Here is a 233,178-nt window from a genome sequence, read left to right on the forward strand (position 1 = left end):
AAATTAAATACCGAACTCCTTTTCGTACACATTTTACTAGTATATTTTTTTTCATACGCAGACATTCCTTTTTATATAGTACATATTCGAAGACTTTTCTTTTTATAAAAAAGAATATTCTATTTTATTATTACACTCGTATAATTAAAAATACATTATTCATATCACAACTCTGCAATATACATATATACTAATTTCAATTAAAATTCCTTCATGAAGTAAGTTTACTTATGAAAATACTTTGATATTACCTATAACAGACTAAGATTCACATTTGTAGTTTTTCTAAATAAAAATAAAAATCATGGAAATACCCTATCTTATTTCGATATTTTAACAACGTTATGTATCTACCTATATGTCAGCGACTAACCTTTAATATTACGAATATCGATGTTACGTAATGCTTACAAATTGCGTCAATATTCAAATAGACTGGTTTGTTTTAACATTCATAACACCTGAACGATTCAACTCAGAGCACTCTCAGAATATTCCTCCCTCAACAACACCGTACATTTCGCACGAGTAATGCCACCTCGGATCGGCAGGTTTAACGGTTTCAGTGCCCGGCACGTAGACCGTAATTCAGTCCGCAGGTGCGACGACAATCTGAAGACAAGTCTACACATAGAAATTTAATAAAACTTCCCTTGTAAGGTTTACGGCGAGAACCCGCGCGTCCCGCACCCACGCAATCTGCGATTTGTCAAAGAAACGAACGCGTGGAATTGGTATGTCGAACTGTTGCATATATTTTACCTATACTACAGAGATTTTGTACATAGTCATCATCTACGTACCTCACCACTACCGCCGCCAATCAGCAGGTAATCAAGCTATATGAAGGGCGAAGAAAGATGAGATATTGCAATTATTAAATATTATAAACGCGAAAGTTTGTGAGTATAGATAGATGTTGTTACTCTTTCAGGCAAAAAATACTGAACGGATTTTGATGAAACTTTTCAATAATATAGCTTATACATCGTTGATTAAATAGAAAAATGGCACTATTCAAAATGTACATTTTTTACAAGCAAACATTTAAAGTTTTTAATTTATTATAGTTTATAATATTATTAATTTTTCCTTTAAATTTTTAACAAAAATTTACACAGAAGTATTATATATCATTTTAAAAGTATTTAGGTAATGGTTAAGATGGCATGATTAATTTAATTGACTTATATAAAAGGAAGCAATTCTAGCTTCTAATTTTTAAAAATGACATTTTTCTATTTAATCAAAGACATCAGAATAACATGATACTAATAGTTTTATTAGTGATTTTTATTTGACAAAAGATACAATGTATCTCTCTAAATTATCTAAAAATAAAATAGCCACTTTAGTGGCTTATAATATTGACTACATGAACAGTTTACATGGTAAACTTAAACATAAAAATACTGACATAACAAATAATTCTATTAATATTTGTGACATAAATACTATGACTGCAGATTTAAACTGCTCACAAAGACAAAGGGAAAGCAATCAGAATTAATAATTGTTCATCAGAACATACAAAGTTTTCCCGGCAGCGAGTTAATTATACAATTATTTTTAGAAAAGTATAATATTGATATTGTCTGTTTCACAGAACATTGGCTTAAAGAGAGCAATATGATGTTCAATTTAAATAATTATAACGTTGTCAGCTGCTTCAATAGAAAGTCAGTTAACAGAGGCGGGTCTATGATAATTGCAAGAAATAATATTAAAGTATAAGGAACGTGCTGACATTGTTAGACTTTCTATTGAGTGTTGTATAGAATTATCTTGTATAGAACTAGAAAATTATATCCTTATATGTGTGTACAGGCCTCCTAATAGTGATTACAATGTATTTGAAGGGGTGATGGAGGATATATTAAAAAAAATATTTAATAGTATTAAAAATAATATTGTATGTGGAGATTTTAACGTTGATATTCTTTGTAACACACCCACATATACAAAAATTATTAGTTTATTTCAATCATTTGATTTAAGTCATGTCTTTCATGAACCCACTCGTGTAACTGCCACGTCTGCTACTTGTCTTGACAATGTTTTTTGTAACTGTGAGTATACAGAAAAATTCATAATAAATAAACTTCCTTCAGATCACTGTGGTCAAGTTGTTAAGTTTAACAGTCAGATCAATAAAGTCAACAATAATAAAAAATCAAACAGACAAATAAGTGTTTACAATATTAACAAATACAAAAGCGCGATTAAAAATAAATTGGATTTGCTGTTACAATCTAGTAATAATCCTGATTATCTTTACACCAAGCTAATTACTATTCTATCAGGAGAATATGAACAATTTTTCAAGAAAAAAGAAGTTTATGTTAAATCTAAATTCACGGAATGGGCAACAGTAGGTATACTTAAAAGTAGAAATATTTTGTTTGATTTATACGATCAAAAAAAATATCGATTTGATGACAAATTCACCACTTATGTGAAAAATTATTCAAAAATTTTTAAAAAAGTTTGTATTACGGCTAAATCTAATTATATTAATAAACAAATTAACCAGTCTTCTGACAAAATTAAAACCATCTGGGGCATTATAAATAAAGAAACCGGAAGATCTAAATTAGCCTATGATCAATTTGCATTAAATTATGATAATAAATTAATAACAGCAACAAAAGATGTAGTTAATGTTTTTGAAGATTTTTTTGCTAACATTCCGATTAACATTACATCTTCTCTGGACTCATCTCCATCTCGAGCAAAAATATTACTAGAGTCTAATATCGGTTGTTGTGCTTTAAGATTTAAATTTTCACATGTTAGCCCCGTTCATATCATAAAAATATTCAAACATCTAAATTTAAAAAATACAGAAGACCTTTGGGGCATGTCTGTAAAAGTAGTTAGTTCTTTCATAGATATTGTTGCTCCATATCTAGCTACTATTTTTAATAAATGTATTGATAATGGCACTTTTCCACAATTAATGAAATTTAGCAAATTAATCCCACTATTTAAATCAGGTGATAAATTTGAGCCAGGGAACTATAGACCTATATCTATTTTGCCAGTTCTAAGTAAGGTGTTTGAAAAGATAATGTTAAATCAAATGTTACAACACTTTAGGGATAACCGACTGCTTCACAGTCAACAATATGGTTTCACCGCCGGCAAGTCTACCACTGACGCAGGTGTAGCGCTGATAACACATATTTTCCAATCATGGGAGAAGTCACAGGATGCACTCGGAGTTTTTTGTGACCTATCAAAGGCATTTGATTGCGTGGATCATAAAACACTTTTGTACAAGCTCGAACATTATGGTATAAAAGATAATGATCTAAAATTAATGAGAACTTATTTAGAGGATAGGGTCCAAACCGTAGATATTGACGGTATAAAATCTAGGGGAGCTAATATTGGGATTGGCGTTCCACAAGGGTCAATCTTAGGCCCCTTTCTCTTTTTAATTTACATAAATGACCTTCCCTTTATGTAGAGAAAATTGCAGAAATAGTGCTGTTTGCGGATGATACTTCGTTAGTGTTTAAAATTGGACGTCAAACTAATCAATTAGACGATGTAAATTGTGCTATGTCTGCTATATTAAATTGGTTTACATGTAATAACCTATTATTAAATTCCAGCAAAACAAAGTGTATAAAATTTACACTTCCTAATGTAAGACCAATAAATACACAATTATTGCTTAATGACGAAATAGTAAACTTTGTTAATGATACAATTTTTTTAGGTATAACAGTGGACTCGAAATTACAATGGGGGCCCCATATTTCAAAATTGGCCAATAGACTCAGTTCAGCTGCATATGCCATTAGAAGAATTAGGCAATTAACAGACGTGGCGACGGCTAAACTTGTATACTTTAGTTATTTCCATAGCATTATGTCATATGGTATACTACTATGGGGTAAAGCAGCCGATATAAATACTATATTTATTTTACAAAAGAGAGCCATACGTTCTATTTATGGTATGGGTTCAAGAGAGTCATTACGTCAGTGTTTTAAAGATTCAAATATCCTCACCGTTACTTCACAATACATTTATGAGAATATCATGTATACACGGAAGAATTTAGAGAGTTTTAGAAAACTTAAAGACTGTACAAATAGAAACTTACGCAATAAAAATAAGCTAATTTTACCTAAATGCCGCCTGCACAAAGTCAGTAATTCATTCTATGGTAATTGCGTAAGATTTTATAATAAACTGCCAGAATCTGCACTAAATCTGACAGAGAGGCAATTCAAATCTTATATTAAACAATTTTTGTGTAAGAAAGCCTATTACAGGATAGACGAATTCATGACTTACAAGAACTATATTCAAGTAAAGACGACAACATATCAAGTAAATAACTAGTTTCTTAGCATACAACGTTATAATTTAATTTTCTCATTGCTTTCTTGATTTAATTGATTGATTTTAGAAATATGAAAGCGTAGCGGTTTTTGTATTGATCGCCGCATGCATTCTTATGTAAAATGTGAATACTATAACTATCAGATAGCAATTGTAAGTAGCTTTGACGTAGTCTAGTGTTTTGAGTAGTCATGCTCACTAAAATGTCCAGACTTGTGGCGGCGTGGTGGGCCGGGTCATTTCCCTAAAATATGGTCGAGCGCAGTGATGGCTAGCTCATCCGTCATACTCGTGAACGAGTGCTGCTTTTAGGGACTGGTCTGCTCTAATCACTATGATTTCCTCTTATTAATTGTTTAACCAGTTGGTTATATATTCAATATTATTTCTATTTGAGTATTTAATAGAATTAGTGCTAATTTAGTTTGTATTCACACACTTAAACTTAAAAATGTAAAGTAATAATACAATTATTTAAAAGAGCAACACGCAAGTTTCTTGCTCGTTCTTCTTGTGATGAGACAGCTTTCCGAACGAGCGGTAGATTAAAAAATGTAATGACTATTCAAAAGTGCTTCAATGTAAGTTTATTTGAATAAATGATTTTCTATTCTATTCATGTAGGCTATAAATTTCATACAGGTGAAGCCGTGGGTACAGCTAGTAATTTATATAGTAATTCAAAATACAGTAGTGAATACCATGTTTCATTAAAATATTTAGGAAATCTTCTAGAATGTCTGATCACTGTAAATGGAACATAGGTACTCTATTATGATTCAGACTTCTGGTACATTTGTATCTTAACAAATGCTTTAAGCACATAATGAGCTCAGATGAAATCGAAACCAAATTCATTACTGCGTTGGTGCGTACAATCTTTTTTGTATGAAACCTCAGGGAACTGGTAATGGGGAAAGTTTTTCCTTCCGTAATTGTGTGGGCCGATGCAAGGTAATAAATAACCACGGGCTGTGGCCCTCTGATTGAACTTGTTAATGAATGAAGGATAAGAAATTCGGAAATCGAAACGTATAGAAGATTCTAGAGGGAGAGTCTTTTACGGCTGAAAAATGAGATAAGTTTTTCATTTCAACCCGATTTTCAGCGTTGCTCTACTTTGTGATTATAACTTTATCAAGTAATAGTAGTTTCCCCAATTTTATTAAAAAATAATCAGTTTGTTTACATAAAGGTATATATGGTATATATGACGACTTCGGCGGTCTAATGGTATATCACACAGCTTTACATCCAATGGTCGCGGGTTCGATTCCTCACACGGTTTAGACATTTATATTCATGATTATGATAGTTTGTATCGATCTGGGTGTTTTCTATGTAAATTTACAAAAAAACATATCTATGTATTCATATCCGTTATCTAGTACATAACACAAGCCCTACTTACCTTGATTCGATGGCGCTGTATGAATTTATATAAGACATATTATTATTATTATTATTATTCTGCAATAAAAAATGATAACATATTCTCTATTTCAAAAGTACTAAAATATGTAAGATATTATTCCCCCTTATGGGGACCTACATTGATCGCGAAATACATTTGTTATACGTAACAAAATTGTTATCATCTCTTTATGGGATAAATAAACCAAGAACTAATAGTACAAGGTTTGTAAGAGAAAAAAGGGTAAATCTATTGCTCGGTCCGGATGTAGCTATCAATAATTCCGTTCAAGATATGCATTAAAAAATGACTTTCCCCATGTCAAAGGGCGGCGGTGTTTTCTTAACAAAGTGAGATCGTGCCCAGGGCTCCAATGAGACGATCTGAGCCCTTGTTTTTCTTTGAAACAACTCACTCTCAAAACACTGACCGACCGTCTGAGACGTAAGGGAATCCCAACTTTGTGACTTAGGACGCTTTGCCTAGACGCCAACATGAGCAAACATAACCACGGCATGAATATTCAATTTTCATTGTTTATCTAATCTTAATATTGAAAACGCTTTGCCAGTATATATACAGCCAGTATAATCCAGACGAGATATATCAATATTCTTAATATTTATTTTATGCATTAGCAATAGTTAAGTGAACATTTTTAGGCGCATTGGATGATCATACTCTTATTATATTTCTTTGCGTATATCGCACGCTTAAATCAACACTGCAATAACTCAAAATTACAAATTATTGGAATTAAATTATAAAGTTAAAACTTTTGAGTATATTTTTACAAAAGTTATAGTTTATTAATAGATAATTAAATGCGATATATGAAGCGCTGACTTTTCACGAACACTCCAATAGCCAACAATTTCTTATAACAAAAGTCATTAGTTTCGATCAAAATGGTTAGTAAAATTGGTAGAATTAATATTTGGAAATACCCTAAAATTATACAGCAGCAATATTCTATTGAAATCATTTGACATGAACGCGTAACAGTACCAATAACATAGGAGATGAATGATCCTATAGCTAACAATATACCAAGACCAATCGACCTCCTCGCGGTCTCTTCTGGAAACCATCGTGCTTAATTCTAACTATTCTAAGTCTAACTATTCGACTGATCTTATGCTCATCTTATCATCCTTCACTTTACCTTCTTACCACAGCCAGCGTATACTGTTAGTGCAGATAGGAGCTCCTCTCTGTTATTACAAATAAAAAAAAATCCAATGAAATACAAATGAGGTCGTATACAATGACTAACTTGAAGAATTACGTAAAAAGAATTGAAAATATTTACGAACTTTTTAGTTGAATTTCAATTATAAAGCGAACAAACCCTTTGCGGGTTCAGATCATATTACAAAAGGACAACGCGAGTGGCCGTTTATTCCGTACCCGGCCAATTAAATATGCCCTGATACCTCCATAATGGTGTCATTTTCCGATGTATGTTATTGTACAGAGTACCTGCTGCAACAGCTAGCTGAATGTAACAAATAGCTAGAATTATTCTACATAGAATTAGTCTACATACCATTTTTTTAAAGAAAAGATACCCAGACATAAATGATTCAATCGCCGTTTAGTCGAAAAAACTTGCCAAACAGACATTTTCGTACTTATAAGAATAACCGTGTCAGCATTGTAAAATGTTAGGATATACCAATTTTACGATGCAATTTTCGATACTTTAAGTGTGTAAGTATGATTATTATTTGATTGTAAGTAAGATCAGTATTATATGTGAAAACTTTTTTTACATGTGGCTAATAAACGGACTAGAATTTACTCTACTAGTACTTTAAAGTACTAGTAGAGTAACAATGATAATATAGAAACAAAATGTTTAGAGTTGCTGCAAGAGGGAATGCTGCCATAAACTCTTCAACTTGCATATACTGTATGTTTCACTCGTACTGAGTACTGTTCTAGTGGATTACTATCTATCTCTCTATATAAATATATAATAATAATAATATATTTACTTTCATCACAAAAACGTTGACATAATACAGTGACGGCGACGAGGTGTGTTAGTTATGTGAACTAATTACAGACTAAGACATTGTTTGCAATGTCAGGTTAACCTCCACGTGGTTCCCCCTAAAAACTATCGTTATAAATTCCTGATGAATTTACCTCGATGGGCTAACTGACTGAACCTTATACTTATTTTATCATCCTTCACTGATGCCCCGCAAGTATAAACCATTAGCACAGACGGGGCACAATACCATTGTCATCCACAAGAAAAAAATATACAGTATTATGGAGCCATTTGGGTATGTACATTTTAATGCTTGTTTTATGCTTGAATTTATGATGCTTCTGTCATTAGATTTATCTAATGACCAAAGAGATATAGTAAAATATGACACCACTATGGCAGCGCCATCATTCAGCGACTAGATAAAATTGCATCGGATTAATTTACCTGTTCGAGCGATCCGATCCCCTGCTCCTGACAGCCTTTGTGCTGTGTCATACGTGGACTTCATTACTCAATCTCATACCTAACATACCTAGTATACTGAGGGAAAAATTAATCCCCTCTTTTCTTCGGAGCTTCATGTCTTTGTACCTAGTTTATTTTATTTTGAATAAGAAATATCTATGATTGAAGTTTAATTAATATTCTATACTCTTTCAATTCTTTTCTATATTTCTTTCAATATTATTATCCAGTATATATGTATTATTAATATAATTATATAAATTTTAATACTTACTAGCAGGTATATTATGCGCAGACCTTATTATCTTACTAATATTATATGTAAACGCGATAATTTGTGTTACACTTTAAATTATAGTGTATATATCAGAATAACATTTATATATTCGTTGTAGCTTTATTTTAAATTTGTATATAGATAAAACGAAAAAAGACTAGGTATACGGAGAAAATATATTCAGAAAGACTATTGACATAACAGAACGAAGTATCAAAACAAGAAAATAATATAAAAGAACTATAAATTCAAATACAAATTTAGAATAAAAAATACATTTCTGATTAGCTAGTTACAACAATATTAATTTTATTTTTAAGTGATTTTATTTATATTCCTTTATTTACCTACATGATAAGCAAAATCACAGTATAAATCTTCGACTATTAATATTATGGAATTAAGTTCTGGCTGTTATTTATTTCCTTGGTGGTTACAATGAAATATGTATTGAATACATATTATACCGTTATTTGGAAATAGTACCAAAATATTATTATCATTAAATGAAATAGTAACGGAACAAAACCGTTCCCATAATATAACTAATCTGTCGACAACACAATAGTTTGTTCCAACAAGAAACCAGCCATCTTTGTCCACAAGGAAAATATTACCCAACTAAGGCAATAACGAGGGCTGTTAGTCGTGAAGTTGGCTCAACTTTCGTCAACTATTTTTGTCCGTCATAATAGCCGAAGTTTACACAGGCAATGTTGGACAATCTGCTGGCCATTTTCTTTGGTGTAAAATGTCTTTATTCCATTTGTCGTCTAGGTAACTTCTGTTAAATGTTGATTATAATAGTGATAATAGGAATTAATAAAAAATAATAACAATAACTAAACACAATTCACACAGAGCCATCTTATCCCAATCTAAACAGAACTTGGGGTATTAATATGTATCTATATATATATATATTGAATCCCAAATTCGAATTTAAATGAATTTGTATTATTGTAAATATGTACAACATTTAAAAAAAATACGAGCTAAGTTTCTTGTCAGTTCTTCTCACCTCGAAATCATTCCGAACGATAGATTTGACATATGTATCATAAGAGTCCGTAATAGACCTACATAAATTAAGATATTTTGAATTGTAAATATGTAGATAATATACATAGAAAACACCCAGACTAATATAAATAATCATACTCATGATTACAAATGTTTGTACTGTATGGGGAATAGAACCCACGACCACCGGATGTAAGGCAGGCTGCTAAACCTCTAGATCACCGATGTTAATAATTTATCATATTCATTGTACAAATGAAAAAGGCAAAAGTTTATATATTTTCACGCAAAATCTACTGAACGATTTCAAATGTAATTTAACTCTCTTAGATAAACCAAGATTAATGATCATAATAAGCCTAAGGTAAATTAATTCATATGATAAGGTGTGATAAAGAATTTTATATAATTTTGGTTACAGACGATATGCTAAGTAAAAAAATTGTACTAGTTCTACTCATTGCCTACATAATTTTATTTGGTCAGTATACTTTTAATTTCGTTTGTCCAAACTATATTTAATCAAAATAGAAACAATTTTGATTAGAGTGATAAATTCGAGTTAGACAAAGCGATATGAAAGTTTGGTCCGGTATCATTCGAATCCTACCATTCGGATTTGTAACTTCGAAATAACCCTCCAGTAACTACATAGCTATTAACGATGCCGAAACAAAATCAATTTCAAGTTATCTAATTCTGTTTTATCCAACGTATAAGCTAAGAGTTTCCAACAAAGTGCTCCAACGTCTTCCTTCCACACAATTGAACTGCTAACCTATACGTCTACCACAAAAACTGGACATAAAGGAATCGGAACCGATGTCAATATTTTTTCTAACTCCAATGGGATCGTTCCATTACTTGTTATGGTTTAGAAGTTCTCTTAATGCAACATTTAAACGTAGCAAGATAGTAGACAATGTTCTCTGTGTAGAGCTGGTTCATAAAAATAATACTATTTTCTTTATGGTATTGTTTTTGATACTTTATATAGGTAAAATTAATTAAATTATTTAGTACCTACTTGAGAAACATTGAATTTTTATTGGTATCTATTATTATTACACATTTATATTAAATTGACCTAATATAATAATAAAAAATAATCCAGCTGAACACAGCTACAAGTTTACTACACCTACACCTAAACCAATGCAAAACATTATACTTATGAATAAAAATAAGGATCGACCCCTGGTATTTCAGGCATTCATAGGCTACGGTAACCATTTACCATCAGCTGGACCGTAAGCTTGTTAACCGGCGTCGTAGTATAAAAAAATAGATCCCGCCTGAACGAAGGCAATATGCTAAACCAAAGATTTTCAGAATAGAGTAACATTTTAGGAGTTATTTGTAGTCTTTGCATTTTTTAAAATATTTTTCTATATAATTATCATTACTTACGTAATATAAAATAAGGTCGCTGTCGCTATATGTCCCTCTACTATATATGCTTAAATCTTTAAAATGACGCAGCGGATTTTGACGCGTTTATTTTAATAGATCTAATTTATTAGCGTCTAGAGGAAGGTTTATATGTATAATACATGTACACCCGGGCGAAGCAAGGGTGAGTAACTAGTTATGTACATATAAAATAACAAAGATTATCTAATTACTTCACTTATTACACATTGTTCCCAGATTCCCAAAGTAGGTATAAACCTGTACTTTAGGGACAAGTTCCTTCCTTTTATTAACATAATTAATGGAATTTCACAATTAGTGAGCGTAAACATACATAACAAAAATAAATCGTATGAGGGTAGGTATACTTAGATATATTTAATTTGAACACTCAAGCGTCCCATGTGTAACACTTCATAACCAACGGCGGCAGTAAGCTCGAAAGCCTGATTTATAATCTTGTATCCTTTCGCGACCCACGTCACTCAATTTGTACAATAAATAATCGTTGCTCCGTGACAACTGCCGCGGAACGGATATTTGTAACTGTGCCTTGAATGCCGAGTGGTTGGGGACTTACTCCATGAAATATTTCCCATCATCGATGAAACTCCGATCAAAATATATACAGAAGAGAGTAAAGAGAAGACGTAATCTCTTACGTCTTCTCTTTACTTCTCTCGAAGTAGGTATATTTTAACTATCAGATAACATTGTGGCGTATATTTGTTTATTAATTTATTAATGCGAAAGTGAGATATGCTTGATTATTATGTTATTTCACGACTTAAAGGCTTGAAGAAAAACGAAGACATTTGGCATATTTATTACTACTATATTACATAGTACATTTAGGATATTATAATCAGGAGATGTTGGTGGTATAAAAAATTTGGTGTAAAAAGCTACTTTTTACACCACACTGCTAATAAGAACTTATCTGTGGTACAACTATCTCAGAGAGCATATTAAAAGATAAGGAGAGCTGAAGTGGCACATAAGCAACCCATCTGGTAATAAATGACAATCATCGCCTATACATGTGAAGAGAACTACAGACATCATATTATCATCTTGTAGTATTTCTCATCCGTTGCTATTCCGGAGGACTAAGACATCCTTACCCTGTACTTTTACCCTCTAACAGAAGCACTAATTAAGAAATCAGCGAGATGAGAAACTCGCGCAGATAACTTTGCACTAAGTCTACTTCTGGCAAAAACAGTACGAAACAATAAAGAATTTACTGCCTCAAAAGGCTCGATCTATAATAAGAAACCAGAATAATGGACAATAATAGTTGAAATATGGTAGACAGCTATGAAAATACCCGCATATTTCGTTTTTGATCCTCAAGAAAAAATAAATAAGTACGACGTCGTTCCGCAATATGAGATATTAATTAGAAGTTACGCGCGTTAATGTGCACGAGAATATCTCAGTGGAGAATATGTGAGAATATTTTTTCCATTTATACATAAGGCACGGAGCAAATGAGTTATCATTTCCCCATTGCCACGGCTAGTGGTAGCTGTAAATAAATTGCTATGAGGAACGGTATCATTATTTTCTTTTTAGTGCTTGCTGTTAGATATAGTCGGCATTATAAAACTGTTAGATAAATGGCAGATTGATTAAAAAAATCTTTTGCAGCGATGATTGTAATATAACTTGGCCTTTAGCGACGTCATATTATTGTAAACGTATAAGAAATAATAAATTTTTCATTTTGCACTAATTACAGAAGTAAATTAAAATCTGACATAAATTTTATGATTATATGCAAAACTTTAACTATATTATATTCCCTTATCTGTGTCTCAAATGTAATCTTCTCATAAAATCCTTGATAAAAACATTCAAGACCATGTAAATCCCTCCGATTAACAGTAATCGTTAATATCAGTTCTAATTCAAAACAAAAACATTATGGATATATAAAGAAAACATATATACATATTTTATTAATATAGAATTATAGAAATAAACAAAAAAACAATTAGAAAACTTTGTAGTACAATAAAATGTTACATACTATATCTGTTTTTGACAGGCAGTTAAAAAAACTGTAAAATTAATGAGAAATTACATTTTGAAGCGAATTAAAAAGAACAACAGTAACACGATGTTCATTCAACGTACAAGAATTCGCGTAAAGGTTTACGAGACCAGCGTAATGGAAAAGTTAATTTTAATGCGAACGGCCACTATCCTCCCGTTATCCGGCTTAGTTTGAAACTCTCCCTACATTTTCTAAAGGGATTGACTCTCTTCCTCTACCTGATTATTAGTATAGAAGAAACTTTTTTACATCATTCACAAATTATCTACACGTGTTTTGAAATTAAATATATAATATTATCTTATCTGTGGTACAACTATAAAGTACATTCATACTACTATATGAATGTACTTCAACTTCTGTTTGTCACGTAAATAATCCGAAACGCTGGGCTGATTCCGATGAGGATTTGTGTATATATTTCAATAGTGTATGCTTTAAAAATACAATTGAAACTGCTCTTCTAGGAGGACGTCATTCATAGTGCTCTTTTATATATGCGTGCCAATTATAATGTTGCATACCTTCAACAAACAACAATATACTAGGTTGGTATAGGTGGTTTAATTCTGTAGGTTTTAACTTAACATTATTTATTTTTGAACTTAGACTTAGAGCTTAGTTACTTATAGTTACAGTAAAAATTTCAGCTACTGCAAAATTAGACAGTAATATTATAATAAATAGGTCCAATACTTTTTAATGATATCTTTTTAAGCTTACGTAGTTTCTACCTACATAAACGTTATATATTTTTCATTAGTAGTTGAGAAAATAAATTGTTATAGTTTAACATTTTTGAAAAAAATAAAGAGCACTTCAATAAAGTTACTTAGTGGCAGGAAACAAACTAAATCAATGCCACAACTCACCTTTAACAAATATGCATTAGTATCTCTTTTCACCTTTCAATCCATTAAATATCATTCCATTAAATGGTTTTTTTATAATAAAATATGTGAATATATTATAGTAAACTAAGTACGTAGTACTCTGAAATAAATTGGTATTTGATAGTTGAATTAAAAGTATAAGGTTAAACTATATTTTAATCTTCCATATTTTGAATAACTAGGTCAATTATTTTAATTAACTAGGTCTACTTATCAACAAAATGCTATACAATTTATTAATATTTGAAATTCCTTAAAAAAAATATATACATTTGTTGTCTATTGTTTTGGGTTACACTCTCTCTATGTAAAGTCTTTGTGTTGAGACAAATACGTAATGGTCTATATAGCCATGTCTAATAGTAAAATATAATAAAAACTCAAATTAAATTAAAAAATCACTTAATTATATAATCTCGAAAACATGATAGTAATAAAGCATTCATTTATACTTGAGATTGAGTATGTTATGTATAATAAGTCAAACTATAATCATACTTCATAACAACCATTGAATAGGCATCATTTAATTGATATAGAAAGTAGTAATTAATTCAATATCACTTGCAGGGCACGCTACTAATCAATTGACTAATCGTAGTAATTAATTGGACTCGACACAGTACACGCCCTGCAACTTTGATGAACTTCGATTGATTGAGCATAAGTTAGGTATACCTAATACTATTGGAACATTATTTGATTAATTTATTATATATTTCAATCTACTTCACAGGACGTTTACAAATAATCTGGTTAAGTAGATAGAGTACGACTGTATTAACATCATAATTAAGTAATTGAAATATGATTTAACATAAATTAGAAATTAATATTATCATACAAATTATTCCCAATCAAAACATGTGTTGGCCTTCCAGAGCGTAAAATCGTCCGATAAACGACCCACCCCAGATGACACAGTAGGCACATACATTTATCCTGTAGCTTAACAAGGGATGCCTACCATATCCTTTTAGAAATACGAGATTTTTAGTTTATGGTATGAGGACATTTTCAATATCGTACAAATTTGTACGAGATTATGAGTACGAGATCGCCGAAAATAGGTCACTATTATGTACGAGGTTAAAGAGCCAAATTAGACTAATTTACGAGATTTTATCAAACTTTTGTTTTGTAGGCGTCTACATGTTTTAAGGTTGACAACCCTGAGCTCGACGTGACCATGAGTACGACGTATCCCTTCATTTTGCGCGGGCAGCGTCAACGTCTGTACGTGTTTATTTTTCATTTCCGCTGGGCCCGGTCAGCCTGGGGCTCGCCTGAGCCTTACGGAGTCATCAATTGATAAGAGGCTAGCGACTGTGAGCCATAGGCGTAGGTACTGTTTGGACAACGTGGGCCCGCGCGGCAGGCTTGTGAAGTGTACGAATAGCACGGAACCAGTGAAGTCTCATTAATATATTTTAGTTCTTGGTGCTATACAATTTTACTTTAAGGACATAGGACTTAGCTTAGGACCCTTCTATTTTGTTGTCGAAGTAAAACCAAATTACAGTGTAGTTTAACGAAACCTTGTTGTATTTAAAAAAAAAAAGAACATAAATAAATGTATAGTAAAAAGTCAACTTAAGTTGCTTGAATTCCGATTAGGTCTACAGTACAGTGACTTACAGATCGACAGATTTGATTAATCATCATCATCTATCATTTTTAATCAAATCTAGCATACTAATTACATACAATTTTATATATTTTATTTAGTTCAGCTTTGTTAACTGTTGTGCGTTAACCGCTTTCTCTCTTGCAATTGTAACACTAACACGAGTGCAACGTGGCCGTTAAAGAGCTACGTATTTTTAGGATTACATCTATCTATTTTAATGAAGGTTAAACCTGTACCCGGTCAGAATAAAATGTTATATAATAATATAATAAAAAACAAAAATATTCAGACCTCATATTATTCCTCAATTGAAATTGGTTCAGCCCTTACTATTTCATACAACGGGAGAAAGGTCTCGACTCGATTTTATTTATGTGGGACGGTAGATATGGATCTAGCTGTTACCAGCGACGCTGACTGCTTATTTGTAAAAATGTTATTAATATTATAAACGCGAATTTTTGAGTATGGATGGATATTTGTTACTCTTTCTTTCAAAAATTACTGGACGGATTTTGATGAAACTTAGCAGTAATATACATCAGAATAACCTATAGGCTATAAATTTCACGCGGCCAAAACCGCGGGCACATCTGGTATATATATATATATATATATATATATATGTATCCGTCATGATCAATCTGTCTTCAGGTCCAATAAGACTTTACATATCGTTTTATAATATTAGTATTTATTTGAAATTTGCCTATCAAGTACCTTTAAAATATACTATATATCTTGTTTTGGTAATTTTCAACTACATATATTTTTATTATATTATTTTCTATATAAAATGGATATTAATACAATTAAAAACTATTTCCAATGAATATGTCAGTGTTGCCAATTCGATATTTTATTTTTATATCCCAAATACCATAATTTGAAATGTACAATTTATATTTATTCTCGCTTAACATTTAGGTAGGTACCTACATCATCATTCTAAATTGTAGTATCTATAGCAGAAAAAGAAAATTTAATTTGTAGGTTAGATTAATATTATTAATGATTATAAATAGTTTGTATAAAATATGCTTTTATATTCAAAATTGCAGAACAAGTGAACGCTGCAGTATATTTTGTAATAAAAATTGTTTCAAATCAACCAAACAAACCAATTTTAAATTGGTCGGATTATCTGCAACTTCATAGTAGTGTTTTATCGATAGAAATGATTTATGTTGCGGTCATTCGACCTTACTTGATCGCATTTTTTAAATTGAAATGATTTTATATTGCATCACAACTTCAACAGAAACAATTTCATATCGTGTTATATAATTAGCCCACTGGTATATATCTATGTATTCGTCATGAAATCTGTCTTCAGTGGGCTAATTATGTAACACGATATGAAATTGTTTCTAGTTGTGATTTATTTATTCGCTCAGTACATTAGATAGCTTATACCTTTAGAGGATCAATTTTTATTGCGGGGACATTTAATAAAAAAAATAAAGAAAGTCTATTCTATTCTAATGAAAAAACAAAACAGTTGGTTTTAACACATTCATTTTCACGACTTTCTACGTAATATTTAATATAATAAAAATATATGTAATACTTTCAAAATAAATGTCTGCTAATGCTGATATTTTAAAGATTGTAACCAAAAGTATTGATTTCTCATATAAAACCGAAAATTACCAAAACTTCTATTAGCATATTTTATACAAACTATTTATAATCATTAATAATACATCGTGCATCCATAAACGTTGTATTCCGTTCACAGAGCACCGTATTCATTGAAATATTTTTTTACTTATTTATACCTTCTATATACAGACATTCTATACACTAGTTCCTTCGCATAGCTTCAGTCGCACCATCTAATTACCATTTCAAGAATTTAGCACTTACCTACAAGTAATTTAGATGTAAGGAATGTTTATACAAAGTAGCGTTTGTATGTAGATTATTTGAATGATTATCAATTTTTCAAAGACATACGTATTCTTATATGTAATCAGAACGGCCTAGATAATCTAGCGGTTTAGCATACTGCCTTACCTACCTTCGATGGTCGCAGGCTGGATTCCACGCACTCATTCAAATACACTTGATATAAACATTTTGTATTCATGAGAAATACCAAATCTTTATACCGTCTTATACTGGTCTGGGTATTTCTATGTATATACAAAGATAAAATATTTAAGTATTGGTATCTATCAGTTGTACCTTATCACCAGCTCTGCTTCTAGGCCCAAGGCCTAGATGGTGTTGTGTAAATTATCCTGGCTTATTATTATTATTATTATAAATAACAAAATCGTCGTAAGTTTTATAGGTATATATAATAGGTATTTTCTCTTTTTTGTTTCTAACAATACATAATTCTACAACTTCCCCAAACAATTCTAATAATTTACGAAATACACGAAAATTTTTACTTCATTAATGCTGTTTATTATTAAGCATGCCAATTGTCTAAGTAGTTCTAATATTTTTCTTTTACACTACCCTATAAGAACACAGCAGAGTTCTTTTTTCCGAATCACATAGATACATACATCTACACGAAATCACGTCATCATTCGAAAACATCCCTAGAAAACGAGAAGAATGTTAAAACATGGAAACTAGCGTCATAGGTACTGGAAGACAATGTGCTGGTTCGTTTATCTCAATATCGTAGACGGACAAGCTGGTACGTGCTCCGACGATGTACGAGACTGAAATAAAATACGCGATTTCGCGACGCCCCTACGACAAGAGCAATTTAACTTACAATTGTGCTTCTAGTGTGTACACGATCAGATAAAATCTTAGCCAAAAGTTTTCGCATTTTTTAATGGCTAAGGAATGCACCATTTCTTTAGCCATTAAATCCCCAATCACAACGTTATAGCCTGACGAGGTACCAGTGCGAGATGTTAGCGGAGATAATTATAGTGTGAAAATGAAGTCTAACAAGTGAATCAGCCTATAGTGGCAATTTAATAAAAAAATTACGACCTTTATTTCCAATGGAATTGTACAGCGATGATTTCTATTTGACCATTATTGCGATTTTATTTGAATTTACTTTAATATTTATTTTTATTATTTCTATTTTAATTTTAGGTATGTGTAATTTGTGTCTATATGTACTATATAAGAAAATTGTAATACTAATAAAATGGGCAAGAAAGCCTGATAATAAATAAATTATTTTAATTATACCTATAGAATTAGCTGAACCACGCAACTTCCTCTGGGTCATATAATCATTTTTGCAGAATTTTTGCTCTAGTCCTATCGTAGCGTCATGTTATAAAGCTTAGACTTATTCTATAAATGGGCTACCCAACACTAACAGTATTTTCAAAGACTAATATCCAAAATTACAAAAACATATTTTTTGTATAAAATAGCTAGTGTTTGTATAAACTCCACACAATCCCACCGAAGTGCTGCGAATACAAAAAAAATAACAAGAAAGTTTTATAAAATTTGTAATCTTTATTAGAAACAACCTCACTTCACAATGCTGTTACAACGTTGGCAGGCCAAGTACGCTTTGGTTATGAAAACTATTTTCAAAAACTTGCTTACCTACTTACTTATTCACTTATCTATCGAAACTACACATATCACTTCAACAACCTTCAATAACAGATTAGAAAGTAATTTTAGTTCTATCAACGACAGAGAGTGAATACATTACAATCACAATTTGCAAAAAATATGAAAGTTACAAAAAATATAATTTATACAATAATTTACTTACTCTCTCGTTTATTATCACAGTCCAAAGCTTAAGTTGTGATAATTACAACAATAGATACAAATAGTGCTAAGTGAATAGAAAATAGACCCTTTTAACTAGTTTTTAGGCCTTTACAAGACCTGTTAATATTAAACAAGCATCTTATGATTATTAACAAAAGTTTGTTTTTTGTAAGTCGAGTTGTTGATAAGCCTCCTGGGATATAACAATCAAACAATCTTTACTATTGTATTTAAGAAAACGTTATGCTCTCAACTTTCATTCACGGTTCATACTTATTCATTATCCATAAATATAGTGCAAATGCTGATATGTTTTTTGTAAGTATTTAAAGATCTACTGCAAATATGATTTAGACATTAAATAATAGTTCAATACAACTGTTTCTATAAATGCTATGGAAATACTTGTTTCGAACTATACTGAATTAAATTCAATATTCAAGTATTCAGCGGAAAACAGGTTAGCAGATTTCCCATCTTGAACAAAAATCTGCCTTCTAGTGTATGATGAAAACAACTAGAAAACGATTACCTGAAGTACAAATACCTGAGTAATGGAATGCTCAGATATGATATTAAATAAAGTGTAAGTACAATTTAATAGTTGTAATATACAAAGTGCCTACCTAGTTCTTAACTGAATTTATTACTTGAACTGGTCAGTAGGGAAAATATAAATTCAAAATTTTACTTGCATAAATGATACGTACGTCGTACATAAATATATGATTTTTTACATTTAAATATAGTACTTGAATAAAAAAAATATAAATTTGCCTTATACGGCCCGGAATATTCTCAAAACAATATTATTTAAGTTATCTTGATCACAACAGTACAACAAAATTATATTTCTATTTAAGGAGATTTATCTACAATATAAAACAGCTAATATGTTAGGTTTTGAACATAAAATGACCATTAACAACACGTTCAAATACAAATCAAGGCCAAAAATCTATTAAAATATTCTGACCAAAACCTATTCTGTGATATTCCTTTTGTTCATAAAAATATACAAGTTTCATGCTTTTAAATTTGCACTGTGGTCGTTCTACCTACATATATTTACTAGTGTTTTATATTAAGAAAATATACCTATTTATTATTAGATATGTCATAAATACTGAAAATTATTTATAAAAAAAATAATATTCGAAGTCTAGGCAATACTAAAATATTTCATTGGCCGATTACAATAAGGGTAAGTACAAAATTATGTAAATATGTACCTATTAGTAATTTTAAAAAGCTATTATGTTCCTATTAAAAATAGTATAACAAAGTACTCACAATTATTTGCCAGATAGAGCCCGCCATCTTGTCTGTATTAATTAGTTTATCCTAAATACCTATTCTATATTAATGAATATTATTAAAGGCGTGATCAAGTAATTAATAAGCAATATAGTATCTATATAGTATGTTCTCATTAAAATTATGTAACATTTTTATTTTTCATTCGATCAAATTTATTGTAAGGAACTGTAAGAACATATAAAGCTTTATTCCTCTTACTTTACTTTGATTAATGTCACTCTATTAGAATACAGTGATAAGTAACGATATTTTTTTACTTTTAATAAATTATATTTGTTAATGTATATATGTATGTGAATTTATATACAATCTTTATTTAAGAATATACTATAATAGAAGCTTGAATAGGTAATAAACATTGCAACAATCTGTACAATAATATTAAGTAAACAATGATTTAGTAAAATGTATTACAAGTGTTAAGTACATTGAAGGCATATTTTATATCGTACCTTAGAAATAATGAATATCAGAAGTGATATTGACATTTTTGTCTGAAGTTTGTTAAAAAATCAAATCTGAAGTAAATCAAAAATATCTTAAATGTTTTCCTTTCTTCTTTCTTCTTTTATTTCCTTTCTTTAAGCTACTATGTAACCACTTTAATAAATTAAGTAACAAAATATTTTTATATTGTACATTATACACTTTTAGTCAAAATAGGTGGATTAACTCCTATGATATAGTTTAATATAGTTTAATTTCTGTTGAGAATAATTCGATGAAATTACTTCACAATTATATAGCCATTAGTTTTAGTTTTATATTTTAGATTTATTAAGTATTCCATTTTCATCTAAATTCTTAGTTGTAAAATATGAGAAGATTTAAGAAAAAAACATGGCACTATATCTTAACTATTATTTGCATTATTATTCAAGAAATATATATTATATTAGTTATAATAATTATGAACTCAATAGAATCTTTATTAACTAGATATATTCGTAAGGACATAAGTCATTACTGAAACTAATTTCCAATTCAACACAGTTTCCAATAGAAATGAGACGATTAACAATAAAAAATAAAAAAAATATTACAATCTTGACTGAAAATCTAAGTATTCTACACTAAAAACTTTATGATATTGTAACTAGCCATTTCGAGACGATAATTTGAGATACTAATATATGTATATATATATAGTACTATATATATAGACGATAATTTGATAACCTCGTTCGTGCAGATTCATTACAACTTTACTATTATATTTATGCATTGAATATAGAAAGTTATAGAACTATTTTCATTACGGCAGAATTGATACGAAAAAACATTAGTTTGCCTAAAAATACAAACTAACTTTTCCAATCATTACATTCCCAAATAATATTCGATGTGTTTAAAGCTCAATAAATATGTATATATAACGGTAATAAGATGTCCTTGCTTAACAATATGCTGTAATAATTAGGTGCAGTGTACGTAACTTAATTACCAATATTAATCACTACCAAAAATGTACCATTTCGAGTTGTAAATATATGTTCCATATCAAAACAAAAATATTATGTTTGTTTCTATTGTATTATACGTTCCTAATTTATATAGATAATAAAATTAATGGTTTAGGTTATGGAATAATTACAATATGGTAATAATTTAAGTAACATTGTGAGTATGTTCATAACATATTCAAGATATTTGTAGTGGTATTTACATATTTATGGAACAATATATGTATTTCACAAAAAAAAAAACTAGATTCACAGAGACTATATACATTATAACTATAAATTTAAAGGTTTAATTATATATTATTTATGTTTCTGGATATCTGGAGAAATTGTAATTGTAGTATTTTGAATCAACTAGTAATAGTGTTAGGATAACGAACGAACGTTCTACTATTCAGCAAACTAAACTAAATGAAACTAACAGGAATAAGAAATAGATATATGCCTATTAATATTCGAAATGTAATAAATAACACGTGGTAACACGTATTTTGATATTTTGTGGTTATTATATTATATAACAAAAATAATTTCACACGAGTTCCTTAAATTTTATCAATTCATAGATTTTCAATGTGTACACATGATAATCTCTGAAAATTACCTTTAATTTTTTTTATCTAATATTAAACAGGTACGTGTACTCAATTATACCAAGAACTGAGTTCAATAAATATGATAAGTGTATCAATGATAGCGGTATATACCTAACAGTTATATTAAGAAAATCAAAAGCAAATAAAAATATATAAAACATAAATGCAAATATTTAAATCATTATTCAACAATCACAAACGGGTATAAATACATATTGTCATAACATTTATACAAAGGAGATTTATAATATTGACTTATTACCGTTATTAGACCAATTAATCAACGTGTCTGTAGAGGCATCCTCAATATCTAATAGAAGATTGTCTTTATCAGCTCCAGATTCAGTAGCACTATTCAATACAATATCTTCATCTTTGGTCTGTAGGTTCACATACGACAGTGATTTCTTCTTCTGGCCTAAATCAAATATTTCCATATCTTCGTCTTCGTCTTCGTCCGACTCCATTGTCAAAGGCACCCTGGATAATTCTAAATTATGCTTTCTATCAACCGATTGTAGAACACCATATCGAAACTGGTTCGAATCATTCAAATTATTGCCGGCGTCGCCTTTTCCGATTTTCGTCCTGGAATTTTAAATCATATATTGTTTTGGGTCAAATAGTATTTTCTATACTTACATATGTAATTATTATAAATCTATAACTGATTAAAAAAAATAGTCTAAACTGTTTAGCATGTACTGTATAACTGTATAGATACCCCACGGTAGGGTAAATGATAAAATAGTTTGAAGTATATATAAACATTTTATAAAAATAAACTATTTTAAGTTAACTGTGACTGTGACTCTGAAATTTATTTTCTTATCAAAAGGTACATATTTAATTAACAATAGATGAGTCTACAACTGGATATATCGTCAGCATGTAATTATAACACTGAAATGTCTCAAAACACATCATGAAGCAATCGACATTAATCTGTTTCAATTGAGTATTGTTACGAATAGCGTTACGTAATAAAGCGATTGCACATATGACTTCGATATATGAAATATAACACGAATGTTCCTAGTTTACTAATGTTATCAAATTATTAAAATAGATCATAATCTGATGTTAAAAAATAAATAAATATACAGAACAGCTGCATTGATCTGAGAAAATCTTCACCAATAAGTCAATAATAAAGTACCCGGCCGAAGCCTAGTGGTCAAATCTTTTTTAAAAATGACAATGGAATGATTCATTTGCCTGCGCTAACGGTTTATGCTGGCGGGTGTGAGTGATAGGATGAGCATGAAGTCAGGTCAGTTAGCCTATCATGACCAAGAATTTATCACGATGGTTTCCAGGGGGAACCGCGTGGAGGTCAACCTGACATGGTACATAGCTAGCAATCACCTTTATCCCCTAGTAGTCTAATTGCTAGCAATGTACCAAGCTAGGTTGACCTCCCCGCGGCCAATCTTTGTGATTCGCATATCTTGTGAATTCGCAGTGATGAGCTACCGAAACATACTACATGCTCATCTTATCATTCCCTACTGGCGCCAGAGAATACAGATAGTACAAATGAAGTACTCAATTTCAGAACCATTTATTGCAAAAAATATCATTCAACAGAAATATATTTTTACACTCAAATGAATGGCACTCCCTAACGAATTCAATGTGAAGGAAACGTGATTGCTACACAAGGATATTTACATTAGCAATATAATCATGCGATAAAAATGTAAAATATTTATTTAGTGTCATGTAGGTACGCACAGTTTATATATAGTCAAAATAACGCGTCCACTCTATTGAATATTATTATACAATGTTACTTCTTATTACTCATGATACTAAAATAATATGATATTAACACCTGTTTTCTATTAGAAATATTATTATACTATTTGTATTTTTGTACTAAATTTTGATTATTTCTATTTATTAAATTACTTATTTAATAGATTTAAGTCTTGATGTTTAAGACATAGACACATAATATAAAATTGTTAATAGAAATAAAATTAATTTCAATCCTAATAGTTAACTGTTCTGCACATGAATTGTTGTGTTAGTGTTCTGACACACAAATATATAAACACCTATAGAGCTTTTGATAGGTTATAAGTTCAAATGTAACATTTTGTCTGTTCGTCCACCAGAGGTATAATAATGTTGGATATAATGTAACTCATATTTTGTAACTAACTCAAATTATATAAATTAAATAAAACTCTGTTTACTAGTTTTTACAGCCATAAATTTTTACTGGCCATGTCATATCAGCAATTTCAAATTGCAATATCAACAATAATAGAGCAGTGACAATAAAACACTATTTGCCATCTGGCCACTGATTCAGCATTTAAAATATTAAATGCGGCTTATGACCTGGGTAATCTAACTGTTTCGCACACCACTTTACTTCTGTAGGTAGCACAAATATTTGTATTCATGAGTATGATTGCTATCAGTCCTGTGTTTTCTATGTATAAAAAAATCAATATTATTGTTCTATAGCAGCCATAACAGAAGCTTTTAGCTTGGGATTAAATGGTGCTGTATGAATAGTCCTGAGATTTAGTTATTATTTATTAGGTTATTTTTTTATGTCCAAACTAGAGCCATTTTTAAAATAAGATGCTTAACATCTTATTTTAATACTTTAAGCAATGTAGGTTAATAATTTAAGTTTTATAATCGAATATAACAACACTTCTTAAAAGTATAGTTTTTAAATGAACTTACCTGTAAAATATAAAATAAGCTACTGCCAATAGAGCAAAACCACCAAAGACAATTAGACCTCTCTTCACCACTCCAGGACTGTTGAGATCTAATGGGGTTGATTTTAATTTTGTTGTTACATTCTTCTCTTCATGTTTCTCATTTACTATTACTGATGCTGCACCTGTTCCATTTGTAATTGTGACATTTTCTGGAACTAAATATTAAGCAAGTGTGAATAAGATTTCAGATTGTATAATGATTTTCATTAAAATGTCATATACTATAGAAATTATTGGAAACATAGAAAACCATCTAACAGAATAACTTAAAATTATTTTAGAAGAAAGTAAAGAGTAGAAACATTCATTTTTTTTATAAAAGACTATTTTCTGAAAAATTGTTCATATTCATAATACTATGAATTTGATTGTTAGTCATTATTTAAAACCCTAACACCTTATTTATATGTATAAATAAATTAGATACACATAACATTTATGTTGAAGATAAACTAAAGGCTATGTTCAATCTATACATATAAATAAAATTGAAGTGCCTGTTTGTAGTAGATGCATATGAATATATATTTATATTTACGGTACATACACCAAAATAACATTTTTAACAATTTTTGTTTGTCTGTCTGTCGGTTTGTTTGTTCTGGCTAATTTTCTGAAATGGCTGGACCGATTTTGACGGGACTTTTTTGCCAGGTAGCTAATGTCATAAGGAGTAACTAAGGCTATTTTTATTTTAGAAAAATAAAGTTAAATTCCACACGGAAGAAGTTGCGTATACGACTAGTAATAATATATATAAAAAATATTGAAGTAGGTACTTATTTAATAAAAATTAATAATAATATAATTTAATTATTTAATAAAAATAAGATATTGAAATACTTATTTAATAAAAGTGATGGGACAATTGATGTGGACGAAAAATATGTATTATTCGTCTCCTTCCTAAATGCTATGTGTTTACCAAATTGTATAACAATTAGTTTAATAAGTAAATAGTTTAGCCTAGATACCTAACACATAACAAATAATCACATATTCATATTTATATGGCAAAAAAGAAATCTTGGCAAAATAGTTTTTATCATTCCTAATTAATAAGTGTAATTCATACCTAATGTACTATTTTTTATTTCAGATTTCTAATTATGTATTGAGCCAAATACATAATTAATTTCCATACTTTTATAAATAATATTCTATGACTAATGCTATAATATTTCAACATTTTCCTTGTGTGTTACCCATTCACATTACACTATTATAGGTGTATATTTATACCATTTTCCTGTTAGTGTGTTCAAATTTGTGAGGAACATTATACTCCAAGAACTAGCACTTCTTTAAATTATTAATAACATTCAAAATGGTAACCTATATTTATATTAGGTAATTGAGGCTAATGTGAAAATCTAATTTATTAAAAAATAAACTAGTACTTAACTTTTATTGGATGTTTTGTGAAAAATTTGAAAATATTATTATGGAGAAATGCAATGGAGTAAGAAATGTTAATATAATCATCTTCCAAGCCTGTCCCTATTCATTTAACATTAGCATAATATGCTTTTCATAGTATTATACTTTTACAATCAGCCTATAAACCCACTTCAGGAATGCATTTGTTGATTATTAAACCATTACCTCCCATAAGTATAGTAATATAAATTATAACTATGGGTGTTTAGTTAGAGCAAATTTTAATACAGATTTTTTTAATATGAAAGCGAACTGTCTGGTTATTACCTTTTCAGTATGAAATGGTTTGATATGCACAGTCATAGACAATCCTTAATAAAAAACAGAAATTCCAGGTAATCTATAGAAGCCCCTTATTTTATCAGTAACATAAAGGGTTATGAATATAGCTCCTTTTTTATAGCTTATTTAATCAATCACAGCTGCACAAACCTCTATAATAATTAATGAAACTTTACCTTTTGGCACCTCAATTTTTTTTTCATCTGTAATCTGATCCTTCTTTTCAACAGGTTCCGTTGACGGCAATGCAGATGGTTTTTTAACAACCTGACCTTCAGATATAACCTGATCCTGTACATCCCTCTTGTGCACCTTAATCATCTTTGCAGCATTATGAATTGATGGCCAATAAGAATAGGAGATGCTCCTTTCAAAATCACTATTAGATGCCACTACATTTCTATGGATATTGCGAGTCGGTCTTACACAATTCAGAAATAACAATATTAGGGCACATCGGATAATCATAATTATTATTATAGATCCTTATTTTCTTCAAGCACAATAATTATTGACTTTTTTTAATGCTATTTAAGTATACGAGTAACTAAACTAAATAAGAATACTATAAACCGAGGAATTATTATTATTTACTAAATTATTATTCACCCGATGACAATAACTACAGAAGTCTAATTGACTGTCATTAATGTAATTGACTGACTGAATGATTAAAGACTGACTGTATACAAATCACAGACTGGTACTATTATAGTTAAAAACCCAAATAACGTTTCATAACGTAACATAACGTTTACTGGTTATTTTCGGTACACCTTGTGAGTGCCTATATTTTCGGTCCCTTTTTTTTAGAACTGCCGAGTATAACTCCTCATCCATTTTGATTTGGCCTTTTTTGCAGAGCATACGTATAATTTTCTATCTGTTTTGATTTTCATTTTTTCGGGTCGATATTCTAACTGTAGTGTTTTTTTCGAAATAACTAATAATTTTAATGTATGTTGATGTACATACTTCGTTATACTTATAGGTGCCGTACTATAGTGACTTTCTACTCGATACCAATTCGAACATACCATACGGAACGTACGTACCGTTTATAAGCAGTACGTACCGTTTACAGTCGGAATCTAACACACTACACTAATCTAGCACACACGTCACCAAAGTAATGAATGACATCAACAAACGATAGAATGACGGTGGAAATATGAAGACATGGCTGTATGGGCGCAATTCCCTTTGCCTTTCCTATAAAGGATAAACAGAGCCAAAAAAAAACGGACATAGAATAGAAGCGAATGACGGTGATGTAGAGTTGCCAACTAAAATAGGGGTAATGAAAAGTCGGCCATACCTAATAGTTTCAAAGAATCATCGTATACTGCTATTGATGCTTTTTAATTATCTATATACTTTGTAGGTCTACCGTACGATAAGTTAAATGGTCTACACTACAGTAAAATAAGGTGAAATATTGGAACAGTGGTGTGTGAAACCTGTAATGTTGAGTTTTCATTAGGCATTTAAATGAAACCAACAATCACATATAATGTATTATCTGATTTATTCAAATAGACATTTACATATATTATTAATATATTTTAAAGTAGAATTTCCAAATTTTAATTTTTGGTATCCCTATATAACACTGATTGAGTATCCACAGTATGATAATAATGTTATACCTACGTTACAAACTTCGGTACATTTTGTTCCAAACATTTAAGGTACACAGTAAATATCACCTACAAAATTGAACAAGTTAGAAATAGTATAGTTTTATCAAAGGACTTACTAATAATAATTTATGTTGTTAAAAACTTCGGCAGTGATAAAACAAGCCAAACACGCAGATTGTAACTATTTCACAATAAACATTCATGTACATTAGCAATAGAGTTCCAAAAAATCAACGCGATTGGACTCCTGAATGTTACTTATACTCACTCGGCATTAGTCATAAATTACCATTTTAAAAATAATGACAACGCACACTTTAGTCATTTCTTTAGTTAGAGTTAGAATCAGAGCCCCCAATGGACAAAAGTACATCTGACAGTAGTTTACTTAAAACATTCTGAAATGTCACTATCATTACCTAAAAGAAGAGATAATATCTACTTCCAAATCAGTGTCGTTTAAAGTTTTAACTCTATTTCGAATATTAGAGTTTAGTTTTGCTCAGAGATAGTTCTATACAGTGACATTTCAGACAACATCCATAACATCATAGCTATAATGTGCGTAGTCATTTATTATTCAAATATAAACCAGTCAAAACTACCTACACTCACTCGAAATCTTACAATGTAGGTACCTAAGCACACATTTCTCTCAGACCCCTAGAGCAATAAGTTACAGAGTTATCTTAAACATTTAATTTATAAAATTAATAAATATATTATAAATAATTGAGTATGAGCTATTTTATACAAAATCCATAACATCGAAATGATATCACGTGTCGTAACGCGACGATACGTAACGACACTTTAAATATGTGTGTAAAATTAGTCAGCTTATAAAAATAGATTGCACATAAAGACGATTAAGAAAATACTTGCAGAGAAGATATTAATGCAATGGTTCCTTAATTTATACAAGATTCAAACGAAACTCGTAGCGCCATCGCAGTTTGTACATCACGTAATATTAATGAAAACAATTTAGTAGTAAAAGCTGTTGATTCATTGGAAATCCAATAAAAAATATACAAATGTATAAAAAACTAATTAACTATGTTATCTGAATTCGCTAATGTCAGCGATAAAAAGGAGAGCATTGAGATTGATTGATATATTTTTTTAATAATTCGTGGCCCCTTGCAATAAACTTAATACCCAAAATGATCCATCTGTATCAAGCATTTTACTGCAGCTCAAGCAGTACGTTATCTACTCTTGTATTTCTCTAAAGTTAAGTACATATAAGTATATGTAATTTTAATTTTCGACGCTTTAACTACAATCTTACTTTTATCGTATTTTAACTTGCAATAATAATATCTCTACTTGCTTATATCGAATTTACGTTGGCTAATAAATTATCTGAAACTTTAAATATATTAATTTAATTTATTTTACTTTCAAAAATATGCAGTGATTTCTAAACAGGATCGTAAACTAATACATATTTCCTGAAAATAGACATTCAAGACATTTGCACCTTTACTCTAGAAACAAAATCTGGTACATCAGATTCAATTGATACATTAAATTTATTCCCCTTTAGACCAAGAAATATAAAATATTGTCGAATTTCAATCAAGCCTTAACCCTAAAACCATGGCACACAAATTATTTCTAACAAAGGAGGGAACTTTTCACAACTGGGGATTTTTCTTCTATTATCATGTTTCGTTTATACGGTATTCCTCATGTACTTTTCTCGTTAGAATATTATAAAATTCAAAAAGTTCGAAAGCCAAATACTGAGCAATTCTATTTACGTATCTATTTAAAGGAAATAAACAATAAAAATGTGTTTGGTCACGTTAAAGTCTCCACAGTCAGTCTTCCAAGAAACATAGAGTTTATTTACGATACTGTAAAAATATGGAATGTGAACAAAAAATTATGTATTATAGATATCATAAAAAGTACGTAACGATGCAATTTTTAACGTTTATCCGGGTGCGTCTCAAGTCAACTACAAGTAGGTAAGTCATTCCGGGATAGCAATTATATATTTTATATATCCAAATTAGAAAGTTACTGCCCTAAATTCGTGACACCGTACACTATACTATAGTATAACACTTTATCATTAGTTGATGATTCCGAAACTAGCAACAAATTTTATTTTCTCTAACTACAAAATTGCTGTCCCGGATAAGGACGAAATCGGTAGCGTTCTCCGTAATCCTGACTAGGAGTTAGTCAAGGTGATGATTGGATTATGGACTCCAATATTCCCTGTTTTGCGAGAGTGCTCACTCCAGACGCGCTTTGTAGCTTGTCTTCCATATCTCAGCAAGAGTCACGGCCGAGTGGAAGCGATGGAATATGCAAAGTGGTAGAGTGAACCGTTGAACAAGTGACCAAGCGACGAATCCGTAGAAATCCAGTTGCACCTGTAAGATTAAATATATTACGTTAAAGTTCAAATTATTAAGAAAGTTTAATATTAATCGTATAAGATTAATATTAAACTTTACTTTTTATTTTTTGCACTACATTACCTCTATCCGAAAATACGCTCAGTTCATTAGATATTAGGAAAATGTAGTCATCTATACTAAGTATCTTACAGTATCGTTGATACTTCAAAAACCATCAACCAACAAATTAGAAACAAAATATCAACACAAATAAATACTAACTGGGCTAGCAAGAACTTTCTGAGCTTCAAAGGTATAAATGAGCCACATGGTAACATTGCAGATGAGAAGGAAGGTGACAGCCTGGCGGGCAGGCTTGCTGCGCTCTTGTTCAGGCAAGTGGACACGACGGCGGGATACATCAGCGATGAACAGTAGTTGAAGTACCACCTTAAATAAATGTAACTATTATTAGAACATACATATTTTAAAAATTGATATTTTATTAACATTACGTATAATTTGGGTAACAAGTGGAATAGAATTCATATTTAATCAGTGGGACTCATTGTAAAAGAATATATACTTGGATAAATGTTTCAAATGCTGTCGTCAAATAATTGCTGTTTTCGTTTGAAAAATGTAATTGTTAGTTGATAGTGTAAACATCTACGTCTAGAATATTATATATTGCTGAATAGGAAGAATTATGGGTTACAATGGATTTTAAAATAATTATACAAACCTGGAGCACACTTAAACATCCAGTGATCATGACCAGCAAATTCGATTCCTTGACGAAAGCACCCATTGCGCCGGCGATTACGCTAAACACAGCGTAGATGAACAATCCAAATGCAGACACGCGGAGCAGAATGTCGTTCAAGTCGGACTGTTCTTCAGAGCGGAACTTCAAAGATTGTACCCTGCGGAGAGGCTCGGTATAGGATGGGGGACTTGAGCTCCATTGCATTACTCGACCACTGATTGCATGATAAGAATGAACCAAAAATGGTAAAATAAAAAAAATAAAAATATTGGGTTGTGAATTAAGAATGATTATTATAAAGATATTGTTTGGAGTGTAAAAGAAAAAAATATCACAGATTGTGAACAGAATTAGGGACGAGGGATACAAATATGTAATGGGTCGGGGAAGGATAAGAAAAGAAAAAAAACAAGAAATAAAAATTAAAACCAAATTAAAACAAAACACAAAAATTAATATTCTACAACAAAATAATATTTATGCTAATTTATGGTTAAAATATAAACTTTCATATTATTTTTATACATTATAGTTATCAAAACTGGAAGCCTTACCGTATAAATCCAATCAGGATTGCCAAAATTGAGAGAACCATCAATGCACAATGAGATACGTCAGCCAAATATATAGACAGGCGCTTCAACTCTTGATGTCTTATGAGGACGAAGAAGAGGATCAGGCAAATGAGAGACGCGACGAGAAGAAGCAGTCCACAGAAGAGCCCTTTGGATGCTCCTGCGCAGTCGACACGGTTGCCGCGCTGAGCTGCCGCGAGTGCTGCTGCCCTGCGGGAGAGAACAGCCTCCAGACGTCTTTCCAGATCTTCATCGTTGGCCACGCTGCAACCAAACGCGCGTTGGCGTCAGTCACGTGAGTACGTGACAATTCTTCTAATTTTATAATGCTACCCATGCACTAAATTTGTAGCTACGTCTATTAAGTTACGCGTGTAAGTTACATATTTTATTAAGTCAATAATAAAGAAATAACTTAATATAGCGGAATTGTAAATATTAAATGTTAAAAAAAATATATTTAATAACACTCATAATTCGTTATTGTTAACTGTAATGGTAAAATGGCACAACGAGGGATATTTTAGAATTTTCTAATTATTCATGAATGATTTTGTCCATGAATTTTTTGTCCACATAAGCAAATTTAAAGTTAAAAGTACGAGTTTGTAAATTAAAATTAAATATTTACATTTACTATCTCCCTTATTTTATATAGCTAAAGCCAGCTTATATTCACCTAGGATAGCGGCCAATATGTTTCCACATGACATAGATGACAGCAGCGCCGATAAGAGAGTACTCGATAATGAAAGGGTACAGGTAAGGCGCCGAGTCAGAAACGATAGTGCCCATAATTGGATTTCTTCCACATACGGTTGTGTTATCGATACTTCCAATCAAAGCTGCCGGGTTCAGATTATCAAAGGACTCGAAGATTTCCGAAGAGTTTGTTACTGAAAAGAAATATTTAACATTGACTTTTTCTCATAGTAGACTGAAAAAGTATAACTACGTTAAAATAAACATGGTTCTATTTACCTAAACATAAACATGCAGGGAAAAATGTGTGAAATTAAACAGATTTAGATGATATTTGAGTACATTGTTCAACTATATTTTCTAAGACAACACAAAAGTATACTGAAGACAATCTGCAAAATAAAAGTGCAACGGCGAAAAAATGAAACGTGAAGATTCAAAACGACACTCCGACAAACCTGGCAAATGTGGTGGTTCGTCTACGCGATACGTTTCGACACTATTCCCCCATTCATCTTTATCGGTAATGTACGATCCGGAAGTCGAAGTTGGCACCAGAGTTGACATAGTGCTTACAATCGGTTTAAAAGTTGAAGATAACCACTGGAATACTTCCAACATGGCTGTCTGAGTTTGAGTCACTTTTTCGGCCTCCGTGGTTAATGGTGCTATAGTGGAGGTAGTAGTGAAAGGATTATCATTGGGCCACGCAGCTTTGGACTCGCGACCGAATCCCATCCCATTATCATACCCTACAGTGCTCTTTAAAGTATCGATCAGTTTTGATTTAGGAATGAACCCGCCACCCATATTAAAGTATGGTGAAGGAGTGGTCGCTGAAAAATTAGTCGAAAATATTTAAATATTAACACATACATGCATATTGGAAAGAGTGTATACTTTCCAAAGGGACACCGTGTTAGTAATAGCATATATCAATGAATTAATTGCAAGTTATGACTTACTAGTTGTTGAAGTGGTTGTAGGGGCAGCAGTAGAGGTTGTGACTACGTTTAATATTTGTTCGACAGTTGTCTTTGCAGTAGTACTAACAGTCGAAGCAACAGTAGTTGCAGCAGTAGTTGCAGCACCAAATACTTTTCCGGAATGCCTCAATGTATGTTTTCGTATAACTTCTGAAGAAATTAAATAATAGCTTACAAAAAAATCTATAAACATTTTTCTTCTAATTCAAATTATAATAAACCCCATTGACAACTAACATAACTTATTAGTATGAAATGAACTCTGTATTTTTTAATTAACCGATTATGATTATTGAGGAGGGACATGGACTATGATTTTAGTTTATCAACCTAAGATGATGTGGAGTGAAATTTTCTTTAGGAACAAATCGGGATAACATGCTTATAGAAACCTGATTATTAACATTCACGTTTTCATGACAGTGCACTAAGGTACTAATACTATAATAAAAATTACTAATTTAGAAAACTAGTAATAATATATCTTTTTTTAAATTAACTAGTATATCAATCTTTTTAAATAAACTATAAAGAAGATTATTATTGTAATCATATATGTTGTCGTGATACTACATGATTCCTTTGTAATTGGCAACAATAAAAAAAATGGAACTGGGCACTTCTTTAATTCCTTGAGAAAAAATAAATAAATAGCATAGCATTTATTCTTACTTCCAAGTACGCCTTCTCCAGAAACTCCAAGTGGATTTTTCACATGATAGTCCGTAATTTCCTTCAAAGATTCGAGTACTAATGTTCGAATCCACACGCAGATATTAGTAGCGACTACATGCATCAAACCAAAACGAGCGATCACTTTGAAACGATGGATATTTAGCTGTAAAACGTTAATATAAATATAAATATAGAGTTGCATAATTTTAATGAAACATAGAACAACTCCAATAGAAGTAACTTACTCGTGAATTCATGAAAATGAAGTACATCTGCATAAATGTAAAGACCATCTGAAGAACAGGATTGATACCCTTCAAGATTAGGTAACATGGTGACTCTAGTGGCAATTCAAAGAACGTTCCAAACTCTAAGCCATTATAGATCATCGTACCAAGTCCGAATGCTGCAAAAAGTATTATGTTATGTACATATTTTTAAACTATAAAGCATTTTATTAACAATATTTTATTATTAATATGATAAAATTTTAGTTGATCAGTTTACTTACCAATGGCACCAATTCTAAGGAAGAAACTTCCATGGCTATGATCGTTTTGAGATGTTTTACGCCGACGTACTGGCCTTGCAACAGGCCCAGCCTCCAGTTCGACAATATCTTGTTGCTATAAAAAGGTAAAAAAAAACAATTGACAATTTTGTTTTTTTTTGTTCTGGTACATAAACATCTATGAGATCGAATAAAATACACAATTTTATTTTGAAAACAATTAATTACTAAAATGGGTACGTTTAAGTTTCCTACTAAATATACTATGATTAAATGCAGTATAGATTACATTATACTAGTAATAAATAATCATTGTAATCAAATGATTTGACCAATATATTCATTCTTAAATTTATTCCTTTGCTAATTAGTTACCTATTAGTACGCCTCGTATAGTTTTAAAATTGTAACTTATAAATTTAATCAACCGCTTATCAACAATATTTGATTCACAATCTAGTAATATTTTCCCTTATTCACTGTCGTCGCATAGACATTGATTTATATATGTATAAAACTATCAAATTAATAGTACTGAAAATTCTATCATGAATGCGAAATTAGTACATAACGAATAAATGGATGATGTGTTTATTGTTAATTATTCAAAAATATCTTTGTGACGCCACTGCATACTAGATCAAGCTGTAAATGATATTTTTGATAGAAATTAAATAATATCTTGTGTAAAGTCTACGCATTTCTATGTTATTAGACAAAACTTTAAGACAAAACTGTTTTGAGGCACATTGGCATTCATTAAATATTAATATATATAAATAATGAGCATAAACATGGGAGTGGATATATACAGAAAGGTCATTATGTAAGATAAAATTGGTAAGAATTAGGTATGTATGTGCAAACCCTCACACGAGCCTATATTGGAAAAGCAAGTACAGATAGCAGACAACAACAAAAGCACTATTGCGAATAAATGTACTACATCAGCACATCCAAAGCTCCTCGAAATGATAATATGATACACAAGTGGTCAAGCGTGATGCCTCAATGTACCTCACCTGTTCGGACGCATACAATTGCGCCATTTGAATTTGCAATTGTTGTTGACGAACTTTATCGCGCATCTTACGCGGGTACACCTCCTGTCCAAATGATATGGAAAAAACAAAAAAGTAGGCAGCGTAAACAAAAAGGGTTCATGCGGCTTGTTACGTCTTGACGAAGCTTTGATGTAACGATAGTTTATTCCGTGAATGGCTAATTAACAAAACTTGCGAGAATGTGCGTAAAATCAAATAATTGAAAAAATCATATATGTAAAATATAATGAAATTAATAATAAAACATGTATGTGGTTATCTAACACAGGACGGCACGCTTAAGCGACAAGAATGTGTAATAATGTTAAATACATATTGATGATGTGCTGCGTAATATTTTATTACGTCGCTTACCTGAAACTGACTTTGTTTCTTAGACTCTTTGGTTGGTTTTTCTTTACCAGCATCCTTTTCCTTATCCTTGTCTTTAGATTTCCCATCCTTTTTCCCGTCTTTCTTGCCATCTTTAGTTTCTTTTCCATCTTTCCCTTCTTTTACTTCTTTATCTTTGGTTTTCTTCTCCTTTTCCTTCTTAGGCTTCTTCTCTTTCGGTGGAGGCTTCGGTTTCGGAGGGCTTCCACTGCAGCATGCACTCTCTAAAGAAATATTTATATATATTAACATGAAATTTAAAACTACATCAGTATATTTGTAATATATTAAAAAGTTTATAATTAAAATGTGTGAATTTTATACTGACCTTGAAGTAAGAAGCAAAAGACGTATAATAAAAACAATATGCTCATGCCATATAGGTAGGTGAAGAAGCCCTCGTAGTAGTATAGAGGTAAATTGTGGGTGATGACGTCACTTATGACGTAAGCAATGCATACCACTACTAAAAGCTTCGCGTAGATGAAGCTTGATATGATGAACAGCGAAGTTCTGAAAAATAAAACAATAAAATTATAGTACAATTTATTGAACGATGAGTTGTCATTCGCTATATGCAAATGAATACAAGAATAGACATAAAAGGCAATTTGCGGCATTGATGTTATAAGTGACCTATCGTCTAACTTTATTTAAAATGCTACCCCTTAAACATTTGTTTACTACACATGTTTTATAATGAACTTACGGACTATCTGGAAATGCGACCATTTCTCGTACGCATCTAAATTAGAGCTCGTTCTTAGACTCCAGTAAAGCAATCATATTCATCAATAAGTAAACTTGCAGTCACTCAGAATTGCTTAATTACTAGGAATGCGATTTATAGTTAGTCATTTTCAAGACGATATTTCATTTGAACATCCTATTCGAAAGACATAGAACTGGAGACCTAAATTATAATTGGTATGATTTTTTCTGTAGATATTATCTAAAATCAAACTAATAGCATAAATTCATAAGTCTGGAAGTATGTATAGTAGAACCTCTCTCGTTTCAGCGCGCGCATATAGACATGCAAATACAGCTACTGGCGCGCTTGTAAAATGAAATTACCACATTAGCTTCCGAATAGTCCCATTATAAAATTTATATAATATTTGTCCTTCTTATTAAGTGAACAGTTTGTGACTTGTGACAATACTTTTGAATATGACCGGTAACTATACAATGGTTACTCTGTAAAAATTAATTTGTTACTATAATGTAAGTACATATTATAATATAAATAGTTATTGATTTACATTCTTAAATAAATCTTAAATAAAATACATTCTTATTCTTAGAAACACTAAATATGTTACTGTTGAACCTTTTGTGGTCTCTTTCAAGTCATTTCTTTAATTGTAAAGAAATAGTAAGTAGATACATATTTATCTCCTTATTTCACATATATCCTGTACATGGTAGGATATACATATGGTACAACCTTTATCTTCACACACATTATCTGCTTAAACCAATTTCATTATTCATCGAATACTCGTAAAGTCATATAAGTTCCGGAGAGTCTTAATTTCACCACAATATGGGTCTATAATATCCGCAGTTTAACTTTCTGCTGTTAGTTTCCTATGGTTTTAATTCCGCAGTACATTGTAAGCATTTTTTTCCTACAGTGACCTATATTAATCGATAGGTAAGTATAGTTTAGTAGTATCATTATAGGGACACAAATAGGTAATATTAGGGTATGGTATTATTCGTATTGGGTTTTAGTAGCCTCATTATCAATTATGTACTATGTCAGTTCGACATCAAGCGGTCCGCGGTGGAAACCATCATAGTTAACTCTAGTGATGTCGCAACAATGGAATTAACTGACCCGACTTCATGCTCATTTTATCATCCTCCACTGCTGTCCCGCCAGCGTATACTGTAAGCGCAGCGGGTCCACATACCATTATTACCCATTAAAAAAATGTAACAATGACAAACGAGAAAATATAAGATTATTAATCTAAACATTATTCTAATATCAAATTGATACTATTTTAAATGAATTGGCTTAATATTCTAATCATACTTTTTGGATGGCTTGGGTTGTACACATTTCAGCTCCATTTCTTTGTTCGCGGTATTATGCTTTTCAGCGATTGCAATGTCGCTACCCTGTTGACGGTGTTGCCCCACTGGCAGGGTCGCCATGTTGTCCACTGCTTCCAGGTCTACCGTGGCCACCTTCACTTCAGCCTCAGTGGGCTGGTGCTTGTCCTTCCCCATCACTATCACTTCACGTTACACGCGAGGGACAACGAAATCTACACAACCATAGTGAGTGCTTCAGGGTTAAGGACAAAGGTGAGGGTAGGGCAACGGATTACAAGGAGCTCTTTCAAGGCAAAAGCTCCGGAAGTATGGAGGTGCGGCACTAGATCGTGCCTCCGGCTTGAGTGCGCCGAGAGTTGCGCAGTAATGGATGCTGCGCGACTTAGTACTCCCGAAATAGGGGCGGCACCGACCCTCCCGAGTGCACCCTATTTTGTTTTAATTGCACTCATAATAGCAAGAGGGTCGTAATTTTTGTACGGGCACCATTCATCGGGAGGACGAAGGGTGGAACAGGTTTTGACCGTCACTGTTGTCAATATGAAATGTTAAATAAAAACATTTTGGTAAATCTTTTCGGTAAACATTCTGTATAATAACTACATATTTGTCTTCTGATATCCGAAATGTATTTTCAATAACTTAATAACAATTACACCGATGTTATGCACAAATGCCAGTAATAAAGTTATTTGTAAAAGATTATAGTATTTTGACAACCCTATACCAATTGGCGACAAGCGGTCGATAGAGGCGCGTCTTTCCCGGAGAGCTTTTGGGAGGCTGCGCGAGCGACCCACTGACCCGGCCCCAACACCCCGGCCTCACCCAACTCAAATATATGGCAATCGCGGATATAAAGGTATATACGCACCCCGGTCCCAACCATAATAATGCACATGCATATGCCCGAAAGAAAGAAAGACAAAGAAAACCCTGTATGGCGTAATCTTCTAATAAATATATCCTATAGCATGTGACATGTGTTGCGCATGCCCGGCTTCCTTAAAGATGGCAGTCCGTCTTAGCACTAAGGGCGATGAACTCTTAGATAGTAATTATTTTACTTACTATTAATTTAAATATACAGTAGTTCTAGCCCACAGGGAATTAATTATGCATACAAAATTATTAATATTTAAACTGTTCAGGGAACTGTTCTGAGTATGAAGAAAATATTTTATTATATTTTCTGAATTAATAATGTAGAAGATATTCTAAAATTGAAGAAAGCAGAAAGTAAAACTATATTACACAGATATACACTCTATGTATACGAGTATGAATTATAATGACATTATTTGGTAATGAAAAACAGCTTATATAATTAATGAAGTTGTGTGTATCAATTAGTATGTAAATAGTGATTAATTGGTATGAGCATGAACAATACATTTTCTATATACATTTAATATTAATTTTAGTTTCTTTCACTTAATAACTTATACGAACACTTTTTAATATTATATATAGAGTTGCTAAAATTAAAATCTCATAAATCTGACTGAACTAACATTCCCTGATATATTGCGAGACTTTTATTACATGACCTCGTTTAATGTTTATTGTTTTTAATGTTTCATGATTTATTGATTATATTTAGCAGCCATCAGTTCGATGCCAGTAGTATATATATATATATATAGTTTCGATATGAATTCGTCATATATTAATAGATTTTTAAATCGTGTAGTGATAATTAAGTAAAAATTGTAAGAAGACATAGACTTGAAATGAAGACTTTCATAGAGTTTTGATAGAATACTGTGAACATTAATATTGTAATTGTTTTCGTAATACAATTTCAACAGTTCATTTTGCTACTTGATGGATTTCTATTATTTCGAACTAATTTCCAATCAATACAATTAGCATGTGTGGACCACAAATATTCTATGCCCATATTGCAATTAAAATTGCATATGATATTATAATATTACTGAGTCTAAACCCATATTGCAATTTTAATTGTATTAGAATAACGGACGGAATTTGATCGCCATTAGAGAAGGTCTTAACGGTAGTCAAATTTCCACACCGAATGTTTGTGGTCTCACACATGCTAATTGTAGCCAAATTTAACAAAATAATAGAAATCCATCAAGTAATGAAATGGACTTCCGCAAAATAACACCTAATTCGATTAAATATAGTTAGTTCATTATTAATTTACCAATATGAATAAGTAGGGCGGTGAGATCTGTGCTCACGAACGACCATGTCTCACCTGCTTAGGATCTTCAACTTTCATAATTCCATCAAAAAAATTTTTTCCTCATATAGATTATCTTATTGTTATTGATATTATTATTATCTTCTATATAACGTTGAATGTTAAATTTTATATAGTTGTAAGTTCACACAAGATAATTTTTGATGTTGGTGTACAACATCAAAAACTATCTTTTACATTCTAACATTACTGTTTTATATGATAAAGATGATCATCTTTGTAGATGTGAATAAAGTACAACTAATGATGGATGAATTGTAACCACATAGATACCAAGTAGGTATTACTTAGTCATCCTTAAATTCATTATTATCTCCCTGAGGTATAAGTGTGCCACTTAACTGTACGCAAATAATTGATGTGACAATATAATTAGTAGTCGCATGTTACACTAGCAACGTTAAAATCGTCACACATATTCTAAGCCGAGCTATTGCATAACATTATCCATATTTATCACAGTACTAAACACATTTGCAATATCGACCGACCGAGTTTTTGCACTTTGTTCTAATAACACTACTAATGTACATAATTTATGTTAGATACATGTAATGTATCTAACATAAAACTATTACAAATTATTATATTATTAATTCGTCGACTTCAAAACCATTACAATCAGTCTAAAAAACAAAGTCTTTTATCTATTTTAATGCTGTTGGCTATAGTTGTCCTTTAGAACTTTAATGAATGAAAATGGGAACTACATAGTGCCCTCCAAACTCACGGAATGACTTATGGGCTGAAGGCTAACTCCTGCGTGATGAAAATGACTTTTGCCTGAGGACATCACTGGGAATTCAAAGCTCGACTCAAGCTCATGGTTATTGCGATTCCCATTGGAATATATGCTAACTTTATATGAAAAGTGGTGATGAAAAAAGTTTTTTCACATCGAGCGGGATATTATTGAAAAGCGAGTTATAAATCCCTGAATTACATTTCAAACCCTTTTCGTTATATATAGGTAAATTAAATTTTAAATCTTAGATATATATTTTCTTCTTTAGTCGTACACTTTTGACAGAGTTATCGTGGTTTTCATGATGGTATATCTTCGTTGTCCTCCTTGATGACAGAACTCCTCGCAATTTGCCTCCATCTGGTACGGATTTTAACTATACATTACATTGTATAATAGTCTGTGGTGTACCTGTTTTTATAAGGTCAGTCCATGGCATTGGTGATCGTCTCCCAGAACGTTTGCCCTTAACTGAACCTTCGATAATTAGCATAGATATTAAAGTATAAATTACCTGGTGAATATATATTTTTATAAGCAACAACTATGTAGTAAAACATGAATAGCAAGTTATTATCCAAGTATTAATATAATATTGTCTAGCCTGATGTTTTGTAATGTTCTAAAGAGTCTTAGAGTGAGAATAATCAGTTTGTGTTTATTTAATTTGGAAATAAATAAATTATTATTATATATTTCTGTAAACGCTATACGTAAAATTTATGATTATATTAAGAAAGAATAATGAAGAATTCTATTTATCAGGCCATAGACACCTACGTGTAATAAAAAAATATTTCATAAAGGATATCACGTAGGTGTCAAAAACTTACGCTACCATAACTTTAATCCATTGACTTATTTAGGAAGGTCTAGCCTTAAACAGACAGCAACAGCAATAGTATGACGTCAATATTCAAGGAGGAACATAATTAAAAGGAAGGACAATGAAACTATTAGTTACTAGCCCACATAACCATTCTCAGAGTGGTAGTAGTACTAGCAAAATTAAATAGCAATATTCTGAATTAGACATAAAAATATGCTAAGAGGGCGAACAGAACGGAACAGTTACTAGGACATGTAGCCAGAAAGCCAGCATCGTTTTGTAAGAAAAAAGATGATATAGTTAAAGTGGCACTGTATCATTAACTTACGAAATTTTATTTCGAGCTAAGCTATTATTGTACTTTGATTATAGAAGGAAGGTACTAACAAGGAATAACCATGTTAGTTCGATATTCCCGGGTGCCCCATGGAAAACATATCATGGTCAAGTCCTAGCGAATTCGCCACGATGGCCTAACTGACGTAACTTCTCGCTCATTAAATGTTATAAACAAATGAAAGTTTATATCATTAGACTTAGATATCTATGTAAATGTTTGATAAACAAATCACACATATACTTAATGAATTTTGGTTCTTTTTAATTATGCATTTAATTAAGCATAAGTCCTTTCTTCTTTTTATGAGATACTCCACAAGCTCCTCAACTTCAAAAACGTTGCAGAGAGTCAATAGAGGGAATAAAAGATTATATTTGTGCGAAATATAAAATTCCTATATTCGACAATTGATGATACATTGCTTATAACGGTGATGTTTATGCATGCCATATTTTCTCGCAACCATCAACAAATTGTTTTAAATAGCCATGAGAGCCTAAGAAACTTATTGTACATAAGTTGGATACATAATTAGCTAATAATTACAATGCCTGAGACATAATTGCGTTAACAATGACATAGTCCATCGAGACTTAAATTTATCAATGACATAATGTTTGTTGAACGCCGTCGCCTTGCATACAATGAACAACTACATAAAGATATAGACATCACTTGACTCTATAGAGGTTAGTTTTAGCAAGCCATAAATGGATTTGCGAATTGAGTATCATTGCATACCGTAATTTATTGCGTACTTCATTGTAATGATTGTTTCATTTACATAGCTTTTATAACCATCAACTATTTAAAGGTTTATTATTAAAGTCAAAATACTTGCAAATGTATTTGATAAACAACTATAATAAAATTTTATACACCTAGTTTGCTTGGTTAGAAGCCCTGACCTCAATGTCAAGGTTGAAGTGCTATACAAGCAAGATGAATAAGATTGCAGTGGCACAGCACCTGACCAAAACAAGTCACTTACAATGTCATTTACAAATACCATACATAATTTTTACTTTTATTGAATCTTTTGTTATTAAATTAAAACTTTGTGGTAATGATTTGTTGTCATATATTTATTTATATCTAAATTCCGTGCTTTTAAGCCTACAAATTAAAACGCCGTTTTTTTTTTTTTTTCAGATAAGCCGATGAATCGTGGAGGAAGTGGGAGCTCTTTTTTTCGAGGTGGGGGTGTTCAGAGCGCTGTAACTCTTTAGGCGAATCGTGGAAGTGGGAGCTCTTTTTTTCGAGGTGGGGGTAGTTTAAAAAACAGGCCGTCACATAGGAAGACCCCTTAAAGGTTTATTATTAAAGTCAGTGTTATTTAAAAAAAAAATTTGTATTAGAAGTAAAAAGTTGTGCTCGAAACTTTTTATTGGTCAAGAACCTAGGGACTTTATAACCCCATTTTACAAAAAAATAAGATCCTGAGTAAGGATCTGTAGTAAGTAGGAGATTCACAGTACCCATCCATAGAACCCCTTAGACAGACGGCTCTCTACTAGAGATTTTTCCCATGTAAAAAAAAACTCCTAGCTATATCTACTTACCTATATTGTAAACGTATTCTACACAAAGGTATTTATGTCTTTTATGTAGATATATTAACAGTATACTTCCATCATCAAGGGACCCGCCACAGTCGATCCCACAACGGACGAACAGCTACTGACCGCACTAATGTACGTGGCATACTCCAATACGTTTGGCTTTGAACCTTATAATAAAGACTACAAAGTTTATTTCTGGATTCCAGTACGACATCACACGTGTCTTTATTTAGACATACCATATAGGTATGGCCATTTAATCGATTGTCCATCCATGCGACGTGGAAGTGCTTTGATTACAGCTTCCTCCCCTTTATTTATTTTTAAATTGTTTATTGGAGCTTTTTGTGTGGCTCAGACGTGACGGCGACATTCTACGCTTCGTTGATCTGGAGCCCGACAATGATTTATGTTTATACTGTCTAGCCGCCTAACCTAACCTAACCAGCTACTTCTCTTAAACGATTTGGGTTAAAAAAAAAACACTATACGTTGTACTCTAGGTTTCCTTTTACTATTTTTTATGCTTTCGAGATAAAAATTGCGTTGCACAAGTTAAACATCCCTTATGCAATTCTAAATTTTTCTTCTTACAGCAATAATACTTTGACAATACCAGATATTGATTCGATCAATCAATGCATGCCATGTGACGCGAACAATGTCACCGACAAAAGCTAGTACGTAATAAATCTTTAAACTCTACATATGTCTAACCTGTTGTTTTCATAGCGATAATTTATTACGGATCTGAGCTACATAAATTATTCATTGGCGTACTCTTGAGTCGTACATTTATTCATACCGGCTATGACCACCTTAGATCCGTTCTTGTTTTCTTTATCTCGCAGATTTGTAAATAAATATCATTCTGCATAGTTTTCTTATTACCCACCAATATTTAATTTAAGAGTACATGCAAAATGTAAACAGCGCCTAGGTATCGAACGGCCTTTTTCATTCGGATCGAATTATCTTTACATAGTGTAAAGCGTGGTCGCCACCGCTGTCTCTTCGATTATATATTTGGATTATATATTAAAAATTCAAGGGAAAGGTTTATATTAGGTTGAAATTCAAAGATTTGAAATGCACCTGTGCGGAATGTTTTATCACGGCTGAGTTTATTTAATGAAGTGATAAAACAATGTAATTATAAAATGAGACATAAATAAATTTATTATTTATGTGAATTTTACTTGTCAAGTTGGTGACCAAGTTGATGACCCAGTATTTTATTTTATCGTTAAATTAAATAGAAATATTTTAACCATTGTCAGCTAGAAAGTTATTAAAATGTAAATCGAAACTTACCCTTCTGATGCGATCACTTTCTGATTGCTAATGAATTATGTAAACTGCATTGATTGTAATAGATGCCTACCTACTAGAAAACGTTCTGAGGTCTCACATACATAGTAAATACAAAAAAAATCTACCTACCTATAGGTAGGTAGCTACATATAGGTAGGTAGATTTTTTACTCTTTTTATTCCTATAGCGTCTATACTACCTGTGTGATTGATTAAGAAGATTATACCAACTTATATATTACCATAATGCTGCGATTTGATACAGTACTGAGACTTAAGTAGATTTAGCTGCAGTTTTAATGCCTTTAATGTCTATTCATGTACAATTTAATCGAGCCAATGAAATTAATAACTTACTTGGCATTTTTAGGAGTGGTTTCAGGTTGGCAGCATGCGCGGTATCGCAACACTGCCTCTGTGGGTGTGAGGGCATCCGTCTCGTCGGCCGGCGCTTCGCACTCGTCCGTCACGAGTGGCGCCCGCGCCGGCGACGTGTGGGAACCGTACCCGTCGGAGTTCAGCTGGAAAACATCATCGGTTAACAGGCTTATTACATTCATCAAATATTAGAGAGCATCGTGGTGTTGTTATTTAATATCTGGACGACAATGACAAACTTTGTGTATCAATGGTATTTTTGGCTGACTCTCCGGTGAAGTAATTCATATCAATCACAAAATCAATCCGAGAAATGGTGGTAGGCTTCTCAGCTGCCAAGTTTGATTCAAATATACCCAGCAAATTGTGGTGCAAAGCATGTCGTTTGAGGTTCACAGAACAGCTTCGGCAGTTGATAATGGCTCCGATTACTCCTTCTAGGATGTTATCCTACAACAGTCAACTCTGTTGAGTTGACTGTTGTTGAAATAGCATTTACATTAAGTAAAAATTTTTAAAACTTCTTTCATAACATTCTCATGTTCTAATTTTTTTTTAATATTACTTTGTAGTTTAGTGCGTATCATACGTTCTAATTGTAATCCTATATTTTAGATTATATTAAGCCACATGCAAATACCATGTATATATGCAAGTTCATTGATATAAATAGTGTCTACGATCCTAATACTTTTAATAGAGGGGAGGGAATTGTTAGTAATGGGGTCTAGTCACCCCATTGCTAGCAATGTACCATAATAGGTTGACCTCCATACGGAAACCATCGTAGTTAATTCCTGGTTATTAAATCACGATGGGCAAACTGACCTGACCTCATGTTCCACTGGTACTCCGCCAGCGTAAACCGTTAGCGCAGGCGGGTGCACCAATCCATTACCATTCTTATAAAAATATTTTTAATAATTAACAATTTATATATATATCCTACTGGATGTTTTTTTTTTTTGCTTTGCCCGCGTGAATCACTTTAATAATGTATTGCTTTTGCTGTGAACTATACATATTTAAATTGTCGATGTACAACCATCTGAAAATAATATATTTGTGTATTGATATTCCTGAGAAAAAGCATAAAACCCTAGCAGTATGTAGGTGTATTATGCCCGTGGTGTTATTCCTATCAGAGACAGTTTGTTTCCCATCGCCTATGAATACAGTACCTACATCTTATAATAATAATATATGAATACCTACTAGCTCATAACAATACCAACACTGCTCGTGTGTATTTAAGTCAAAATTTTATTTTAGTAATGTAGTATCTTTGTAATGTCTTCCAATATTTATCAAATTCTTTCAAATTCAAATTCTTTATTTATGAAGTACAGGTAACAAAGGTTTTAGAAATTGATAGAAGTTTCATTGTCTTCTGCAATTACGCGTACAATGTTCGTCATTCAGAAATCTCATTAGAATCTGTCCTGCTGTTATGACATATTTGTCTGAGGAACAAACAAACAACTACAAACTTTCACATTTATTATAGTAACAAGATACTAAATTAATTCAGTAGTAACAATTTGTGTAGTAAAATGTCGTGTTTTGACTGCTATGTGGATATTATGATTTATCACAAGCATTCTGTGTACAAACAACTCGGAACAATGTTTAGTTATTTCAATATTTCCAGTTATGCGACGATGGATACAAACAATAGGTCCACTTACCATACAGAAGCAGTCAAACAAGACAGGAAGGACAAACAGAGAAATCAACAAGTTGATAAGTCGTGCAAGGAAACTTTGTGCTCAAGGAGTCGCTTTCTAACAGTTAATGTATAATGAAAACTGTAGTTAACTTCAATGCCGGTACACGCACCCACTTGACACAATTACCTTGTCATATTCACGAATGTTTACTTTGTTCTCAAATTTATTGAATTTAGCTTGTTTAATACCGTGACAAAGTTGTTGCTTTTCAATGTAGAATTGGCATATAAAAATATTATGTAATTGATTAAGTACTTAATAGGTATAACGTTTAAGTTGAAGTAACGTGTAGATTATGTCTAGAGTTTAGTCTGTTCATTACATTCTAATGAAATTATAATTCCATATATGTATATACAATAGACTAGGGTCTATGTTCAAACTAAGCAAAGTTTGTATTAAGCAATTTATACTTAAGTACCTAAATTTTTTCCTAATATATATGTAAAGTAAAAAATTCAATTTTATAGGAATAAAAATCTTTGCATAGTAAGGAGATTGATTACAGATGTAACTATTTTAGATGCATTTTTTGGTTTAGATTTTTTGTGACTTTTGTTGTTATTGTATTGGATGAAAGTAGAAAAGTGGAAAAGCGGGATGTCTCTAACTCCCATCATTGTATTATTGCAATCTAATTGAAAGAAATAAACTTATGAATTTCGTTATATTCATAGATAAGTTATAAATTATTTGCTGTCATCCAACATAGAATTAATGAACAGTTACTCAGTTGAGAACGGCATAAAATGTTTACTTTAAATTTCTCGTAATTCCAATTGTACATCAATTAATCACGGCTTCAGAAGTTAAGTTCAGGAGATGAGAAGATGATGGTGAGGCTCACTTTGACGATGGTGCCGACCTGGGTGTCCTGTGCGAGCGTGTCAAACACGCGCTCCCTGGGTTGCTCACGGGCGTCTATAGCAGCGCCGGCGCCCTCTACTGGCGCCCCTAGCAGCCGCTCCTTCATCTCGTGGATGTAGGGGCAACGCTGCATCGCGATGTAGAACTCGCGGACGCGCACCTGGTGGAAAATAGATAGATAGTTAGATAGAATATGCTTTATTTGCATTATACAATTATAGTAAAATTGTGTATTTCATTACAAAATAATAATAAAATAAATCTTTACTAATGATTACATAAAGCTCAGGGTATATTTCTTTGAAGTAGTTACGACTTATAATTTGTATTTTTTAAATACATAGTTTATAAGATGTTTACTAACATAAAATGGATACATATCCGAAATAAATAAATAAATTGGTCTTGAATAATGGATAGGTAAAGGGAGTCATGATTACAAGATAAAAATAATTAAATTAAATCTATACCTTTCAATATTAGAAAGCTGAAGAATTTGTATGTTTTGTTGTAAAAGCTAATCTCAGGATGTATGAATTAAAATTAGAAAATTATTTTACTATTGTTCAACTAATGTATCAAGTCAGCTATACGAGTACATACGCCCAATATGCGATGCAAACGATATTGCGCGTGTCAGCAACCTTAAACAACATCTATAGAATTTTTAATTTATATTTCATTTCATATTTTTGGTGCTACAGTTTCACCGTTATTTATGCATGCAACGGTACTACTTTAAATAAAAGAATATCATACAGACCGATATAGAATTATAAAATATCAATAATGTATTAACTTTCCTAAACACACAAAGGAGTACGTAAAATTCAGATGATTTGTAGTAATAATAATAATAATAATAATCATCTTTATTTGTCTCAAACAGAAACTTTTTACACAATACAACTATTGGACTGTTTATTCATAAATCTTGCATTTTGATAGTAGATTTGTCGAGAAATTAGTCTAAGATGCTGCACTTTGTTTAATTAGTTTACGAACTAATTTAATTAACCTCAATTCAGTCTTAATACAAATCGATCGTATATGGTGACCACAACGACATCAAGTTGACCTAATTTTCCATTAACTTGAGACAGTTTTTTGTTTTCAACTGACCTAATAATGTTAGAAATAGAAATAGAAATAGAAATAATCTTTATTCAAATAAACTCATTACAAGCACTTTTGAATAGTCATATTTTGATTCTACTCATTCGGAATGCAGATTCATCACAAGAAGAATGAGCAAGAAACTTGTGTGTTGCTCTTTTTAATAGATGTTTTTTTTTATATAAATAATTACAGTATAACAAGTAAGAGGCATGCGATAATAGTCGCTACGACTCTTTATTAATGTAATCAGATAATATTGTCAGTGCTATAGATTTAAAGTTTTTCTATAAAAACATTATTATCGTTAACGAATTCTTCAATTTTATAGTAAGCTTTTTTGCAAACGAACTGTTTTATTTGACATTTAAATCTTTTTTCTGGCAGATTTATAACAGACTCTGGTATTTTATTGTAAAACCTTACGCAATTGCCATAAAACGAATTACTAACTTTAGCCAAACGACATTTAGGTAAAATCAGTTGTTGTTGTTGCGTAAGCTTTTGTCTATATTCTTCCTGGCATAGATGATATTTTCATAAATGTATTGAGAAGCAACGGTGAGGATATTTGATTTCTTAAAGCACTCTCGCAATGACTCCCTGGAACCCATACCATAAATGGAGCGAATGGCCCTCTTTTGTAAAGTTACGTGATTTAGTATTATATTTTTTACGAATTGTGTTTATTTAAATTTTTAATTAATATGATTTTTTCAATCCATCGGATTCGCTTGACTGTATACGTCTTTTATATATATAATTTGAGATTTTTTATAGCATAGGCATATTAAGTTAGTTGTCTACCTGATTACCCCAGGTGTAATCAGTTGCCATCGGGTTGTTGCGGTTTCGGAGCAACCGTAAGGAAATACAGGTGAGTTGCAAACCTTTAAAGGAGGAATAATCTTTTCTGGATGATTCCAATATCACCTAAGTTTTTTATTATAATAATCATTTTTAACAAAAGAATTATTCATGCTCTAGGCATATATACCTGCCTACTTAAATATGTCAATTCTAAATCCAAATCCAGAAAATGTACCTAACAAAAGTTTCAAAAAGGTCTAATGAAGATATATGGAAAAGGGACCGAGAAAAAGTAAACTTTGGAGTTGTTACAATTCTTGAAAATTCAGTGATACCAGTACTTTTCATTATCAGTTAAGTAAAACTCTTATAATATGAATTGAATTTATTTAAATAAAAAAGATGGAATTATACCAATATTATGCATTAATACGGTATACAGTTTGTGGCTGCATAAAACTACCTAATTAATCAGCATTGGGGGACCATTTTGCGTGTGGAATAGTTCTCATTGACCCAAATAGGATGGCATTTTGTATAATTTAAATTATACGTAGCTAAAATAGTTATGTAGCGGGTATACTTTTGTGTTTAAACAATGTTACTGCAATAACCTCATTGTTTCACAACGTAATTTAATTTATTGTTTGATAATAGTAGTAGATTCTATTATGGTTCTGTCTCATTAAAAAAGAAATTGTGATTATTTAAGTGTAACGAGTTAAAATAAAAAAGGTGTATAAAGAGGCTTAGGTTGTACCGGAAATTACCTGTATAATGTATTTGCAGCACTACCACTACATTTTTACAAACATCGTCAAGAATTTTTTAAATCTTAGACTTTAAATTACCTAATGTTTGTTTATTCATATCCATACATCTATTGCAGGTACCTACTATAAACTAAATTATTGTGTAAAGTAGATTGCTATGTCACAAAAGTTTGATTGATAATTCGTATAAACTTACCTACCTTATCACAAGAGAAATAAGTTACCCTCAAGGGAGGAATTATAAAATGATATCGAACTCTTGCATAAACACCAGTGTCAGTAGCGTTTACTATCAAACAATTTTTTTATTACTAATGCATTGTATATCGATCATCACAACAAATCAAGAATAAAAACTATTAATAGCTATATATCTATCCTCTTTCACTTAATTCGAAACTGACTCTGTAAAGTGGTATTCAATGTAAAATATAACAAAAGTGCATCTAGCGAATACACGTTGCAAATGCAGCAAAATATACTGAAAAAGATTATTTGGTAGATTTGTGTAGTTCGTGAAGGTACTAATTTGGAAGAGCGTTACCAAACACGCACTATGAGAACCGGTTTGCAGACCTTTCGCTTTTTAGTTCGTTTGATAAAAAACATCAGCCTTGCTAAAAAAATAAGAACTTATTTTTGTGGCAAAATATTGACTAGCCTAAAATAACGAACGAACTAAAAGAACAAATTCAAGAGAGCTACGAACTAAATTGAGCGAAATCAGTCGCAAACTATTTCATAGTGTCAACATAATTAACGGTAAATGATAACAGCTTGATCAGTTCACGTACATATCACTTAAATTTATATCTATGATCTAAGGAAGAAATGTTGTCGTCTGTCCACCCATTCTTCATTACTTTCCGAGAGACCGTAATTCGCAGAAAGCAGGCTGTATATATACGCATCAAAGTTTTTTGCTGGTGAAAACGTTTCTAATACGAGTAGGGGGAAATACTGGAACACGTCCGTCTCGTCAGTTGTAACGTAGATATCTTGAGTATTCATTGACCATAATTGGATAAAACACTCACCAGTGACATTATGAGTAAGAAAGTTAAGGGTAAACGACAGAACTTTACAACGGACGGCAATGGTAACACGAAATACATTAGTTAGTGAAAGGCTTTTTATAGCTACTGTGTGGCGGTAAGCCATTCCACAACCCAATGAACCGGGTGAAACGCTCCTTTAAAACCTCGCTAAAATTAGAAAATATTTATTTACTTACATTATGGTCCTAAACAGAACTTCATATAATGGTTTAGTTCTTACGGTAGACAGATTATAGAAATTTATATTTTCATTAATATTGTAATTACAGCGTGAGATGTAACGAAAAGAATACAATAATCATAAAACTCAGTACCACTAATGACTAATAACTCAGGGTAGTAATGTGGACTGATGACCACAGTGCTTGCAATGTACCATGTCAAGTTGACCTCCACGCGGTACTTCTCGGAAACCATCGTGGTAAATTCAACAGGAATTTATCACAATGGTAGGATCAGGTCAACTGACCTGACCTCATGCTCATCCTATCATCCTCTACTGATGCCCCGCCAACGTACACCATTAGCGTAGACTAGTGAACCATAGCATTATCATTCTTTAAAAAAACATCTGCGATGATATAACAACTTTTGACAATAAATCAACAAATCATCCATCGTACAGTTAGTTTATATAAAATTAAGCTATGTGAAATTTTTTTAAAGTACCTTGGTTCGTATAAAAACAGTATCTACTTTATACCCGAACCATGCCTAACGTATTCGCATTACGCTTACCACTTCAAGGGACAATGAACACAATCGATTCAACAGAATGAGGGCATCAGGTCAACGAATCAACTAGTAACATGAAATCTAATACTTGACTGTTTGTACTGGACATTTTATGATTTAAATCTAACTGGCACTCATCGAATTTGTGAAACTTGATCTTGAGAAGCCATGACAAGCAGATAAAATCGATTCAGAATGAACTGTTATCGTCAATCAGTCGGTCAATCAGAGAAAACTGTATTTAAATCAGCGTATGACATAAATATTAAGATAATTTAATGATTTATAAAGTGTACAATTCTATAGGTACAAAGTAAATTAACATCTACGTCAACCTGCAAAGATGGTAAGTACCTTATACTCAATAAACGAAATTTGTTTATAATAATTTAAAATTAATAATTTCGTTTACATATAATGTTAACATTTCGCATTCTATATATATAGATATCGAATAACATTATATAATTGGGTCTAACCTATATATTTTTTGCTCTCATCGAGTATGCATATTATGCATAATTACCTACTAGAAGGAACTTCGAACGAAGTCGTCTACCACAGAGGTAGACGACTGCCAATCTTGTTCTTCACTAAGTTCCAATCTTGAATATTATTTATAAAAAAATATAGATATATGGTATTAAACTACTGGTATATGTAGTAACAACATTACACATAGGAAACGGAACACATGTTTAGCTATTATGTATTACCTATACATGTGTATAAGTAATATCTAATCATGTATGTACATATATACACCCATCATTGTCACTGTATATACTACTACTGCTTTTTTACTAGCCCAATCGCATAATAATTAAATATTTATGTCAGCATATTATTTTTATATTAATTGAATTGCCATTTGTAAAACTAAGTACGGTAAATAATGGCTTTTTATTTTATTAGTATTTATATAATTTTAAAAGTCTTTAATCTCTGATTATTTATTAAACTGATGGGATATATATTAAGTAAGTATGTAAGATACGTTAACACAAAAAATAATTGGAATACATATTCTGACACCGATTTCCAGTGCCTACAGTACTAAAACAGGCTAGACACAGCGTTCAAGATTCTTGAAGTACTCTTACCCGTAGAGTGTTGTCTTTTGCAATATAGTTGACTTGACACCACTAAGTGTGTACCTATTGAGGTCTCTCAATATAGCTCAATGAGGAGAAATTGTAAATTGCAAATTAAGATGTTGGATAAAGAACCAATCGGCATATATTTTTTATGCTTATATATAAAATTGAATTTTTATAACAAACAATAAAAACTTAATCTGTACTTATAAAATAATTTGTCTCGACTGAGTATCAACGCACAACTAAAACTATTAACCTTGAAAGCCGTTAGTTTATTTTATAGCTTATTGCATTAAGAATTATTTTATAACTTTAGCTTCCGTAAAGAAATTTTAAATTTCAACTAATAATACGGTACTTGTAAAGCCACAGACAAAAGCTCTACTTTGTATCATGTATCATTTAAATATTAGTTTAATCTTTTTTGAAATACTTTTTTGATTAATTCAGGTAGGACAGATTTGTTCATATGAAGGGAAATTCCTATTTATAAGTTTAACAAGAGTCTACAATGGCTTAAGAATGCAGATAGTCGAAGGGTGTTTGTAACTCAGTGAATCTATAAACTTAGGTGAATCGTTTTTTCTTATGGTTTAAAAATATAAAGCTTGATCCGACAGAATTCTAAACAACATTTCTAAGCTATCCGATCCAGTTACACTGCGGAAGGAATTAACCCAACGGTGAACTCATTTATCATCTACATGTCAGATTATTAGGTCTATCTAACAAGAATGTTGATGTCTTATTATGCATTAAGAAAGTAATGTATTTTCATTGAAATACAAAATTTCAAATAATACAATATTTGTACATATTTTAATATTTTGCACTTCCATAATGCACAGCAATAGAGACGATACTCAGCATACTAGCGATGGTCAGATTTCCGCACTGAATATTTTAGTCTCATACATGCTATATATACCTAAAATAATGTAAATTAAGTAATGAAAAGGTCCGAAAATTAGCACCTAAACTGATAAAAAAAACCTTCAGGACACTCCTAGTATTGCAAGTGGCTACGGTAACCATTTACAAGTAGTTTGAATTAGGTTCGAATCGAGTAGTATAAAATAAAAATTTTGACATTTTTGTTTGTGAAGTGATCTTAGACATAGTCTAAAAAAATATCAGATCCTTAAATTATGATGCGCGCAGACAGAAAGTCAATATATCTATTCATTTGTAATTGTAACTGCGGTATAAATACGACAAATAGCACATATTCATACTCACCAATTGGAAATAAAACTAGGTTTGCTTCTAATTATGATACATGTGACAATTAAAACATACTCATTTGAGCAACCCGCAAGAAAATATATTTACTTTTGAAAACGTGAAGTAGCCTTTGTAAAGAAATCTTATTACTTTACGATGTGTACTTTCTTAGGGAGGCCTTACACAAAACATTATTTCTGCTTCCCTACCAATAACAAATGGATTGGATTTTAGCATTCGATAATGTGATTCATGTTGTAACGATGGATCAAAGCCTGAAGCATTTGCATAATAATAAGTTCGAATGTGCTATAATTTGTGTGCACGATCACGGTACCGTAGACCGTAGCGTTTATGGATTGTGCCTCGAAACGCATAGGAATGTTGAATTGTTAAGTGGAACTATTCAAGAAACATTTCAAAGGGGTATTATGGGTTTATTTCATTTTGACATTTCTCTTACATTTGCTTGTTCTCCTTTCTCAATATTCTTTACAAACTGGTTTTTCTTACAGGTACTTATCTATATCCTATCTAATGAACATAAGAGTGATTTATTGGCCAAACATAAAAAACAAATACATGTTTGTACTCGTATATATGATTATTTCATAGTTAATCGTTAACTATTCATGCTATTTCCGTCTTGAGAGATCATCCATAACAGAGAATTGTTATTGACGCTAATTATGATATTGTAATTTTATATTATGACACTAGTAATTACCTTACTAGTGATCTACTTGTAGTATTTATAGTAATCCTGTATTTTGCACCAATTATGTCGTAATAAATCCGACAATTTCTCTTAGTTCCAGTATCCGTTACCAAAAGTACCTAATAGGTAAAATAATCGATCAATTTACTGGTATCCAACAGAATCCAAATCATTATCAATTGCCTGGTTTTACAAAATTATGTTACATTACATTAGTAGCAATATAAACCGTACTATTACCGTACTACTAATAAAATGCTACTTAGTAAATGATAACTATACAATTCGTTTTTGATACTTTAAAGTTAGTATAATTAGTAGAAAATTTAAATAATGAACTTGCGGAGATATTCCTTAACTGTTGAACATGGGCTATAAAACGATTTAAAAACTTTGGTAATGTGTGGAAAAAGTTATAGCAACAAACGCAATGTGCGCCCTATATCGCAGCACGCCGGCTATAAATTGGTGCCCTGTGCTCAGTGTGTTCCGCATCCATCAGATTGCGTTTGTTTATGATCCAACCAATTGCTAACTCTCTATTAATAATCACGCCCTGCGGCTTACACCCGTTATGGCACAATATTTTTATAATAATTCTGAAATCGTTACCTAATTTAATCCTCATATCTACATAATTTCCTCTTTTAACTAACTGACCCCATAAACGTCTTACAGTATTGATAACGCTATTAAAAATATGGGCTGGTGACAGAAGTGTGAAAATTTAGGGTTCTATATATTTTTAATTTTTAATGACACATTTAAAAAAATTGTCCATAAAATAAAAAAAATATGTTAGGGGTGGACTACCCTTAGGGGTATGAAATATAGATAGTAGCCGATTCTCAGACCTACTGAATATGCATATCAAATTTCATAAAAATTGATCAAGCCGTTTCGGAGGAGTATGATAACTAACATTGTGACGCGAGAATTTTATATATAAGATACATTATATTATGATTTTTTTATGCTTTTATACATTCGTTTTTAGGCAATGAACTCTTATAATATTAATAATAATGACCCAGGACTATTCTCAGTGCTATCTCAAAAATTTAATATGATTTACATTTGTATACATTCGTACTGTTTTGTTTGACATCGTTGAACATTTCGTTTATTTGTCTATTATAATGTATACCTACTTTTAGCTCAGTATACTTTATTTATTACTGGCTGAATAACGAATATTTGTTTTAAAATTTCATTATCCTGATCAATATTTCATTGGATATTACAAACAAGATTCACCAAATAAATTGTATAGAACATAAATCTACAAAATGAAGTCTGGAATTCGTAAGGATATTTAATATGTTTTTTATACTTATATGGTGGCATTAACCGCACATTACTATTTCACAATAGATAATTAACAATTAAAGAAAACAATTAGATACATCCGGTGAGTTAACTAATTGACTTTTAATTCAATTTCCATGTTGCTTTTCAAGTAACTTATTTTATTTTTGTCATGCTAATGAAGGAAATAAAATTTCAGTTAAACGTCGGCATTTTATCGTGTGTAGTAGAAATAAACTGTAAGCTGATACCGAGTAAGACATAACTATAAATTGAACCTTTGAATCCTGAGTTCAAAGGAATACGGTATAGTCGCTACAGTTATGTACTTAGTTTTACTCGTTCTTTTTCTATTAATATCAAAATCAAAATAAAAATCTAAATCTGAAACCATTTATTCATGTAGGATATTATAGCCGCTTATGAACGTAATCTTTTTTGTAATTCGTTACTAATTTAAAGTGACTGCTTTACGTTTTTAATTACTATAAATTTATAATTAATCATTTTAATTACTAGCTGACCCAGCAAATATACATTAATTACAGTACTAACATCGCATTAAAAAACAGGTATTAATCGTAAAAGGGTGAAAGTTTGAAGTTGTATGTATTCTATATAGTATTCAAAAAAACCTATATGTATACATTAAACTTAGCAAACCACAAATTTTTCAGTTTATTACTACATTTACGTAAATATGTAGTCATATTACGAGTCAATCAGCTTCCAAGCAACACAGTTACAGTCAGCTTGATCTGCAAACGTCGGTTCATTCGAGATAACACTCATTAGAGGGCCATAAGCGCCTCGTCCGGAGGCATATTTTCCGCCTACTAATCACCGGTTAATCTACTCCAAGCTGAACCATCAATCGGGTTGAACGTATCGAGCTATTATTTTCTTTCTCGTTTATTATAGAGCTGAACAGTCATAAAGTCGATTCTATAAAAGTGTCTATATCTCCTTAGATTGATGTTCTATTTTCAGAACCTACTACTAATATTACAAATGTTAATGTATGTCTGTCTGTTGTTACCTTTTCATGACTGAACGGCGGAGCTAAATTTAATAAAGATAGATTGTATTATGGGGACAGACATATATATAGTTCAAAAAAATATCTGGAAGGGGGTGAAATAGAAGATGAAAGATTGTGCAGACTAACTTAAATCTTATAATAATATCTCAGGATAATCACATAGCGCCATCTAGTCTCAAACCAAGCAGAGTCTGAATTATGAGTACAAGACAACTAATACAAATACATGGATACATTTTTTACATACATACATAATATACATAGAAAATACCCAGAGCAATACAAACATACATATTCATGAATACAAATGTTTGTACCGTGCGAGTAATCGAACCTGCGACCATTCAAAGTGTTGCAGTGTGCTAAAATACTAGACCACCGATGACGATATCTACAAACTTTAAAGATCGAACACATCGTATTATAGTAAAATCTGAAATATTTCTCTATTATTACTCATTTACTCACTAAACGATTACTTGAATGATAATCGTGCGTAACAATAGTTGTTCAAGCAGGGGATTTTCATTTAATATTAGACATAGACATCTAAATATACATTTAAAAATAAACTAAAATAAACTAGCTTTTAAAAAAAAAATACAATTGAGTTTCTTGCCAGTTCTTCTCAATTGGATCTATATACTGAACTGGACGGCAGTGAAAAATAAATAAATGATTTTTTAATTTGAATAACCGGTATTAAAAATTAACCTTCATTCTGTTTCTATTCATACGACTGAGAGCGTCCTATAAATTAATTAATGAATTCCATAAATGGTTTAAAGTACTTAAACGTACCGCATCCAACTCATTTCATAATCCTAATTGAAGTGTTTGTGGTACGTTTTTATTAATACTTAAGTGTATATACGAACAGTTTAAAATGCAGTATCTTTCTTAAAGGTCGTATGGAGAAGATTTGTTAAAATTACATCTGACTCAATCGAATTATCCTAAACTTAATTTTAATATAAGATTTAATTGTATTGGTTATTTTTAAACATTCGTGTTAGGTACGCGTCTTCTTTGCATAGTGAACAAAACCGTCACCGCCGCTGTCTATTCGCTTATATCTTTTAAATTACGCAACGGATTTTATTGTAGTTTTCAGCAATAGATATATGTATAAAACATGCGTGTTATAGTGTAAAACGAACCGAGAAATTTAAAGATTTGTAATACAGAACTGTATGAAGCTAGAACTGTTCGCTAGTTATTAATATAATAAATTTTTATACTGTTTGTTATTGTTATAATTTCTTTTATAATTTATCGAATGCTAGTACACCCTACTCGAAACGTTGGGAGAGATCCAGAGAGGAACCCTTGATTAACTTAAAATTATTCTTAATAAGAGTAGTTTCAGTTATAATAGATTTTTGTCAATTTTTATTTATTTCTTTACATTTGATTAGTTTTTAGTGTTCAAACAAAATATTTACGCGATTATTTGTATTAGGTAATATTATAAATGTGAAAGCGTGCCCGTTTAGTAATGAAAAGGTAACAGTCATACAGTGACTGTTACCTTTACATAATAATCGGGTCATAATACCACAGATAAAATAATAATACCAACAATCCAGGACAATTTACACAGGGCCATCTAGACCCAAACTTATCAGATCTTGTGTTACAGGCCCTATTTTTTAATTCATACGTAATGTACATAGAAAACACTAATTCAATATGAACAATCATACTCATGAATACTAATGTTTGTACCGTGCTAGAGACATCAAACCAACGACCATCGTAGGTAACGCGGTGTGCAAAACCGGTAGAGCACCGAGGCCGTCAAATATGTAATGTGAAAATAGATTGTACTATGGGAACGAACTTAGGCTATCTTATATCTCAAGAAAAGCAGACGAAGTCATGATAAATCTAAAATCGTAAACAAAATTAAGGAGATATGTACGTACATTTGTACATTAATACATACACTATTAATGTTATCATAAAGCACCCATCATTTTTTACATTAAACATCCAGCCTGGGAACATAGAGCAGGATGTGTGTTCATTAAAATGAATTGGCCAGCATCACAAATACGTTTTTACATCGATCATAATTAAATATGATTATCTTGCTGCGAGAATTCAAGTCACCTTAATCCTCATTTATATAAGTACAGGATACAAATCAGTACACCAATTGCATTTAATGATATGAAAAATACTTTATTTGCACTGTCGATTAATCTTAATCCCAATTTGTTTTTATTTCTTACTTTTCAAATTAAATTAAATAATGTAATAAATATTATACAGTTAAACGACAGTGCAAATAAAGTATTTTTAACGGTAACGAAAAAGTATAATATTGGAAAATATTTTCAACAAATTTGTTGGAAATAATTTGAGACTAATTATTTCTATAACCAAATAGGCCTATTAATCTTTTTCAGCATTACGATGACATTAGATTTGTTTTTTTTCGAAAAAAATGTTACCATATCATTCCGAAATTTTATCTATCTTATACTCTTAAATAAACAGATAGCATTGAACATAAAGAAGAATAATACTATTGTCGTAATCTGTCGTAATTCATATAGTCTACACACGAAAATCAATGACGTAGTTTCTGACATTTTTGGAATTTTTTTTACAAAAATCAAGATGTAATATGACATACACATAATTTTTAAATGCATAAGAATGCACAATAACAAATACTTTAAATGCAAATTTAATTTACAACTCGTACTCATGCGTCGTGGTATTCAGAATAACTGATTTAAAATAATTTATCTCTTTTGTTTGTAAACTGATTGGAATGAAACAAACATTCAATTTTAAGTGAAGCTCACATCAATACATTAGTAAAAACCACAACCAAATCGGTCAAGCCGTTTTTGAAATTTGCTCGCATTAACATTAATATTTTTTCACAGACGTATATCTTCAAGTATAAAAATATATAAATATGTACATATATATTACGTTGACTTATTTGTACCATTGATTTATATTATAATTTACATATTGCGACATCGATAATCTAGAATTCTGTCTTTGTGTCGGTGATCTCATCAGTTCGTATTCGTGGCGTTGGAAGTACTATTATTTCTGGGACATAACATATCCCTTACTGTGATTTGGGCTACAGCTACAACGTATAAATTGTGTTAGTGGACGTAATACTACAATCTAATTTCAGATTAAGACGCGTAATGTAGGTCACAATTTCTTATAATTACGGTGACGGCAAATTGCAGTCGGCTGTGAATGTTGCTCTTGCATTAGGCCAGTTCATCACGTAGGTACGTCCGACAATAAAAGTACCCACAATGATTTGTCACGCATGTAACTATGTCAAAATCTCATGAAAGGAAGATTGTTCAAAAGTAGGACGTGAAAAAAGTAGCACTTAGTCATGACTAGTAATTATAATTATTAAATTTAGACGAATGTAGAATGAAGTTTATAACACAAATAATATAACACACGTAGTGTTATATTAAGGTAGAGCTTTTGACGATTACAGATTCTCGTAATGCTTATACGAAAGATGTGTGTTAATTTGTAATACAACATTATATTACAAATGTATATTTTATCATAGATTAAGACATTATAATAATATACTCTAAATATAGCTAGTAGACAGATTTTAGATCCTTCGACGAGAGTATACCTAATACATCGGAAATGAATCTCAGCGGGTGGAAGGCATTGGATTCGTTTATTCCACAATCGTACGTTTGACATTTGCGGCGCACGAGGGTACCACTACTGCACATGTACGTCAGATGTCATCCGCTCGGGGGATGGAAAAGCGGGTTCTGGGTTCGTCAGTTTTGGGTAGCATTTTGGTTGCACTATAATGGGGTCACCAACCTTTTGACACTGAATTTCAGTCACGGTGGCAGTGTTGCCGTCCGCGGTCGATTCGGAAAACGTAACACCGCGGCGAGCGCGGCGCGTGGCGGCGTGCGCCAGGGCGCAAGCGTCGCGGGGCGTGCTTCGGCGCGCGGCCGGTCGCGCTCGCAGGCCGAGACTGGCAAACGTTCGCGCGTTTTCCCTCCCGCGCTTTCCCGGCGGCGTGCGCACATCAAGCCTGCATTGTTCTGCAAATAGCGAGCAGCGGAGGCGAGGGCTGGGCCGCTATTCAACTGAGATGAGCGCGCGCCACTCGGCCACCACTATACTGCTGCTCACACCAATCTCGAGCAAAGAGTGTGAGCTACTGTGCAACATTCATACTAAATCAGTTGGGCGTCAAACGTTACGCAATCGCAGGTTTTCATCGAGATGGACTTGTAGACATAGTCTGAGAAACGACTTCACTGAGCTGTGGTTTCCTTTGTTTATAGTAACCTACTTATGATGCCATATTTTTATTAATACAGTCGCAACTATCAGGCACATAACCACAGACATAAACAAGCGGAAAAATCATACGTGTTTTAATTTATATGAAACTAAGCCTACTTAACTATTTCACTTGATTTTACAAAACTATATTTATTCATTCAATATCTTAAATTATATTAAATACGGCTCTTAGGCTATGCTCCTGTCGGTGGAACTGTTCCTACTTTCCACAATCTTCCGTTATTCCTTTAAAATTTATCTATTAATAGTACCAAAATTCGACACTAAAACAATAAAATAATTAATTAATTAAAATGCTTAATAATAGGAATAAATTTGGTAGAAGTTAATATTTGTTCACTATTTACATACGCAGTTGCACCAACATTAACACACATATAAAAGTGTACCGGGAAATGGGTTTAAGCGGCACGTTCTTATCTTTTCTTAATTTGCGTAATTCAGCGTAATATTTTTTGTTCCAATTAAATAGTACATACATAATAATAACTGTACACTTCTTTGTTTATTCAGCAAAATATTTTGAAACAACGATTGTAGCAAGTTTATACGTTGTTCTTTTAGTCTAAACTGTACGTTTTTATCCTATGTGGAATCTCTTATTCGTATCTACTATTTCAAACATTGCTAATTATAATCTGTTCAATTTCAACGTTCAGTCCTATGACAAGTTGTATTTAGAAGCAGTATTAAGTACAAACATCAAACAGTCAACATGGCGTCTCTACAAATGTCGATCAACGGGTAAACAATCGAGTTTCCGAGTAGTCGTTCGCTTTGTGCCCCCATTGCACGTTAATGCGTTCACTTACAGAGGGAGCATCATAACATGGACTTAAATAAAAGGAAGGGTTATATTAAATTTAAAATGTTCATATTTTTTCCAAAAAACAAACATACTGTATTTCTAGACCAATCCTGACTTTCTTTACCTAACAATTATCTTGCAAAAAGATCATCGATATATATTAAATTCTTATACTATATACTCTATAATAATTGAAATAATCGTTATTCAAATAAACTTCATATAAGCACTTTTAAATAATCATATTTTTTACTCTGCCACTTACTCGAAACACACACTCGTTATAAGATGAGTGAGGAAGAAACTTGCGTGTTTCCCTTTCAAATAAATGGGATTCTAAGTGAATACACATTAACAAGAAGTAGGCATGCGAAAATTAACATAAAAACCGCCACGCACTCAATCTTTGTATTTCTCAATCAATCAATATACCAGTAGACCGGAATTATAATTAATGTAGACTTGTGATTTGGATAATATCTCTATTTTATTAATTCCACCAATAACTACAGTATACTAAAATAAATAAAAATGATTCTTTTCTCCTGAGCTTCTAATGTAATTCCTAATACATGATAATACATGGATTTTTTTAAACGGTCTAAAGTGAAAATGAGGATTATTAGCCTAATCAGAAACTCTACCATTCCGTCGTCAAGGACCCACCGAGTAGACTCAACAGGTCTCGAGGTATTATTCTACTTTGATATTTACATTTTACGATTTTCTTGTGTAGCGGTTGGACCTTTTGTGGATAGTGAAATACACAAATATAAGAAATATAAATACATACATGCAGTATGTATATATGTATATTTATTACTAGCTGTACTCGCGAGTTCGTCCGCGTGGAATTTAACTTATTTTTCAAAATTAAAAGATTTTTTCTAATGCAAAAGTAGCCTAGTACAGCAGGTACCTATCAAAAAAAGTCCCGTCAAAATCTTCCCAGCCATTTCAGAGGTTAGCCGGAACAAACAGACCGACAGACAGACAAAAATTGTAAAATATGTTATTTTGGTGTATGTACCGTATTTATATTCATATGCACGTAGTAAAAAACGGTTATTTCAATATTACAAACAAATTTTCCAATTTTATTGATATGTATAGATTTACTTTTTTCTTAATCAATTATTACTTAGTATTTTTTTCAAATTAAAATTTTCTATGAATTATTAGACAGTTCACACGTAACACTGCACAGACATCATTTGTATTCCTTATTTTTTTTTTTATAATTTTCTCATCTTACCTGCTGGAATAAGTAGTTTATTTTCTGTTGTCCAAAACCCACACTAACATTTTATTGCTGCAATTCACATACAATGACACAAATACATCAACTTATTAGGTAGAATTATGTAGAGATGTAGATACAGAGAGTATTTATAATAGTAAAATTGTGTATTATTTATAACGATTGAATATTCTATTTGTATATATGTATCTAAGTTTTAAGATTATACATGAAAGACCATAGTATTTTTACCATGTATTAATTGCTACTTTATATCCTTTACCTCGTTTTTAGAATAACAATGTATTTTATCTTCTAAAATAGAGGTAGGTATACACAGAAAGTGTAATACAGAAATGGTGTTGAACTGGAGTTTGTAATTACGCTATCTAGTGCAGGGCCAAACTGCACCGTAGTAAGAAATTGGCTTCGTACCAAATTGCACTAACTAACCAATAGTTCGTGGAAGTGTTAGATGCGTCTAGTTTTAGCGGCAAAATACGATTGTTGATAGTAACTCATTTTCTTTGCTAACCAACTTGAAAATCAAGGATGCTATTTCAGTTCCCTTAATATGTACTATTCAGTACCTACGTAGTGTAAAGGAATGAAATTGTATCACATTAATTATTATTATATTATTTAATGTAGTTTGACTTTCGTCATATTTTACATATAGCATCTTTATACCTGTATCAATGCATAGGTAACAACATCTAAGACACAAGTGTCCACAACGAATGGATCTATAAACATGAGGTTTTATCCAAATTTAATATTATAATATAGGGTAGTGTTTCCCAATTAGTGGTACACGTACGTGAAGTTCAATCAAGGGGTAAGTTCGGCTATCAGTAAAACAAACATACACACTCACAAACTTTCACATGTATAATATTATAATTATTGTAATAAGGGGTACGCAAGGTTTGAGTCTTTTTTAAAGTGGAACGCAGCAAATACTCTTTGGGAACCACTGATATAGGGGATATCTATCTTAGCTAAACTTTACGAAAGTCTCAAACAACAGGGATGAAAAGCAACAAGTAATCTCTCGATAATTTAGTAGTAGTATAGTATAACTACTACTAAATTATACTAATCACTACTTATATACTCTTCTTCTCTTTGTTCTTCATATGCAGTGAACAAATTAAATCGCTCTCTTCTTGACTAAAGTATTAGCGAGATGATTCAATACTAGTATGAAGTAGACTATAGATAGACTAGCCTATAAATTTTATTATAGGTTGTTATATCCAAATGATTCAAATGTCGAAACCATCTCACTGCCCAATTGAAATATTAATGAGCATTCATTTCTATTTCTATTCCCTAACAATACAATCATTGACATTTTGGTCACAACTTTTTATATAAAGCGGCATTCAATATAGGTTGATAACTTTCTTAAGTGCGACATTTTATTAAAGTTTACTACACCTTAAAGATACATTTTTTGTAAACAAAATTAAATAAACACTTGTAATTTTCTGGATTAAGTAATATATAATATATTTATCACATATTTTTCTGTTATTTATGTGGTACTACAGTATTAAAAATATATTACTTGATTTTGTCATAACTAGGGATGGGATATACCTAAACAATTAAACTTAATGTAAACAATTATTTAAATTAACAAAAAAAAATATTTTTATATTATATGTATTTATTTTATTCATATCTATATATCTTAGATTTTATTTATTACTTACGTAATACATATTTACATAACGTAATTAAATTATATCATAAACATTCAATCTTACTTACATTTTAGTTGTGTTCCAAACTTCAATACCAGGAAACGAATGGTTATTTTCTACACAAGAAACTCAAATGTTATTTGAAAAGAGGTAACGCAACAACACTATAGTTTAGATATATAAATAAACTGCAACAATGTATATCAAATATTAATAACACAAGTTATACTGGCACGGATTTACAGGATCACGTTCTCCCGAGCCACCATAGACGAACACTGTAAAGCTATGAGCTTACAAACATGATGTTTTTGTTCCAATGAGAGAGCAAGACAGAACCAAAAAACAACATAAACTTTCGGTCGACTTCGGTAAGTTCCGTTGAACGTCTCACTGCCTGTCGAGTTCAAACGATGGCACAAAGTGGAATGGACTTTATTTTATAATTCTTATTATTTTATTATTCTTCTTATTTTTTTTTATATTTTTTGTATCTTATAATGATTAACTTTTTAGCTAAGAACAATAGTAATATCAATATTTATTTACTATTAGTGACCGATCCTAACTTTGCATGGGAATTTCAAACAATTTATATAAAAGCTTAACGAATGTACACCTAAACCTTCCCAAAAGTTACTCTGTTAATGCATGAATATCTATTCAGTAGGTAGTGTTTGAGATTATTACGATCAGACGCGGCAGGTGCCTTTATTTAATGTATAAATATTTACTACTACAGTCAAAGGTATAAATAAATGTATTATTTAGTGCATATATTACGACACGTAATATCAAAAACTGTCCATAAGAATACATTAGAAATAACTAAAAAATAATTAAGAATTAAATTCTATGTCAAGCACGTTATATATCACACTGACATTATCTAAAACTGATAAACTCGCGAGAATGTATTTTTCCAAATTATGTTACAGTAAGAATAATTATGATACCAGGTAAGATAAGTAAAGCTCAAAATAATACTATATTCCTTGTGTGGAGAGATTCAGGCATTGTAGTGAAATAGTTCGGTTGATATAGTTTTGAAGTGTTTTCAATGTATATTGTGTATGTTTTGTTGCACACGAAAAATATTTAAGTATATTGGATAATATTTACTACCAGCTGACACCTGAATCCGTAGAAATTAACTTATAGTTTTGAAGAAACAGTACCCAGTAGGTTGATAATGAACAGATTGTTAAATTGAACTACGAATTATTATCCTATATAACAAGATGTGAGGTCGTTAATACGGCGTGTTTAGGAAAAGGCAGTATCAGTAGATGCCACTTTACCAAGAATCACATTAAACCACGTCACGTCCGTGTACCCGCCCCCGCAAATACCTCCATTGTCATCCCTGATTATCTTTGTGATATCGCGTAAATAGTAATACGTAGCTTAAAAATAGAACGCTATGTCTGGTACCCAAAGTCTATTGTCATTTGGTTTCATTGTATAACATTCTAGGTTTATCATATTATGTTATTTAAATTTTCATTTTATTTATTCTATCCAGTAAATACGAGAATCATTTTGTCTATGTTTTTATGTAATCCCATATACACGATAATCTATCAAATGATTGTATAATTTATATAAAGTGATCCTTTAATGGGACTATTGATGAATCCATATTATTCTCACGTTTAGAGACGAATGAATGGCCGCATAGGAAACAGATGGGGGCGGCATTGTGTGGTGTGGGGTTCGAATTGTGCCGTACTATAGTAGTATTTCACACTGCGCGTCTATAAAAAAATATGTATGTTGACTCATAATTTATTACCACTCTCAGTTTTTATTTCGAGTTATAAAATCTGTCACCAAAGTATCCGATATATTTTTTATTGTATAAGTGACTAATAAATAGTTTAGTTGTTTTAAACCTAGCCAGTAGTAATCACAATGATCTCGTACCTACCTAAGTAGTAATTACCTACAACAGAAACAGGCAAATTCATGCAGCAATAAATAGTTTTCCGAGGTAGGTATCTAAAAATGAAGATTCTATTAGATTATCTGCATTACTTCGTCTGCATTTTTCGAATATAAAATGAAATATTTCATTAAAATCCTTTCATCTATTTAATAGTATAAAATTAACAAAATGATAGACCCACTCTCGCATTAATAATAATATTAAATTTTATAAAATTAATAATATTAGTTTGAAAGTATTCATTAGATTTACACAAGTATAGAGTCAAGTAGTCATCTCTGTGGATTTTCTACTGCATATATCACGGGGAGTGTTCTGAGGAATTTTTCGAATTAATACCAGCTGCTGAGCTTCACCACCGTACCACCCGCCAGAAACTAAAATATCATCCTGATCATCTGGATGAATGGCGGTCCTCCATGGTGCGGTTTTCTAGAAACCTTTTGCCATGCACAACCACTTTGTGAAATCACCTTCCAGTAATGGTATTTCCGAAGCGATACGATATTGAAACCTTCAAGAATAGAGCTTATTCCTTTTTAAAATGCTGACAACGTACTTGCAATTCCCCTTGGTGTTGCGGGTGCTCATGGGCGGCGGTAATCACTTACCATCAGGTGAGCTGCATGCTCGTTTGTCCCCTGTGTTATATAAAAAAATGTAGGGAATTGATGTCGCAATACCCATCAGTCACAATAAGTAGATTTAAAAATATAGTCATAAGTGATGCCTATTTAGTACAGATATTTTACTACCTTAACTTCTGCCAGTGTTCACGATCTAAATAAGCGAGTTAAAATAAAAGTGAACTATACAAAGGTAAACTACCTTATGAAAGCGTGCACGGCGCATGCGCAGTATATAGTTCACACCTCGCTGTTTACGTGACCGACGGCTATCATAATATTCATAACAGTAGCCGTAAGATGTTATAAACCGTCTACTTTGACTTCAATTGCGTTCTACTTTCTTTGCGATGAAACGTAGTTAGAAAAATATGTTTTTCAACTTACTCCTTAAACTATATGATTAAATTTCAAGTGGTTTCGTTCATGATCATGTTTTCATACATAATAAAACAATGAAAAAAACACTTCTAGCAAATTAAATACTTTAAAGTTGTAGGTATATTGATATGACAAATACCTATTTATTTTTTTAACCAGAAAACGAGTTTTTTGTTTGATTAACATGCCTGTGTTGTAACTACAATACATACTTTCGGTAAATAAAGAGAGCTATGTATTGAAATAATATTCAAATTCAATGCAAGTTAAATTTTTCACACAACCGGCGACGTCAACGCTCCGGAAATAAGTTCAGGGAACGCTTAATGAAATCATAACTCAAGCCGGATGCCTAGTTCTTGATAATAGTGATAAAATATATGAATTTTTACTATTCTCTTTCATTATACAAGGTTTTATTTAGGTATGTTCCAATTGTGTTTAAATATATTTAATTTTTGTGGCATAAAATTATTGTTAAATGTAGAGCATTTTAAAGTTATAAATTTAAGTTAAATTTTAAATATAATTTATAAAGTTTTTCTACTGTCACAGTATTATTATTTATCTACAGTATATATCTATATAACTCAAATTATGTACTAAATGTTAATATCCGAATTCCTATTCATTTTACTTAGCCGAAACAGCGTTCTCACATGTATATACGTAATAGACTTACACAACTCAAAAAATATTATTGATATTTATTATGTTTCCTATGCTAATAAACATAGAATATAAAATAACAATACACAAACTTTTCAAACAAACATAGACATAATGTCTTAATAAAATGTATGTGGGTCAAAAGCCACCCACTCACTTTAAACTATGGTTACGTTAAGTATGTTTATAGCGTCCCTTCCCACTGATAAATATGGAACCCATTGTTACTATATATAGAAAACATTCATAAACTCAACACAAAGATAACGACGGCATTAACGATTCCTTATAAGTTATCCCGTAATTCTAGGCTTGGTCATGTGGTCACAGTGTAACCATTGTATCCGCCAATAATATTGATGACGCTTTTTTTTGGGGTAAGGGTAAAAACACTATTTTTATCCTTACTCCCAAAAATATAAAGGGATTATATACTTTTTAAAATGTATTTTCCTGGTAATACTGATTCTGAAGATATAATAAGAATAAAACTTGCATTAACGAGATTTTTTAATGTATCATAGCTTTTTAATCTACGGTAATGAATTTTTTATTACATTTATTATTGGTTAGGTTTTTAGTAAGTTATTTTATTTGTCTACTTAATGCATTAATAAAATACTATGCCGACTTCAAAAAATGGAATAAAGGCAAGGCAATAATGCTGGTTCATTAATTGGGTATTCAATGTATAATTCAATTTATTGGAAAATAAAGTCCAAAAATTCCCTATTGATGTCTAATATTAAATCTTATGTTTTTTTAATTGAACTATCAATATTAATAATTTGTTTTCTTGCAGTCTACATATGTTTTTTTGTAGCCAGATGTAATAATTATCAACATAGTACTAGTACAGTTATTACATAACACTAGAAAAGTCTCCTTGTGTTATTCTGTACATTCATTTTAAATTATTTTTTAGAGCTTCACCCTAATCACCTTTCATCTTTCCCGTTAAATTCTAATTTTAAATGTTTTCCAAAACAATCTTCATCAAAGGACATACTCGTTATGCGACACGTTTGAAAACGGTCCGCCCTTGCCGGATATTACGACGTCAAATGAACCGCCCGCGCGTCCCGCCAACACATACGGGTATATGGTGCTACCAAATTTGCATACCTTGCTATATGGCATAGAGTTAGTTATATACACTACTATAATAAAAGAATTTTATTTCGTAGTAGTATTAAATTATTTAAAAAAAGCCAGTTTTAATACCAAAATAAATCACGACTTCATTCTTATTCTGCGTTACATCCTATTTGCAGGTTTACCCATATTTAATGGTATTGGTCTAAATACTCTGTAAGTTATATGGATATTACTTTTAATTGAACCTCTATGTGTACTAAGATACGAGTACGAGTTCAGTTTCTTGTCAGTTCTTCTCATCTGGAAATCATTCCGAACTGACGGTAGATTTGACATATCATAAGAGTCTGTAATAGACCTACATGAATAAAGATATTTTGAATTTGAATTTGAATTTGAATACATATAAATCTTTTTCTCTATATATGCCACTGTTCTAACATCATAAGAAAAAACCACATTGTCTATATGCGACGGTTAATATTTTCCATCAGGTGGGCAGTCAACTTTGTTGTCATGTCCAACAGAATAAAAGAAACATCACACTACTATGTCCGCCCACGTACACCGGTGGCGCCGGAAACAACACGTCTCGAACGCCTGCGCGTTATCTCAAATGTAAATTCAAATGCTACTATAGAAACACATGTTTAGCTGTAAATCAAAATCAAATCGAAATAATCAAAATTGTCTTTATTCATGTAGGTCTATTACAGACACTTACAAAGCGAATCTACCGTTACTTCGGTACATAGTTTCAAGCTAAGAAGAACAGAAAAGAATCTCAGCTCATATCCTTTCCAAATAAGCTTCTACATGATCACATAAATTCATAATTTAGGTACTGGAGAATTGGTCTTGACCATAGTTGACCGGAAAAAGTAAAATCTTCTCCATCAAAAATGCTACATGGTTACTATGCAGCAAAATATTTTATTTCCTGTATAATTTTACTGTAGACATTCTAAAAATACTGTACTAATTTTCAAAATTTCTTCTCTAATTTTTCAAATTGCTATATTATCACACACGGACAGGCAATACTGCCGGATAAAGCTTGTTTATAGACGTACTATTTAGAATATAGATATACAAAATTTTTATTTCTAATATTTGTATAATAACAATGAATGAAAAAAACCTTTACTGGTAAAGGTTTTTTTCATTCATTGTTATTAAATTAATGATTATAATGCCATGTGATTTGGTTCTTTTCCCCATTAAAAATTAACAAACATACTAGTGATATGTATAATCTTAGCGCATGCCCGTACCAACTCGACGAGGGTGCGGCAGACAGCCTGCCGCCCTTCTGAGGGAGGCTCGGGTCAATGATCGCACCAAAACAATGTCCTATGCACCACCTGTAGCACCCACTATATGCTACTACGATCAATAAGTGGTATTTTTTTCATTTTAAAAGCAAGTAACAGTGTTAATTTAAATTCATAGAGAGTGTATGTAATATTATGGTATCTGTGGTGTTAGGTAGTACACACGCAATTTCTTTAATTAGCGGCTTGTATATTCAAATTCATTGTTATTTTGTTGCATATTCTTTATATATTCTTACTAATTTAACAAAGGTGTATCTGTTTGTTTGTTACCTTCTAATGACTGAACAGCTGAACGAGCGAAATTTGGAATAACCATAAATTGTATTACGAGAACGGATATGTCTATGTCTTTTTTGTCTAAAAATTGCAAGTTGCGGGTGATAGTTATACGAGTAATAGTCTTGTGTTAGAACTCTTCAACTAAGATGTACTCTTCTATTAAGTAACTATGATTCCATAACAGAATGTGAGTATAAAAATAAAATAAATAGAGTAGAGTAAGTTATAGTATAAAAGCCAAATATCTACCTGTATATAATATATAACATGATAAAAAAAATTGCAATAACACTTAAGTTACAGGTACATAAATTATTTTTTCTTTGTTATGTATGTACAAACTTTTTATTTACAATTCAACTGTATGTAAGTACATAATGGAAACATATTACAAATAGTGAACGACAAAATAAGAGAATACATTAAACCCCATCATTAAAATCACATCGCACCAAATTATCCCCGTATTCCGTTGCCGAAAAACAAAAGAAATTATGAACATGTGTTCAACATAGATTAAAATAAATTCATCAACGTACAGAAAGTTATTTAAAACAAAAGCAAAATGGTGTATGGTTCCCAGTGAATCTCCCCAGTGCAGTCCGATTAATTTGATGGCGCCTAACGATAGGCCCGGAGTGGGGTGGTTGCACTGCGATGGATTCGAGGGGAATTAAGCTCCATATTTATTACAACGAGCCTGATCTTATAGATATACATATATTTAAAAGCTAAGTAGCCTGTGTCAATATACACAACATTTGTATTCGTTTAAAGGTTTCTCTATGTATATTATATACATTGTGTATTTACAAGTAAAGATAATTAAATGTTATATTTATCAGTTGTCAACTAAACACAGTTTAGCCTGCCCTCCAATTGAAGATAGATAATATAATATTTGCCTAGTGTTACATAAAGAAGAGATTGAAATAATCTTTCAAAGAGAAAGAGAGAGAGAGAAATTCAAATAAACTTAATATAAGTAATTTTGAATAGTTATATTTATTTTTATTCTACCATTCATTCGAAAACCAGTCAATACGAGAAGAGCAATTAAGAAACTTGCATGTTGTTTGCTTGCTTGCAACTTGCTTATAAATAAATATTGTTCAACACTACGATTTTAATATTTATGTGAATACAAACTGCTAGAAATAGTTGAACAAAATAAATCAGTCATAGTTATCACAGCGGACCAGTCCCTACAAGCAGCACCCTTTCATGAGTATAACGGATACGAAAAACTAAAAATTAACCAATCTTTTTAATCTACATAAATATTATATAAATAAATTGACCAGACGTCCCTTTCTGAACAGCACAGTCCCTTTTTATAAATACGAGCCCCGGTGTCCCCGAAATGAACTCTGGGACACAAAAGTGTCCCATTTTCGGTAACCGTGCGGAAATAGACGAGACGGTTGTTGGTAATTAAGATGAGTAAAAAAAAAACGTGCCATTGTTAGTTAAAATATTCTTAAAAAAACAAATTTGTTCCTCCAATAAATATAACTAAACATATTATTTTTATCAGAGAAATAGAAATAGGACTAAACAAAATGTTTTACTACTTTTACCGGGTATATTTCTTAATTCGTAACTTTTAAGATAACTTTTTTTGAATAAATAGTATTAAAAAAGATTTTTTTATCATAGACTATCTGCTAATTGACCTAAATAAACCGATGTCCCGTTTGGAGTCGAAGAATAAATGGTCATGTTATGTATGAAAGACTACAAAATATTCTGCAAACAAACTCACACATATATGATTATACTTGGGTAATAACATATTTCAGGCAAAACTTATATTGAAGGATATAGATAACATTCGCAAATTACTTGTTTCATTTGATATTATAAACTTAGTACATTTTCTTAAAACAATACTTCATAACCATATCTAATAGCTAATGTACATATATTTATATCGTAGTAATATTACGTTATATTATAAACATTCACATTGTAATGAAAACATGTCGATAAACTACTGATATTTCTATAAAAATAGAGCAAGTCATTGATAATTTTAATTTCGTTGGGTTATCAAGAGTTGTAATTACCAAAATACTTATATAATAAGCATTGATCTTAAACTATATTTTCCAGTATGCAATCACAGCCGAGAAGAAATTACTGTAGTAAAATGAATATTTACTATTATTTGAAAATACGCGTTTTTTAAAATTCTGTTATATATTTCGAAACCTTCTCACTATCTCTCTTCCACTCCCTTAACCTCTACCTCCCAATCATAGCCATAAATTTTGTAAATTGTCTATGAAATTTATAGCGCTGATCTTACAAGAGTCTTGTAGTAGACACTTTTAATATTAAATAGTATAGTCAGTTTATACTAAAATTTATAGAGTATCACTGTTTGTACAATTTTATATATCATTAAGAATAAATAAATTAATGAAAAATGTGAATTTCTGTATAGTTAATTAAACTTTCTCAGCAATTTAACTTTCATATAAATAAAGTTTGCATGTCTTAACTATTGTTACGTACTAGTCGGTTTAGACAGGCAAAAATTAGAAGACCTGTCTACCTGTATTTTAAGTCAACAAGAACAATGCAAATGGAATCCCACGGATTAGATCATGGTATCCAAGTTACAAGCTGAGTAATCGTGAGAATATACCTACATGTTGACAATAATCCGCAAGGCCTCCTAGGACGCATATTACAAACTACAACAATTGTTTCATTGAAAGTTGAAAAAATATACGTATAATATAAAATCAGGATCTTACCACGTAAAAGTTGATCATGGTGGTTGAAACACTACCGAAATATAGGGAACTCAGCAAATAAATATAAAACGTGGTAAGATCCCGTGATTTTTACTAATTATACGTATAAATAATGACCGCGTCAAGTTTAAAAAATATGTTTATATAATTTGAGGATTAGAAAAAGTTATTTAGTTTTATGAATTGCAATAATATCGTTTCCTTGGTAAACCACATAAATATTAAAGCCTTTTTATTTTGATGGATTCTATTTGAACTACAGAATGGCAATACGATAACAGCTTGCGCACATACAAAATAAGTTTATACATAGTCATAGTATAATAGCAGCGACGTATCGATGTAAATACCTAATAGAAACTCTGATTGGTAGTGTACTCATGAGCAAAAACTAGATCAAAAATATCGATCGCAATACTCTACAGTTGTAAAGTATATAGAATAGTAATTTAGGGCTACTTCCATGCGATTATATCCAGAAACTATCTTTAATGTTAAAATGAGTTGAAAATCTCGATTCACAAAATTCACAAGAGTCCTACCAGCGTATACAAATATTAGTCATACAGTGTTTTTTTAATGATGCTTTCTTCTGCTCTAAAAAAAAACACTGTATGACTTATTCGGTTGAACTTTTGTACTATGTAAGAAATGTCGATGAATACTGTAAATGGAGACCGGCCATGAATTGTCTGCAAACCTTGAACGGTCTCGCTCGGTCGACTCCTGTCCGAATGATTGACGGCTGCATTCAAAATCACAATGCGCAATTTTTGGAGCTCACATTTAAAAACATACTAAAATGAAGTTCAATATAAAATGGTTTCTACCGACCGTCTTCAGAAACCCACTACAAATTGATCTATATGACAATTTCTTTGAGACATCTTATGGATATTGGCTTAAGGTTTCAATGTGACAGTTTCCAATCGTACGTCTATAGTTGTGGCCTATTTGAGTCAAAAACTACAGCATTTAACAAATGTACTCGTATATTCAGAAGGCCTAACTTATACCATAGCAAATGACTTAACCACAACATTGGAAAAAAGAGTTTTGCAACCTTTAATGTAAACTTTACGTTTTCCACAACGGCGTCCTGGACTCCATTGCAGTTAATTTTTTGTATGCATTTTTTTCTGACTAAGGTCACACACTAAGGTCTAACACTTTACTGTAAAAAGAGATTTTTTGAAAATTCTATTTTGATTTTATAGTTTCATTCATTTTATTCTTTTTCAGACAGTATATTAATAAAATATCCATTCATACTAATATTATAAATACGAAAATGTGGTTGTCTGGCTATCGTTTCAAGTCTAAACGTATATTAATGAAATTTGAAGTGGATATAAATGTATTGGAGATCAAAATTTACATCGCGAGTAACAGTAGCCAAGCAAATGCTATATTAAAACTATGCGAAGTATTATTTAACAAATACAAATGTGTAATACATTCTTGGAGCAACGAGTTTGCGGTAAGTGAAGCGGGTTCGCCTACAGTTAGAGGCCGCGTGCTGCAATCTGAGAGCTCCTAACCACTTGAGTATCGAGATCAAATAATTTGTTTGTTTCACAGACTTACTGATAGATCAACGGACAGTTTGCATCAATGGTCATCCATTAAGAATTTATTGTTATAGAAAATATATGTGTGTACTCCTGGTTTCTTAAGCGAATTTTGATGTTATTTGTGTTATTCCTAGTGCATCGGTGAAGGTTCCTGTTAATATGAATCTTTCTATGTTAACGGATTTCTCAACCATCATGAATTTAGACATATTGATAATTTTAGAAATGGATACGGACATATTATTTTTCAATAAGATCAATTAATGTATATCATGTAGTGCGCTCGAACTCGCGGACAACAGCTGGTATACTTATAAACTGCAAAGCAATTTAAATTATAGCATAGCTTTTGTGGTTTGTAATGAATATTTCAATTATAAAAAATACATTATTTAAAAAACCAACATTCACATCACATCACATGAAAAAAAATGTTATTTTGTGAGAAAACAAATAAATATAAATTATGTTTTCTGTCCTCTATAATCATTTATTTTTTCCGACATTATTTTATATGTTACTAAAAGACTGCTGTAGCGAACTCCTTGATACGTTTTTATACTATTTTTAAATTGTATAATAATATTCTTTGACATATTCTTTATTGTTCATTTTCTATTATATATCGCTGTCATATTAGTCGCATTTTATTTTATCTCCGTATTTTCGTCATTAAAACCCTCAGCACCTCACACTCATCAGACACGTTTGATACCTCCGCTTTATTGATGTCTTACGAAATATAATCCTTATTCTTTTTTTATGGATTTTAATGGAATGGCGCACCCATCTATGCTAACAAACTGTTACGTTGCCGGGGCACCAGTGGAGGATGACAAGATGACCATGAGATCAGGTCAGTTAGTCATCATGACAAATTCCAGGGGGAACCGCGTGGAGGTCAACCTGACATGCTACATTGCTAGCAATCGGTCATCAGACCACATTACTAACATTCTCCAACCCCCGAGAAAGCATATTTGTTTCTTAATATTCGGCGCTTTGATTACTTAACCAAAATAATATAAAATTTGCATATGTATAATATTTGGGATAGGAAATGGCATAGAACTTAAGAGGTAATAATTCTTATGCCGGTGAATAAATATAATCACGGTCATACGGACGAAGTTGCAGATTCGGTTAGTATAACTATTACCTGTATGACTACTTAAAAATTCTCTATAGGTATATGTTTTCCACGTCATTAAAAATACATTAACTTTTAAACACAGTATTGTTTACATAATAGAGGAAACGTAAACAAAGACGATTATTATGATCTTTATTATTCATCTACAGATTAAAGCATTTTCTTGCGAAGTTATGAAATGGTAAACAGTTATGTCGAGGTACCTGATGGTAAGTGGTAACGATCGCCTATATATAATATATGAATAACATGGTATTATGTCACGCCCGTCATATCGCTCATTCATTGCCATGATGGAGGACTAAGGAAACATGCTTCCGTACCCGGTAATTCCACCGCCTTATTACATATATTACAAAGAAGTTCTTTGGCACTTAAAATAAATTAGGTATATATAGATAGAAACGCAGACGACTTTGTACTAAGTATATCTCGGTAAATTTAAATCATGACACCCAACTTTAGCCTACTTAGTTTTAATATGCCAGACAGGACTCGAACCAGCATCTTTCAGCTATCCTATAATATTACCATAATGTATCTACAAAATATCTAGTTGGAGAGTTAGACGTATGAAAACCGGCTCTTTAATATACTTCAAATACTTTTTAGTATTTAAATGAACTATTTTTAGTACAAATGCAATTGGATAAGAAATTGATGTGTTCATAAATCAATCGCTATGTCAGGCTATTTATTCTTTTTTTTTTTATTATAGAAAATGGTATATAAATATCTGTCTTATACTTTAAGTATAACTAAAGATTACTTTAATAAAAAAAACAAAAATAATGCTTACGCTTTCATTTTCTCAGCACAAAAATTACAAGAGTAGCCCCATTGTATCCGGCAATGTCCTATTGTAAAGGCGCGCACTCACTACTTTCTCACACAAAAAAGTATCTTAAGCTTTCTTTGTCAATATATATCACTTCTAAATGAAACAAATTTAAAAAATATATTGATGATTTTAGAGTAAAAAATATTAGAAAGTACGTGTGGTTAAATGTTAAAATTTCTTCTATAAATTGAAGAAATGTGCAATGTTATGTTTCTATAATCAAATTGGCGAACGCGCGATCAAGTCCGAAGCTCGGCGCCAACTCGCGGATCGGGCGTCGGTCGCACGGCATACAGCCATAACTACAGCCACGGGGTCTATTATGCCATGGTTGCCAGACATGCTAACCCTCCTATTCATAAGCAAAGCCATAGGTTGTTTTCATGGGTCTCGTTTCCTTTCAAATGGTTATTAATATTCAATAACATCCTCGGAAAATACTTTTATTATTCGGATATTATATTATACAGATTTATTGGTCAATAATAGTCTAGACCCCAGATGAGTTAAATTATCTCCTATAATTCGTAATAAACAATATAATAATTAGAAACAAATATTTGTCATTAATATTAGACATAATCAGAATTTAAACCGACTTAATAAAAGTATTCCAAGTTATGTTTATAAATACAATTTAATTTCCATTTTATTAAAAATATAATTATAATAATAAAGCCTTTTATTCTGAAATTTACAACTATTTTTAACTATAATACACAAATTGTTTTTATTTTATTATATTATAAATAGTGGCTTTATTTTCTGGAAGTAACAAAATCTTAAGTTATATTGTAAATTCCATGTAGACAGATATCCCGTGTGGGTTGATATTTCTCTTTGAAACTAAAAATTATCTGATGTACTTTTAGTGTAGGAGTGAAGAAATCCCCTTAAGGAAGATTAATTGTGCTGGTTTAAAATATGATTATATTGACTACGTTTAAAACACGAGTACACCCGCACAGTCAGTTCATTATCGGCAGTTTGTATTGTCTGTCAGTACAATAAAGAGTTCCGTTACGTCCGCAATTAAAGTACGAATATATTAGAGCTGCTTTCAATATATTTCAAGCTAAAATGCTCTACTGATTAGAACGCGACCTAGATATCAGGCAGTGAAAGTGCTGTCATTGGATCGTTGTCAATAGGATAATCTATTCTTAATTATGGTTTCCAATTCAACTAGTTGTCGGATCAACTTATCCATAACTACATATATGAAAATATGCATATAGGTTAATAGTAGCTATTACTATTTGTATATATACATAGATTGGCCAACTTAATTTGACAGATTTATTTCTTTTGCGTGAAGATCATTGTAGACAGTTTATATTGTTTATATAGTTTTTAAGTTCAAATGTATGATTATAACTAAACAATAACTGGTATCAGTAATAAATTGCCATAAACAAATATTCCAACGCTACGAGACCATTTGCATTTGAGGTTGTCTCTGTCTAATTGGAATATTATATATCGTACGCTGTGTTTATCTATATGAATGAACTTTACTATAACTATATAATATTCTCTTATCTGTGCTATAACCGATATAAAGGAACATGGACCCACTAACATATTAGTTTTTGTCTCATTCTCGCAAATTAGGAAAGTAATTCAAAAGAAAAGAAACATAATAATCATTGTTATTATATATCTATAAGAAGGAACCCCTGACCGTTTTCATATATAAAGCAGTATAAACATACGAGTGCATATAACTACAGGTATCACTATATTATATTTTACTTTTTATCGCCAATGTTTCATCTCATCATTCACAATCCATCCAATCCATCAGAATAATTGCCACTGTCATCAATGATAAGATCACGACAGGACTCCAATTAAAATCATGTAATTATTGCTATATTTTGTTCAAAGAAGGTAATTTCACTATCAATAGATATAAAAATATATTTTTATCTATGATTTTAAACACAATATTAGATTGTATGTACGCCCTTTAATGCAAATAAAATTTTATTTTTCATTTTTAACGGTTTATTTATGACTAGCTGATCTGCGTAACTTAGACTGCGTCCTATTTTCACAATTTTTGCAATATTTTTCATTGCAGCTCTGCTCGTATTAGTCGTTGTATAGGTACTATATATAGCTTTCCTCGATGTAAGAGCTATCCATTAAGAGACTTCAAAATCAGACCAGGAGTATTAGAAATTAGCCCAAACATAACTTTCAAACAATAAACTTGAGTACTGTTTTCAATTAAAAGAACCAGAGACATCTCTAGCAATGTAAAGCAGACCATAATATGTATATGTATAGTGGATGATAAATTATTAGAAATAAAGCTCAGACAGATGTAGGCTGGTATAACAATGAATAATTAGTTCAGTAGTTAGAAAATTATGTTATAGTTATTATGAAGTTATTGAACAATTTTAAAAGTGATACAGGTTTCTATAAAGGGTGTGTAGGATCAATACCGCGTCAGGATTGCTATAAATGCTTATAAAATGGGACAGGATAAAATGAAAAATAGTTAAAGAAAGAAAAGCTATTCACTATTTGTGGGGTAACAAAATCCCGTTAATCGGCCAGTGGTTGTCAAAGAAATCTAAGAAAAGAACGTATTATTTGACTATAGCTTCGAATTTACAATATATATGACCAACACACAGTTCTGAGTCACTGAAGTAATAATAATTTGAATTCCAATTTCTAACAATTTACCTGCGACTTTAATATTAAAATTCGTTAATACTACATATTTTTTAAAACAAACTATCAGAGTTTGTTTTAAATCTGCCTTTAGATTTAAATGTCGTTTAAAACACTTTCTCTGTAAAAGTGTATACTAATAAAAATGGAGAGTTTGTAAACGATAAAAATGTTTTTGTAGAAAACATTCATAGGTCTAACAATATTATCTGATTGCACTGGGAATGAGTGCCTAGGTGTTTCTATGTTGATTATCGCATGCCTCTTACTTGTTTTTGTGTAATTATTTATTTAAAATCACATTTATTTTAAAAAAATGTGTGTTTTCTCGCTCATTCTTCTTGTGATGAGTCTGCGTTCCGAATAGTAATAGTAGAATAAAAAATATAACTACTGAAAAATTCTTGTATTGAGTAGAATAGAAATATTTTTTATTCAAATAGGTAAAAAATATTTCTATTTCTATTTCCATTTCTACTAAATTAATTGTTTACTATTTACTGTCTACAGAGACAGAAAAAAAATTTTGATTAGAAAATTTGCACAAATGTACATGTACATGTACATGTTTAAATAAAATGCATAAAAATACTGTAGTACCACTGCTACTCGGTAAATATACCCATTAGTTGCACTGAGAGCACGTGCCTTAAGGGGTGTCTCAGATCAAAATACGATGGGGTAATATGAAGATGTGGTCCTAACGCGGAACTATAAACGAAAATATATCAGAGAAGGCATTTCAATATTACTATATCAGGAAATAACACCACAGTAGATATAGATAAATATAACATACATTTATAGTAGTTAGTACGGAGTTATGTGTTTTTACGAGATTACATAATGATATAGAAATAAAAAATAAATATATTTTCAGGAAAATTTTAAATGCATTTTAATAAAGTACCGCAACATTGTATAGTAACCTTGTTGAAACTCATTATCCGGATTATATTTAGCATTACTAAAAGTATATATTTGTATTTAATATGATTTTTAATGTTTATACACGCGATCGGACTGCGATGTTCCAATCAAAACCGGTCGACCGCGTGTATAAACTATAAAAATCACATTAAAATGACTATAGTGGAACTAAATACATTTAATAATATTATAATTAAATCTGAATAACATAGTAATTAAATTACAGCAAGTTTGTGTACTGCAAAAAACCTAATATTGATAGAAAGTTGTAACAGAATTTAAATTAAATTATATGGGTAATTGGGTTTATGTAATTTCAATACGAAATAAACCGACGCGACCTATGATAAAAGTAACCATATCCTATATACCCACATGAACTGCACTACGGACAACATGTTATCATGCAACGTTCGTATCAGTGATGCATTAGCATTACGGCATACTAGACGCCATGCCTCTTATCCTGGAATTTTACAGCCTCGACCGAAACACAGCAGACAACAACACAGCAGCAACAAAGAAAACTGCTTCGAGGCTAAAATAGACGAGACAGACAAAGTCAGGCGTTTTTTACAAAATCTACCTCGCTAAAATTCAAAACTAATCACACACTCCACAAATAATACTAGAATAACCTAGTTCTTAACTCCAAGGTATTTGAAGTGAACACCCCCGCGCCCCTATACGCCGCCACACGCCGCTATGCACTTCCTTCACAAACTATACCCACACGCTATGGATCAATATTAGACAAGGACAGACCTTCGAAAACATAATTTTATTGCTTGCTTTGAACAGAACTTTAAAATCAATGTTTCCATATTTATACACTGCGAGCTATTTATACTAGATGCATTGTGCAGGATATATTTTTATTATGTTTATAAAATTTCTGCATTGTTTTAAATATCTTCTTTGAAAGTTGTTATAGAGATGTCTAAAAGTCATGACAAAAGATATGAAAGGTTGATCTAGTAAATTTATCTATTTATATGTTATTATAAATAAAAATGCTATTTGCATCTATATTTTTGTAATTATTAACACAGACGACTGACTGATTGACTTGCTTCTCTATAAAGTTAGAGATTTCCTATTGTCATTAAAATAGTTAAAACAAATGTTTTTGTTTAATAGATTTCCCTTATTTAAAAAGTAATTAAAATATATGATCACACTTATGTATACATGTATATTTTAATGATTTATTACGTAGCTATGTTGTATTAAATATTCATGCCCAATGAAATATAATTTGATGCGCAATTTCACACAGTTGAATGGTGTATTCAATCTCATGACCTAAATAAATGGTAAATGAAGTCTATGCATAGTTACATCAAAGCTCAGTTTCATATAGCAATCTATATTTTAGAACAAATATAATATCACTGTCAATTAGTTTATTCTCTACTATTTACTAAAAGGATCTCTACTAATTTTTACGTCAAGTTGGCGCAATGGTGAGAGTTATTCATAAGAAACCTAGTTGAATATCTTCTCCCTTATCTGGAAGAAGCAACAAATTAAGTGGTAAGTTTGTTTATGTTTTCACTTCGCTTGATTTGTGGAAGCACTCCCGCATAATGAACCAATGTCACGCACTGCATCAAAAATAAGTATAATTTATAATACTTATTTTTATTATATATCGAAAAAACGTCAAGAATACAGAATGACTGATTGTCATGAACCACAAATTCGGTAATGTTAAGTTCAAATATTACATTACAAAAAATAAATATAACTAAATTCCTACTACATCTGTATATGGAATGGCAGGTGAAATTGCCATTACAATTTATGCTTCGAAATGTGTATGTAAATCGTGTACAATATTTCCAACAAGTTGACTTATACATCTAGATTTATAACTACCCGTAATATTTTCTACAGATAATATTTTATTTAATATAAAAATGCGTCGTTGTCTAATGAATCAGTAACCCGACTGACATCCAAGAAGTAGTTGGTTCAAATAAAGCTGACAAAAAAAACATTATAATAGACTTTTATCCTAATATAAAAAAAACTTTGTCGACAATTTCTATTTTTGAATAACTGACTCTCCAGTGAAGAAAACATCAATCAAAATCAAATTATAATACAATCCAAATACAAATCCAAAATTAATCCGATGCATAGCGATTAACCTCATGTCCTGCCATGTTAGATTCGTTACCCAGCAAAATGTAGGCATAACAATTGTTGCATTCAGCACGTCGATGCTTCTGACTACTCCATCCATAGTAACAGACGTGAGGGTATGTTTAAATGAACACACTGTCCTTTTTGTGAAAGGATTATTTCAATTTTAAATAAAGTTACCACAATCATTATTATAAAAAATGGTATCACACCAGATGTTACTAAAGCGGTGACAAAACGTTATTATAGTCAAGCACACGTACAAACACAAGGCTTATGTGGCTTACCTACTGTGTATCCAGAGAAAATAAAAACATGTGTGATATATGAATCACTGCATCCTTCATTTTATTACTTCCTGTACTGTCTAATAGGATGTACTATAGTTACATTTATATTAGGAATGTAAATTGGATTTGCAAGTTCAAAGGTGCCGACATGTTTACTTTTAATATATACAAATATATTTTAATGTACCCAGTGACCTAGCGGCTCATGTCTGAACGTCTACAGGGTTCGACTTCTTATACGATACGAAACATTTGTAATCATAGGTATGAGTATGATTATATGCAGTAATCTGCATGTTTTACATTAATGTTATGTATGTATTTACTAAACCGCTAGACCACCAAAGCCGCCTCTATTGTAACAAGTAATATCTGTAAAAGTAATTTAAACCATTCGCTTCCAACTATATTTTGCAACAGACTTCCATTTTAATAAGTTTACAAAAAGAAGAGACCGATGAAATTATAAATTTAAATGTTACGAATTTATGGATACACTAAATAAAAAAATGAAATAACAAAACAACCTGTTATATGGCATAAAAACACCGACTCAACGGGCATTGAACTTGGCCGGCAAGTCTGCTGTTGCATCAACTATAATAGGTGGGCATCAACTAGCTCAATTTGGAGCAACGTACGCAAATATACAAGATGCTGTTTTAGAAGCTTCGAAAATAAACTCGAGAACCCTGAACTGAGTGACATTCAAATTAGATCAATTTAAATAGATAGCTAAATAAATTTAAAGGTGACACACGTTTAATAAATTCGGAATATATACCTATATGTATATAAGACTTAGGTACTTACGTTTTTTATAAATTTAGCTTTCGCTATAAGTAGCGAATTTGTTGTTTCATTTGTTGTTATGGAATAAGTTCCATAACAAATACACATTTCATAAAGTAGGGGTCTATTAGTTTACAGAGAGAAGATTAGATTTTTAGAAATACAAATTTACACCCAAAGACTTTTTGTTTGACCTTTTTCTTCTTCTTGTTAGTAATCTGGCAGTTCTGGCTGATACTACGATTGAGCCTATTTCGGTCTCAACCGTATATAATATTTCAACCACAGATAACAATAAAAACTAATCCGAGACACGACGACATACATAGGGTTGCGGGTCATAACTAGAAGAGAAAAAAGGTTCAAGATCGTGCCGTGACTTGGGAGAAGCTTAAGTCCAGCAGCGGATTTTAGTAGGCTGGTGATGATGATGGTGTTTTTGTTTGATACCATAACGGTCAAAAATCAGTAATAATTTTGACATATTGAAAATTTTTAAAAGGTATGAATCTCTGTGTTTAATTCATTATAAAATAAAAACAATTGATTATAATTTCAAGTAGGTTTATTTGCTTGTTAACTTTAAACATCCAAGAAGACGGTCTTAGAACTATCCACATTCTCACCCTAAACAAATAAATAGTTCACAAATATATATAGTTCAAAAAACATTACTCTAATATCACTATTATTTTACAAAACTAAAACTTATTAAAACATTTAAATTACTGTTAAAGTAGTTATTTAACAAATATTTGGTATTATTGAGTGTATAAATAGTAATTATTATGTAGTATGTTTAGGAGAAATAACTTAATATACTTAGGTATGCTAATGCTTTCCTAACCATTATTATTATATGGTTACGTTTTAATTCAGTAATTACAATATTTTTAGGGTTCCATGGCTAAATTGTAATAACAGTAATCTCATAGTCGTCATAACTCGATTTTGTAACATGTGAGAATTAGCGTTCCTAACTTAATCAATAATAATTCTCACTTGAAAAAATCTAAAAAAAAAATAATAAATTGGAATGCAAACAAGCTGATGTCCGCCTGATAGTAAGAGGTATCCGTCAATGAACAGCTCTACGGACATCAGTCATCACGTAACACCTGTAATACCATTCATGCAATGCCTTTCATATCATGTAATTTCACTCCCTTATCTCACCATTTAAACAAATAGTATACAGAGCAAACTGCTTGGTGGCTGAAGTAAGTAGACAGAGTCCATGCACGACTTTTTACGATGTAATTTAATATAGTTATTGAATTTGTTTACGTTTTGTCGCTCATTTTTATTCATCCACGTGGGTACCTCTGTGTCAACTCGGTAACTCTTTTTGTTTGGGTAGGTTTATGAAATATACAAAACAACAGTGTATCGAAGAATAGTTAACTCTAGAATGACAACGCATGTATGGGACCGAAGGCGTCAAATGGTGACGCAATATCCGTGGTGTCATACATATATGTACAGGCAATGATAATAACTAGGTACTTGTTTGCTATACTAATTACATTAAAATACATAATTAATATATCCAATATTAATAAAAAAAAGTTTTATCGACTCTACAATAACCGAGTATCGTAACGTCTAAGCCACGGATCCCTATAACATATCCATCATATATTTTGTCATTATATTTTCTTAATAGAAAAAGTGAAAAGTTTACTTTAAGAGATAATATTATTTGGATTACAAATTTGTAGAATATAAAGCAAAAATTATATAGGTGCTTACAAAATTCTGGCGAAATAACTATTGTTCACCATAACAAAAGTACTTATCATACTTATCCATAACGCATAATATAAAGTGTTTTAATATCAAAAGTGTATTACGAATTAAAAATATTACATAAATTTGGAGATATACATATTATTATACTATTAAAAGTAGGTAATAATTATGATTAACAATCCCATAGCGAATCACAGCGTGAAGTTAATAATCATAAAACACACTACCTACATATTGTGTTCGTGTCCGAAGTGCATTTATGAGAAACATGAATATTAATGAAAAAAAAATGTTTTATCAGGACCCAATCACAAACTCCTAGCTATAGCTCTCTGTTGTCTATCGATTATTTGATTATGTAGTTACATACTCAAATATAAAAAATAATCGTGTTACTACACTATATATTTATCTAACAAGGAGGTACTAGATAAATCGTCAATTAAAATTCTTTAAAATTTTAATTATAAACGGAGTCGTCTAAAAGTTGAGCATTTAAACCAGCATACCAATTTGCACGGATAATTATAATAAATAACGGTAATAAATAGCTGAGCACAAATAAAATACACAAGTATTTAATTCTAATCAACTCATAGACATTGTATGAGTGTAATCTTTATGAGTAACAGCGAAATAACTAAAATTTAACTACTTTTATTTAACTACAAACTTTCATACTAAAAATAAGTTAATACTTAAATAAAAGTTATTTTAAATAAGTGATGACAAGAGTGGAGTTTACAAAAGTCGTAAAGTAAATCCTGTAACAAGTTACTTGTGAAAACAGTAAAACAAATTCGACGTTTCTCATAACTGCATTGCTTAACATTGTGTAAATTGAGTATTTAATGTTAACTTATACTTATATATAATAGAGTAAATGTATATAACAATGAAATTTTACGATTTGAATAAAAATGTATAAAGGACTATTACTAATTATAATATAGGTATTTATACAATAATATAGAACATATCAAAACATTTCGTTTTCTGAAACCTAATTCAGAAGCTGAGGTAAACAAGCAAAATAGATATATATAGCAAAGTTATATTATATAATCTTTTATAACTAATAACTATGTACAGAACAATAAGCGTTTCTGCAAAATGAATCTTTACTTGAAAATATCAATTATAAATATTAACTCTTTTTATAATTCATATAAATCAGATGTACAGAACTCCAAGTGCATAATTTGAGCAATATGTAAAGTATTTTGAATATTTGAATCAAAGCCAATTGATAAGTCTACGGAATATAATATCTCTGGAAAATAGAAAATTAAAAGGATAATGACAGAGAATTTATTATGGTATCGTTAATAATAATTATATTGGCCCACTTGATAAAATGTGATATATGTGACTTAGAGTGTAGCAGTAGCAGTACCATGAATATTGCAATTACATCATAATGGTACTCCTAAAGCTAAAAGTTCTCACTTGGTATTATTATTTTCGAAATAATAGTAAAACAAACACATAATATCTAAGCGGAAATGGAAAGATTTAGGATCGTAATATATAAAGTGTGATGATCGATAATAAATAGTGTAAATCTAAAAAGCATTTCATCTCGCAGTAGTTGACTTTCAAAATACATGCAATTAATAAAGACTATGTACTGGACGAAATAGCTAAGTCTATCAATTATCATTTCAAAATATATGTAGATTTTGGTGTTTCAATTGAATAACTACCATTCTATAAAAGAATATTCACATTCATACGAATCTATTCCATAATAAGCTCCAAAAATCTACTCGTATAAAACTTTGGTGTTATTTTTGTCTAACTACTGGGTCCTCGGTAAGTATTACTACATTTCAAAATTTTTATCCAAAATATTGTAATACTACATTTTTATCGTAAAAATATTGCTACAAAATTTCTAAACTCTGTTCAAACTATGTTAAGTTCATACTTAGTAAAATTATTTTAATATTTTATTGTAATCATTATATCAAAGCTTGATGCTCAAAAATTTTTCAAAAATATTATTAGGTCGATTATTGTTCCCGTTATAAATAATGGCGTCATATCAAAATAAAAATGAATGGCGACAAATTTATTCAATGTTCTATGTGATATATTTGCTGTAACATAAATGTGTAACCTAATGGAAGACATTTATTTTCAAAACGAGTGCGTGAATGTATGATGTGGTTTAACATAAATTGGAATGTTTCTACCGAATCTGCTTCTATAAATATATTCTTAACTAACTGTACTTAAATAGAATGATAATATGAACACAATAACTTCATTTACATGTATTGTAACAATAACACTACAATTTCAGAAAAAATAACATATAAGTATTAAGCGCTAAATCAATAAAATCTAACCCGTTCAATTAAAAAATACTGTAGTTTAAATAGTATAACATAACACTAGTTATCGTTATGATTGTTAAAGCATTCAATAAAGCTACAAATAAATAACACATTAAAATATTTTAATACAATAACTTAACATTAAAGCAGTCAACTTCAAAACTAATATAGGGTGGCTAAAAGTGAATGCCGATCAAAGGAATAAGTTTAATAACCCAAGCGCTTGAGTATAAAGATAATAATGTAGACAAACTGGTTATTATAGATTATCATGGTCTACGTACCTACATTCCTTACCGGCAAACAACAACTATATTTCTAGAATTAAATTTGACACCACTGAGTATTTTTCAGTATATTTTAACTTAGTGTCCTCAAATTTAACAGTATCGATACCCCGTTAGTTGAATCTATGGCACTAACACGTAACTACACCAGTGTTCTACTTTTTTTAATTCAAATGTACCATAGTTGGTGTTTTGTCGCATTGCACTCTAATACCTTCGGGCCCATCGCTACATGTAAGCAGGCTTCATTTTATAAGCACGTTTCCAGATCTCACATAAGCACACCGTCGAATGGAATCTGTAGAATATTGCTAAAGGCATCGAAACATGTGTTATAATGGTCCAAGCCCACAAACCATAAAAATGCAGCTGAACTGGGTGAGATTCGGCTCGAGACTTTTCTAGTGTATTTATAGCCCACATCGCTAGATTAGTAACCAAAAGAAACGTCACTATTTCTCTTCCAGGTTTCTTTCGCAATTGCTCAGGAGTTTTTGCCGATCTTCGACTTGCATCCAATATAAACATCGTCTGACATGTTGTTTGAATTAAGGATGACAGTGCAGTAATTAGAATAAGAATCGTATTCTTTTCGATAGTAAAATGTCCTCCTATAATTGTAAATGTACCGTAAATAAACATGCCAGTTTGAGCGCCCACTAAAAGTATATTATCCAATTCTAGATTTCGATTACCATCATACTTGAGATTTCGGACGCAGACCATTCCCGCAAGACTAGCAAATGTTGTCATTGCATACAACCCCAACTCACAGAGATTAACTTCCACAACCGCCAATGTTGCATATTCTTTTTTAGATACTAAAACGAAGAACAATATTAACGATATTATTGTAAGAACTAAGACTAGAATACCAAAAAATAGCCCCTTGTGTGCACGAGCACAATCAACACTATATAAGTGTGGTGACTTCTTATATGCAAGTCCCTCTAATATTCTTGCTTTTGCTATAGCAGCTGCGACATCCTTTGATGGATATTTAGATATGTTTTTCCACATGACATATAATATGGCTGCGCATATTAGAGAATACTCAATTGTGCATGGGAAAAGAAATGGAGAGGCGTCCTGTACTAGAGACCCCATGATGTTGGTTCGGCGACATTCGAAGATATGATGTGGGCCCTTCAACCCCCTCGGTACTCGTAAGTGTGCCGCAGCCGGATGCGAAGATGGAACTTCAGTTGCTAGAGACGCGAAGGCCTTTTGAAATGCTGTAAGCACAACAAACAATATTTGTTATATATATGATATATATTTCTCATCTCCTGACGATATAATGTTGATCAAATTGCCGGTCAAATTGGCTATTGCGCCATAAAGTTATGTTGATTGGAATGCAATATGTAATAATGGATTCCCCGAAATTATGTCAAATTTCAGGGAATCCTATAGCTATAACAAGGATTGCTCCAATGTAGGATACAACAGGTTAGGAATTTATCATTAGAATATGTAACGCTTATTAGAATTACGCCATATGTATTAAAAAAAAAAAAAAGTTTAGGAGACGATGTTACGCATGTATTATGATATGACTGTTTGTATTGATTAAGGATGTTTTCAATGTCCATAAGTTATCACAAAACAATCATTTCTATCACTTACTAAATTCCTATCCTTCAAGCACTGCTTAGTTCGGATCCAGGTACCTATTGTATGACTAGACCATAAGTATTTATTTCTTTTTTGACTTACTTTGATAATATAAAAAACCATTTAACGATTACATTCGACCTATAATAAGAAATTTTTAAACTAATACTTCCTTTCTCCAATTAAATTAAATAATGCGTTGAAAAATACTTCTATAAATACTTTTAGCAAAAAATTAGCGTGCTAACACAAAACTTCGACGGAATAGGGTATTAACGAAGATTTGCTCGCTTAGTCTAACTGTCTAACTTCTACCAAAGTTGTGAGATTACGTGATCGATTTATTAGCAAAAGGTTAAGAAATTATATTAGAATTTCGATCATGCAGTTTCATAAATATACTTTAAGTTGTTTCTTGACAAACTACTATCTACTCGTATCTATGAAATCGTAGCAGGGTAAAGAAACAAATTATACGTTCTATATATCTAAGTCCTGCCTTTAAACCATAAAAAATGGGGACAAGGCTCCTTAGAGGATTAAATAAAAAATGGCTTTATTAACATAAAGCCCTGTCTAAAATGAAAACGAACCTCGTATACTAGGATATTCTTCCACATAATTTTAATCATATTCACTATATATGTATATAAATCTGATACACTCATAAATTATTGAGTGCTCAGATATTATATTTTTACAAGGAATTGAAACTGTGATTTTATACCCTGTTCGCTTGAAAGTAGCGACAAATTGAATGAACATATTGTTTCGTCAAGAGCTAATAGAATCCATAAATCTGCCATCGTCATAGAATATCTAATTAATATTTCAAAAGACGGCAATAACCTTATGCCTATAAATTAACTCTTTCTGTAGGTATATAATATTACTACTTCCTAAAAGTATCAATATTTGCCATTTATTGTTTATTATCATGATCTGGACTGAAAATGACAAACAACATCACGAGCGAGTTAAAAGTTATATACACGTATTATTTATTTATTGTACACATTAAACGCTTATATCCTGTTGTTATCGTTTATGAACTTTATCTACCACTCCACATTTCCTCTCAGTCCATCTTTGAATGATATATATATATAAAGATATTCTTATGGGATAAGTCCGCCATTCTACTGTTTTATTTCTTATAGCCGTTGTATCATTTTACTCTTGTACAGTAAAGTGTTAAAAACAAAATAAAGTTATTTAATAAGTTAATAAAAAAATGACTTACCAAGTCTATGGGACAAGCCTATGGTCTTATTCTCTGGATCGTAGAATGTAAGGATCTCGTGCTTGGTCTCCTGTACTAGGACGTTCAGCCATACACTCAGGTTGGTGCCCACCATGTGCATCAGACCGAACCGTGCTACTATCTTGTGCTTGTATACTTTCATCTGTAACAACATGTCGAGAATTATTTATAATGTTATTATTATTATTTATAATTCAATAAACATCACACTAATTTTAATAACTTTATCCTCTTCTTCCTCTCTTTCCCTCATTCCCCTATCCAATGGTTACATTTTTTATAATTAAATAATATAAATCATATTTTAATACTATTATTGAAACGTGACGTCACCAAAATCTATGACCATCTTCTTCGGAGATTATCAAAATCTATGACAGGGGTGGGCCCTGTCATAGATTTTGATAATCTCCGCTAATATCACCATCTTCTTACACGAAGTTTGTGACTCCTGCCAGCCCTTGTTATATGATGTCTCCCTTTCCCCTTAACGTGTGATGCAATTTATAGAAGGGCCTTTACCAATATTAAGACTTTTGTAGTCTACCTCATATTTCAATAGTAACGAGTTCGATTTCCGAACACTTATAAGTATATTTTTTAACCATAACATTTTACACTGCGCCATCTAATGTATCCCAAGCTAAGCAGAGATTGTGTTATGTATACTAAAAAATTGATAGATATACTTACATATTTTTTTGACAAATGCATATTAATTATACGTATATATAATACCCAGACCAATACCTGGATACCTGGGATAGATGGCAGGCTATTATAATTATTAGGCGCTACGATGCCACGGACAGACACACGTACATATAGAGTGAAACTTATAACATTCCTCTTCGTTCTAATATATTAATAAAATTATTACCAACCTCATTATTAAGAAAGATGAAATACATCTGTATAAAGATGAAGGCCATTCTGGTCGCGGGTGTCAATGCAAGCAATACATTATGGCAATTGGTGTCTCGTTCCAGTTCCCAGTATTGTCCAAACTCCAACCCAGAGTATATCATGGAGCCGATGCCGAATGCTACAAAAGTTAAAAACAAATATTATTACTCATCATCATTATTACATAGTATAAAACAAAGTCGTCTGTCCCTATATATGCTTAAATCTTAAAAACTACGCAATGGAAAAAACCGCTACAAAGCGGTTTTTTTTAATAGATAGAGTGATTAAATTTCATTCAAGATTCAAGATTCAAGAGGAAGATTAAATATACATAATACATGTACACCCATGAGTCGGAAGTCGGAGCGAGTAGCTAGTTACACATAGTATAAAACAAAGTCGCTATCTGTCCCTATGTAGGCTTAAATCTTTAAAACTACGCAATGGATTTTGAAGCGGTTTTGTATTTAATAGATAGGGTGATGGATTCAAAAGGAAGGTTTATATCTATAATACATGAACATACGTGCGAAGCCGGGCGAGTATCTAGTTAATAAACGCGAAAGTTTGTGATTATGGATGTTTGTTACTCTTTCGCGCAAAAATTAATTATCGGATTTTAATGAAGCTTATTCATCAGAATAACATGTACATTACAAATTTCTAGCAGATGAAACCGCGGGCACAGCTAGTATTTAATATCCCAAAAAGCCAAAATTCTAGCTTCATAAAACTTTCATCCCCTATTTTATTTTAGCCCGGTAAGTGTAATTTTTCACAAACTTTAATTGTAATATATGAATATGCACTAAATATAACTTATATACAATTACAAAGACTGGGGGGTAGGGGATTCTTAGTAATGTGGATTGATGGTTCCCTTGCTAGCAATGTCAGGTACACGCGGTTACCTGGAGATCATCATGATTATTTCTTTATTTTTTATTCTGGTGAATTTGTCACGATTGGCTAACTGATCTAACCTAATAATTATCTTATCATATTCCATTGGTGCCCCGCCAGCGTCAACCATTAGTACAGGCGGCTACACCATTCCATGATTATATTATATCTATTAAAATTAAAATAAAAAAATATGGCGACTAGCTGTTACTGACGATTTCGTTTGCTTTGTTTGTGGTAAGAGATAGCCTATGTCCATCCTCATAATGCACTCTATGTCACCGTAAAATTTCATTAAAATCCACTTGAGTTGTAAATTTACTTGTAATTTTAATATTTGAATATAGGTTATTTTTGTGGAAAAGATTTCTAAGAAAAGATTTCCCGATAGTAATTGTAATCATAAATATCAATAAAAAAATTAATAAGATCAAATCAAACGTAGTGATTAGAGCAGACTAGTCCCTACACGTAGCCCTCATTCACGAGCCAGGAATCACTGCCCTCAACATTATCATGCGGCAATATTTAGTTATCATCGTTATCAGTTAAAAGTTAGCAACAATAATTTCTAGTAGGTGTTAAATAAAACTACTAGTTCACAATGATAAACCATTTATTAAATTTCATTATACTTCAAATCTTTGATTATAACTTAAAATAACATTTAAAAAATAACAACTCATGTAATGTGACCTAAAATCCTTGATACCTGTGTTTTACATATTTAACAATTAATAATTTATTTTAAAATAATTAACTTGGCATTAAAAATCTAAATCCTAGCTATTCAAGTGTTGTTCAAGTTATGTGTTGAAGTTTGAACGAATAAATAAACAATTTTTTCTGTAATAAATACAATAAAAGCCAAAACCATCCCTACTACGATTATAATATGAGGAATAAAGAAATCTTCCATTTTTAAACTTGTGAAAACACGTTCATTCTCTTTCTGTTTCAGAAAAAAAGACTTTACCGGCTCAAGGCCTAACTCACGAAATAATGCAACAAATAAACCATTTTCACTCATTCTCAAAACTTTATAATTCATCCTGTCAACACCTGGAAAACCACGGACAAAATATATGACATGGCATGTACGTTGCAAGTTATATTTTGATTCATAAATAAGGTGACGATATTTAGCTTGTACCAAATACATATATTTTAGATAAAGATTAATAGTATAAAGATTTGGGATTTTTGCTAATGACATCAAACTGGTTTCTAGGTCAGCACACTCCGGTGCTATTTCATCTACATCATTTACAATAGGAAGTTGAAATTGACTAAATAACCATTTTGAAGCATTGGACAAACAAGGTCGATAGTTCAATTTCAAGAGTACATCATAACTTTCAATACCAGGGCGTTCGCCAGGCTTTGTAGCCAAACTTATTAGGGATGTTTGATAAAAATTTGTTATTAAAAATATAAATCCAATCCATAATATTAAATATCTGTTTTTTTGAATAAGTTCTTTAAAATACTGTGATATATCACCAAACATTGAGCCCCAAACGTACAAAATTACTTTTCCATTAAAATTTAACCCATCTATTGACGAAGTTATGGCTAGACACAAACATATACATAGAAATACAGTAATTAATAATAAGAGAAAGGTCTTTTTGTCAAAGCTGTGATAAATTATTCTCCATCTCCCAATGTATTCTCTTTGTGACGCAAAAACTTTGAAGAAATTATCACTAGAGGCAAAATATGTCCAAATATAATCACATAAATACATTGAATTTACAGTTAAGAGAAAACCACCCGCAACTACGTCGGTTCCATTATTTTGTATTTCTCCTAAAAGTTCGGTTGCTGTGAAGTCATCAAGATTTACGTGTCCAAATTTATCAGGAATAAGATCATAGATGGGCAATATACGGAATTTCTCACTCTCCGCTAACAAATCCATTACTCGCTGCTCGAAACCAATAATCATTCTGCCATCTCTTTTATGCGGAATAATTGAGAATGGACCATTGTCATTAGTAAGAACACGCAGTGTACAGTTTACCAAAGTTCTTGAATTGTCGTCAGGAAAAATATTTACATCATGTCTGAGTTCATTGCATTCACAACATTCTGTTATATTTTCGTGATTACGTCCACAATTGCCTTCTCCATAAGGAAAATATGTATGAACTGTATACTTTCTTCCAAGTCTGTTTAAGAGTAAAATATTTAAAATATGAGAATTAAACAATAATTTAAAAACAGCCCTCAGTTGTTCAATATCGACTTGGTGGCTCATTGTAATTATAAACTTAGCTTTAGGGTTCCAACTCCACTCTAGTTTTAGTGAATTTATTGTATTATTTAAATCTTTAGCGCCTTGAGCTGCTATTAAATATGCTTCTCTGAATGATTTTTTTTTTACATCTACATGGATTTGTGGGATCCGAAAATTTAATAAAACATGAGTAGTATCGTGGATATCACACAAGAAATCTTCAGCATTACTTATCACAGTTAATTCCGTGCCTTTTTCTAGTTGCGTTATAATCAGTTTAATTATACACGATTTTAATTCTTTATGATTGCTACTTTCATGAAAATACATTATTGAGCTGGATTGTATATTTGTTATGTACATTACAAAAAGTATTATGTGATAGATCATAACTGTGTTCAGTGGCAAATGTTCTTTACAATCCTCAGTAATCAGGAAACTTAGAGTTTTTATATTATATGTAATTGTTGGTAAACATGTCACTAAATACATCTCAATAAATAAATGAAAGGCAGACAAATGAGAATTTGATTACCTCTTTATTCGACTTCAAGTAACTACCTTTAAGTGTTACTAGACAAATATGACGAAACATTTTTACATAGTTTAATATATCTATAGACCATAATTGGATAAAACTGCTAAAAAATATAATATATAAATTACGGAAATAAACTCTGAGTGTGAAAAGCTTTTTAAAACATTGGATATATAATAATTATTTCAGTAGGTATACTACGTTGAATTTAAATGTATCTAATTAGCGGACCTCATTCAGATAGTATTTCTTCTCATGTCATAAACCGATTAATATCAATAAAAACCATAAAACCAAGTATTCCAAAGATCCTGGTCAAGTTTATGAAGCGCTATTCAATCCATTTTGCTTGCTTTGGTCTTATTATGATTCCATTATATCCTACTTAAATTGTAATATGACAAAGTTCTTGATTTCTTATTGCCAAATTCATATTTCTTTCTCTACAAGCTTCTCTGCTCTTGAAATCATTTGGTTGACTTTGTAATTCCGACGATCCGAATACATTGGCAATACTGGCGTACGAATATTTTTTTATATAACATGATCATCCATTAGATAAATAGACAGTGGGATACTATTGTAATTTGTTTATTTGACATATATCATCATCACCATCTGCCCACTACAGTCCATCGAAAGACATACATAGTGTCTCGATTTCGTTAATTATTTTTCTGTTATGTTTGTTATTAACAGGAGAAGGTTTACATGAAAGAAAAAATAAGAAAAATGTTTTTGAGTACTTTTTTTTATTAATCATAAAGATGCGAATTCAATATTCATAGTTAAGACAGAACAACATCTGTCGAGTCAGCTAGTATTAAATAAAAAAAGCAATTCTTCAAAGCATTTAATTAATAGGATTTACAATAAATTTATATATTTTCGAACAAATATTTAAAAACAAAACACTACTCTGTACTTAACTAAATAATACTCAGTAGTATGTTAAGAAACCATTTAGTATGAAAGTATGACAATTTGCTAAAGGGTTTATTTTAGATGATATAAATATAAATTGAATGCTAAACTGTGGAAAATTCACAAAAACTGGAGAATATGAACTTTAATCTATCATAAATATTTTATTTTTTTGAAGACGAATTATTTACAAATAGAAAATAGATAAAAAATAATAGAAAATGGTTAACAAAAATGTACACAGGATTTCATTAAAACCACTTTGTGATAAACATAGTTCAATCCTATTATCCAGTAAAGAAAATTATTTCACCCCGAAACACTGACAATATATATATATCTCTTTTATTAGCCCATAGAGAATATCAGCACTGTAAACTGTCACAATATATGCCGAGTATGGGCCTTGTTGCCAACTAATAAAATAGATGTATAAATTGTATAGCATCATATTGTGTAGTGTTATATGTATATGTACGTTATTTGTCGTCAATAAATTTCTTTCTTTCTTTTCATTTCTCTATAGTCAGTCTATTGCTCTATTTCAGTGGGTTCCCAGATGTGGCACTGCTTATCCGGGCAAGAGGACGTCTCCAAAATCCGCCAGTTAATTATGAAGTGAGTATGAAATAAAATAAATACAATTCTCTACAATAAATACAATAATTGCTAAAGCTGTGCCTGCCGCAATTATGATATGCGGAATCCAGAAATCTTTAATTTCCATACTTGAGAAGACACGTTCATTTGCTTTTTGTGTCAAGAAAAAGGACTTCACGGGTTCAAGACCTAACTCACGAAAAGCTGCCACAAAAAAACCATTCTCACTCATTCTCATAACTTTATAATTCATAGTATCAATACAAGGAAACCCCCGAGAAAAATATATGACATGTGTCGCTCGTTGAAAGTTATGGCCTGATTCATATATAAGATGGCGATATTTACTTTTTACCAGATACATATATTTCAGGTAAAGACTAATGGTATATAGATATGGTAATTTGGCTAGTGACATCAAACTGCTCTCTAAGTCTATGCATTCTGGTATTGGTTGAGATACATCATTAACAATAGGTAATTCAAATTGCTGAAACAACCACCTTGATGAGTTGGACAAACAAGGACGGTACCCTAACTTTAAAAATTCGTCACCAATCCTGATTCCAGGACGAATGCTGGGCTTTGTTGCCAAGCTTATTAAAGATGTTTGATAGAAATTATTTATTAAAAATACAAAACCAATCCATAGTAATAAATATTGTTTCTTTAAAATAAGCTTTTTTAAAAACGGTGATATATTTCCAAATAATGAGCTCCATGTATATAAAATAACTTTGCCACCATAATTTATTTCATCTCCTGTTAATAAGATTATGACTAAAGACAAAAGAACGAATAGAAATAGCGCAAATAGTAACAATATAAAGGTATTTTGATCAAAGCTGTCATAAATTATTCTCCATCTACCAATGTACTCTCTTTGAGAAGTGAAAACCTTGAAATAATTATCACTGGATCCAAAATACGTCCAAATGTAATCACATAAATACATTGGATTTCTTAATAAAATAAAACCACCCATAACTACATCTGTTTCTCTCATCTGTATTGATTCTAATAGTTCTGTTGCTGTAAAATTAGGTAATTGTATGAATCCAAATCTATCTGGTGTAGTATCGAAAATATATGATACATGGAAGTTTTCACTCTCTGCTAATAAGTCCAATACTCGCTGCTCATAGCCAATAATCATTCTTCCATCTTTAATGTGTGGAATAATTGAGAATGGTGGATTGGCATGAGTAAGAACACGTAGCGTACAGTTTTTAAAGGTTCTGGAACTATCGTCAGGAAAAATATTCATATCATGCTTGAGTTCATTGCATTCACAACATTTTGTTATATTTTCGTGATTACGTCCACAATTGCCTTCTCCGTATGGAAAATATGTGTAAACTATATATTTTCTTTCAACTCTAGCGACAAGTAATATGTTCAGTATGTAAGAAATAAGCAGCAGTTTAAAAACAGCCCTCAATTGTTCAATGTTAGATTGGTGCCTCATTGCTATTATGAACTTAGCTTTAGGGTTCCAACTCCACTCTTGCTTTAGTGTATTTATTGTGGTATTCAAATCATTGGCATCATTTGCTGTTATTAAATATGCTTCTATATACGAATAATTTTGTCCATGTATATACGAGTCGCGATACTTTAGTAGAACATGTGTGGTGCCGTGAATATCATTTAACAAATCATCACCGTTACTTATCACAGTTAATTCAGTGCCTTTTCTTAGTTGTGTTATAATCATTTTATCAATACACGTTTTTAATTCTTTATCATCGGTAATTTGTTCAAAGAACATTAATGATGTAGAATGTACATGTATATTTACGAAGTACATTACAATTAAAATTATTACATGACAGATCATGGCGCTGTTTTGTATCAAATAATCTCAATATAAGACTTGATGACAATAACTTAATGTTTTTATAGTACAGAATTATTAGTATATACGAGTAAGTCAATACCCTTAAATAAACTAAGATATGACAAATGAGAATTAAATTACCTTGCTAAAGTTATACTTAATATTAAGAATTATTACAGAAATAGGTAATTATGAAAAACTACTACAAATACCTACATAAAAGCACGTTAATATACATTTATTAAAAGGAGAGACAGGAATTGGTTAGTAATGGGAATTAAAGACCCCATTCCTAGCAATGTCAGGTTGACCTTCACGCGGTACCCCCTGGTGCCCATTCTGATTAATTCTTGGTAAATTGATCACGATAGGCTAAACTGTCTTCATCCTCATCCAATCATCCTACATTATTTGAAATAGTGACCTTGGATAGCAATTTTAATTACATATTACAGGTTTAGGTACTTAATAATACATCCTTAGGTACCTAATATCTAAATGTACAACAAATTATAATGACGTAATAACATCCAACTAAATTCGAAAGTAATCTACTACTAAAGTAATCTAACAAAAAACCTAAATAAAGGTTAACTTTATAGCTTCTAAAATAACGAACTTCCAGACAAACTTACATCCCCTATTTTATTTTTATCAAGCTTCTAGGTATAAATATGATAATACTATATACCTACAATATGATAACTATGATAATTACAACCTTTCATCTCCCCTTACAACCCTTTCTTTGCATGTTCTTTTCCTATAGAGTCTAAACTATCTGTGTACCAAATTCAATAAAAATCGGTTCAGTAAATATGGCATAATAGCGCGACAGACAAACAGAGTTACTTTCGCATTTATAATATTAGTAAGGAAGTAAAAATATGTAGATAATTATTAGTAAACATGTAGTTTATGCTGAAACAATGTTGATGGTATCACTGAGTAAATATCATTACAAAACAACATATTGGGACAAATGAGAAATAGATTACCTCATTAAAAGGTTGTACTTGTATTGTTTATTGTTTGTTTATCCTTCCGTATAAACAGAGAAAATTAAACTATGCTGTTATTACATCAAACGTTTATTTTCTTACAAGTTAAGTGAGTTTTAATTTTCATTTTATAAACATCACTTATAAACACACTTGTAAGTAATAATTTCTTACAAAAGATACCACAAAAGAGTAAATATTCACATATTATAAATTTTTCTTATATTTTTTATATGTAGATCGGTATCTACCCTCCAGTAAAATTGCTACAACATCAAAATATAGTTAATTTATAAGACTAGACTTGATAGAACACTTTATCTACACAAATAAATATAATTCAATGGTTTGTATGTAATTTCAAATTAATAGTTATTGATTAAATGCGATTGAAAGTGTACATGGTACGTACTTAATGTACTTATAAAAGATAATATTTCAAAATAAAAAGTGTTATACGTATTTTGCTACTTTTATTTAAGAAAATGCATTTATTTTAAAAAATCCACGCAGACGATTTCGCGGGTCTGACACATCGTTTTGCTTCCAATGTCGCGGGTTCGATTCCTCGTGTAAAAACATTTGTATTCGTATGATCGTATGTATAGGTCTGAGTATTTTCAATACAGGTATTTACTTGTTACCAGGCAACTGCTACTACTATATTAATACATTTTTTTTTTATTATAGAATAATAACATATACAGGAGACACCCAGATCAACAATTACATTCATGAATATAAATATATGTACTGTACGAGGAATCGACCACAGAGGCCGTTAATAGATTATTATAAAAAAATTCTAAGTTAAAATGTCTAAATTCTTTAATATTAAAGACCTTTATATATATATATATATATATATATATATATATATATATATATATGTTGTATTTTATTTACAATCTAAAGGTTGTCTGGAAGAGATGCTTCTTGCGACTTCTTGCGATAAATATAAGCCTTTTGTACATCCAATTTTGTATAATTATCTTATGTATTAATTCTATTGGTGCAATAAAGAGTTTATAAATAAATAACAATCGATCTAAATGTATAAAGCTGATATTTCATAAATTATACCACATATGCTGCCGGTAGGTAATAAATAAAACCACAAAAAACAAACTAAAACCACACCACCAATTCACAGATTCAATTGAGAAGAACTGGCAAGAATCTTAAATATTTTTTTTAATGTTTAATATTTTTTTCAACTTATATATGATTTAAAGATAATGTTAAAGGTGCTTTATAAGAAAAATAACAGTGACACGAGTTTTTAAAGATTTTATTATAACAATCGAACATGTAACAAAATTATTATAAACTCTAAAATTAGTTTGTTCATTTTAAAGTAGAAATATTTATTAAATAATATTAAAAAGCAGTTTCAGGTGAACTGAAAACGGGAACAATAGGCAAAAAACTAGAGCAATTTTATGATTTTGTATTAACTACCTATTAGTTAACTCTACAGTCAATCAATGAACTTACTTTGATCATTTGCTCTAGTTTCAAGCTACATATTATTTTCATATTGACTGTAAATACCATATTAAGCGCAGGCGGTTGTCATATTTCTTATTGACGATAATGAAATCATTTATCGTTGCACAATACTCAAAATATAACAACTATAAATACTATTGATAAACTAATAACATTTTTCTACAACAAACATAATTAAAGCCAAAATCGTACCCAACATTATTACAACATAAGGAATAAGAAAATCTTCCATTTTTAGACTGGAAAATTGGCGAGCATTAACTTTTTGTTTCATAAAAAAGGACTTTACTGGTTCTAGACCTAATTCACGAAATGCTGCAACAAATAACCCATTTTCAGTCATTCTCAAAACTTTGTAATTCATTGTATCCATACAAGGAAAGCCACGAGCAAAAAATATAGCATGGCCGATACGTTGAAAATTAAACTTTGATTCATAAATAAGGTAACGATATTTATTTTGAACCAAATACAAGTATTTGTAATACTGACTAAATGTATATAAATTTGGAATTTTTGCTAATGATAACAAACTATTCTCTAAATCTGTACATTCTCGTAGTGGTGGATGAACATCATTTAAAATAGACAGTTCAAAATGTCTAAATAACCATTCTGAATTATTGGGAAAACAAGGTCGATATCCTAACTTCAACAACGCTGCCCTATTTTCAATTCCAGGACGTTGCCTTGGTTTTGTTGCCAAACTAATTAATGATGTTTGATAGAAATTACTCATTAAAAAAGCAAACCCAATCCAAAATAATAAATATCGCTTCGTTCGAATAAGTTTCATAAAATATGGTGATATATTTCCAAATGATGAACCCCAAACATATAAAATAACTTTACCACGATAGTTTTGCTCACCTTCTACTAATGTGATTATGACTAAAGACAAAAAAAGAAATAGAATTAAAGATACTAGTAATGAAATCCAGGTATTTTCATCAAAGCTATTGTAAATTATCCTCCATCTTCCAAGGTATTCTCTCTGTGATGAAAACAATTTTAAATAATTTTCAGTCGATCCAAAATATGTCCAAATACAATCACAAAGATACAAAGTATTTGTAAGTAAAAAAAAACCACCCATAATTACATCCGCTTCGTTATTTTGTATTCCTTCTAAAAGTTCGGTTACTGTAAAATTAGGAGGATTGACGTGCCCAAATGAGACAGACACGAGATCATAAGTATAGGATACATGGAATCTCTCACTCTCAGCTAACAAATCCAAAACTCGCTCTTCAAGACCAATTTTACTATCCCTCGTATTTGGAAGAAATGTAAATGGAGGATTGTGGTGAGTAAGAACACGCACTGTACAATTTTTCAACGTTCTGGAACTATCGTCGGGAAAAATATTAAAATCACTTGTAAGTTCATCGCAAGAAAGATTTTTTATTATGTTTTCGTGATAGCGTCCGCAATTGCCTTCCTCATAAGGGAAATATGTATAGACGAAATTTTTGCTGTCAAATTTAGCGATAAGCAAAATATTTAATATGTGAGAAACGAGAAACAAATTAAAAACAGCCCGTAATTCTTCAATATGTGCTTGACATCTTAATGTTATTACGAACTTGGCATTAGGGTTCCAACTCCACTCCTGTTTTAAAATACTTAGTATATTATCTAAATCGTTGGCATCAGTAATTGAAATTAAATATGCTTCTATATAAGTATAATTTTCAGGATGCATATCCGCGTCGCGAAATATTAATTGAACATGAGTGGAATTATGGATATCGGACAATAAATCTTCAGCGTTACTTATCACAGTTAATTCAGCGCCTTTTCTTAGTTGCGTTACAATAATTTTAACCGTACACATTTTCAATTCTTCATTAGTATTTTCTTGAAAGTAAATTGCGGAGCTGGAATGTGTACTTGAAACGTACAAGGAGAAGAGTATAAAGTAAATCATAGCGGTGTTCTTTATCAAACGCGTTTCACAGATAATAGTTGTCAGACAATTTGGGGTTTTTACATTGTGCCTATTTTTTATTAGGAAATATGTCATTAAGTACCGAAGCATCGTCAAATAAATATGATAAATGAGAATTAGATTACCTTATTACGGGCCACTAATACATGAATTTAATATGAATTCTCTTAGCTTCAGTGTATTGGAAAAATTTGTCACGAAATATAGTGTGTGTAAAATATATGTCATGGCTATAATATCAATGATCAGAGACACTGATAATGAAACTAAAAAACGGAATGATCCTCAACAGTCAAAGTTTAGCATCACTCCAAGTTAAAGTTCAAGTTTAAAATTAATAGTAGTAAAGTGGGTAAACTAAGGTTTACCCACTATAGCACTGTCAATTTACATATGCGACACAACCATGATTGGAAATTTAAAAAATCTATAATTTTCTATTTCAGATTCGATAATTGAACGGGACGAAAAGAAAATCGTTTCTGGAACTTACCCACTGCACCCATCCTGAGATAGAAGCTTCCATAGTGATGCGTGCGTGTAGCAAGTGCAAAGCCAAGTGACAGCCGCTTGGCTGCAAGCTGCGGTGGTACGTGCGGAGTGGCCGTGCTCCTCTCTGTCCGGGATGAACATGAATCGGACTCCGAGGGTGATGAACTCGAATCTGTTTCTGTAAGGATATAAATATATGACGTAAAAGGTTTAAATGATACACTGAGTGTATGCCATGAAATTCTAGTTACAATTATTTGATTTTTGTTACATCCTAGAACCCGTTATGTGTTTAACACTATTTTCTAAGGTCTATTATTTAAAAACTATTAGTTAATTTCTAAACTAGAGTATGTATTACTGTTTTATCATTTATGTATTAATATATGTAAGCCATTTTTATATACTGTGTGTATATGGCAAACAGAGAAAAGAACAAAATATTTGCATTTCATTCTAGCAACTTAAAAACTAAATATATTTTATAGATAGTATCATATATCGGAAACTTTAGTTACATTAATTTAGTTCCTTTCAAAGTAAAAATGAAGAAAACTTAAAAGGATGCTTTGAACAAATTACGCAAGGCGTTTGAAACTTGTTCTTACAAAAGCTTTTGGATCCCTGTCTAAGCATAATGATGCAATTTAAAACCAGTTTTTTTTTCAAGAAATTTTATAAGAATGATATTTGAGTTTTACCGCCTTCTTCAAAAACAATTAATATGTGTTTTGATGGAGGAGAATGGTATAATTTCATAAAAAGATATTGATATTTTTATTTTCAATAAAATGAAAGGTGGTTAACGCTATCAAAAATAGAGCTGAGCAAAGCTTTAGTCTAGACGAAAACTAAGGGTGACTAGTCTAGACGAAACTTCTTAAAAGAGCACATTTAGAAAAATTTATAAAAGATTTTACAAGTTAATCATTAACTGACTTTTATAAATTTTTCTAAATGTGTCTACATTAGAAAAATTTATAAAAGATTTAGCATTGTGTTTAATTATTGGTAAATTCGTCACAATATGCTACGACCTGACTTCTTCTTTATCTTACCTTCTTCCACTGGTATCCTGCCAGCATATTACCGTTAGCGCAGGTCAGTGCACTATTCCATATTTTTACATAAATATGCCAGGGATCACTCTTTTATTCCTAATTGAATTTAAAAATGAATTTGATTTTTGTAAAAATGTATAAGCTCATTTGAAAAAAATAAGAGCTGAATTTCTTGTCAATTCTTCTTAGCTCAAAAGCACTACGAACTGACGATAGATTTTAGATATATAAGAGTATGTAATAAACCTATATGAATAAAGATATTTTGATTTGATTTGGTTTGATTAAAAAAAATACTAACTGGCCACAACAGTAGTATCAGCTGCTGACCGCGATCTGTCCTTCACTAACGCTGCGTACATGTATAGTAAGAACACCATGCTGCCGATGTATAAATATAGGTAGAAACCCTGCAAAATATAAAAGCAGTGAAATTACTAGGTACGGGGGCATGTCATCTTAGTCTTTTTTTATTGAATGGGGAACAAACGAGCTTACGGCTCACCTGACGATAAGTGATTATCGCCATATATACCACTCGCAACACCAGGGGAATTGCAAGTGTATTACCTGCCTTTTAAGAAGTAATAAGGTCTTTTCTTTAAGGTTTCAATATAGTATCAGTTCATGCAGATGATCAGAATGTTAAAATGACAATGGAAACGCGTATGCGTCGTCATATGATGCCCATGGTATCGCGAATTCGATATCATGGGCATCATATGACGACGTATTATATGTGGTGTTGTTCATGTATATAGACGACCGTAGCCATTTACCATCAGCGCCATGTGCCTGTTTGTCATTAAAATTAAAGGTTAGATTAGGTAATCAACCGAATATCTCTGTATCTATCGTCAAAACTAAAAAAAATATTATATATTTCAGTTATTACAAAACAACAAAATAAAAATAGGAATATTTGATACAACAATTAACGCTATTCAAAATAATTTAATCTTAGTAATCACATTACATGTAATGATGGAAACTCGACAATACCTCATAAAACGAGGGCGGGATATAGGTAGATATGACTTCCGCCATGGGAAAAGCGACACCCATCACAACCAACAGTTTTCCATATAAAGCTGATAATGTAGTCGCCAATGCATCACTCCTGTCAACAAAAACAAACAATAAGTTCTTCAAAAGTTGAAGTAAGGGTGCAAGGTCTGCCGTATTAGGCTACCTTTCGCCTACTTTTATTGTTACATTTATATAGGTACTAGCGGATAATAATCACCGGAACAGCAGTGCCACCTGCCGAGTGTATTTGTGTTTTCAAATTATCCAGGGAAATTATTGGCATATACCTACAGAAAACATTTCATCCAAATCTGTTGTTTAGGAGGAGTTATGTAACAAAGAGAGTTATTGAACTATTCGATTCATGATATGGATGTATTCGATGTAATCCAAGAACATAGGTAGGTATAGATCGAGATTGACATCTAAGGATCTTGCAAAAAACTACAAAAAAAAGAATTACATAAACGTACGTACGATACCAAACTATATAAATTATGTACTATATAATATAATACATAATTATGTACTATGCCTAACATCGCAGTAAGTAAATATTATTCATCGCAACCTATCGCCTAATTAGCTAAACTCCTCGAAACTGACAAAAGCACGACTTACGGTCATTACATCGCAATTAAATTATTATCCGAGGAGCTTTCTTGCCCATTTTGTGGAGTAATATTTTAATAATCTCATTGTATTAATTACAAGCTGGATCTTTTTCTGTACGAATTATGGATAAACCTATCTATAGTTACACATTGTAGTCTACAAATACCTCGATATAAATAAAAACCTGTAATATAACACCTGTTCTATTACAAACCAAAACTTTATCCTTAAGCTGGAATTTGCTGTATTTTTTAAGAGTACTGCCTTGAAAAGTTTAATAACGGGTGATAGTTATTAAACTTGTAACTGGTATTTTTATAAACGCTTACATTTATATTAACTGTTTATTTAAGCAGGGTTACTTTTAATTTATAATGCTAAATTCTCATGAGTAGTCTCGCACTGTCAATTAACATTGTATACATATGTAGAACACAACAATATATACATATAACACTGTTATCCCACATGGAGTAGGCACTGTCAACAGTCGAAGTTGTGGTGAACGCAACACATGACATGCCCACAATTCGCTGGGTATATTTCAATCTAAGCCGTTGCTTAGATTAAAATATACCCAGCGAATTGTGGGTTAAACTATGTTTAGTAGGACGAGCCTAACACCGTCTCTCGTATTAATTATTGTTTTGATGTCGGTAATTCCTTCAATCAGATATATAAATTAACACAAAAAGTTTTTTTTGGTGTCGGATGGCGCTCTCATATTTTATACAACAACACAATATGCTATAAGTATATAATAATATACATATCTGCATGCTTCTAAAATTAAGTTTCTTTAATCAAATATTAAAAAGAATACATCGAAAATTCTTCTTAATACTCTGAACTATTTTATTATAGACATTAAAATGTGGTAAATGTATTATCATATAATATTTATTTTAAATTATTACTTACACAGTATGTTATTTAATTTATCTGTATAATACTTTTAATCTATTAATACTTACCATGTTGTAAAGACTTAGATTTTTTTAAGCAAATGGGCAACTAATACCTTCTTACATATAAGTATTTAAAGGATAGTATAACAAAAGTGTCAATCAAAATAATAGATGAAAATTACTTGCGCAATTTTACACTAACATTAGAGATACGTCACATAATAGCGATGAATTTAGATAACCTTTTACCAATCAATGGGTAAATATTCCTCCCTTATTCACGGATGAATGCGCTTATTGTATAAACACAATGTCTATTGATGCTGATCAATAAGTCATTCCTTATGTATAGCCATCAACACGGAAACAAGTTTCATTAGACTTTCCCTCTAAGGTAAGGTCTGTCAAAGGGCTACAATAGAATTGATCAATCATTGTTAATTTTTAGGGTGTCTTATGTCGTAGTGTAATAGGATTTTATAAATATAAAATTTTATAAAAGTAATAGGGAGTAAACTAGTTTAATAATTGTTTAATTAACTTCCTGTCTATAAAACAATATTAGTATTTATTTTATCGAACACGTTATTTTTCCTATTAAGAATCCTTAAAGAAATTATAATTATAAAAAATATTGTAAATGTTTAGATAATAAATCTATTTCTAGAGATATTATGAACTCTTAATTAATTGATATATTTGTCTAGATATATCAAAAATATACAAGAAAAAAGTATAATATAGATATATTATACTTTTTTCTTGTATATTTTTGACATAATTTTGGTAATATTCAATATTTGTATTAAAACAAATAAAAATGAACTGTGTGTATTGCGTTTATTTAAAATTCACTGTCCAATAAAAGTACTAAACAGATTTCCTTATTTATTACAACTGTAATCATCATCATTCATTCACAGCGATATAAAACATATTCTAAACATTGACCCAAGATATTAGCTATTTTATGTTATCAATAAACAAAATTAGGACGGCCCCACATAATGATATACGCTCTTATCTTATTATAAGAACAATTCAGATGAGAAGCACATTTGTGGTGAAATTAATTTTCTACGTAACTGGATAGCAACAACTTGACGGTCTGAAGAAAGTCACATGCATCACGTCATCATGTGATGCCCGTAGTATCCCTCATGCGTATACCATTCCGGTGCACTGCTAAATTATACCTACAAAAGTTGTCATTATATTCATGTTTTAGTTTTAAAGAAATAATGCAATTAAAATTAAAGTTAACTATAATAAATCCACAAAACTCAATATAATAATAACATTCCAACAACATGTTTCTAATACTATAATAAACACAAAGGAAAATGTAACAGAACACTCATTTTTCACATATGAGAACATTTAATTGATCCCTGAGATACCCGACAATTAGGGTTAGTGTTAGGTTTAATTTGCCTGGAACGTAATCCACTGGTGACATATTGTAGTAGCGAATATCGGATGTTAACAAGAATATGTACGAAAAAGCACTAAATAATACACGGCTACCTTTGAAAGATCCCTAAGAGTAAGCCAAGCGGGTCAGGATAATAAGAGCGGTCATAAGACCAAAAGTGTCTTACTGTTTGGTTCCTGCAAGCCCTCAGTGTTGCCTCTGGGGGAAGTTACCCTCGGCGCACGCACCGTTGCCATGACAACCTCATGTTATTGGCTCCCCACAGCGATCGTAACGGTACCTACTTACTGTTACACAGGAACTGGTTCCCGGCAATGATATGCCTCCGTCCTGTTGTATGGCGGCTTTAAATTATGACGTCACCGAATGAATGGAGATCCTTGAACTTTGAAAGGATGTTGCCATTGTTGTAAGATTTCTTTTACACTTCATTTGCATCTACAAAGAGTTACACGTGCATCTTAATTTAAAATGATATATAGGTATAAATTAATTTATATTTCATAAATTAATGACATAAACTAACTTTTTATACTGCACTATGCCATTGTATTTTATATCTAATGAGTATAGTAATTGTGATCAATTAAAATTGAAAAAGTAACTAGTAACTTCAAAGATAACTTAAATATATAAATACAATAGTTCACATAATATTACATATAATGGTTATGGAATATTATTTCCATTTAGATTCACAAAAGCTCCTGGTGAAAATATTAAAAAGGAAGGCGATATACGGCATTGTCAATAATAATTCAATATAGATCGGAAAACAAAATTTTGAAGTCTATTCAAAATATGCTGTCGTCTTTATTACTACTGAGTTCCAATATACTGATTTCACACTTTACTTTTATTAAACAAAACTTATTAGATGAGTATGTGGATACTTGAACTTACCACCCTCATATAAAATGAGCTTTTTAGCTAACTTTCCCTCAGTATGAATAATTCAGCACAATAAACTAGAATTGCGTTCATAATATATGATCCGCAATTCAGTGTTCAGATCTTGGTGAAAATATTGAATGGGGACGGACAACCACCATTATGTTGATTACTTATTAAACAAAGATCTTTTGTTTTTAATTTCCAGGAACTGATATTAAAATGAAAGGTTAAACGCAGTGATACAACAATGTTTTTGAAACACAATTTTCTCTGTGTATGACCTGAGTAACAAGTAAGCGATATTCTTTACTATCCCAAACAAATATTACCTTTATGTCAATTTTCATGGTTGAACCATCATTTATGATACGAAGGGGTAAGCAAAGAATAAACTTCAGTTATAAAAAAGATACAATCAATCTAGACTGGTAAACACTACTTTCCAAAGACATTTTAATACATATACCTACATGTATTATACAATTGTGACAATATATCGATACATACAACAACAAAACACTGATAACAGAGTAAGCACAGAACATATTTTCATCAATATCTATATGTGCTATATATGTAAATAGATTCAATATGTGCAAAAAGTAAACTAGTACACAACCCATGCATTTTAGTAATTAAGGCTGGATATAGTTATAAATATGGTAAGATTAATTTAGTCGTACTTGGCATGTAGTTGATTCATTAAAGATGTAGTTAAAAATTCGTGAATTTATAGTAACATATTAATGTAAATAGAAAACATAGGATTATAATTAGATCTTATATTATAATCCTATGTTTAGTTTTTATCCTATGTGATTATAATTAGACTATCCATGATCACGGGTAATCCTTTGCCTAAATAATAAGTAAACTATATCATGATATATAGCCAAAAACTTAAAAAAAAACATTGGTGGTTATTTAGGTTTAAAATATTCAGGTCGTTTAATTAAAACTTGTTATGTACAGTACTTTAATATATAAATAACACATTAAGTCTAACCACAACCAAGGATAAGTTCAGTGATTTCGGCTAACTTGCTGGAAGTCAAAACGGGGACCATAATTATCGAAGTTTCCCAACCACGCCCTCTGCTGGCTTGCGGTCGGAACTTAGGAATATGAGATGTCACGGCATTCATTGTCTTTGAAAGCTGCTGTGATTTGGAAAATTGTTTGCAAAATCACGCCCAAATATACGTAATTTTTTTTAATGGTGTTTTTTTGTAATGGCAAACTTGCTGACAGCTCAACTGATGGTAAGCGGTAACTATCACCGATATGCTTGAACAACACTGTGTCATTACGTTATCGTGTGACACTTACAATACCACTCACGCATTTTAAGAGAAGTCACTAAGATGTCGTTCCTCTTATCCTGTAATTGCAGTGCCAGATTAGATTCCAATATTTCTAAAATAGTGTGTGTATTGTATTATACGCGAAACATATAATATTGTTTGTAATGTTTAAACATGTTGCTGCTGAAATTAGGACCAGTTAATAAATGGCCGGGCTTCGGGGCGTGCACCCAAATTTATTGCGCTACAAACCTCTACAACAATTGATATTTCAAACGCTTATAATATTTGAAATTCTGTACTATAGTAGCCCCAAGCTAATATGTTACTTATAACTACATAATTATGGGTATATTTTATAGACTTTGTTTTGTTCAATTTGAAAAGCATATATGGAACTAACGTAGGTACATACTATTTTGAAATTCTGTATTCCACTGAAATGAAACAATGGACGACGAAAAGGTGATTCTGAAACGAATGAAAAAAACGACCATAACATTTATATTAGATTAATATTAGGTAAATTATTGTACCTAATTTACCTAAGATTAAACATTACTTGTCCTGTTATGTAATCCGAAATATGCTATAAAATATACACTGGCCCTCATCTGACCAACTAACCCTTAATATACATACAAACACTGTATATTTTCTGATACTAAGAATACAGTATGCAATATTAAATATTTTAATAGTTCCTACATCGATAGAATGTACAATGAAACTCGACAATATTGATCGTCCCATATCTTTACGATGGCTATTACACGTAACATTTCTACTAACAATGAGTTATTGAGGGACAAATGTAATTATCGCAATAAAATCAAGTCCTCTCGGAAGGTTCGCAACAAATGGAGAGATTCTATTTTCTCATCGACTGATTTTATTTATGTCTACGTCAACATTTGCGATACTCGATTATTGTTAGTTACTTTTTTGTAACCTTTTCTACCGACTGCAATAAGGAGGTTTTTTATTTATTTGCAACCAATAAAGTTATAAAGTTAAGATATATTTGGAAGGAGTCGATTTTTTTATGTATATGTCATACGTATACATGTATAGGTAGATATTATATGTATGTCATCTTCTTTTGTATTTTACAACACAATTTAACATATCGTCATATAAATATTGCTCGATTTGTCTGTCACATTATTTATTAGACACTAAATCGTTCGGTAGGTATACGTAAATATATAATAAAATTCTTAATAGAAAATACAAAGTAATTATTACAATACAAACTAAGTACCTAATTACAATCAGATAAACACTATTATTATAAGGTTTAAGCAACGGTAACCGTAAGTAATAAAAAAGTTCTTCTATTTATCTCGATCAACGTAGCTTACAGTATAGGTACAAACTTCAGTTGACTATTATTTCAAAGAACTGCATACAGGAACGCGTCCACAAGTAGGAATAAGCTCTTAGGAAGTTGGAACCATATTCATGTGTTATTAATCATAGCACTGTTAATTTGCAAGCACTAGAGTTTCTGTAGAGAGGTTTTCATTTAGAGTGCATACTCGTAGTTTGTTGCGTAGAGAATGTACAATTCTCCAGCAGATTCGTGATCCTTAAATACTAACTGGATATAGTAATTAGAATTAACAAGTAATACAATTCCTGTTTTATATTTCCCATTTTCTATGTTTATGCTTTAGAATTAATACATTATAGACAATTTATGCAAATTAACACGTTAACAAGCACTGCATAATATTTGTTATTAAACTTGCACCTATTACTGCTAAGATTATTCATATCACATTACATTAATTAGATTGTTACTGTGACCACAAAATAATAAAATACCAGTAATATACTCATAAAACGGTTTATCGTATAACCAATTTTCCTGGAAATCTATATAGGTACGTGAACATACTTAATGTCTATATATCTTTATACATGTAATAGCAAAAGATTGCCATCTCGATGATCTCATTACCAGAATTTTCTCTGCACTTATCTTTCAAAGAGGGGAGACTGCAGAATACTGAGCTGTGCGAAGCTTTTACGTACTCCTGTAATTTATTACACAGTCGTGCTCAGAGCAGCTACATTTTTCACACTGGCAATTTTACCATCCGACCAATGATTGGCTCGAGTGTATTTTTTATTCGCTTTCCCGTTTCATTGGCCATTTATAACTGCAACGGACCGGATGACAGAGAAAAACCGTAACTTTACGATACGACCGGTGTTAAATAATCGAACACTGTTTTATTGCAGGATTATCTGACATATTTTATGTCTCATAAAATATTTAGTACATATTGGTAAATCATATTATTAAAAAAAACGCATATCGAAGAAATCATATTATGAAATAAAACTTACCTTCATAAAAAATTATCGAAATTCGATTAGATTAGACAATTTCACGTAATATTATAAAAACACAATATACAGCCATTACATTTTGCAGTTAGATGAAAATACAATAAAATATACATATTTAAGTATTTTGTAACATAAATAAATAGAAAGTTCAATAACAAGATCATATAACTTGCTCGCCGCCCGCCCTTGCTCACATTTTTGTATAACTGTCTTTGTTTATTAATGTAATAAGTGCAATAAAGTATATATTAATAAGTACTTAAGTATTGTGAAAGTTCGACACACCTTCCAAATGAAAAATATGAGTGAAAATAAAGAAAATCTATGCCTACACTAATTTTATAAAGAGGTAAAATTTGTGAGTTTATATTGTTCGGGGTATTCTCCGATACAGAGATCCGGTTTTAAAATTATTTTAGTGTTGGATAGTCCATTTATTGAGGAAGGCTATATAATATCAGATTACGAAAAATGGTACAAAAATTAAGTAAATCTAACGTAGACACAGTTGCACCGGTCAGTTAAATACGTACCTATTATGTAACTTCCAACAAATACGATCAATCACATAAATGTTTTCTAAATAAATAAGTATTTGATATCGATAATGGTACTTACGCGCTTATAACATGCATGGGTTGTATAGACGCTGAAGGTCTAGAAGCTCGACGTGCTGGAGGCAGTGGTGCGTGGACAGGTCCACCAGATGGACCATACAGCACTGGTTGAAGGGAAAGAGATCCTCCCAAAGACAACGATGGAGGACTCGATAACCTGTTGAGTAAATAACAGATTTTATTGACACTGTACAAAAAGGTGTTTCTATTTACAATCTTCAAATATACTTTGAATTCAAAAATTTTAATCAAGTGAAATCTGTTTTTCTTGTAGTCGCATCATTAGTTAACTTTACTTGTTAGTATAAATATATCTGCCTAGAACCTATCGTATAATCGTAATTAGAAATGCTGGGCTAAGCGTGAGTTCTCAATAAAACAGCGAAATTTGAGTAAATTCTTACAATATAGCTGAAAATAAGTGTTACATGTATTTATTTACAGTTTGGAACTTATCAATCACCAAATCGTAATTCCAGAATCAACTTTTCTGTGTACTTTCGTTATTGTTGAAATAGTTTAACTACTTATACAATCTCTTCTTGCAAGATGGAATAATACGAATAAATGTATATGTTTAAATAATTATATTAAATAGAATGTTATTTAGTATCACATGAAAGCACATTTTAATACCTACTCGTATCTCATTAATATGTATGAACACGTAACGTAATAACATTGTCTATCAGATCAGAGCCTTTCAGTGCTCACGCATGATTTAAATTTATTCATATTAGGCTTCTTATGAAATATAATATTACTTTGCTTTAATATTTATGTGTAGGTACGATTCTTATATTATTATATAAAACCATTGAGATCAAAACAGCTTATAATTTTTTTTTATATAATTTTCTTATTTCTGTACATATATTTAAGTAATATCTAATAATAATAAATATAAACATATGGTAGATAAAAAACAAATATGACTAAAAAGTGCTTAAATTAAGTTTATTTGAATAAATGATTTTCTATTCTATTCTATAAAAAATAATTAAGAGATAGCATTTTGCTGCCAAAAAAGAAATTCTTTCTTAGGATAGCTTAGCCTACTTTTTTTTTTGTCATCTTCAATCTAAATTTATCTATCTTCTTTATTAATTATATTACAATTATTAAAAAAATTATAATAGTTACAATAAAGAGTTAAACATACAAACTATAGTGAATATTCTCTACCTGCATAGATAATTCAATATAGTAAAATTAATTTAAAAATTAATAAATGATTATTGATAATAAATTGAAAAGAACGCAAACTATTGCAAAACGTAACATTAAAGTCTGTGCAAAATGAAGAAAAGAAGACAAAGATGTATGGTGAAGAAAAAATACGGTCTAAGTAAGAATCTCGTCCTTATACATGTAGCTTGTAAATAACAAACAACTAACCTCAACGGAGACTCCATGTGCACCCTATGTGAAGAACAGGACGGTGCTGGTTGTTGGTGGGAGGGATGGGCAGGCAACGGCGGGGGGCTGCTGTGTCGGCTCAACGTCTCTGGAGACACCAGCGCAGCCCCCGCCGAAGCAGGACTGGGCAGCGGAGGGGCACTGCCGCCTGATATTTCCGACTCTGCCCCTCCAAATGTTGCTCGAGAGACGTGTGACCCACCAGACATGTTGTTGGGCGGAATGGAGTAACAACTGTAACAAAAAATCACAATTATATTATAAGTCCATTGAACTTATTTATTTTACAAAATGAAAGTGCCCTTTGACCTTTTTTCATTAATATACTAAGTATTACTTGTAAATTGTTGCCTCTCGAGTATTCAATTCAAAGACAGAATGTAAGAAATTCTTGTATTGCGATAAGTCCGCCATTGTACTCTTTCATTTAATCATTTCTCAAAGACTTTTTACCTTTTTGCTGTATAATAGAGTGGTATAAACAAACTTTTCATTTATTCAGTCATCTTGAAAAAATATTGTAGATTTGATTTATCTCATTATCCTCTCTTATTTATAATGCCACCTTCTTAATAACTTTACCTATTAAACTACTTTTATATATTAAAATTATACATGTACTATATTTAGTTATAACCAGATAACGTTAATTTTAGACCTTTCTCGCTGTAATGTAGTTACTAAGATGAATATAATTTCTTTTAGGTTTTTGACGGTGTAATCGTATATTGACTTTAGATATTTAGTAATTACGTCCTTATTACACTTTCGCCTTCATCTTGCCTTGCAGCGAATAGTATTTTTATTTTATTCCTTCTCTCCTGAACAACAGCAATGCTATTTTATTAATGCTTAGTTTAAGTTTAAAAGATTGTGACAAAATATTTAACTACAGATATGCAGTAACAACTCAAGAAAGATTCGGCTGTATGACAATGATTATTTGACAAAGATCCTATCTTATAGACAGGTTCATATCATACAATGTATGGGTCATACAATATTTAATTTAACTTTATTGATTCAGAAAAAACACACAATAAGCAACATGGTACGAAAAATTCATTTAGAATTAATTAAAAATCACTGTCAAAAGTTTAAGACTGGGTTGATAATATCCTCCGCTAACAAAAAAACGCAATTACACAATCACTACCAGCAGAAGAATTTTAAAAAGTTGTTTTCGTACTTTTAATTAAACTTTCTTTTTCGTAATCTATTAATACGGGTTCTACTAAATATTTTAGATTTAAATATGTGGATATTACTACCTATTGTCAAGGTGGAATATATACTATTGAATGTACATTCAAATTGCTAATACAGATATAGATATATAAACATTAATAATATCGAATACCGCGATGCATTCATGATACTGTATGGTAGAAATAAAGTAAGATTAAATAGATAGATAGAATTTTAAAATTTATACAGTATAACAAAATAGGTACTAGGTAAATGTTAAACAAATACATCTGTATAAAAACAATAAGTTATTCATGGAAACTGCTTGGTACTTAGAACACTACGAATTAGGTAAAACTAGTTACTACTACAGATGACATTGTACTTTAGTAGATCCTGTAGGTATGGTACTGACAATGTTACTTTTTCCAATACAACTAATTACATTCAAACACGAATATCAGCGTATTCCATACGCGTAAATAAATTGTAAATAACACTCAATCAAAGAAAATCCAACCGACATCTTAAATTCTGAAACCACTTACTTATAACGTCTTAAAATGTCGCTCAATATTACGAGTATCTGTATCTACGCTTCGGCGAATTTCGGCGAAAGAATTTTTCGGTATGGGTAAGGAAAATCTACCAAAAATTAATAGCCACCTATCTCCAAAATTTAGAAGGAATCGTGCAATATTTGAATACGATAATTTTAGAGGGGACTGTCAGAGGCTTCAGAGTTTTAGCTTGAGTTATTAAGCTTATATTCCGAAAATGTATCAATACTACAGACGTTATGGAAAGTACCCATTAGAAATAAATATTATACGAATAAGTAACTTAATTTTAGTTGTATTTATTTATAATTTTAATTAATTGTAATATTTATTATTCTATAGCAAAGCCATGGAACGGAACTAATCATAAATTATAATAATTTAGAAAACAAATTAATTAAAAGTAGTAGTATTGTATTAAATAAATCCACTATTTAGGATATAATGAACATCTAAATGCATGGTATATCTATTTCCGACAATATAAGAAATGTGTCATATCTTGATAAAAAAAAGAGTAGTGTATTAAGGTAAGTCGAACGCTCTGTACCTAAGTAGGTACAAGATAATGTTTTCATTTCCGTAATTCTCGTAAATCGTTTCCGATTCATATGCTATTCAATTGGTATCTAACGAACGATTTTAAACAACATATGTGACACTCTGTGGCACTGTACGTGACCACAATTCTAACATTTATCAGAGCTATCAGAGCTTAAATCAGAGCTATCCATTCTAAAAAAAATGTATTTAATCTGTATGCTTTAAAAGAGTCCAAGAGTCCAAGTCCAGCAAATCTTAAAAATAATGTTCTGTATATTATTATTATTATTGTATTATAAGTAAATGAAAAAGTTTCAATTAAACTTTGGAACAATGAATAGCATTGATCGAAAATTTAATTGAATTTTTTTACCATATAAATTGTTATAATAAAAATTGCATACAAAAAATTCAGTTATGACAAAATTAACAGAAAATGTCTGCAAAATATACAATAGATTTAAAAACTTTCTCCTATTTTAAATATAAATACATAGCTAAATGTACATAAGGGTCAATTCTGTATCGTCTTAAGTAGTCGCCCCAGGTGGTGAGTTTCGACTAATTGGATTATCTCTGCGGATTATCTATTTAACCCATTCAATAAATCCTTTTCGTAAGTTCTGTAATACACGGTTATCCTTGTTTTGTATCGTTTCACTTATATGAAAAACGGACAATACCTACTGATATAAGACAGGATCTGTTATATCTTTGTATGAAATTAGTTTTAAAAGATAACCTATACATTTTAATAAGATATGAAATCTCTTGATATAAGTACCGTGTCCGTAAACCTACATACAAATATATTTTAAAACACTTCAACCAATTCATATCTTTTTTAATCTTAAAGATTCTAACAAAGTTACTTGAAAAAAGACTTATACAAACATCACAAAAGATATTTCAAGCAAAAACCAGTATATCTGTTACTGCAATGATGAAATTTTCTTTATTTCAGAGCTTATTTATTTTCTTTCTTTCATTACACTAACTTGACGTTTGTCACCTAGGTCACTGTATATATATTTAGTAAATCAGTAATTTACTCTAACTATACTGTATTACAATATTATCTTGTGTCAATTGTAATTGTGGTGAATTGAAACTAGTTACTTAAGTAACTACATATATAATAGAATATAGACAACTAAATAATACGATTAATCCTACTACAACTCAACTAATTTCATCAAAATTCACTCAAGTTTAAATATACCAAGAGGAGAAAACAACATAGTGAAAAATGTTATAAATTAGGAGAAACATTTGTTTGGTCGGAACACGAGCAAATCGAATAGCCAGGGATGGGCGCCGTTTGCTATTTCCGTTTCGAACACAGCATTTCTATCTCCGGTCTCGCTCATAGCAATGTTTATGCCATTTGGATGGATTAAATGCAAAGTCTGTTTAAATCTCTACAGAAATTTCTACAGATATTTAGCAGTTAAAAGAAATAAACTACGCATTCAAGTATTTTTCGATATATTTTTCCTATACACGTAGCACATTATTTTACCTTTTCATCAACGAATTATCAATCAAACAAGCATTGCCAGTAAGTACTTGTCTGTTTGATAAATCACTATATCACTTAAAAATTTTTATGAACCAAGATTTTTATAAAGATTTTTCTACAGTTGTCTGATTGATCATTCACTTTATCAGTGATTGATCAATCAGACAACCCTCGCTAATTTTAAATCGGAATTGAGACGACTTCGTGTAAAATCTCCCTCTGGTAATTTATATGTATTTATGTATGCGATATATATTTAGATTATATAAAGAAACGCATAATATTATGCTGAGTAAATATTCTCCCCACTCATACTTTACCATTTGACATGACAGCTGCCACGCTAAAGTGCTTCGCCTAAACAATTCCCACAAGCCTGTCAGGTTTCCTCTCAATCCTTTGATTTAATGAAAAAAGGATTTATAAAGTCTTACTTATTTTCTGTATTATTTATTATAAATCTACGTGCAATTGACTAAATATCAAAGTGTACATAAATTTCCATAAGTACTTCTAAGTTTGCAATCCGATATAGTAAATTATTGATTATTAAATACAAATATTTATATAACTTATTTTTATATATTTAAATCACGCATAATAATCAGTAATAGTACATTTTCGGACTTAACACTATGAGGTACTTTCTACCAGTCAACCATAAGAATTGTTGGGAATAATTGTTGGCGGTGTTTTTACATTATACTTTTCTATTATGTTGAGATACATACTACCATTTTCACATACATATTCTGTGTAAATTTACAAATTAATTTAATATATGCACGTACCGCCGAAAATCAAACTTGGCCTGACCCGACTCTTCAACAACTGAATTAACATGTAAAAGGGTGCAGATACTGAGCCCGGAATTGAATATTCATAAAATTATTTCGATAATGTAATATTCGCTAGAAATGGCAAAGGGACGGCTCCATGATCTACGCAGCTCATCATTCTCTATTTTCTTCTAAATGAATAGCAATAATCAGATTTTATTATACAAGAAACAAACATTCATTAGGTGTTTAGTTATAAATAAAATGATTATAACTTGAAAGTATGTCCTATACAAAAAGATGCAAAAGCATATATATAAATTAATACAGAATTCTCGATAATCATATCGCGTAATGTACTTGCAAAAAATACTATGAATTTATTAAACTGTATTTTACTTCACCATGAAGAAATATAGCAACAGTTCTATATGTGCAAAGTATATACAGACCAAAGACAAACTCAGCTTTACTCAAGTAACAAAATTAGAGGTTAGTAATTTTGTGAGGTATAAACACGCCAACATAAATTAACATAGTAGTCCGCATGAGGGCGAGGTTGTCGCTAATGTTTACCTTTACCCTGTCCTCATTTAGCTTCCCTTTCTTACAGCCTGTTTCAAAAAGATAATGCATAATATGGTAATGTGCTCGCTAAATGCTTATATATCTTGCTACAGTTTATTAGTAAGGTATATTTAAAAAAACAACAATACTTTATATTATAGACCAATATTAGAATAGGTTTTATTCCGTGGTATGAGTAAGCTGTGTATGGTAGAGCTTAAGGTAAAAATATTATTAATTTATATTTAATACAAATTTATGTTTTTCATTTTATAAAACTATTCCGAAATTCACCTACTCATTACCATAACTAGTTTTATAAAAAGTTAGAACATAATGTTAAGTTAATTAGATATTGTGATCTAATGATTCTGTCTTCTATAAATAAACTAAAAATTGATTTAGCATTATTAATGTTAACACGTTCACGTATATGTTTGGCAATATATATATTATAAACGACCCAGATCACTAGATTTAATAAAATAGAAATTGCTTTTGTTTGGGAATAAGAAAATACTTAGAGGCAATTTGCTGGCAAAACTATGGAATAAAAACCAGATGTCGAGCAGCGACGTAGTGTTTGCATCTCTCCTAATGATATGGGCATGCTAATAGGCATTCTGTGATGTGGGTCTCGCCAACGTTTTCACGCTAATGGAGTATGTGCTGACTCACATATGTATATCTGCAAACGTTTATGCAAGAGCATTGGTGGGAATTTTTCACACCGAGGGATTCCGCTGTATAAACGTACATTCCTTAGATATATAGAAAGTTAGCTTTTATGCGCGACTTCAGCTGCTTTTTTTTAAATATTCAGATCACAAAATTTTCAAGTCAGGTAACATACGGGATCGCCTTCTACTCTTATATATGACTCTTACTTCGTTCATTTTAATAACTATCAAAATCAAGTTCTATGCTCGACAGCACCCTTAAAAAAATATGTTGTATATATATATATGAGTATCTTTTCTTGTACATAATTAATTTTGATAATGCACCACCTACATGAATAAGTCCGTTATAAGTTAATAGAAATTTTAATAAATAAATAAATTCCTTCATCGTTTAACTTTCACATATTGTATACACAATAATAATTAATTATATAATTTATACAGAGTTTGGGGCAGATACAGAGAGAGACACTGTATATCAAGTTTCTAAAAAATATTGCTATAAGAAACTATTTTCATGAATCTTTAAGCAACGAAAATATATATAATATTATAGGTGTTTACTAATTTTACTAGTTCATTATACGTATACATCCTTCTGTGTTGAATTACATCTCTTCGTTAATTGCGTTCGGAACTACCAGAACTCGAGATGTAATACTGAACTTTATTGTATTTGCAATAGTTTCTATTTCACTGTATACGCAGATTTTACTCTCCGTGTAGTAATAGTACACTTTAAAGTTCCCTTTCGTTGGCAGGCAGCCGGCTGGCCGCCGCCCGCCCGTTGATCAATGGCCGTCTGTACCTACAAACTTTCACGCCAGATTATTTTCCTTACTACTATCATAGTAGATTACTAAGGTTAACATTTTCATTCTGAACACGCTTACAGTTCATTTCAACAGGTACCTACTGCAAATGTTACTTTCATTCACACGTGTAGCCTGTTATTAATCTGTTAATATTAGTTATCCGCTCGCCATTAATCATGTTTACTTGTTTAGGCAATAGCCATATGAGAATTTAGATAACCTTAATTCTCACCTCATTCTGCCACCTTCTTGCTTTGCTTACAAACTGTATTCCGGTTTAAAAGGTAATTTATGTATGTACATCAATAAAGTTACGGGGTATAACAGTCTATTCCTTAGGAATGACAACGAAGGGAGGTACTACGGGTATTTCAATATTATATTATTTAATCCTGGTTTGGCATCAGCTTGTGTACCGTTCCGATTACATAAAAAAGGTTCAAAACTATGATTAAAACGTTATAAATAGTATGAAGTTCAATTTACCTACATTTATATCCGTAGCGAAGAAATTCAGCATAGCTCTACCAAATACCAATGCATATTATCTAGAAGAAGTATATATCTTGTCATGTTCATTGCATTGCAGAGAGTACCCGGAAAAACCCCTGTATATTAGATACCTGTGACTTATGGCACATTAGACACCCCATTGCAAATTAGCTTGCAAAATAAATTAGTAAACACCGTGGTTGGTTAGAGAAACTGCGTATCATATTTAAAAAAATAGTAATTTTGTTTATTTACTTATAAAAAAATTATTTAGCGATAGTATACAAATTGGTAAAGATAAAGATCTGAATGAATAGATACTTTTTGGCTAAATTATTAGAATGATTAAAATTAGGTATCATCTTGTTAAATAATAATACAGTTTAAGAATAGTATACTGTATTATGTCCACATAAGAGTCGAAACTATTAGGCTCATACTCGTAATATCAGTCATAATTTTGTGACAGACACGATATTAGCAATGCATAAAATATTTTATGTCTACGTAACTGTGCAGACTTTCGGTCCGCAGTAATTTTATAACAGAATATTTCCTACATATAGAAATTGGATATTTTCTACGTCAACAGGAAGAAGTACAAGATCACTTAAATATATATTATGAACACTTAACCTTCATGTACAGGAATTTAAACTAAATAAATTGCAGGTACAAATAGTTTCTAATGCATAAGCTAAGTTAAGAAGTTGTTGTTTATATATATGTAGTATAGAAATTGTATGTCTATCTACATTTAATTATTAAACTATATAAATTGGAAAGTGGATACAATGATCTTACTAATATTAGATATAAACGCTAAAAGTTTATAAGTATAGATGAATAGATGGGTGGATCTCTGTTTGTTATCCTTTCACGCAAAAACAACTGACTACAAACTACAATAATACATCTTGTACATCAGAATAACACATAGAACATATAAAACCGCAGGCACAGCTAGTAGAAGTATAAATGTAAGTTATACTTTCTCTTAAAATTTCATTAAATGAAATAGAATGACTATCCTAATTTTGTCAGTAAATACCCGAAGTTATAAAAAATGCATACTATGTGTTATAGACCTGAAAACTCATTAGTTTTTAAAAATCCAACTGACGTGCTCATGTCTCCTCTTACCACTTAGATATTTCTTTGTAACCCCAGCCACGACGACAGACGGCAAATCTCGCAGCTTTTTGTAACAAAAGTATACAAACAGTCGCCTGCCACACGACACTACACAGGCGTCGTTCGTTAACGTCTGTTTGTCGTATTTTGATAGAAGCTAACATCATTACAAAAATATGTGTTCAGCTTTTTAAATTCCTATGAAAGTATACATTTATTTACAGTATTTTAATACACGTACTTATGGCGGAAATAACACCTTGTGGCATTTACTGTCTACTAGTCAACCATGGGTGGTCCAGGGTAAAGTTGATAACCGTTCAAATATGAACATGATATAATTTTACATATTATATATATATATATATATATATAGCAAACAGGAGACTATTGTGGTTAATTGAATGAATTGGTGGTGAATGATGAATTGTCCACAATCGGCTATCTGTCAACATGTTCAAGGATGGGAATTCTTCCCTTCAGCAACCCCGCCAGTGAATACCGTTAATATATGCCTGTGCACCACTACATACTCATCCATTAAAAATGCAAATTAACAACGCAAATTAAAATATAATATTAGTCAAACTGATAGGTATAAAAATACTTAAACGATCTGTTCAACTTCTAGTAATTACAATTTTAGCGAGGCAGGTATTCCGTTAATCAAATGGTATTAAACAAGCTTAACTCGGGTTAACTCTACTTTACACAGACGCAGGAAGATACAGCCTTCCCTTTTGATGGTGTGATTTATAAATATTCAAATTAAAGAGGTTTTATTGAATACGAAACTAATTGACCTGCAAAAATAAAATAGCGTTTATCAAATTATTCATTTTCAGTACAAGTTTTTGTCCATTTTACACGAAATCGTTATTACTGAAGTGGAATATCAGCTCGTCCCTGCCACATTTTCATATTTTTCATTTCATTTCACATTTCATAAATCTACTATAACTGTGCCGATAAACGTTGTTTTGACGAATAAATTAAAATCACTGTTAAAAAATAGGGGTTGGTGACAGAAGAGTGAAAATTTAGGGTCTAGTGTATTTTTAATGCTACATTATAAAAAAATATATATGTAGGAGTGGATAGATAGTAGCCGATTCTTAGACCTACTCTTACTGTATATGCATAACATTGTAACATAAATTTATATATAAAATATGGACATTTAACAATGCCTCTGACTCGGGATTGTAGTCATGACAGTATCTGTAGAATATCAGCACTTGAGATCGTTCTTATAAACTAAACATTCATTTATACTTGTGAAAGTCAATTTCTCAACAGAGATAAGGTTACTCTGTTTCTTATTAGACCTTATTAGACGTGTACTAATAACTAGCTTATGTAACACGCTTTGTGAAAAATAATGAACAATAGTAAATAAATTATAGCATAATACTAATATAGAAAGAAGTTTAGCGGTCGATGAATAACACAAAAATTCAGACGTCTACCATCAATAAATTCTAGCTTTTATAGCTGTAAATAATTTGCCACTTTTTCTATTTATGTTTTAATGACATTTAATTTTTTAGAAACCTTGTTTTGGAAGTATTTTTAACTATATAATATTATGTTATCTGTGCTATAACTAAATAAACAAATGATCAGTTTTTAAAAAACTGCTTACCAGCTAATATTTTATTAATAATAATAATAATAATAATAATAATAATAATCCGTCTATTACCCCATCAATGGGAGATATATAATATATATAAAAATAATAATAATAATAATAAACTCATTATTGTGCACATAGAAGAAATACAATAAGAAAAAAACAATAAATAGAAAATCATGAACAATAGCCGGTCTTATCGCTATAAGCAATTTTATACAGACAACCTGCAAGATAGGACTAACATACACGGAAGAGGTAGATGGCACACACAAGACACTATAATTATCAAACTAATTAATATACATACATATATAAATAAATATACATACATATATTCAACATATTGGAAGATTTCAGAGTTAAATAGGAAAAAAAAAAGACCTTAGACGATTTTTAAATATTGTATGAGATTGAGCGGATCGAATGGAGAGTGGTAGAGAGTTCCAAAGGCGAATGGCTTGGACAGTGAAAGAGTTGGAATAATATGTAGAGGAGTGAGCAGGGATCGTCAGACAAAGGCTTCTGGTGCTACGCAAAGCAGAACCGGGGGATTTAGAGGAAATAAAAAAATTGTTTTTAGATATTCTGGAGTAGAGGGAAGGAAAAGAATGGTGTAAAGAAGGCATAGTATGTGAAAATTCCTGCGAAGACGAATGGGAAGCCACTTGAGTTGATTGCGAAAATTGGAAATGTGGTCATACTTTCGGAGACCAAATATGAATCGTATGGACATATTTTGGAGTCGCTCAAGTTTATTTAATTGTTCTTCAGTGAGATTTACATAGCAGGAATCCGCATAATCTAGGATTGGAAGTAACAAGGAATTTGCGAGCGCAGTTTTGGTATCCACTGGTAGGAAGTTCCGCAACCTATTAATGCTTCCGACGGCTGCAAACATTTTCCGACTCAACTGTGAAATTTGTGGTGACCAAGACAAATTTTCATCAAAAAGAATTCCAAGATTTTTGACCTGAACGGAATATTTAATGTCATGGCCATCAAAGGTAATTATTAGTTTCTTCATTAAGTATTAATGAAGAAACTAGTTTATTTTCTCGCGATGAGTGAAGAAACTAACAGTCATAAATAAAAAAATGAATTCGTTACTAATGCAATGCAACCAATTTAAGAACTTTTTACTTTAGCGTCCTTTTAGCCAACAACAAAGTCCAATGTAGGTACATTAATACTAAAAATTTTATAATAGTATACCTATAGAATACAACAGATCAATCTTTATTCACATTCACTTAATGTAATAGATAACGTATCAAGGTTGTGACAAGTGACCAACAATGCGATTCTAACAAATTATCTGTGACATAAAACTTCCGACACGTAATACTAAGCTGTGTATACACTTGTTGCCTTCAACCCTAACGCGAATGACCATTAACGGCGATATGACATGTTGTAATCATTCAAAAGTGATGGATAGGAACGGAATCATTCGCGCAGCGGTGTGCCCCCGCCCTACTTCCTATTGTGTTTTCCTTGAATGTAATAAACAGTGGTTCGTCCTAAATACGCGGGGTCATCGACCGGTTACCGTACTCGAGGCTTGTTGACAGGGGTGGCCAGCGTTTAATTTTGTAATGTAGCGGAATGTGTTAGAACACGCGACGCGTTAAACAATGAGGCAAGTCATTTTTTTTCAGCACCCGCAACCACGCTGCCGTACTTGCGGACGAGTTAACAAAAACACAATGTCCTACTGATTTATCATTTTGTTAAAAGTCAGAGAGATTTATCTGAAGAAAATTCTTTATACTATTTAACCATAAATCATTGAAATATATATGTATGCTTATAAGTAAATAATGGATGATAAATATTAAACTAAATAGAGAAGTTTGCGACTTGTAAAAGAAGTTTTAAGCAACAACAAAACCTGATTTTTTTCTCTAGGTATATATATGGAATACTTATAGACACTAAAAATATACTATAATTCGTACACATTATAAAAATATACTATTGCTATATATAAAAACATAATCACCGTAAATATCCTCATATTAAGTGTACAGTCGTAAATAATTTTGTTAAATAACTACATATAAATTTCATTTCTTATTCTTATGTTAAATACTTGAAAGTAATAATTTTCAAAATATAGAATTTGAAATGTTTCCATTTAATGAACAAAAACAGTACCTTTCCGGTGCAACCGCGCCATTTCCGTTCACCACAGACTCGGTGATCTTCATATTTACAACCACAACATAAAATTAACTATAAGGAACTTTAAAGCCATCATTATTTCTAAACAAGAAGATTACGTCGGTTATTTTTTATAACATTATAATCGGCTCGCCTCATATAAGTGTAGTTGCGCAAAAAGCGCACGAAAGATCAACGCAGGCGCAGTGTGAACTGAATTAACCGGTGCCCCACGTCCTGGGGTATTAACTGGACTAACTCGATGATGCCGCTTGGATTGCTGCAATTTCATAGTGCTATTATTGCAGGCATGAGGGCGGGACAGGAGACTGGCTCTTGAGCGAAATTGGTAATAGACTGTTCATACATCCCAGTGCTGATATGGTATTCATGTAGGTTCAAAGTATGTAGGTATCAAATTAGAGACATTGCAAAATCTTCCATTGACGTTGATTATGCCTATTGCGGCTATGATTTGTATTATTAATTATAGTGTAATATAGGTAAAAAGACTTTTACTATACAAATTAGTTATTTGATTTTATGTACCTACAATAAATTAGCAGTATATCTATATCACATTTCTATTAACTAAATCACCTTACTTCTGTGCTAATCATATTCCCATCTCTTCTTTTTTACTTTATTTGCCACATATCCTAAAATTATTTAAAAGATACAATGATATTATTTTACAATAACATATTTTATTTCTGAAAATTCTACTAGAATTACCAAAGAACAAGGATTGAAATCAATTGTTGATTTTATTAGTGTTTATTTATGACGAAACTTTTAGCATACAGGACTTATTCACTATTAAACCTACAATATTATTTACAAATTTCAATGGAAATCGTATTAAATTTCAGTATTATATACTAATATATATCAAACAGGAGTAACAAAATTTTAAATAATTTCATAACTATACAAACTAATACTATCTATACATCGCTTTTCGTATATGTATCATTTAAATAATATAATTATTCCCTGTGAATAAAATCCGAAGCTTTTATAGATGTTCAATAGAATATAAAGAAAGGAATTCTTTTTCCGACAGTTAACTCGATTGTCTTGGGTCTTGATTATATAATTTCGAATCCTACATCGACGGTACATGTACACATTGAAAGCAATTTTATTCAACCTTTTCAACCCATGGTAGCCACATGTGCCAACAAATACATAAATTTCAATGTAAAACGACTTTAGATTTATGTGACGATAATCTCCAATAATATCGATTGCCAGCTTAGCGTATTCTACGTATTTTCCAAAACAATGGATTAGATTTATTGTGTGGATACAAAAGAGATTAATACGACAATAGGTATTTAAGCGATACCAATTTCAATGCTACACTCTTTATTACCACGCGATATTCTAGTACGTTATAAAATATATCTGAAACAGTAACAATTACTACGTTTGGGCACTGACAGAACTACAAAATGATTCACCCCATTGTTGTATGATGCTTTTAAGCACTGCAAACAATTACTCTTTATGCTTGTATATATATTCATCCATAGGATGCACCTGAATTTATATGAAAACAAGACGTTCCACTTCGAGACTGCTTGCCTTGATTTAGAAATATACATTTACTAAAATAGACCAGCACTAATATGCTATCTGCAATGTAATTTATCAATCCTCTAAACTTTCTTAAGACACATATTTTATGTAGGAACTTGAAAGGACGTTTAATCGGATACGATTAGGCTATACCTAACTATTTACTTAATTTAAGGCCAAATTGACACGCAACACATGTTATACCGAATACACAGTCATTATCTACCTACTATGTCATTTTCTGTGATCTTATCCATTTATATTGCCGTAATAGGTTAGTTTTCAATCCAAAGTAGAAGGGGGCGATGATAATGCCTACTTTCGGATGAATTTTACTTCTTTGTGTTTCCAATATAAATGGATAAGATCACAGAAAATGACATAGTAGGTAGATAATGACTGTGTATTGGCACTGTGGTATAATAAATGTGTCGTGTCAATTTGTAAATTAAGTAAATACGTAGGTATACCCACTTAGGTATAGTTAGGGGCATGCAAAGGAAAAATGTGGGACATTTAAACGTGATCGAAGGACATAAAAATGGTCTAAAGAAAGTTTAGAGGATTGATAAATTACATTGCAGATAGCATATTGCAGTGTGGCTAGACATAATAAATCTATTCTATTTTAGTAAATGTATATTTCAAACTATAAAATCAAGTAGAAGTATGGATCTTTATTTCATATACTATTTGCATCCTATGGATGAATATATATACGATCTGTTAATGAGTTTTACTTGTTTCATTTATTTTGCTTAAAAGCATTATACAACAATTAAATATTCATTCTTCTTAGACCTTTTCTTCTACGACATGGCACTGTGACGTATGTAAACTTATCATTAACGAATACTCCGAAACATCTTAACCGATTTGAATTTGGTTTTCCTAGAAGTATTCAATCATGATTTTACTTCCTTTAGAAAGGTTTTGTTCTTATCGTATTTGTCATTTGAACACTTTATTAACTGCATTAATTCAAATATTAAAAAATTCAACATATTACGATCTGAATAATCGAATCTTGTTTTTTAAACTGTATAATTAAAGAGTGTATTAGGAATGCAGATTATGATCATGTATAGGTACGATTAGTTCTTATATTAGAAAATGAACACATTCTTACGTTGTAAGATAGTAACTTCTCACTTTTGTAACTCTATTAGTAGCATATGTAAAAACAATTACCAACGCGTAAAAACTTTACATGATACTTATTACAATGTATGATAATTAATCTCAGTAGAAATAGGCGTCACGCAGTCTCCGAGCCCTAATAAAAATCAGAAAATTGTTCAACATTATATACCATATTACAAATAAGTAGAGACGATATTCGCATACTCTCATTTAAGCATTATCTTACGAAACTCGGCTATAAATCGCTTCGTTTACTGAATGTTGGAATAAACGGATACATTCGTTTGGGTTATAAATGGCTATTTGCATAATATCCTCAACACCAAGTGTTTACTAGGCTTATCCTGTGCCGAAATAGTACTTACAATTTGGTGAATTGTCAGTAACCTTTGATAAGACCCAGATAAAGTTTAATAGGTGGGAAAATTAACTGTAAAACCGACAGGTTTAGAATGGTTCAAAGGTTTAAGAACTATTAAGTATATGTATAATTTTGCTTTGTATTATTAGTTATAGTTATTACATGGTAAGAAGCGAAAAAAAATGTTAAATCTAAATTTAAAAGAACGGAATGAGTCAGTCTAAATAGTTATTATACCCTATTCTCAGAAACTATGTAGAATAACTACTTGTTTTTTTTTTTTGTTGTCTCCCTTAATTCCTTCTCTTTTTAATATTATTAAATTTTCTCAGAACTAATCTAAAGCAACTGAGCATGAACCTTACTCCCATGATAGAGAAAGAGGCATATATTACTCAAGAGGATTAGTAGCCTGATTACCATGTCACTTAGTCTTACCTCCTCAAGATCCACCCTGGTCCCTTGTACCCTCGTGACCCACCCTAATTCTTGTTATAACATATCATCATTTGCTCGTATCTTTCCCCATTCTACCTTTAACACAAAAAGTCGCATTCCACCGTCGACCAAAAAAAAGAGACGAATCAACACATTATTATATATTATCTACATATGTCTACTTAGATGTATATCAGACAGGTAACTCTGTGTCATAAAGCTTCGACGAGACACGTCAAGTGGCTCAGAAAACAGCTCTAGAGCTCTCCATCTTTCAACATGTACAGTAGCCGCTTCACGAACGCTATAGTCTACCATAAAAGAACTGCTTTTACTACGAGCTACAAGGACGTCTAATTAGGTTTAAGTAACTAGTGCCTCTTGTTTAGATAGAATAAGTAGTAGGTACCTTAGGTACTTATTTTGTTTGTCAGTCACCCTACTTGACATGTCAACTGTAATAAGAATGAGAGGGAAGGGCTTGTTATTGACTAGATTCAACAACCCCATTGCTAGTTGTCTGTGTAGTACTTGTTAGCAGTTGTGTCCCACCAGGTAGACTTTCATACCATTACCACCACTGTAATTATTTCTTGTTAAAAAAAACCAGTAAAGATATTCATTAATGACAGTTATTTCCTTGGTAACTGAATTCTATTAGTATATCGATTCAATCATAGGCGAAATTAGTATGAGAACAAAAAGAGCAAATTTTATAAACTTATATAAAGCTCACAATTTTTCAGTACACAGTGTATACCTTATCGTACTTTCGATTTAGAATTTCTCAAATCGGTGCAATGGTTCCGAAATTTACTTTTTCTGCTCTCTTTTTATAACATTACTACGAATTTTAATATAACAATATTGGTTACCTACTTCAGATGTCAATCAAATGTCCTGAACAATATAAAAATACTTCTTCCTTTGTTAAAATATATTTATTTTGTTACGGTAATGTTATTGCTCTTACCAAACGCAAGTTATTTTGAAAGTGACGAAAATAGTAGTCCAAAAATAGAGCAGTCGCCTAGTCGTAGCGATACGTCTTTTCACTCCATTACTGTTATCTCCCTTATATGTATCCCTATTCCCTATTTTCACACGTCACACGACACGCCAAGACGTCTCACGCACATCTGTGTCCAATTAATCAGAACCTAGAAGGGAAGCGATAAATAAAAGTGTCCGTTAAATTTCGACCAAAGTTTATCCAACTGTCGATAATAAAATCAGAGTACTCATCGAATATAGACACAGACAGCGTGATATGTTTGTATAACTCGTTTTTTACATTTCATAAAGGTAGATGCAATTACAATACAAACAATAATTTATACTACAACTAGATAATTATTTCTAGTACATATTTATATAGATATCAAAATATTCTTGTTATATAATTTTAATTAAACTGGCTACAATAAACAAGAATGATGTAGAAGCTTCAGATCTCTAAATGAAAACAATATAATACTTTTTAAATATAGGCATTAAAGGAAATAAATATATATTATGGGTTTATGAATTAAGGTGGCAACATTCAGATTTTATTTTCAATTAGTAGCTAGTTCTTTGTTTTGATTATACTTGATTCATAAATTTGTTAAACAAAATCCAATTACAGACATAATAGTATACTTATTAAAGTAATATGTTCTCATGGTCACCAGCGTGCTGTCATAATCTTATTCCATTTTGAATCTATCAAATTCATTTTAATTAGAAAAAAAATAACGATCAAAGAGATTAATCCCGTATAATTGAATTATTTAAGAATTCAATGACAAATGGTTCGAGACGTACTATGAAATGATCGGCATTCGTATAATTAAATTCCTTTCACATTGTTCAGGTGGGCACCGATTTGAATAATTCGGACGTTAACTCAGAGCTAGTTCGTGGATCATAAAGGTTGGAACTTTGTAGAAGATATCTCACGTTATTGCTTCGACACATTGACATGACATTACAAAAATGTTATAATAGCTATATACAGTAAATAGAATTACCATTACTATAATTTCTTATATTATTTAAATTAAAGTATAAATGTATCGGTAGTATACCTCTAACAGTTTTTTCAGTAAACTATAGTAGTAAATAGTAGAAACTGTCTGGACTTTTTCACTATACATTACGAATATATAGGTAGAAAAATAAGAATTTACATCTGGCTATAAATTAAATACACAACAGTTCCGAACTGAATTATTTGAATGTAAATTAATATGGAAATTCGATATAGGTATATTTAATCCCTCTAAATTACCGTTCCAAATTAATTTCTTCAGTACAGTTAATTTCTAAAGTGAATCAAATACATTCTGAATAGAAAATGATTATGAGAACAATTAACAAATTTCTCCATAAATTTGCAAATTTCCTTCTACACTCTAGTGTAGAGTAACGCTACGTAAACAAACGACGCAAACTAAATCTATTGAATCCAATCAGGTGGAATACTGAGATAAGATATTAAGACAATATTACCTTTTGTACTTACTTCCAATTAAGCCGACCCACGCGGTCCAACTCAATAAATACAACATAAAATTTCTTATGAAAATAATTACAAAATGTTTAGGCATACTTATGTAATAATAAAACTAAATAATAATAGTATACATTAATTTTAACAAAAAAGTAGTTTTTAACTTTTACGTCAAAATAAAAAACAGTAAATAATTATTTTTATAAAAAGAAATATGTGTATGTATATAACTTATTGGTCTCAATATCTATTTATATTCTTAGTATCATAACATTCTATTGTCCCCTGTTAACACGGCTGATTAGACGGCAGGGTATAAAGTTTTATTTTAAGTTTTGTTTCTCTTGAATCAAAGTATTTTATATTTATATGCTTTGTTCCCATTGTCCCATTTTAAGACGGACTGACAATGAAAAGTGGTAAACTGCAGCCTTTTGTACCGTCTATTGTAGTTGGCGTCAGTACTTATCTTAACAAACAAGTTTATATTTACAAAATTTGCAATATTCCTTCATTGTGCCTTTATTCCCAACTATGAAACACCGTTGAAAGAACTTGTATCACACTTGTGGCTGGATTCAGTTTATATCCCTTTGTTTTTTCTCAAATACAATATGCAAAACGGAAAGCTTTGTATATCGCATTGCATATTGCTAGACAAATGTATTTTCTGTAAATATGGGTATCTTCATAGTTTCGGAGGAAAACAATGCGGCGAAGTCGTGGGGCGACTAACTTTCCGGTACATAAATTCGCAAGAGGGCGCTTACATCGATCCGTCGTATCGTAGGTAAGGTGTCGTGCCAAGGAGATGCAACAAGAATGTGTTGAAATTCTTAAAGTGTACGGTATTAGTTTATTGTTTAAAAATGGTTATTTTACATAAATGAAACACAAGCTCTCTACATGCCACTTGATTCTTCTTAGGATTCGATAGAAATATTGCTTTTGCCATGTGAATTTGTTTTCTGATTATTCATACTGTTCAATTGTGATTTAAGTATATGATAGCAATGTTACCATTCGATTGCAATAATGTAAGAACTTTTTATTTTGGATTTTTTTATTTTGGATAAATTAATTATATAAATGCCTATATTATATCTTACATGTCCACATACCTACTTTAATTATTTTATAAGATCTCCATACATAGTAAAAGGCACAGGATAATAAATATTAAATGATCCTGAATCAATTCTAATGTAGCATTTTAGATACGAAATACAAAATACATTGTAAACGTGTCTATTAACTTTGCTCTCAGTCTCAGCTAAGCCGTCAAGAATAAATAAGGAGCTAGGTTTGGAACAAAGGCGAGACGGCGACGCTGGTATAGCTTGGTTTCAGACGGTGTATCTACAACAAAACTCAAACGTAAACATTGACACGCTTGCTTACAAAACTTTTAGATATGTATTTATTAATTCGAGATTTAATTTTGGTGTACTTAAACTAAAACACACCTCTTTGATTAATAAATAGGTAATGATCAGAAATTTGACAGCATAATACTATTTTACCTTTTAAAGTTCCAACAAAGTGAAGCATAAAGTTATTGTATTTGTTTTTTTTTAATTTATATATATATTTTATGTGATTTATTTTGCTTTTAGTGATTTACATTATGTATTTTATTAACGGTTGTAATAATAAAATTGCTAAACCTCTAATGATGTTGTTTACAATTGTTAAAACGTTTAATTTGTGTTGAAATTACGCAAGGACACACTTCTATATACAGTTTCATAAATTCATGAGTTAATAAATATATATAACAGTGTGCCTACAAGTTCATAATTTCAATCGCATGATTGGATTCTAAGTTATTGGTTTTTTTTAAATTTATATATATATATATATATATATATATATATATATATATATATATATATATAAAATATAACATTGCACCCACAAGTTTGATGTTTTAGACTCAACAACAATTCAAATCTAATTGGATCTAATAAGGCAGGGTTCCATTTTTTAATTAGCTACATATGTTTGATAATATATTTTCTTATAAGATATAATTCATCAAATATATTAATACAAACGCATATATACAGTAGGTATTTCCTAATGTTTCTATACAAACAAACAAAGTCTGTACAGACATTTATATGTTCGTACCGCGTGGCTATCGAACCGCCGTGCCACCCCCAACAAACTATTGATGAGTAAGTCATTACTTATAGTCTCAATTTGGCAATGCCACTCCCGAGGATATTTTATTTCTCTTCGTAGCTTCTTTATTCCACAACTAGCTTCTTATCTACGATTGTAAACGCCAGCTAATTAAATAATCAAACAATAAATATCCATTATTTTAGTAATATAATTTAATTGTATAGTATTTTATTACACAAAGATACTAATTACATATTGCTAGGTAGGAGAGTACCTATTGTAAGCGAATGGATTGATTGATGCATAGTGCAAGAGTCCATCATGAGCTCTCTTTATACAATGAAGGTAACAGCACAGAATATACAATAGTTTGTACAGAAGACTCGCTTTAAAAGGCACTTAACTAGTAGTACCTAGCTCAGTCTATTACACTGAGTTAGTTAGGTATGCTTTTGGGCTCTAGACGGCTAATAGAGTACTCGCGCAAGTACAGGAGGTGGATAATTCCTTTTTAAACGTTTTATCGAACAATGACAAAACAATTTTTCAGGATTAGCATCGTTTGAAAATGAGGCGTTTAATACTTATTCTATACTAGCTACTCGCCCCGGCTTCACACGGACGTACATAAAAATACTAGGGTTAATACTTTTGCCATACTCATGACTATGCCATTAGTATATAGGTACATGTTATGGCATGCGTAGTTTTTTTAATTTATATAAATTATACTTTTACGGACACAGTGCGTACTACAGTACGTACTGCGTGCGTACGTGCAGTACGACGATAAAATTGTACGCGGCGGATACACCCTGGAATGCGCACGCTTTAACTTTGCCGAATCATTCCCTCATAAATACTGACTTCCCCGCTTTCAATACAAATTCTCGTACTACCTACAATGTTTGATTTATGATGCGTGATAGCTCGTTGACTAAAATATTATGAAGGCGGCAACTAAAGTGTGGAGGCGTAAATATTTTACCAAATAAAAGTTACAGACTTCTTAACAAAATAAAAAATACATATTTATTATTTATTTCATTGTATTAGGCTGCATGTTGTATCTTAAGTAGGTCTAGCAGTAAACCGAAGGATATGTTACAACCAAATTGGTGATGTTGTGAAATGAGATAAAGTTACGAGTTCGACGATATTCGACGGCTCTGTTTCTTTGAAAAGTACATATCAACTGATATTTCTACTACAATTCTGACTACCCCTATCTAATTTAGTTCTAACTAAATAGTGTTTCTTAATATTCATTTATATTTTAATTACAAAGTTATTATCATAATAAATGACTGATATCCCTCGAAATACAGAACAAATTTTAATATTCCAAATACAGAACAAATTTTAATTACAATATTCATTTCCTGCATGTACTACTTGGTTGTACTGGTGAGTTTCAAAGCGACTACCGCTGTCGTTTAGATGATTTATGATTCATATAACCTAAACATTATCATAAACTCGCCGTCTATCCTAAACGTACCGGTTGGAACTGACGGCTGTATCCATTATCCCGGAGACATACTCATGTACAACTGTACATGATGCACCAAAACATAGACGAATTTATATTCACTAGTCTACTGAGATCAAATTGTGGTTGCAACAGCTGCTAGTCTCCCCGAAGCTTCATAAAGGCTCATTTTATGCTAATACTGCGGCGGTTCCAACTATTACAACAATTTGCTTTATGAAGCGAAAGTGGAACCCCTCCAGCGTAACTTCAATCATGACTTGTTTATAATAGACACACAATAAATGAATAGGTAATGCGTTAATCATGTAGGTACTTATAAATAACAAACAACTGGTGAGGCGTTGATAATTTTGACGTTTGTTTTAGAAAAACGCTCTCTTATAGAAAAACAAAACGGAACATTAATTTCAAGTAGACATAGGTTCCACTTGACCAAATTTTAATGTACCCACCGGTGTCTTTACCGTGAGTTGAAGAGAACTTTAATATTCCCGATAAAATTTCGCCCCTGGCATCACATATCAAAAGTTTTTAAGTAAAAGCGGTATAATATTATGGGGAATACTTTGTCAAAGTATTGTGGTTGGGCGTTATCTCAAACTTTGGTGAATAAACTGTCGTAAACGTTTATTGATTTTCTTAAATCGTTAAGGAAGTAAGACTTTACTATCAATTTTACTTTTTTTCTCTAAATTATCACCAATAAATCATTATAACAAAAGATTTATCAAGTTAAGGTCTATAAATAATAAAAATAATATTCCAGGACAATTCACACAACGCCATCTAGTCCATAGGTTTGTGTTTTGCGTACTAGACTGTAGATATATATACATACATATATTAAATCATATATATGATGTATTTGTATCATATATATTTTTTGTAAAAACATACATACATATTATAAATAGAAAAATAAAATTCTATCGTGTTATAATAAACTTATTAAAAATTATAACTAGGTGAATTGCTATTCATACCTAGCTTCGGCCGACTAAAAAACCATACCAGTAACAAGAGATTAAAATAAAAAAAATACAGGAAAACTTATAAGGTTTTGCAAAAGGCTCAAGTGGTGAACCGCTATAAAACACCTGCCATTTCCTTTCCTTCGCCCTATATCTTGTTTTTTACATACCACGCAAACAGGGAAAATGTTATCAAACGAAATACATAGTACATATTTGGACTACAATGTAAGTTCAAAAAATAAAGATTATTTATATTCCTATTTAAAATTATCTATTTAATTGGTTATATTCTTCACTAATTTAATGAAATACTACTGCAATGAATCGCTGTTCATCTCAAAATTTGTAGTTACACCAGTTGCAGTTACAACCTGCTAAATGCTAGCATTAGATAATTTCGCCATTTTACCATGTTATATCAGGTCAATAAAAATATTTAAATATATGAATAAAAATAATGACATATTTTTCTTTGAATAGGAAGATAAATTAAATAAATTCGCAAAAACACGCCGACGTGTAAATGCTGCATTTAAAAATGAAACCTCAATTTAATTAAGTGTTGCATTCGCTCGTCAAACATGACTGCATGCAGACGGTCTAATTTAGGGTGAGTTTTAGTGTTCAATGTAGGTATACCTGCGAGCCGGCTCAGACTGGCGTGGTGTAAAATTCGCTTCCCATCCACATCAAGTGCAAGTGCTTGTACAGTTTTTGAACAGTAAATATATGTATGTAAGTGTATTCGTAGGTACAGAATACTACCAGCCAAAAACATTATTACCTCCCGGATGGAATAAATATAATACAGGAATTTTATTCTATATATAATACAGGTCAACAATATATACTATATTTTCTGTGTCACTATAGTGTTGTAGGGAATGAGATTTCCCTACAACACTATAGTGCCTTACAGTATAGGCCTACTCCAGCGACTTCCTATTTTTGTCGAAAATGCGCTAACTCTTCTCCATTTTGTGCCCACAGTTAATTTCCACTCATCTTCCTATTTCATTACAAATATTTTTCTTTTTGTTGTTTTCTCATTTTACTACTAAACCAGCTGTTCCGAAGGTAATGTATCACACTTTGTATTTTATTAAGTACGACTTGATAACCCATCTGATAATGTAATTAATAAAAAGATTGACATAAGTAGCAAGCATTGTCTATACAAGTACAACGCAATAGAATACCTAATACATATAAATCTCTTGAGTTTATATTCTGAAGGACTAAGATGTTATGTTACAGGTTACAGTCTCTTTTTAACCGCAACATATCTTACAAAGAATCCTCATTTCTGATGTGGAAAGCATTTCGAACTGACGGTAGATATGTATGAAAAAATAAAAGAAAAAAATTGCAAGTTGCTAGGCTGCGGAAATATGATAGACAGAGGTACCCAAGCAGATCATTTTGTACATACAGACTCGGTCTGTTGTTCTAATTTCAAATCATGCATATAGATAAACTGTTTTCCGAAACATTGTTCATCCCGACTTACCGATAACCATTAGGAAAGCTTCAAACGGACGCCCAGAGGACCGCAAATAGTAACAAACCACGTCCGTAACTTAATAGTTAGGACGAATATAAAATAGGGATGTGAAAAAATAATGTATAAAAAAATAATAGTTTAATTGCTTTTAATATTACGAAAAATTCAAATTATTTTGTCCACGTGGCCTAAAAAACCACAAGCCTAAAATATTACCAACAACAGCCACAGCTCAAACGACCCGATAATCAAGATTGTGAACAAATAATCTATTATGGAAAAATCTTTTATTTTTGACTAGAAATTTAAATTTAATTTTATCAATTATTATGCTAACAGAAATTATCGATTAATTAATCATAGATTTATTGTACAGACCGTCACGTCCCTAATATATCTACTCGTATAGAATAGTTTCCGACAAGCGAAAGCTCATTCCCGACTTGTAGGTTATCCAAACAATGTTCGCTTGAAGCAACGTCTGGCTTACCACTGCTACACCGGATTTACATTCAATCATTTTTCCATTACTGTCATTCTGTCTATTTATCATTTCAATAAATAATATAGAGCAGACAAGTTATGCTATTTGGTAGACAAGCATCAATCTATAATAAAAAAATTGTTGTAAAAAGTCTTTTGTCATTCTAGTCTATTCAATATTGCTCAGTTAATCCATAAAATTGATGTCCTGCTTTTAACTTGCTTCTGCATATTGCAACGTAGAGTAATACTAAAATACTGCAGTACAGATATTGGTACAATTTTTCAGAAGGTATGACCTTCTGTAATTGTACCTATATCTACCCAATCTACTATTAATAATACCATTTTAGACTGCTGACATGCAGACGGTCAGTTATTAGGTTATTTGTAATAACAATAATTATTATCATTGTAATTAGTCAAATATCTGCCCTGAGAACTGAAATGGTACAGTGTGAACTGTAGTAAAGATCCTAACTAGTGCCATCACATAAATTATCATTAACATTGTCATGAAAATATTATTCTTTAATATCCACATTAGTAAGTATTCGTGACTAGATATGTAACACGGTTATTACCTAGGGAGGCTTTCGACTATTTACGATCCTTAATACCTAATATACAAAATTACGTTTTTATTCAACTTCCACTTGTTGGATTAAATTAGAATTAGATATTTCAGCATGTAAAAAATAAATTTATCTTGATATCAATAGAATCTATCAACTAACTATGTACAAACCACCATCTAGACATGTTTCTATACGCTATTTTTAAAATAAGTACTTACCAAGAACATTTTGCTTTATCACACTTACTAAACTGTATTTTCCCTGCTTTGAATAAAGCCCTCGGTGTAACGTTTTTGATTTATGGGCAGTTACGTGACTATACAGCATTCTAAGTGTTGACCAATCGATAAAAAAAATTGTATCTAATATTTTATGAACTTCATTTCCTATTATAAGGTTTATTTCGACAAATACTACAACACTAAGAAAACTAAAAATAAATGTACAAGAACTCAATTAACAAGTAATTTTTATTACAACTTATATTTCAGTATCGGATTTTATTGAAATAAACACCTACTTATTTAATAATAATAAAAACAAATAATATTAAACCGTTGATATTGAAATTCTGATAATATCTATCGATATATTGTTGTGTAGAACTGAAAGAATTCTATTAATAGTGTTGCAAATGATACTTTTTTTTTAATGGGCAGGTATATTTTTCAACTCTTGATGACTAACCAGACAGCATTTTCTCTATTTCAATTTCCGGGAATATAATATGTAGATGTGACGTGTCCCACACATTGAGTTCGGTGAAAATGATGACTCACATAGTCATATTAAATCTTAAATTAACTCGGCTTCTTATGTAAATGATTATTATCAACATGATACTGTTAATAGTCATTTCATCTATATAAATTAGGATGTTATATTCAATCAATAAGTGATGGATCAATGATCCATAGTAGGCGGTCGGTGCCATTCCAAATATCATAATGTATGTGTTAATTTTGTACTAATTAGTTTAAATATATATTCATTTTTATAGTTACATTTATTATTAATGAGCGTAATACCTGTACCTATACGTACTTACGTATCATAAAATTGAAGTTGAAACAATTTTTAATATTCTAAAAATCTTCATTGCAGAACAATGAAGATTTTTGATTTTTTTCATCTAAGTCTGATGAGTAATAATTAACTTATAGTTAAGTAAGACAATAAAGTGTCTAATGGAAGCAGAAAAGTAGGTTTTTAATTTGTTAAAAATTTCATGTAACCGAAGTTCACATGTATATTTTTTGTTCCACATCGGGCAGTGGGGCCCCGTTAGCGGATAACCGCAAACGCGGTTCAGAATTACTGGGGCTCAGGATGCCTGCGGAGAAAACCCGTTGGATTCTGATATGGGTATCTGGAACTGGTTAGACGTGTACACTGACATACATTTTATCGCACGCTTTTGATCTTTTGTGCTCTATTGGTTGCGTGCAATTTGCTTCAAATATCTTTGTATACGATTATCAGATTTAAATTAAACCAGCACATAAATCAGAATTATTTTACGTATATTATTATTATATTAAAAAATCCTGACGTGAACATTAACTTAAAGCTACTGTTACTATAAAGAGATTTGTCTCTGTAAAAATATTACACGGGACATTGTAGTAATTCATTCATTATAGTTATATAATTATTTTACATGTAACTAGTGTCAAAACATTTGGCCCATCTGATAGTAAGAGTAAATGATAATAATGACGCCTATACACGTGAACAACATAGATATCAAGTCATCATGTGATGCCCGCGGTACCCTTAATAGTTTCCAATTCCGTAGAACTGGGATGTCATGCTTCGTACTATATAATTTTACTGCCATACATTTCTCACACTTCAAACGACAGCTTGCAAGGCAAACTGCTTGGTGGCTGAAATAGGTAAGACAGAAGTAGTGACGGCAGAATTACCAGTATTAGTACTATATATGACTGGTAAAGAGCAATTCCTTATGATTCAAGATTTCATTCTGCCGTGTCACATCACAATTTCTTTGTATGCAAATACTATCTTGTCTGGAATGGCTCGCTCTTTCTTTCAAATAACTAACTACCACCTTATTCGAGATTGATCGCTAACACTCAGAACAATACCTGAACACCGCAATGGTACGTTTGTTTTTGATGTAACCTTTCCTAAAATCTGTAACTTCGTGAAAAGAAACGGAAGTGTGTAGCAGGAAATCCGCGCTATTTGAGTTGACCAATAAGCGCGTGCATGTAGTAGAATTAGCCGTCAGATAGCACCAAGCCATTTTTCAAGAGGTTGATACTCAAAATCAGACATATCATACGCGACTACTGTATTCTACTATTAATCTTGAACGCCATTATTCCATATACCTGTGAGAACTATATGTGGCCATGATTGTGGTACTTACCATGGTATTAACTCCTTATTTTCCTCAAGACCAGAAGGAGTAGCCAAAGTGTCAGCATCACCTTCAGTCCTGCCTCCCGGGTGTTCTGGAATCACTCGTTCAATTGTCGTCACCTCCTCGATATCGGAGTCGATTCCTTGAGCGAAATCCATGTAAAATGACTCCCGGGAATCGCTAGAGCCGCGTCGCAGCTTCAACGACAGATCTGGCGAGCTGTCATCCATTTTGGGAGCAGTTGAACACTTTAATACATAATATACTAGTACCAGTCTCCAATTGGATTCATTCAAACTAAGTCATTTTCAATGTTGGTCCAGCGACATGAAATTACCCCATAGTGTAGCTATAAGTGCATTAAATTATATTATAAAAATGTAGTTCATGAACATTATTATTTCTTTAACATAGTTAATAAAATATTACGCAACAAGTTGCTAATAATTCACAATTGCAACAAGTTGAAATCAATCGATTTGCGATTTTGTATGAATTTATCGAGGGACAAGCAAATGACACGGTATACAATTTCAACTGTTAAATGTTTCGTAAATAATAGCAAACCCGTTTTAATCAATTTGAAATGAGTTATTTGTTAGCAAATTTGTCTAATAATTAAGATCCTGATTTAATTTAGGCACTTCAGCCACAAAATTCACACTATCGCTTGATTTTTTATCTGTTATTTCAATACAACTGTAGTTTATGTCATTCCCGACTCTAGGAAATATGACAATATATTTATTTAATAAATACCTACTTATCATGAAAATGTAAGTATTACATTCCAATAATTATTAGGTAGGTAAAAGATTTCCATATTTTTTATTTCTAATTTGTTTATAATATTTAGCCTACGCCTTAGAGCGACTATTGCTAAAGATGAGGTTTTAACTAAATTGTAGAATAAAATCTTTTTTTTATTTTATTTATTTATATACCTATCTGTAGAATTAAATACCAAATGTATACAAAACTGTGAAAACGGATGTCACTAGCGTAATAAAAAAAGTACAACTCCCAAACAATAGCAATTTATCTTAGCCGGTTACAAAAAGCGCTTTGAAGTAAAAAAGAACAATGACCTGTGAACAGTTAATAGTAACCTTCCCTAAAATCGACACGGCTAGCTGCGACCGTTCGACCGGGGCGTTAATGATGGGAGAGTAGACCACGCACCCGCTTCCCTAAATTACAATAAGTAGATGTATAAAAAAAGTAAAGTATATACGCAACTCTATGTCAAGACATTTTTCTTTAGAACACTTCACCTTTTTTTACTTTTACTCCGTATTTTTATAATTTTATTGTTGACTTAGTGACCCGCGCCATTTTATCTGCATTACATTTACTTGACTTTTATTACCTATAATATTACATATCTTTTAAATTATAACCTGCGTTATTCCGATGTATGAGCTATATTGCTGTAAAGTTTCATTAAATTCCGTTCAGTAGTTTTTGCGTGAAAGAGTAACCAACATCCATCCATACGTCTATTCTCACAAACTTTCATGATTGTAATATTAGTAAGATAGAAGCGAAGCTGTCTAATTCAACAACTAATTCGGTTTAGTTATAGGAAAAAAAATTATACGAGTATACAGTTAATTGACAAATTAAATGTGAATTGTACCGACCGCCCCTTTTCACCCTTTAATTATCCTATAGGACACCTCTCCGGTGCTTTGTTTATAATGAAATGAATGTGTTGAGGTTCTATTTCAATATACCAGTTGATATTTAGGTACTTGCTAATGTATGACCGAATATAATTTGGGCGATGTACATTGGTCATGTGGTTTCTTATTACATAGACAGATAGTCATAGCAATATCTAAGCTATCATTATAAGGATGTCACTCCTCCGTACAAAAATATGTAACTTTTCCCCAATTAATAAAGATAAAGGAAACAGACTTCAAAACTATTTCCTAACTTTATCTTTATAATAATAACTATGCCTACAATTGTATATGAAACTCGCAAATGTAATGTACCTATAAGTTAATTAAATACATAGATACCTAGTCAAAATCTACATTATTGCTGAGACATTAGTATATAAAAATAAAGTCTTTTCAGTACCAACGTATAGTAGCGATAAGCATGAATGACATCTGATAAATTGAATAACTTCGATGAATAATGAATATGTAACGTAAGCTACCCGTTACGTTCGGTCGACTAAAGGCGCCGAAATCCGGTATGAGACCCTTATTAGATAGTATTTGTCGACTCAGCGCTACGCCTTGTGAATACCAACGAAATAAGGGTTCTATAGAGGATTACTAAGCTTTATTAGAAATAAGTCAGGGTTTAAACGTCCAAATCTTCGGTTCGTCGATACGAGATCATGGCTTGTTATTAAAGCGTGAACGAGTTTTTTGTATGATACAAATACATACACAAAATAAACAACCAATCAATTGATAGGTGCCAATAAGAATTTAGATTTAATAAACAACGTTCAAGCCGGGCATCTGCTTTACGAAACATTACCAATAATGATAAGACTGCGCCGAATAACATTAATATTAATACCACATCCGTGAGCGATATTAATCGCAGCCAGTCCCTCGGGAACAACAATAATGCCCATGAACAAACATATTCATTTGCACAAGACTGACAATCGGGATATTCCTATGCTAGACACGCATCGCACCGGCGAACGTGTATTGACACGGAATAATTCAACGGAATCACTCACACATTGATACATTTGTAGGAGCGTAAGCACGTGGTATAGGAACGCGACGGGCGATAGCGGCGCCCTCCCGCGGCGGAGGTTGGCGCGCGTTTGCCGCGAGGTTCGGAACGCAGCGCGGGCCCCGCGGGAGGGCGGGGGATGCACCCTCCGGCGGCACGGGATCAATCTGCCGGCCGCCAGGACCCGCTAGCGGAGGGCCACGATTTTTGGAATACAATGCCATTGACATTAATGTCCGGGCACGGCCAGAAATTAAGATCTAATCAATGTCACCCGCACACAACTACAGACAGGTGGGTTGGTGAAATAAAACAACAATAATAGTAATATTCTAAATATAATTTATAACACCCTAATATATCGTAAATAAATCGGATTATACTTATAATATACAAATTTATATCACAATACTTTCTAGTCTTTATAATAATTAACCCATTCGCTTCATTTTAAAGAAATAATTGATGTAATAAATAAAAACAACAACTTTTATACAAAAAGAAGTTTCTACGAGGTATGTATGTTATATTTTTCGTTCGTTATGTTGTCCCTAAGGATTTACTGTATTATTTTAAATGCTATTAATGATAGGAAGATTAGATAATAATCTAACACTCTCCTTTTATACTTCAATTTAAAAATATCAACACAATCAGAAAATAATCCTTTCAAAATCTGATGAAACTACAATAATAATAATAAGTCTATAAATATGTATTGCGTATATGATAGCTATAAAGTGGACAGCTAATTTTATTTTAACCAAGTTTTTAATAGATTGATGTTTCAACGTGAAAAATGTCAGTTTTCAATATATGTATGTTTTCAATATATTTAAACTACGGCAAAACGTCTACTCTATGAAACTTTATTACCGAATGAACTAAAAGATCGACCGAGAGAAATAAAATTCCTATACAGATTAGGACTGTTCTTATGATACCGAAAAGGTGTTTATAGCGAGTATAATAACATCAAAGAGAAGTTCAATTTTCTAACCAATTTAGATTCCCATAAAAATTTTGTTCAAACTCAAAGACAAATTCTAAATCAAAATTTTTTTTAAATATTAAACTATTTCAAGAATAAGCCTCTTACATACTTAACATAAAAGTTAAAAAAAAACAGATATAATATTTTTGTGTTCAATCGAATCTGAATATTTTTAGTAATTATTATTTTTATATCTATAAATTCTACGTATTTTTAGATAAATTTCATTAAAATTGGTTTATTTAGCTTTGTGTTATTGAGCTTAAACTGTGGAATTTTATAAACAAATTTTAATAGCGATTTACGACGCCACCTAGTTCGGTTTTTATATACTTCACACAATATCGGGAGAGATCTTACGTGTACTTCAGTTAAGTTCAGTTCTAATTTACGAAGACTAGATGGCGATAGCTATGACAAATTACTATGTTGTCTCTATAAAATTAGCGTGCTTTAGGAATACAAACAGAAATTAAAGTGAAATATAATAAAGACGCAATTACATCTGAATCAGGAAATATAAACAAGCCCCTGTCAACTATAAATAAATTAGTAATTGTCAATATATTAATTTAAAAATGCTTTCATTGTATACATATATATAGATATATCTCAAGTAAACACAAGACACTATTTTATTCTCTTTGATAGAAGCATTTCAGAATTATGTATTTTTATATAATATAAAAATTAAAACAACTATGCAAAAAAAAAATACTGTGAAGGGTGTAATTTTTTGTTACTAATATTTTATACATGTTTTAATTAATGGGTTACTAATAAAAATTATAACAAATTAATAATAATATAGTTCTACGCTCATAATTATTAATGATATATTTATCAATATTATTAAGATTAATATTATTATAAATGTGTAAGTTTCTTGTAGATGTTTGGTATTTAAATATTTGGATACTCTATCACACTTTACTAACTGAACGGCATGTCATTGATATTAAAACTTGAAGAAACATAAAGTCATTAACTTTATAAAAAAAATATTCTTATGCGTTAAACGGCCTATACACGGTACGAGAATAAGTGGCTATTTTGCGTATCCGCCTTGATTTGGCTACACACGATCTAGTAAGCAATACCGTGAGTTCTCCATCAGCTATTGCCCGTGATTTTAGTATTTTATAGTTCGATGTTATTTTGCATTTCTCTATTTAATGAATTTATAATACAATAAGCGAAAATTTGACAACCGTTATGATCTTCTCTAATGGTGTTCAAATTCCGACCGTTATTGAGTCTACGCGCATATTGCGAAACGTGTTTCGTCTCACAACAAAGAATCATCAGGTTGACAGTACTTTGAGTCAGGTTTGGTCACTGAATATTTGTATCCACTAAGTTGCAATGTTAGTGTCGTGTGTAGGCCATTTTAACCAATAATTACATTATCCCAACGGTAGCAGGTATGAAATTTCGTATTATAATTCTTTAGTATAACTTATGTATTACATCATCTGAGTATGTAAGCGGTGAGCTTATATGTCATGCATTTATCGTTACATGTCGAGAATAACGTATCATCTAATTCGCTTGTCATTACACTAACAAACGATATGACGTATAATAAAGAAAAAAGAACATAATAGTGGCTATGGTTAATATTAGAATTAGGATTTTTTTTTTGTTTGTAATGTAATAACTCAAAAAATAGGCGTGTTATTTGAATCTATCCATTAATATTCAATTCAGCAATTTGTTGTATTGAACAACAAATTTTCAGTATTTGTCAAATAAGTACCTCCTTAACATGTCTATGTCTAAAGCTTTATACATATATCCATACAATTTTATTGATAATAATAATTAGATTTTCATACTTAACGAGGATACGAACAAAGTCATTTAATAAAACATGCAAAAAACATAAACAGCCGAAATCATAGCACAGAATAGCAAGCACATAAGTCGTTTGCAAGGGAATAGCCAAATGTGATATGTAGCAGAAGACTGGTCTTGTTATGTAGTAATACCTAGTCACTATTAGGGTTAAAATTAAAATGATGTACCTTCACGAAAGTTATTCTAGATTGGGCAAAGTAACTGTCGACACAGAGGTGTACGCAGCACTTGATATGCTTATATCTGAATCAAACGGTGATGAGCTTACCGCCTACTCCACGATTAGTGTGGTGTATTATTGATATTCCCATCACCGGATATCATGTTTAAATTAACACTCAATTTTTTAAAGATCATGTCGGCCAAAAATATCTAATAACACGACTTGAATCTCTATTAATGATAGCTGAGGATCTAAAAACACTGTATTAAATAATAGAACCTGCTGAATTTAATAGGCTTTGAGAATTAAATATTAGTCGGTGTCATTGGTAATTACAGATAAAACTATTGTTTGATTAAAGCAGCAGTTTAGATACCCCGATCTTCATTCCGAAAGTATGATCGACACATGTCTATAATAAAAAAACGAATAACTTTCCGTAATATAACACTCGATAGTACTATTTCATTACTAAAGCTGACAAGACACAAGTCCTTCAAGCGACTCTCCAGAGTAACATATTAAAGCCTACTTTAAACTATTATTTTGATAATATGAGAGTACTGTAGAATTTAAATTATCATGCTTGCTATTCTACAATGTGTGTAACAAGGTTATGAGAATAATTATAGTGTATTATGATTTTTAACCGACACAGGATTTCCACGCCAGGCCGCCGCATGCCATTGCGCCGATTAAGTACACAGCTAGGGCTGCCACCATTGCTATAATCACATACATCTTTATGTTTTTCCAAAACAGGGAGCGTTGAAGGGTCCTCGATGTGGATTGATAAGTCACCGACTGCAAAATAATAAAATAAATAGATAACACCTAATTACTGCTGTCAATAATATCGAAGTCTCAAAAAATCTTTATACTCGGATAAGGCAAGCCAGGGTAAATCAAGTTTCAAATGTGATAATGCTAATTTATTAATCAAACTATATTTAACTTGGGGGGTAGGCTATTGTCAGTAATGTGGACTGTAAACCGCTTTGTTAGCAACGTCAGGAAAGGCGTCGTCATTCTTGACGTCATTTTTGATCTTCACGTAGTTCCCCCTGAAAACCTCCATGATAAATTCGTGGTGAATATGTCACGATAGGCTAAGTGATCTGACCTGCTTATTTTATCATCCTCCACTGGTGCGCCGCCAGCGAAATACGTTAGCGCTAGCGGGTGAACCATACCATTATCATCCATTAAAATAATATTATATTTAACTTACATTAGTTGCCAAATTATCTGCTTTGTCCACTAGTAACTCCAGTTTTTCCCCTCGCATGGCCATGCTTTCTGCAAACAGAACATAAAACAGGTAAAAATAAAATAGTTTTATACAAATTAATTATTTGTAAAAAACTATTATATTAATATTGTTTTGTTGCTTGTCTGGGAAAATAATGTTGTTATATGCCACAGACCTCAAGCATGCATTAACAAAATATGTCATATGAATGAGGCAATTATATTTTATTGACAGCAATGCAATATATTATCTATACATCTATACATATAAATAAAATTGAAGTATCTGTTTGTAATATTGAAATAACCGTTTTTTACTCCATGCATATGAATATAAATACGGTACATACACCAAAATAACATTTTTTACAATTTTTGTCTGTCTGTCTGTCGGTCTGTGTTCCGGCTAATCTCTGAAATGGCTGGACCAATTTCGACGGGACTCTTCCTGGCAGGTAGCTGATGTAATAAGGCGTAACTTAAGCTACTTTTATTTTTGAAAAAATCTTTTATTTTAGAAAAATAAAGTAAATTCCACGCGGACGAAGTCGAGTGTACAGCTAGTTAATAATAAAACTAGTCTACTACAAAGGATATCTATAGTATACTTTATTGTCATTTTAATTTTCTGAATCATAACTGTATTGTAATGAATACGATATGTTATTTGCTTTCGACAGACGGGATAAGACCCCACCCCACCACACATGAATGCATATAATCAGATTTTAACAGCTACCACTCGTACCTAAGATTCGTCAAGTTTCTCAAGAGAGGGTCTCTTGAGAAACTTGAAGGGCTTCTTCAAAAATAAATAGAAAAGTTCCTTCAAGGTTGACAATGTCCATACTACGGTCGTAGTATTGCACGTGATTATATAGTTTGGTAGTACGACCACTTACCATCACGTGGATCATGGCATGTTTACCGTATCAAGGTTCATAATCAAAGTTTTTTATTACATTATGGATTAAAGAGTTCTTGGTCATTTACTAACATCATATTTAACTATAAGTAACTAAATTTGAACATTTAAATTTTAATAAGGAATAATTAATAAGTATTATGTCCAAATCTAAAGTGTTATTCATCATCTGCTTCTTCCTTATCCCATTTATTTGGGGTTGGCATATAATATGTTTTTCTCTTCCATTCATCCCCGTCCGCAATCATCTCGTTATTTACTCCCTTTCTTACCATATAATATTTCACTTATTCTAAATAGAAAACGCTTACTTTAGATAATGTACTTAAAAAAATATATATGTATAGAAAGTCATATTATTATCAACAAATAATATTTGGATGTGTTTTGACATCATACAGTCTGTATGAGATACAGTCACAGTTTCCTTATAAATCTAAAAATATAACATTAATTGTTTATAAAGAAATATATTTCTAGTACATATTTATAGTATATTTCTATATATAATACTAAATGTAGTAATATGGTATATAGTTCATATGTGGGTATGAAATGATATATCAATAACATTAACTAATAGACAAACAACTAATATAGTTAATTTATATCATTCATTCATCATCACATTCATCTGAATAATAATACAAATAAATAATAATAAATATTTTATCATTATTTATTTGTATTATGTGATATGTATAATTATGTGACTATAAATGTTGACAACAAAAACTGTGGAGTAATAATAATATCCCTTTACAATTCACACAATGCCATCTAGTCCAAAGATAAGCACACCTTGTGTTATGCGTACTAGTAGACAACTGATACTTTCGTAATTTTTTTTAAACACCCAGACAGATAACAATAATCATACTCCTGGATATACTGCGGGGGCAATTGGAAGGGGGAAGCTGGCAATCATAGTAGTCAAATTAAAATTTAATTTGATTCCAATAAAAAATACATAATAGTCTGTATTACTTGTAATGATATTATACAGTATTATCAAAATAAACAATTCCTTTAGCAATGAAATATCTCTGCCTATTAATATTAGCTAAGCAGATATAATAAACTGAATTTGAATTGATAGGGCAAGGTCTTTTCCTAGCCCTTAAGAAACCTAGCATCATGATAGACAAACAAATAAAAATAACAATGAATCATTTATTACTGTTGCTCAGTGAAAGCATGCAGCTTAAACAAAACAATAATGATAAGGTACAGATAAGCCAACTGCTAACACATAAAACAGTTATCAATACCAGAAGTTTATTTGTTTTAATCATTACATACTACAACACAACCAGAACTGGTGTATAATGTGGAATTGTAGAAATATTAGATAGAGATAGATAGAGAACACACAATGTACTCTAATATCTATTCTGTAATTTTCCCTTCCACTATCAAGTAATATCATCCCTATTCAACCTTTTGTAGTGCTTTAAACATTGTATGATTTTAATTTGTTTAGTCTAATCAAAGCATCATATTTTATATGTCTATCTATCTTAGATGTTATACCTATCTCAGACACCAGCTTCTCTCAGTTTATTATAACAAATAATCATAATAATTTTGAATAGTATTACATAATAGGAGCGAAGCGTGCGCAAGCGCAGCGAGCGGACGTGTTCACTTACTTCTTATCTTAATAAATAAATGTAAAATAACTAGAGACAACAAATAACAACACTAAAGTATACTAACTACGGAAAGTGTATATTATCGTACTGTGTGATTAATCGTTACAAAAAAGTGTTATAATAGTTTTGTGATTAATATATCAGACCGACAATTTATCTAATACCTGCCATTATTAACATTCAGTATGCAACGGTCACCACAAAATAAGCGTTATGAATCAGATCCTGATTTATCAATCCTCACATCAAGGAAACGTAAAAATGATCATGATATCAACGAGTCTTTCAGATTATTTACTGAAAACGTACTAAAAAAAATGGAAGACTTGAAAGGGGAATTCAATTGCAATCTATTACAAATCAATGATACCCTAAATAATGTTATCATAAAAGATCTAAATAACCTAAAAGAACAGACCTTAGAACTAAAAACAGAGGTCAACAACATTCGTAAGGATTACAGTGACATAAAGACCAGCTATATGAAGTTGGACAGGCGTCAAAATGAAACACATAAAGAAATTGCCACAATTCAGAAAGCACTACAATTTACCTGCGAGCAACAAGATGAATGTACAAAAAAATTTGAAAAAATGTCTAATACAATCAAAAGTGTCGACTGCTTCGAGGAAGAGATCAATAATCTAAAATTACAAAATCGGCAGTTAATCTCAACAATAAACACAAACGAACAAAGAAATAGGCAACTAAATATTGAAATTGTAGGTGTGCCTGAATTTACCAATGAAAATATAAAAGACAGTGTCATAAAAATTGTAAAAAGACTCGGTATGGATATTCAAGCAAGTGACGTTTTGCAAGTAAATAGAATCACTCCAAAAATAAAACTCCAAGGTCGATCCAGAGTGATTGTAGCTAAGCTCAACTCCAAGTTACTTAAAGACAACATCATTTCTCGTGCACGGAAGACACGATTGACTACAAAAGATATCGATTTACCAGGCGAACAGAAACATATTTTTATTAATGAACACCTCACTCCGTACAACAAACAGTTATTAAAAAAATCTAAAGACCTGGCCAAAGTTAAAAAATATCAGTTTGTGTGGATAAAAAATGGCAGCATTTTCATACGAAAGGACGATACTGCACATGCAATTCAAATTTTTACCGAAGAAGATTTAAAAAAGATCAGTGCATAACAATAAACAGTTATAATACTTCCTATTTATTAGTGATTCAGAGTTATTTTTGTCTATATTTACAACACCGTTATTTCAATACATTATTACCTAACATTATTATTCGTTATTCGATTAAAGTAAAACACAATACACAAGTAATATCGATGATTACAGTAAAATCAATAATGTTTTTATTAAAAATATTTGTTCAGCTAATACAGTCTGTGTATGCTGGCTTGGTCTATGACTGTTATACACAAGTACACAATAGTATCGTAAGTTTTGACAAATTACAATTTGAGTGGTGTCTTTGTAAAAGTATATTGGCGATATATATTTTCATATACACCGTGTACATCCAAAGACTTTATCCATCTTATTTTTTAGTTAATAAAATAAAATTGATGTACAATAATCTATCTCTGTGTACACTACATAACACATATATATACATTTACACTGCAAGCGCGGATAGTATTAGAACGCGAGCAATGGTAATTCATTACATGACTCACTCAAGTATTGTACTACGGTTGTGCACCGTACCTATAACCGCCAAAGTATATTGCACTAAGAGGAGAACGTCAAACTATAATTTCTTATTGCAATACCCTCGAGATTCGAACAAACATAAATTATTGTGCGTGTATAAACCGTTTAAAAGATTAACAATATTATTTAAAATATATTTTTGTACTAATAAAATTATTAACTCCAGGAACTGTGACTATGATAAACAGTTGCAGAGTGTATTTGAATGGAATGGCAACCAACCAAGGCTAGGTAATGGCTTGGAACACTTATTCATTATATTATCATTATATATCACAGATGAGAAAATGTTGCATGTGTTACAATTTTGCGATGGATACTTAATAATACGACAAAATCATAATCATTACTATTCTATTTTCGATATAGTATGGTTGAACGAGTTGTTTTTATGCCTGATGCAAGTTTACAAAACTTTAATAGCAATATTAAACAGCGCTGTTTGTATGTTTGTGCATACTATCGTAATGGTGGGTTTTAAGCGATCTTTCATTTTATTTATTGTATATAATTATATACAAATAGTGTTAATTATTGATATTTTCTTGAGTTTATGGAAACGGGTTTTGATCACAGTATTATATTTAAGTTTCTACATTATAAATTCAAGTATAAAAATCTATAAATTATGTGTCCGTCATGAGATAGATAAACTAGTAATAAAAATGGATTATTCATTCCAAACAACAATAGATGATGTGTTCAATCGTATATTCGATAATCAGCTGTTCAACACTCTGTATAGATTACTTTTTAAATGTGTGTGTCACTACACAGTAATTGTTAACTCTCATATATACATACATAAATCATGTCATTATACTAATACAAATAATTTACTTTTAAATAAATATTATTGGAGTATTAGTCTATCACAGTGTTGAGTTCAAAAAGCAAAAAATAAAAAAATTTGAGATATTCTAACTAAATGCCTACAACTACGACAACAAATCTTATGTAATGAATATGACATTATTATCATAACCGAACATGGCTACATGAGGGAATTTACGACAGAGAATTTTGTGATGAGCGATATGACGTTTTCCGATGTGACCGTGACCCGGTATCAAGTAGAAAAAAGGGGAGGTGGCGTAATGATATTAGTTCGTAACGAGTTATGTATCCCCTCTGCGATTTTACAGAGCATAAAACCGTCAGAGATGGTAACGATAATGATACCAGCGCGAGCGCTTGCGGCTACCGCTAACTTATATATTACTGCGGCATATATTCCACCTAATTCTGAACGTATCCCTGTAGATGTGGACATCTTATTGAGAAATGTAAAAACAACTATAGAAATTACACAAAACTTTCAAAATTATTTAGTGATTGGTGATTTTAATCTACCCTGTATTACATGGGACATCGATGGCCCTACGCATATAACTACAGGTAATATTGATGTTCAGAGGGCGGGCAAGATACTGACAGATGATATGAGTTTGCTAGGCTTCAAACAATTTAATACAACAAAAAATCATGCCGGTAACACACTAGATTTAGTTTTCTGTAATCTCCCTCTTGATATAATAAATTGTAGTTCACCGCTTGTTAACATTGATGGCGCACACCCAGCACTCTCAATGGATGTCTTGGATCTATCTGTGACACCATTAGTCGAAGCAACTGTACCTAAATATAATTTCAGATTAGGTAATTATGAAGAGATTAATACAGCTTTTAGTACAATTAACTACTCGCTATTTAAAGGTAACTCAACAGAAAAAGCATGTGAAACCTTCTATGGAATTGTCAATGATACCATATGTCAATATATACCGCTTAAGGCCAAACATAGTACTCACAAATATCCTATCTGGTATAGCCTCGCCTTAATTAAAATTATTAAAGAAAAATCTAAAGCGCATAAAAAATGGAAAAAGTATGGTAATGAAATGGATTATGATGAATTTGCATTCTTACGAAAACGTCAACATCGCGTACAGATGAACTGTTTCTCGAGTTTTACTAAGCGAACCGAACAAGCAATTAAATATAGTTCAAAAGCATTCTGGTCTTATATTAAATCTATACGAGGCGGATCCAACTATCCAAAAAAATTTACATATGGCAAAAATGAGTTTACAGACGGTAAATAATTTGTGACGCATTTAATGAATTTTTTGGAAGTGTTTAACACCCTCAACCGATACAATTGAGGCGGAAGAATCTATCTCTTATAAAGACAATATTTCAAGATTATCAATATCTGTTTCAGCAGTTGAAAGCTTTATTACATCTGAATGTATCAAAAGTGATGGATGTGATGGTATACCACCGATATTTTGGCGAAACTGTTCTAAAACTCTAAGGTTAACAAAAATTTTTAATATGTCTCTTGTGGAGGGTATATTCCCTGATGTTTGGAAAAAAGCGCATATAGTCACAATACACAAAAAAGGAACCAAAATAAATGTAGAAAATTATAGAGGTATATCAATATTAAATACAGTGAGCAATCTTTTTGAAAGGCTGGTTCTTGATTTCATATATCCAGTCATACATAAATATCTACCAGATTCTCAACATGGATTCCTTAAAAAGCGTTCCACTGTCACCAACTTGACATGCTTTTCTAATTATATCCTAACTAATATGGATAAAGGTTCAAGTTGACGTCATTTACACGGATCGAGAAAGCATTCGACCGCGTGGATCATCTGATCCTTCTGGGAAAACTCCAAACTCTGGGAATTCATGGGGACTTACTTAGATGGATTGAATCGTATCTAAACAAACGCTCTCAGGCTGTTGTGATTGGGGGTTATAGATCAGATTTTATTGAGATACCGTCAGGCATTCCTCAAGGCTAAAAATTAGGACATTATTTTATAATGCTTACATATTTGATATTCCCATATATGTCTTACATCCGTGAAACATCTAATGTACGCAGATGACAAAAAAATATATCTTAAAATTGACAAATTAGAAGACTGCATAAAAATACAATCTGATCTAAGAGCTCTATTTCGTTATTACTCTGATAATAAAATAACAGTAAATATCAGCAAATGTGAGTGCATCAGTTTTACCAGAAAACCTAACCCTATTACATTTTTATATAATTTTAATGATGTCCCTATAAAGAGATCTAAGGTAGTAAAGGATTTAGGAGTCTATTTAGATAATAAAATGTTATTTACAGAACATATTGATAAAATTACCAATAAAGCGTATAGAAATCTTGGATTTATAATGAGACTAGTAGTAAATCTTTTAATGATATTAACACCATAACAAAAATTTTGTATTACTGCTTATGTCAGAAGTACTATCGAGTATGCTAGTATTAAAATTTGGTTCCCACAGTATAATATTCACAAAGATCGCTTAGAACGTTTACAGAAGATATTTATAAAAAATCTAAATTACCGATTTCGTAAGCCAAATTCAGCTGTTTATAAGGATAACTGTAAACAATACAATATATTGACACTTGATGATAGACGTAAGCTGACGGATATCTGTTTATTACATGATATAGTAAACGGACGTCTCGATTGTCCAGATTTAGTATCGAGTATATCATACAATGTACCAATTAAACGTTCACGACGCAACACTCCACCATTACTACACATACAAAGAGCATACACCAACTACGCAAGGAACGCGCCACGAATACGACTACCGAAGCTGTATAACGATGTTTTTAGTGAAATCGATATATTCAGCATAAAAAAGGTAGCATTTAAATCTAATGCTACACAGTTATTACTTCGTAGAAACTAACTAGTAAAATTTGCATAAATTAGATGGTATAAGCATTATATTGTATAAATTAGAGTTGTGGATAAACAGAACAATAATATGTTAATACTTTAGTGATGTAATACTGAATATTGTAATTGTGAGAAAACCTTTAATTGGCCTTATATTTAAGTACATATTATTTGTTATTATTTGTATTTCGCTGTTGGTTTTCAAAATAAAAAATAAAAAAAAAAAAAAAAAAAAAAAAAAAAAAAAAAGTACTAACTAAAAATACTTAATGTATATATTGCTACGCATGTTTGTAAGAAAAAAAAATAAATAGATTATTATTAATATGATAATTATAAAATTTTTTATGAAATATGTAATTTCTATTCTACCAAAACTAAGTAATCATAGTAAGATTAAATTATACACAGTGATAATCACCTATTATGAGAATACATATCAACGGTCATAGAAATTACTTTTTAATTACCAGTTTCCATTGAAATTAAAAACAACATTATTAATTAATGCAAATATATAATTAAACTAAAATAGTTAACGGTAGATTTACATGGAAATAAGGAAATAACATATATTAACCACTGATTAGACTCAAATTGACAACTAATAACTAATAATGAAAAAAGATTTTTGGGTTTAAAAAATAGTAGGATATCTATTTTTACATCAAAAGTATAATAAGTAAAAGGGTGCCCAATTAAACAATAATTTAAGTAGTATATTAATAAATATTCTGTAACATGATTTAGTATGTCCTGTCTAAATTATAAAGTACCTCTTTAATTCTTCCATCTAAAAACATTTTCTTCATGCCTTATGGCATTTGGTGAAAGGGAGTCAACAATTAAGTTATGAGCGAAAAGCAGGATAGCTTCTGTATTTAACCCGAGATAGATTTGGTAAGAAGTTGGTTAGTATGTGTAGGTGCTTTAACTATTTCAGGCACAAGGCTTACTTTGTGAGCTGTATTTCAGTTGTAATATTAGATTAAGCAGTAAAATTATCTAATAATAGATATAACAACTTAGTCATGAGGAATGGCAATGTATGAATGGTAATACACTCATGTGGCATCATATAACAATGATGGCTTCTTTTCAATCCAATTACATTATAAATAGAAATTTTACAAACAAATTTTAGCTACTAATGAAAATTGTATATACGGCAAATTAAGTTAAGTTTATATTGTGACTGATATGAATTTATCACTCTTTGACAATAAAAATAAATCTGCATTTTATGTAATATATATACTGTATCATCAGAAGCGACAGTAAAACAAGACAAAGACAAGTAAAATATTTAATGTATGTAGATTGTTTACAAAATGTACTCACCAACATTTTTGACCATGATATCTTTTAGCTCATCCAACTCTCCATGCACTTTTGATATAGCATCCAAGTCTTTTGACTCACTGTAGTGCTTCATTTCTGTAGCTAAAATTCTGGCAAACTCTCCATTCATGGCATATGGAATAGCAGTCTGTGCAGTTTCACCAAAAGCTGCGATGAATCGCCTTTTAATTTCATTGAGGAAAAGAAAAGCTCTAGAACGTTGGAATTTCTGAAAAATGTATTTTACTTTATTATATGCTAAAAATCAGGAACTAGATCAAAATGTTATTTAAATTATTAACTGGGTCTAATACGAATAATTTTATGGCAAATAAAGGTATTTACCTCTCTCGATGTTTCGACTAGGTTGCACTAGCCGTGGTCACGAGCTGACTGGAGTAACAGCGATGTCAATGTAGATAGGTGACAGCAGTTTTTTAAACAATCTAGTTTTGTTTTTACTTTCGTTAAACAATCTAGTTACGGTAGATGAAGAAAAAATTGCTGTCATCTATCTACATTGACATCACTGTTACTCCAGTCAGCTCGTGACCACAGCTAGTGCAACCTAGTTGAAACGTCGACAGAGGTAAAATTATTCCTGTTAAGACCCAGTTAATAATTTAAATAATGTATATTAAACACGAAAGTTTAAAATTAACTAGATCAAAATGGTTCATATCTTATTAATTGTACTCACATCATCTGTAATGCAGAAGTATACCAATTTATTTTCCGCGATATAGTGAAACAGATAACTTCCATGAGAATATGTCAATTTGTCGTCATGGGGTGGTATCTTCGATAGTATTTGTTCAGTGACGACGGTAAAATTACCTTCACAGGTAGCATACTTAGCTAGCACCACAGTGCCTCGCGCAACCACGCTAAATAATATAGGCATTGTGGATAATGACAATGAAAACAAAGGCCAGCAATTGAATTTATATCAGCAGAACAGGAGCGTAGAACGATTATTTAGAACTAATATTTCGGAATAACGATTAGAATAGCAAGAATTCTAAATAGATTGCAGATATCTACAAGTTTACAAATATTATAGTTAAAGTAAAAATTCGAAATCAGAAAAATCAAATACAACACAATAATATGACACTCAGCACACTTATATTTGATTTGATGTATTATTTTTTTGTTATTAATAACTAGAGATGAGAGAACAGTTTCACAGTAACTAAACATTCGTTCAACTTAATGGGAAAAGCATGCTTTTAAAACAGTTCTACTTTCCTACTGCTACCACAACTTTTTAACTTCATGGAGTTGTTTTTAAATTTAATTTTTTAAATACTATAAAATATAATAATATAATCATAATTTATACTCGAGATTTCGTTCAAATAATACCAAATGAGAACACCATAATGTTGCGTTATTTATTTCGGCATTGTCACTTATATATTCATGAGTATTCAATTGCAAGTACATTTTTATAAAATGTAAATGTATATTATATTTATTCTTTTGATTTTAATATATTTGATAAAAAATGTTAATACATATAATGGCATCTACTACATAATACTTTTGAAGTCATTATGTATGTACGTTAATAGCTAATTTAAGTATTCGTAAAGCATATGCGATAAGCATAAGCAACTTACGAGTGGTCAATACAACAAAAACCTCCCTGATTGGTATAGCAAATTAACGATATTTGTAGGAAAAAAAATCTAATTTATTTCTATCATAAATAACAAACAACATAAATAAAAAACGGCATGTGCATCGTCTTTTATTATTAGATTTAGCAGACTTTTTTTTATACTTTTTGGCTTTTTGCGACTACATTTCTTTCTTTTGAGTAACTATATCTACAAATTAGAATCACTAAACCTAATTTATCACAAATTGTGAGTATTAACATAATAATACTCACAAACTTATATAAAAGTGAAAATAAAAAAAATAAAATTTCTAATACTATATATTTTATAAATACTAATCAAAATAATCATCAATATCAATATCAGGATTTAATATATCATCACCAAATGGTGTCAAATCAATTTGATCAAGGATAAGATTTTCACACATTTCTTCTAAATCAGTCTCACCAATTAGTATTGCACCTTGTAATCTACCATTCTGTATCACAAATTTTATATACTCGAGACGAGGTGTAGTCCTTAAAAGAATTTCATAATTGTTCCCCAAACCCTGACCATTATATTTTCCTAATAAAACTATTCTATACCCAAAAAGAGTAGTGCAGTGAGTGAATAATTCAAAACAAAAGTCTTGTAAAATTTTTTCATTAGTGATTCTTGCATGCATGGCTTTTGCAGCCATGCTGGCCATTTGTCGCGCTTGAGTCCACAGTCTTAGTTGAAACCAATGAGCACCAGGATTCCAAGCCGCATGAGCTACATCACCAGCAGCATAAACATCTTTTATTGTTGTCTCCTGGAATTCATTAACTGAAAGCCCTCCATCTAAACCTATTCCTGGCTTACAATCCCAAGTAAAATTATTGGCTGGTATCACTCCAGTTGCTGATATTACAAAATCACATTGAATTTTCTGTCCATTAGTAAGTTCTACTTCCAATGGATACTCTCCATCTCTTTCCATAACAGAGACTACTTCAACTTTGTATATAATTTGAAGTTCTTGTTCACCAGTTTCATTTCTTATGCTTTCCAGTTTACGATACCAGTCAGGGCCTAATGCTGCAGATTTTAAATCTTTATTCAGGCTCACTAGAGTATCTTCCTCCGTAAATATATGTCTTCTTAGTACAGCGCTTGCAGAAGTTTCTTCTGCAGATTTATTTTTAAATGTGTCTTGAAAGAACTCTGCTGCACCAGGATCTATAAATGTTGCTGATATATAATCATCTCTTATAACCCAAACCTTTTGTATTCCTCTTGTGGCATGAACAATTTCCGATGCAATACCACCATTTCCAACTATAAGCATCCTGCGGCCTGATTTAAGTTTACTCTGAAATTCGTGTACAGACTCTGTGTCTCTAATACCAAGGATTCTTTTACTATTATTTGAGTCTGAAATAAGTTTTGGTATGCCACCAGTACAAATGCATAGCACGTTATATTCCAACAATATGCCTCCATCAGTAGTAACCACTTTATTAACTGTATCAATGTGTGTTAAAGAATCATAAACAATAGTAAGGTTTGGGTGTATCCTCTTTAAAGAACTTGCCTCCGTTTCATGGACATCAAATTTTACTATGGTTTTGGCAAAAAAACTTACATTGCTTACATTTTTAACTAATGAAGATGCAGTGATTAAAAGAACACTTTCCTCTGGATGCAGTATGGCTAAGGTATCAACACAGGTTACTCCAGCAATGCCTCCGCCTACTACCACATAAGTTGCTTTCATATTTGACATTCTTGTAATATGGCAAGTGTGCTATATTTGTAAGTTTTTGGTGTTAATATAAATCATTTTGTTTATTACTACTGCTTTTTATATCGTTACTTAAAAGGAAAAGCAAAGTAAAGTTTTAAACTAAGAATTAATATATATATATTCATATACTGACAAACTGATCTAAGAATGACTTGATTGTATGGAAGGGCTTGATTGTATTAAGCATTTTATAGCTGTATGTCAGCTGTCAGCAGTCAAAGTCATCACAAAATGTTATTTCGGCCAATATCGGTCCATTATTGTCAAACCAAATATTTCATTAATGAAACTGTATTGTGATCAATCTTGTAATCAATTAATTTATTTACGTAAATAATTATAATTATGTAATTTAATTAGATATCATAAATGTTTCAAATTATTAAATAATTACTCAAAACGAAACATGTTCTGTAGATATATATGTGGTAGCAAATTAATCCAAATATACACTTAATGATATGACTTGTGTTTAGTAAGGATAATGTTTTATTGGATCATAGTGAGTGCAGCGGCCTTATGGCTGGCTCTGACATGGTATTTCCCAATAATGTTTTGTCTTTTGTACTTAGTATTGTTAACTATATTCCTAGTATTAGGTGTATTTGTTTTGACACTTTGGGGTCATGTTTCTCTGTCTTCTCCCCATCAAACTTCTCTATACTTGCTAGACAGAGCTGAGAAAGAAGTACGACAACTAGACGAGATCCGAAAGGTTTGTATTCCTAACTTAAAATATATTTTATACATACACAATACACAGTAATCCAAGTTGTTGGTTTTTATACAAATTGTAAATAATGACTACATTTCCTCTAAATTCTAAGAATTTATAATTATATAATTTATAATTTGTATAAAAACCAATAACTTGAGAGAAAGATGGAGAGATAACTTATTTTTACAACTCTCTTTGTAGTCAATAGTTTTGGATTCACCTTATCTTACCATCAAATGGAAATTAATGTTATTTTTATTGTTATTTACTATGCTAGTGGTATATGAATATTTGGATAATAAAACCCTGTGGTTTTGTATCATATCTATATCAAATTATTATTACTCAGCCTAAAAATGATAATTAAGAAGGGTAGTATTCATTATTATATGTGTATAACAATATATAGATAAATATACCATTTTGATAAATTTGTTTTGCAGTAATAACTGTAATTTTAATTTTATAAAAATTAATGACACTGATATATATTATTATCAAAATATAATGTTTATAACTATATAAAATTGTACTTTAAATCAATGTTAATATCAACTCCTCGTTACTATGAGTCTGCCATTATTAATACTTAAGAATATTATATATTTATATTGTATTTTATTATTTGCTCCTCAGGAAGACCAAAGTAGTGGTCTCTATTCAGCAAAGAAAACTCATCTGCCTATAATATTCAGCCGCACTGTGGACAGTCAGTTACAACAACTAATTGATTATATGCTAAGAGACTTTGTCACCTGTTGGTTAAAGGAGTTATCACATAGACCGGAGCCTGTAGTAGATAAATTAAAGGAACATGTTTGGGGTGCCATACAGAATCTCTATGAGAGACTTCTGAGAGTTGATGCAGAGAAACTTTTAGCTAATGACATGGTTATTAGAATCACACAACATTTTGAACGTATACGTATTGCCAAAACTTATGGGTGAGTTCAGTCATTTTTTTATTGGGATATAATGGAATAGTTTATTGCTTGTAACTGGTAATGGTATATGCTAATGGAGCATTAGTGGAAGATAATAGTATAACCATGAAGTCAGGATCTGTAACCAAAATTTCACTAGAAAAAACTACAGTAACTACTAGGGGATGTACATTAACATTGACCTCAGCTTCATTGCTAGCAAATAGATATAAAAATAGCTAGCTTATCCTGTTCCCTAGTTCTTTTTTTTCATGTCATATGCCTAAATGAATTAATTGTATTTGTAACATATAAATTATAGACTATGTTATCTTTGAACAATATATCTATTTTATGTAATGAAATATGTCATTCCACATGAAATAATACCTATTTATTTTATATACTGCATTGTGTAAGACATGCATGTATAAGTTTATTAAGTATACATGACTGTCTGTTATATACTGTTTTAAACTTGACGCGGTTATTATTTATAAGTATAATTAGTAAAAATCACGGGATCTTACCACGTTTTATATTTATTTGCTGAGTTCCCGATACTTCGGTAGTGTTTCAACATTAAAGTGTGTATTAAATGTACGTAAAGATACTGTGAGTACAGTTTGCCGAGATGAATATCGAGCGAGTTCCAGTAGTAGCAACAAACGAAGATGTGTGAAAGTAGACGCATATGTCTGCCCATAAAAAGATTTCATTTTCCATCTACCTGCTGCTCTTCAGTTTACCCGTGATCATGGTGGTTGAAGCAGTACCGAAATATTGGGAACTCAGCAAATAAATATAAAACGTGATTTTTACTAATTATACGTATGACTGTCTGTTGGCCCCTAACTTAATGTACATTTTTTTTGTGGTTCTTATCAAAATGATCATATATTTTAGTAACTATTGACCCTTGTGCAATGATTTGTTCAGATCAGAGGTAAACCAACCACCTGTGTTTGCTTTGGCTCCACACTTGATGACTTTTGAAACCGAACTACACTACTTACGCCAGATTAGTGAACTGATTGTAACATGTCTGATGCCTCGCTGTTACTCACTGTCGCCTACTTCATACCTAATGACAGAGATATTGGCTTGCAAAGGTTGGTGCTCATTCCATTTATTGACAAGTAAAGTGCTAAACATCATGACTGAGTGATTTAAACGTAAGGTCCTGATTTCAAAATTATGGACACCAAAAAAACAAAAACGTATTGTATCACTTTATATTTCTGATTCAGTCTCCACTGAAACTATCATTAAACACCCTTATCAAACCAACTTAATCCGATAGACGGCGGTAGGCTTACCCCTACCACATTGAATGTAATTATACCTAGGGAAATATGTCAAGTGTTGTGTTCACTACAGATCGACATTTGACAATGCCTCTGATTACCCTATTTGAATTATGCGTGATAGTACATTTTTTATTGATTTATAAGGTTTTGTTTGTACGAGAAATCCATTTTGTTCATAAAACAACTGAAGTAGAGACAGTCTACTATAGATCTATAATGTCAAATAGAACTTTGATTTTATTTTTAGCATACTTTTTTTTTATCAACATAAACGTAGAAACAATTGTATTTAAATGGTACATCATATTACAGTACTTCTTCCTGCGATTGATCTCATAACAGAACCAGACTATATAAATCAGAAGATAGTACAGTATTTGGAAGCTCAAAAAGAAGTGAATGCAATGCATGTTAGAACACACGAGTATGCGAAAACGTTCGAAGATTACATAAGGCTAATTAACAACTGCAATAATGTTGACACGCTGAAACGGTTACGGTGAGTGGGCAACTGCATTCATTTCTGTTGAAACCGAGTGTTGCACAGATATTTGTATGTAGCTGTATTATTTTAAGAGGCGACTATTCTATACTCCTCCATATGTACCTTTCGTTCCCAGCCTTTTTTTTACCAATTTCTTTGTTTTTAGCAGGACCACAGATTAAAAGAAAAAATATTGTAATCTAAAAATAACTACTTATATTAATTATACCTCATTAGAAATAAAGAGTGTAATTAACTGATCGGCTTATATCATATTGTGATTGATGACTTTGCTTCCTTCTCCGATTACAAATATTCCATACTACTAACATGTAATTAAAATACATACATAATAATAACTTTGAAATTTGAAATCTTTGGCAACTAATACTGTAAATGTAGTACATATATACTATTCATTGTATAAGGATCGCCTTGACAATGCCGAAATGACAAATATACTACTTACTAAATAGTAGATTATTATGAAAGTTCACTTTGTCTTTCAATTCACTTTGTCTTCAAAAAGTTCAATTGTCCACAAAGTCATTCATCATCTGCTTCATCCTTATCCTATTTATTTGGGGTCGGCGTAATATGTTTTTCGTTTCCATTCATCCCTGTTCGCAGTCATCGCGTTATTTACTTCCTTTCTTACCATATCATCTTTCACACAGTCCATCCATCTCTTTTTTGGCCTTCCTCTGGCCTTATAACCATCCACATTCATTTGTAACATCTTTCTTAAAATATTATCATATATGTCCACAAAGTCATTGTGGGCTAATATACTGACTTTGATTACAAAAACCTCTCTGAATTCTTATTAATACATTACCTACTTTTACAGTAAAAAGATAAATAGTCCGCTATCATCCACACTATGCTACAGCGCGCTGAGTATAGACAATATTATTTATAGTATGCATGATAACAATGTAGTCATGATATACCGGTAATAAATCTTGATATACTGTTTATTTGTTATATGTACTGTCAACTATTTTAGATATGACATCGTAACCCAGATAATGCAAGCCACTACCTTACAAAATGTCAAAAGGGCTAAAGGCATAGATATCGAGGCAATAGAGAAGACTAACAGTCAGCTTAACATAAGCAGACAACAGATTGCAGATGCTAAAAAGCTCAAGCGATATATTACTCAACTGACAATAGCAAAGGCCGAGTGTGAAGATGCGCTGAGGAAGGTGGGCTGGGATGGAGCTTTTCCCGCTGTGGAGTCTGATAATAACAAGGTACTTAGCAGAAGTAATTACATAATTGCTAATTTTACCTCACTGAATACCACCTATTCCACTGTTTTAGGTTGACTGAAAGAGATCTCTTGTAGAGATAAGTCCTCCTTTGGTCTATTCTTCCTTCCTTTGTTCTATCTGTACAAAAAAGAATATAAATAATTTTTACCAAGTTAGAATTTGTAAAGCTTATTTATTAAGCTTATTTTATAACCTGTTTCGATTGATGCGTAAAAGTCAACAATAGCTCGATAAAACACTGCTATTATATACCTGTTTATTTCAGACTATGCCATTACATAAAGTGATGGAAAGTGTGACGGGGCGTAGATATCTATCTATGTTCTTAGAGACCATGTGTTCCCAAGGCCTAGTCGGTTTCTGGATGGCAGTGGAAGAATTGAGGCACAGTCCTAGAAGTAGTTGGCATCAATTAGGTGCCGAAATTTTTTATACCTATATAAGATCGCCCAGTGCTGAAATCAAAGTAGATAAGGTAATAAAAAAATATAATAAACTGTTGTGTTTATTTATTGATTAGGTTAAAACTGCACTAAGGAGAATAAAAAATTTAAACAGAGTCAAATATATAGTTATTGTTAAGTAAGCATTTGAGTTATAATAATTTCAGAGACCAATATTATCTCCAACCTCAATTATTTTTAAGGAAGACAATATAATGATGAACCCGGCGCTACCGGTTTAAGCTAGCGGGGGCTCAGTGGAGAATGACATTAAGTCAGGTCAGTTAGCTAATCTTGATAAATGGCAATTACTATAGTTTCCAGGTGGAACCGCGTGGAGGTCAACCTGACATAGTATATTGCTAGTAATCTAGTCCACATTACTAACAATCCCTTTCCGTCTTTCAACCTCATTTGATAATTACAAAATATGATTGTTGAATTATACATAAATTGATTCCAGGATACTAGGAAAAGGATGGAAGCATTTCTATTAGGTGATAAAGGGCCAGAAGTATTTTTTGAAGTACAAGATACAGTTGTGGACACAATTCAAGAAAAATATTATTCATCGTTTCTATTAAGTGACAAGTATACTGCATTGATTGCGGAACTCGCAACCGAAGAAGCCAACAAAGGTATGAAATATATATCCTTTAAAATTACCTATAATAGCATTTAGGTTTGTGGTAGCTTCTAAAAATTTTCATCTAAGAACCTAACCACCCGTTACTCGTTTTATACCTGGGAACATTATATTTTACCCACTGCTAATAGGAAATTTAGTAAAGGAAGAAGAAATACTTTCCAATAAATATAAAACTGTTTAAGAAATCATAATCCATTGTGAAAAGTATGATTCTCACATTTGGATTATAATGAGCATAAGCATTTTTATACGGCGGCTTTCCAGGGGGAACCGATTGGAGTCAACCTGACATGATACATTGCTAGCAATAGGTTCATTAGAAAGTTCATGAGTCCATAAAATCCTTTAAAGAACTGTTTAAATCAGTCAAATAGTTTTGAGTTTGTGCATAAAATCAAGTATTTCGTCTTTATAATAATAGTATAGATAAAAGATATTTTGTTTTAGAATTAAATTGTGAAAGATCGCCAATAGAGGACCGTCAGCTGTCGAATGAGTCGGCGTCGTCCGCGGAGAGTGTGGGGGGCGCACTACACCTCACCGAACACTCCACGTACGCCAGGAGAAAGCTCGATCAACTGCAAGAGAGGCATAACAACAAAACACAGGTAATCACTTATTTGTAATATTTTAAAATTTACACTCGTTTTTGCTTCATTATTTTTATAGCTATGTACGGTTTTATTAATTTACTATGTTTCAGTCGTTTGTGACACTTGTTTCGACTTCTTCTGGAAGTCATCTTTTGGGTGATTGTGGGGCATTCATCATAGCGTTTCTACTCACAATGATATCGGTCTAATTGTACGGTCTGGGAGTGAAGGAGGGGTGGGATTATTTTGCACTATATTTTTATATTCGTCATAATTATATGAAATTATTTTATTAAATAAACAATACAACAAACAAACCTTTACACCGTTATGCAATTATTTTTAATTTTATACGTATTCTACATATTCTAATTTGATGAAAAAGTTATTTCTATTTTTCTATCCCGTTTACACAATATGACACGTTCACGCCATCGAAGATTTGGGCAGAATTTAATGATAATTACGTACGTAAATCTGATATATAAAGTTTAGTCAGTCAAGTTTTATTTTGTCTATATAGGCATTAGCAGCGCTCCGTGCCTCACTGAAACCGGAATCACCAGCGCTGGCCATGTTAGCCAATGAGGTCGAGAAGTTGGCCGGCGAACAAATGAGGTTGGAAGCACATCTCGCACGAACGGACACATGGGCGGAACATTTGGGCAATTGGCGAGCCACCGTTCACAGTGCTGAGGTATATATACGAGTATGACGTATTTTTACCTTAAATAAATAATTACTGGCGTTATATAAAATGTATTTATTACAATGTGACTGAATATCTGAATTCCAATGAAAAAATATGACATAATACTGTGATTTTTTAATTTAATTTAAATAATTAAAATTGTAATTCTGACATAATTATCATACAAATACTTGTGATTACTAATGACATGCTATTGTGTAACGAAATATGTTACATTTGAGAATAAAATAGTATTAAATATTATTATGTTATTAAGTATATATATTTTTTTATTGTCAAATGTTGACAGAGTAAAATAACATTCACTCAAGTTCATTAAATTTAAAAAAACGTAACAGGTATACAGAATTTGTATAGTTAGATAGGAACTGAGGACCGCTGGAGTTCTATTGGGTGGTGATTGGGGGAGTCAATATATATTATAGTATATTTCTTTTACTCTTTGCGTTGTTTCGCAGGAAATGTATTTAATTTTTTTTTTATTTAATTAACACAATATAAATTAAATGTACAAAAATATTATAAAGATGAAAGTCTTTTTTGTTTGTAATGCATTATCAGCGAATATACATACAGCGGGTAACTAGAATTACGTTGGATCCTATAAATGCGGTTCATTCTATTATTTTCGTGTAATTTGATTCACATACAAACTGACGACACGTCTAATTATAACTAGTTCTGTTTATGTATATAGTAGCTTCATATCACGTGACCATGTGACCCGCGTGACATCACTCATACATTGCTATTCCAGAAGAATATCATATCTCCATATCCTGTGATTTCACTGGCTTATCTCACCTTACAACCGAAACACATCTTACAAATTAAGGTGCTTGGCGGCTGAAATAGGTGAAACATAATCTACCTGTCTAATTACCTCACATTTGGAAGTTATAAAAATATATATTACTAGCAGACCCGGCCACGCGTTTCTGTAGCTAAGGTTCTTGAATAATATAATTTTGCGACTATAAATTTAGATGTAAGCTATCCTATCTTTCAAGTTGAATCAAATTGCACAAAACATGCCAATCAAATTTGCAATCGGTTCAGTAATTTAGGAGTCCATCGCGGACAAACAACGTAACGTAATTTTTATATATAAAGATAATTAAATATATTACCAACAGGTCATAGATGAATCTAAACCACCACAATTCGTAATAGTCGTGCACATGGCTGAACAAGAAGCTACAAATGGCGACGACAGGCCGGAACAAATATCAACCGGCTGGGTGCTACTGAGGACTCTTAATGAATTTCAGGTATTTATATGTGCAATCATGTTGAAATCTACTTTTGCTACAGTTTTACGTAATACCTTAACTTTGTATATTTAATTAAATTTCATTTGTATATCTAATCATGTATCGTTGAATGTTGTTTCTGTTATTTATATATTTTCATTGTGCTTAAATTATCAGTTTCATGTAAATATATCGCTAGCCTTAACTTTGCATACCCTTTGAGAATAATTTTTTTTTAGGAATAAAGAATAAGAATACCAAGAGTAATAATCGAAGGAGTGGTTGAAAATGTTTTTATAGTATAAGACTAAATAGTAAATTATTATATTATTTTTTTTTTCAGGAACTACATCGAAAACTTAGGCCTATGTGTTCCGAACTTAAAAACTTGGAGTTGCCGTCGAATTCGTTTAAATTTTTATTTGGAAAGAATGATAGAAATTCATTAGAGAAGGCTAAAATATTAATTCAAAAATATTTAGAAGTAAGTCAAATACATTTATAATTCTAATGAAAACGACAAGTAAATTATTAGTATATAAAATATTTAATTCAGTTATTGCATTCGGGATCCTGGACTTATTGTTTTGCGATTATTATTTATTGTAATTCAGCTTATTCTTATCTTGTTTATTATTAGGTATGTATTCTTAAACTCAAAGCAGGAAAAATAACAATGCTACAATGTAAAATAGTAAGTTAAATATAAAATATATACTGATGATTAATATGACTGGTTGCGTTTGTACATGAGTGTGTGCGAGTGTATAAGACACAGATAAAAAGATTAAGGTGTGTGTGTGTGTATCATTATTCTGAGAATCACTTGTTAGAATTTTAGATTAGAATGTGCGATTGCTAATAAAACTTTTTGCCTTGAAAAATACTTTATGTACATTACAATATATGTGTTGTATGTTGTACATATAAACAATCTGTTGTAAATTAGACAGTATATTTAAATTCTGTTCCGTAATTTTTTGCATATAAATTAATTTAATTTAGATTCAGAATTAATTAATTTAGTTGTGGATCTACTGTTATGTATTTGCCATTATACATTGTGCATTCTGACGGTATTTGTATAGATATAACATTCTATATTCTATGTAACATATACAAAACTCAATTACAATATAATAGTGCCGATTATATTATTTCCAGTTTGTTTTAGAGGATGATCGTTTAAATCAATGTGAAGCTTTGTACACATTTCTAAACCCAAGCTCAGAATATTTAAAACAGGGCGATTTACCAAAGAAAAAGAAGTTTTCTTTACCTACGTTTTTCAAAAGGTGAGAAAATTTTGAAATATTTCTTTTCATATGACATTGAACTAAGGCAACGGTAGTATATATTATTTGTTTTATTTACTATATATATCCTGTGATAGGCGCAGATTTTTTTATTTAGTTTATTAAAATTTTTAAATGGCAATTTTCATCCACAGCACAAGTAGTGACGCTACAAATAGGTCCTCTCAGGAGAAAGAGTTATTCTCACATATCTCCGCCGACGAGGACGAAATATCGATGTACCTTGATGGGAATGGAGCTGATTCCACAAACAAAAGTATGACTAAATCCTTATGAAATATTTATTTTGTATTCCTAAAATCGTAATTATTTATTTACTTGTCATATAAGCACAACTTCGGAAAAATAATGAAATGTTTATTTTGTATTCCATTAATCATAATTATTCATTTACTTCTCTTATAGTGTAAGTTTTTATACATACGCACGTATACAAGATAGGTAGGTATACAAATATTGAGAAGTAAATTGTCAAAAACCTGTTTCTAAATATCGTATTATATAATGAACTATTATAATATTTACACGGCTTTGGTTACCAAAAATTTGTTATAATTAAGTTATAACAAATTCTGGGTAACCAAAGCCGAAAAGTAAAATTTGATATCCTAAAAAATAAAAATTGTTGTCGTTGTTCTGTATATAAATTAGTAGTAATAACAATATACGGTTACCCCATATAAGATAAAGTACTTAAATATTGAAGATATTAACACTCTTTATAACAATAAAAAATATATTTAAATTATATATTCACTAGAAATAGACTGTAAACTGTCGTCTGTGTTGGTGACTCCTATTTGAGCCCCGCAAATTCAGTCCCGCCTATTTCAGCCTCCAAGGCACTTGCTTTGTAATCTGTGTTTCGGTTGTTCGGTACTAGCCAGTGAAATCAAAGGATATATGACAATTGTCATGACACATCTTAGTTCTCTTGCTCTTGAATGGCAACGCATGAGTGGTGCCACATAATAACGTGATGCTCTTCATGTATGATATATATTCGACGGTTACCATATATATCAGACTAGCTATGTATATATACATATAGCAGACCCGCGACTGAGTCCGATTGGAATTTAACTTTAATTTTCTAAAATAAAAGTTGCCTAAGTTATTTCTTATTACATCAGCTACCTGTCAATGAAAGTCCTGTTAAAATCGGTCCAGCCATTTGAGAGATTATCCAGAACAAAGAGATAGACAGACAAAAATTGTAAAAAATGTTATTATGGTGTATGTACCGTATTTATATTCATATGCATGTAGTAAAAAACGGTTATTTCAATATTACAAACAGACACTTCAATTTTATTTATATATTTAGATGTGACCGCAATGGGTGAGGAGAGGGACAGTATAGCGGAGCCGTTGTACGCGCTGCTCAGCGAAGTGTTCGACATGCGCGGCGTATTCCGCTGGCTACGAAAAACATTAGTCACTTTTGTACAGATTACGTACGGAAGAACTATTAATAGGTAATACATTTTCTATTTTTTCTACAGTAAGTGTTGAATATTTAATTAAATTTGAATTTGATTAGAAAGTAAAGATATAAAATCTTTTTTCAACACACTTGTTTATAAAGTGAATCTAATTTCACAGGTTTACGATATATAAAGCAGCTCTTAAACACGTATAACGCAAATAGTGAAGTTTGATATTTACTATTTTTATGCACTATTTGCAATTTTTTTTCTCAAGTTTCGAACTGATGACTGCACGGCGTCAGACAGTAGGGGCGCTAATTTAAAAAGTGAAATGGCGGGAAAATAACTGTTCATTATAGTTTTATAGTTGAGTTTATTTAAAAACAAGTATGTTGAAAAACATCGTACGATACCTTTTGCTTTTTAACTTACGTAGTTTCCTATTTAGGTAACCAATATGTAAATTTCAAAAGTAACTATAAACTTTATCTTTTCAAACAGTGATAGGTTTTGGTAGAATTTTTAGTTGCTAAACAACTTTAATCAACTCTTTAATCGAAATAAAACGGTCCTAATTTTGTCAACACATGTGTATCAAATATTGCATTTTTTAGGCAAATCAAGGAGACAATATCTTGGCTGTTTTCTGAACAAATGCTGCATTATTACATAAGTGTGGTGCTAAAGTCGTGGTGGCCGGGTGGCGTCCTCAGCGCGAATATTTCTAATAGGAATTTTCAAGATAAAGGTATGTGACTCGTCATACATAATGGAGTGTTACGGTCGTAGCCATAGCATGAAATTAACTTCTAATATTAGACTTCCAGAATTAGTTTTGTACTGAAACATTATTTAACCGTTATCATTATTATAAATGTTATAATTAATAGACGACATAATACTTGGATGTTATCGAAGTTTCATACATTGATAATTTTTTTATGATTTGGGTTTCGCCGTTGAGATACATCTTTATGTCATACCATTTATCTAAACGTTCTCGAGTCTGAACTGTATTAGAACTAAGACCATCTGCGGTATGTTACCTATTTATTTTATCGTAATCCTTATTCTTAATTAAACATCATTGGGTTAAATCATGACCCATAGATATGAAATATAAACCAAAGGTATAAGTTTTAGAGACATTTTTCATTTAAGTGACACTTAACCGATTTATTAATAATATTTCTTATTCATGAGGCAACTAAATGAATAAGTGTAATTTAAGGTATAATTACATAACACTTGAATGTGTTTTAGACAATTTATGATAATGTTTTTGTTATTTGAGTTTCATCAGATTTGTTTTGTTCAGAACACACACGGACACTAGCGCTGCAGCAGCTCAGTGAGAGCGTGGTGGAAGCGCTGTCGTCGCTGGTGGGTGCGCACGCAGCCGCGCGCGGCGCTCACAAACTGTTTCACACGCTGCAGGACGTCACACATAACAAACAGCTGTTCTATGTGAGTATCACACGTTCTTAACAAATACGGATATTTTACCTAGGTAGACTTTGAAAAAGACGGTTGCTTTGCACGGACCTATATCAGCTGCCAAGCAATTATACTAATAGTAATCATCCCTATTTTCTCAAATAATGAACTGTCACAATTGCTGCTTATAATAAAATTAACGCATTCTGTTAAACGCGGTAAAATATTACAATAAAAAATTAATATGGCGGCATAAAATCTTAGACCTCCGGTATTGCAACACAAGAGTGATGTCACAGACATCACATGATAACTTGATGTCTGTGGTGTGTATAGACGACAATTAACAGGTGGGCCATAAGCTTCTTTACTATTTCAATAACATAGACAAAATATACTAGAAGTGACTCTTGGATGTCAGTGTCTACCACATGCGAGACTAAGTAACCTGTACTTCTGAGATATACATCTGGGATAACAATGGTGAGAACCGATGTGTAAAGGAAATTGGACAATTGAAATGCCATGTCGTCCACCCAATCTATTCAGTGAAAAGGAATTTAATAGAAATAATCTTTATGCACATAAACTTAATATAGGCATAGTTGAATATTATTTAATTTTACCAAACAGAGTTACTTAAAGTAACTTGCTTGTTGCTCGTTTAAATAAATGTTGTTCATTACATTTTTATGATTTGTGTAGATACAAACTGATAAATTTAAAATTATTATTATTTTTTCCCTTATATCATACCTAATACATTGTTATTGTGTACACGTTAAAATATTTGTGATCTAAAGCCTAATATCATATATATCGTACAAATATATCTAAGAAATAGGATCTTTTCTAACATCCCATAAAATTGAATGTCTGTAAATATTACATTAAATTATTTTCAACTGTTCTTTAATTTTTGACTTGTTATTCGTTTCCATATATATATGGATTCCTTGATTCAATTCCTACTTTTAGCTATAAATGTGGTGTAATAAGTATACTCTTTTGTTGATTATATTATGTTTTAATTATATGTAACTTATGTGAATTGGTTTTAATCGTTATGTTTTATACATTGTTTACACTCTTAGTTTTAATATCGCAAAAACATTAACATTCAACTACAAATTCGCATAAAATGTTTTATTTCATGGCGACTGGAACGCGTGGGTAGATTGTAGCCGACGTCATTATCCAGATTATTTTTATATCCAATACATGTAAGATATATTAGCTATGTTATAGAGCGGAAGAAACAAAATATTAGCACACCGATTAATATAACACAAGATATTGGACCAAAAATATAAAGAGCTAAGCCTAAAATAAATACAATTATCACAGCTGCCTTTAAGTATAATTTCGTGTTGGTATTCTTAACTAGCACCACTACACGCTCCGGAGATTTTCTCACGTATGATATTGTCTGAAATAAAAAAAATATATACTTATCAGAAACAATATATAACAATTATTCTCTGCACCACCTATGGTTGACTGGTAGAAAATGCCGCATGGTGTTAAGTCCGCCAAATGTACTATACTATATATTATATTGTGTGCATTAAAAGTTAAAGTTAAATATAAAGAATAACATTGCTAATATTATAGAGATTGAATTTTTTAATGCCATTATTTCTAGTATATAGGCAATATCATATACCTACGTATATTATTCTTGTCTGACAATTGATTTCGTGACAGGTATTTCACTTAAGTATGGGATTAAAATTAGCCTTAGATTAATTGTTATCTTTGAAACTATGAGAAACATATACATACAACATATAGATACTTACACTGTAATACGTTAAATTGTCTATGTTATTTACAAACAATATCTTTTCGCCGAGGATAGTTTCTGTAAATAAAAATATATATTATTATTATTTAATTTTCATAAAATATTTTAATTTTCATAAATCATTTGTACATATATATAAAGTAATAAATTTATTAATTCTGAATTGAAATAAGTCTCGTCATCTTAACGGTTCACTTAATTGTCATTTACTGCAAAGGTGAATAAGAATGGACAACTACATAGACAACTTTCTTTCTAATTCTGGATAATCGGTCAAAGCCGTGAATAACTACAGTGTATAGAAATGTATTTTATTGTATTGTAATGGTATATATAACTTATATAAAGATTTAACCACATAAGTAAAGTTTATATTAAAAAGTAATGTACTCCACTGTTACATGTGTATTATTATTACATAAATCTTTATACGCTTTCATTACTTTTTTTCTAACCTGGAGCGCTATAATAGTTTATTTCGTTTAGTTAATTCTACTAAAGTCCTTATTTTTTCAAAATAAATGCAAAGAGATCATAATATGTATTTGTGTGACGTATTCAATAAATGTGTTTGTGTTAAACAATATTCTTATAGTACTGACCACTGCTCCCTACTCCAATACTATTGAGTTCATCTAACTCTCCCTTTCTAATAGTTATTGTGTTATAATCTTCACTGTACCGGTACATCTCCGCAGACAGTATGTCTGTGAACTCATCGCACCTTTTCATCGTGTGCCATCTTCTTTGTATTTCATTTAGAAATAAGAATGCTCTCGATCGCTGGCAGCACTACAAAAATAATTATAAAAATAAGTTATTGGTAACTGTTAATTTAATTAATTTTAATTTGTTCTGGGGTCTAATTTTATTTATTGCAAAAAAACTTGCATTATTTTAACGATTTTGGCAAAAATTATTGCGCATATAAATTTATACAAATTTTTGAAAATCCTTTTATTAAAAGCGATATGAAATAATGGTAGATTGCTTCATTTAAAAATAATTGCGTGTCTATAATTTCCAATATACGAATTAAAAAAAAAATTATCCTTTAAAAATATATTCAATCTATTTTATACTAGGTTTAATTATACTTACTTTGTCTGTAATACAAAAGTAGAAATATTTCTCCTGCACGATATAGTGAAGCAAATAATGTCCATGGGAGTATGTCATTTTGTCATTACCGCATGGTATTTTAGAGAGCACTTCCTCAACAATTTCCATAAAGTTCCCATCGCACGAAGCAAATTTTGATAACAATCTTTTATCACAAGCCACCGCACTAAATAGAATAGGCATTTTAATAAGTTTAAAGTTTTTTTGATGTGTCACTATTTAAAGTCGCGTGCACTGACACCGGGAAAAGAATTTCATTGTATCCATGAATCGTCTAAATATAAACACATTCACTGCTATATTGTATTTAAACTTCTTTTGATGCTAAACTATTGAATGTTCACATGCTCTATGTAAAGTATATGTAATAATAAAGTTATTGTATGAATTTCTTCACTAAAAGCACGCACTTCTCGCTCGCAATCCGGTAGTATTGGTAACACCTACGCCTCTCTCGTAGTTATGGAGTATAAACAGCCACTATCATACAAATCTTGCGATCGCATTCTAAAATTATTACTTTGTCCGCTCGATGCTAAAAACACACTTGTCAGACTCGAAGTGTCACACGGGCCGCCAATAAATTCGATACATTACGACAACTGTTCGCGAAATACACTATTTTTTAATCCGTTTAGTCAGACACCGTCTTCGATAATCGCATTACCGATATATTCAATTCAAATTCTTTATTCAGAAACAACATTAGAAAATATTTACAAGTCAATTAATTACCTACTGTGTTCTAAAAAGCAGGATAGCTATATGTATAATATATCATTCATATAGTAAATTAATAGTCTAACGCAAAAAATCCAAAGAAATAAATTTCATCGTTCTAGCTTCAAAAAGGCCGAATTTTTATATCGTATTTTATTTTACCCCCTTAAAGGTAACGTTATTATAAAGTTTTTGTTGTATTTTATGATGAAAAGAGAGGAAGGGAGACAGGACTATCAGCAGATAAAGAAAAAGTTTTTTGTGTAATTGAAACACAAGCAAGTTGACGGTCAACCTGGTGGTATGTGACAATCGTTGAATCTCTTACAAAGCATGGTTAGCAGTAGTAGGTGAGACAGGTGTGAGTAGTCACAGACGACTTTATGCTAAGTCTACATATATAGCAAAAAAAAAAAAAAAGAAGTGTATTAAGATTTAACGAGAATGACCAGTATACTCATAATGGCAAGAATTCCTCCGTCAAGAGCCGTGACCAACAATGAATTAATGAATTTTTTTTATTATAAGTATTCAATTATATTTATTAAAATAAGTACTGTATGAAATGTTTGTATTTTTTCCAGGAACTATTCGAATTGGTTCTGCTAGAAGTGTTCCCTGAACTAAAACGTTATCATTGAAGTGTCTATAGGTAAGAAGGAAGCACATGACAATAGAATAATTGATACCAAATGTTTATACACTGTCTTACAGGGATTTTATCTGACATTTCTCACTATCTTTGATACTCTATGAGAAACATTCCTTTTGTATATTTTTACTACTTGACTGAGTATATTTTTTATAATAAGTTATTTTTAAAATGGAGTAAAAATTAAACTTTTAATTATTATTTGCAATATGATTGCCATATATCTCATTATGTTCTACTAATTAGTAATAAGTTATGATTACAATTTGAAAGGTATATGTTACTTAGAATTGTATTATGTAAAGTTTTGTTAGAGGTTTGTGCCAAAGAATGCACTCGATTAAATTATCAAGGTTCAGGTTTTATATTTTTTCAATACAGATTATTATTTTAATATAACTCATGATTGAAGGGAAGTGATATAAGATGGAGCGACACATACAAATCTAGCCCATATTCATTCAAACACTAATTATCTATTATTCTTTCAAAGTAGTTTCTTGATTTGAAAGAATGTGACAAAACACTATAGTTAAAGCTGAACTAAAATTTATTTAAGGAGTTTGGAGAGAGGTAGCAAAGCTGTATACAAACCATTTTAGAAACTTGAACATATGATACAATATATTGTGTAAGTTTAATGTTGTCCAGTGCAGGTTTTTGAGATTAAATAAAGTATTTCTAATGTAAATCTAATGGGATGGTGCCTGATCTGTTTACGGCCTTAAAGCAATGAAGTATTATCCCAAGTGTAAACTGAAAAGTTACCTGATTTTATTTACCTAAGTAAATTTATAAATTCGTTTTAATGGAATTATTATTTTAAAATCTTTATTTTCGTTTTATATAATTATAGCTTTTACGTAAACTATCAATTTATTTATGATTGATTAAAAAGTGTAGTATAAGGTTTGCAATTCCGTATTTTAATTTCATTTCAGCTGGAAAGTTGACATAAAAATGTCTATACAGTTAGATCTCATTGTAATTTTAGCCAACTTGTAAAACATTTATGTATATATCCCAATAATAAGTTTATTTGCGGACAACGTTATAATTTGTTTTTCATACTACTTTCTTGATGTATGATAGCGTAGCGGATTTTGATTGCCGCATGCATCCTCATTTAATGTGCGAATACTGTAACTACCAAGTAATTTTAAGTAGCTGTGACGTGGTCGAGTGGAATGAGTAGTCTTGCTCACTAAAATGTTCAGACATGTGGCGGCGTAATGGGCCGGGTCATTGGGCTCCCTAAAATATGGTCGAGCGCAGTGATGGCTGGCTCATCCGTCATACTCGTGAACGAGTGCTGCTTGTAGGGACTGGTCTGCTCTTATCACTACGACTGATTTAATCTTATTGTATATTTATATTTGACCCAAAAAAAATTGTGCTGGTTGGTAGTTTGTATTCACACATTTCGACTTGTAAATGTAAACTTATAAGGATTATTTAAAAGAACAACACACAAGTTTCTTGCTCGTTCTACTTGTGATGAGACAGCTTTCCGAACAAGCGGTAGTTAAAAAAATTGTTATGACTATTCAAAAGTGCTTAAATTAAGTTTATTTGAATAAATGATTTTCTCTTCTATTCTATTCTATAAATAATACTAATGTGCTGAAATTTTTATTTTTAACTAGCGAATATCAGACAAGACAGAGAGGTTAATTGATTTGATTTTATTATTATTTATTATTTTGCAATTAATAATTAATATGTACTTGTGTATATACATAAGTATACTGTATGTACTTATGATATATAGTCATACTTTAAAAATATCTTGATAGTATTTGCCGCAAAAATGCAGGAATGCATATTGCTATATATGATGCAATAGCTGAAATGCGGTAAAGCAGAATGCGTGGTTCTAAACTCTAATTACTATTAAAACGACACATACGTAATATTATTCTGTGATGTCCGATGTTTTATTTATGTCAACAGTTGTCACTGTCTATAATGTGACTAGGCGGTTTGTCGTTCCAAATCGTGCATATCAAATGCGTGAATTCTACGTTGAGAAGTGGCCTATATATCCAGATTACTCTATATCAGTGTTTCCCCACGTGGGTCCCACGCCCCACAGGGGGGCAAGTCGAACATAGACTCTATTAAAATTAATACGAATATCAGTTTTTTATTATATGTTTGGAAAAGTTTCATTAACAATTTCTTAGTGATTTCTTCCTAAAACCTATAATTTAGGTTTCTTTTAGTGATTAGAAAGTTTCTTAAGTGAACAATTCAAATTTTTTATGTTATAAATTTTGTAATGTATAGAAGAATAGGATATACATAAGAATTTTAAAACGGGGAGGTAGGGCACTAAAAGTATTGGGAAACACTCCTCTATATCTTTATGCAGTTTTCTTGCATTTGCACACTGTAGACAAAATGGTATGATGGTGATAGTAGTCTAAACCCTTATGTCCCTCAATAGGCCTGTAAATGATTTTTGTGATGATGAGTTAAAAAGTAGAAATTTTAGTTGCACCTATAATGCATGTGATACTCACCATCTATGTATAGTCACCAAATTAATTATGATTATGAAAATTAAGAAAATGGGTGCATTGAGCAATTGTTACAATAGCACTGTATAGTTCTATTTCACTTTTATATTAGGTATTAGACGAAAGTCCTGTTGTAATGTCTTCAAGAGTATACTTTAAATATTGATGATAGCTAGGTAACAGTGGTGGTATTTTATCAGAAGCTAAAAATTATTTAACTAAATTCTATTATTTAGTAATATAGAATATAATATTAATTATTACTTTTTCACGCCTTACAGTATATATATAGATGAATGTATATACAGTTGAATATTTGGTGTTCTTTTTGTTGTTGCCATACTATAGCCATAAATGCAGATGTGGATATATAAAATAAAATGGTCTACTTGGACGCTATAATGACGCAGAATAAATGCTATGCATGTTATTTGCTAATAGATATATAGTTAAATATATTATATATAATTTTTGTGACGTGTCATTATGTTGCTACTTGTCTTGCCACAATGTATGTAGACCATACTTGCTATATCATTGATGTATCGAAGTTATTCGTCGTATAGTAGAAAACGAGTGAATGCAGTATTAATCCCATAAAAATGAGAGCTTAAATAATTGTAGGCGATATGACATTGAAGACAGACTGAGAAAAAGTGTTTATGCACAATAACTCTTTTTATATTATCTATGATTTATTTATACTTTTTAAGTAGAAAAATGTTATATATAAGTTATTCTATCTTCTTCTGTTCTATCCCAAATTTTCGTTAGTCATTATAATAATTATTTTAAGATATTCCTTAGTTCACAGTCTGATGAACGAAGCATCGATCAAGCTGTTGCATTATGTTTATCAGATTAAGAAAGAATGTCACGCTGGTTGTACTTATAGAAAGAATGGGTAAAAGTGGAGAAGCGAAAGAGGTATATCGAGCAAGAATTTATGGAAATGTCGGTATGGCATGCTTTACGATAAAATATACCAGGCGATCTTGTATGACTTGGAGCATTGATCTTTCCATTCTATCTCTTAAACCAATATGTAATATATATATATATGCTCAGATGTGACGGCTGATAGGCTCCATTGGAATAAGATGACATATTGCGCCAATCACAAATAATAGAATGAAGGCAAAGCAGTGATGAAAAGAGAATTTCATTCTATACACCTTTTATATAGCCTGTACATGCATTGTCTTATCATTTATTTTTATTAACCCCAAGTGACATGTTGCATATTATTTACACAGTTTACAGTAATATTATTTAGTATTAAGTATGTCATTTAAAAAAAAAACTATGTTCAATATTTAAAGAACTTTCTCTCCAAATTGCATTTAAGCAAACATGAGTAATGCACATTGTATACATGTGTACATTATCAAACAAAAGCTTTATTCTATTTATTTGTAAAACCATTTCCTTTGTATCTCTTAAGTTAAGTGAGATAGAATTAAGTGTTGGCAAGTATTGAAAATACTTGTTTAGTTAGGTATTGCATATTATACCATAGTTAGGTATATACCTACTTAATATTTAATGTCTATTTTTATTAACGAAATAATTTATTTGTATTCTCCCACCAAATTTGTATCCTAATAGATATAAGCACAAACAAGTACATTAATACTTGTATGTGATACTAAAATATTGTTTTTATTTTATACTCTTTTACTGAAATTATATTAATATATACTGCGTCTATCAAAATTCGTAAATATTAAATTCAATGTTGCTTTGGAAAGAGTTATTTTGTATGTGGTGTCTTTAACTATGTACTAAGTGTTATATTTGCGGTTGTTGATTAAAATAAATGGATCTGCATGTAAAAGTACCTATCTGTATTGTATGTTGAACAAAATAAATTATTGTACTGCACTTTGCGTATTATTTCTATTCGGAATTCCCTAAGTAGCCATTTATGTGTGTTTCTTTAAACAATTAGACATCACCGCCTAGTCCCTTACTACCTTTCCTTGGTCTAAATGGTTACGAGTTCGAATTTAACACTTGTCAATTCTAATATATATTTGTTATCAAATTTCAATATTTCAGATAATCTTGCCCCAGATTTCCAAAACGCTGTTACTATATAGTCGTTGCCCAAAAGGTTTTGTAATCAAAAAAATGTCAATCTTGATGGAAACACCGATATCAAACCCAAATAATTTAATAAACAATAGTAGAGTGGCCTTCTATCGTGTTGAATTCAAATAATGTGGATAGGTATATCAAGTGTTGCGTTCACGACGACGTCGAAAGATGACCATTTCAATAACTATCCTACACATATTGTTTTCTAAAATATATATTAAGAAATAAAACAACAATGTATTCGAATAATTTCTATTTTTAAATTCTCAGTACAATTATAAATCAGACAACAGTTTCAACACCTCGCTAAGGAGGCCCCTCAAAGGTGTAAAAGCTGTTTAATTCGTTACCTAATTACTTCACTATACATAATTTAATATCGAAAGTAATAAAAAATAATAATTAATTTATAATTTGGCACATTCGCACAATACTTTGTTTTTATTAATTAAAACAAATTTAATATTTTAAGAATATAACGATAAATGAATACGCATTGTGCGTTGTGTTCATGTGCGTGCATCTTTGTGCATTTCGCAGATTAATTAGACTTCGTTACAGCAGTTTGGACACTAACAAAACATATATACTATGTATATATAAATAAACTAACCATCATCGTTGATTAGGTACTCATTCTATAACTCACAAAGCATCTGGTATCACAGCACTCACATATTTTAACTTTCTCATTCCTTATAAGCTATATAACAAAACGGATTTACATAAAATATATCCTTAGAACTAATATGAAACACTTCTCTATCATTTGATTATCCAAACCTCTTTAATTCTTCTAAACTAGACATGTGGTATGCTGTAGCAGACATGCCGACAATGTCGTGGAATAAAAGAGGAACGAAATATCTTTTTTATAATTATTATACATATCTGAAAAGTATCATGTATTAGACGGGGGCGGATTTAGTGAATTTCTTTTGTAGTAATAATAAAATAATTTATACACATTTTTACAAAATTAAATTGGACACGTATTAAGTGCTATGAAATTATATTGTTAAATTACTTACTAAATATCAACTGGGTTTCTGTAACATTTTCATAAACATCGTTTCTCTAGCACACATTTATACACATGTTATATTGTTTATATATAGAGAACATAAAAAGGCCGTACGTTTTTAATTTAGTTTGCTTTTACAAATCTTTAAAAGGAACTTTAATCACAACATATTATATCTACAAATTGCATTCTTAGATACTCTGCATAATTCAATGAAATATCGTCTATTCTACGCGCGTTATGGCATGGTATAAATGGAGTGAGAGGTCGCTGAAATGTAATTACCTAAAGTTCACTATACATCTACTCTACAAGACAATTACGAGAATTTATTGTTACTTTTAGTCTTGTCTTTATGTCCAAAAATCTCATTCGGTTTTTTTTCCACAAGAAAGCCTACTAATTACTGTCATCCAAAACCTTGATATAACGCGCGATAATTAAACGATATTGAATTTGACAACAATCAGAAAATATGCTTTGTCATCGGTGTTGTCACCCTTCCTAACTCTACCTTAGATTAAAACACCCTGTGAAACTTTATTTACGTCCTCTTGTTTCCAAGACGCATTTAATCCAAAAATGAACAAAGTAAAGTACCACTATTCTGGAAACAAAAATGCAAATAGGTGTCCTCATATTAAATTATCGTAATTATGGTGTCGTAACAAGAGAACAGTTTTGAATTCAAACTAATAATGGAAGAGCGTAGCCAATGTTAATTCTAGATAAAAGCTAAATAATTTTTGATATGAGAGGTGCTTCTGTCGGCAACCCTTCACAACGGCAGTCATGGTCGCGTCAATTGAAATTAAACGTAGATCCAATTTAGGACACTGATGCCTTTGTATAGCATACCAAGTATAAATAAACTATTATTTACAATGCAATATCGTATCGATTTGTTTGACAAAAAACGTCGTAATTAAAACTAACTATTTACATTGATATTTTTATTGTCACCATCATTATCTTGGTGAATTAATTCTAAGAGAAAATTCTTTATTAAAGAAATCGGCAACCCAAATATAAAATCTACAAACACTGCCATTATAATGTTATCTCAAATATTTTGGTAGCTCTGTACGTTTAATTTTTTTTATTAATCATTTCCTACCCCGGTGGGCAGGGAATGAGAAATCCGGGAGATCGGTAGATGTACTTATTGAGGACATTTGTCTCACAATTTATCCCTCATATACAATTATATTCATGTGATCCCATACCTCTATACATCTATTATTACATAATCGTAATTGTTAGTATATATATAAATATATAATAGCATTCCCCACTTTCACCCCATGAGCCTCAGGGCATTGAAAGTAAGGAGGCTGGTATAAAAATAATAATTATAATAGTAAATATGTTCTTAATTTCTTTCACTCCATTCCCATATAAAATATATTAAATCCACTCATTATATATATTTGATAATTTAATTTTACCTTTACACATTTTACCTCGGTAGCACACGAAAAAATTAAATAGAGTATCCAGACTACTAAGTTCAGAAAAGTAACTCACACCTAGCGCTACCTTGTAAATGAGTTCTGAGAATCATCAGAATGTTTAACATATCTGACAGCGTGCTACCGTAGTAAAATTATTTAAAATTTATTTATTCCTATCGTTTCAATTAAATTTATTGAAAATTTTAGTCGAATATGAGAGTACTTTTTTTAAAGTAATTTAAGTAAACATATCTATGTACATAGAGCATGTTGTCGCCTACATTTTCTATTTATCTAATATCTGCCTATTTCTATAAACTATAACAGTAACCATATTTTATATGTGTGTATTACGTGTCCTAATTGTACCAAAACCCATACCGGCATAGGTATATGGCGGTATTTCTTTCCATATAATTACGATAGGAAGTTTATCAACTTATGATAGCTCAATATAAGCTAATGCTAATACCTATTCTACGTTATGAATTTCAAATGAAACCATGTTTCAAAGTAGGTAACATTGCACTTGGTAGAAGTACCTATATTATTAACTAACAACTTGATCTTAGCATAGGTTCCTACAATCTTACGTATATCCATTTGGATATTCTTCAAATCTGCAATTGACGATTATTCAATAGATATATATAGGTCGGAATGAGCAAATCAATTCAACACTAGATTAACGATAATATAATCAATGAACGTAATGTAGATATTATTACCTATGTACGAACTAAATATTTATTAACTATAAATGAGAATTTCAACACATGGTTACAAATTATTCAAAATAGGCCAACTCATACATAGATATGGGCAACGAATCAGTTAGCGCTCCACATGTCGTCATTAAATATACACATGAACTTACTTAATTATATAACAAACACATCAAGATTTTAACACGATGTAGAATCTATAACATTCGTTATTATTGTTGTCAGATATAATAAGTACACATAGAACATACACATGTACTAATATTTACTATAGTTATAGATGGGCTCCTATTTGAGTGCATTGTCTACCGTTCGCAGGAACGGAGGCTCACAGATAGGTATAAACGCAACTGACTACCAGTCTTAAACCGAACAATTCATGGTTCACACTTGTTTACTGTTCATTTCATATTATACACTTTCGTCACGCGTTTATATTATTTGCAAATAATGAGTGTAGCTTTCTTTATTGTGTCAAATTGACTCTAGTAAAGGGCGAGTCGAACTGAGATCGATATGCAAAAAAGCGTCACAATTGAATTCTCGAATCCGTAGCTGCCTCCGTTCTAAATCCATTAGTTGTAGACGCAACTATCCTACATTGGTTATCATGTTATCATCGCTACTACTAGCTACTCGATTTTATCCGTAAGCTTTATCCCGTTATTTAGTCACTTTGCTACTGCCGCTTCATTGTTGAATTCAAGCAAATGGGTGTAAAGTGACGGGTTCGAAGTCGTCGTGCGTTGCGGGACGCGAAGGGGGCTGCCGGTGCGGCGGCGGCGGGGGCGGGGGCAGCAAACTTGTCCCTTCAGGGATGTACACGTTCGTCACACGTTCCTAAATAATTTACACTTATTAGCACAGATCAATTTGTATTGTATAAGAGTGGTACCGTCCTTATGAGAATTGAACCAATATTTAATTTATTTATAATACAACAAAACACAACAAAGAATTTATGTGTTTTCATTGAGACAGCCTTACATATGCAGAATACATATGCAGCCTTACATATACAGAACCTTTAAAATAAATCCCTACAAACAATTGCTGGCAAATATGCTGTGCTGAAAAAATATAAGTCACAAGAATTCATACAAAAGTTTATAGTAAACACGAAAATATTGGTTCAAAATTATACCTGATTTTTGTCATATTTGAAGATGCCTTGAAAACGATTTGGCCGACGTTCTAGTGCTTCCACTCCGGTTCCCGCATTACAACTGTAATTGGGGTTGTGGAAAGAGATGTGCCCACTTGATTCGCTGTAGTTCTCCTTCAAATCGCCGCCACGATCTCGGTTGATTCGCACTAGAAAAATCGAGCTCAGTAACAAAAGCAGAATATCAACTATCACATGTAAAATTCGTAATATACTCACCACAAACGAATGCTATCACGAGTATACCGATGATGAGAGTTATCATTATGCCTACTATAATTACAATCGCACCGACGCTCGTTTCAGGCACTGCTGTCGGAATTGGCATCAATTTATCTCCGATTTCATTGTCCGCATAGTCATAATTTGTAGGGTAAAGTGATGGCATTTTGGCATCGACTCGAGTTGTAGGTACTGTTAAAAAAGAAATGTTTATTTTCTTAAAGTAACATTTTCTCATATAGCTCTATTGGGTTGACTGGAAGAGATCTCTTGTAGAGATAAGTCCTCCTTGGTAACATTAGTTGTAATTAATATTTACAAACGTATTTAAGTGCAATAAAGAATATTTATTGTTTATTTATAAGATTAAATAAATATTTTGAATAAAGGAGATTATTATGCACATTAGTAAAGACAACATAATCATTTCAATAAAGCTACTTACTTGTTGAACATGGTCTAGAGTCGGCTTCATCTGGACAAGCACAAATGTAATCGTGTGCCCTGAATAGACAGAGATGGGAGCAACCTCCGTTTTCTTCTTTGCAGGGGTTCCATCCGTGCTGTTTCTCGGATGATACAGCTTTTATTTCCATGGGCATTTCTAGATCAGTTCTTATAATAGTAATGTTTTTACCAGTTCTTTTGTCTGCCCTCATTATTGATTTTTTGTACCAGTCCGTCCAGTATATGTAGTCATTGAACTGAAACCATAGTCATGTGTTAAAGTTAAAAGAGGGTATAAAACATACTTAAGGTTATGTTCCAACTTAAGATTTCGCCGCCAATTTGATTGAATTGAATATTATGCCCGTCATATCAAATTTCCTAATTATTGTGACTAACTCTCTATAACAGTAAATCACAATATTATTGTGAATCCTTTTTCACTTTTAATTTTAATTTACAGAAAAAGTAGTAATACAAGGTTGATATAACTTGCGGAATTTAATTAAATGTATACCCATATCACATAAAACACCCACCTGCGTCATTCCGAACGGATTTTTAGCTTCTGGCACCAACTGGACTCTGTGGTGTCCATTCAAGTCCGAGGTGTCAATTCTATCCTTCAGAGCATCTGTCCAATATAATCTTCTATCCTTGTAATCAATGGTAATACCATTTGGAAATCCTAAGTCTTGTGACACAATTGTCTTTCTTTGACTTCCATCAAGGAAAGATCTTTCTATACTGGGATTTTCACCCCAATCACTCCAATAAAGGTATCTGCAAATATAGTAGAATTATAGTACATTATATGAAGAAGGTAATAAAGGTAACTTTTGAAAATATTGTAACATTATTTGAATAGTATGATATTCAAAGAAGTCCACTATCTATATTAATATTGTCTATATTAATATATTTTAATGATTAATTAATCTGGCGCACTAATCGTGTGAACATTTATAAAAAAATTGTGCCTATTTTAAAAATAAACAACGTTTTATAGTATTCTACCTAATATTAGGTATATTAGATGGAAAAACGTTGTTTATTTTTAAAATAGACACAATCACTTACAATCTTCCATACATATATGTATTGACAAACAGGCAAACAGCACAGAATATTTATTGTACTATCCTAGACCTATAATGTAATTCCTAAATAAGTCATAACACAGTATGGCTAGGTGATATCGAGATATCTTGGAATTAGGCCATAATACAAATTGCTGTATTAATTTTAAATTCATTAAAGTCCAAAATAAGTTAGCAGTCTCTGTCGGTTACTCATTCTAAGGGAAGGTATTACCTATAATAACTTTACTGTATCGTGGTAGGAACATATAAAATAAATAAAAATATATGTATACGCAATATGTACCCTTTAGCAGGAAACAGAGCAATTGCTCTAGGTTCCGTAAGATCACTGATTAAAGTTTTCCTTGATGTACCATCCAATCTTGCCACCTCGATTACCTGCAATTAATTTAGAAATTGATCAGTTTTTATTTGTCTTTAATTAAAAAAATATATAGTAAATTACATCTTAAGTTAAACATACTTTAAATTCGTTGTCCGTCCAATAAATGTTATTCGCAATCCAATCTATTCCAACGCCGTTTGGATTATCCAATTTGACCTTTATAACAACCCTGGTTTCACTCATATTTAACATATTTATTGACCTGAAATTAATAATTGTTATATAATTCAATGACAAATTGTGTAAGACTACTGGAATTCTACTAAGTTTACTTCACGTTCTCGTTCACGAAACTCACTAAACAATTAAACTAACAAAAGCTGAAAGGTACTATCGAGCTATTTAATAATAAAAAAATGAAATAAATTCACAACTTTCTCCGAATAATCTAGATCGATTATTAAGTTAGAGTTCAGATCCTAATGTAGATCCTGTTAGATCTTGTATATAAATATATATTACATTTAAAAATCTACCTTATAATATCACTGTTGACATCAGTATAGAATAGCAGTTTATGTTCCCAGTGGAAGTCAACTGCAATAGAATTCTGTACATCTCTCAGAGGAAGAGTGACGTCCCACTGTTCTGGGCTATCAAGCGATAATATTGCTACACTTGTTCTAGTGGCAAATACAAGGAAGTTATCAGGATGCTTTTTGCATATCTTGGGATTTGATTCCGTTTGATTTTCAAACAGTATACCAGTGGGACATGAACATGAGTAGCCATGAGGCGACCTTAGGCAAAGATGAGAGCAGCCTCCGTTATTGGTACCACATGCATTTTCCAATATCTTCTCTCCCTGGAATAATCAATTCTTATTATATCTACGTACTATTTTATGACGAAGGATTTCAATTTGCAGATGGTTATTGCGGCATAGTAAGTAATATGAAATATGGAAACAACTAAAAAGTAAAAAAGATACCTACCTATATTTAGACCAATTAATAAACGATATTTTTATATAAATAAAATTAGGTATAGAGAAATTAAGAACTCAGATAACAATACTAAGGTTTCATATGCTTGCAAACTTATAAACTAGTGTTGCTAGAAGTTATAAATTATATGAAATATGAATAAATATTATAAACCAATAATTTTTATTGTTACGTACCTGAACAGCTCTAATATCCATAAGACCTTCAAGTTTTTCTCTTATTACTAATGGATCTTTTCCATTTGTCTTATTTGCTCTATGTAGTGCTTTTGTTTTCCAATCTGTCCAATAGATATGCGGACCAACGATCACAATGCCATATGGGTATGATACCTTACTGAGGACAGTACGACGATCGTTACCGTTGAAATCAGAGCTCTCGATCGTCAAAATTTTCGCATCGTTCCAGTACAACCGACCCTCTACATTGTCTATAGCGAGACCATTCGGCCATTTAATATTGTTGTCCACAATAACACGTCTATGGAAGTAAAATTATCGATTTATTGTTTAATTACTATTAGCTTTGTTATAGTAAAAGCACAGGTATTCCTGATTACTTCTTTTTTTTTATTAAGTCAGCAGTAAAATGTAAAAGTATAATTATAATAGAATATTGCCTATTATAGCTTGCAGATCGTTAGCTACCGTAATAAAGCGAATCACGAAAATATGTTTTAAATTGATTAAAAATATCGACATATTGTTATGTACCTGTTCATGCCATCCATGTCTGCTCTTTCTATTTTAGCCGCATGACCCCAGTCAGACCAAAACATATAGCCATGTTCGTAATGTAACGCTATGGCTCGAGGAGAATCTACAATATAGAAAAATACAAAAATTGATATATATGACACCACTTACTATATAATAATAATTACATATAAAATATAAATGAGCATGAAGTTAGCTTTTCCTACACAAAACTAAGTTGATGTTACAATAACTTCTGAGAGATGAACTATCTCAACATATCGAATGTTCTATAATGCAATATTAATACAAGTATATATTTACCTAAACTAGTCCAGACGAGAACTTTTCTGTTGCTGCCATCTAGTTCAGCAACTTCAATGCTGTTACGTCCACCGTCGGTCCAATATATCTGATGGATATAAAACATATTTAAGAAACCTGTTTAAAAATGCCGTAATATATTGAATACATACGATAATATACTATACCTTTCGGCCAGATGAGTCTATCACAATTCCATCTGCTGTATTAAGTCCTTTGCCTATTATTGTTTCTATATTCTCTCCAGCTTTGGTTGAGCGTTGAATTTTCCGTTCACCGGTATCCGTCCAGTATATGTGCCCTGAAAATATATAATAGCTCTTTCAATCATTAAAAGTCGAATGGCTGACAAATCTATTGAATTGTTTTATTCGTTTCCTTTAAGCTATAAAATAACAACAGAATCAGGCAGGTTTTAGTTTTTATAATAATCTTATCTGCATTTAAGATAATGTACTGTAGTATATACTAAAGTAATAAATTTTACAATCTTACCTGTTTTTTGATCAACATCAACTCCAAGTGCGTTCTTGAGCGGAGGCAACGGTAACACAACATCAATAAGATATGGTACATCTAAGGATACGATACGAATATCTAAACGGTGAGCAAATATCAAGAAATTTGTTGGACCATTTGCGCATGTTTTGCCATCCTTCTGCAAGAAAAATATAAATATTTATGACTTTAATTTATAATATGCGTAGATTTGTTTCCTTGTGATAATTTTCCTATAAACTTGCAACCACTCCTCCTACTTATTTACTAATACAATATAATATAATACTAATGAATAGATGAATACGTACGTTAAGTTTTATTCCAATTGGACATGCGCAACTACGGCCACCAGGCCTCAAGAGACATAGATGGGAACACCCGCCATTATTTTTTCCGCATCTGTAAGTAAATCATCATTGTTTACTATTCTATTTAAAAAATATTTAAATTAAACATAATGTATGTATGTATCATGATCACATACTGATTAACGCTGCTTATTCGTTCCTTGTGAAATACTCTTACATCCATCAGACCCGCCACTCCGGCACCTAACGTTCGTCTATTGTCGCCTGTATACTTATTTGCAGCTTGTATCGATTGTGTTTCCCAATCAGTCCAAATAACTTCATCGCCGTACAAATCCAAACCAAAAGGATGGGGAAGATGTTGACCTAATATAAATAAAAGAACCATTAAATTATATTAATCCTTGGATGATTGAATTGGCGTAACTTTCCTCTCATACTGAATGTAAACTGATGACGTAGTATTCCTACTCTTGTATATAGGTACAGTGATACCAATAATTTTGTATTCTGTATCATTAAATTAAATTAAAGTTACTGTTCTTAATTAAAAGATCTTGAAAGGCCATCAGTACAATTGCTCAAAAAACTTTTAATCTGCTATATTGTCTACGGAGAAAAAATATTTCTACCTAGTACTTGTGCTTCGTCATCTGTCGTATCATTTTCTAAATATGTCATTATTTGTATGCTAATAAGTTCCCTTACCGATCAAAATGGTGCGTCCGGTACCGTTAAGGAATGCGTATTCAATTGTACGGTTACCCCCATCTGTCCAGTAAATGCGGTCGTTTGCGAGATCAAGTGCCAAACCATTAGGCCATGTCATGTTACCGAAGATCAATCGTTTGCGATTGCCACCGTCCATGTCGGCACGCTCAATGCACGGGACTACTCCCCAATCAGACCAATACATGACACCACCTAAAAGATTTTTTATATTTACAACAAACATAAGTATGAACCTTCTCATTATAAATGGTGATCGTTGTTAAAATTCAAATTCATTATCTTATGCATTCGTATTTTTACCTTTAGGATCGACCACAATATCTCTCGGTTTATCTATTTTGTCCCAGGCCAATAATGTCCTCATGCTACCATTTGCATTTGCTACTTCTATTCTGTTCGTACCAGCATCAGTCCAATATAGTTTATTGGTAATCCAGTCATATGCCAATCCAGCTGGGGATACTTTAACGTAAAATATAAAATTAGTTATATTATATATGTATAAGTAAGTACTTATTAAAATTATTCATTTAAGGAAGTAGCTCAAGGAAATCGGTATATACTCGAAGCAATACGAGGATGTATGACCTCTCTCGAACTTATCATCTCGGTAGGATTTATTTCTCTTTGTTTACACAATTAACGACGAGTTAAGACCTAATATGAATATGTATGTAAAAATAAAACTTACTTAAATTCGAGCCTACAATTATTGTTTGGTATGATCCATTCAAGTAGGCACGGTTGATTGTGTCTTTTTCCACATCCGTCCAGTATATTGAATTCGTGTTATGATCCCAATCCAAAGCTACAGCTGACTTTATATTTTCTACCGGTATCACCTGATCGGAATTCAACAATTTGACATTTAAATTAGTACATTTATTTCTCACGATAAAATACTATTAGCAATTTTTTTTACAAATTGCAGGTTTTTAATGAAAATAGAAAATGTCTAATTACCATGTCCAGCGAATCCGTTGGTTTTTTCGGATTTAATTGCTTCAATCTGATATCCTTACGACGTGCATATAACAATAATTTTTCGGGTGTTTCTTCACAAGTTTGACTGAAACAAAAATAATATTACAGATTAAATAATATTTTTAAAATTAAAGACTAAGTAAATATGTCTAAACTAAAACAAAATTAGTAATTACCCATCAGAATTTAAGTTGAAACCAACGGGACAGCGACAAGTGCGTCCATTGCTATTCGGAAGACATAAATGTGAACAACCACCATTGTTTCCATTGCAGCGATTCTTGTAGGTCTTCACTTGACGCAACGGATGATAACTACAACAATAGATCATTATAGTATAATAGAAATGTCATTTTTTAAAGTCGTCTTTACATTTGTATCAAGAATTTATTAGTTACCTATGAATATCCATCGGGACATTTAGGCCTGCATGAACGGTTTGTATCCCCATTCCAGTCTTCTTGTTAACAGTTGATATGCTTTTAGTATGCCAATCGGTCCAATAAATGGCATCCTCGAACAAAGTCATTGCAAATGGATGCGGTAAACCTTTATTGGTGATCTGTGAAACAATAATACAAGATTAATAAAAGCTGGAATATTATACTTGAACAAAACTATTAACTGCAAAATAACATTACCCGTTTTCGTTCCCTGCCATCAAAAGTAGCTTTCTCGATTACGTGATGCTTAGCATCAGCCCAATATATGTTTGATTCCATATAATCAATTGTAAGACCGTTGGGCCACACTATGTTATCATATATGACTGTCTTCCGTCTAGTGCCGTCCATATCCGCTCGCTCAATCTTTGGACTTGGTCCTGAAAATAAAAAAAGTAAACATTAAAATAAAAAATTACTTATTAATTATTAGTTAATTTACTATTTTATTACCAAAAGTTCAAAATAGTACAAATCACCAATTTGTATATTTTTACTGTTTTGAATTCCTATTTTTATTGTTAAAACATTAATTATAAACAGAAATTCACCCCAATCGGTCCAAAATACTAAGGCATCTCCGGGGTGTACAGCAATAGCTCGAGGTTTATCTAAATCATTCGCAGCAATCACGGCGCGCTGGGAACCATCAAGTGTTGCCACTTCTATACGCCTGGTACCCGAGTCTGTCCAGAATAGTAGATTGTGTATCCAGTCAACAGCTAAACCGCCTGGTGTCTCCAAACCCCACCTTATAACATCTAAAAAGAAATAAAATTATTGTTCATCTTTTAACTGTGAATTTCTAATTAACGCAGAATAAGCAATATTTACCTGACATGTTATTGTTATTCATTTCAGCAACTCGTATAACTCTCAAATTGTTTTCTGCCCAAAATACAAGCTTCTTTTCATAATGGAAATCTAAGGCTACTGCATTGTGGAGTCCTTTCACCACAGACATGTAGTTATCTCCTGTTAGCCAAACCTGAAGTAACAAAATATAAGTGAATACTTAAATTTGTGACAAGATTCGCATTTGTATATCTAATTGTCAATGCAGTACACCTGTAAATACATAATTCTTCCGTATTTGTGTTTATCGCTTCACCTTCTAAATGGCGGGTCTGATTTTTATGACATTTTGTGTGTATATTTCTAGAATCTCTATATGGTTTGAAAACAGAATTAGGCTGTTTACCCCAGTATTGATATACTTTACTCTTAATAACCCGCGTAAATGTGGAAAAATGTTTGGAATTCTGAAGTTGGATGAGTATTCTTTATAATGTATTTACCTGTCGTATTCCGACGCGATTCGAGAACAGTAATGTAGGAGATTCGCCTGTAGGCTTGCATGATCTACCATCTGGTCTCAATACATAACCAGTCATGCACCCACATCGAAAGCTTCCTACAGTATTTGAGCAGGTTTGTGAGCATACTGGGTCTTGTTCGTACATACATTCGTCGATGTCTCGGCAACTGTACATAAAATATTTTTAATTATTGTTCTTGGAAAATATAATTTCGAAATATTTATAGGTATTTTAACCGACCTCAAAAAGGTATATAGATATCTCTACAATTTCTTCTTAACCTAGTTAACTAATATTAATGATATTTATTTATTTTAATAGATACTTGTGCTTCTTCTCGTGTTTTGATATAAATTTTATCAAAATCACACCAGTAATTTTTGAGTTATTCTTAATAATTGAAAGATTGAAGTCGGGTTTATCGTTGTCTGGATACACGTATAACTAATTTGTTTGGAATGGATAAATTTTAAAAGTACGTATCCAAATTTAGAATATCTCTCAAACTTGAGCGCTGGAAGTTGTAATATGGGCTATTTAATTTAAAAAGAAATAGAGATCCCCATAATAATAGAATATCATAAGAAGTAAGGGGGTGTATCAGCTAGATTGCCAAGGCCGTCAAAATATAAAAAAAAATAAAGCAAGTTATATAATAATCAGTGTAATCAGAACGAACCTGTATCCATCGTCGGCCAACAAAAATCCCAAAGGACAATCACAAGCAGGCAAACCATCATAAGTAGTGATGCATATCAGCTCGCATTTGTCCTCGGCACCACAGGTCCTCCTAATGGGACATTTCTCTTCATCGTCACCACGAGGGCAATCATTCATGCCGTCACACACGTGTTTTCTATTTACACAATTCCTGAATGCGTTACTGATAAGATTTTCTTGGGATTTGCACATGTACTGATCTTCCTCACAAAAAACTTTACAATTCGTTTCATCCTCGCCGTCCATACAGTCCCGAACTCCGTCACATATCCAAGTTTTCTGTTGGAAGTTGTGTATTTGATATGAAAGTACTTTGCACATATAGTATACAAATTATATAATTTAATATACGTATCCATAATAACCTAGAGTATAAATATATTGATTTCTCTGGATTATTTATTCGTTATTTAAAAGTAAATAAGAAACCCATAAAGTAGAGTAGCTAATATATTATAATATATTAAAAAGAAACAGCTTTCTCAATAATTAATATATGCAGCTTTTTCTTTAAATTGCTAAATAAACAGGCACATAGTACAGAATTAGAACCTGTTTTTTTTAATATTTCACAATTCATCAGCATAATTTATCCCACTACTAATAAATAACCAATATCGAAATTAACCATCCATTACCATATTCCTGATTTTTCTTGCTCTTAACCGACTATTTATATTATGTCACACATTTAAAAGCAACAAAGCATTTAGATAGATATATACATAACTAAATTAACAACGGCTGTATTTCAATCCTACAATAATTATTATGATTTATGTAAAATTTGTTACATACCAAAATACATCGTCCTTCTGTACATTTGTACTCGTCTGAGGTGCAATTACGCATTGAATGTGGTTCACAATTGAGCTCATCTCCGCCATTTGAACAATCCCGTTCAGAGTCACATCTCCATCGCTCCGGAATGCATTTTCCATCGCTGCACCTAGTATTTTAATTGACCGTGAATTCCATAACCCCTTGTTTTATGTGGTACTCATTATATCGTATGGACAGTGAATTGTAATAAGGACTATTGGTTCCATGTTCATTATCTTTCCTCTTATTATCATATATTTGTTTATATTAAAATAATAATATTTATCCTTATGAGAGTAATATTATCAAATCGTTTTCAATTTAATCTACTACCATTTACGGAATTTAGGGAGTAGGTTTGTACATACATGCATTATGTAATATTCTCATATACATATAAGCATTTATATAGTAATATTCTCTCATATAAATAGCAAAATATCTTATTATCGTATCTCGAAGATAGTTAGACCAATTACGAAAAGCACTCAATTATTATAGTAAAACGAAATTTTAGTTGAAATGTGGTCTTACTTAAATTCGCCAGCATTACAACTGCCGGGCATCATGGGACAGGTGTCTTCATCAGTCCAGTCGCCGCAGTCGTTGTCTCCATCGCATTGAAACTCTTTCCGTATACATTTCTTATTGTCGCACTGGAACTCGTTTTCGCCACAACGAAGCAGATCTATAGCTGTATGAACAAATAAACCTAGGTTTAAATGTGTTTTGACTTGGAATAAACCTAAATCTATTTTAATAAGCACCTTTTTTATTATTGTTACATTATATGTGAACTTCGGTACCTACAAAAATCAAATAACTTTATAGCGAGTTGTAAGAAATCTGATTTATTAGTCTATATTATATATAGATGTAATAATGTGTATTTAAGTATGTACGATGAATTGAACTCTTTGGAAGCAAAGCGGTGTGCTGAACTATCTCAAATACTTCACAGTGTCAACAATGAATATTGCTTTTGTACCACCACATTTGGGATTCCGATTATGGCGATGTTAACGTTATTATAAACCTTGGTAAGTACTGTAATTGTCTAAGACACAAACATCTCTATACTTACGACATTCTGCTTCATCGGAGTTGTCAGGACAATCGGCTTCTTTGTCACAGCGCCAATGCAAGGATATGCATTCACCAATCGCGCACATGAATTGGTTGTCGCGGCATCTAGCGTTGAACAATATTTTTATTGTTAGTCATGCTATCTATGTATAATGTATATTATTATATACGAATGTTGATCAAGGAAATACATGTGAATAGACTCTACTCTACTCTATCTACTCGCCTACAAACTGTTCTATAATATACTCAGTATAGTACTTCAGTACTTATCCTATTTTCTTATTTTTATATTTTTATTATTTACTATGTTACCGTCTGTACCTACTCTTATAATAATTTACTAAATATTGCATGTTCACGTGCCGGTTATATCTACAATATATTGTTATTCTAATAATTTATCACTCTAATTTATTAAATTATTTATGTAGGTACACTATAATTAAATTTATTAAAAAAGGTTTGGGTCACGTAGACACTATGCAATTTCCAAATTGCAACATGTAACTGTTATGTAAGTACTATGCAATATTTTCTTATTTCAGACTCCTTATCTACCACCAGTTCGAAAAGTAATTCCCATAAATAAAAACTGGCTTTAGATCGGTACACCTTGTACGACCTAAACATAATAAGTATCCATTTTTAATATAATGAATTTTAAATTCCAATTGTTTATCTCGTATACCCTAGTATAGATTCAATAAATAAATAACAATAATAATAATTACTATTATTTAACCGTACTGTATACTCTTCTTTCAGTTGTAAAATGTTCTCCTAGGAGTCAATGGTTCTAGATCAGGCACCAAACTTTAGTAAACACGTAACTTGCCTCTTGTATATATTTCGGGTTATAAGAGAATCGATAAAATGTATATATTACAAAATATCATGATTATAAAATAATGAAAAATTTAAAAATAGAAAATAAATAACAGTTAAAGTAATTCTATATCTATAAATTAAAATTTTCTGGAAATATCTATTACAATTACAACTGTTACGATCTGTTTAAAGCTAATAGCTTTGCTGGAAAAGGATTATGTTTATGAATATTTTTCCTGAACAGTTTTTTTTGCTACAGTACGATTTTACATTGAAAGTATTACAAAACATCGCTCAGGGCTTTTCCATCGATATTTTAATAATTGGAAGGAGCGCTAATTAAATGGGCTTAGTATATTTTTTAAAATATATAAAATTAATTATTTTATTAATAAAAAATTATCGCAAAATCTATACTTTTAAGCCCTGAATACGTGTGATCTACTTTCTACAATCTGATTGACTTTATGATTTTAATTAATATTTCATTAAAAGACATTGTTAATGTTTATTTGTTCACAATTCACACTTTATTATGCAGTCAAAAGTTAATAGGTATCTACATCTGTTCATAAAATTTGTAGCATTAATTCTTTAGTTATATGTTTAAATTAAACGTAAAATCGAATTTCAATTTAAAAATAGAACTAAATTTTTTTTTATTCATTGCTATTTATTATAAAGATTTAATTATTTTTTTTATTTAATGATGTTGGGTTTGTTTCGTTTGTGTAATTTGTGTAATTCCTTACAATTAAGGAATATGTAGCTAGGTATAAATGTTCTAGCTATAAACACATTCGTTAATCACATCGATGATTTTGTTTTACAAGAAGCCCGCCCACGGAAGTTGGATATATCGGGCGTCTCCTTCACGGGACGCGGGCTGCGCGTAGGCGCGTTACCATGGTTACCATCTCAGCCCGCCGCGCCGCCGCCGCGCCTTCCCCCGTTCCGCGCGCGGCCCACCTCGTATTGATCTACCGACCATTACGAGCCACCCTGTATAACCCAGCCAGTGACAAAAGTGTGACATGACAAACAGACGAACAAATCAACTTCAAGCGAATACCCTCTTTTTATTCAGAAGTATACTCGTGGATAGATATTGACTTTACTTATAGAGAAAAAATACTTACGATGTTAGACTATCCAGATTCATGACGGTTTCTATAGAGTTTTATAATAGGCAAGAGTCATATTTATTTATTATTATTAATGTTCTCTTATTATAAAATTCATTTTTTAAGAATACATTCCCTTTAAAATTGATACACGTGCGATTGATAAGTAAAGTTCATAACGTTCATAAAGTTTCTGAATACTGTCAAATATTGTTCTATTTGATTTTAGACATGGAAAAATAAAATATTTACGAAATTCTATTAATAAGATTAGAGCAAACAATATTAAAAACTATTCCAAATTCATAACATTAGGGAGTAGTTATTGGAAAATATTGGTATAACAGACAAACGGTTCTGATAAAAACGTAAACACATTTCTTTTTAACATTATTGTTCAAAACAATGTAAATACGTCGTAGTATAAGTATCATTAACTATTTTAGTTCCGATAGGACAAAGATCATTTCTCTACTTTTTTGTTCTTATTATAATAAATTTAAATGAGACAAAAACATCTTTAAACATTTCAATGGATTCCATCATCATCATCAAACATTAAGATTAACAAGTAAATCGACATATACCTAACTATCTGACAAAACGCAATTCCTTATACACCCACACCCCAAATAGAAACTAACTCTTTCAGGGGTTGCGTAAATTGTGTTATACCTACGTTACATAGATGCTTCTTTACACAGCAAAATCATGGAAGTATACTCATCGAATATAACATAACCTACCTACTATCTATATATTTAAAACTGAATTGTAAATTCATAAATAGTAAAAAGACTTTCGTAATTATTTAGGGTAAATTATTATTATTTTCTGGCAACATTTTGGCAAATGCCAAGAAATCATTATTCCGCTGAATAGTATTCATGTACGTGTTCCATCTAGACTTTCTTGTTGTTTATAATTTATTTATAACCTATCCTGTTGAGAGCGTCTATTTAAGAAATATAAATTTACGTATTATTACAAACATATTTCAAGGATTGTTATTACAACAATTTTATTAACGAAATATTTCAAATAGCTACTTATGACGCTCAGTTAACAACATTGTATTTCTTACAACTCTATTATCAAGGCTATAAATGATGTTATTACGTGGGTAGGTATTATGTGCAAACCATTGAACTATAAATGTGTCGATTGCGTCATATGCAATATTATAAGATCGAGGATGATATGACGTCATTGAAATAGGTTTCATGACCTTAGGTCAGACAACTGATAAGCGTCTTGTGTCAAATACACACGTCCCCACCCACGTACTTATATACATAATGTCAGTTATCTGAGTAATCATATTGAAATTATATTAATATAATCAACAAGAAGCATCGATTTTATTTCAGAGGGGAATAGAACTCGTCTGCAAGCTTAGTCAGCTTGCTTTGTAAGCTATGTTTCGGTTGTAAGGGAGAAAAGGGAGAAAAAAAAGCGATTTTTATAGGATAGACATGACATCTTTTTCCGCGAGAATGCGTCACATGAGTGGTATATCTGCATTATGTGAAAGAAATACATAACCAGCACTACAGACACACGTTATCATAACATAACACCCATAATACCATTTATGCGTAGCTATTCCGAAGGACAAAGATGTAATACCTCCTATCCTGAAATTTCACTGCCTAATTTACACCTTACAACCAAAACACCTGAAAGCAATTTTCTTGGCGGCAGAAATAGATATGACTGGGGTACACAACTTTTTCTACCTCTGATATTTGTTACAGCACATATAAGGTAATAGTTATAGTATTATTTGCTGTTTACTTACTTGCCCCTGGTGCAGTTGGTCTCATCAGAATTGTCTCGGCAGTCGTTATCGCCGTCACACACCCAATCTTTGTGGATGCACAATCCGTTGGCGCATTGAAACTGCTCTGATGTGCAATTAGCAGCACCTATTACAAAAACTATGGTTACCTAATATATAGCTACCTAATTATTTATATGAATATATACAAATAGCTTTATAAATCTTTATTCAGTTCACGATATACTTTTCATCTCGTTATCAACATTACTTTAGTTTTTAAGGGTGATCTAGCGTAAATTTAGGTTAAAACTACAAGTAGAAAAACTTAAGATTCTAAATAACGTTATGTTACTTAACTACTAGGGGATCGTTAATTATGAGGACGGGATGATCATAACAGTTTACTAGGAAAGTAGTATAGACTATGGTAGTAAATTCCTGGTTAATCAATTCCTCCACGATAAACGACTAACTGACCTAAGTCCTCAATCTCCACTGTTAGCGTTTACCCTTAGTGTAAGCAGGTGAGACATGTCAAATTAATTTCTTCAAAAGACACAACTTCCTTGTCACAGTGATATTATTTTAATTTTATATTATATTATAATTATTTTATTTTCGACTCTAATTGATTTTAAATTAAACTTTTCTTTTGTTCTTGTGCTTGTTGATAATGTAGACGAAATGTTTATGTATTACATATAAAATACATACCACAATGCGTTTCATCGGAGAAGTCCCCGCAGTCGTTGTCACCGTCGCATTTCCATTCGATAGCTATACACACGTTGGTATTGTGGCATATCTCGCGATTTTCATGCTCGTCACAGGATCGGCCACAGCCCGCCTCATCTTCGGCTTCAGCGCAGTCCGCTACACCATCACATCTCTTCTCCATGGGTATGCATGTACAGGAAACCTGAGGACAATAGTTGGTTTAATACTTTTTGCAGTAATTGTTAAACTTTCACCTAACCAGTGTTTTAAAAACTTTTTAAATTTTCATTACATTATGTCCAAAAGGAGTAGAGCTACAATGAAAAGTGTTACAAAAATGAAGAAAATGTAACTCAGATGAAGTTACGGGGATCAGCCGTAGTCATTAAAAAAAGAAATGTTACCTGACATGAAAAATGTTGTTTGAGACATGGCAGATGACAACCACCGTCGTCCTCATGTTCGTCTGTATCCACCGCTACGACGTAAGATTCTTTATCACCAGTGGAACGATCTGAAGAAATATTGTTTATTTAACAAACAGCAGCAAACAATTGTAGTTCTCTAATTTTAGGTTCATTTTTACTATTTAATAATATAGTGCATCGCTGTAATATAATTAAATAATAAACACCCATAAAATACATAAACCGCAATGTAGGAACGGAAAAAAGGAAATATTAAACGATTTGAATAGATAATGATTAATTCATATAAGATTGATTAGTAAACTTAATTATCTCTTTGTTACACTAGATTAAAAGGAACATAATTTAAGGAGTCCTATGTTTAAATCTAATCTAATCTAAAATTATCTCTTCTAGAAGACATTTGCGTAGAGAAGAGAAGACGAGAGCAGAGAGATAGATAGACATACATAGCATATTAACGAAACAGAAGAAAAATGGCAAAATAAAATTCAGAGGTGCCATCACATCCATTTATAGCTGAGTGACAAACTTATTGTAAAAAAATCATGAAATCTATGACTCCTCCCAAATCTCCTATTTTCACGGGTCTTAGATATTGAGGATTTTAATATTAAATCACAAAATCCTAACTATTAAAAACGTTACTACCTATTGGTTCAAAATATATAAAAATAGATGTAACATAATTTATGCATGGTCCCTAATTGATTTTACTTTTAATTTGGGCTAAAATGTAAGACTTACGATTCCAAGGTTCAACGCGTGTGTAAGGACTGTGCGAATCTCTGCGTATCCCTTGTATGGGGACCGGTGCCATCGCTGGTGGTTGGTAGGGTGGCACGCGGCCGAACGGCGAGCGAGGGTCTGGTGCTTCCACCGACCCATTCCCTGCTCGGGGCACCGACAGCGGCGGTGATTCGTCCGCGTTCACTGTACATCATTTATTGGTTTACTAACTATTACTATTGTCTGCTTTTCTTGATAATTATCATTTCAACTGTTAGCTGTCAAAATGACATTAACGCCCCATCTGTAAGACCAATTACAGGACTTCTCGCAAAATTGGACCCGTCTGGATGCCCCACGCATCCAAAAGTGTATGCAACTCAGGTTTCAAAAATTGTTGGATACTCCACAGACGCGGCTATAGTGTCCAAGACCAATAATTGACACCTTCGCAGATGAGAGGTTATAGTATACATATCATATATCTGTCCATAGGATATAAACTATCTTCACGTCACATTCCCTTCAGCTGTTTAGTCATAAAAAATTAACCAACAGGAGACTTTAGCATTTGTAATTACTTGCTGATACTTTCCTGCGAAATTCTGTGCATAACCTTTTAACCCCTTATCAGATTTTTTGCGATAAAACATAACCTATATCCAAAATGCAACAAAAATAATCTAGTATTAGGTAATTTTAATGTCAAATTTCACTAGGACACCTTCAGCCGTCTAGTCGTGAGAATTTAACAAACAGACAGATAGATTTTTCCTTTTATAATGTGAGTACGGATTTACTGGGTACCCATTGAGTCACGAGACTTGCTGCATCAATTTTTCAATTATTCGCGTGTGTCATAACAAGGTGGTGGGGTTTCCTGAGGGGCGCTATTGCAAATGGAATGTCAATGTTATTGCCTAAGGTCATTTCTCCATAAGTAATATGCGGTATTTTTATATAAAAACAGAGGGACTTCCTCCTCAATTTAAAAGGAACCTTATAATTAAAGGGCGAGCACAATAAAACTTCATAGGTCGCAGTGTTACAGGTCTTAGCACCTGAGAATAGTCCAAACGCCTCAATAAAAAAAACTTTATAATTATAGTATTATCAACACATCGTAAACTACGGGAACATTATCTCAATTTGTATCTTTTTACTGCTATGTTCCACTTCTCTGTTTTCATTATTTTTTCTATTCTACTCTCTTTTGTTCTGTGACTGTCAGACTATTGAGTATGTAGTATATATTGATTTTATATATGTGTGTGTATATATAATATTTGTATATATTTATATAATTTATGATTGTATTTATCGTTCTGTTTATATTTTGTTGCATTTTATTTATTATTTATTATATTTGCACCACCAACATTTATTCTCTGCACCACCATTGCATTTTATTCTCTGTTGACTGGTAGAAAATGCCGCATGGTGTTAAGTCTGCCAAATATACTTTACTATATTTGGTATATTGTGTGCATTGAAGTTAAAAAAAAATTGTTGATAATATATATTATAAATATTGTTATCGCACTAACATTATAAACGAGAAAGTATGGATGGTGCATGTTTGTTACTCTTTCACACAAAACCACTGAACGGAATTTGATGTATATTTATAGTAATATATGTAGTTGTGTTCGCCGTTTCACTTGCGTTAACTTTATAGACTGTGTATTATTCGGATGTATAAGTTATATTATTGTAAATTAAAATCCATTCATTAATCTTTGCGTGAAAGAGGACCTAACATCATATCACATATGAAGTAAAAATTTAACTTGGTACAACTTAGAATTTTTAAAAAAATTCTAAGTTGTACCACGCTTTAAATGGTATATCCGTATTTCTATATATTTGTTTTTATTACAATACTTTATATACAATTCAACGTGTCTAATTCATAGCTACTAAACAAATGGACGGATTACGACGATATTTTTTATTTAAAAGCTTTTGAATTCGGCTATCTCTAGTTACAATGACAATTTGTCTAATTAATTAGTAAAGTTTAACAAAATACATACCACATAGCCAGAATAGAGTAACTGAGGTGATGTAGATAAGGATCGGTGCCGGCATGGTGATTGGTTCACCAATGGTGCGGAGCCTCACATCACTTAGGTGACCTGGGACGCGGGCGCTCGAACACTCCTCACCCATGACGGTCGTATCATGGCTCGCCGGCTGTGACTCACGGAACCCCCGGAATCTACAGCATTTAAATATTACAGGACGTGGAGATTTATTTTTCTATTTATAAATCGGCAAATAAATAAAAACAAAACTGATTTTTATTTATTAAAGGTAAAGCCTGGAGATCTGTAAGACAGGTTTCGGCCTAGTTCAGACTCCAGACTCTCAGAAGGAATAACTAGTAAGTTTTAAATAAAGTTTCTTGTGAGCAGTACCTAAATAAATAGTATTATTAAAAGATACATTACATTTGTTATTATTAAATGACTCGCCAAGTTGCAAGACTACAAGCTGTCTTGGGTTCTACATGATTTGTAGGCGAGAAGGTCAGAAGACCTCTGCTGCCTTTCTGCATAACATTCCTCTTTTACTGAGTCTTAACCATGTGAGAAGGCTCCGAGAGATGTTTGTGTATGTTTGTTTGCCACCATCGTAGTATAAAATATATATTACAGGATAAAAAGATATAATAATAATATGACGTATATACATAGCATTGTATCATCAGATTCTATGTATAATACACTACATGCAGAAAACAGAAAATATTTATTTGTGTCCCTTATAAACATTAAATATCAGTGTTAAAACCAATTATTCATTTAGGATATTCTCTGTCACTTATGAATTTAATTAATATTCGCCTAAAATAATAAATTGAATAGTTTTAACTCCGATCCTTTTTACCTAATTTAAAGGATCGAGTTTATTATTAAAAATAAAATAACTTAGAAACGGACGGAATATTATAATACCATTGATCTAACACTTCTAAATTTGTATTTGAGGATACGTTATATTCGTATTTCCGCAACATGTTTGTTGCTCCGTATTTATTTATCAACAGATTAACTTGTTTTACTATTAATCTATCTGACGAATACACCAGTTTTACTAGGAAAAACTATACTAATTCTTTCCATAATATGTGCTCTTGAAATTCTAAGAAACATTTACCCAATTTATAAATTGACACCGCCCTATATTCTAGCAGCTTACAGTATTATTCCTTTTATATCTAGGTTAAAGGTAAATATATTACTTTTTTTGCTTAGTTTTTTTCACGTATCACCAGCACGATCAATCGTTTTATAATCGCAACTTAGTAAACAATTCACTATATCAAACAAGAGATGAGCTGTTTCTGGCTATCAGCCATGTTGAAAATTGGCAGGATATTGTGGCGCATGCGCGGTCAGTAGTCATCCCGTAAGCTACTTGTTGATCTCATTTTCATTCACCACGCAGAGAACAGCGCATTCTACGCAGTTAGGTCAGCTTATAGGACCTTGCATGTAAATCAGTATTAAGCGCTGGGTCGATCATTATACTTCCCCAAATTCCGATACTGCGTTTACTATAAAGAAAATCAGATGTCTATATTCTCAAACATGTTCACTCATTGATAGAGATAGATGGTAGAGATAATACGTTAATTTAAAAATAGAGTAGGTTAAAGACATAAAGGATAATCAACTAAAATTATATGAGTAGTAACAAAGTATAGCTGAAATATTTAGTAATAATTAAGTTTTAAAAAATACTGTTAGTAATCAGAGCAGAAGTTTATGTAGGTGTGGCATCGTCTCGGTTTAAGACCCGAGATATAGTAACAGAGAAAGTACAAATTTTTATTTCTAGCTTTTATAACATTTATAAAATAGTTTATTCAGGTAACTAAATATGCATATTCAGATGACAGACCTGAATATGCATATTTAGTTACTACCAGATTAGAAACTGAAAAATATGTATATTCTATTTGTTTCATTTATATTGTTATTACTTAGATACACTGTTTAATATATCTTTGTATATTCTTTTAAACAAACACTTCAAAAATTTCTGTGTTATGAATCATCATGGGATTTAAAATAATGTCTATTATTGAAAAGAACTCTACAAAATTTGACAATTATTTTATCCAAACCAAAACTACAGATAAATTTAATTACAATATAAGAAGAACAATCATCTGTAATAAGTAATTCAATGTAAAAAGTAAAAAATCTTAATCGAATGAATTAAGTGTTATATGTACGTATTATACTTATACTTATATTCCTTTATATGTACTAAATATACTACACACTATATTTAAGTACCTATAAAGCGTCGACAATCTAATTAATGAAAACAGTTTATGATTGTTTTACCAATATTATCTTATCTGTAGTATTACTGTACTGCAGTATCAAGTAACTAAACCACAGTCAATTATGAAGTTCATTTACTATATTATATTTACGTAATTTTAGTGAGTACATATGCGTATGCATATGTACTCATTAAAATTACGTAAATAGTACATAAGCTAATACTGTTCTACTAAATATTTGTAAATCAATGAATTATAAATCAATTATCTGCAAATTATCTACTAGAATATTACAAGACAATAAAATGTCCTTAAAGTTCTTTGTAAATGAAGAAACATTGGATTTATATTTCCTGTTTAAAGTTTATTCAAATAAAATCCATAGAACATTTCAAATAAAGATTCAGTATCTTTTTAAAGAAAGAGAAATTAGTTTCTTCTATATTGCTTTATAAAATAAACGAAGAGGAAATATTATTGTATATTATATTATAACAAAATTTAGCAAATACGTATGAAAATTGAGCGATCAATACAGGGGGAGGGGATGACTGCGCGGTGGCTTGCGCCCACGCCCGCCCCCGCGCGCGTATCCTTCCCCCTTGCGCCCTCTTGGAACCCGAAATTCAGCACCTCCTGCCGCCCACGGGCCTGACCATGAAATTCAATTTTACGACGTCAAATAGCATTTTTGGCCAAAATGTTATTCTTACCACCTATTTTTGATCTGACAGCATAATTAATTAATAAAAAGTATACACACAATATCAAAACAATTATAAAAAAATAAAGATTTGTATATATTATCTATATAATAATAATATATATAAAATGTATAAAAAACGTATTAAACTTACATTATGTTTAGAATTTACCCACCTCAATCCGATAGGTGTGATAATTTTTCTGCAAGTAATAGATTCACAAGTCACCAAACAAAAGCGTCTTTAAATAGATTTTTGGGCGCACGTCACTGCACGACACAAATGTCCCCGGACGTAGATTCGTTAGATCTGTTCAGATGGCCTGAATGAGTTCTGCTGATACGTTATTGGAACATCTAATGTGTCCTGCTCGCGAGACTAATGGATACTAGGTGAGCTGGAACCTCGGTCGCCCCTCCGCGCACACCCCCCTTGCGCCCCCGCGCAGTCTGCGCCTCGTCGATGAATGGAGCCCGCCGCCCCTGCTGCCTTTCTCCTGTATATAAATCCGTTTCAACACTATTATACATTTGTTTTGTATCGACTACTGTGAATAACGCTTGATGAAAATAGGTGAAGTGCTTATAGATATAGGTGAATTGACCTGATATTTTTACATCTTCGATATTTTTTATCTTGTTACAGTTCTAATTATAAAAATTGTAAAAATGCTACACAACATATTTGAGAGATTACTGAGCAATAAATTGTTACATTTATACTTATATCTTCTTTTCATTCCATTTTTTATTATTTAAGTCAACAAACGAAACGAGCAATGCTTAATTTTAGAAAACGGAATTTCATTTCTTTGCTTTCCTAATCAATTTATATAATAAAATTTCACTGAATAGGTATACTTTTGAAAAGTCATAGTAGTTGTCTTATTAGGTCAGTACTATTTTCTCTTTAGTTACTAGTACCATAGATTTTATAAAATGCCTCAAATACTCTACAACGGCGCCTAATGCCTGTTACCAAGCAGCTAAAATTAGCCTGATCATTTATTATTGCACTACGCTCCTACACATACCTACATAACAATAATTTGTATGAATACGGAGCATTGTAAAATCTACTGTTCAAAATTCATCGTCTTAGTTATACGCTTTACCATTAGATGGCTCTGAGCTTGTATTACGTAATGAAACCTCACGTAGGCGTTCGTAGCAAGCCTACGAAACCTACTCTACATGCTCGTCAAGCCAAGGCCCGAACGCATAGCGTACGTAGCACAAAGCGCTACGGTGCTAGGGTTATGCCAATTTTTCTATTCAAATTTCAGGGATAAGTATAGATGGCGCTTTGGACTATCTTCATTGTTTCATATTGATACTATTTTTTTACGTTGTACTATAAAAATACGTTTTTTTATAGTGAGAATTAATACTGCAGAGCACTGCACTCTTACAGTAATCAAGCTGACATTCTAAACTTGTTAGAATTTATATTAATAAATTTTTGTTTAGATACAAACACACAGCCATCAATGGAGCGAACTGCTTCCGTCACTTTTTTTTTTATACTACGATGGTGGCAATCAAGCATACGGCCCATCTGATGGTAAATGGTTACCGTAGCCTATGAACGCTTGAAACACCAGGGGTATCACTTGCGCGTTGCCGACCCTTAAGAAACCTTAATATACCCTTCTTGAAAAACCCCATGCTGTAGTCTCGTGGGAAAACCTCGGCAGGAAGTTCATTCCACAATCTAAGTGTACGCGGGAGGAAACTCCTTTGAAACCGCTCTGTTCGGGACCACTTAGGTTCCAGTGTGTGGGGATGAATTCCCTGTCGATGGCGAGCGGTGCGGTGGTAAAAGGTGACTGTCGGCATCATGTGGAACAATTCCTCAGAACACAGTCCGTTGTATAATCGGTAGAACACACAAAGCGAGGCGAAGTCTCGCCTCAAGCTAAGTGGCTCGATACCGCCAGAGAGATTGGGATCATCGATCGGAGTCAAAAGGACCGAGCTGGTATCCAGGTGCTCCCGCCCAAAGATGAGAGCAGTACTCCATGTGCGGCCGAATCTGTGACTTATATAAGAGAAGTCTCTGGTCCGCAGTGAAGTACCGCCTCGCTCTATTGATTATTTCTAGTTCAATTAAATAATACTTACTGAATTAAATAATTTAAATTTGAAATCCAATTATTTTGGAATTACTGAAGTATGCTTATATATTAAGCATTTCGTCATATTAGCTACATTTATATAATCCTTACTTATGAGAGGAATCGAACCTGCGACCGTTCGAATCCTCTCATAGTACATAATGAATATTTATGAATATGATTGTTTGTATCGGTCTGAGTGTTTTCTATATATATGTATATATTTACAAAAAATGTATCTCTATGATTTATATCAGTTGTCTAGCACCCAAAACACAGGTCTGCTTAGTTTGGGGTTAGACTGCGATGTGTGAAGGGATATTATTATTAGTCATATTCATAGATCTCATATGAAAAACATTTTTTTAGATTAGGTCTCAACTTTACTTTGTAGTAAACTGTGTAAAGTCATCGTGCGTATTCTTACCTATAACAGCCGTCAAGCAGCGTACTTTTTAAGATGTATTTCAGTTTTATTTTTTTCATGGGGAGATAAGGCAACGAAACTAAAGGTTATCAGGCAAGACATCTTAGTCCTCTGGAATGATAACGCATGAGCGGTATCGCAGGCGTCACGTATTGTGATGTCCATATATATTAGCGTCAGTTACCATTTCCCCTCAGGTAGGCTATCAGTTTGTTTGCCATTCAAATTACATTAAATAAGGTTTACATAAATATTTTGAAGTAATATAAATATTAATAAATAACTACAATAATATTCTTGTTAATAAACTTTATTTATACAACGATCCCCCATGTTATGCTATTGGCTTGCAATCATTTTTCTATTAATTATAAACATCAATTTGCTACTATTGCGTCTTTACTTACGACGTTCATTCTATTAGGTATTTATTATTTACAACGAGTTTGAACATCTAGTTTACATATAGGTATAATGAATAGAGATAACCTAAGAACATTTCTCGAATTATAATATAAGTGCTGATAATGGTGCTCTTATTGATAATTGCTCCAATTATTACTTAAGAGTATCGCACCACAGACAAGAAGTAGTTTATTTCTATAATTTTTTAACGCTATTAGTTAAAGATTTTATTAATTAATTGATGTATCGAAGTTGAAATCGTTAATAATTATCATACTTAATGTACAGGGATGTAATAATATATAGAAAGCATCCGTCCCTTCGAGTTTCTCTTGTTCAAATTGTGCCTTTACAATTTGTAGACATTCGATATGCTGTATGAATTACTTACTCTTATATATAAGTCTACAAAAAAATTAATAACGGGAACTTTCGCCCAGTTTTGTTCGCCAAATTCTCACTATTTTCAATCATACTTTATTAGATTACGATTCACATTTAAATATACAAAAATATTCGTAGGCATAGCTCGATTCACAGGAGGTGTTCATTCACCCGATGAACACTTTAAGGAAATTAATATTCATCACTAATCACTCTTATTGGTGAATAAAGTATAGCTTTATTATAATTACTTTAATGATTCGTAAATTCTTATTGCCTTTAGAATGAAGTCTTTATGCCCTTAAAATATGGGATCTATTCCTCTGCGCTTTAAGCAAACATTTTTTAATAACCATTATATGATTGACAAATGGTCTTCAGTCGAATATATAAAATACCCAGTACACTGCATTAAAAAGGAGGAAACAGACAGGAAATATGACACGGGAATATGTGTCGATTACGTTTACGTCTCTAATTTTGGGCATCGATGCCTTGATCACCGTAGCACCTCGACGAAGAGCGTGTATCATCTTAGGTTTAGCCGTAGAACCATCTGAAATAAGGAAAAATAAATGTTTATTTACATTATAATTGGCTATCCACCCGAAGGCAGTGAAAGAGATTGCTTAGCGATAAGACCGCCTTTTGTATCAGTTAATGTATATTTTCAATTTTTTTTTATTCTGTAATTTGTACAATATAGTGCATAAATAAAATAATAACAACTGTTAGTGTCACATCGATTGGTCTCGATCATTCCAGATTGTTATAAATTAATCGGTCAGTGTTTAAATCATAAAAGTGTTCTTCTTGTGTTTACATGTATGAAAAACGACGAGCTAGTTTGTATAGTGTTTTGGAATTATTTTAATATTTATATGTTAGAATAATGTTCTACACAAGGAAATAAGTATTAACTTCTTGAATTTCTAGAATGAGGTCTTGTCCTGTATCGCAGATGTGTATGTTCTCGCTGAAGCCTCAAGGATGGCGGAGCTCCGACAGAGCTTGGTAAAGGTTTTGATCGTAACCCCAGCAGTGGCGACACCCTGCCAGTACTGCTACATTCTCGAAGTGCTATAATTTCTTCAGGAGATCGGGAACCTACGAAAAATAGACGTGATAAATTTTAATATACGTAATGAAATATTTTTTTAAAATTCCATTATCTGAAAACACATAAATAAAATTGGAAAGTTAGAAACAGACACTGTTTATAACTTTGACATAACCATTTTTTACTACATACATATGAATGTAAATACGATAAATACACCAAAATAACAATCTTTACAATTTTTGTCTGTCTGTCTGTTTGTCCCGGCTAATCTCTGAAATGGACCGACCAATTTTGCTGGGACTTTCTTTGGCAGGTAGCTCATGTAATACAGAGTAACTTAAGCTACTTTTATTTTAGCTAAATAAAGTTCCACGCGGACGAAGTCGCGGGTAGGTTTAACATGTGAAAAAAATATTCAAATTCTTTCTAGTTCTTGTTTTTTTATGAATATTCGTTGACATAGGTTTATACTATGATTTATCACATTTTATACATTGCCAATTAAGCCTGGAGCCTCAATAGGCAATAAGAGTTATCTGTCTCAAGACACAATAATGAGGAAGTCTCACAGTACCTCGTAATATTATTAGTATGGCAGAGAAATCCACGGCCTACCTTATACAAAGCAAGCTCTTTGATAGCTGAAGTAAGACTGACCCAACTTCTCGTTGCGTGCTACAATACTGACCACGACAATGTCCTGTCTTGTCCCACCTACACTACGCCACCAATGAGAAGGACATTGTAAACTACATACGGACCAAGAATAATAACATTGAGAATGACGCAGCTGCAGTCGAGTCACAACACGAGTAACAAAACGTTTGTGATCCTGCCCACCAACATGAAGGAAGGCTACTCTTGAAGGGGGTGGTGTATTGCCGCTATCGTGGCTGACTTCTGTCGTCAATGCCTTGATCACTTGTCAACAATTTATATTCATATGATTATATATATTTATGAGGTATATATGCTTAACTTACCCGACGAACATTTCAAGTCTTTCTCCACACTAGTACTAGTGGACATCTGGTCGCGGTTCTTTAACTTCGCCCTCTTTCTCGCCCTTGCACCCCAGTACGTGTAATTCACAGCGGCATACTCAAGCAGTGCCGCAAATACGAACACAAAACACATCACGAGGTAAATGTCGATGGCCTTCACGTACGAAATGCGAGGTAAACTACTCCTCACACCGGTACTGATCGTTGTCATCGTCAAAACCGTTGTTATACCTGAAGTTTTATTAGATTTCCGTTAAGTGCCATCCATACAATCGACAAGACAAAGTCGAAATCTAGGATTCCTCCATGCTCTTAAAGGAGGGGGTCTTGATTTCGTGTTATGTGTCATATTTTAATTTTAAAACCTAATATATCTTAAAATGTGACTAGCTTTGACATCGGGAAAGTAAGGTGATTTTTACTGAAATTAGATTGATTATATAATATTGTTTTCAAACGATGCACAGTATGCTACGTTATGCTATATATTCGCTATAACAAATATTTTTGTAACTGATACTACCTTCCCTTTCAGTCTCATGTCAATCCCATGCTAATTTTCTTCCAACAGTAATATATATATATATATTATATTACTTTGTATTGACGAGATATCGCGTAATACAATAATACCAATATAAAATTTTTTAGCCATAAAATTCAGAATCATTAACTTTATTGAGATAGAAACTTTTATTTTACGAACTTCAATATTCTTGTATTGAATTGAGTCATACCTAATTATTAAAAATTACAAATTGATTTGTTTGTCAGTTGATTTACAAATATATTGATTAAAATTACAAATATATTAATGCTTACCTAAAGCAACCCTAGCAGACGTGGCTTCGTGATTAATCCAAAAAGACACCCACGACAGCATCACAATTAATATACTCGGCAAGTATGTTTGAAACACGAAATAGCCAATATTTCTACGTAACTTAAAACTGAGCGATAATCTTTGGTAGACTCCCGTCGCCAACTTCTCCTAAAATGTTCAAGAAGTAATTAAAGAATAATATAATTACTGAAAATATAAAATTATCTACTTCTTAAATTAAATTAACTGGAAATGCAATGGGGGTTTGATGAATCTATTCTGCGATTGATAAGGTTTACTTCAGTTACCATATGTAATATTACGATATTAGGTTGTCCTCCACGTGGTTCCTCCTAGAAACCATCGTGATAAAATCCTGGTGAATTTGACACGATGAACTGACCTGACCTCATTGGTCATCCTATCATCCTCCACTGTACGGTGCTCCACCAGCGTAAACCGCTGGCGCAGGCGAGTGCACCATTCTATTATCATCCATAAAAAAAATTACGATTGAAATAGATAGCGTTTTGGAAACAAATAATATTTTGACCAGTAAGAAAAAATTTTTCATGTGTTATGATTCTTACCTTTCTATCATTAGTTTCGTGTCCTAATATAGTAAATTGTGGCAGTTCAGCGTCTTCTACTCCTCGCACCGGCGTCTCCTTCCAATACATCACCACGTCCGATACTGTGTAACCATCTGTATAGGAAGAGACTAGTTAGCATGCTGGTACTATCCAAATAGTAACAGATAACAAGGTACTAATTCTAGAAATGTTTGATGTCTTACTGCGGAGTCTATGTTTATAACATTATATAATATAAAAAAAAAATTGTATACTAAAACTAGTTATGTATAGTCACAGCAGAGTTAAATTCCCTTTTAGAAATATATAATAATTAATTATAATTTACTTAGTTGACATTTTTGTTACAAGAGTTTGATTTTTGTATTAAACGTGTATTTTTAAATATACACCTATTAACTATTCGGTGTCACTAGAGCTCTCGTGAATATTTACACATAAGCATACAAAGGCGGGAATTCTTTTGAAGGCACCTAATATTCTGTGCACAAATTACATAAAGCAAATTAATACCAAAAAGCTTTTAACGTATAATTCGGTTTAGTAACAACGCGCTAAAAGTTTACCATGTGCAAAATAAACGTTGTGAATATTTAAATCGTGCTTATTATAGAATATAATAAAAATAAAAGGTTAAAAAAATCTGTAGATTGCAATGTAGAAGGCGGGAAATAAAAAGGTGTTGCTTTACGCCGGTCTCCAGGGTAAACGTTCAAAGCAAGTGAAGTCAGGAGTCTAGATTGGACAGATTAGTTAGCAAATCAACTGTTGAAGCTCGGCCTGATGATCTATACAAGTGTATGAGTCACACAGCTCTCAATCTCGACGGTGCAGTTCTGGCTATCGAGTGGGTAGTAATGCAAATCCATCATGCACGCCAGGGTAGCGGTGAACCGCATTCCATAGGTGATGCTGCCGTCGCCGCCAAGTCTCACCAGCTTGTTGCGTTCCGTTACGTCGTGCAGGAAGCTGAAGGTGAAAATGGAATATTTTATAGTCACTTGATTGTTGTTTACTAAACAACTGTCGAGGTATCTATCAGATCTCGTATGTGTTAAATGTTTTAGGATAAGTAATGCTTGAGAAACTATTACTTTAAGTAAGTCTTTTTCAATCAATAATCTATATTAGAAATATTTTCTTCTAATCTTATCCCGAATAGGTAAATTTTATCTAATACTAATAGCCCATTTTGATTGTACCATATTTTCTATAGTACCTATATATAAAAAATATCACATTGTATCTTAACTCATTACGCATCTAGTATCTTCAATGTCCAGAGCCATCTGGAGACCCGGGTGCTTGCCACCATAAAATCACAGAAACTGCACTCTTTACAGAATTAGGTACTATAACGGTTACTAACCTATTTTTATCATTGGCGAAAAACGTGTCAGGCACCCAAATCTTATCCGCGAAATCTCCTGACAATGTCAGGACCTCGTCTGCGAAGCCGAAAGCAAGTCTTTCGTCCTTCCAATATTGGTTTAAGTAAAGTGTGATCGTGTAATCCTGAAATAGATATGTGAATGTAACATTTGCTCGATCGAAACCTGAATATCCTATGCGAAACATGCCTTATTTGATTTCCAGTACATCCTCAAGTGTTTAGAGCAAACATTTAGTTTTGTTTTCTCGAGAAAATATCTCGTTAAGTCGCGTGTGACAGTTGTTGTACAGATGGATTGCATTGCAGTCTAAGTTTAACCTAAATGGTACTTCCTTATATATTAGATTAGAATAGGCATAGTACATGCCTGGCATGTACTGCATATATTTTGTAGAAATATAAGCTACATGAGTGGGCGGTGACCTCTAGGAAACCGCGAGTGGCGCGGCCGTAGAATTTAAAGGCAAGCATCGATTGGCGGAGTCAGCACACCGCCCCTCGGCCACCGGCGACTCTCGATGTATGTCAAGTGACGGCCTTGCTCTCTTTTTGATGCTATTAAAAGCTTAATGAATTACGATGATGACCTGCTCAAGAACTAGCTCCTTCATGACCCAAAACCGTCCTCAGCAAAACTTAAAATCCGTGATATCACTTGTTCCTTGGATTACCAAGGAACACGTGATATCACGGAAGTCATTAGACTATCACTGTCTACAAATGGTGGTTATCATTTTCTCCTAAAGAAGATTTCCATTCAAAAAGCTATAAAAATACACGTGCCTAATAATAAACTCGAGAGGTTTCCGAAACACAATACTTTACTACCTACCTTATTGTTTATGTTTTCATTCCAATAATATTATATTTCAAAATGTAATTTCTCTTAACAACAGAGCCTCTTTCTCGGTTTAAGAATTCATATTCCCGTAAATGTAAAATTATGTATAATTTTCCAATGGTTTCTAATAACATTTCGTGAAATTCAATATATATTTGTGATTAAGTAGCGAATATTAAGAAGACGAGACCAATGAAAACCAATATACAAAATACATTGAGATAAGATATTCTATTCTGTAACTAATAAATAACTTACCATGTTAACTTCAGATATCGCGTCAAAACTAGCAATCGTCAAATCCATTCCAACAAACAAAGGGTCGCCTGAAAAGCAATAACATTTTATGCAACCAAGCAGCCACATGTCGACGTTATTATGCGAAGTACAAACCGCTGACAAATCACCGCATTTACGTACTAAATTCAATACAATATTGAATCTTTATGGTTCACGTCTTGCAATAACTTGCAGGAATATACATTAGGATGTTTCTCGAGGAATAACATTTCTGAAGTCACATTTATTTGTCGAGTGAATATTGCATTGCATAGAATGTAACCAAATAAGATTCATATTGCACTCTCAACTGCCAACTCGAGATATGATAGGTACGATGTACAAATACATGTATTAATATGCAAATATAGAGGCAGTATAATGAATAAGATATGAGGTATTTCGGTACATAAATTGTAGGCAGAATCTGACATTTATAGGTAACTAGAAGCAGTGATGCCAAATGTTCTTGGGGGGATGTGAGTAGGAATTAAAGAAATAACGTATGTTAATGTGGACTTAAAAACGATAATACTAACTAGTATAAGTTGCCAGGTTTGTGAAACCATCATAGTACAATCAAAACAAAAACAACATTATTATATTTTGAAATGATTACGTTCTATGAACATGAACTGCTAATTGAGATTCTTGACCAAAATTTATGTGGGAGCAGTAAGAGCTTTATATTGCTCTATGAGCAGGTCATATTCACAGAACGTAATCATTTCAAAATATAATAATGTCGTTGGATAATATCCGTCAGTTGTAAAGTCTATTTTGTTATTACTTCCTACGTATTTAAATTATAAAATGTTTGTTCAGTTTGCTTACCGCCAAAGTTGGGTCTGAGTCGGATGTCGTACCCATCAAGTATCCGTGTCACGGTGTGTGTCACATTTTCAAGGCGATCTTCCGCCGACACACGCTCGATTCTGTTTTTACAACATTTTCACAGTCATTATTGTTTAATACTCCGTCATATTAAAAAAAGATAACATAAAATCTTGCGTGGCAGTGTGGTCAGTGTCCTGGGTACTCTATCAGTCAGTGGTGAGCTTAAGCAATTTCGTATTTATGAATAGGTGTATGTAAGTATGACAGTCTCAGTAGTCTAGCGGTTTAGCACATCGCTTTATTTCTAATGGTCGCGGGTTAGATTCCTCGCACGATGTATTTATGATTATAATTATTTCTATTGGGCTGGGTGTTTTCTAAGTATATTATGTATGTATTTACAAATGGAACTCGAATATAAGTATTTATATCAGTTGTCTAGTACTCATAATACTAGATGGCACTGTATTAAATTACTACTTAATTATTAATTATACAGGGTTATTTATTTTTTTATTTATTTATCTATATACTACGGGGATGTCTGCCTGAATTCAAATAAAAAGTATTGCCAGGCGTTTATGCGGTATTGAGTAATAAAAATTCTAACTGCTTTACAAACTGTTCCAGTCTTTAATAACCACTACCACGGGTATGAATTACAATAAAAGAATTATTTATGATAATCTTGTGTGACTTTTAATTAAATTTAGCATACACATTGATTATTGATGTGTCACCAAAGAAAATAAATATCATTACAAATTTATGTTATTAAGTATTAATTACTTTACAAAATTCTATTTGTATTAAAAGTATTTTATAGGATGTGTATAGTGTAGAGTGAATATTAAGTGTATTTTTAAAATACAATAAAAACCTGCTACTATTACCCTGGTCTTTCTGTAAGTATAGTTTGCAAACTTAGGGCTGTACATGCGGATTTACTAATTATAATAATAAGCAAATTCTTCGTAATCAAACTCACTATTGCTATTTCAATCACGCTTTATCTAAAATTTGCGATATTCGATCAATTCCATTTGATTACATTTGCATACATCAGTGCAAGCATACCTTCCGCCGAAAATTCTAGATATGTTCACATAGAGAGCACTACAATACTGTTAACCGGGGGAAAGTGATTGTTAATAATGTGGACTAACTACTGAATTGCTGAGCAATGTACATACTAGGTCATACTGATCTCTATGCGGTCCCCCCTGGAAATCATCGTGATAAATTATTGGTGAATTTGCCACTTGAACGGTTAGTGCGGGTGCATTATTCCATTATCATATATAAAAAAGTACTATTAACCGAACTAGAGGGATAGTGATTAAAAAAGGTACTTACGTATTAAAAATATTATACGGTTAAAAATATTCTACATTAATAAATAGTTTTTATTAAACTTTTACTTCGTTAATTTGCTTTAATGGATTTTTATTTATAAACATCAGAGATGCATATATGAAAATGTTAGCAGTCTTCTAGTTGGACACTCGTGTGACACTTATGCTGCACAGTATTTTTAATTTTGCAGCATAGTTTACTGCAGCAATGTCCTATGAAAGACGTGATAAATTAATCTCATACCTACCTAACAAATAATCCGCAATCACTGAGCATATTCTACAAATTCAACCAACACTCTTTTATAGAGTAATTAACATGAAATTTTAAATAGACAGTATTTAATAAAAAAAATTTACCTTAAAAAAATAACAATCATATCGGAAAATTATTATAGGTCCAGTCATGTGTTCGAGTGAGATTTTTTACTATCTGCTTAGGTACTATTGATTATATTAAAAGCGACCTTTTCTAGTGTTTTGTAATCACTATTTTTAATTTAATATAGGTATTGATCATAAATTGTAAATATAATATAAAATTATTTATTGTTATATACTTTTATACAAGAGAAGATAAAGATTAATGGGTATCATTCTTCATATCCTTACTACATTGACGAATAGTGTAATAATGATGTTACTTGTAACTTTCTTATGTGTGACAAACAAGGAAACTAATCAAATTGTACTCCAATATATTTCACAAATTATGTAGAATTCCGTCATTCCTACATTAGATAGTACGGAAACATATAATTCAACATCACATATTTTTATAACACTGCGTTATTGATCATAATGACTATAAATTAAGAATTTAATAACTAAATACTTTTCAAATATTTCTAAAACATTCCATAGCTGAAGCTGCAAATTCTGTTCTCACAGAAATGAAAGGCAGCAACAATCAAAGCGAGAATATTTGCGGCGGCACACCGTACAGCCGCGAACTTACCAACTTGCCGACGGCCGACGGTATGTCTTTGCCCAGGCCACAAATATTGGCTACAAAAATGTTTGTTTCACATTACAAAATTTAATTCAATATGTAACCTAATTTTCTGCTTGTTCATTAGTTTACACTTGATCATAGAGTCAAGTCAGAAACAAAACCGTACCACATTTCTAAATTCAGTCTTAAGAAAAATTTTGTTAATATGAATCTAAAAATAAAAATAATTGTAAATTGTAATAAAAGTCCTAAGCTTTCAACAACTAAAGTTTCCAACGTATTATTTTTACTTGACCTTCTTAAACAGTTAGTTAATTGATTTTATATAAATATTTGTTTCACAAATAACTACTTAGAAATTCACTTAAGTATTAAAACTTTTTAGTAAAGAGTAACTCGTGTTATTTAAAGGTTACTTACTGTGCTCGAGCGATGCTTATCACTAATGGCAGCATAAGAAGCGCGTGCAGGCGACGGTGGCGCGCGCCGGGCGTGCGACGCGCGCTCATCGCGCGGGACGCGGCACGCGCATCGCGCACTCACCGCACGTTCTCCACCTGCCTCGCCGTCCTTCTCATCACACGCACTGACCACATGATGTACCTTGTAAAGTTTTTTGGAACTTTTATCGCATTTCAAGTGAACCGAGTGTGACGAGCAGGTTATCGCGATCGCGATCTGCTATGTTGTCTGTTGGAGTGTAGCATGAGCGGTTGCTGCGACAGCGGCACACGGAGTGTCGCCGCGCGTGCGCTCCGACTCAAGTTCCTCGCTCTTGCGAAGTGCTCACTGCGAGTTGCGAGTGAACGGCACTTTGAATCTGCGAAACTTTCGGAGGACTACCTCTACCAGGATGAAGCGTTATGTAAACCTTTGATAAGGGCAACAATTTGTTTGTTTTTACAAACGAATTTGTAGTACTGGCTGTTTTCGTCTATGTCTAGATAGCTTATGCTCGTACTCGTGATATAATCTATCTTAATATTAAATTTAATTATGATCCGTTTAGCGGTATACCCGTAATAAGGATAACAATGGCCAGAAACGCTGTCGAGTTTACAGTGTCAGTATGGGTTAGAAACAGACTTACGACAGCCTTTTGTTGTTATGTAACTATTATATATGTTTGTTATCGATGTAGTATATAAAGGTACCATAAAGGGTCTTTTCATGTAGTTTTAATGCCGTAGAATATGACTTCAATAATTAAAGGACAACACGTTAGCTAATTATAAATAGTCCATTGAATGTTAACTTCATCATTATGATTATGTTTAGTAGCTATAATAGCGGGCATAAAATTAAAGGATAAACCCACGGTTACAAGCGCTCTTGTACTTGTTGTGTTTAGTTTGAAACGAAATCTGATTCAACATTTTCTATAATGTTAGTAATTTAGTTAATAAGGATAGTCCTATAGTGGCCATTAAGGCAGGTCCCTTATTTGAATTACTCACCGGTTCCGAAACACATGTAATATTTAATTTAATATTTCAATTCTATGTATTTTCTATTTTGATGTTCACCACAACAAAATAACGTGTGAAATGACATTTGTAAGTATAGTATATTTTTATTATCTATATTTTTAAGTAGTTACGACTGATTTATTTTATACATACCCACTATGAGACATTTATACACCGTCTCCTAGTCCGTATTCACATAAAATCATATACATAGTTGTATAATTTATGATTAAATTAGCACTATGCTCATTTAGCTTTGCTTATTCTTCTCAGTAAATCTGCATTTCAAATGTGGTCGTAGAATAAGATATATTTAAGACTTTTTAATTAAATTCATTTAAATTTCTATTCATTCATGCCATTGACAAGCGTATACATGACTAGCATATGAAAATCATTCTAGAACTTGCAATGGTACATTAAACGAGCGTGTCGCATTCAGGCAGGATGTGCTGTCGTGTCGCCAGAGGTGTTACTAGTACGTTGGATTCGACTGGTGCGGAAGTTATTTGCCGGCTCGACCGCGCGCGCGTCCGCCTACAGATTAGAACGGCGGTGACGCTCCAAACGCATTCCGTGATAAACATTGCAAGTTTGCAACATGCAACCATTATACATATCTATATATAAATACGTGAAGCAAAATCTTTGTACCCCTTTTTACTAAAATTGCTAAGACAGAGGAATTTGAAATTTTATGAGTATGAAATTATTATACAAGCGGAAGTTTGTGAGTGGATAGGTAGATGTATGGATGTTTGTTACTCTTTCATATATAATATAACTTATAGAATAACACATAGGCTATAAATTTAACGCGGGTGTAACCGCGGGCACAGTTTATATGGAGGAGTGCAAAATGATATTTTTTTTAAACCATACATTAACAATACCCACATTAAATCAGTAAAAAAACCTTACACACACTAAAAACATAGTGTGTAAAATGGCACACACGCATTGTAATCTTTTGTTAAATGGACGAAATGCGACTATCTAATCTAATTTAGACATGAACGAAATCACGGAAATGTCAAGTTAATTGATCACACAATCTATTGACTTAAGAATATAAATATTAAGTTAATAATAATTTCTTTTATCGAAAAGTCATAGATTCATTATATATATGTAAATGTAAAACAAACATTATGACTACAAATAAAAATCACTGAAGCAGATGACAATTATTCATACCTGAGAATCCATTCGTGTATTTTTTATATTTCACCGGATATGATCGTTTTCCCAATCTGTTTCCAGATCAATAGGTAAATACATGTTATAATAAGACAAGAAACACATTACACTGTCGACTGCGTCACCTAGTATGTAATTATTTTTAAGGTGACTTGATTACTGAAAAAACTTTTAACACATATATACATATATAAGATGATCTATTCGCTTGATATGTTGACAGATAATAAGTATTGACAAACATTGTGTAGGATTTAAAGCAATCACCATACGTTTTATAATTAGTTCTTACCTCTCGTGTGAGAATGAAACCGAAATTAAATCTATGTATCTAACGTTTTTAAATAGATGAGTTTGCAAAGTTTCAACTGTCACAATATTGATTTGAGTAAGGCAGTCTTAGACATGGGGATGATATCCTCAATGAATCTATTCAGTTGTGTTAGCAAAATGTGTTACTAAGTGATACAAGCCAGCACAACCCCTTAACAACGAGAGAGACGACACTGTATACTAAATGTGAAAGTGATTTTGTTTGTTACCTCATGTTGCTCTTACGGTTCAACGAATCTTAACGTAGTTTTATGTTGAATTATTTATGTATTATAGAATTTGGCAAAGCACAGAGAATTTAAGGTATGGGCGATATTTTAGCTCGATTATAACTTTTGTGAATTTTTTAATTTATTTAATACAGCAAAACAACTTTTTTACACAATTGATTCATCACAAATGATTGTAACATTTACGTCACGTACTGAAACAATTTTTCAGAATTAAAACAGGCGATGGCTTTAATAATGAATATATGTAAATTTTGTAAGCATATCCTTATGAATATATAATAAACACTGATATAATAATAATCCTAATATGTTACTATTCAAAGTTGGCAACATCTTCGCAAAAGACATTACAATTGTAAATAATGCACTAGAATAAATGTTTCACTTCTATATTAAACTACTTTTTAGATTAAGAAATAAATATGTGATTCGTTTATTATTTATATAATAATAACACATTGTGCTTAATTAATCACTTAATATTTTTAAGAAGTTTGTTGTATTTACCCCTACATTTCACATATGGGAACGACAAGCAAATAAAGACGCAGTGTTTAATAAACAAGCAGTGATGTAACTTAATATTCATTTTGCGAACAGGTATGACCTATAAATAAGAAAAAAAAATCAACTCTTAGTGATTGCTTATCCCACACAGTAACAATAATGGTAAGTGCAAGACTGTACGCAGTCGATGATAGCACAAAAACTATGGACATCTTGATGACAATTAAAATGAGTGGTTTCATGAGTTCAAGTTTAAGAAGCTTCATTTTTGGTAACATTCTACTATTTTTGTCGTTTTTGGTATTATTATTAATTTTTAATCACTTATTTTGTCGACTTTAAATAGCAACACTCGTCTAAACTTTGTTAAAATTCGAAGTTACTGTGCAGATAAAAGATATTAAGAATTAGTTTTTCAACTATCGTGAGCGATTGATGAACTTGAATATATGAAGAATCTTGATCGTCTAGAAACATTCAGGCTCAAATTTTATTAATGCGAATGTGTATATGTATACCTGTTTATTATGTTTTCACGGCTAACTGCTGAAAATACATTTTGCTTGAAGATTAATGGCACTATCGACTATATATAGGCTATCTTTTGCCTTTTAATGGGTAATAAAACATATGTACGTATTAAATAATGCATTTAAATAATAATAATTGTTCTTTAATCTATCACTTATTAATTTGGCCTTGATAGTTTAACAAATTTTAATTCAAAATAGCGCGTTAATAATATTAATATCCGCTTTGTGACACTTACAATGTGCTATTGTACTATGTGTCATTTACTTTCAGTATGTTATCAGAACACTGAAGACCTTGGTACCTCAAAGGGATTGAAAAATCTTCGCTATATAGACACGGGGGCGGTTTGTTGAGCCGCGAGATTGGGGTAGGTAATGATGGCAATTTGAAAGAGACGTGCCACACTATCACACCCTTACCTCTGACTTCCAGCTTTAAATAAAAATAGGATTGAACTTGTGATTTACGAATTTACTGAGCCTAAAAATGCGAGTGTTCAATTTAGAAATACGCAAATCGGTATTTACTACGAAAAACTTACATGGACATTAAAAATGATATGTTTATAAATTAATTAATTAAATTTTATCTTTATACAATTTCATTCATAATAGGTCTATTGCCAATAATTTCTTTTGGTAGCTAACAAATTATGCTAAAAACCTATTTTCTATTCCACAGTAGTTAATCAGCAACATGATTAACTATTTTAATTTTAAATAGATGTACCTAATAGTCACATGTTCCTTATATACCACTACTACAAGAAAATTGTTAACTATTATTATTACATTAATATCACTATATATATTTTACATGAACACTATGAGTAAAAATATTCATTGCGATCCCAGAGGTAAAAATTTTGCATTGCCATTTCACAAGGTTACAGTGTTATGTGTCGTAATTAGTTTACTGATACTAACTGATACTGCTAAATTCAATTTACTGCCATATATCAACAATATAAGCCGTACATAGCTTGCTTGGAGTGATAAAGAGGTATTCACGATTTTGTACAGAGCCTCCTTTCGGTAAAAGGAAAAACATAAAATTATTATACTAACATCTGATGAAGTCGCAGTACATACTTCGAGATTTCGTGGTACACGTATAGCCTGTGATAATAGTCCAAGAGTCCCTGGACGAACATTACTGTTGGAAATGTGGGGGATTCTATTTCATACTGACATATGGTGTATATGCAACTAGGTATATGTAAGAATCATTAGCACTACATTTTTTTCTCACTTTTAAGTATGGTTAAGGCGTGTGCAATATAGGTATTATATAGAGATGTATAAGTATCTTTAATTATTTTTTATTTCCATAAAAAAAATAAAAGTATTAAATACATGTGTAATAAATAACTATCAACTACAATCTTTAAATTACCGCTGTAAATATGTATTGTATTAAATAAATAGAGTTTGAGCAATTAGTAGACACTCAACTTACAGATATAGTTGTGTAAAAACATAATTTAAGAAATATAAACAAAATCGGATTTACAAAAATAACATGACATTACAAAAAATAAGTTGGTAATGATATTTACGAATAGGTGTTAGGTATCAGGTTAACTATATGCTACGTACGAGTAGATTCGTAGCATTGTCTACGTATGTACGCCCAATTACGTAGCAATTTGTAAACGACTATTTTACATTATAACTGCGGTGCATTTGGGTCAATGAAAAATATATATGGTATAAGAACTTTTGAAATAATTTAGTTTATCATTCAAATAGTTATGTAATGCATATCGACACATGAATTAATATATTTATATTAACGTGTACTTCAATTTATATATTTAATAAAATTATAGTTTATTGTACGGACTTACTATGTTAGTTATTATAGTCTATTATTTTAACTAAATGTTAAAACGGCTACAAATTTACCTAAAGTATATGTCAGCATTTGGTAACTGGCTATCATATTTATTGTAATCGCCACTGAAAATGTAAGACCAGGATAAATAACAGACTCTAATACCGTCATTTAGACGGTCCTCACATGTGAAGCGCAAAAGTTTTATAAAAATATCTCATTTTCAGTATAGTAACAGAGACTTTTATCATTTTTACTGTGACTCGTGATTTTTTGATATAAAAATTACATTTGTAGATACATACTAGCAATAAAACGAAGAAAACAGAAACATAACAATTAATATTTCTATTGTTTCTGTTTTTGACAAGGACAATACACTGATTGAGATATCTTAAAACTCTGTTTTGAGGTATCTTAACCACATTACTAACATTTATACGTGTTTATATCAAAGTAGCAAAGTCTTTTTTATGTTTAAACTGAGTTTAGCGTATCATAACATTTATTTACCAAATAACTAACCTTTGATCTTCGACAACTGTAATTATAATTAATTTAAATTCATGTTAAAGAGAATAGATAGATAAATATAACAAGATTATAAAAGTTATAAAGTTTTTCAAGAGGAGAAAATGAAAATTTCCATTTCAATTAATCTTCTGAAAGTGAGATTTGATTTAAAGGCAAAATTTTATAAATTAAAATTTTATTAATTACACTGGATGTCTCGGAAATTTGTATTTATCCTCTTTTCTTCATCTCTCGTTAAATTCATATTTATCTGCAGTTACAATGATATTCATGTTAGTTAAAAACGATTGCAGCTTTAATCGAATTGTGCCATTTATATAAATACATTTGGTTTGAAGGGATTTCCTTAATACGATGGCATCAGTTAGAGGATCGAGTGATTCCATTATAAATGGAGGAGTGGCAGAGAACGGGTGGCACAGCGGCCGCCACCGTACTCGCAAACCAATCATCCGCAGCCTTAGGGATCATGCCATTTGCTTGCAATTGTAACACTGTACCGTTTTGCATATAACTTACCACACATATATTGTCACATATGTTGATTGTATTGTCATATTTAGATAATGTACAATGTTCACAACCGCTTGTGCTTCTTTTGAAATTGTAAGCTCCTTAGCCCATACTGAACCGCATCTTAAACTTATTGTAAACCGAACTCAAGACTGTTTTACTCACACCGACTTATTATGTTTTCATTATTTTTTCCCAGTACTGTGAGACGTATACTATTTTTTATGTTGTCTTTATTACACAAATATGTACATAGAAATTGTTCGAATAGGCTAGCATATAAATTCTACAAAACATTTATAAGTGATTTGCTTGTATTCATTAACATTTAAAGGAATTTGTATAAGGATTGGTAGAAAAATCTCAAGTGTGGTTTATGATATGCGTTGTAAACCCATCATTTTCTATCGGTAGTATACTTATTAGACACTATTTATTATTACTATTAATTATCTACATATTTATTTTTTGATACGAAAGT

The 233,178-nt window shown here is 31.4% G+C and overlaps 10 protein-coding genes across 20 annotated transcripts; 1 reads left to right on the forward strand and 9 right to left on the reverse strand.

The window, feature by feature from the left end:
* Positions 1–18,974: 18,974 nt before the first annotated feature.
* Positions 18,975–27,710, reverse strand: LOC131853202 (uncharacterized). Its single transcript, XM_059204036.1, has 3 exons — positions 27,292–27,710; positions 25,353–25,548; positions 18,975–23,231 (listed from the first exon to the last, which is right to left on the reverse strand). Exons 1-3 carry the CDS (start codon positions 27,581–27,583, stop codon positions 22,886–22,888), a joined length of 834 nt encoding a protein of 277 aa, XP_059060019.1. The 5' UTR covers positions 27,584–27,710; the 3' UTR covers positions 18,975–22,885.
* Positions 27,711–28,636: 926 nt separating this feature from the next.
* Positions 28,637–79,753, reverse strand: LOC131853392 (proton channel OtopLc-like). Of its 9 annotated transcripts, none has more exons than XM_059204262.1 (16): positions 79,460–79,753; positions 48,838–48,999; positions 46,222–46,385; positions 37,101–37,285; positions 36,755–36,996; positions 36,359–36,442; positions 35,337–35,451; positions 35,071–35,231; positions 34,823–34,988; positions 34,130–34,300; positions 33,623–34,000; positions 33,142–33,358; positions 32,442–32,726; positions 31,864–32,101; positions 31,401–31,568; positions 28,637–31,151 (listed from the first exon to the last, which is right to left on the reverse strand). In XM_059204262.1, the coding sequence occupies exons 2-16, from the start codon at positions 48,970–48,972 to the stop codon at positions 31,011–31,013; spliced, it is 2,850 nt and encodes a 949-aa protein (XP_059060245.1). In that variant the 5' UTR covers positions 48,973–48,999; positions 79,460–79,753; the 3' UTR covers positions 28,637–31,010. The 9 variants fall into 9 exon arrangements, with proteins under 9 accessions (XP_059060245.1, XP_059060246.1, XP_059060247.1 ...); XM_059204263.1 differs by having other exon boundaries at positions 32,442–32,672; positions 48,820–48,999; XM_059204264.1 differs by having other exon boundaries at positions 31,864–32,044; positions 48,820–48,999.
* A 7,875-nt stretch (positions 79,754–87,628) lies between these two features.
* On the reverse strand, positions 87,629–146,167 carry LOC131853394 (proton channel OtopLc). Of its 2 annotated transcripts, none has more exons than XM_059204269.1 (9): positions 145,840–146,167; positions 118,152–118,406; positions 116,755–116,910; positions 108,593–108,710; positions 107,892–108,000; positions 106,531–106,707; positions 94,502–94,662; positions 93,597–93,759; positions 87,629–91,971 (listed from the first exon to the last, which is right to left on the reverse strand). In XM_059204269.1, the coding sequence occupies exons 1-9, from the start codon at positions 146,061–146,063 to the stop codon at positions 90,965–90,967; spliced, it is 2,370 nt and encodes a 789-aa protein (XP_059060252.1). In that variant the 5' UTR covers positions 146,064–146,167; the 3' UTR covers positions 87,629–90,964. The 2 variants fall into 2 exon arrangements, with proteins under 2 accessions (XP_059060252.1, XP_059060253.1); XM_059204270.1 differs by lacking the exon at positions 145,840–146,167 and adding an exon at positions 130,252–130,445.
* Positions 104,818–106,016, reverse strand: LOC131853395 (uncharacterized). The gene is given in 2 exon segments (XM_059204272.1): positions 104,818–104,968; positions 105,001–106,016. Coding segments are annotated over 2 exon segments (1,167 nt in total).
* A 4,002-nt stretch (positions 146,168–150,169) lies between the features above and the next one.
* LOC131853204 (vesicle-associated membrane protein 7) lies at positions 150,170–163,306 on the reverse strand. Its single transcript, XM_059204037.1, has 4 exons — positions 162,866–163,306; positions 162,166–162,394; positions 152,797–152,864; positions 150,170–152,369 (listed from the first exon to the last, which is right to left on the reverse strand). The coding sequence occupies exons 1-4, from the start codon at positions 163,067–163,069 to the stop codon at positions 152,211–152,213; spliced, it is 660 nt and encodes a 219-aa protein (XP_059060020.1). The 5' UTR covers positions 163,070–163,306; the 3' UTR covers positions 150,170–152,210.
* Positions 163,307–163,972: 666 nt separating this feature from the next.
* Positions 163,973–165,681, reverse strand: LOC131853313 (pyridine nucleotide-disulfide oxidoreductase domain-containing protein 1). The gene has a single exon (XM_059204173.1). It carries the CDS (start codon positions 165,544–165,546, stop codon positions 164,128–164,130), a length of 1,419 nt encoding a protein of 472 aa, XP_059060156.1. The 5' UTR covers positions 165,547–165,681; the 3' UTR covers positions 163,973–164,127.
* Positions 165,682–165,937: 256 nt separating this feature from the next.
* LOC131853165 (sorting nexin-25) lies at positions 165,938–183,273 on the forward strand. 2 transcript variants are annotated; one of them, XM_059203989.1, is made up of 17 exons: positions 165,938–166,282; positions 166,922–167,229; positions 168,148–168,320; positions 168,831–169,017; positions 170,012–170,261; positions 170,548–170,757; positions 171,189–171,363; positions 171,822–171,982; positions 172,491–172,664; positions 173,816–173,950; positions 174,276–174,416; positions 175,097–175,227; positions 175,383–175,504; positions 176,576–176,726; positions 177,293–177,426; positions 177,997–178,145; positions 182,349–183,273. In XM_059203989.1, exons 1-17 carry the CDS (start codon positions 166,052–166,054, stop codon positions 182,403–182,405), a joined length of 2,889 nt encoding a protein of 962 aa, XP_059059972.1. In that variant the 5' UTR covers positions 165,938–166,051; the 3' UTR covers positions 182,406–183,273. The 2 variants fall into 2 exon arrangements, with proteins under 2 accessions (XP_059059972.1, XP_059059973.1); XM_059203990.1 differs by lacking the exon at positions 165,938–166,282 and having other exon boundaries at positions 167,076–167,229; positions 168,153–168,320.
* Positions 179,244–181,653, reverse strand: LOC131853167 (vesicle-associated membrane protein 7-like). The gene is made up of 4 exons (XM_059203991.1): positions 181,024–181,653; positions 180,525–180,714; positions 179,918–179,979; positions 179,244–179,544 (listed from the first exon to the last, which is right to left on the reverse strand). The coding sequence occupies exons 1-4, from the start codon at positions 181,225–181,227 to the stop codon at positions 179,353–179,355; spliced, it is 648 nt and encodes a 215-aa protein (XP_059059974.1). The 5' UTR covers positions 181,228–181,653; the 3' UTR covers positions 179,244–179,352.
* A 4,035-nt stretch (positions 183,274–187,308) lies between the features above and the next one.
* LOC131853251 (low-density lipoprotein receptor-related protein 4-like) lies at positions 187,309–213,414 on the reverse strand. The gene is made up of 35 exons (XM_059204094.1): positions 213,239–213,414; positions 210,093–210,277; positions 208,075–208,260; positions 207,304–207,413; positions 206,897–207,101; positions 206,201–206,327; positions 202,443–202,549; positions 201,893–202,052; positions 201,335–201,485; positions 200,496–200,815; positions 199,796–199,982; positions 199,332–199,485; positions 199,049–199,258; positions 198,696–198,877; positions 198,453–198,616; positions 198,231–198,368; positions 198,034–198,139; positions 197,762–197,912; positions 197,371–197,532; positions 197,047–197,262; positions 196,515–196,704; positions 196,339–196,429; positions 196,025–196,187; positions 195,697–195,830; positions 195,530–195,617; positions 195,224–195,329; positions 194,687–194,990; positions 194,040–194,368; positions 193,642–193,765; positions 193,462–193,556; positions 192,615–192,858; positions 192,074–192,332; positions 191,626–191,820; positions 191,386–191,555; positions 187,309–191,081 (listed from the first exon to the last, which is right to left on the reverse strand). Exons 2-35 carry the CDS (start codon positions 210,226–210,228, stop codon positions 190,944–190,946), a joined length of 5,802 nt encoding a protein of 1,933 aa, XP_059060077.1. The 5' UTR covers positions 210,229–210,277; positions 213,239–213,414; the 3' UTR covers positions 187,309–190,943.
* Positions 213,415–215,939: 2,525 nt separating this feature from the next.
* Positions 215,940–226,047, reverse strand: LOC131853229 (gamma-aminobutyric acid receptor subunit beta-like). The gene is made up of 10 exons (XM_059204068.1): positions 225,959–226,047; positions 223,226–223,326; positions 222,371–222,438; positions 221,248–221,393; positions 220,690–220,847; positions 219,876–219,991; positions 219,285–219,453; positions 218,442–218,693; positions 217,317–217,502; positions 215,940–216,951 (listed from the first exon to the last, which is right to left on the reverse strand). The coding sequence occupies exons 1-10, from the start codon at positions 226,045–226,047 to the stop codon at positions 216,773–216,775; spliced, it is 1,464 nt and encodes a 487-aa protein (XP_059060051.1). The 3' UTR covers positions 215,940–216,772.
* Positions 226,048–233,178: the final 7,131 nt, after the last annotated feature.

The sequence above is a fragment of the Achroia grisella genome, unplaced genomic scaffold, assembly GCF_030625045.1.
Source record: "Achroia grisella isolate CSIRO2021 unplaced genomic scaffold, CSIRO_AGI_Agris_v1 utg900, whole genome shotgun sequence".
NCBI classification, from domain to species: Eukaryota; Metazoa; Arthropoda; class Insecta; order Lepidoptera; family Pyralidae; genus Achroia; species Achroia grisella.

Bases quoted from the DNA above. Each gene is read 5' to 3' on its own strand.
- LOC131853392 (XM_059204260.1), bottom strand. From the start codon at position 48,972: ATGCAGCGTTGCCCCTACATCCACGAGATGAAGGAGCGGCTGCTAGGG. The intron at 37,286-46,221 runs GTAAGTTATTAA...TTTATTTTTCAG, and splicing joins ACCACTCCTAAAAATGCCAA to AACTTCGCTGTTCATCATAT. The intron at 36,443-36,754 runs GTAAGCGACGTA...TCATTTGGACAG, and splicing joins AGAAACAAAGTCAGTTTCAG to GAGGTGTACCCGCGTAAGAT.
- LOC131853313 (XM_059204173.1), bottom strand. From the start codon at position 165,546: ATGTCAAATATGAAAGCAACTTATGTGGTAGTAGGCGGAGGCATTGCT.
- LOC131853394 (XM_059204269.1), bottom strand. From the start codon at position 146,063: ATGGATGACAGCTCGCCAGATCTGTCGTTGAAGCTGCGACGCGGCTCT. The intron at 116,911-118,151 runs GTTAGTTGTTTG...TTTACTCAACAG, and splicing joins CACATGGAGTCTCCGTTGAG to GTTATCGAGTCCTCCATCGT. The intron at 108,711-116,754 runs GTAAGTACCATT...TTTTGTTGACAG, and splicing joins CCCATGCATGTTATAAGCGC to GAGTGATGCATTGGCGACTA.
- LOC131853229 (XM_059204068.1), bottom strand. From the start codon at position 226,047: ATGAGCGCGCGTCGCACGCCCGGCGCGCGCCACCGTCGCCTGCACGCG. The intron at 222,439-223,225 runs GTAAGCAAACTG...ATTGCTTTTCAG, and splicing joins ACTCAGACCCAACTTTGGCG to GCGACCCTTTGTTTGTTGGA. The intron at 219,454-219,875 runs GTAAGAATCATA...TGAACATTTTAG, and splicing joins ACGAAACTAATGATAGAAAG to GAGAAGTTGGCGACGGGAGT.
- LOC131853251 (XM_059204094.1), bottom strand. From the start codon at position 210,228: ATGGGTGAGGAGTGTTCGAGCGCCCGCGTCCCAGGTCACCTAAGTGAT. The intron at 196,430-196,514 runs GTATGTGATCAT...ATTTACTTACAG, and splicing joins CGAATAAGCAGCGTTAATCA to ATGCGGAAAAAATAATGGCG. The intron at 194,991-195,223 runs GTACATAACAAT...TTACTTCCATAG, and splicing joins GACATGGATGGCATGAACAG to ACGTGTTATTGTGGACAACA.
- LOC131853202 (XM_059204036.1), bottom strand. From the start codon at position 27,583: ATGATTATCCGATGTGCCCTAATATTGTTATTTCTGAATTGTGTAAGA. The intron at 25,549-27,291 runs GTAAAGTTTCAT...CTTAATATTTAG, and splicing joins AAAAATTGAGGTGCCAAAAG to TTCCAGAAAATGTCACAATT. The intron at 23,232-25,352 runs GTAAGTTCATTT...TTAAAATTCCAG, and splicing joins GCTTATTTTATATTTTACAG to GACGAAAATCGGAAAAGGCG.
- LOC131853204 (XM_059204037.1), bottom strand. From the start codon at position 163,069: ATGCCTATATTATTTAGCGTGGTTGCGCGAGGCACTGTGGTGCTAGCT. The intron at 162,395-162,865 runs GTGAGTACAATT...TACATTTTTCAG, and splicing joins ACTTCTGCATTACAGATGAT to AAATTCCAACGTTCTAGAGC. The intron at 152,865-162,165 runs GTGAGTACATTT...TTCTGTTTGCAG, and splicing joins TATCATGGTCAAAAATGTTG to AAAGCATGGCCATGCGAGGG.
- LOC131853167 (XM_059203991.1), bottom strand. From the start codon at position 181,227: ATGCCTATTCTATTTAGTGCGGTGGCTTGTGATAAAAGATTGTTATCA. The intron at 179,980-180,524 runs GTCAGTACTATA...TTTTATTTACAG, and splicing joins TATTGGAGTAGGGAGCAGTG to AAACTATCCTCGGCGAAAAG. The intron at 179,545-179,917 runs GTAAGTATCTAT...TTTTTATTTCAG, and splicing joins ACAATTTAACGTATTACAGT to ACAATATCATACGTGAGAAA.
- LOC131853165 (XM_059203989.1), top strand. From the start codon at position 166,052: ATGTTTTATTGGATCATAGTGAGTGCAGCGGCCTTATGGCTGGCTCTG. The intron at 173,951-174,275 runs GTATTTATATGT...TTTTTTTTTCAG, and splicing joins GGACTCTTAATGAATTTCAG to GAACTACATCGAAAACTTAG. The intron at 176,727-177,292 runs GTAATACATTTT...TGCATTTTTTAG, and splicing joins TACGGAAGAACTATTAATAG to GCAAATCAAGGAGACAATAT.